Source organism: Podarcis cretensis (genome assembly GCF_951804945.1).
Source record: "Podarcis cretensis genome assembly, chromosome: 3".
NCBI classification, from domain to species: domain Eukaryota; kingdom Metazoa; phylum Chordata; class Lepidosauria; order Squamata; family Lacertidae; genus Podarcis; species Podarcis cretensis.
The window spans coordinates 95,250,002-95,476,538 of record NC_137172.1 but is presented as its reverse complement, the minus strand read 5'-3'; the positions used below and the strand labels follow the sequence as shown (position 1 = coordinate 95,476,538).

Below are 226,537 nucleotides of genomic sequence, written 5' to 3'. Positions count from 1 at the left end.
TTATTGACTCTTGGACCCACTATTGGTCTCGTCCACTCATTGTGGCTACCCTCACCTGGTTGATCTGGCCAGTTGAAGACGTTCCCAGGGTGTGGCTGCTGCCGCATGCTGACAGATTCTAGGAGTCAAAGATGAGAGCCCAGTGCCAGGTAGGGACCAAAGGTGGACAAACTACCCCAAAGAAGAACAATGTTCAACTACCGGTATATACACAAAAACTATACAGTGGTACCTCGGGTTACAAATGCTTCGGGTTACAAACTCCACTAACCCGGAAGTGGTACCTTGAGTTACAAGGTTTGTATTTCAAATGTTTATCTGGAATGGAATGATAGTCTACTGGCTGTCCTGTGTGACCTTGAGCAAATCAGGTGGTAACTGATTCCCTGCAGAGAACATGTAAATTAGGGACAATTGCATGGATCTTTTGATCAGAACCATTGTTTGCCCCAGGATGAGAACAGAAATTGTGTGCCGCTAACACGGTGGCAGCGGGAGGCCCCATGAATGAAAGCACGCTTCAGGTTAAGAATGGTTTCGGTTTAAGAATGGACCTCCGGAACGAATTAAGTTCATAACCTGAACAATGAGTTATGGGGCTGCAGTAGGAGGGAGATCACAAAACGTAAGAACAACCCTGCAAAATCAGACTTATACAGTTCAGCGTTGTGTTTCGCACCAGTGCAAGAAGCCTGCAAGTAGAACCTGAACACAATAACCTTCTATTGTTTCCCAGCAACAAGTTTTCAGGGGCATACTGTGTCAGATTCTGGAAGTAGTATGCAGTCTTAATGGCCAGTGGACATTAAGAGCCTTATCCTCCATGATCTTGATACCCCTTTTTAAAACCACCCAAGTTGGTGGACATCACTACATTCGGTGGCTGCAAATTCCATAGTTTAAACAATGTGCTGTGCAATGACATACTTCTCTTTTTTTAAAGTAATATTTTATTAAACCTTTTTCATAAGGCAATAATATAAAATAAACTAATCTAAGTAAAAACACAGAAAGGAAGAGAAAAGAAAGCGCTGCAAACTCAAACTCTTTCAAAGATTGCTCTTAACCCTTGTCTCACCCAGAAAATGATGGGCCCTCCTAGATCTCACCTGGGAGCTTTTCTTTCTTCTCCCAGTCTCTCACCCTGGGAGGCCTTCCCTGCCTCTCACTCAAGGTGAAATAAATACTTTAGTGTCTCCTGAAACACCCCCCCAATCAACAGAATGACTGCAGGTCCTAGGGTTATGAGAGAGCGCCTTATTTCTTCACAGCATTAATGACTTTACACACCTCTTTCACACACCCTCTTACTTGACTGTTTTGTAAAGTAAAAAGTCCCATATATTCCATAACCTTTCCTCACAGCACTGCTTTTTAGTCCCTGGTCATTTGGGTGGCATCTTTGCCAGCTCTAGAGTATCCCTTTTGAGGTGCAACCAGAGATACAGTATTCTACGCACCAAAGATTTTTATAAAGGGATTATTACAATGTCAGCATTTTTATTTTAAATCCCTTTCCTGGTTATCGCTGGCATGAAATTTGCTTTATACACAGCCACACACTGCGTTGTTGATGTTTTCATGGAGCTATCCACCACGACGCCAAGATTTATTTATTTACAGCATTTTTACCCAGTTCTTTAGCCAAAAAACTTGCATAGCTGTTTGCAAAAGGTCACTAATAGGACAGTTGCTGTCCTCAGCCTTTTCCTGAACAATTACTGCCAGCGCAGATCCCATCAGCATATCTATATGGGGTAGGATTTATTGCCCCCCTCTCATTTTACACTTAATAGCATTAGGCATGTTAATACCCATTGACTTGGTTTGGAGAAATACTTTAGGGGCGCCTCACAATCCCATTTTGTTTTTCATACCCCTGCATAATGTGGGCTTATCTGTAGCTTTGGCTTACCCATCTCTCCAGGCCATTTGTGAACAAGTTAAAAAGCATAGGCCTGGTACCTTCCCCCAGAATAGATACCTGCTGCTTACATGCCTCCATTGTGAGAGCTGTCTCTGTATTCCTCCCTTCAGCTTCCTGTTTTTTAACCAGTTGCCAATCCATAAGAATACTTCTTCTCTTATCACGACTGCTAAATTTACAAGGGAGCCTTGGGTGAGGAATTTTGTCAAAAGCTTTTCAAAAGGCCAAGTACACAATGTGCTGGATCACCTTATCCACTTGCTTGTCGATACTATATATATATATGTACAGTGGTACCTCAGGTTAAGTACTTAATTCGTTCCGGAGGTCCGTACTTAACTTGAAACTGTTCTTAACCTGAAACACCACTTTAGCTAATGGGGCCTCCTGCTGCTGCCGCGCCGCCGAAGCACGATTTCTGTTCTCATCCTGAAGCAAAGTTCTTAACCTGAAGCACTATTTCTGGGTTAGCGGAGTCTGTAACCTGAAGCGTATGTAACCTGAAGCATATGTAACCCGAGGTACCACTGTATATGGATTCTACTATGCTGTGTGTGTGTTTGGCTGAAAATGGCACTGTTAATTTTGCAGATGAATACAAAAATCCCATCTTAGCTCACATCACTCCAGCTTGATTTATACTTTTGAGATAATCAACTACTCATTGCTGCTGTAGAGACAGCAGAGGGAACAAAACAAAAAGCAAAACACATACCTTCAGCTGAGCTATAGGCAAGCAGTTTGTGTTGTCATTTGTTGATTTCCAAGCAACTACATTTCCAGAAAGTTTGATATATTTAGAATTCAGAGAACATTTGGACATCTCTGTGTTGCCTTCCAGCTGCATTCTTACAATCTGAGACACCATAGCTGAAATCTTAAACTGAAACTGTGCTGTAAAAATGTAGCCTACAAACAGGAGGTTGAATTTGGGGCACTTAAATCTTTCATTCACATCAAATGACCATTTTAAAGGCTTAAACTTTTTATTGTCTCCCTCACTGCCCCCAGCTATTATAAACAGAGGAAATGGTAGTTTTCAGTAGCATTTTCTTGAACATGCACTTGAATTGCAGTCCACACATCATCAGAGGACTGCTGCTAAAATTTATTCACTGTGGTTGTCCTTAGCTAAAACAAAATCTCTTTCCTTAGAGAGGATATTCACATATATTATACAGTGCAACGAAAACTTTAGCATAATTATTATACAACCTAAGAATTGCAGTACAAAATACAGAGGCCCAAAACACAGTATCTTGCTTGCATTATAGATTTGTATGAAATTAATTTTTAAAGTGTGGCTTAGATATAGAACTAAGCAGTTTCATTGAGTAAATGGGTACTATCGGGAGAAAGTTACATGCAACTTAATTTGGTCCTGGCCCAAGCACACAGCTCATTGCATCATAAACTTATTCTTGGAATGTACCAATTCAGACTACAGATACAGGACAAGGGAACTTCTCTACAGTGAGAAAGTAGCCTATTAGGGAGACGATTTCCAGCCTATCATTCTCCTTACTGATCATCTAGTTTTCTATGCACAACAAGTTTTTAAATGGTCAGGGCAGCCATTCATGAGATTCCCCCACCTGCTGTCTGAATTGGTATAGCCCAGACACAGTTTATGACAAACTATCTAAGCATGACATTGGTCATCGTGACTGACAAATCCCTCACATTTCAGCAGGACTTAGGCACATCCCATCTTTGTGCCCAGGGTATTTAGGAATTATTGTTCTGCAGATCTGAGTACTTGTGACAAAAAACTCACAGAAAACATGTGACAGAGATGCTCAATATGCGAATAAATTCCTAATATCTCAATTCTCATGATAAAGGACAATCCAGAAAAATACACACAAACACTGGTTTGGTTGCAGTTTGCTCTCTAAATAAAGATTCAAGATGCTTCCATTCACCTTTTTTTGGGACGGGGCGTTGCTGCTGCTGGCTAGTTCTTTTACCCCAAATGTTAGGTTAAAGTGGTTCTACCCAGTTATTTTAGATGACTGTGACTTCAAATATAAACAATGTCTGATCTGCATGAGTAATGGAGTCCCAGAGCTCTTTGGAACTAAAGCCATAGCAAATGCTTGTTGATATATACCTCCTTGTCATTCAAGTCAGCTGATGTTGTGGAAGGGCTGAATCAGTGTCTGGATTTGGTAATGGACCTGAAAGGGGTCAACGAACTGAGGCTTTATCCTAATAAATCAGAGGCCCAGTGTCATGTATGGAGCTGCAGGTGTCCTTGGAGCATGGAGTGTCTTTCACCTGTTTTGAGTGGTACATTAGCAGCATCCATTGTCCAGCCATGGTTATCCATGCTCTTTTGGACTACTGCAATGCATTATGCATGGGGTTGTCTTTCAGAATTGTTCAGAAGCTTCAGCTTGTGGGAAGTGTGGCAGGTAGACTTTGGGTTAGTGCTCCCCTTATATCACTTGTTTAGAGAGACTTTATGGGCTGACTATTTGTTTCTGGGCCCAGTTCAAAGTTCTGGCATTTACCTTTAAATCCCTAAATGGCTTGGCACTGTGGTGAAGGAAGAAGGGTATTCCTATTAAAAAAAAACACCACAACTTCCCCTCCAGTGGTTCTTCAAACCGTGTTGCTGCCACTATTTAAAATCACTTATACCCATTGCACCCTTACCCTGCAATTAACCCCAGAGTAACGTGGGATATAGGCGTGGTACAAAGCTCGTAAGATATAATTACTATAGTCAACAAATATACCAGTGCTTATTTATTACAAGATTAGGTAGGGCACAAGCTTATGTGGTTACTTTAATATAGCACTGTCTCTTTAAATGGGTCAACTTGCTACTGTCACTTTAAATACCAAAGCTTTATTTTACACCACTACTAAAACAAGACAGTTTTGAGGAACCTTATTAAAACTCCTTTCCCATTTGCACTTGCATTTCCTCCACCCCACTTTAGCCTCACCAGCACTATATAATTACTAGGATATTTTGTTGAAGCCTCTGTTTCAGCCACTGCCATCAACCTACTGAAGCGCAGATCTGTTTTTGCTGTCCCATCATGGAATCCACAGTACCTCTAGCTTTCCTACCAGAGCCTAGATTTGCAGACTGACTCGCTCACTACTTCTCCCCACTCAGCTCTGTAAACAAATTTGACCCCTCTGTAAATATGTTTTGCCCTCTTCAGCTAGCCTTTGGCCACCAGCAAGCCTTGGGCCACCAAGCTCCTCAGCCTTCCTTTCAAGTCTCTTCTCCCTTGATCCTCTTCCTCTTCTTATTCTAGGTGTCACCAAACACTAGCCAAGCCTGACTGATCAGGGCTGACTAGCACCCAGCCATATTCACTTCTTCTGGCTCCCCTAGTTTAGCGCCAGTTGATTGCTTAAAATTCTAAACCTGCAGCAGTCAACCAGAATGTGCGTATTCGTCTGTTCTTCTGCATACTTCAGCCTCTGCTTAGCTGTTAATTAAGGTCCCCCAGTGACAGTTAAACCAACGTTCACATCCCTAGGGCTACATATGGGAAGATGGTTGAGATCACCAATACCAGGGACACAGAATGAGCTTCACCCTTATGCAAAGCGCAGCTTTTTTACTGTCTCCGGTAGAAGTTGTACCCGTTTTGCCTTTTAAAATAGGAAGTAATAACCACTTGACTACACAGATTTATCAATGTGTCATCAAAATAATCCGTTCGCGCTGAAAACAAACATTTGGCTATCTCGACACCACAGAAGCACTGCCGGAATCATCATAATGCATAGAAAGGGAGAGTCTGATTTCTCTAAAAAGAACAAGACTGCCACCTGGAGTAAGAAAGCAGTTTGTTACATGACAACTGTGATTTTGTACAATGATTTATATAGCAGAGTCAGTCAATGAGCCACATTGGCTGCTAAGGCAAGTTTTGCACTCTTCAGAAAGACATGGCCACAACAGCCCCGAGTTTCTCACAGGGCGACATTCCAGGATTTGGGAGTAACTGCAGTAAAGGCCCTTGCAGCTGATGTCCCTTTCAACTTTGAGGTTCTACAGTTCTACAATTCTACCGCTGTGAAGTAACAGGGCCTGGGCAGCTGACTGAAACGGCTGTAAGAACTAAACTAGAAAGCTGTGTCTCTTAAAGTGTGTGAGTATCAGACCAGGAAGGGATTTAAAAGGTAAGTACTGGTACAGTGGTACCTCGGGTTACAGACGCTTCAGGTTACAGATGCTCCAGGTTACAGACTCCGCTAACCCAGAAATAGTACCTCGGGTTAAGAACTTTGCTTCAGGATGAGAACAGAAATCGCGTGGCGGCAGTGGGAGGCCCCATTAGCTAAAGTGGTACCTCAGGTTAAGAACAGTTTCAGGTAAAGAACGGACCTCCAGAACGAATCAAGTTCTTAACCTGAGGTACCACTGTACCTTGAATTCAACCCAATATAATATGCAATTATGAAAGTTGAAGTCTCCAGAGCAACAGCAGTAGATGAGAGACTAATATTTATGTCCAAACTTCCTCAGGAAATACAGTAAGAAATCCTCATTTTAAACACACAAGATATTACAGCACCATATTTTCCATACATTTCCTAGCTGGAAGCCCTCCTAGCTTCTGATGAAATTCCAACCAAAAACATGCATATATGTCTATGTTGTATGTCTCTAGTGAGCTTCTCCTTAGGCTGTTTTACTCGAGTTGCTCCACAAACATGATATAAAACACAATGTTGTGGGATCTAGAGAGTCTTATCACCTCAACGATCTGCAGAAGTTTGGCTTCTGTTCCTCCATCTTTTTTCATTTTGAAGGCTTATCAATTAAAATGTTTTATGTTGTACTATGAAGGTTTATTGTATACTTTAAATTGGCTGACTGAATTCAGCCAGGAAGCAAACTAGCAACTGATGTATTTGTTCAAAAACAGACTGCAATATATAACTGAGCACCCAACATCAGCCAGGAGGTGAGAGCAGCTCCACGTACAGCACACTCCAGTAGCAAATTGGGTACAAGGTACAGATAAGCATGACAAGGTGTGGCGTGTGCCCTCCTAGGTGTGTGACATCATACTGGGTTCATACGGAAAGGGTTAACTAATTGTGAAATGACTAACCAATGGGAACCCAAGGGGAGGAGTTAGAGTTAGAGTTGTTAAGAAGTCAGTCTGGAGTTAGAGAAGAGATGGAGAGGACAAGTCTGTGGGTTGGGCTAGTCTGATGTGAGAGAGTGAGAGAATCTGTTAAGAGGAGTCAGTTAAACAGTTGATATAATCAGTCAGAAGGTATTAGGAAGGTATAGGCCGGTAAAGAAACTAAAGTTAAGAAACTGACAGGAATATTATCTGAGAAACCGTAAACTTGTTAATGCTTATGAAATAAACTTGTTTATTTGGTTCAATTTTAACAACTGTCTGGACTCCGTGTTTTACCTGAGAGTAATGGGTTGGTGGCAGCGGGGAAGCGAGCACAGTGGGGGCACAGGGATCAATAGACCATTAAACATCTGGGGACCTTGTGTGATCACCACACAAGGTTTCTCTGTTCTGGAGCCTCCACAAGAACTGCTTTTTGGCAAGGTCCTCTGGCTGCTGCCACCACCTGCTTATGTAGGACTCATGAATGCTCCCCATATGCCATTCAGATGTTCCATTGCAGAACACCATGGGTACTCACTAGCAACATCTCAGGCTTGAATAGATTCGATTTCTGGTTGTTTAACTGGCATCACATATGGTGGATCAACAAAACACGCAACAGTTTCTCTTCTTCATCTACAATTTAACTTCAAGCCGTATGAACTGTAATAGGAACAGGGTGGAGGGATGGAACGGAGAAATTTAAGCTAACAAAACCTCTATTGCAAGCAGAACCAAGGCACTGTGCGATGTTATGATAGTGAAATCTGGGAATGACTAGAGGAGGTGCCAAGGTAATTTCTCTTAGATCTTCTTGTCCCTTTTTCTCAATTGAACTCATGGGTGTTAAGTCCAGGATTCTCCCAAATGGAAACATAGGCTGTGGAAGTCCTCTTCTACATACAACCAACCTATGAAAATGCAGCCCCAGGAAACTTGATTGTTCCAGTTTGTCTGCATAGGAGAGCTGAGTAAGGAGGGAGAATTCCAACCATTACTTCTTAAGCACACAAATCATGGCATAGTCCATAATCTGTACTTCTATTAACCTTATTTATGGAAGGATTTACTGGGCTACAACCCAGAGAATTTTTATTACTAGTTATGAAACTATAAGGTAGTGCAGTCCATGTGTTCTTTGGCCCTGCTCGTTGACTTCCCTTGGAACTAGAGTGATCAGGACCAATGCCACCAGTAGGGACAATGGAGCCACCTCAGAGTCTAACAGAGCTGAAGCTAGCTCAGCCTTGCCTCCCATTTTGGCACGTCTGTTGATGGCAGGCACTTCTACTCGCCCACACATTTGACGGACTGATGGGAGAGCGCCACGTCAGTGAATGGATATGCCTCCACGCAACCCAAACCCTCTTTTCCAGCCCAGGGCAAACTGGGATTAGACTGCTCAGTTACCCAATTTGTAGTACTCCTACATTTCTGAAATTTGAGACACAATGAAATATGTTAATTATGCACAAGTTAGAAAAACAAAACACTGTTGTACAGCAGTTATGTTTTGATACTGCATGCAACAGGAGAAACCGCAATCTCATGTACACTTAACTCCCTTGAACACAGTAAGACTTGCTTCTAAGTAGCTAGACTGGTGACTGGGAATGGCCACCGGGACCATAGAACACCGGTCCTAAAGGACCTTCACTGGCTCCCACTGCTGACCTTTAAAGCCCTAAATGGCTTCAGCCTGGACGCTCAGCCTGGACACTGAGGTCTACCTCCAAGGGTCTTCTGGTGGTTCCCTCACTGCGAAAAGTGAAGTTACAGAGAACCAGGCAGAGGGCCTTCTCGGCAGTGGCACCCTCCCTGTGGAATGCCCTCCCATCAGACATCAAGGAGATAAAGAATGACACAACTTTCAGAAGACATCAGAAAGCAGCCCTGTGTCGGGAGGTTTTTAATGCTTGATGTTTTTATTAGTTTTTAAGATATGCTGTAAGCCACCCAGAGTTGCTAGGGAAACCCAGCCAGAAAGGCGGGGTACAAATAATAAAATTAATTATTATTATTATTATTATTATTATTAGTAGTAGTAGTAGTAAACATGTATAAGACTTTGCTTCATTTATGAAAAGAGACATCCCTGTTATAATGTATGTTTTAGTTTAGGAGAAGGCAGATTTCAAGTGTATTGGATCCATGTTGTTTTTCCTAGAAACTCAAGATCCATGAGCTGCTGCCAAGTGCAGAATAGTGGTGGATGCTTTGAATTTGGGAATGAAGATGGTGCTTTCACGTAAAACCATTCCAGGTCTCTCCTTTCCCCCTCCCCATTTCCTTCATTTCTGCAGCCTAATTAGGCAGGGCTGGGGGAAGAGTCACCCAAAACTCACCTGATAGACCTCAACCTACCTTCTGACTGCTCCTGCAATTTATAGTTCACAAACTATAAATTCATACATGAAAGGTTTGAAACAACTGTAAATCAATGGAGCTTCAAAGTCAAACAAAAATGACAAATACTTTGTATGTGTAGTATTTATCAGTTAGTGTTTATTTGTATTTTACTGTACAGAGGCAGCCCAAATTTCCACTGATAACCATTTAAACATGATATACATATATACACATGAACCAAGCAATTTCAGCTTCTTGAGGACTTCAAGCCAGTTTCATACAGAGTTCAAGGCATATCACATGAACAACATCCATGAAATGAAAACAAAAATCACCTTGTTTTCTGTAGTCTTGTTCTTGTGTGAAACATTTCCTTTTCCAAATCTTTACAGTGGTTTAACAATTCCACTGGGCAACAGTGCGACTTCAGAACTAAAGTGCATTTCTTCACAAATGGTCCCTTAACTGAGCATGTTTTGTTCCAGGGTCAGTCAGTTCTGAAGAGCTAATTTTTTTAAAATTAAGGAGTTAATTACAACTTCATGTTCAATGCCACTTCCATGTATGAAGATGAAAGAGAGGCCCTTTAAAGACACGAAACGGTTTAGGGTAGCTATAATATGCGGCACACAAGACCTGTATAAAATGACAACCCTAATCCACGTTTTCAGATTTTTAATTTAAGGATATATTTTTTTAGCATGACAGCACAGTATAACTTCGTCATTTAGTTGTGAACACATTATTCCAGAGCAAAACCAGCATGAAAAGGGGAAGGCAAGATGCGACTTTACCCTCAACTTCTGAAAGGGTTAGGGGGAAAATATTAGCTCAAGGTAGAGAGTCCGCAAATCCAGTGCCTGCTCTTGTTCTCTTAACTGGAGTTGAGACAGAAATTTGTGGTGCTTGCACTGGCCCTCCATGAAACACATCCAGGGAAGTCCATGAAGTGGAAGTTCAGTAATCAAATGCCTCAGTTCTTTGTATCTCTGATATTGCTCACTGTAGAGGTGGACACAAAAGACAAGCCATTTGAAGAAAAGGAATATACTGGAATAGCAAACCACATTCAGGTAATCTGCTGAACATATTTAGGTATGGGGGTAAAATCCAAAAACAACTTGTGCTTTAAATCACATTGAAACCAGTCGGGTGTACTTGAGCAGTAAAAACTCAGAAATGTAACAGATATTAATGTAACCTAAGCGTTTCGCAAAGTTCAAGACAAAAACTTTAGATAAGGGGTGACTCTTTCTAACCCAGCTTCTGTCTGCCCACTGAGGTTTTTTCCTAGTCAATACTGAGCTTCTATTTTATTCCCAGATGTTGAACTGTCACCTACCCTAAACTCCTTAATCAGTTTATTAATTATATTGAAGTAATTAAAATAAAAAAGTAAGATTCCTTATCACACATCTGAGACTAGGTGTATCTGTAGATTAGCAGACAACATGCATTTATACCGATACAGGTTTTAACCATGTTTCCAAGGAGCAGGAAACTTGTAATTGCATGTCATTTTTATAAGCATCCATACCATTACCATATTTACCTCCATAATCATCCACTGCCTGTCTACTTTCACGCGAAATGTTATCCATATTTTTCAAAAGATCAGTATTTGGATCGTCCAACGGCACTTCACATAAATAAACATCAATGGGTCCCTTTGTGCTTTTGATGCGTACTTCTATGCAGTCCTGCAAGACAACAACATTGGCTGAGAGCAGGGTTGGACCCATGCTGTAGTAAACATTCCCATAAAAGGTAAAGGTAAAGAGACCCCTGACCACTAGGTCTAGTCGTGGCTGACTCTGGGGTTGCGGCGCTCATCTCGGTTTATTGGCCGAGGGAGCTGGCGTACAGCTTCTGGGTCATGTGGCCAGCATGACTAAGCCGCTTCTGGCGAACCAGAGCAGCGCATGGAAACGCCGTTTACCTTCCAGCCGGAGCGGTACCTATTTGTCTACTTGCACTTTGATGTGCTTTCAAACTGCTAGGTTGGCAGGAGCAGGGACCGAGCAACGGGAGCTCACCCCATCACAGGGATTCGAACCGCCGACCTTGATTAGCAAGTCCTAGACTCTGTGGTTTAACCCACAGCACCACCCGCGTCCCTCCCATAAAAGGTAGAGGTAGAGATATTGTAAAACTCAAGGCCTTGACATATTTTGGGGGAAAAAAATAATTAAGGTCCTGGGCAGTAAATTGTTTTTTTCACACAGAAAGTTTGGGAAGGATCCCCAATCCTATTTGATATAGATGCTGCTCATCTATAACCTTACTTTACTTCTGAGGCTGGCAGGTTGGCGGGTGGGTGGGCGGGGTGGGAGAGGAACATGATACCACTCAGGGAGGAGATCTGGTTCAAGTGCCTGCCCCCCACCTTAAGTTTGACCTTAAAACATGTGTAGCTAAGTCTGTTAAACTGCCATCCAACCCCACCCAGGTGATTTAAAACATGCCAGGATGCACTTACTTGTTTAGGAGCTGGTACCTCCATTTTGGTTTCTTCTGGAGCCTTGATTGCAATAACAATCTGTTCTTGAAAAGTCTGAATGCTACGGATATCTTGGTAGGTTACATAAGCTAGTGTACGTGATTGTCAAGGAATTTCAATAGCAGTAGAATGTATCTTTTCATATGAAGTACTAGAACTATTTTAATCGCAGTTGCTCAACACCAGCAAGTGAAAACTCTTACAAATGCTTCAGAAAAAGGATATCTTGCCTTTTCTTTGTCATCTGTTAAATCATACAATTGATGAGCACTGTCCTTGATTAATTCATCTAATGCTTCTTCCATTTCTGTTAAGTCATAAAGTTCATCCCTTAACTTTTGATGCTCTGGTGTCCTGATAGTAATATGCTTAATATCTGATCCACTAAAATAGAATATGAAGTTTTTTAGACTTTCACACACCGTCTAAAGAAAGAAGCAACATTGCATTACATACCAATATCTGGAAGAGCTTTTGATAAGAACATGGTCAACTCTTGGAAGTGAACATTTATCAATTGGCAGCTACATGTTTCATAATATGAGGCCAAGCCCTAGAGAATACTTACTAATAGCCTAGTTCTCTGCAGAGTTTGCCACACCTAAGCTCATGAACATCTGCAAAAGATCAGACTATGTATTTGTGCGTTATATGTTATATTTGTGTATTATCGTATTTTTCGCCCTAAAGGGCGCACCGGCCCATAGGGCTCACCTAGGTTTTTTTTTTTGGGGGGGGGAATAAAGATTTTTTTTTAAATTTCCCACCCAGTCGCGGGGCTGGGGGAGCCCGAGCTTCCCCCGACCCCAGCCACCAGAACAGGCTGCTATCCGCAAGCCTAGGGAACCCAGCGGGAACTCCCGCCAGTCTCCCCAGGCTTGCGGGTATCTGCCCAAAGTCCGGGGCGTGCTCTGCTGCGCTCCCCGGGTTTCGGGCTGCAGGCTGCTGTCCGCAAGCCTTGGGAGCCCGGCGGGAAGCCTTGGGAGCCCAGCGAAAGCCTGCATTCGCCCCATAGGATGCACACACATTTCCCCTTCATTTTTGGAGGGGAAAAAGTGTGTCCTATAGGGTGAAAAATACGCTATATACCGAATCTACCTTTGTTTAATAATGTGAGTTGCATAACGTAGTGCCATTAAGGCTACAATCAAATACCCATGTACAAACAAGTGCCATTTTACTCAATTAAGATTATTTATATCATTTCTGAATTGCTTCTCATAAAACATCCCAAAATGATTCAACTATAAAAACAGAAACAATGAAACATGTATAAAAACAAACAATTTGAAGTCCAGTATATAATCAGACTGGGATAAAAATCTTTACTTGGGCTTATTGGGAAAGGAAGTTCTTTGATAGGCACCAAAAAGATAATAGAGGGAGTTCAGAAGAGTAGGCATTGCTCTAGTACGTGTCCAATCCATAAAAAGTACAGAGTAATGCTGCTATTAATTAACAGAAGATATCAGTTCTTGTTTTAAAGCCATAAAGGAAAATCAACTTACACCCACTGGATAAGGTTCTTGGACCTTTTCTGAATAAGATGTATTCCATCCAGCACATTTGTGATATCATACACTCTTCGCTTCCGCACTCCTAGTGTCCGAGATACCTCATTTAAATCAAGAACACCTTCTGGTGAGACTTTGACAAGGTCCATGAATCTCCTGGTCAGATGAACCAATGATCCATCATAGCGGGGCTTTCTGCTGTTTATAGACTCTGTACAGGGTTAAAAAGTAGTTTGTTAGCCTATGACAAAAGAGTTCTCACGTGTATCAAGTGCTGATCAACATGGTGATGAATTAAACCATCCTGCCTGAGATCAGTCACTTCAACAATGAAGCAAGTTGGAATTAGGTTGCCTTCAGATTGCAAGATCTTTACAGGAGGGGCCTAATTGTTATAAAACAGAAAATTAAATGGATACTATATTTCATTTCATTCATTTATTTAAGAAAATTTCTATACCACTTGTCTGAAAAAAAACAACAACCCCTCAAAGCAGTTATAAACGGTCACAGTTATCAGCCAGTATACATTTGGCTTTTATGCACAGCCATAAATTTGCTCAGGCTCTTTTCGTTGTGCCAATTCATATGTAATGGGGAAGCATTCTTTCCTGTCACATGAATGAGCCTGCATGAACCCTGGGTTAATTTTCTCCCCATATCCTGCGTGGTTACAAAGATAACACGTCTACTGTTAAACGAACAACATTTCCCTGTGGTGCCAAACCTGAAGAACGGTGGATTGTTAAACAAAACCCAGTAATAACCTGGTTTGGATGCAATTATAATCAATGGATTGCTTTTGCCCGGCATGGCCCATGATTGGTGAACACTGGTGGTGGTGTTCCATTCTGTGTTCTTCAGAGTAGTGGGTTTTCCTTTTCCCATTCAGTGATGACAGAATATGGTTATCATTGAGTATGGTGGTTGCCTTTACGGCAGTCCCTTACCCCACAGTATAGCTCATTCAGTTAAAAATGAATAGGCAAGTTTTTACAACAATACCTAACTGTGCCATTTGTATAAACTTATCATTACTTTCACATGGACTAAACTTTAGAATAGAAAGTTGCAGGGCAGCAGCTTCCTACTCAAGATTCTCCGAATTTTAATCACAAACATACTTAGATGTAGATTGCAGTATATGAAATGAGTTTCTCTTGTAAGAAATTCCATCAGGTGTTAATGGGAAAAAAGAAAGAACTTACTTTTAACTTTCACAAAGGGTGCTTCTTTGCGATTAAAAGACACAAAGTGTACATCATCTTCATTTTCAACTTTAATGTGTGCCTATAAGAAATATATAGGTAATTAAATATTATTTCTTCTTAGGGAAACACATGACCAGTTCACATAATAAATGAACTTTCATCATAGGTATTTGGTGATAGCTATACAACCAAGTTATATGCTGCTGACAATACATTCAGTCTCCAAAGTGTACTGAAAGAAGCTTCAAGGTTTCTCAGTATCTTACTAGTAATGATGGTCAATATGTCCTTAAACACACTTACTTGTCCAACCATTACCCATCTTCTTTGTAATTCACAGCTGAAGGGGAATGTTGCTGTATTGTTTTTGTTTGTCACTATGTTATGCATTTATGAGTTTTTACATTGTAAGCTCTTTTCTGGGTTTTTTTTATTGGGTTGTTGTTTTTGTTTTGATTTTATGTATTTGATATTTTATATGAACCGCACTGAGACCTTCAGGTATAGGGCGGTATAGAAAGAAAAAAAGAAATAAAGATCGCCCTATTATCCTTGGATGAACAGCAGAACAGAAATTCAATAATTATTATTACTTTATTCATTAAATATAAAAAACACAATTTGCATAGGGCAATGACTTAGTGGGATATAAGAAATGGAGCAATGAGAAAATGCTTCATTCAGCGCCATCTCACGGAACACTATTTTTATATATTTTACATATTTATTAACTTTGTGTTACACCCTTCACCCAAGGACCACAGGGCGGTTCGAAATACAAAAACGCGTGGACACGAATGACTCGCGAAACAAGCAACCGAACCAAAAAACGTGCACGCCTCAACACAGAAGAATGTGCGAGACACCCAACACTCTCTTGAAAAATCACAAAAGGAAAAAGAAATGGAGGACCAAACCCTTTAAAGGTTCGGCTTAGTAACGATACGGCTGGGGTTCAGGATGCAGTCACAGACCAAGTAGTAAACGCAGCGGCAGCATGGTTTTAACTTGAGGGAAGACAGGGGAAGAAGACACGTGCGTGCGTGTGTTTGTGTGAATGTGACCGAGGGAGACACGTGCACCATTCTACTAATGGTCCTAAACCTATTCCTTTTTTCTTTCTTTCTCTCGAACTTGTTCTTTCACACAATCCCGTCCCCACCAAAACAGCGACCCCAGCCCCCTTCGCAGCGCAGGCCATCCCGCCCGCTCCCGGACCTGGAGTCCCAAAGTCAGCCCGCGCTCGCTGCCCCGAGCTGAGGTGAGGGGACGACGACGAGGATTACCCGCCGGGGCTCCTCAGGACCCCCATCTCTCGCCCTTCCCGCCTTCCCCCGCCGCAGCCCGAGAGAGAGCCCCGTTTCCCGAGCTGACAAACAGCCGACGGAGCCGGGCCTGGAGAAAGCGGCGCACGAAGCCGCCCCCTCCGCTCCCCCGCCTTCACTCACTTGCAGCAGGTCCATGGAGAGCTGCGGGAGCAGCACCGACGGCTGCTCGGGGCTGTGCCCCACAGCGGGAGCGGCCATCTTGGGCGCCCTCTCTCCCCAGAGGCGGAGTCTCCGGCGGGGCCTGAGGGGGCGGAGGGAGAAACCGCCGGGCGGCCTTGCGGTGAGGAAAGCGGAAGGGCCGGCCTTTCCCCGGCGCCTCTGCCGAACAGGCCCGCCCTCACAGCCGCCGCGCCTCCCGACCGCCTCACGGGGGCCGCTCCCTGGGAAAGGCGCCCCCCCCCAAACCCTCCCCTAAAAGAGCCACCCTTGTGGGGTTGCGCCGCCGCATTAAAGCCCACAATGGCCTTTTCCTTTCACCGGTGCCTCACGAACTGTTATCCTTATATCCACCCCCCACCCCCGGTCGTAAGAGGATACATTGAAAGGGATGGCAAGAATTGGCCCACTTAATAGGACAAGGTGAGTACCAGAGAAGAGGTTCGCCGCCAAAATGCAGGGAGCGGCGCTTTTTTGTCCGTCCCACCCCCCCCCCCCGCCCCGCTGTGGAGGTGCAGGACTCGAACCCATGGCTTCAAGTGACGAGAAAGGAGGTTTCACAATAAACGTTCAAGGGGAAGTTTCTGAGGTGGAATCTACACAACACACACAAAGTCCTTTTTAAAAAAGCATTTTTCAATTAAAAAAAATACTGCACATTGAATTTCCCATAAGGCTCACCATCGCCCTCTCACGCTTAAAATGGCTGTATAGCTGACAGTTAAGAGTTGTTCAACATCGGAACTGGGTGGTGGACTCTCCTGCCTTGGAAGTTTTAAAAAGCAGAGATTGGATGGTCATCTTTCAGGGTGTTTCCTGCATTACAAGGGGGTTGGCCTGATGACCCTTGGCGATCCCTTCCAACTCTACAGTTTCTACGATTCCATATACCGCTTGATTGTGAAAACAAACAAACCCTCCAAGCACTCCCCCCCCCACATATCATCATGTACCCCATGTACCTCATGGCATGTTTTAGAAATGCCGCTTATAACCACCAATGGCACATGAATGTTGATTTTCCAACTGTGGATTATTTTCCATGTCGTTCGCCCTCTTCACCCAAGTGCTACTTTTGACATTAAGGCAGTATAACAGCCTCTGTATGGTATTGGTGCCTGCAGAGGGGGAATGGGGCCACTTCCCCAACAGATTCTGTTTCTATAAATTAGGATTCTCTGATACCCACCTGCCCCCAGCTAGCCAGCAGCATGAGACCTTTGTCACTTCAGGCAAATAAAGTACAGTGGTGCCCCGCAAGACGAATGCCTCGCAAGACGAAAAACCCGCTAGACGAAAGGGTTTTCCGTTTTGGAGGTGCTTCGCAAAACGAATTTCCTATGGGCTTGCTTTGCAAGACGAAAATGTCTTGTGAGTTCCTGCTGGTTTCCCCCCCTTTCCCCCCCTTTTCTAAGCCACTAAGCCGCTTATCCGCTTATCCGCTAAGCTGATAAGCCGCTAAAAGCCGCTAAACCGCTAATAGCGCTAATCCGCTAAGCCGTCAATGGGCTTGCTTCGCAAGACGAAAAAAACGCTAGACGAAGAGACTCGCAGAACGGATTCTTTTCGTCTTGCGAGGCACCACTGTAGTTCTTCACACAGCACACAGTTGTTAAGGAATATGTACCCACAAGATGCAATGGCAGCTAGCTAGAGTGGCTTGAAAAGAGGATCAGGAAAATTCATGACAGATAGGACTTCCAATGACTACTAGTGTCAGAAGTAGTATTCCTCTGAATAACCGGTGCTGGAAATCAAAAGCGGGAAGCGAACCTTAGAGCAGGATGCTGAGATAGCTGTTCCTTTAGTCTGATTCAGTATGGCTCATCTTATTTTTTTTAAAAAAATAATATTTATTAAGTTTTAACAAAAAGAAAAGAGTTACAAACAGTAAACAGTAAACAAAAAAACACACAGAGAAAAATACAAAAATCAAAATTTCACGTAAAAATAAAAATAAAAAATAAAAATCCCTCTTTCTGATGTCTTACCACTCATTTACTTATTTTCATGACTTCCTCACACCTTCCTTTTTTGTATTCCATTTAAAAATTTGTTCAGCAAATTCATACCATCTTAATTTACCCTTCATTATTTCTCCTCACATATTCTAACTTCAAATTCTCATCTGATATTAATCCATTCTTGCATATTCTTATTTTACCTTATTGCTAGAACCACTTTGTTTCATTCCAACGTCATTAACATTCAAAAATTTTACAACGTTTCTGTAAATAAATTTTACATTTCTTCCAATCTTCTTCCACCAACTCTTCTCCCTGGTCTCGGATTCTGCCGGTCATTTCCGCCAATTCCATGTAGTCCATTACTTGCATCTGCCATTCTTCCAAGGTGGGTAGGTCTTGTGTCTTCCAATGCTTTGCAATGAGTATTCTTGCTGCTGCTGTAACGTACATAAAGAAAGTTCTATCCTTCTTTGGCACCAATTGGCCAACCATGCCCAGGAGAAAGGCCTCTGGTTTCTTCAGGAACAGTATGGCTCATCTTAAAAGACAGGAGAGTATTCCTAGCAATAGGCCTGGAACCAGCAAATAGCATGCTTTGGTTTTAATAAATTATTATTAAAGTTACTAAATTTTTATACCGATCTATATCCCTAGATTGCAGAGTGGTCGACAGCACAAAACTACAATATAAAAAATACAAAATACATAATGGAGCAGGTCATCCTGCATCGAAGGATGGGTCACGTCACTTTAGTTCAAATAATTTGCTTCCTTTTCCACCAGAGGGCGGCAATTTCACTCCTGAAAAATACTGTGCATTTTATTCTTTGGCTACCCCAGTCATGAACCCCATTCCTAGTACAATCTTTGTGTGTTTACTCAGATTCAATCAATCAAACCTTTATTGCATTAGCATACAGCCATAGCAGGATTAAAAAAAAAATGCTAGAGACAAACAACCAAACAAAATTCAAAGCGATATTACTGCGAATGTATATAAAGCATATAATGGCCCCAAAATAGGCTCGGGACATTAGGTTAAAAAGGTAATAAAAGGAATTAAGACAGGTCCAGGTCTAGGACACACTACCCCGTCAGAGTAGCCCTGAGTTTCAAGGCCTGCACTATAAAGATTGCCACCCCACGTGTAACTTGGGGATTTGCGTCCACAAGAAGCGATTTCAAACAGTCTTCCTTAGATGTGATGGTGGACAGGATCAAGAGGAGGAGCTTAGTTCTTATTAGCTCATAAATAGGGCAGTAGAAAAAGAAATGTATGAAGTCCTCTACTTCATTCATTGTGCATGGACATAGACGCTGAGTAATAGGGGTCTTAGAGTAAATCCCCTGCAGGAAGGCCGTGGGTATAGAATGGAAACGGGCCATGGTAAACGCTCTTCTCAAATTGGGCTCCGTCAGGTCTATCAAGTAGTTGGCAAGTGATCTTACCACTTTCACTTTAGGTAGCCACATGGAGAGGCAAGCTGTGGTGGACTGTGCCCGGTCCATGGCCTCGTCTCTAGTAAGAATCCAGGCCCGGATTTTATGTTGATCCCAAGCTGACAGCGTGTCCAGATCTGGGAGGGAGTAGCGTGCAGTAATAGTCTCCATGGCCTTGGACCATGTAAGTCTGAACTTAATGGGTCTTGCTCCAAGTAAGCCTATATAGAACTGCCGCTTTAGTACACTTCCAAACATAAATGTATCCCTATACTATGTATATTTATTCAGAAGTATATCCCATTTAGTTCAGTGGGACTGTGTGCACAGGAGGTTTTCAACTTTTTGGGGTCCACGGCCCCCTTGACCAACTACATTATTTCTGTGGCACCCTTGTGGGGCTCAGGAGCCCAGTTATATCACCCCTTGCCTGCAGAACTGGCAACCCCTCACCCCTTTTCGAACACACTCACTTGTGAAGTGTTCCCTCAGCCCCCTCTTTTCTCCCCTCTCCTTGGGAGTCCTCTGGGCAGCTGTAACTACTGTCCCTGGTCTGAGCTGCCCCCCCCGCCTCATAGAGAGGTGCCTCCTCACACTGCCCCACAGGGGCCTGGGAAGCACCCTTGGGCCAGCCCCAGAGGCACCATTCGCCTGGGGAGCTTGTAGCCAGAGCTGTTGCAACAAACAGCTGTGTAAGCCTTTGGGAGGCAGAGACACAAGAGAGCATCAGAGGAGGGAGGGAAGGAAAGAGGGGCAGAGGCCAGTGTTGCCCGCCACACCCCTGACTATCATTCAAGGCACTCCAGGGTGCCACGGCACACTGGTTGAAAACCACTGGCATAGGGCCTTGCTGGAACGTGTGCTTTCACATCCTATGTTTAGGAAAAACACATGTTATTTAGAAGGTATGTGTGGGTGTGTGAGAGGTGTTAACTCACGGCAGTTAACAAAGAGTTTAAGAAAAAGAAAGATAATTAAAATACCATACTCCCTGTAAGAATAATAATTTGCCATTAGTGAATTTATGAAAAACTCAATTTGCTAAAATAAAAATGCTAATATGTAATATCTATTATTTCTGTTTTAAGAATTTTTATTCATAGATGCATTCATAGATGCATTTCCAGAAAGAAGCATATGCCCCTCCACCCCTTTATTTTGAAGTGGGATCGTCCATTAGAAGCTTTGCCCCCTCCTCAATTTTGCTCAACCAAAACTTACAACCAGTGCTAATTTTTCTAGTAAAAGAGGTGCCAGAATGAACACCTCCCTTGTTTTCTTAGAATGGCAATGATTCACACTGACAAGGGTCCCTGTGAGTTCCCCCTGAAAAAGGCCTGCTTATGATGTTCCTTTTATCCCTTGACAGGATTACATATGAAAAGGGCTTATAGCATACTTACATGCATTCATTTTCAAGACTGGGTACATAGCTGGCAACTTGATCCTTCCCAGTTGCTTAATGGTTACTTTTCCTAAGCGCTTAACTATAACCACTCTCTATTACAGTGGTACCTCAGGTTACATACGCTTCAGGTTACATACGCTTCAGGTTACAGACTCTGCTAACCTAGAAATAGTGCTTCAGGTTAAGAACTTTGCTTCAGGTTGAGAACAGAAATTGTGCTCCGACGGCATGGCGGCAGCGGGAGGCCCCATTAGCTAAAGTGGTGCTTCAGGTTAAGAACAGTTTCAGGTTAAGTACAGACCTCCAGAACGAATTAAGTACTTAACCCGAGGTACCACTTTACTTGTTATACAGCTTTCTGTAATGCTTCATTGCATCTGAGCAACCATTTGTGATTTTTTAAATGTTTTACTCTAACCCAGTGTGTTTCTAGCATTGGATGGGAAAGTGGAATATAAACATCATAAATAAATAAGCCATACATTCTGCAGAAACACATGATTGCTAACATTTCTTCTGCCATGTTAAAACGACACACAATTTGCTTTTTGAATTATTGCAAACTGTTAGATATTTGTGGCAATTATCTATGAATTGGAAAGCACACAAAAGGCTTCAGGGCCGACTGCTTACCATCAATAATGCAAAATAAATATTGATTTAGGAATGGGTAAAGAATACAGTATTTCTTATTACACCATGTCAGATGATAAAGGAACTGAGCAAAATACTCACCCCATCCCCGAAATAGAAAACCATAGCAGTTTGAAAGCAGATGTTACATAGACTGAACTGTGATTCAGAAAGTTCCTGATGATTAAAATGTTGCACTTGCTACAGATTTGCTGAGAGACCATCAGCAAGCTGCTGGCACTCAGCCCTGCCTGCCTGTAAGATGGAGAAATAGTCCTGGCTGACCTTACACGGTTCTTGGAAGTAATTTCTGAGAGACTGTATGTAAAGCCCAGGGAGCCCAGGCGAATACTAGAGAATCCATGGCAATGTCTAAGTTTCAGGATTTGCTGATTAAAAGCCATACAAAAACACACACAAGTTCCTTTTTTAATCACTCTAGATCGGGGTAGGCAACCTAAGGCCCGGGGGCTGGATGCGGCCCAATCGCCTTCTCAATCTGGCCCGCGGACGGTCCGTGAATCAGTGTGTTTTTACATGAGTAGAATGTGTCCTTTTATTTAAAACGCATCTCTGGGTGATTTGTGGGGCATAGGAATTCATTTATTGATTTATTTTCAAAATACAGTCCGGCCCACCACATGGTCTGAGGGACGGTGGACCAGCCGACGGCTGAAAAAGGTTGCTGACGCCTGCTCTAGATGTACATTCATGTACACACACACACACTGATTGGAATGAGAGCTGCCTTAAGGACAGTTGCACTCCAGTGATAAAAAAGAAAAGCTCATTAACAGATGTATGCATCTGATTTCACTATCGTAATTTCCAAACTCTTGTCATGCTTGTGGAGAAATTCATATAATTCATCTCCCTGCACAATGTTTCTGAGGACAGTAACCACGTGCTGCAACCTGGTGGGGGGCTGGTGGAATCCTTTTAAACAGAGTTGTCAGGATGTAAAACAGCTCTTCATTTAGAAAAGCATCTGGCATGGAAGCTTGGTAGATAAAAAATAACTTCTCACAGGAGCGGTTTCTTTCTTTCTTTCTTTCTTTCTTTCTTTCTTTCTTTCTTTCTTAAGTGTATCTGTTATCCTTCCTTTTGATGCAATTTACAGCAAGATGTATTGATCCTCAGAATTCTCTTCCCCTTAAGATTCATCCAATCCTGAGTTTGTGTATCTTGAGTAGTTTGTTAAAGGTGTTGAGAATTATAACTCTGCAAGGGTTAAACGACGGTTCCCAGGATTCTTTGGCTTTGGAGGTGCTTTAAATATGTGATGTAGACATGACCACAGAGGCATGTCTGGCATCTGCATTAGACAGCTTTCAGCAAATGCAGAAGAAGATACACCTCTTTACCCTGATTTTTGACACCTGAGATGTATAATTTTTAGGCCCCACCTTATTTGTTTGAAACTCTTCAGAATAATGTGTTTTAGTGGTTGTAACTTGCCCTGGGACCTTAGGGCAGGAAATTGCTACTACTACTACTAATGCTACTGCTACTACTAGCTTTAAATATATTGCAAGGATAGCAAATGGGGTGCACTCTATATATTGCTGGACTGCAACTCCCATCCAGTAGCAGATGGAGTGGTGGCACTCATCTGACCTTCTGCCTGGTGCTTACTAGGAGATAGAGGAGGCACGGCAGCAGTCACTGCATAGCAAATGCCCTGGTGGAGCCATTCCAGAGCTCCCACTGGTAAACTTTCACTACCCCAACCTCACCACCACCTCACCCTTCCCTCTAAGTTAGCAGCAGTGATGCAACTGACTGGAGATCAGGTGAGACCACTACCCCACCCTAACCATCCACTGCTGCTCCCATCACCCCTCACTACTAGCCATGTTGGCTAGGGGTAGTGGGAGTGGTGTATTTTCCTCCTAGGGAACTAAGGGTTGACCCCCATCTTTGTCTAGTTTTGGACAGGCTGCAACAGCTGTTTTGTTTGGCTTTGTGAGATTGTGAATTCCACTCTATATATTGCTCTTGCTCCGCCGTAATTATGTTTCTCCTTTGTGTATGTGTGTGTTGTTTTTAATTATTGTATATTACTATACAGTGGTGCCTCGCAAGACGAAATTAATCCATTCCGCAAGTCTCTTCGTCTAGCGGTTTTTTCGTCTTGCGAAGCAAGCCCATTGACGGCTTAGCGGATTAGCGCTATTAGCGGCTTTTAGCAGCTTTTAGCGGCTTTTAGCGGCTTTTAGCGGCTTATCGGCTTATCGGATCAGCTGATAAGCGGCTTAGTGGCTTAGCGGCTTAGAAAAAGGGGGGGGGAGGGAAAAAACCCCGCAGGAACTCGCAAGACATTTTCGTCTTGCGAAGCAAGCCCATAGGGAAATTCGTTTTGCGAAGCACCTCCAAAACGGAAAACCCTTTCGTCTAGCGGGTTTTCCGTCTTGCGAGGCGTTCGTCTTGCGGGGCACCACTGTACATAACATGGCAGGCAAAGGAAAGTCATTAGTATTTTAAATAAACAGTAAATTATAATAACTGCGCCACCCATTAACACTGAAAGGGTCTTAGCAGGAAGTCCCTGGTCCAATCCCTTGCATCTCCATTTAGGAGTGAGAATGTCTCCAGTCTCAAACCCTGAAGGGCTGTTGGAAGTCAATTTGAACGATATTGACCCTGATGGTCTGACTCTGTATAAGGCAGCTTTCTATGCTCCTAAGGCCAAGAAATATATCTTCTTCAACTGTTGGGAGCACTGCTGTCATTTGGTATAGACAGCATTTATGCTAGGTTGACCAATCTGCAATGTAAGGTGGGTTCACATGTTCATATACAGTGGTACCTTGGGTTACATATGCTTCAGGTTACAGACTCCGCTAACCCAGAAATAGTCCCTCGGGTTAAGAACTTTGCTTCAGGATGAGAACAGAAATCGCGCGGTGGCAGCATGGCAGCACCGCGAGGCCCCATTAGCTAAAGTGGTGCTTCAGGTTAAGAATGGACCTGCGGAATGAATTAAGTACGTAACCAGAGGTATCAATGTACTCCATAAGGTGCAGATAGTTCCAGGTTACAACACAGTATTGAAGCAGGCTAAATTCAGTAACACAATACTGAAAGCGGTGTTGCACAGCAAATGTGTGGATGAACTTTTTATGAACTAAAATGTTCATTTGGATGAATGTGAACTGGACTACTTTATATTGTAAGATGACAAACTGGAACTGGAGCTAGATCCTTTTTGGACAGGGTATCTTGAACTAGAATTAGTTCAGTTTTAAAATGAACTTCCCAAGCACTGCACGGGGATTGTGAAATAAAAATCCAAGAAACTGAACTAGCTAACAGCAATACTGCAGCAGATAGAATAACATATTTAAAAATATAGCTTTAAAACAACACTGCAGTATGCAAGAGTCCAGCACATTAAAACCAACTACGATTTCAGCTGAAGGCAAATGTCAAGATCAGCAGCAGTCCAACTCATAACCTGGATTAAATTGCCTGGGTAAACAAGCAAGTGTTTTTACCTAGTGCCAGAAATTCAGCAATGTAGTTACTGGATGTGCTGAAGCCAGGAGGGCATTCCAGGGACAAGAAAGCCACTGCAGAACAGATCCATTCCTCTCATGTCAGCAGGTGGGGCCCCCATAAACAGAGCTTGAAGCCCATGCAGGTTTCTATTGAGTTAGGTGTTCTTTGAGGTATATTGGTCCCCAACTATATAGGATTTTTGTAGCTCAATGGCACCTGAAATGGTACTTGGAAAGACATGGGAAGCCAGTGGAACTATTTCAACGTCAGTGAGATATCATCCATATAACCCAAGTTTTCCAAAAGCCCACTTGATATTTCTAAGAAATCTTCCAGGGTAGTGCCTCTGTTATGTTACTAGGGCATTCATTTCTGTTCAGGAGGGGTTGCAGTTGGTGTACCAGCCTAAGCAAATGAGAAGTGGTTTATACTACCGATACTATTTGCATGGTTCAAACCTGATCCTTAAGGAAGTCTGGAGTGGGGGTGGGGAATGCAACCCCCTCCAGAACAGAACTCTTCTCAGCCCAATCCCCTGTTGGTTCACAAATAGGAACCCCATTTTGTCTGTCAGTTGATTCAGCCACACAAACTAGTTTGTGCCATGGTGCTATCAGGCAAGGAATATCCAGTGTGAGGAATTACCGCATTTTCGCTCTATAAGACGTACATTCCCCTCCTAAAAAGTAAGGGGAAATGTGTGTGCATCTTATGGAGCGAATGCAGGCTGCGCAGCTTTCGCTGAAGCCAGGAGAGCAATGCAGGCTGCTCTCCTGGCTTCAGGGAAAGCCGCCCGAAGCCTCCTGGAAGGGGCTCCGTTTCTCCTCCCGCTTTGCTGGAAAAGCGCTGAGCAGAGAGGGAGAGAATATTATTTTTTTTGTTCTCCTCCTCTAAAACTAGGTGCGTCTTACGGTTGGGTACGTCTTATAGAGCGAAAAATACAATAACTCTATATTGTCAAAAGTGCACTTGCAAGTTAGGGAAAGGCATGTCCATCAGTCCTGTGTCTCTCAGCTACTGCTAGGTGTGCATCCGATGAGACAGTTGCCTCGACAGAGAAGGTTTGTCCCCACCCTTAGCTTATGTATCTCCTCCACCTGAGCAGGCAAAGACTGCATCTGTGTGTAGCTTGCTTCAGCTCCTCCCCTTCAATCCTCTTTTGGTCCTGGGAGAGAGTGGAGCAGGAGAGGTAGGAGCAGGAGGAGGTGTGGAAGCCCTTGACTCTACGCCAGCCTGACTTATCTCTCCACCCTCCTGTACCTGTTCTTCATTCTCCAATCCTTCAGCTCCTCCTGCCTCTGACACTCATCTCCTACCTGTTACAGGCTCCCCCAGAGCACAGATCCCTTCAAGTCCGTCTCCATCCCAGTGCCCACTCATCAGAATCTAACCACCACTCCCCAGTGTCCAGCCAATTAAGTCGGAGCCATAGCCAGAAAACAAGTCGTGAACTTACTGTGGAATGGAATAGATTCACAGAACCAAGCTGTTCATCTGTTTCAAGCCAAGCTGACTTTATCCATATGGATTGCATAGGCAAATGGAGTGAGATCCAGCTGGTGTCCGCTGAATGAACGGAATGAGTTTCATCTCATTGCACATGTATCTGGTGGTGAATACCCATGGCTGTATTGGAACAGGAGCAGTCAGTTTGCACAAGGTGAGTGGTGGGTTAGAAAAGAATCCATCAATTGATAAAGGATTGCACACACTGGTATAAGATCTAAAAGTGGTTATGTGAATAAACAACCCAGGATAGGCATGCTTAGATTGTGGTGTGCGTTGCCCTTCCAGTGGTGGTGCAGAAGAGGTGTGGGCAGGCTTTTGGCTTGTGGGATCTACTTTGTTATTTTTTATTAAAACTACTTCGTTATTTTACTAGGTTTGCCAACCAGAGCCAGGTGCAAGATAGCAGTGTGGCTGGGGAGATAATACGCTAAGAATGAAGGAACAGGGTGCCTCCGAGCACATGCTGCACCCAGGAATTTCTGATCGGTATCAGAACCAGGTATCACAAGGGCTTCCGCACACAAAATCCACTTCTGTCCCCCTCCTCTTGCTCTATTTCCCAGTAGCCTAATTATTGAGAGTAAGAAACTGTGCCTGTCTACTGCGTCTCTCCCAGAAATCTCCCAGTAGCTCCAGATCTGCCTCTTGTCCTGTGCTATATAACATAGGGAGACAGAAAGTTAGCGAGCTAGGAGCTGCAACTTCAACAGGCAAGAGAGGAGAGGAAAGGAGACTTTGATGCAGGAGGTCAATGGTGAAAAGTGACTTGAAGCAGGAGGTCAACGAGAGCTGTCATTCAGGCTATGGATGGGAGGGAGCATGAGAGGAGGAGGAGGAGGAGGAGGAGGAGGAGGGTGGGACAGGGAGGAGAGGGAGGAGACACAGAGCAGCATCCCTATCCTTTTCTTTAGAGCACGCTGCTAGCAGTAAAAGGAGGTGAATGCTTCCCTAATTGTCATTCCTGCCTGCTTCCAAGCAACAAAGGGAGCCTCAGAGGTAAGATTTCTTTTTCTCCCCTCCCACCTTCTCCCCTTTCAGAATTCTTTTCCACTTTGCAAATCTTAAGGAAGGAAAGGAAAAGCAAGAGTCACTAAGTGGAAGGTAGGAACCACTCAGAATACCCAGGAAGGAGAGAAGGTTGAATTCCAGTCCCTTGAACAGAACTGGGGGTGGGTGGGGGGTGGGTGGGCAGGGGGAGGGAGATAGAGACATGAGCAGAAGCCATGTAAGAAGGGAGGGGAGCGTCCAGGTCAGAAACCAGCATCAAAAGAGGGTAGGGTTAGCATCTGAAGCACTGCTCCAGAGAGAGAGAGAAAAGACTATTGCTATCCAGTGATTTCGGACCCACAGAAGGAAAATGAGTATCTTAGCTGTATGGTAGAACCTTGACTTTTACAATGGGTTTTGTTTGCTCATGTTGTGTTGCCATATATTTAGTGTAAGCTCTTTGGGGCAGAGAGCCAGTGTTTCTGGATGCCTGTGCACATTTATTTTGTGTGTATGTGTAGATCTTATACTCTGCAACCTAGAAAGAATAAGGGGTGGGGGGAGAGATTGTAAAATGAACTAGACAAACCTTTCTTGTCTTACAAAGTGGTCCTTGCAGTTTTATTGATGAAATTGAAGTGCGTAATCTCGGGAACCTGGAACAGAAAGCTATGTTCCCTTTTGTAGTGTTTTTCTTTTTCTTTGAATGAACTGAGTTCTCCTCTCTCAGCCCAGATTCCAACCTGCCCCCATCCCCCTCCTGAAACAAAACTTTAAGGAAATGGTGGGGAAATCAAACCTTCCAAGGTAATTGAGCGCAGTAAAGTGGTAAATGGCTGCTGAGTTTTAGGGAGCAGATTGCTGGAGACCCTGCGCTGAGTAGCTCTGGGTGTAGATAAAGGGGCTGATTCTTTCCACTCCACCCCCCACTTTTGTGTTTTTTTGTTATAAAGGAGAAGGAAATCCACAGCAACTGCTGTTAATGCGTGTGTGTAATTAGTGTCAGATTGGATGTTGGTCTATTTCACTGTCACTCCTTTCCATTCATCTGTGAACATTCCTAGAATAGGGAAACCACTTAATTTGTGACAAGTCCACACTCACACACCCAGACTCTTAAATTTCTTGATTGCATTAATATTAACTGCAGTGTGTAACTGCACTACCCCTTTGGACTTTTGCGCCCCCCTCATTTTGCTGAAACCAATGGGAGTTTTGAATGCATGTGGGGCAAGAGCAAATCCTCTATCTTACAACTAAGGCAAGGCACTCTTACTCTTTGTTTACTCACAGTTGATAGAGGTGTGTGTGTGTGGGAGTTTCTCTAACACCCTCCCCTGGCTTGAGTGTACTAATCAATGCAAGAAATTCAAGGGCATTCTCAGAATCCTGATTTATTTTCCTGACTCCCATTCTAACTTGCTTTACTTAGAATCATGCATATTGTTTTAATAATAAAACAGAGTGAGAAACAGAGAATGGAATAATTTAAGATATCCTTCAACAGTTAACAATGCGGCTTTCTGTTACTTTTCTGCTTTCATACAGAGTGTTCCATGAACACAGACACAGAAAAAGCTCACATTGAGAGTAACCTGGTTTGTACAGTCGTTCAGTTGTAATACTGCCTTGCAGTCAGGTCAGCTATAAAGGGAGCTCCATTAATGAAGGCTGAATCCTCAGTCTTATTGCCATTGTCCTATTGTTTCAAGGTGCCTGCTTGTAATTATTTATTACACGTGATGGTATAAGCCTTATTTTATAAGGGAACTTGGGCTAAGAGATGCTGACAGATTGAAGCTGAGTATTATGACTAAACAGAGATTTAGATTTAGATATGTCCAGCCCAAAACTGATAGTAAACTACTTTGGCTCACATTGGAAGTGCATTTAGATTGGACATTTTATCATTATTGTTTAAATCCAAACACTCCAACTTAAGGCTGTATTCACATTTGAGTCTAGCATTCTTGCATCAGATGGGCACAATTCACTGTTGTTGGTTTCCTATAAGCTCTTATTTTTGTTTTATTATGTGATTCTGTATTTAGACATACAGGCTTGAAAATAAAGTATCTGCAGTCCACTTGATACTTTAAAATACTTTTCCTTATTTTATTTTTTACAATAAGGACCATTTCTACCCTATTAGTGTTTGTGATACTACATGTTCTTTGCTTTTGTGCAATTATGCACTAAGTGGCATTCAAACAGCAGTACCTTGTTCTAAAATGAAGACAGATGCACTTTAAGAAAAAATACCATCTAAAATTATAAAAGCAAACAAGAATAGAACCTGACTGAGCCACTTTCCTCTGAAGGGAAAATATATTCTCCTGATGGAAAGAAGAGCTAACAGAGAAACATTTCCCTAGTCATGGTTTCTATAATATAGGTGTAGCAGAAGGAAATGTCCTACTTTGTATCTAGGGATGGGGGTGACATTTCGCAATTAAAGGTGAGTCTACCTCATTTGCACTTTCTGAAGCAACACGTGTGAAACATAGCCATCCTTTGAAATTTGCAAATCTCTGAATTTTGCAATGCAGTTCTCTAGCTAAGTAAGGTACATGCCAGGATAAAATGTACATAAATTGGCATATACTAGTGAAAATTGCATACAAAGATGCGTTATATTGGAGGGAAATGCTTTGCAAAAATGTGTATATTAGTCAAACATCCAGATATTAGGAGAAATTCACAGCAAAATACTGATGAATTTTCATGAGGACCTTAAAAGAAGTTGCAGATTGATGTAGAAATGTGGAGAACTGAATCTAAGATTAGAAAATGAGAAACTGAGAAAAACAAAATGGACAGGTCCACCCATCTGAATCTGCACTGCACCCTAATCTAATATACATAAATAAAAAGGGGTGCATAGAGCAAGGTTGTATTCACATATCTTAAGACCTTTCTATGTTATGTAGGGGCTTAGGGCCGGCTCACTTGTGAGGCAAGGTGAGGCTACTGCCTCAGGCGGCAGGATGCACGGGGCAGCAGATCCTGATGTAGATCTTTATTTCTCTCTTGTTCCTGGTGTAGGTCTTCACTCACACCTACCTTCCTGATTGGAGAGCAGACGCCATTTTGTGGTTCACCTCAGGTGCCAAAATGTTATGGGCCGGCCCTGCAGGGGCTATACTGCAATTCTGTGCACACTTATCTGCAGGTGTGTCCTTTTAAGTCAGTGGAACTTAGTAGCAGATGACTACACCATAAAAGATATTAACCGGCACCTTGAATTAGGCTCACAGGCTAATAGCTAGAAAGTACAGAAGGCTCAGATGTGGAATGATATAGCCCATGTCACCCATTTTAAACTGATTTCTCAAGCCACTTGACTTATTGAGAGAACTTGGAAATTCTGATGGTTTTCATTATTCCTAAACTAAGAAACCACTTGCTGCCATGCTATTATCCAGTCAATGGCTTCAAGAGGCAAGTAAAATTAATGCCCAGTATTGTTACATTTCAAAAGTTGTGCTTCTAAAACAGACAAAATACCTTTGAATCTGGGAGCCCAATTCACCAGGACGTTTCTCTGTGGAATCCCCATAGTGTGAATGAAACCTACACAAGGTGTTATTCTTCAGTTCATTTCAGTGGGGCTTACATAAGAGAAACACTCAGTGGATCTTTCCCTTCATTTTTGATCAGCTGATCAGTTTTCTCCTTAGCATATGATTGGCTATTCCAGCTTTTCATTAAGGAACATTATTCTGAAAACATTTTTTTTGAATGGTAGTGTAGAATTAACCGTATGCCCTTTTCCACTAGTGTGTTCCCAATTTCTTCTTTGAGATTACAGGCCCCTTCAGACATCCTTTCTATTGGGCATTCATGATTATTTGTGCTCATGGTTTTATGATCTCCTTTTCAAAACGCTTTGTGCCTCCAGATTTTTGGAGTGGACTTATAGTGTTTTAAAATGTTCTAATTTTGATCACTCTGTTTCATTTTTGTTGGATTGGTGCTGGCTAAATCTTTAGTTGGGGTTGAAGGTTACGTTAATTTGGGCATAACTGTAAACTATTATTGTTGTTGTTATTGTTACTGGTTTTTATTGATTTATTGGTTTATTTGTTGCATGTATAAGATATCTTGTTTTTTAATGTTCGATGTTTGGTTGTGTTTTATATGTTGTAAGCCACCCAGAGTGGATGGGAAAACTCAGCCAGATGGGCGGGATATAAATGTAAAAAATATTATTATTATTTAGTACATGCCCTGTAACTTCCTCCTGAAATCCTATAACCTTTTATACCACAAATGTTCTGGGTTTGTTTTTTGGTCCTGCTTTTACTGTGCTGTGGTGCAGGAGTGCCCCTCTAGATGGCAATAATGAGGTAACTTTGTGGAAGCATTGCGGAACAACTAATAAAGCGAAATGACTTGTAATTTCACCAGTGCTCCTCCACCACTGGAATGAGCCTGCTATAGTCTGGTAGTTGATATTCAGTATCCACTATCAGCATGGTGTAAAAGAAAGCAAAACACTCAAACACAACACGATAAACAGTCAAAGTGCAATCGGAGCAAAATGAAAGCATATTAACAGTGTGTTGCTAAGACGTAAAGTAGGGGTCAGCAACCTTTTTCAGCCATGGGCTGGTCCACCGTCCCTCAGACCATGTGGTGAGCAGGACTATATTTTTTGGGGGAAATGAACGAAGTCCTATGCTCCACAAATAACCCAGAGATACATTTTAAATAAAATCACACATTCTACTCATGTAAAAACATGCTGATTCCCGGACCGTCCGTGGGCTGGATTGAGAAGGCGATTGGGCCGCATCCGGCCCACGGGCCTTAGGTTGCCTACCCCGACGTAAAGCCTACTGGTTTCAGTGGGGCTTCCTTCCAGGTCATTGTGTTTAGAATTTCATCCCCTTGTCCTTATCTTACACAAGGTTCCTTAAAAAAAAAAGTGTGGTGGTGTTACAACCCAACAAGTCAGGAGACTTGTGACACTTTAAAGACTAGCATATTTATTGTAGCAAGCCTTTTTTTAGCGAAAGGGCCTGATGCATTGGTTGAACTGGACTATGAGATCACAAAAGCTTATGCCACAGTAATTTTCTTTGTTCTGAAGGTGTCACAAGATTCTTTGCTTCTTTCATTCTGCAACAGTGGAACCCCTCTGATGACTTGTTTCTTCATATGCACAGTTGTCTTCAAGATGCTACAAGCCTTTATTTGTTGGGTTTGCTGCAGCGGATTAAAGTGGTTGCTCTTCAAGAATTTAGTGTGCCCAAAGTATAGAAATACTTCCAAACCAGCAGTGTTGGTGAGATGAGCAAAAACAGTGATTGGGGCTACAATGAAGGGGTTAAAAGACCTGTCTTCATAGCCTGGGAAGAAAACAGGCAGGAACCCAGGGCTCAGTAATATGTGCTTAATCCTTGGGGCTTAAGTGTACATAACTTTGCAATGGATTGAAGCCATTGTCTTCAAGAAACTCTAAATCTTTGTCAGCCCAAAGATGTGAAGTGATTTAGTCCAAAGGCTTCTAAACCACAGAGAAGCTCTAAAATATGCCCCCTTTCCTTTTGACCTGGAAGAGCATTCTTTCAAACACAAGACTGTGGTTGGCCAGTATTATTTGTACAGGCTGGCATTCAGTAAATAGTCAGCTTAAAGTAATGCCAGATCATTGGAGAAATACACAGGAATGAAGTAACCATCTGCACAGAGTGGCTGTCTATTCTCAATGCCAGAAAATGGCTGAATGGCGGCAATACCTTATGATCATTGCTGATTGCGTATTCTAACTTTATTTATGTGTACGCAAACTCAAAATTGCCCGCTTGCTAAGAAAGAAGGTGATTTAAGTTAAACTCATGGGAAGCAATGCAGCCAGTTTAAAACTGACTAGGGGGAAATCTAGTCTGCATGGTTCCAAGATCTGGGAATCTGGAGAAAAGTGCACAGATTGTAGCACTGCTTTGAACGAGAATGAAGTCCTGAATTTGCAGATGTAGTGTAATGGCTTGTCCACACAGCCCTACAAAGAGCTCCCCCAACTGCAGTTTTGTTTTGTTTGCACAATCCTCTATAAGCACTGGAGTGTTATAACCACTGCCTGCAGGGCAGGAGATCAGGATGGGATTGCTACTTCGCACTGTCATTTTCACTTCCACATTTCACAGGCATGTAAATAAACAACGGGAGAGGGAGTTTAGATGTTGAGAGACCAGAAGCTTCTTGGAACTGGATGTAGGGAGGCAGTTCCTTGTGGGGGAAATGCTTATATTTTAAAAACAGTTTTGTTAAGCCTAAATTTAGCTGGTATTAAAGACCTCAGGGATTAAGTCACATACAGTATATCCAAAAGTAGAAGACACGTGCTGGGAGTGTGGAGGTGCAAGAGCAGATATTTGAGAGGGTTTGTGTGAATATTAAAGCCTATTGGGAGATGGCAGGATATAGCTGGACAGTACCATTTAGTTGGATATAGTTTGACAGTAGGGATGTGGGTGGTGCTGTGGTCTAAATCACTGAATCTCTCAGGCTTGCCGATCAGTAGGTCAGCGGTTCAAATCCACGCAACGGTGGTGAGCTCATGTTGCTCTGTCCCAGCTCCTGTCAACCTAACAGTTCAAAAGCATACCAGCGCGAGTAGATAAATAGGTATCACTGCGGTAGGAAGGTAAAGGGCATTTCCATGTGTTCTGGCACTCGTCATGGTGTCCGGTTGCACCAGATTTAGTCATGCTGACCACATGACCTGGAAAGCTGTCTGTGGATAAACACTGGCTCCCTTGGCCTGAAAAGTGAGATGAGCACCGCACCCCATAGTCACCTTTGACTGGATCTTTACCTTACTTTTACCTTAGTTGTACAGTATAGTTGTTTTATTTGGCAATGCCTAGACCAGAGTGTTTGAAGAGAGAGAGGGGAATAATTATCTACCTGCTAATAGTGGCCAGAATGGTGGTTAACCAAAGATGGAAATAGAAGAGTCCTATATCATTGAGGGATTTGATGATAAAGGTATGAGATGCAGCTGTAGCATACATGCTAAAACTCAGAAATATTATTAGAATTAGAGAGGGAGAACAAAAGCTTTATTGAAAAGTATTCGGTCATCATTTTGTATTGGAACAACAAGGTATAGGATGAAATCAACAATATAAATTATTGGGAGTTCAGTATTATTGAAATGCAAACTGAAATAAGAACCCAACATCAAAATAGCATAATTTTTGTTTTGTTTTGTCTGTTTAACAAAGTTTCTGTGTTTCTGTTGATTTTGGGCTGTACAGTGGTGCCTCGCAAGACGAAATTAATTTGTTCCGCGAGTTTTTTCGTCTTGCGATTTTTTCGTCTTGCGAAGCACGGACTTTGGAAAAGCTTCAAAAATCACCAAAGTCTTCAGAAACCTCAAAAAAAGCTACCACACCGCGTGCTATGAGTTGCTCCTCAAAGTGAATGCACGGTTTTAAGAAAAAGGAAACAAACTTGCAAGACAAAGGAAACAAACTTGCAAGACGTTTTCATCTTGCGAAGCAAGCCCATAGGGAAATCCGTCTTGCGAAGCAACTCAAAAAACGAAAAACTCTTTCGTTTTGCGAGTTTTTCGTCTTTCGAGGCATTCGTCTTGCGAGGTACCACTGTATTCAACAAACTCATTGTACTAGTGGGAGGCAGCACAAAAATTTCCACTAGCGCCCTCCTCAGATCTGTGCCAGTGGGTCAGGATAACCCCCAGAACAGCACACAGGCAGAGAGAGGAGATCGTTCTGTTGGGCAAACATAAATGCTTGTGCTGATGGAACAATCTCCTAAGCACATTGTTGAATGCAACCCTTTGTATTTTAGGGGTCTCGGTGGTGGTAACAACAACAACAACAACAACAACAACAACAACAACAACAACAACAACAATATCTAAAGGACACAACTTGGGTGTTCCCCAGGGCTGCCAGAAAGGCATCCGGTGGAGCACCAAGTTGTGAGGAGGTGGTTAGAGAGGGTCTGATCCATGCGCTGCAGATTACAGATTCTGCAGCAGAGGTCCAATTTTTAATATTTTATAAAAAATCAGATACTTGGGTGAGAAAAAAGCCCAGGGTGAGAGGTATTGCTGAGCCCAGCAGACTTCAGGTGGCTTGGTGAGAAAGGAATGACTCAATAGTAGGTTATATGCTTTCATGCATAGTAATCCAAGAAGAGTTTGGATTTGATATCCCACTTTATCACTACCCAAAGGAGTCTCAAAGCGGCTAACAATCTCCTTTCCCTTCCTCTCCCACAACAAACACTCTGTGAGGTGAGTGGGGCTGAGAGACTTCAGAGAAGTGTGACTGGCCCAAGGTCACCCAACAGCTGCATGGGGAGGAGCGGAGACCCGAACCCAGTTCACCAGATTACAAGTCTACTGCTCTTAACCACTACACCACATTGGTCAACCCACTCTCTCCAGTTAAATAATTTCAAGTAGTAGAGCTTAGAGAGACTTCTGCTTGAACCACTGGAGAGCTGTTATAAATTCATGACCTTGACTTTCTTTCCGGAGTCTTTATGGAAAATGTTTCAGAATTGCTATATTACCCACAACTCCTTAATCCAGTTCTAGGAATGGAAATGGACCACCCTGTTGTAATTTAGCAAAACCATTCTGCTTCTTACAGTTACCTCATGTCCTTTGCTAAAATAAGCAGAACATCTCCCAGTATTTTCGAACTCCAAACTTGTTTTTGTTTGTTATTATGTCATTTATTTTTGTGTACTGTTTATATTGTAAGCCACCCGTAGACCTTCAGATGAAGGGCGGTATAGAAGTTTAATTAATAATAATAATAAATCTCAGATGTTACCACATGGGGGTGCATTTGATTAAATTATCATTGAACCAGGAGAAGAGATTCAATTGTGATGACTTTACCATGCTGAAATCTAAAGAGTGTGTGTGTGTAATTTATTTATTTATTAAAAATGCTACAATATAATACAAAAATCTCCACACAGTTTACATAAAAAACCCCCAAAATATAACAAATTAACAGCCAAACAATTGTGTATCACAAACAAAACTCACCAGTATACAGAACCAAAAGAAATGTAAAATTAAGAATCCAAGAAAACTTGGGCAAATATATGTATTTCTAAGAGGCTTTTAGAGGTCATTACTGTCTCTGCCTTACACATTACCCTAGGAAGGGAGGGCATTCCAGGAGGTGGGTGTTATCACTGAAAAAGGCCTCTTCCCTTTTGTAACTAAGCTACAAGTCACTGGTTGATAAACTACCAGCAGGGCTTCCTTGGAATTTATTGAAACTCATCTTAGTCTGCACGGGAGAAGGCAGTTTGCTACGAGTTGCTGGTATTTAACACTTTAAAAAAAATGAAGAACTTTGGAGATGCAAACTTTATGAACTGCAGAGTTAAAGCATAAAGCCATAAAATGGAATAAATGAGGAATTGAGTAACTCTTGTCCTTATTGTCCCCCAAAACCATATTAGACCAATGAACAGGATCTCTCATGTTTTTGTTTTTTGAAAAAAATATGCATACCAACTATGAGATCGGGATTCAGATCAGGACTATTTTATTGGCTAACCATTTCCATATGTGCTATTTTCCTTACTGAGCATCTCTCCCTAGACCGCAGCTGCTGTTTTCTTGAATCTCAGTCTCTCCCGATCCTGGTAACTTGGGTGGAAGGGATGGCAGACTCTTTTTTGTTTTTTTTTATAGCAGGGCCAGGGAATCTGCAGCCTTCTGGATGTTGCTGGACTCCAACTCCCATCATCCCCAGCCAGCATTGTCAGGAATGATGAGAGCTGTAGTCTAGCAACATCCCTGATTTCGACAAGGAGCTCAAAGCAGCTTGCATGAGCTGATACCTTTTTAACTATGCAACAACCATGTGAAATAGCTCAGGCTGCATTTTAGCGCCTAGTCCAAGGTCAGCAGAGGAGCCAAGGGGAGATTTGAACTCAAGTCTCTCTCCTCCAAGTTCAAACACATGCTCCAGCATACCACACTGCCTCTCAGAGTCAAGTTTAATTGGATCTTCCTCTCCTTTTGTCTCCCCAAGACATCCTTCAGGGAGAGTCTTGAAGAGCCATAGTCCAGTTCCTTGTCACCTAAGTCTCTTCTCAAGACTAGCTGTGGCCCCCACCCCAACCTCAGATTTATAAATAGGAGTGGTCAGTTGTCACAGATGGGAAACCGCAACAATGTTTTCGGGACAAATGACTGGAACTCCTTTCAGCCCCCACCTCATGGGTCAGCATGCCTTCCTCCCCAAGGCTATCGCTCTGGTAATTTATCCTCTGAGGATTACACAACAGCTGCAGATATTATTCTCATCTTTGAGACCCCCCTCCCCCTGCGGGTGAATTAAAGCAGATGTATGGAGCAATCGAGAAATGTATCCCAGGAAATTAGAATGCATAATGTGAGTATGGCGATGGTGGTCTCTCGCAGAGAAGAAAGACATAATGAATGCATGTGTCAGTGAGAAAAGAAATCATGCATAAATTAGAAACTCTTAAACCAAGCATCCATCAATGGTTTACTGTGTGTCCAAAACAGGTTCTCTCCCTTGTAGGAAGGAAGGTGCATTTTGAGTCTTGAGGAGTACATTAAAAGAGAATGGCATGATGGGAAAAGTAAAGAAATCATTTGCTGAATAGCTGAATTTGGAAAGAATTTTTGACACAGCTGACAACTCTTCCAATGAGATCTTTGTGAGGGAGAGCAAAGGTCAGGGTATGGGACCCTTTGGGATATCAAAAGGTGCTGAGAAGAATAGCTGGGAGTTGCAGCAGCCCAGAGAGTCCTCTTTTGTTTTCATTGGTCAGTCGCTGAGGATGATGCCTGTGGACATCAAAGCAACAGCGAAACACTGTTATCTAACTCCATCCTTTGCCCCCCCCACCATGTAATTGGCCAGGGTGGGGGTGGGGAAGAAGAAACAATGGTGGGGGAAGCTGTGAAAGTATTGTGTGCTGGAGAAAGAACAGATAAAGAACATTTGTATCAGCCAGCAAAACTAGCTCTGCATTTGTGAAAATAGAAGCTGGGGGAACAGCGTATAGCTTTTGTGGCATTCAGTGACCAGAGTTTTCAGAAAAAGCAAAGGTTCTCCATTTGTAAATGGTTTAGCAGAGGTCTGCATCACTCCAGCGAAGGTAGCATGCTGAGAAGGCACCACACAGCTATATCCCACCCCACACTTTGCATTTCAACTATGTATTTATTTTAAACTAGTCAGGAATTATGGGAATGATCTGAAGGTAGTTTGGCTCTCGCTCAAGAGCTAACAGCTATTGCAAGCTGCATTTCCTCATACTCTACTCCCTTCCCTGAGGCCAAAAATGCCTCTTTCAGGTCACAGATACAGATGGTGCTGCTCTGACCCAGTGATATTAAAGTTGGGTTTGGCCTGGGAATCCTCTGATAGATCTTTCAAGTTGTTGCCTCAAGCACAGTTACTTTTGGCAATGTGATTATCATGAGTTGCACTGTTTGCTGGCAGCATGGCACTGCAAAAATGCAATGTTATGCTAGTGTTGTCAGTAGTGTAAAAATGATGGGGGGGGGTTCACCATCTTCTGTCCAAGAGATGGCTCATCTCTCAGCTTTGTGAAGTATTGCCCCAGGTGTTGCCAAACTTTGGGGGGCCCGTGGGCACATTCAGGAACTTGAAAGAGAGCCATGAGCACCACCCCAGCTTCCCTCCCCTGGGACACCCTGACCTCATCCACACTCTGCAAGGCAGATAGAAAGATTCACAGCATGTGCACACATGCCAGTACACACACAAACACCCGCATGCTCTTCTTTTCTGTGGGAAGTGAGTAAAAGTCAGATCCAGCAAAATTAATTCATCCTATTGATTTTGCTATTGGGTCAAAGAGAGCCAGTGTGGTGTAGTGGTTGAGAGCGGTAGTCTTGTAATCTGGGGAACCGGGTTCCCGTCTCCGCTCCTCCACATGCAGCTGCTGGGTGACCTTGGGCCAGTCACACTTCCTTGAAGTCTCTCAGCCCCACTCACCTCACAGAGTGTTTGTTGTGGGGGAGGAAGGGAAAGGAGAATGTTAGCCGCTTTGAGACTCCTTAAAGGGAGTGAAAGGCGGGATATCAAATCCAAACTCTTCTTCTTCTTCGTCTCCCCAAACCACCATCTAATTCAAGCTTACATTGATAGACTGCACAGTGGATCTGGTACTTGCCAGCACCATGAAAGCATTAACCCAAGGTACAGATCCTCATAGATCCTCATGGTTTTTTTGTTTTTTTACATAGGATAACAACAAAAGCATCAACAAATTGCGGAACATGTCTGTGGACAGATGATTTTGTGGTGGATTTGATGGAGTCCCTTGTAAAAATAAGGAGGATCTATAAGGAACTGTGCCTCAATTCCATGTTCAGGTATGAAAAGTTGCTAACTTTGGTATTCTGATGATGATTTCATCTTTGTTGCCTTTCATTATATGTGATGGATTTCAAATATTGTACTTGGCACAAAAAACCGGCAGTGTAAAACTGCAGTTCATTCACCATGAATGAATAGTTAATCATTAAAGATAAACGTAAGGCACTTAATCTTTAACGCAGGCTCAAACTATAACAGGTTGGCACTGATTCATGGAGTGATTTTCTTTAGGCGCCTGCTCTGTAATCACCCCCTTCAGACTATTTTCTTGCTGTGTTTGGTACTAGAACTCTCTGGCCAGTTCTTCTGCTAATGGACAACATGAGGTGCTGAGCTGTGGTCTGTGAGGCAACAAGTTGTGCTGTACATGCTGTCTCTCCAGAATGCTGTTTCGTTCTTTCCTCTGTTTATGTAATTTTTGTCCTCTCTCTTTCATTCTCTCTCTCTCGCCCCCCGTTTAAAGCTCATTTCTTATACCCATGAGGCTGTTCTTCCCTAACATGTCTCTTGGTTGCTAAAAAGGCTTCCCTAGGAAGCAGCAGTGAATTTGGAGGACTTATAGTGGATTTTTTGCTTAATTAATGAAGAGAGGTTCTGGCCTTGGGGCCTCTGGTTATTTTCAGAACCCAAGAACGTAACTAAGGTTACATTTAACACCATGCATTTTAATCACTATGGCACCAGTTTCAAAAGTCACAGCTTCCCCCAGAACATTCTGGAAACCCTTATCCCCTCCTAGAACTACAATTCTCAGAGTGATTTAGCAATCCCTTATCACAGGGAACTTTGGGGATGGCAGCTGCATGAGGGGAATGGAGGGGGCGTGTCTCCTAACAACTCTCAGCACCCATAGTGGCATTCCTGTATCAGGAAATTTTTAATGTCGGATGTTTTACAATTTTTTATATATGCTGTAAGCCACCCAGAGTAGCTGGGGAAACCCAGCCAGATGGGTAGGGCATAAATAATAAAAGTATTAGTATTATTATTACAGTGGTACCTCAGGTTACATACGCTTCAGGTTACATACACTTCAGGTTACAGACTCCGCTAACCCAGAAATAGTGCTTCAGGTTAAGAACTTTGCTTCAGGATGAGAACAGAAATTGTGCTCCGGCGGTGTGGCGGCAGAAGGAGGCCCCATTAGCTAAAGTGGTGCTTCAGGTTAAGAAAAGTTTCAAGTTAAGAACAGACCTCCGGAACGAATTAAGTTCTTAACCCGAGGTACCACTGTGTTATCACTATTACTATTACTACTACTACTACAGCTCCCATAATTCTTTGGGGAGAAAGTCATGACTGTTTAAAGTAGCATCAGTGCTTTAAATGCATGGTGTGGATGTTTTCTCCTGCTCTCGAGGATAAGACTTGAACCATTGGCTTCAAGTTACGAGAAAGGAGATTCTGACTAAATATCAGGAAAAACTTTCTGACAGTAAGAGCTCTTTGACAGTGGAACAGTCTGCCTCAGGAGGTTGTGGACTCTACTTCCTTGCAGGTTTTTAAGCAGAGGTTGGATGGCCATCTGTCATGGTTGCTTTAGCTGAGATTCCTGCGTTGCAGGTGACCCTTGGGGTCTTTTCCAGCTGTACAGTTCTATGATCATATTTGGCCGAAGACAATAGGCACCTTTGGTAGGCAGAACAAAAAGAAAAAGCAACCTCCAGCATGTTGCTTAGGGCTCAGGGAACACAATGGCTGCTTACCGTCCTTCTTGGTGAGTGGCAGTCTGACCCTCCCGGATGTGCTGTGCCGTCTTTGCTTGTTCCCCATCCCCCTCGGCCCCCCTTGCCAAACCCATCCATTCAAATTGGCCAATCCATGGCGGCCGGGGGGAGGGGGAGGCATGACAAGCCGACCTGAGGGCAGCAGGCCCTCCCTCCATCTTTTTAGCCTAGCCGGCTCCTGAGCCCAGCATCCAGTCGGCTGGGAGCGTACAATTCAAGTAGTTAGTCCCAGTCCCTTGCCAGACTGCGCGTAATTCATTCAACGCGCTGTGCTGTTCACACATTTTCACCCATGGCTGCCACGCTATACAAAAGCTGGCTAACCTCTTAGTGGTACATGTGGCATGTTAAACCATCACAGTTACCTCAAACCTTTAAAGCAGGGCTGTCACCCAGCCGAAGTACTTGTGGTTCACTGGTGACTGGTGAGAGAATTATGCACTCCAACTCCCATCAGCCTCATCCAGCAAGGATGGTTGTCAGGGACAATTGGAATACACAGTCCAGCAACATCTGCAAGGCCCCGGGTTTCCCGCCACTGTCTCGATTCATTAACCATGTGGATCTAATTAAATTAGCCAGTGGTGTTTGTGAGTGAAAACAATAGCTCAGAAGAAAACATCATGCTTTCTTTTGCTTTCACAACACGAGCAAGCCATCCTTTCCTTTTAAAAAGATAAATGCTAAGGCTACAATCCAATATGCACTTACCTAGGAGTAAGATCCACTGAATGCAGTGGGACCTACTTTTGAGTAAGCACACATACAATTGTGCTGTAAAATTTCCATCTCTGTTTTGTTTAGAAGAGATGCTGCACATAAATTAAAATGGACATGTTGGCGCTTCGATTAATTAAAATTAGCATGTTGCTGCCTGCTGCTGCAGCTTCAAAACCTTAATATTCACGTTGAATGTAATTGCTAGGAGTGCCTGTTGGAGTGGGGGGTGGTTTTGTCCAGTAGAGAGATATAGGAGACTTGGATGCAGGAGAATTGGTATCAAATCTCAGTCTTGGGCTCCTTTCTGGCTTTGGGCAAATCGCAGATTCTCTTTCAGCCTTAGTTAATAAACTGCATATCCTATCACAGGGGTTCCCAAACAGTTGTCCATTGACCACCAGTAGTTTGTAAGCTAAATATTGTACCTATTATTAATTCTATTCTTGTTGCTTCTTTTATTTCTTATGTTGTGTTCTGCCATTTGGATTCTGTGGAATTATAATTGCTGCAACAGGCAGGAAAGTCATTAAGGGGGTCCATCAAGATCCTCTGTCAATTAGCTTCCGGACCAAATTCAAAGTGCTGGTTTTGACATATAAAGCCTTAAACAGCTCAGGACCACAATACCTGCCTGCGCCGGTGTAAACCATCCCATACTCTGCGTTCATCATAGAAGCATAGAGTTGCAAGGGACCCTGAGGATCATCGACCCCCTGCAATGCAGGAATATGCAGCTGTCCCATATGGGGATTGAACCTGCAGCCTTGGTGTTCTCAGCAACATGCTCTAATCATCTGAGGCCCTTCTTCGTGTGTCCCGTCCTTGTGAAGTCCAGAGGGTGCCAACACGTGCATGAGCCTTCTCTGTGGTGGCCCCCCATTTGTGCAATGCCCCAGGGAGGTTCTCCTGGTACTTTCATTATACATTTTTAGACACCAGGCAAAAACATTCCTCTTCAACCAGGCCTCTGGCTTATTAATATTCCACAGCATTTTAAATGTGTCTGTGGGAAGGGGGTGGGTCTTGTTTTGCTGTTTTGTTTTACTTATTTACTTTTTTTAAAAAAAATTAATTTATTGCTTTAAAATCAAAACTTACACAACAAAAGCTTGAAAAAAGAAAAAAAGAAAAGAAAAAGAAACCAAAGAAACACAATACATCTCTTACAAACAAAAAAACCCAATAGAACAATACATCACAAATTTACAAAAATGTTCCATCAACTTCCGACTTCCTTGATATGGGTTCTGTGTTTTCTTAATTACTTGCCTCTCTTTTTCAATAAACTTTATCCTTATTAAATCTTGTTTGACTTCATTATACCTTAATCAGTTCCGAGAGTTATTCGAAGCATTCTAAAGTTTTTATATGGGGACACTGTTCTTTTAAATATTTTCTATAGCTTTCCCATTCCCTTTTGAACTTTTGGGTTGAACGATCTGTGATCTTTTCCATCATATATGCTAGTTCCATGTATTCAAGCATTTTCCCTTGCCATTCCTCTTTTGGTGGAGTTTTATCTCCTTTCCATCCTGTGGCAATCAGCATCCTCGCTGCTGTTGTTGCATACAGAAAGATCCTTCTTTCCTCCCTTGGGATGTTTGATGCCATTATACCTAATAGGAAGGCTTCAGGTTTTTTTTTTTTATTATTAAACTTTATTTTGAACAGTTTTTTTAAAAATTCATTGTGTATAAGTTCCCAAAAGGTCTTAATTCTTTTGCACCCCACCCACCTGTATTTTAGTCTGTGAACTGCCCAGAGATCTGACAATGAAGGTTGGCATATAAATCTAATAAATAAAATAAATTATTTTCAAGTGGTCCTTGTGGAGGTGGGGGGGAGTTTGGGAACTTTGGTTCCAAGTACAGGGGCAGAATAACATGCAGTACGGTCTGCCATGATCATGAATAAAATAAGGGCTGTGGTCTTACTTTTAGAATTTTTGGCACATGCTGGTGAGAGAGTCCAGTCCTTCCTAAACTACCCTCTTAACCTCTCCCCTCAAGTTATTCTCTGCAGCCAATCTTACTTCTGAGGAGAAAAGGGACTCACTGAGAGCAGACTGCAAGTAGGGTAGCCACAGGCAGGGGAAGATTTAGTGAACCCCATTTGTGTGCCCTTTTGGCTCTAAAATTAGGTTATACCCAGTGCTATTTTTCTATAAAAAGAGATGTTTGGCTCTCACCATGAACACCTCCCTTGTTCTCTTATAATGGCAATGGTGCCCACCTAAGAGGTGCCAGAACATTCTGGTGAGTTCTGGCTGGAAAAAACCCACCCTGCTTTATATGTGATTTGGGCAGATCAGCTGCTGTCATGTCTAAATTTGCCCTTAGCCCAATCTCACACTTGGTGGGTGGCCTTAGGCTAGCCAGTAACCTGCAGCTTCCCGCTCAGCCTAACTACAATTTACCCTTGCGGCAAGAGTCAAGCTAATTTTCCAGGGTCATTATAAAGATTGCTATCTAGGTGAAACACAGCATTGATATAGAGCTTTTTTGTCCCACCCCAGGGTATTATTTAGGGATGAGGCATTTTGTGGGTTAAGCTTTTTTTTTTTGCCTTGGATGATTTTTGTGTGTGCATTCATCAGAAGTTTTAATAAATAGGTTGGCAACCTCAGGCATACCTCAAAACCCACAGCCAGTTTTCTAAGCCATTACAGGTCAAGAAGTCCTTTCCACAAACAGAACGGTATGTCCTTTACCATTTTTACAAAAATATATTTATCCTGTGGGGTTGTTGGTTGGTGTTTTCTCCCCTCCCCACCCCAGTTTAAATCTTATTTCTTTCTGTTCTTTTTTGCGGGGGAGGGGGATGATTCAGGGTGGAGAATGAATCACGAGGCCTCTCAACCACTGGGGCTTTATGTAGTATCCTGGGGCACTAGGCTCTACAGCTCTAGCTGTTTATGCCCTACCTCCCTAGAAGATGGTCTCTCCCCCTGTATCCTGTTGTGGCATGACCAAGAATGCCACACAAGTGCTCACTTTCTACCACAAAGCCACACACACACATCCCAAAACAGAGAGGGAGAGAATCTCAGCGACCTCTCATGACTACGGAAAGGTGTAGTTCTGGAGAAATGAACGTCTAGTCCCATCTTGTTCCACAGTTGGGGTCCAGGGCCACTAGCTACAACAGATACCAAACTTGCTTGTACGTTATGTACGTCAGAAAACTGGCATTTAAGCGGATGCACTATGTGTCACTCTTGGAAAGCAAAATGACTGAGCGTTAGGCTTGCTTGCTTGGTGGTTCTTCTTATAAGATAATTAAACAGGTTCACGAAGGATAAGTCTATCATTGGTTGTGTTCTTCCTACACAGTTGGGAATTGTCGGTGCTGTTGCACTCATGTCCCGCATGTGAACTTCCCAAGGCCAACTGGCTGAAGTTGTGAGGTAAAATTCAACTTCTTCACTGCCCACTGTGAGAACGGGATGCTAGACTGACCCAGCAGACTTTTACCTTCTTATGGTATTGTGTTGATTTGAAAGGATTTGAAATTATGACACTAAATTTTGCTTCACCGAAAGGCTGGACTTTTAGTGATTTTTTTTAAAGAAATGGGGGAAATGCATTGTAAAGTGTGGGGTAATTCTTGCTTCAGTGCAGTGTCATCTAACCTCCCCACTTACACTGACAAAGAAAAAGAAATGTGTGTGTTGCAGGGGGGGTGGGGAAGCAGGGAAAAACTAGGGAAGGAACATAAGTAACTAAGTTCCAGACTGGATCAGTCACCAATGGGGGTTTTCCTTGAAATGCAAACAGCAGCTTCACGGGTCTTGGAAGGAGAATACACTGGTACCTCGGGTTACATACGCTTCAGGTTACATACGCTTCAGGTTACAGACTCCATTAACCCAGAAATAGTACCTCGGGTTAAGAACTTTGCTTCAGGATGAGAACAGAAATCGTTCTCAGATGCTCAGGCTTCCCTGGGGGTAAACCACACACACACATTAATTACAGTAATGCAATTAACGTCATGTTTCCTTTGGCCCCGAGGGCAATTTGTTAGTCATTGTAAACAGGAAAGGGCATAGCTCCATGGTAGAGAAAATTGGCATTTATTTTTTTTGCACCCTTTTGCACAGGTGTTGGGTATGGAAAAAAGGAATGTGTCAGATAATTGGAATGTATGTCCACTGAAAAGATGTTAGACTATTGATTTGTGGGTAGTGTAAGCTGCTGGTGGTGTGAGCTTACATCCCACCTTTTTGCAAATTTATGGGCTTCTTCAGATGTATATTGGGGTCTGTTGTCAGATATTAATTCATCACAAATGCCATGCCTTGACAGTACTATCTTTGGGTGGGTTATTATAGCTCCGGATGAGGTGTTTTTCAATTTTGTTACTTCAAATTGACTTTAAGTTCGTTACGTTTTCCTTCCAGTTCAAATAAATCTTTAACCAGTTGCTGCCAGGCTCTGCTGGGTACCTCCCTAGTTATCATGTGTTCTTTTTTGTGTTTTTGATGTTTTGCACAAGTGTTACAGGTTCCGACCATCTCCTCTCTTTGTACATTAGGTCAGTAGAAGGTGTGCCTTGGCCTTCATTTTCACAATACCATCTCAAGGTCTTCTTCATGTTCCAGTATCTCTGGACACATTGCCTTTGAGGTCACAATCTTTTACCCTTTCAGAACCAGACCATTTTCTACTGTTAGCTCTATCTTATCATTCCAGAAATACAGTAGACCACCCCACACTTATGGTTTCTTTAAGGCAGACAATATCCTGCCTCTCTCTGCTTTGTGCCTAGTTTCTTCCAGTTTGTTTGTGATTGCAGTGAGGTCTTTCAATAGCATGTACACCTGCTCTTCTAAGTCTTTTTTCTCTTTGGCATTTCTGTGGGTGGCATTTCTCTTAAAGGGGCCACATGCCAGATATTTAATTGATAATGCATATGTTACAAATAGTATATTTCTGGAACATTTGTGCTCCTCTGACATGGTAACCCTCAGGACTGCAAACTCATACATTTAAAGCACCCTGCTCCCAAGAATCCTGGGAACTGTGCTTTACCCGCCATGGAGCTACAATTTCCCATACTCTTAGAAAACTACAGTTCCCAGGATTCTATGGGAGCAGGGAATATGCTTTAAATGTAAGGTGTTTATGCAGCATTTCAAGAGTTGAACCTGACAAAAAGTCAGCAGGGCACTGCATCATATGTTTCCTTCTTTGTTTCCTGAAAATTGTCCAAGGGAAATTGGAGTTCTTGTACAAGTGTTCCAAAGTTGTTTTTGTCGCTGTTTCTGATTGCATCCCACCCAGCCCCATAAAACAGTGCACTTGGCACATTCGAACAATAAACAAACATTCAATTGCACGGAAGACCTTTGGTTTGAAACAACAGACTGGAGACAAATAAAGTGGCTTGTTATATTTGATACTTGATAACATGCTGATAACATGCTGCAGCTTAACATTATGTGCCTGATCAAAATTTATTCTGACCTGACCCTAGACATTCATTTGGAACTAATTTCTGTTGGCTTCCCATAAATGTGCTAGCATGCAGCCTTAATATATTAATACAGCAGCTCACAAGGTCCACAACTTCATGACTACATAGTTATGATTCAGTGTTTGCTTAAATTGCAAATAAAAGTAGTTTTGAATATACTGCTTTTCCCACTGGAACTTTTGGGGTTAGGGTTGTGATTTAGCACAGAATTCTGTGCTCTATGTATGAACCAATCAGCCAAATTTTGTTGAATTATCCAAGCTATATAATTTATTCATCATCACTTATTTGAATGTGGGGAGGGGCAAGCATACATTCAAGGGACCTTGAAGCTGCCTATCTATTGTTAAGTACATGGGCAGCAAACTGAGCAGGAAGACATGGCTCCTGATCACAATCTTCCCCCATTAGAGTGCATTGTATTTCTATTTAAATTATGGAACTGTTTTGTCCACATATGTAGAAATCAGCAGATGCATTTTTATGCAAATCTACGTCACATTGGGTCTTCATATTTTCTGGAGAAGCATAAAGAACCATCTTAACCAAAAGCTGCTTTGAGGATATTTTTCTTTCTTTCTTCCTCTCCCACCCTAGCTATTAAATCTTTTTATCTTGTGATATCAGAGGCAAGACCTGGGACCTGAAGCAGGTCCTCTAATACTGATGCTGATTATTCTTCTCCTAACTGTGGGGCTAGGAAAGGTAGAAGCTTCAAAACCTGGACTGATCCCAAAACAGCATTAAGGCAGTTCGCCATCCCAGGAGAAAACCAAAAGCTAGAAAAATCCTGGCCGTCCTGAAGTTGCCAGAACCCACCTGTTAGCTCCATGTCCACCACCAGAAGTGATGCTGGACTCAGGTTCTAGGCAGCTTCCAGCGATTGCTAGCACATGCTCCTATGTTCTCCCAAGGAGAGGGTTTGGAACTGGGTAGAAAGGGTGAAATGAATCTGGAACCTTTCTCAGCAGAGCTAATCCAGGCTGTAATCATATTATGGCCTGTGCTAATTAATTGGGCAATTTTTCATTGCTCAGAAAGGCTTTGTGGTACACGTGACTTGGTGAAAGGTGATCATCCTAATGCTAATGATGATTTGAAATTACTTGTGTATTAGACAGCGTTATTGATGCTCTTTGGAAAGTTTCCAGTCCCAAATCAGTTGATGTGGCTTGTACAAGGAATGCATGGTATTATTATTATTATTATTATTATTATTATTATTATTATCCACTAGCCTCACTCCCAACTTCCTGTGGTCATTAGAACATCTGAGCAGAGCATGCAAATTGTATGGGTATAGGCTTTTCCTGCTATACTCTAGTTCACCAGATGCCAATCATATGTCTCAATATGAAAACAAGCTCTACTTTCTTGGCAAAGGCTGCATCATTTGTAAAATAATCTGTCTGTTTAATAATGCATTCTATTGAAAAGGAATGGGAGGATTTGCTTAGGCATGATTCATCACCGTCTGTTACAATAATTATAAGGGTTTTTTTTCTTGCTTCCCCGGTCAAAACGACCTTATTTTTATAGGTTTTTTTCAGTGCTTGTATGCTTTGCTTTAGGGTTTTGAAAATAAGTTTAGCAACAGAGACACACCTAATTCATTTGCAAGAGGCACTAATAGCCTGTCTTGTTTTCTTTCATATTTCTGTTTGCCATGGTGCCAGAACAGAAACTTTTGTACAACTAAGTTTGATAGGTGATGCAATTGCAAGTCCAACTCACATTTTGATTGCTCAGTGAAATTTCCCATCATTTATGAGTGGGGTGCAAAGTGGGGGCTGTGATTCATGGTAATAATTATTAGCATTTATGTCACTCTTACATGGAACGCGGATGGTGCTGTGGGTTAAACCACAGAGCCTAGGGCTTGCCGATCAGAAAGTCGGCGGTTCAAATCCTTGCGATGGGGTGAGCTCCTGTTGCTCGGTCCCTGCTCCTGCCAACCTAGCAGTTCGAAAGCATGTCAAAGTGCAAGTAGATAAATAGGTACTGCTCCAGTGGGAAGGTAAATGCCGTTTCCATGCGCTGCTCTGGCTCACGAGAAGCGGCTTAGTCATGCTGGTCACATGACCCGGAAGCTGTACGCCTTCTCCCTCGGCCAATAAAGCGAGATGAGCGCCGCAACCCCAGAGTCGTCCACAACTGGACCTAATGGTCAGGGGTCCCTTTACTTTTACCTGTGTCACTCTTAGAGCAGGAGGCAGGAACCTGTGGCCCTGCAGATGTTCCTGGATTCCAACTCCCACCAACTCCAGTGAAATCCTGTACATGTTCTATTAAGAAACAAACACCTGGGACTTACTCCCAGGTAAATGTGTACAGTATGGCAAACTTAAGTAACCCATTATTTCTCATTCCCGTCCCACTCCCCAGTCCTCTATCTTCAATAGTGGGATGATATAGGTCTACCTGCTTGGCTCCCAACTGCAACATTTTCAAAAGTATGTATTCCATGGTTTGGCTATTAAAAACTGGGTTCGCAGTAGCTAATTGGGAACTACTGGCTTACTTTACAGGGTTGTTGTAAAATTTGCCTAGTTAATGTATGCATTTTTAATCCCTAACCATTGGACAAGCTTATGACTAGCAATGAATGGATGCCAATTGCATATACAATATTAGGCAAACCTGACAGTCTCAAAGTTGAAATTTGTTTTTTATCTTTTGATTTTTGTGTTGTGAACTGCCCTGAGATCTACGGATGTAGGGATGTAGGGTGGTATACAAATTTAAATAACAATAACAGCAGCAGCAGCAACAACAACATCATATTTAATTTTCTACAAGTAGCCCAGTAAAAATGTCTAAATAACGCAACATTTCATTCCTGTTAAGGCTGCAAAGTACTGTAATTTGCATAAGAATATTTATGGAAAACCTACATAACTAGAAACAGCACGAAGAAACTTGCATATATATTTTTAGACAATAGACTACCCAAAGCCAAATTCCAATGTATGTTAGAGTAGTAAAATATCCCAAAGCAAATTCATGCATGTGATGTCAGAAGGACTCTAAAACTGTCTTTTTGGATTAGTTTTGTTTGAAAAACTCCATCAGACTTTTTTTTTACCTCAATACTTTCCACTGGTTGTGACAAAAAAGCACTTCAGTAGCAAAAATATTGGGATATTTTGTGTCTAAGCAGTTTTGCTTATATTATAGAAAGAAAACGATAAATAAAAAGTGACTGAAATTGGAGAACAGTGTTTATTATTGCACAGGTGGCAATGTCCCAGAAGGACTATGTTAACAGGTCAACTTGTGTGTAAATTCTGCAATGAAAGGTGCACCTGGAGTTGAATTTTGTCCCAAATTACCAGCCACATCCGTTACAGGGGGTTACCCTATTTTTTTAAACAATTCATTACTACTACTACTACCGTTATGAAAACTGCCTATAATTACCAATCAAAATTCCAAATCAGTAACTAAGATTATTTTATTTATTTAAGCAACACATTGATATTCAGCCTTCATAACTGCTTATCCCAGGTGGCTTACAAAAGCAACAAAGAATGCAAATAATAATTAAAACAATAAAATTGGTAGCAAAAATAAAATCCATTGGAACAGCAGAGCGACAAAGTCCCTTTGTAGTGTTTAAAATATACTTTTCCTTACAGTGCTTAATATCCAGTTCATTAAAATCCCCGTAATTATGAACAGAAGGTGTAGCCGCCTCTAGGAACATTCTCATGTGTGGGTTGGCCGCTTCACTCAGACTATGAGCTCAGCTTAGTTCAGGAAGAGAGCAGTTACAGAAAGCATTTGTGGTATGAAAAGTTATGACATTTCTATAGGAAGTAATGGTTTCCTTGGTAACCTCTAGGTTAGATTACTGCAAAATGTTATATGTGGGGCTGCCTCTGAAGACGCTTTGAAAACTTTAGCTGGTGCAGAATTCAGCAGCCTGCTTGTTCAATGGGACAAGATGTTTTGAGGATATAGCACCAAACCTGGCCCAGCTGCACTGGCTGCTAATTAATTTCCGGGCCCAATTCAAAGTCCTGGTTTTGATCTATAAAGCCATAAACGGCTCAAGAACCGCAATCCCTCAAGGAGCACCACTCCCCATATGAACTGACCTGGAGCCTGCTATCATCATGTGAGGCCCTTCTTTGTGTTTGCCCCTCCACAAGAGGCCGGGAGGGTGGCAACACGAGAATGAGCCTTTTCTGTGGTGGCTCCCTGTGTGTGGAATGCTCTCCCCAGGGAGGCTCGGCTGGCACCTTCATTGCATACCTTTGGGTGCCAGGTAAAAACACCCCTCTTCTCCCAGGCCTTTGTCAAATCAAAATGGCCTTTAAAACTGGGGTGTGTGTCTGTGTGTGTGTTTGTGTTTTACTATTTTGTTTGCTTTGCACGCTGTGCATTTTTGTGCTTTTTATACTGGAAACTGCTGAGAAAACAGAGAGATCTGATTTGGTGTAAGATAGCTTCCTAGGTTCTCTCACACCAGATACTCACTATATATCAGATCCACACGTCGGCTGGCTCGAGAGCCCTTTCCTTCCATGTTATAAGAAGAGAGCACTTTAAACAAACACTCGCATCAATGAAGTTTTAGTTTTTTGAAACCGTACAGTGCAAAGTCCAGCCCTCTGCCTTCCAAAAGGGAATAGCGGCTGTGTTGGGGAGGGGGGTGGGGGGGGGGAAGAGCTGTTGACGTTAATAGTACCTCAGACTGACAGACTGGTAAGTACTTGACTGGGAGCAACATGACCTAGCAAAACACTTCAGTGTTAATAAGACATTGGGGGGGTGGATGCTTCCATTTATCATCTAGCCCATCGGACCCACAAGATTCTGGAACAGCTTGCTGGGTTATGGTGTAGCCCTTATTTTGTTTCCGTCGTGGCCACAGAACATAACAGAGATAGCTTTGAATCCTTCCTCTGTTCTGCTGTCACAGAAGAATGTTCGTGTCATGATGACCTGACCAAGTGTTCAGTTGCACACACACTGTACTGTTTCCAAAGGGTTACTCAGTCAGGCTGACAGGCTCTCTCTTCTGAATCAAAGGGAGGCAAACTCCAGCAGAGCTGGAGTTGGCAGCTATCAGCCACCTTTGCAAGTGCTCTGGCAGTGCTCAGTTCACGATGATTCAAATCACGAGGCTGACTTAGGGACATAATTTTGGGAGCCTGAACACCTCAGCTGTGTAAGGTATAGTGTATGTTTTTTTTTTTGTTTTTTTTTGTTATGTTGGGAACATTTGCTTATTTCTTCCTCTTGTGTCACTGAGATTTTTTCCCCCAGGTGAGATTTATTGTGAAGAGCTACGTTATCTAGCCCTGGTGTGGGCTGACTCCCAATTTTCTGTGGCCTCTCTTTTTTCCTTTACTCGGATCCCTGTGGTCCAACAGTGTGTTCTAAAATCACAAAGTAAGAGAGTGCCTAATTGGTATTTCTCAGTGGTTGAACATGACTGCTTTATTTTAAGTGGTCCTGAATGGGCACTCTTGACTTGAGAATATAAGTGCTTGTCACTTAAACCAAGGACTATGTAGTTCTAAATTATTTTCAGGAATCCCAGCTACCAGCAAGCTTTAGGTAGCCTACTGAGGAAATGTCCTATAGTCTACCTGCGGATACCTCTGCCCATCCTTAACTTAATTACATGGGCTATTGAAGTTCATAATGCCATCATCTTTTTTCCCCAGAATTACGATTATACTCACACTTCTGCCTTGTTATAATGGCACAAGAGACATTGTTTCAAATATGCTTTCCTATAACATCTCTTTAACCGTTGCTCGCAGAAGTATTTCTTGCTTTCTAGCTCTGCTTCATGTCATAGGAAAGAAACGCAGGCTTTTCAAAGGACAGAATGCTTGAGGGGAATTTTCATTTCACAATACACATGTTCAGAAAGTAATGCCTTGATTGGATTTTATTTACTTTTTTTAAGCTCCCTTCTTTTGCACCAACAATTTTCTAGAGTTAGATTTGTATGAGACGAGATGAAAGCTGACATAGAGGAAATTGTTTCTAAGCTCCAACTTTGTCCTTGTACAATTTTGGTTTCAGGTTTCCAAGAGCAATTGGCTCTATAAAAGGAATGTTTTCCCAGTTTCAAAAACCTGGGTATTTTTTGCTGCTTTAAAAACTTTATTTTTAGAGAAGGTGTGACCATCTACTTCTTGGTCCTGATGCTTTGAGAAGATGGCCCTGGTAGTCCCTCCCATTTCTACAATTCTGTGATTCTATAATTCTATGATTCTATGTCTAAACTGCAGAAGCAAACTATTTTAGTTGCTGTTTCCCATCCCTGGGGGGTTGGGGACCTCTTAGCCTAGAAATCTCTACACTCTCTCAGTGAAACAGTTCCCAGGATTATTGGAGGTGTGTGTAGGGGTGGAGTTTGAAATGGCTAAATCAGTTTCAAATAGGAATCCTTACAGTATCAATGTACCTTGTGGATGCGGAAGGTGCTTGTCGGAGGAACTAATACCTCAAGGTCACCTTTGCTTTGCTTAGAAGTAGGATTACTTGGATTTCAGTACACCGGCTGCCACTAAAAGCATCTGCAGTCATAAGGTAAGTGCTAGAAATTATGGGAGTGATGTGTTTAAATCGAGCTAGTATCAGCATGGTCCTCATCTTGAATTTGTATGCAAGTTATTAATAGAAAACTAAGAACAGAAGGAAGGCAGAAAGGCAGACAATTCAGTGCTCCTTAAGGAAGATGTATTTGTTTTTAACAGCTGTAGATTATGCTCTGTTTCCCCCCCCCCCCCATAAAGACCTGCCTGCCACAATGCTAATTTTCAGAGTCTCCCTCTCCTGCTGCCTCCAGACCTTTATTAAAAGTCTAGTCTACACTGCTAGAGGAAAGGTCTAAAGTTATTATTATGTGCCTATTAGCTTATAAACTAAAACACATGTTTAATATTTCAGGTCCCCCCCCAAAAACTCATGCATTCCCAGCTGCTACCTTGTAGTTGACTGAGAATGCAACCCTGTATAGCTTTCTACTCAGAAGTAAGCCCTGCTGAGTTCAATGGAACTTCCCAGCTCACTTTCCCACTGCCTCTTGAGCCTGTGTTTTATCTCAGTGTGGATCACATCTCTGTGTGGCTTCGTGCTCTGAGGCAGGTCATCGTTATTCCCTCGTCCTTTTTTAAAGGCGTCTAGACCGAGGGCGACTTTCCAGAAGCCACTGTTAAAGCCTAGATGAAATTTGACCTTATGTTTTAAGCCTGCATAAGCAAACACTCTGCACTGAAGTTGCTATACCAACTGCCCAGTGAAGAAGCGTAACACCCAGGAACCTGGGATGCTGTTTCCAGAGGCAGAGGAACTGTGCCTTTGTGTGGGTTGGAAAAATAACAGGCTCCTTGGGTTGGTAACACTGGAGTTACAGATCCTCAGCATCACAATATCAAGATGTAGCGGGATCCAAAGTACGTTTAATTAGTAGTAAGTCGTACCGTATTGAGTCCAGGCTTACTAGTCCATTTTAGCATTATATAGTCTTAAGGTCATGAAGAGGCACCGTGACATTGAAAGTTTAAAATAAAGAGCTAGTGGGCACCATTCGCCCAAAGCTAAGCACACTTAAATCCAGTTGGGTTCAATGCACGGTTAAAACCCGTGGGATGTGAAAATGTCACCCTGTCTACGGAGTGAGACCCATGTTTTCCAGTGCCAATGGGGCATTTTTGCAAGTGGTATAATAAAACCCACACCTTGCAGTCAAGCTTGATAGTGTGCAACTGGAGGTTATAAATGGGGGGGGGGGGAGATATATTAACCTGAGCACACATTCTCCAGCTAATGCTCATTTTACATTCACCTCGCAGATGTGGGGAATGCCAAAACCAATTTAGGAAAACTGCCTCGGATCCAAGCTCTGGGAAATTGGAGTCCCAAAGCTAGTATACAGAGGAGATTACTGAGAAAGTGAGTCCTCCTCTTCTTCTCGGGACTATAACTGCAGTGATTCCCTCCTTATTTTTATTTGCTAATACCGCCTCCTTCGCTTTCCCCTCCTGCCTAACAAACTCCACTTATTTAAAGTTTGCCATTCTTTCAAACGCAACTTGATTGTGGTCTGTTAACTCAGAGTCACTAAGTTCTTCCAAAATATGCAGACGTAGCAAGGGGATGGAGGGGGCAGAAACAAGCTCCAGGATGGCAGCCAAACTCTGGGATCTGAGCTAGGCATTAAAACTCTGGGATCTGAGCTAGGCATTAAAAGACACTGCCTGGAGAACTGCAAGCTAGAGACACTTAACAGAGTTATTTTATTTCCAAAGTAACACCTGCAGCGTTTATGAGATCCTGTTAAGAAGCAGAAGAAATCTGCATTAGAATACAGTGTTTCCTGTAGGAGAGGAAGAAAAAGACACTTACAGGATGCAGCTTGGTTGCCTAATGTATTTATTGCCATATCATATATTAGGCGTTAGCCTGCAGTGTTGTTTCTGTTCCAGACTTGCAGCCAATTGATTAGGGAGCTGTTCTCCACGACTCAAGGGACAAAATAAAGAGTAAACACAATGGCTGGGTGTCTGGGAACTGACAGTCCTCACTTCAAGGCAAAAGATGGCTCACTCTGCATTAGTAACGCTTACACTTTGAAAATTCACAGTGTCTGATGCTGGGTGCTTTTGAAGCATTGCTGCTATTTTGGTGTGTGTTTGTGTGCATAGGAGGAGGTATTTTCTGTTATTTAGGCTTCCTGGTATAATTTGACAAAACATACTTTGTATTTCAAGGGACATTTATCAGAAATGCAAGGAGACGTGCCCCTAATTAAGGACATTACATATGACCAGAATGTTCCTTCAGTCTGAGATTCTAATCTGTGAACTCTGGTTTTTAGCATTAGGTATGTTACAACTGCACTGTAAGGCTGCAAATATGCCATACACTGAAAGGATGTGATTTCCACCAAAGAATCCAGGGAACTGTAGTTAATCCACCACAGACCTACAATTCACAGCGCCCTTAATAAACTACAGTTCCCAGGGTTATTCGGGGAAAGTCATTGCTTGAGGAGGTGGCCCAAAACGGCAATCCAATTTACCTTTAAAAATGTGGATGAGGGGGTGACCAAAATTGGTGATGAATGAACTTGAATTTGGCTTCCATGCCTGCTAGGAACAGCTTAGAGACTTCCGTTCAAAATCTGATTTGAACTTCAGTTCAAAACCCCTTTCTTCGCCTTGCAAAAATCTCGTTCTTCACTTACTCTGCCAGTTACTTTCATGCCTGCAAAATAATATTGTGTGATCTCTGGTGTATTATCCTAAACTGCTTTTTTGAAGGGTAGATTTATTCTTTGAGTTGCTGATGAGCTCCAGTGCGGTTTTCGTTTCCTATCCCCTTCACTAAGTCTTAGAATTGTAGAACTGGAAGGGAACCCAAGGGTCATCTAGCCCAACCTCATGCAGTGCACGAATCAAATTAAATTGCTCTTCAAGCTCTCTCTTACTTCCCTTTGTAGAATTCTTTTTTAAAAAATGCAGCAAATAGCATCATGATAGAGTTCTGTCATCAGACGTTAGGTTGCAAAGCTGACCACCCTCCCTTCTCCACTTCCTGTTAACATGGAGCCTCTTGAAGAGAGCCTGCCAGTATTTTTTCTGATCATTGTTTGGAATTTCACAGACATTTGAAACCTGTGCCACCCCCTTGTGTTTGTGAGCAACTGAAAGGCATCAGTCTGTGCAGCAGCAGATCTAGAAGAGTTCAATAGCACAAGAAAACGAGGCCCAGCACGTCAAGCTTCCTGTTGCCCATTTTATTACTCACTTAGCACATTCAGGGTCACCAGCTTGTAGCTGTCACCCAATACTGGTGACAAGAGATTTGCAAGGGCTTTCGAGACCTTAGCTTCCACAGTATAAATGCAAGCAACCATCTCGTATGGTTAGAAATAGGGATTTTTTTGTTTTTTATTTGCTCCGCTGTGCCAGTGCCCTGCTCATTTTTCCAAACAGCAAAATAATATGTCAGATAATCAGATGCTTGGGTGTACTATATTTTGTTTTTATTGTTAGGAACCCCCTAAGCCTGAAGAAAGTGCAACAGGAAATTAAAGCCAGCAGACACTAATCTGTCTCAGGGTGCTCTGCACAAACATATATGCATGCCAGCCAATTGCTCATCGCTCAATCATTCATCACCTGTCAACTCTGTGTATGAATGGGTGGGCCAGTTTCATTGGCAAGCCTTATGTTTTGAGCTGATGTGAGGCAGCATGACAAGTCTTGCCTATGGGGTTCAATATTGGAATGGCTCCTTCAGAGATGTGAGTCATCCCTTGATATATGGCTGTCATCAGACGATGCCTTGAGAGAGGTGGGATATATAGTCCACAAAGAAACTGGACACAATTAAATGATGCCTCTGCACATGGGAACTCCGCTGAAGTCTGACTTTAAGCCAGTGTTTCCCCAAACTTGAATCTCCAGCTGTTTCCAAACTGCAGCTCCCATCATCCCTGACCACTGGTCCTGCTAGCTAGGGATGATGTCGTCCAAAAGCAGCTGGAGACCCAAGTTTGGGAAACACAGCTTTAAGCAACGGGAGGTTAAATCTGGCATCTGGATTCACCCAGAATTAAATACCCGCTGAATTCAGTGGAACTGACTCCGACATCAGCCTGCATTTTTTCCTGAGATACTTCTACGAGAACTCTCACCCTCTGAGGTAAGGCAGGAGGTGATCAGAGAGAGGGCATTATTTGTGGTAGCCTCCTTTCTTTGGCATTGCTTTCCTAGGGAAGTTTACCTGGTCCGGTGCATGCGTTGATATCTTTTTGGCACCAGACAAAAGTCCTTTTACAAATCTGTTTCAGTTTAAATGTTTTGATTGCTGCTGTTATGCCCTTTTGAGCCTGTCAGAGTAATTACATTTACATCTTCCATTAGTATTTTTTTTAAAATGATGTTGTGCTTCTTATTTTTATGTAAGCTATAAGTTATGTAACTTCCTGTCATTTACCTGCAGGATCTGCTCAGTGAGTGCTGCCAACTGCCCATCATCTTTGCCCTGTCAAGAACAATGTCAAACTCATGGATAGATGCCTCTTTGGCATTCTGAGTGGTTTCCTTAGTTTGTGAGGACAAAACTTGATTTTCCTCTCTTTTCTTTCTCTTTCTTGTTTCATGTGGAATAGTAAATAAATAAAACAAGCCCTCCTCAAACTGCAAAGAAGATGGGGAATTCTTATGCTGGGCAGCTCAAGACCACGCGCTTTGAAGAAGTGCTGCATAATTCCATCGAGGCTTCTCTTCGGTCCAATAATTTAGTTCCTAGGCCGGTTTTTTCACAGCTGTATTTAGAAGCCGAACAGCACCTTTCCTCTCTAGAAGGTAAGAAATGTTGATTTGACATTTTTATTCAAGTAGAAATTGAGCCTGTTTTGTTTTTAATGATCAAGAGATCATCCTGAATATTCAGTCCACAACCAACACAAAGTTGGCAGAGCTGCCACTGGGTGCTGCCTGGTTGGTGTTGACCTGCAACAGAGCCTTGTTGGGGGTGGTTTCCCATTTATGGTATGTCCTCTTTGGTTAGGGGCATCTTTCTCCCTCGTTATTAACACTGGAATTTTAAATAAAAAACATTCCTGTTCACCTAGGCATTTGATGGCTGGAAAATAACTGTTTCTGGCAACCTTGAAATGATATTTGATGGTTTGTAATTTTTTTAATTATTATTTGTTGCGGTGATTGCTGTTTTATTGTTTGCTGTCCTTGGCTGCTTTGGGAGGATGGGTGGAACAGAAAGTTGATTAAATGATGAATAAATAAGCGTTCAAACATGATATTCCGATCCCCCAAGCAAAGTCACCGGAATCACTTCACCACCCACCAAGCCAACTTGTTTTACTGCTAAACTTCAGGAACCTCTGTGGATCTGACAGTATGCAGGCATCATTATTCTTCTGGTGCAACTATTTCCTCCTGTTAATTGCTGGTCTCTCTTTATTGGCTTGAAGGGCATTTCCTTTGTATCTTCTTTTCATGAGCACACTTCCTTTCAAAGCAGTCTAATTACGGCGTGGAAAGAATAATTATCAATGCAATATGGCAGGGTCTTTAGGCAATTGGATTGAAACATAATTGAAATATTACTCAAATAGTTTTGAACGATATAGCTACTCACCACCTATGGAAAAATCCTATTTAGGAACAAATCTGTGGCCATTGCACACATATTTCCCTCTCTCCTTCCTTTCTTCCAAGCTGAACAAGGACTTTTTCATTTGCATGAAAAAAAAACATTACCATTGTTTAAGTGTCCATCTGCTCCCACTGCTTGCTCCCCACATGGAAAACCTTAGATTTCATGAACCTTAGATTTCAACAAAGTCTGATGTCACAAAAGAGGGTTATGACATCAACTGGGAGAAGATGCTGCCAGAACATGGTCTTTGTTTTAAAACAAAAGAACTCTTTTCACACTTGTTAATGGATTTAACAAATCACTGGGTCCTAATCCTGGTGTTCTTTGTGTGTGTGTGTTTATATATATATATATAATTAGCAAGAACTAAGTGTGTTTATACAGATGATGATGATGATGATGATTATTATTATTTTATTATTTTAAAAAGCATGCACGCCGACAGGGCAGAAAAAATATTTAATTATTTCATTTAAAATGTGTATAAATTGCCCGTTAGCTTTAATACTGCCTAATTGCTATTGTGTGGCTGGAGAATGATAGCCTATTGAGGTGCAATATGGGAAAAGCCTTGCTTCCAAGGGGTAGGCTGTTTGCCATATCTTTTACAAAAATAACAAGAGGGTTGCAAAATGTGCCCTTCCATGAGAGGGGGGAAGGAAGTGTTCATACTTCACAAATAGTTTTTAAAATTATAAAACAAAATGTCCACAAAATGCCAGGGCACCGCTATCCGGAATAGTGTAGTGGACTTCCTAGTCCCACCTTATCATCTTCTCATTATTAAAGGGCAAGAAGACAGTTAACGCTTGTAGCTAGGAGTGCTCAACGTTGAGCAAAAATAATAATGAGAACAGCCCAGCCATAAAAGTAATTTAGAAAACCATTGATTTCATTGGAAAGGATTTAAGCACATGTTTAATTCTTATTGAAATCAGTTGGACTTAAAATACTGCCAATTCTTGAAATGAAAACTTCTGGTAGATGGGCAGAGTCTAGGGGCAATCACAGAAGAGTTTCAGGAACGGAGTTTGGGCGTATCCAACATTTTAAAAAAGCAGATAGCTGGGTGAGATAGCTCAGTTGGTTAGAGCATAGTGCCGATAACACCAAGGTTGCAGGTTGAGTCCCCATATGGAACAGCTCCATAGCCCAGGGGGTTGGACTAGATGATCCGCAAGGTCCCTTCCAACTCTACTGTTGGATTCTAGTGCTTTTGAGAGGTCCACGCTGTAGCCAGGTGATTTTTGGTGTGCCTGTATACGCAGCCTAACACAAAAATCAATATCTGGACCGATTTTATTCTCATTAGCTAACCATTTATTTCATTGGCCGAGAGGGGATGTGTTCTTGCCCTCTTGAAAACAGACACAATAAATTAAAAATTGCGTAGTTAACGGAGAGGCAGTATTTGTTTATATTCTCCCAACAATTTCCTCTGTAGTCTGCCTCTTTTATTCATATGATTGCAGGCTGAAAGTACAATAATAAAATAGACTAGTGCTTGTCATCGTTGTTTGCCATGAAGTCTGCTTCTGAGCCTTTTCAGGCAAAACCGTTGGAACAAAAGGGCACTCCTAGACTTCAGACCGCAGGCAATGTCTTTCTTTTGCATTACGCTGATTGTGATCTTTGCTTGGATGCTTTTGCTGGACAGCTGTGTTATTTTCATAGATTTTCCTGCCATTTTCCTTTCGGCATGTAGTCAAAATTTATGTGACTGCTTCGTACCAAGTTAACTAAATTCTCTGTGGCTTATATCGAACCTGTGCTTTATTCATGCTTAATGTATGCCTTATGTTTAATTCAAACACTTAACACATCAATAGCTGTAACCTAACTGAATATATTAAGCAAGGTTTTATTTGTCATCTGAATCTGGCCCAGTTTGCTCAGTGCCTCAAAGCATGTAGAGCTTAATGCAGCTCTGGACAAAAATAATCATGCTTTTATAATGACTGCCCTTTAAAGGGTTGTGTATGTATATTGAAGTTTTGAAGAGCTGATCTACAAATATTGGTTTACGCTGGTACTATGAATACACCAAAGGCATCTCAAAATCATAGTTTGCATACATCTTGAGTATTTGAGGGCCTTGATCCAGTGCTGTGCAATTGTCCTCATCCCTCATATCCCCCAATGTGAGTGTAAGCAGTGCAAGCATTCATTATAGTGAATGGGAACTTCACAATCGTTTAATGTTGCAGCACCTAGACTTTTGTAACTCCCTGCCTATTGATATCAAGCAGGCACCTTCACGGCACTCTTTTCAGTGCCTGCTAAAAACATTTACATTTAGACAAGCCTAACTAGCATGCTTAAAGGGACGCAGGCCTAGGACTTGCCGATCAGAAGGTCGGCGGTTCGAATCCCCGCGACGGGGTGAGCTCCCATTGCTCGATCCCTGCTCCTGCCAACCTAGCAGTTCGAAAGCACGTCAGAGTGCAAGTAGATAAATAGGTACCGCTCCGGCGGGAAGGTAAACGGCGTTTCCATGCGCTGCTCTGGTTCACCAGAAGCAGCTTAGTCATGCTGGACACATGACCCGGAAGCTGTACGCCAGCTCCCTCGGCCAATAAAGCAAGATGAGCGCCGCAACCCCAGAGTCGGTCACGACTGGACCTAATGGTCAGGGGTCCCTTTACCTTTACTTTAACTAGCATGCTTGGGAAGTTGAGATGTTTTTTAATCTGATTTAGCATTTCAACTTTTGCATGTTTTAAAGGACTGTTGTAAATTTTTCTTGAGTTTCTTGTTTTAGCTTTTCCCCCTAAACCTCTAGAAGGTTTTCTTCCTTTAAAAAAACAACAACAATCACATGGTGTGTCACTTTTATGAAATAAATAATAAAATAATATCCCCAGACAGTCCTCCTCTCTCAGTGCCATGGAATTATTGCACAAGCAACTTGCGTGGCAAATTGAGGACAGGGCTGGAAGCGGATATGAGAAACACACCAAAGATCTCCCATTCCTTTCGGCACCCCCTCATTCTGCCCGCGCATGTACCTATGATCTTGCACTGGTGTGGGGATGAGGGAAGCAGGGTTCTATTGGACTCTGTGTTCTTAGTCATGCTCCACTGGATCAGGTAAATCGTACAGGACAAGATATAATGGACTAGTTCACAAGAATCTTAGGTGGGAAGTTGGTGGATTCACTCCACAACTGCAGCTTGACTTGATTCCTTGCATCTGTGAGACGCACCATGGTTCAAAAATCGCAGGCCACTTTCATATCACATGAACATGCTGTGTCTCTTGATGGAGGCAGTTCACATGTCATTTATTGTGAACTGAGTAAGTTATTATTCTGGAAAGTGCTATGGGTGCTTTTCTTCTCTTACACCAAACTCACACCTGTCCCCTTTATTTACCTGCCTTTCTGTAAAGTCGGAAGCTGCCCTAAGATTTGTTTCAAGCTACTGTTTAGCTCATTAACTTAGCGCAGTCCTCACTGCCGTATTTGAAGCTTGGGACGCAGGTGGCGCTGTGGGTTAAAGCCTCAGCGCCTAGGACTTGCCGATCGAAAGGTCGGCGGTTCGAATCCCTGCGGCGGGGTGCGCTCCCGCTGCTCGGTCCCAGCACCTGCCAACCTAGCAGTTTGAAAGCACCTCCGGGTGCAAGTAGATAAATAGGGACCGCTTACCAGCGGGAAGGTAAACGGCGTTTCCGTGTGCGGCTCTGGCTTGCCAGAGCAGCGATGTCACGCTGGCCACGTGACCCGGAAGTGTCTCCGGACAGCGCTGGCCCCTGGCCTCTTAAGTGAGATGGGCGCACAACCCCAGAGTCTGTCAAGACTGGCCCGTACGGGCAGGGGTACCTTTACCTTTACCTTTACCTTTACCTTTACCTGCGGCTGAAATTGCGAAACAGCTCTCCCTAATAAAGGGGGAGAAAGGTTATTTCCTCTCATCTGAATGCACCATTTACCTGACCTCTGGTGACTGTGCTCACGATACCTTTTAGCAGGCAACAGAGTGGATAATGAGGAAGATGAGGAGGAAGAAGAGGAAGAGGAGGAAAGTTCAGAATCAAGCAGCCCCCCTATCCCTTATCAGATGAAGCCGCCTCCTGAAGGTGGTTGCACTACTGACGGTAAGAAATTCATACAGCTGGGTGGCACGTTTAGAGGTGCACGCAGATGAAGCGGCTTCTTCACACTGATGACTGAGAGAACATGCGCCGAGTTGCACCCAGCATTGCGTGTGCACATGACGACTGTTGCATCAGGAGAGGCGGCCAGGTTGTGCCAGGCTGCGCTGGTCGACCCGGGCCGACATCCCGCCAGGCCACACCGCATCCAGGTGACATTCCCTCAGGCCTTCTCTGCTCCCTCAGGATTGGGGATGCTGAGCCTTCTCCCAGTGGACATGGCGGAGGGCTGTAGAGGCTTCAGCCCCACAGAGTTGGCACGCCTGACTAAGAGTCGTTCCTTTCACACAGAATGAAACCCGAGAGTTCAATCCAGCAAGCCTTAGGCATGGCTACATTCAGTCGTGGACTTAAACTAATCAGGACTGCGTCATTTCTGCTGCTTTCACTGGGATCCATGCTTAATTCTGAGGCCTAGTTGAGGTTTAGGTTGCGCTATTTGGGACTGCAAGTGGAAGCTCCCATGATTGAATGTCTTGCTGTGCATTTATTTCTCCACATAGCAAAGTCAGAGAGAGTGGTTCTAGTCTAATCTTCTCCCCGGGATTATCAGTGTTTACACCCTGATTTTCACTTAACAGAGTAGCATTTATTATTTATTTATTAAGGAACATTCCGTTATGTGAGCCCCCACCTGAAGTCTGAAATGTTACTGCTCAGAATTCCTCAGTGAAAAATAGGCTGTCACAATGAACTTTTTGCAGATTGAATTTTCCATGAAAAATTACCTTTAAGATAATAAGATTTTGGGGGAAATCATAATAATTGTGGATTGCTTTTAATCTGTTTGGGTCGGCTTGTTTTATAACGTTTGGTATTATTACAACTTCTAAAGAAAGTATTAATCCGAACAGAGATTTTTACAGTTTGAGAATGGAGATGCTATTGTATAATTGTTAGCAAAACATGACTCAGAATGGCACATTCCAGAACATCTATGGATGATGTACAGAGAAATTTAGGGTATTTTGAATGGTAAGCTCAGATATTCGTTTTTAATGAGCATTTGCATACCAGAGTTGTTTTCTATAGAGTGAAAGAGTAGTCTTTATTTCCAATTAATTCAGTGTCCACCTTTTTGACTTGAAAATTACTTAGCTCCTTCTGGACTGGATGCCACATGTCCACTGCAAAAAGTAGAAGCTCTGAGTCGCATATAAAATTGCACATTTTAATTTATATGCACAGATGCAAATTTAGAAATAATTACTTTAAACAATTTAAATAGAAATACAACACAAGACTGAGCAGGTAACCTGTGCGCCTGATTGGTTTGCTGCCCAAGGGCTCCCTTTTGATGGGCAATTCCTGGTTCTCTCTACTTATGGTTCTTCATCTTTAAACTGGAATTAGACCTGACAGCTCTTCAGTTAAGAGGACTGTAAAATAGGATACTTTGCCACCTTAGACTGAGTCCTGAGACTGGCTAGCTTACTGAAGTCCCATGTTTATGTTGTCACTTGCACTTTGCTATTTATTGAGAGATCTAGTATCCATGTGTACTAATTTCTTTTCTTTCTTTCTTTTTTTAAAAAAAGGATGTGCTTCAGGGCATGTCTGTAGCAGCTCCTTTTTTGTGCAATCTGGCACCGAAAAGAGCACATGCCGTTGGTTTGGCCTCTGCCTCATTCCAATGTCTCGCCAATTATTGTCTCTCAGTTGTTGCTCCATTTCCTGGTTTCTCTGTGTGAAATTTAGGACCTCATTAACTGGGTACTAACTTTCCTGTGATGGTCCTTGCATATGTTTGGACAAATGCCGCTCAGTGTGTCCCTCATCCTTGCCATTGTCCTTCCCATGTGCTTTCACCACTGCAGCTTTTTACCCACTTTGGAATGCTGAATTTGCTTATATTAACCGGATTACCACTTCCTGCTTACTGTTTTGCAAAAGGTGATGCACAAATCTTCAGACAATATGATCCAGAATTTCCCTCGTAGTGACTGTCCACCTGTCTCTCTGGGTGACCAGAGTCAATAATAATAACAACAACAACAACAACAACAACAACAATAATAATAATAATACCACCCCACCCATCTGGCTGGGTTTCTATTCCCACATCACACACACTTCATTATTGGAGCCATTTTCCTTTAAAAATGCATATGCAAATATTCCCCTCTCATTTGTTAATTTATTCCACTGTGTTACATTGAAAGGAAAGAATGGGATTGTTTCTGAACTTGTACAGCTTAGGCAGTTTTGCTGTCTGTACTTCTGCATCAATCCCTCACCCCTTTACACATTTGAATCAAAATACAGTGGTGCCTCTGGATGCGAATGGGATCTGTTCCGGAGCCCTGTTTGCATCCTGATGCGAACATAAGATGCGACTGCGTGGCTGCGCGTGCCGTGTTTCGCTGCTTCCACACATGCGTGTGACGTCACTTTGAGCGTCTGCGCATGCGCGAGGAGCGAAACAAGGAAGTAACGTGCTCCGTTACTTCTGGGTCGCTGCGGAGTGCAACCTGAAAATATTCATCCTGAAGCTATTTCAACCCGAGGTATGACTGTAATGAGAGATATGTAGATGCAACCATGCATATTCAGTGGGGATTTATTAATTTTATCCTGGACCCATGGTTCTGAGAGGAATTAATTCCTTTAAAACACCTTGACTATTGTCTTTTCTTTTCTTTTCTTTTCTTTTCTTTTCAAAAGAGTATAATTTATTCCACCAGTTCATACATAACCTACGGTATATAATTTGATTAAAATAGTGTTGTTGTTTTTCCTCCTCCAGGTTTCTGCCAGGCTGGTAAAGATTTGAGATTAGCATCGGTTTCAAACGACCCAATTGAAGTGCCTTCAGGCTTCCTGCTGGTTGGCGCCAAGTCACCAAACTTACCGGATCAGCTTTTAGTGTGTGCCGTAGATAAGAGATTTCTGCCTGATGACCAAGGGCGCAATGCCTTGCTAGGTAGGTGGCGGCTGGGATCACAGCATTGCTGTAAGTCAAGGACCCTGTGGCCCTGTAAGATTTTGTGGGACTATGACTGCCATCGTCCTTGACTACCGCCATGTTGACTGGAACTGATGGGAGTTGGAGATAAACCATTTCTGGAGGGCCAAGGTTTCCAATTTCTGTTGTCAGGGAGAAGTGACAAGATTAGCCCCATCTCATTTTGATTCCTGGTATTCGTCCTTGTTTTTGAACGATTTAACCTTCTGTGCAGGTGGCTGAGCTTAAGGAAAGGTACGGAGTGAACCTCTATTTTGCAGATGCCGCGTTACCTTTAATCCAGCCCAAGGTTACACTCATTGTCAGATCAGTTTGCATTTACAGTTACTCAGGCGACACCTTGAATTACTAGGCCATTTATGGACATTTCCAATGCCAGCTGTCTTTGATCTCATCTTGTGTTGATATACAACCTGTTCCTCTTCTCTTTTTGAGATGTGGTTTGTGATAGCAACCCATTAGTGAAGCTCGCTGCACAGAAATAGAGGCTCCCTAGGGTTGTCATATTTCTAAAAGTGAAAAACTGGACACAAAATGTTTTTTTTCTGACATGGGTTTCCATATGCCTAGGTTTCCCTGAACATCTTAACCGATCCTCGGAAATTCTGTCCGGACGCTGTTTTTGACGGACAAATCCAGGATATGCCTGGGAAATTCCGGACATATAGCAACATTACTCCCTGCTGCTTTCTCAGTCTCATCACCTTCTTTAATATATATATATGCATGTAAAGGGGACCCCTGACAGTTAGGTCCAGTCGTGGCCGACTCTGGGGTTGCGGCGCTCATCTCGTTTTATTGGCTGAGGGAGCCGGCGTACAGCTTCCGGGTCATGTGGCCAGCATGACTAAGCCGCTTCTGGCAAACCAGAGCAGCACACGGAAATGCCTTTTACCTTCCCGCTAGAGAGGTACCTATTTATCTACTTGCACTTTGACGTGCTTTCGAACTGCTAGGTTGGCAGGAGCAGGAACCAAGCAACGGGAGCTCACCCCGTTGCGGGGATTCGAACCACCGACCTTTTGATTGGCAAGTCCTTGGCTCTGTGGTTTAACCCACAGCGCCACCCACGTCCCCATATATATAGAGCCAGTGTGGTGTAGTGGTTAAGAGCGGTAGTCTCGTAATCTGGGGAACTGGGTTCGCGTCTCCGCTCCTCCACATGCAGCTGCTGGGTGACCTTGGGCCAGTCACACTTCTTTGAAGTCTCTCAGCCCCACTCACCTCACAGAGTGTTTGTTGTGGGGGAGGAAGGGAAAGGAGAATGTTAGCCGCTTTGAGATTCCTTAAAGGGAGTGAAAGGCGGGATATCAAATCCAAACTCTTCTTCTTCTTCTTCTTCTAAATTTAAAGCACATCCCCACACAAGAGAAAGAGTTATGGGAACTGGTTTATTAAGGGTGCTGGAAATCGTAGCTCCATGAGGCATAAGCTACAGTTTCCAGCCTTCTTTGGGGGCAGAATATATGCCTTCAAATGTGTGGTGTGGTTGCAGCCTTGCTCTTGGACTTGAACTAGTTGTGAAGGGTGACTTTGGGTCAGCCTCTCACTCTCTTTTACCCAACGTTCTTTACTGATCTGTGAGGAGAAGAGACTGCGTTAATCTTACAAAGGCTGCTCTAAGCAGCTGGAAGGAAAAGTGAGATACACTTGGGATGGATGGAAAGATGATTGTCTACTATGTTAGAATTAGTGTGAGTGGGTTAGGATCTTGGTACAAAACAAACTCTGGGGAGGAAAAAAAGTGCGATGAGTGCTAAACGAGGCAATTAAATAACATTTTCCCAAGCTATTAGTTAGGCCTGGTGTTTAACTTTGAAGAAACTCTAATTACTTGGTGCTCTGTCACACATAGTTCTTGAAAGCTTTACATATGGTGTTCCGCACCATATTGAATTCTTATGTATTTGAGGGTAAATGCATTTGCTGTTAGGGTTGCTCCTAACAATATTGCCAGGCAACAAGGAGCTACAAAGCGATGCCAATAAAAATCAAAAGGATGCAATGTGAGCCCAGTATAAATAAATTTGGGATCTGAGTTTACAACCAGCTTTGTGAGAAGCGGTGGAGTATATAACTTCATCTGGCAATAATGTGTCTTGCCATGAGATCTTGCTGACTTTGATGGGTCACAGTACAATTGGCCTGCGACCGTAAAGGAATTAAAAGGGCTGTAAATTTGTGGTGCGTTGTCATTTTAAAGATACAAGCAGTAATGTTGAACCACTCAGCCCATTCATGGCCAGCGCTATTAACAGCCTAAGGTTCCTAAGGCTGTTAACACAGAGGAAGTAGTATATGTGTTAATTGCACGCTAAACCAGAAGAGGGGGGGAAAGTAGTAAGAAACATTTGGTAATAATAACGCTAAGGCTACAATCCTGTGCACACTCACTTGGGAGTAAGCTCCGTTGAACACAGTGGTGTGTCTTCTAAGTCAACACACAAAAGGATGAGGTTTAGCAGTTGTTTGCAATGCTTTTGTGTGCAGCTAACACGTTGGATTATTGCCCTTCAAGTTATTTCTGTGTTCATTTCTAAACATTTAAAATTATGTTTCAGCACCAACTGAAGCAGAAGTTCCCCTTGTGCTGGCAGAATTTCTGGTGGCAAGTTTGTTGTGCTTTGCTTTCTGCTTTTAAAATGCATGACTCTGTCTAGTAGCAAATCTTCAAAGTCAGTTCTGTATAAAACATCTGAAGCTGCATCTTTACATGTTTCCTTGATAATGCGTACCTTCTTCATCAAGGTGCATATATAATATTTGTGGCTAGGATATTTCAGTTGTCCTTAGGGGACCAAGCCATGATGTTATGATGACACAAGCATTTCCTTGTGGCAGTCTGACCGCACACAAGAGAACAATGCCATATCAGATGCATAGCAGCAGGGATGGAACAGTCAGTCTATTTCCATCTGTGACATTTTCACATGTGCTCATCCATAACTCTGTTCCAGCTTATTTCTGCATTAATTTTACCTAATGGTCAGGGGTCCCCATTACCTTTACCTAAGAGATATCATAATGAAAATTTGCATTTACATCTCGAATTCCTTTATCTCCCCCAGAGATATTTGATTTCTGGAAGAATTTTCATGTATTTGATCTAATAACCATATCAAAAAATTTAGGGAGAGCAAAAGCTGGCGGATGACTAAGTTTCAGCCCACATTTCTGGGGAGTTCAGATCTCAGCAACTTGTGACTGAATTTTCAAAGCTCAACAACTTCAAGGATTCCTAATTTCTCTTGCTTCCTCTTGTTGCTGCAGACCACAGTGACATGCACTACATAAGGATGGTCACATGGGATATAATAATGCCTGCCTTGAGGGATGTATGCTTGTGTGTGCGAACTGACCCACATCTCAAATTGCTTGCACAACACAACAAGAAATGTCTGTATTATTGAAATCGGTGATGCACAGCAAGGTGTACTTTGGTCTCTGTCACTCTCTGATTGTGTTGCTCTGGAATCTGGACAGTGGCAGGCCTTGGCATCTCAGATTTCAGTGGTGCCCTGTGTGATGCCATAATCCAGCAGTGAATTTTGCCTTCCATTGGATGTCATGGTTTTGGCACCTTCTGCAGCACCCCAGAAGCCCCGCGCCCAGTGCAACCGAACTGGTTGCACCCCTCTAGGTCCGCCTTTGATCTGGATGGTAGGAATTCATTTCACAGTCCATCCAGCCTGCTAAAGCAGTGTGGAATAAGTAAAGTGGATTAATAAACTGGGCCATGCTGCTTTAGAGTAGAGTAGAGTAGAGTAGAGTAGAGTAGAGTAGAGGAACAGAATCTGGTTGTTGGGTGGGATCCTTGTTTCTCTACTCTTATTGGGCCATTTTGACCGGTGGGCTTTGGTCTGCCCACCTCTCAATCGTCTGACATCACTACGATGGCAGATGACCTGTTTTCCCTTTGTAGCACCGCAAGCTGCACTAAAAAGAAGAATCCAATCCCAGCCAAGTGGGGTTGGGATTGCCTGTGCTGTGGAGTACCCCAGGCGAAACTCCATAGCATAGGCAATCCCAGCTGGCTTGCCTCACTACCAGTTAGCTGATTGGCAGTGATAGCGAGCCTCCCTTGTCAATGCATAGTCGAGAGTGCACTTCAAGGCTCCCTGTTGTGCAATGGTAGCTGCGTCTTTACCTGTCTGCCACCTGATGTTGCAGATGACATCAGGTGTTTGTAGCTTGGGGGATCTGGCCTCATGGGTCATATTGGGACCTATCCCAGGCCTGATTACGCCCACAGACCAGAATTTTCCCAACCCTGGCCTATAGATTAGGGCAGACTATAATATGCTTGCAGATGTGCACTTCATATTGAAAATAGGTTTTTTAGCTACTGCAAACAGATAGATTTATTAACTTATTGATTTTTCTTTAGGGAGGTTAAATCTTGATTAAATTGGGGTGGAGACAGTGACATTTTAATGCCGAGGATATTGTGCAGACTCTGCAAAGAAACTTGCATGCAAGAGCAGCACTAATCCCATAATAAACATCTACCTGGAAGCACCCAGAGTATTGATAACAATAAAAAATGCTGCTGAATTTTGGCATTTGAAGGAAGATGCTAGGAAGCAAACTGTTGCATACATCCTTTGTTCTCACAGCCACCTTTTTACATAATTTTACATAACTGAGACTAAGAGACAATGAATTCTGCCCAGTCCATGAATGATTTGGAATTGGAATGGAGATTTCAAAAATTCAAATTCTAAATGAAAAGCATTTTCTTGTGGAAGCCAAAACACCTGATATTTCCTAGCTGTCGTTTTTGAAAGGAGGAAATGACAAGTATCAGACCCGACTTGAATGTCCAGTCATTCCACCCCTGCACTTTGGTGATAGTCATAGATAATAGAACCATAGAACCGTAGAGCTTGAAGGGACCCAAAGGGTCATCTAGTTGTGACCCCCTGGAATTCAGTGAAGTGGGAGATAAATGTAATCAAATCAATAAATGGGTGAGGAAATAAGTTCTGCAGATATTCAGAGATGCTCTTAAAAAACCCCACAACCCTTTATACATCTCAGGGCAGAGCTCTTGCAGTGGAACAACTCAGCTCATTGACTCCTATATAGCCCCTAACAGGTACTGCTGGGCCAACTCAGGAGTTACCTGGATTCTCTTTAAGACACCCTCAAGCTGGAATAGGCTTGGTAAGCTTGGCTTCAGATCAACCCTGCCTGCAAATAAGCTCAATATTTTTAAATTGATGGAATGAAATTTTATTTATCTACTTTGGTATGGCTCTCTTGCTCTCTCTCTCTCTCTCTCTCTCTCTCTCTCTCTCTTTCCATCCATTTGTTTTCATAAAGCAGGGGACCCAGCTTCTTCCTTAATCTCGTTTGATAACCTTGAAGGAATCTGTTCACAAAAGGGAAATGCACCCCATCTAAAAGTGTCTTAAATGGTTTCCTGAGCATTTCTGAGCTGGCTCCGCCACTGTCTGTGGAGATGCCCACAGGGCATATAGAGGCTCGGAAGGAAACATATCTGTGCATTTAGTAATTTCCTGAGTAGCCTCTTTGACTTCCGTTTCATATTCATGTCAAGCTAGTGAAATGCCTGTGGGGCATAAATCAAGTCCGTTTATTGATTTTGGTTAGAAGGTTGCTTTGGTGGTTCCAGCTTGCTGCCTCCATGACTTACTTGCGTTGGTCATATTGGAGGTTTCTTCTTCTTCTTCTTCTTCTTTTTTTAAAAAACACCATTCTGTCTAGCCTTCTTATGCAAAATATTGGCACCCTCTCCCTGCGAGGTGCAAGTATTCTAGCTATTAAGTGGTCTTTGTTTATCAGTGTGAGAGAACTTCCTCTCAGAAGCTTTTCACGGTACTTTTAGGAAACACACGTCCTATGTATCTCAAAATCAGTGCCATACATTAAGACAGAAAATATTGCCGCTCTCTGCATGGGGCGTTGAGACCCCTTTCCTGTTTGTTTTGTTGCCTTTCACTTTAACAGCCTCCCTAGCTTTTTGCAACAATAACATTCATAAACATCTAAATCTTGCTAACCTATTAATACAGTTCTTTAGAATGAAAGAAAGGCGAGGGCCAACAAGGGATAATATTTTTCAGTAATGGCTGACCAAAATTAGAAATTAAAACAGGGATGGGTAACCTGTGGCCCTCCATATGTTGTTGGATTTCACCTTCCATCATGCCCAACTAGCATGACCAATGGTCAGGGATGGTGGGAGTTGTAGTCCGACAACATCCCGGAGGATCACGGGTTCGCCACTCAGTGTTAGAATAATGAAAAGTCTTGATGAAAACAGTGGTTTCTTAACCTAGTGGGTACATCCCTATCTTGCCAAGAGTAAATTCTGTGGAGTCGGTTGCAGCGTCCTGTGGCACTTTAAAGATCATAGGTGCCACCTGAAGATTACATTTTATGTATCTGATGAAGTGAGTGCCCATTCACAAAGGTTTATGCTGTAGTAAACTTCTTAGTCTTTAAGGTGCCATAAGACTGCTTGTTGTTGTTTCTCCAGGGACGGTGCTCTATAAACTGGGCACCCTCCTCCTGCCTTTGTTTCCCTTCCCTTCTCCTCCAGAAGGCCTCCTTATTTTTCCTTTTTTTTACTTCTACTCTCTTGAGGAAAGTCCTGACGTATAAACAGCGCAGCTCTTGTTTCTTATCATCTTCCTCCCTTTTGCCAGAGAGCTGCGTTTGCATGATTTATCTCCAAGCTCACTTGTAGGAAGGCTTGGTAAAATTCTCCGGGGGGAAATGAAGAACCAGGGTGGGAAAATATCAAGGATTCATTCTCTCTTCCTGCTAGAAGAGCATTAGGGCCTTTTTGCCTGCCATGCAGAACCAAGCACTTTCCTAGTATTCCAAGGGTGCCCCTATATGCTATCTAAGGAGAAACAGGAATGTGCCTCCCCCCTTCTGCCCCCTGCCACCTCACCACTTCTGCAGCTGCCAGAAGGACCCCCCTCTTGCTGAAACTTGGTGACGCATGGTGTTTCTCTTCATCTTCCCCATCTCTAGGGAATATGGGATAGTACTTGGTTCTGCCCGGCAAGCTGAAAACTTATAACACACTTTTGGCGGGAAAAGAGAATCCTCAATTTCCCTCACCCTGCTTCTTGATTGAGAGTGAGGGCGGCATTCTGCAAGGCTGTTCTGTTTGTCTTCCTTGCCCCAGAGGCTACAGATCAAATCCCCGTTAAAGGTACAGCAACTGGAATGACCATCCCATACCCTCCCAACCTTTCTCCCATGAAAATAGGGACATCCTATTCAATAATATCCTGCCAACCTAGCAGTTCGAAAGCACGTCAAAGTGCAAGTAGATAAATAGGTATCGCTCCGGCGGGAAGGTAAACAGCGTTTCCATGTGCTGCTCTGGTTCGCCAGAAGTGGCTTTGTCATGCTGGTCACATGACCTGGAAGCTGTCTGCAGACAAACACTGGCTCCCTCAGCCTATAGAGTGAGATGAGCGCACAACCCCAGTCGGTCACGACTGGACCTAATGGTCAGGGGTCCCTTTACTTTTACCTTTATTCAGTAATAATAATGAATAATAATAATACCCTGTCCATCTGACTAGGTTGCCGCAGCTATTCCGAGCAGCTTCCAATATATATAAATGCATAATAAAACATTAAACATTTTAAAACTTCCCTATACTGTACAAGGCTGCCTTCAGATGTCTTCTAAAAGTTGTAATTTACTTATCTCCTTGGCTCGGGGGTCCCATAACTCCATACCCACCCCCAGCACTTCTCTGATGAAAATAGGCACATCCTAAGGAAAAGTGGAGCATTCTAGGATCAAATCAGAAACCGGGAAGGCTTCTGTAAATCCAGGACAGTCCCTGCAAAATAGGGACACTTGGAGGGTCTGCCATGTTAAGATTCAATACCCAGAAAATGGCTAAAATCACACACATCTTTGTAATGTCCAGAAGCCGGGGCAACTATGAAATGTGGTCTTTCCATTTTGAATGTGTATGGCCATTAAGAATATAAGAGGAACCCTGCTAGATCAAACCAAAGGCCTATAGAGTACAGCGCCATTTCCCCCCACAGTGACTAAAAATAGATGCCTCTAAAAATCCCATAAGTAGGATATGAGGGCAACTGCCCTCTCCTGCTGTTATTTCCAGCAACTAGTACATGCTCTGTCTGATCCTGGAGCCAACATATAGCCATTGTGACTGGTAGGCATTGATAGTCTTATCCTCCACGAATTTGTCTCGTTGTTGTGTAGGTTGATGGCCATTACCACATCCTGGCATTATATCTTCAGACGTTTATAAAGCCTGAACAGGGAAATGGAACATTGGAAGCTGACATAGAGGGACCAGATGTAAAATAGAGGGCTCAGTTGTTCTCCCTCCCCGTAGTTCTCCCTGCCCCCCACCTGCCCTTGGCCTCCCTCCTCCAAATGTCACAGCACCCAAGAGGGATGCTAGTCTCTCAGATGAGGTCTGGTGGAGTCAGCCAAATGTAATTAACATAGACCACTGAACACTCATCAGATTGTAACAGCCTTCGGTCACTCTTGATGCTGGCTGGTTTTGAACTGATGACCTAGAGGTGAAAGGGCTTTATCTGTCAGACTACAAATATTGATCTCTAGGCATCTTGCAGGCTCAGCCTTGTGACATAGATAAATTGGAACGCATACTGGATAGCTCAGCTCTCCTGACCTTTGCCATATCTACAATGTATATGGAAAATCTGCTTTATTTAGCTTACTTACAGAATGAGCAGCCCTCTCCTATTATGTGCTAGGTCCAGATGTTTGTGTATAACTGAGGCATTACATACAATGAGCATCCCATTTATTGAGTTGCTGGTAAGGTTAGTGTTGTGTTTTGACCCCTGTGCATGCTGTAATATCATAGTATAGTAAGGCTGCCCCAAACTCACCCATGAAACTATTTCAAGGTGAAAGGGTGCGTTTCACAACCCCCTGCTTTCACATACTGTTCACTGCTTGTTACCCCTTGATATACAGATTCAGTGCAAGTTTATTTAAAAACCAGAGGTTTCTACGTCAGACAATCCTATTGTTGTTGTTGTTGTTGTTGTTGTTGTTGTTGTTGTTGTTGTTGTTGTTGTTGTTATTAAACGTATATACCACTCTTCATCCATAGATCTCAGGCTCACAACATAAAATTCACAACATTAAATTGCTATCATGATTGATAGTCATTGATAGTCAGCAACACAATGACATCGGATTATGCCAGATCCGAGTGAGGAGAGAAAGCATGACGCTTACTCCGAATAGGTTTCCTGACTATACTATGTAGTCAATCAGATTTGGCTATAGGGTGATGTCACAAAACCCAATCAAATTCTATGTTGTGTTTCCTGCTCTTACTTTGAATGCAGGCCTCCCCAAACAATTGCCAAACTAAGGAGGGTATGTGTGTTTCATTAGGGTGATGTTTTTCATGAAATGTGCTTCCCTACCTGACTTTGACTCAGTCCTGAATAAGATGCCTACAAAATAGAGGCAGTGTTTGTAATTTGAAATATGGCTGCAGATGTCTGAAAAGCCTAATCCTAGTGGAAGCATAGGACAAGTACCCTGAAAGGCTAGAAATCAACGTGAGAACAAATTTTCCCCAAGTTACTCACATGCTAAAAGGGTCCTGTGAATAGGTCTTTAATCGTTCTGGTCACTACTGTTAAAAACTAAAATGTGTAACCAAGTTTTGTAGCCATCCCATGACATCAATTTGTCATTCTTTCCCATTTCCACCACTCTATTGATTGGTCTGTCTGGCATTCTTAACAAAGAGAAATGGGATTTCCATCCCTCTCCAAGATGTCATTAAAACTACAAATTAAAGAGATTGGGGAGTTATTAAATGCAGGCATTTATTTAGAAACAGTTGACACCCTTGCAACATTTATGTGTCTTTTTGTATGTGTGTGTGCGCGCGCGAGGAAAAAATAAATAAATTCCCAACAGCCACGCCAAACAACTTGGAAGTGCATTATCTGTACTATGTCGCTTATCTCTCTCCCATCTTTGTGTATGTTTATTTCATCAGGTTTCTCTGGCAATTGTATCGGCTGCGGCAAGAAAGGCTTCTGCTACTTTACTGAGTTTTCCATTCACATCAATCTTAAGCTGACCACTCAGCCCAAGAAACAGAAACACTTAAAGTATTATCTGGTGAGGAATGCACAGGGAACTCTTACCAAAGGATCTGCAATCTGCTGGAAGGGGACAGGTGAGATAATGAACCTGTCCCGTTGGAGCTCTGGAATTCCTCCAGAGGTTTAGATATATGACTCCTTAGAAATAAATCTGAATCAATGAAAATTCTTTAAAAGCCCAATAAAAATACTTAAAAGAAATGTACACATTTACTCTGAACCAACTAGCCTGATAAACCTAACCAGCCCCTTGGTTTATGGGGCAGGGAGTGGAAGCCATTGTGCTTCCATATGCCTGCAGTAGAATGTGTCCATATGCACGGGTGAGTTTTTCAGTCTTCCTCCCTTTTATTTTTGAGAAGGAAGGATTGGGCAAATCAGACTGACAAGCCACTCACTTAGGCACTTAGGTAAATGCCTAAATCAGGTCACTGTGGTTGGATTTTGATGTTGGCAGTGCAGGTTCCAGTGTTTGTGCTGCTGCAAATCTCATGTCCAATTTGCACTTTTTGGGGTGAGCAAATCTGCTGTTTGTATATTTACTAGCTGCCTTGTGCCTGGCATTGCTCAGGAATTCCAAGAAACTGAAAATTCAGTCTAGTTTCGAAAGGTGCAGTCTGCCATCTTGATTCAAAATGGTGTTCAATTTTATCCAAGCATAAATGAAAAAGTCTGCTCCCTGACCTTAAGAACTATCATGCAGCATTTGGTTAGAATATTAACAGATGTCCAAAGGCAGAGTGAACAAACAGCTTCTCGAAATATGCTGTAGATTCGTGCTTACAGTGGCAAACATTGCAGGGAATGAGACAGAGATACATGTGTGGCAACCCATAGGGACATGTTGTACAAGCACATCAAGGGGCAGCTATTGCACTGTGGTACACACCTGCTGTCGATTTCCAGATGCGCATATTTATTTTATGCTTCGTAGAGTTTACAACTGCAAGCAGTGTCCAACAATTGTTCTACTCGGTGTTAGCTTATTAAAATTAATGGGCATGACAAAATTAGATCCATTTATTTTAGTGGGATGATTCTGAGTAAAACCTTGTTAGATACAACCCAGATGTTTATACGTAAGAAATATGAATTGACCTTTGTTGGCTCACTGAATTGTCATGGAGCTAAAATGTTGCTTTGAACTCTTTGGGCAAAAGTGAAATACTTAAAAACAACCAGATTGATGTAAATATCAATTATCAGATATGAACAAAAATTGTCATCCCCCCCCCCACTTTGAACTAATAATATATGTGAATCTGCCTTGTGCTAAAAGTTCAACTTTTGTAAAAGGTTTACAGATTTAAAGTGAGTAGTTCTCACTGAATAAGCAGCATCTTGTTTGTTTTTTGCTTTGATAGAGTTCAGAAGCCGGCAGCCCTCATCCAGCACTTTTTCCAACCTGTTGTTCCAACCTCCAGAGAATACGGGCTCCTCAGCACCTGTCATGAACGAGCCACTTATAGCCGCACATCCCATAGTTCAACCAGGGATGCAACAGATGGGTAACTGAATCTTCTCTAGCATGTCGCAGTCTCCCATTTTCTTTCCATGCATGCAAGAACCATTTGGATTGGTCTGTCCGAGCTTGGTGCCCTCCAGATATTTTAGAAGGCTGAAGGGAGTTGTAGCCCAGAACATCTGGGGGGCACCAGTTTGGGGAAGACTGGCTTGGATAGCTGCTGGTGGAGATACAACAAGATGTCTTTGTGGATTGCAATCAGCTGCCATTCTATGTGTGGGCATGAGGAGCATGGTGGAGTTCAGTTATATGTGGTACATATGCAGCCCTTGAGAAAGCCTCTTTCTGTGTGGGCAAGCCCTAAAATATACTCACTGTGAGATAATGTAGGATGGGCTGGTGGATTGTGACTGCCTTTTGGGCTATGTTAGAAAGCAACTGAAGTTCCTCTTGTCGCTGGAGCCATTTCTGTTGACGAGAGCATGAAGACCTTTTCTGGATAATATCCATTAGGTTTTTAAAAAACCGAATTAGCATTTCAAGACGGCATTCCTGTGCATGATTACTTGGGAGCAAATCACTTGAATCCAACAGGATTTACTTCTGAGTAGACAAATGCAAGATTGCAGGATGCTTGTCAGTGTTTAGTCCTCGGCATTCTTTTCCAGCACAGAACTGTTAAGGCAAGTAAGGGCTTGCTCTGTTGGATTATTGCAAGCCATGCATTTTTACTTGGATGAAGAAAGCCCCTCTAAAATTACTCTTTCTCATTGACCTAGCGCCTGACCACCTGCCAACAACAGCAAGCCTCCCAGTTTACAATGGCAAAGACTCTCCCCAGCAACACTCGATGAAAAGCAATGTCTCTTCCATGACGAGACCAACAGTATTAGGTACCTTTGCTTATGCATTTAATATATTCCCACCCCACGCTTTAGGGCAAGCCCTCACAAGGCAGTTTAACAATAAACACGTTAAAAACAAAATGGTTGAATAAATATAATAAAATGTGAGATTTAAAACACATACAGGGCCCAACAATAAGATCAATTAAAAAACTTGGTGGTGTAAAACGAATCTTTGGGAACTACTTAAAGGCAAGGTGGTGTTTGTTCTCAAGGGAGAAACACGGCAACACTGCAATGGCCCTGTCCCTGTTACTGATTTGTCCATAGAATTGCTTCGTACCTTAACAGCAGGTAAAACACCTGCATGGCCTATGCCTATGGCGCTATGGGTGGCCTTTTACACTGCACATATGAGCCTCAGCTGAGCTTGGTCTTGAGCCTCTTTGTAATATATGCAGGGATATAGTTTGTGGTTGGGCAGTGTTTACCTGGAGAACTGATTCCAGAAGGTGCTTCTTGAAGACTACTGCTCAGCCCCATGGCATTTGTGGTGTGGCACATTCCTAAGGGCCAAATTTGTTTCTGGGCAATCTTCAGGGGCCACATTCTTTGGGTGGAACCAGAGACCAGAGCAATGGATGTTCCTCACTGTTGGAAAGCTGGCCTTTGAGAGGCTTGCTTAGCCCCTACTCTGATGTCTTTTCAACGCCAGGCAAAGACCTTTCACTTGCAGCTATCATTTTATTGTTTGATGTATTTTGTACAATTCCCTCTTTTATTATTTATTTTGTTGTAAAAGTCTTACAAAGTGCACAAATATAGACATTCTTGCACTATCAGTTGATTGGAGGACTAAATGTATGCAAAACTTATTTTAAAAATAATGTACAGTTTCTTCTAGGCGTCAGGAAAAGCAACTATGCCACTTGGCCACCAGATATTCCTAATTTCTTTATTACATAGCTGGTTAATAAACTTCATTTACCTTCTTCATATTGTTCTCTATTCTTTAACATTGCTGTTACATTCAGTTTTTCCTAAGTATTTCTAGCTTATTTGGTTGGTGGGTGTTCATTGAACCTCTAACACAGGGTTTCCCAAACTCGGGTCTCCAGCTGTTTTTGGACTACAATTCCCATCATCCTTGATCACTGGTCCTGCTAGCTAGGGATTATGGGAGTTGTAGTCAAAAACCAACAACAAAAACCAGCTGGAGACCCAAGTTTGGGAAACCCCGCTCTAGCAACATGAACGTTTTGCTCTTTTATTGTGACATGCTCTGGAAATACTTCTACTGAAGGGCGGTGTATGAGTCCTTTAAAATAAAATGCAGTTATTTGATCTCATGATGTGCATTAATTCAGCAAGAAATATTACAGTGGGGATTTCAGCCACTGTCCCTACTGTTATAATGCCGCCTGAAATAATAGGTATATTTTGCAACCATTATTTGTACGGCAGCCCCATTGAAACAGATGAGACTTAATTTCTAAATAGATTTCTTTAAGGTCAGCTGAATCTTTCTGAAATGGATTGCCCTCCCTGCTCTGAGAATTATTTTAAATCAGTACATGTGCCAGTTCTGAATAAACTTAACAAGGACACAATTTAATGTTCTGGGCTGCCGGAATTAAATCTAGCACTTTCGGTGAAGAGCAACACTTCTCGTGCTGTAACTGTTCCACGAACATAGTACAAAGTGCCAGGAATCAAAGTCTCCTATTTATAGAACAAGTACAGGACAATAAACATTAGTGCAATCTTTACTAGACAGCTCTGGCAAGCTGCTTCATTTCTTCATCTGCTTAGCCAGGGGTTAACTTTGCTTTGCGGACAGAACCAAATCACTTGCTCATTTGGGTAATTGATTTCAGTCCTTTTTAAAAAGAAGGTAGCTATCAAATTTGCTTATATACTGACAGGGGATTTACAGTACTCGTGTTTGATTGACCCTGGGGTTTTTCCCTGTGGGTTTGCTAGAGAAAGATAAATGAATGCCTGAAAGTGTTTGTGCTGCCATCGTGTGGTAGAATTTTAATATAAATAAAAGAGCCCCCCCCCCCCCCAATGTTTAGCATAAGGTTCTAAACCTGCATTCGTTAAAGGCCAAACTAGTCATGGAAGATTTTTTGGTTTTGCTGGAATTTTAACAGCTGCATGTGACTTCTTTGAAGATTGGAGAACAGGTGTTTCACCACTTCTGCAATCTAAATACAGTGGTACCTCAGGTTACAGACCCTTCAGGTTACAAACTCCGCTAACCTAAAAATAGTACCTCGGGTTAAGAACTTTGCTTCAGGATGAGAACAGAAATCATGTGGCGGTGGCGTGGCAGCAGCAGGAAACCCTATTAGCTAAAGTGGTACCTCAGGTTAAGAACAGTTTCAGGTTAAGAACGGACCTCCAGAACGAATTAAGTTCTTAACCCGAGGCACCACTGTAGTCCCCTACCTTGAGGATAGTCCGGAGAGGACATAACAGTTACCTGCAATGCAATGGGAACAGGGAAACTCAATACCCAGTGATAGCACATTATACTTTATTGCAAAAAAGTAGCATCATGCTGTTGTGGCGGCTGAAGGAGGAGTTATTTCAGAAAGTATTCTGGTATATCATAATTATTATGATATATTTATTTACATTTCACCTTTTTCTCTGAGGGGACTCAAGGCATCTTACAGATAAAAACAAGAACTGCTAAAACATAGTAAGTCAGTCATTAAAATGCAATTAAACATTAAATATTTATACATATATATGCTTAATATATTCCAATAATTATACTAGAAACAGCACGGTGCCAGCCCTTTAATTAAAAGGAGCCTGTTCCCAAAGGCCTGTTGAAACAGGAAAGTCTTTGCCTGTCAGCGGAAGGACAACCAGGAGGGAGCTGCTCTAGGGAGGGAGTTCCAGAGTCTGGGCGCAGCCACCGAGAAGGCCCTCTTCCATGTCCCCATCAAACGTGTGTGTGAGGATGGTGAGACAGAGAAAGGGGCCTCCTTCAAAGATCTCAAAACCCAGGCAGATTTGTATGAGGGAATATGGTATTTCAGACAGCTTGGACCTAAGCCATGCTTTACTCAAATAGCCATCAAATAAGGTTGAATATTCACAATGTAAGCCATTCCCTTGCCCAAGAGGTAAGGCAGGTTATATGAGTGTGCAGCAGACACCTGATCTTAAAATAATTGTGTTGCTATCTGGTGCAGCATTTGGTGTACTGTGTTTCTTTTTCAAATGCTACTGTCCTCACTTTGAAGGCAGAAACGGACAGTATAAACAATGCAGGTCTGCCAGTGAAAATGGTAGATCCAGGTCTTGTTCTCCTTCATATTGTCTATGGTACTGTTTAATATCATTGTGCATTCTTTGTAACCAGTAGCAGGCAGTGTGGAGGCGGGGGGGGGGGAGGTGTTTACCTGCCCTCCTTGCAGGGGAGTTGCTGCTGTTTTCCTGGGAAGAAGAGGAGTGAGGTGGCAAGGAGGGTGGTGTGGTGAAAATGCAGTGGCAGGAGCAACAGATTGTCTTGGCTGATGAGTTTGCACCAAACTAACCACCCAGCCGCCGCCGCCTTCCTCTCCTCCTCCCTCCCAATAAACAGCAGGGACTCACCTGCTGGGAGGTCAGGTAAGCATCTCCATCCTCTATTGTTTGTATCTTCTAGTACTTCTCTAGGAGTTGTTGTGCATCTATGCTCTTCTCTGCTGTTATTTGCTAGTGATGCAATGTGCCATTTCTAACTTTTGAAAATCTGCTTCATGGTTTGTTGAATGAACTTGGTTGAGTACAATCGATATTGGCTGGGGTTTTATTTTTTGGATGTGTTTAGTTTTTGCATACTGCCTTGGGCCTGTGCAGAGCGATTTTAAAAATATATATAAAGAAACTATTTCTGTGTTCAGGCATGTGCTTTTCCCGAAAGATGTGTGTCCTTTTAAAATAGTAGTTTCTGGATTGTTTATGTTATCTAGGCACTTTAACAAACCCAGGGCCTCCTAAAAAACGCCACAAAGGATGGTCACCTGAGTCTCCATCATCCAATGAAGCCTGGAATTTGCAGCCCAATCCACCACTCACAACTAGAAGCAAAAATGGTAAGTGAGGATGATGATGATGATGGAGATGATGATTTAAATGCCTCTGGGCGCATGTCTGCTTGTAAATTAGCAGACCTAAGAACTCTGACAGCTGATATATTAAGTTGTTGGGTTGGGAAGGACAGCATTGACAGGAGCAATCGGTGCTTAAGTTTTATTTTTGGCTGTGACTGGGTTTGAAAGTGGAAGTGGATTGTTGCCCTTCCCCCTTCATCCAGCACATTTTAACAGGTATCTATGCTGCAGTCATTTATTTCTGGTTAAACTCTCTAAATTGATTCATAGATGGAGGAGGAGGAGGAGCAGGAGGAGGAGGAGCAGGAGGAGGAGGGCTGTCCTGCTTACCTCACACTGCCGTGGCAGGACCAGTGTCTTCTCCAATGGTGGCCTCCGGAGAGCCAGTTTCAGTTCCTGATAACTTGCTTAAAATATTTAAAGCAAAGCCCGTCATATTTAAAGGTAACATGTCACATAGTGCATACAACAAGCACTTCAAAACAAGTGTGGCCTACTTTTTCTTTTTTTAAAAAAACCCTAAACTATTAAGACATTCAGTTATCTTGCCTTGGGTACCTGGCATCTAAAAAGTTGTACTTTGTTTCACAGGGCATGGAAATTTTCCTTACCTTTGCGGGAACCTTAGTGATGTCGTAGTGAGTCCTCTTTTGTATACGTGTTACAAGAACGCGCAGTCTCTCTCTAGGGCTTATGAACAATATGGTGCCTCCACAATGCAGCCAATTTCAGAGGAGATGCAGCTCTTACTCACAGTCTATTACCTCGTTCAACTTGGTGAGTTTTCCTCCTTCAAACGAGAGCAAATATTTTCATATGAATAGGCAGATCTACAAACGGTAATTGAAAAAGACATTGAGGGGGGCACTCAAAGTAAAGTCCTTTCAGATGTGCAAGCTTGCCAAATGGAAAAATCCCCCTTTTCTCCCAAATGTGCTTTTCTGGGGGTTCTCCTGAACCCTCCCTGAGCCAATTCCCAGGAGAGGGGATCACCCTGTTGCACAAGTCCTTGCACAAGGCTTCTGTCAACAGTGAATCCTGCCCACTACTTCAAATTCAGTGTTGCACTAAGTTAAAGTCCCTTAGTGAATAAGCACTTGTGTGCCAAGACCCCGCGATCCCACAGTTCCCTAGAGGGATGAATAACCACACTCGGGACAACAGCATTTTTGGTTTTGGGCTTGAATATGCCCACAGCTTTATTGGTTACAGTAGAGATTGGTTTGCTGTAGGCATTGGGTAAGCAGTTCCTATTCCACTTCAGCCTGTCTGCTGGGAGTGTGTCTTAAGAGTAAACCACAACCAAGGGGGGAGCCCTATGACTTACATCAATTAGGGGTACCCCCTGCAGGGTCCCCGTTGGAGGAATGGTATGCCCTAGCCTGGGCATCAGACAGAGCCACTCCTCCTGGTTCCTTTTAACAGGATACCCTTTCCCAAGGAGGGGCAGGCAGAGGTTCCAACCTCCTCTCCACCAAAGATCTAGGTTCACCCAGTGCCTTACCACCACCCAAGCCAGAGTTGACTCACCTAATAGGCACTTCTTCAGGTATTTGTATCCCTTGACACATATAGGTAAGCACCAGCAACTTAAATATGTCTTGGAAGTGAATAGGCAGCCAGTGCAGATTTAAAAATGAGGGCAATATGAACAAGTCTGATTGTATCTGTCAAAATTCTGGTAGTAACTGCATTGAAATTAGAAATAGTAATAGTGGAACCTCTATTGAGAAAGATGTAAACTTTCTCAAAGCAATAATAATAATAATAATAATAATAATAATAATAATAATAATAATAATTTCTAAATGTATCTCCATATTTTACCAAGCATTATGATCTCCTGATATTATCCATTGCCGTGTGGACTGGAATTATCACTTACAATAAGATGCAAATTGAACACTGTGGAGTTCAATTTGAGTTACCTGGGGATTGCATATTTTGCCTACAAAGGACACAGAGAGCACAAGATCTGCGGGTGGTTTTCTCATGCTGCAGAATTTGTCTTGGCTGGTGCAAAAGCAACAGATCATTTCTGCCGTAGTTTAGGAAAGTCTGTAGCATGACATGCGTGAACCCAAAACCATTAGTCCTTTAATTAAGCTCCGAGCATGGCAAGGGGAGACCTAGTTTTGGTAGTAGATTTAAGTCCTAACATTTGCCTGCTTTTGATGCCATGTTGATGTTTCCATAGCTTCAGACCAGGTGCCTTTGATTGAGGACTTGGAACAGATCTTCATGCGTTCATGGCGGGAGTCTCATCTTTCTGAAATTCGTCAATACCAACAGGCCATCCCACAAGCTTTCCCTCAGGTTCCTGGCCCAATTGCCCCAGTGACATCAGCTCAGCTTCCCTGGCTGGCGGGACTGGCAGCCAGCTCATGTAATGACAGTGTCCACATCATTGAGTGCAACTATTCTTTAGCGGAGGGGCTCTCAGAAATGTTTAAGATGCTCGTTGAGGGAAAGCTAGTGAAGACCAACTATGTGGTGATCATATGCGCTTGTAGAAACAGAACTATTGACTCTTGCATTGCTGTAACAGGTGAGCTGCTAAAGCAATATGTGGACCTTTCTGGCATTCTTGTTATGGAGTGGCTTTTGCCCTAGCTGTTAGCAGGCTAATGTGCAAAAAGGCTTTAACTGTTGGCATGTACAAAGTAGAATTTCATATACCTGGTGATGTACGAGAGCACGTTTGCATACCTTCCAACATTTCTCTGATGAAAATAGGGGTGTCCTATTCAATCACCACCACTACCACCACCATCATATATTTTTTAATTTATACCCCACACATCTGGCTGAGTTGCCCCAGCCACTGTGGGTGGCTTACAGAATACATAAGACATAATGAAACATTGGACATTAAAAAAACACTTCCCTATATAGGGCTGCCTTCAGATGCCTACCAAAGGTTGTACAGCTTACTTATCTCTTTGTATGAGGTTACTTATCTCCTTGACTTGGGGGTCACTTAAATCCATATCCTTCAATTTTCAATGAAAATAGGGACATCCGAAGGAAAAGCGGGACATTCCAGGATCAAATCAGAAACTGGGCCAGCTTCTGTAAATCTGGGACTGTCTTTGGAAGACAGGCAGTTGGATCCAATGATTTTATATAGCATATTCTGTCTTTGCACTGCACATATATTTGGGTCTTCAGTCTTTTCTTTAGGTTTGCATCCGATAAAGGGCTCACCCAGGCTTCTTTTTAGGTCTAAAACTACACGCCTGGGCCCTTTTTTTTATTGCCCTGCTGCTTTCCCTAGGAAAACCCACTCTTTATCACTGAATCGGAACAAAGGTCAATTCGGGTTTTCAAAGGATTGCTGTTTGCTCCGATTCAGTGGTAAAGGAAGTCTGTATGAGCCCTTAATTTTACATTTATATCCCACTTTTCCTCTGTGGGTGGTGTATATGGTTCTCCCTCTGCTGGTTTTATTCTCACAGCAACCCTGTTAAGCAGTAATACAGTAAGTGGCCCAAGGTCACCCAGTGAGCTTCATGACTGAGTGGGAATTTGAACCCTGGTCTCCCAAGTCCTAGTCCAGCTCTCTAACCACTGCACCACATGGGCTGCCTTTACCCTTCATCCAACTTTAGCTTGGCTTGATGACCATACTGTCCTGTGGCCAGAAATGGAGCCACTGTAGTGTCAAACTGTAGTGTTTGACCAGGTAAACAGCACCGCTAAAGAGGAAGCATTATATAGAATTAACCAACAACGATACTACTTTCAAACAGGCTAAATGAATTCTTCTCCTAATTCTTTAGTTTCTACTCAAGATTCGGGTTTCTGAATTATTTTCAGAAGGGAATTGACTGTCAGGTGTCACTTATAAACACTTGAAATGGCCAAAGAAGGTGAAGCGAAGTAGGGTAGAGTGACCCTATAAAGCAGGGGTAGCCAATGTAGTGCCCTCCTGATATTTTTTGGACTACAGCACCCACAATCCCTGATCATTGGCTATCCTAGCAGGGGTTGATGGGAGTTGGAGTCCTGCAACATGTGGGAGTCACCATGTTTTCTACCTCTGGTAAAACTAAGGACATTTGTGGAGGGGAAACCTAATGGTGTACCTAAATTAAATTGTGATCCTAAAGATTGTGTTTGGCCGTTGCTTTCCTTAGTTTTCTTTGAGTCTCTGACAAAATCTGTGGGGCCATACTATATGACAATGCAGATGTTAGTGAGAAAAGTTCACCTCTCCCTTTTCTTCCAAGGAACTTGGCAGCTGATGTAATCTCCCATCCAGAACCCAACCAGATCCAGATTGGCCTAGCTTCAGGAAGATAACTGTATCATGTGCCTTTAGGTGTTTAGATCAGAGGTTTTCAACCTTTTTGAGGCCACAGCTCCCTTGACCAACTACATTCTATCTGTGGTACCCCTGTGGGGCTCAGGAGCCCAGTTATGTCACCCCTTGCCTACAGAGCTGGCAGTTTCTCACACTTTTTTGAACACTTTCCCTTGTGGAGTGTTCCCTCAGCCTCCTCTCCTGTCCCCTCTCCTCGGGAGTTCTCCGGGCAGCTGCTGCTGCCATCCCTCGTCTCTGAGCTGCCCCCGCAGCCACCCCAAAGGCACCATTCACCTGTGGAGCTTATAGCCAGGGCTGCTGCAATAAACAGCCATGCAAGCCTTTGGGAGGCAGAGACATGAGAGAACATCAGAGGAAGGGAGGGAAGGAAGGAAGGAAGGAAGGAAGGAAGGAGGGACAGAGGCCAATGTTGCCTGCAGCACCCCTGACCATCATTGAAGGCACCCTAGGGTGCCCCAGCATACTGACTGAAAACTCTGGTTTAGATGTATAAGTGTCTAAGTTGCATGTGAACCGCTTCCCCCCTTTTTTATGTCTCTTAGGGAAGTACCAAGCAAGAATACTATCTGAAAGCATGCTTAGTCCAGCGGAATACCAGAAAGAAGTTAGTTATGAACTCGTTACGGGGAAAGTAGAGGCTCTGGGGGCCTTCTTCAGTACTCTCTGCCCAGGTACGTCATGGGACATCTATAAAGAGGCATTTGTCTGAAAGACTTTCTGAGAACTTAGACCATATGTGTCTATGTATAGACAACGTTTTAAAATCAGGATTCAGTTATCAAAAATCCGACCAAGTGCCACGTTAGAATATTCACCCCGGGTTTCACATCCTGCACTTGCAGGATTTCATGCCAGAGCCCATCTTTAAATATTTCTCTTTTTATGTAAGGAACAGGGGCCTAGCCTTTTTGTTTGGATCCCATGCTGCTTTACACAGGTTACATGGCTTGGGAGATACTAAGATTTAAATGGTTTCCACAACACAAAAAATGGTGGTCGTTTCTTCCCCCTTTCATTCCACCAGATGGTGATGTCGATGTGTTGCTGGACAAATTTCATCAAGAAAACAGGTCCCACATTTCATCGTCACTCTCTGGTTTAGTGAACAAACCAGCAGCGGGGGATGCAGCTGGAACAGCTGTTTGCGCAAGTAAGTGGTTTGTGCATGTAACATATGAGGACGTTTGCCTTTTCAGAGTTGTGTCCCTCTCACTCCTTTCCTCCAAGGCATTTGGAGTGGAACGTTCGCTTCGCAAAGACCCTGTCTGTGTACACGCTCGCATTTGCTCCACGTTCAGGGTGCTCCCACCCTTTGTTTGGGAAACAGTGGGTGGAGAAATTGGGGCCATTTCACCAAACCTCTTGGTGGTGGGGAGCAGGTCGTCAAGAGTTTCTTGGAAGAAGGGCCTGCCATTAGTAGTGGCGAGAGCACAGTTTTCCCCCATAAAAGATTTATTCAACTAATGGTGATGGAAGTGGCAGTGGCAACAACAGCTATGTTTGTGCCCTGCCCACTATTTTCCATCTTCCACAATGTCACGAATCTGGTGTTATTCTAGAGCTTTGGACAGGGAAAACAGGGGCCGCTACACACACACAAAATGGTCGGGAATATTCAGAGAGAATTCTGCAAACAGGCCTTCTTTAGAAAAAGGCAAGAATGAAGCAACTCTGACAAAAGGGCAGACTGCAAAATGCATGGGGAATACAGTGGTACCTCGGTTTAAGTACTTAATTCGTTCCGGAGGTCCGTTCTTAACCTGAAACTGTTCTTAACCTGAAGCACCACTTTAGCTAATGATGCCTCCTGCTGCTGCCACACCGCCGGAGCCCGATTTCTGTTTTTATCCTGAAGCAAAGTTCTTAACCTGAAGCACTATTTCTGAGTTAGCGGAGTGTGTAACCTGAAGCGTATGTAACCTGAAGCGTATGTAACCCGAGGTACCACTGTAGAGGGCTCATGCTTTCCCCTATGTAACAGGGCCTTTTGTTTTTCTTGCACATACCTTACAGCTCTTTGAGAACCCCCTAGTTGCCTCCGTGCGGCCCCAGCTCCTTGTTCCAAGGCAAGATCCTCCATGCATATCTCCCCCTGTGGAATCACGTGATCAGGTCATGATGTTCTAGAGCAGAGAGCTGAAGGAAACTTAGGTGTGCTGCTCCATATCTCGCATGGCTCTCTATAACATTCATGCTATAAATAAAGTTAAGGTCTGACTCTCTTTCTCTTTCACCATTCTTTTTTCTCTCTCTCCCCCTCTAGGTTATAACCTTGAGCACCATCAGATCCGCCCCTTCCAGCTTGCAGTGGCTCAGAAATTGCTTTCCCATGTTTGCTCCATCGCAGACTCCAGCACTCAAAACCTTGACTTGGGTTCCTTTGAGAAAGTTGATTTTCTGATCTGCGTCCCTCCTTCGGAAGTGACTTATCAGCAGACGCTGTTCCACCTCTGGCATTCAGGTACTGGTTGCCAAAAAACGCGTACAAAAATCACAGTTGGCAGGGCATGCTTTTTGACTGTCCGATAGTCATTTGTTGTCTTCCTTTAGGTGTCTTGTTGGAACTTGGTTTGGAGAAGGAGCACCTTACCAAGCAGAGGGTGGAGCAATATGTGGTCAAACTCGATGCAGAAGCCCAGACTAAGTTTAAAGCCTTCTTACAAAACTCGATGCAAAATCCACACACGCTCTTTGTGCTGATCCATGACCATGCTCACTGGGACCTTGTAAGGTAAGAAAGAGTTCACTTCCCAGATTATGATGTTAGCAATGAGACACCGGTTGCAATAGACAATTATATTGCACTGTACAATCATTTCCAAAGACAAACCTGCTTCCTTTGACACTGGCTGTGTGACACCACAGCTGCACTACAAAGTTTTCCTTAATACAACTTCAGTTCTTTATATTACAGTCATTGTCAAAAATGCATCCTCAGTGTCTGAGTAGTAAAGTGTTTTTTTAATAATAATAATAATAATAATAATAATAATAATAATAATAATTTCATTAAAGGTGACCCAAAGATCACTCTTTTGATAGTTGTTGTTTTTAATTGATGCATATGTATCAGTTTTACCCTGTGTCAGGGATGGGGAACCTGTGGCCCTCCAGAGGTTGAATTCCGTCTCCCATCACCTCCAGCCAGCATGGCCGATGGTCAGAAAAGTTTGGGGTTGCCATATACAGGGATTTTTCCCCAGGGGAAACTTGCCAGAACTCAGTTCTGGCAACTCTCAGGTGGGTTCCATTGCCATTCTGAGAGAAAGAGGGAGGCACCTCCTTTTCTAGAAAAAGAGTACTGACTATATAGTAACATTGTGCGCTCTCATTTGCTTGTTTTTTTTTTGTTTTGTTTTTTACAGTGCAGTTCACAGCCTTTATCCTCAGTCCGATCCAGCCATGGGGCTTGTGGACAGGCTGCTCAACTGCAGAGAGGTGAAAGACGCTCCAAATATTGTGACGCTTCATGTGACTTCCTTCCCCTATGCCCTGCAGACGCAACACACCCGCATCAGCCCTTATAATGAAATCCACTGGCCGTCATTATACAACAATGTAAGAAGTTAACTCTTAGGATCTATGGGAGCTTTTTCTTTTTTCCCTTTAATGCCTGGTCTGGCTGTTAACGACCACAGCGTTACGTTCCAAAGCAAAGCTGTTATGCAGAATGATGGGGCTCACATCCGTGTTTGCTGATCTCCGGTCACTTCTCTTGGCTCTTCTGAATCCCTTTACCTTTTCCTTTACCCCCTGATTCTCTCCCCTCTGCTTTTATTCCTACCAAAACAGAACCTTACTGAAGGGGCGATTTTGGATCTGTTGATTGCAAAACAACACGTAATATTCTCTGTGCTCTAGTACATCTGCAGCGCCACCAAAATGCTGGAGTATAACAGAATTGGAGAGTTAGAAGGGACCATGGGGGTCATCTAGTCCAACACCCTGCAATGCAGTATTCCCCCCCCCCCATGTGGGACTCAAACCCACAACTCTGAGGTTAAGAGTTTCATTCTCTGCTGACTGAGCTATCCCAGAACAGATTCTTTAGTGCAGAGCTTGTGTCGCAGCACGTCAGTGTGTCGGCTGCAGTGTGTAGGTGTGTCACGTGAGCGAACCCGCGCTCCTCCCAGGCCTGGAAAGGGGGTTCAGTTTAATCACTGGTTTGCTAGTAAAACTGAATTACTGTGTTGCAAAATGATAACATGTCTAAAAAGTGTGTCGCTGACCTGAAAAGTTTGGAAAGCTTTGCTCTAGTAAGTGAGGATGCTGATCGCATTAGGAGCAAAAGGCAGAAAAACTTGGGTCAGGATTCAACTAAACAGTTTCTCTAGCGGGGAGCCAGCACAATGAGTCCTGCTTAGCGCACCTGGGGCTTCTCCGCCCTCTTCTCCATCCCTGCCCCCCCCAAATTGGCTGGTTGGGGGTCAGAACAACTTCCAGATGGGAGGAGAGGGGAGATCGTTCCGTCTGACAAACAGAAACACTTGCACCAATGGAACAATTGTAACCCCAATATCCACGCAGTGTCTGGCACACACTCTGTGCATTGTGCTGCCTGAACTGCTTGCACAGTTGATCTGTCCCTGAGTGGGTACTGGTGAAGATCATGGTGGAGGAGGTAAGTAGGACTGGCCACAGAGAAGGGACAAGGTCTTATTTGTAGCCCTGTGTATATTTGCGATAACTGGATTGCTGAACTGTTAAACCATCATCACAGACATCCCTGTTAATAGTCACTGTCATTTATTTCAAGGGTGTGGACTTGTACCATGAAAACAAGAAGTACTACGGATTGTCTGAGTTTATCGAGTCCACTCTTTCCGGACACAGCCTTCCCTTGCTTCGTTACGACAGCTCTTTTGAAGCAATGGTCATGGCTTTGGGGAAAAGGTACCGTGTTTGCCTTGCAGTGTGGTTAATTTTTTTTAAAAAAGCAATATAGTTTGGTAGGTAGACTGTAGGTTTGAATGGCTGATGGCATTCTTTGTTCCTTTAGATCTGCCCCTGGTATATATTGATATATACATGCATTGCCATCACAGTTCTGCTAAGTGGCTGGATTGTGTCAGGCAGATTATCACAAAGTAATTTAGGGCCTATCCACCCTTACCTTTCTTCCATGCTCTCCAGGCTGAGTGCTCTTGTTTTCTGGAGCATTCCCCCATATTTCTGCATACTGAGGGGGTCCCCCAAGTATATAGAAGCCACAGCCTTCATTTTGGCTGGATCCATTTCACTTCCCAACCAATAAGCATTCAGTCAATTAAGTTTGCCACCAGAGGGAATAACGGTGTCCTATGCTCAGCCTTGGGCTTGCCGATCAAAAGGTCGGTGGTTCGAATCCCTGCGACGGGGTGAGCTCCCAATGCTCGGTCCCAGCTCCTGCCAACCTAGCAGTTTGAAAGCACTCCAAAAGTGCAAGTAGATTAATAGATACTGCTCTGATGGGAAGGTAAACAACATTTCTGCGCGCTGCTCTGGTGCCAGTGTTCCATTGTGCCAGAAGCGGCTTAGTCATGCTGGCCACATGACCCAGAAAAGCTCTGCAGAGTGGACAAACGCCAGCTCCCTCAGCCTGTAAAGCGAGATGAGTGCTGCAATCCCAGAGTCGTTTGCGACTGGACTTAATTGTCAGGGGTCCCTCTACCTTTACCTTTATGCACACCACAATGCTGCTCAAGGGGGCCATCACTTTTTGCAAGCAAAGCATCTGCACAGGCTCTCACCGCTTTGTTTTGTTTCAGGTTTCCTAGGTTGCACAGCGCCGTGATAAGGACCTTCGTGCTCGTTCAGCACTACTCCGCAGCCATGATGGCGGTGTGTGGCTTGTCCCAGATGAAAAACTATACCACAGTGGAAACTCTAGAGATCGCACAGAACCTCATCAATTCTTCACGCCAGTGCCCCAATGGACACGGGCTGATGGTAGTCCTAAGGATTCCGTGCATACCTTTGGCGGCAGTCGCTTACGAGCGCCTCAACCATGTGAGGGAAAGGCTAGCCCTCGAAGACCATTTCGAAATCATCCTGGGCAATCCCAACTCTGGGATTACCATAGGGAAGCATTTCGTAGAGCAGCTGAAGGTAATACAGTGGTACCTCAGGTTAGATACGCTTCAGGTTACAGACTCTGCTAACCCAGAAATAGTGCTTCAGATTAAGAACTTTGCTTCAGGATGAGAACAGAAATCGTGCTCTGGCGGCATGGCAGCAGCAGGAGGCCCCATTAGCTAAAGTGGTTCTTCAGGTTAAGAACAGTTTCAGGCTAAGAACAGACCTCCGGAACGAATTAAGTACTTAACAGGAGGAACCACTGTAATCAGAACAGCTCTGCTCCAGCTGGAGTTCCAACTTCAGCTGTGCAGATTATGCCCGTGGTGGCTGGTGCCCATTGGGACTGGTGGAGTGGAAGGCAAGGAGACCAGCAGTAAGCGGAGCCAGAGCCAGTGCAGGCAGGGTCACATCCTGGACCAGTGGCAAGTCAGAAGGCAGGTGGGTGTGGGCTGGCTGAGGGCAGACTAAGGCTGGTGTGTCCATGTTCCATTTTCTCTAATGTACTAGCCACCACTGCTGCTGTCACAGGAGCCTGCAGGTCAGTAATAACACAGCTCAAAGTTGGAGTTAACTCTTCATTAGCAAAAATATGATCTCCACAGACTTGGTTGAGTGACAGGCCTAATGAGCAAAGCGGCTCATTCCCAGTGGTCATGAAAACCAGTTGCCGAGACTGAAAGTTCCTGCCTCCTCAAAGCCATCTAAGTCCCCTTCTGTCCAGAGCTTTCCTCAAGCAATCAGGGACTGTGCCTGTGTACAGCCAAGTTCTCCTCTGCTCTTTTCATGCCTCTTCTAGTTCTGGGAGACAAGGGAGGAGGGGAACTTGTCACAGCAAGAGGGGGAGACATGCATGACTCTTCACCAGCCTGACTCATCTTTGCCTCTTGGCCTCCCTCCTTCCACTCATCTGCTTTAGCTTCTGCCTCTGATTCTGGACTTCTCTCTGCCACAGGTTCTCCCAGCTCACTAAGCCCTGTTACCTCTTCAGCTTCTGACACTTCCTCCTCCCAGTTTCCCCCCTCCTTTCCCTCTGATCACTCATTGTTGATCACCCCCTGGATTCTGACCTTCTTCCCTTGGTGGTTCCTCAGCTGGTTCCTTCTACCATTCCTCTGCGTCCAACCACTCCATGACAGCTGCTGGTTAGCAGTGTCCATTGACAAAATGTGTTCCGCACCAGAGAAAATAAACGTCATTTGATGGGGCTTATTTCAGAGTAGACATGTGTAGGGTTGCTCAGTGCCTCTAATAGTAATAGTTGTAGTAGTAGTAGTAGTAGTAGTAGTAGTAGTAATAATAATAATTTATATCCCACCCTCCCCAGCCAAACCGGGCTCAGGGCAGCTGACATCAAAATATATAATACATTAAAACATAAAATCCAGCAATCGACTGAAATACAGCTTAAAATCAGATTAATATCAGAATAAATCAGATGGCAACCCACAATTTCTGATACAAATTCTGATATAAGCATCCAAGAAGGGATGCACTCCAATGGCTGGCTTGTTGCCTCCTGACTCTCCATTATCTCTCCTGTTTACTTGGAAGTAAATTCCATAGGAGGAATTCAACATCGCTCTCTTCTGATTGTTCCAGCAGTACAAGCCTTTTCACCACAAGCTCCTCCTGCTGCATGCTCTTCCATGGGAATCTTGTCATTACTGTTGACTGTATATTTTTAAAATTTATCTGTGGATTGGCATTTTAAACATGTAAGCCGCTTTGTGGAGGGCTTAGTCAAAAGATGGATTATAAGTACCGTCAATAAAGAGAAAAATAAATAAATGTTCCTCTCTTAACCGTACTCTTGAATGGGAATAGAGAGTGAATGAAGGGCCACTCAGCATGTTCTTGGCTCAGCTGAGGTTTGAACCAGGGACTTGATGGTTCACAGTTTGTAACCACGACTCCACATTATGACAGCTCGCATGTACAGCAGCTCTTTCTCTAGAGTGAACTATAAAACAGTGTGTTTCAAATGTTTTGGCAGATTTGGCAGAAGATTGAAGATGCCGAATGGAGGCCTCAGACTTATTTGGAACTGGAGGGACTGCCTTGCATATTGATTTTTAGTGGAATGGATCCCCAAGGAGAGTCACTCCCAAGGTAATCACACACACACACACACACACACACGTATGAATTGGAAAATAGTTATATGAAATACACACATGTCCCTCAGGAAAGGGCTTTCTTGTTCCACGGTTGTGCCTTGCAAAATTCCATCCTTGCCCACTGAATTGAAGCTTGGTTAAGATTTCCAGATAAGATCAGATTCAGTGGAAAAGACTGGATTTTTGCAAGAAACAACCATGGAACAAGGAAATCTCTTGGATCCAGGGGAATTAAGCAGTACACATAAACTAGGGTTCAGAATAAAGTGTGGATGTGCCCTAAGTTGCAACAGTCAAGGTGTTATTGAAATGCAACAGGATTTTGCCACGCTGCTTTATCTAAACATCCCAGATGGACAGGAAATGACAACAGATAAGTGCTTTCAGTTATTATTGTAGTAATGTTGTGGAATTCACCTGGTCTTTCAGTCTGCCTCTCTTCCTGTCTGTCCCACCAAGGTCCTTGAGGTACTGTGACCTACGTCTGATAAATTCCTCCTGCTTGGTGAGAACAGCCCTGGAGCAAGAACTGGGCTTGGCAGCCTATTTTGTAAGTTCTGAAGTCCCCGTGGAAAAAGCAGTAGGCACAAATGATGTCCTGGAGAGTGACCCAGAGAAGCTAAGCGGTACTGATAACGAAGATGAAGAAACAGTAACAGAAGGTAAAGGGACATCCATTAGGACCATTGACCTGAAAAGGGGGCGGGAGACATTTGTCCATCACCCCTGGCTGTTAGCCGTGCTGGCCAAGATGGATGGGAGTTGGGAGTCCAGCAACATCTGGAGGAGGATATAGGCTGTTCGCCCCTACTCTGCTTCTCTAGTCTTTTGCATTTTTAAGTTAGATGGATCATGTCCAGCAAATGTAAACACAACTTCCATTTCTTCACAATTGTGGAATAGGCTCTTCTTCGGAAAAGAGAAGCCCCATCAAAAGAGAAAGGTCTGGCTCACACGATTCTGCTGCTTCCTCTGTCTCTTCTAAAGCATCAAGTAAGACATCAGCACGACTCCTTTACAATATGTACATTGGGGACCAAAATCCTAATGATTTAACCCGTGTTGCTAATGCTGTGGATGCTTGGCTTTTGCCATCACTCCTACAAAAAGGGGGCCAGACAGACAGACATGATAAAGGCAACACTCACTTCTCCCTGAGAAATCTCCACTTCACTGCATTTGACATGGTTGTGTGAATTGCGCCTTAGCTTTTGTGTACTGAAGGAAGACTTGCTGTGATGCAATAAGGGAAATGCCACTCTCTGGGCTCAAGTGGAGTGGTGCACTACACAATCTACCTTTCCACTTGTATTTATCACTGATAAATAATTATCTCTGGGGTTCTATATTGGGTCAGGGGGATATCGCAGCCTTCAGTTGCCACTAATGATTGAACAGAGCACTCTTATTAAGTTATGGATTTTGTCCATAGGCACAGCTTTCTGCAGCGAAACATCTCCTCCTTTGGTAACTGCAGGGGAGGTGGGAAAGTCTCCCCATCCGGTACTCAGCAGCAGCACCGAAGAGAGCGTGAATAACTCCGAAAAGCAGAGACCGAAAGCAGACAGAGACTCAAAGCTGGAAGCCAAAGCTGCTCAGGCCTCCATCACTTCGTCGCCTCCACCTCCTTTCTCATCTCCCTCCGCCTCTTCAGCACCTGCCCACAGCTCTTTCGTTCTGCAGGCCTCTCAGTGCTCCATGACCAAAGCATCCCAGCAGCCCCCCATCGTTTACTTGCCCAAACTGGTTCATGACATGGTTACTTTTGCAGACAGCACAGGGCTTCCCAAGTCATCGTCCCTCTTGCCTTACCATTCGGTCATGTGGGCCAGTTCTTTCCGCCCGCTCATGAGTAAGATGATGACCTGCACCGAGCAGTCTCTATATTATCGCCAGTGGACCGTCCCCAAACCGATCCATATGGACTATAACAACAGGAATGAAGGCAGGATGGATACCTTTCATCCAAGGAGGCTGCTACTGAGTGGACCACCACAGGTAGGTAACAAGAAAAGGGACACCATTTATTATTATTATTATTTTTATTATTATATCATTGTGCATTTTGCCTCTCCGTTTCATGTAGGAGGAATGTCATCATATCTGGGCTTTGAATCAAGCTGCATTGGTCACCTGACTTTTCAGACACCTGAAATGATACTTTAGATTTCATAAGCTACTTCTATAAGTTTCTGATGTATATCTTTACAGATAGGAAAGACAGGTGCCTATCTGCAATTCCTCAGTATTTTATCTAGAATGCTGATTCGGTTGACGGAAGTAGACGTTTATGACGAAGAGGAGATCAATGCTGGTATGTCCTACATGTCAAACCTTGGATGAATAATTTGTAATTGTTAATGAGAAGTTGAGTGTTTTATTGCTGTGCTCTTAATCTCCATCCCCATGTTCATTTATTTCAGTCTTCAGTTAATGCAGCCATTACCAAAGGCTGGCAGTCAGGCAAAGACAATAAGAATTGCCCTTCCTTCCTTCTATATTGAATAGTTAATTATTTTTGAGTTTGCATTTTTGAATGATGAAAAAGGTATAACAGTGTGCATAGCATGAGTTTGTTTTCCTGTGATTGTAGATCTTAAAGAAGAATCAGAGCTGTACTATCACCAGTCAGGAGACACGTGGCCCGATCTGGAAACATTCAAGAAAATGCCTTTCGACTACATGATCCATGATCCAAAATATGAAGATGCAAGTCTCATCTGTTCAAGGGTCCAGAAAACAAGCAGCGAAGGTCAGGGATAGTTATTTATTCAGTTATTCTGACCAGACACCTGTTTGGTAATGATCTTTCATGCCATAAAATGGTCCAGTTAGAATGTATTGATCAGAATCTGGTTGTTGTTTTTTTGCATTCCATTGATGAGTAGTGTGGGGGATGGCAATCAGTTTGGATTATGGGCATTCAGTACAATTCTGAATTAAGTAATTATGGACTTCAGTGAGACTACAAATCTCTAGCTAGTTTTGCTTTCTAATCTGGCCTTGATTGCTGTAGTCCTAAAACTCATACGACAGGGATGGGGAAGCTGAGTCCCTCCGGCCATTTTTTGGATTTCAACTCCCACCAGCCCCAACCAGCATGACCCATGGCCAGCAAAGATTGGGAGCTGGAGTCTAATAATGTCTGATAGGGTTTAAAGGGGTACACCCTGCTCACAGCCACCTTTTCCCAGTGTTTGCCTTTTGATTCCTCAAGCCCCCAGCATATGGCAGAAATTGAAAAGAAGAAGAAGGGAGCAATGGGAAGTCTCTTTCTTAAACTGTCACAAAGTATGGTTTGTGAACTGTTGAGATTGATGAGCTGTAATTTGGGCACTGGTGTTACATCAATGTAAAGCGCTCTATTAGAGTCATGGATTCTCCCAAAGGTTTCACGGGAAATGTAGTTTGTTAAGGGTCACCATACAACTTTCATCATCACCCTATGTTTCCCAGGAGTCTTTGTGGGGGGAGCCATGTCTGTTACATTGGTGTAAGAGCACTTTAAATGTGTGGGGCAGGATGTGACCATAATCTTGCTAAAACTACAACAGTGCTGTGACTTATTGTGTGTGTTTGTGTGTGTGTGTGTGTGTTTGCGCACGCACGCACGCACGTGCGCGCACACACACACACACACATATATCATGCACATATTTATTCTATTTGTATGCATCCCTTCATCTGAAGTTGACAGGGAAGTTACAGCATAAAGCCGTAAGAAGCACACTCTGAGGAGGACATAGCAATGCCACTAGAGGGTGCTAGTGAAGAATAGAATTGGAAGGGAACTGAGAGTCATCTAGTTCAATTCCCTACAGCAGGCATGGGCAAACTCAGCCCTCCAGATGTTTTGGGACTACGATTCCCATCATCCCTGACCACTGGTCCTGTTAGCTAGGGATCATGGGAGTTGTAGTCCCAAAACATCTGGAGGGCCGAGTTAGCCTACAGGATAATTTGTGATTTCCAAATAATATTAATATTTATAACATATATTTATAATATTTATAATAATCTTATCACACATGTAGCACCGTAGAGCATTCAGAGCACGTTACATTTACTGCCTCGTTTGTTAACTTTAAAGCTGAACTGAAATGGAAACAAATATGTCAGTTACAGTGACATATGGCAGTGCTTTATGTCAAACAGCATGAGAAATGTTTTTCAAAGATGTTGGTGGCTACAGAAATTATTTACATATAGACAGACGGATAGATTGAGAACAATGTTTACAGTAAACACGTCAACACTCCCATGAGAATAGCAACTTTTTTTCAGATTCCTTTTTGATTGCAACCAGTATAATTTTGCATTCAGAAGATACTCAAGGATGGGGCAATTCCTTTGCGCTGGCCAGTGCTCACTTAACTGACACCATTAAAATATATTTGTACAGATAGTACAGCAAGCAGAAAACAAGAGGACTTGTATATGCGTCGTCAGACAACACGGATGAGATTATCCAAATACGCTGCTTACAACACTTACCATCACTGTGAGCAGTGTCATCAGTATATGGGCTTTAACCCCAGGTACCAGGTAAGACTGACAGAGCCCTTTTAGTTTTGTTTTTGTACATTGTTCTCTGTCAGCTGCTCTCCCATTCATCGTGGTTTGTCTTCTGATTTTTCCAAGGGTCAGGCCAACTATTTGGATGATCTCAAATATTGGCTGCCCTGTTTTAGGGCTAGATTTAATTTCTGCTGTACTTGACGGATGCTTTTACGCTACTCTCTATAACGAATAGCTCTGCCATTGTGGGAATGGAGCAATAGAAACATTAACTCTTTTTGGAATATAACTCTGTAAGATGACAAAAATACCTTATTTTACTCCCATCCTCTTAAGATATGCAGGAAGGACAATTGAATGGCATTTGGCTGACTGCTTATTGGCTAACCTGAACAAAATATTAACGGAAAGAGCTGCTAGATTTTTCTTGTCTGCTGCAAAGACCCCTAAAGAGATTTTGTTAATTTAGTTGTATCTTCGTTGGTTCCTGTCCTTAGTTTATATAAGTACTATATCTTTTAACCTGATATATGTTAGAAACTTTGACCAAACTGCAGGAGGCAGTGGAAGACGGGAGTGCCTGGTGTGCTCTGGTCCATGGGATCACGAAGAGTCAGACACAACTAAACAACTAAACAACAACAACAACAAGAACAACAACATGTTAGAAACATAGATTGTCTTCATCACCATGGCAAACTAACCAAAGTCCAACCTTTGACCCTCAAGCTAGAGCATCTGTATATATAATCTAGTAATTTTTTAAAGGGTGCAGTAGAACTGTGGCAGAATTAGTAAAACCCAGAAGTATCTAGTACACAAATGCCAGACGCTATTCCTTCAGAGTCTGCATTCCAAATACATCATCATAAATGGCCACTGATCTCTACATAAATGGCACTCCCTGACCCTGTTAAGATTTAATTTGCTACTACATGTGCCATAGCTGGAGAGGTGAATTATGCTTCTGTCATTCTCCCTCCTCAGCTTTATGAATCCACCCTGCACGCTTTTGCCTTTTCCTATTCCATGCTTGGAGAGGAAATTCAGCTTCACTTCATCATCCCTAAGTCCAAGGAGCACCATTTCGTCTTTAGTCATCCGGGAAGACAGCTGGAGAGTATGAGATTGCCTCTTGTCACTGATAAGGTAGGTAAATATCAATGTGAGCCATTTTGCATTTGTACGGGGCCATGATATAAATTGCCTTCCCTGGGTTGGCTCTGCTTCTGGATAATGGTAAAAGTACCCTGCTTTTCTTTCTGTATAATATCTCTGCTGCACAGGAAGACAGCATGCAAACTGTCCAGTACTGAAATAGGCCTTAAGCAGAGCTGCATAGCTCTTTGGAGCATGTCTTAAATTCACCAGAGAGACAAAGCTCCCCATATATTTTTAGATGTGCATCATTAAAATATGCAAAGTTGTAAAATGTTACTGCCAGGAGAACTGCTTGCCAATGGTCTCAAGAAGAGAAATTCTTTTTTTATACTGACTTTAGCTGGATAGCTCGGTTGGTTAGAGCATGGTGCTGACAACGCCAAGGTTGCAGGTTTGATCTCCTTATGGGACAGCTGCATATTCCTGCCTTGCAGGGGGCTGGACTAGAATGACCCTCCAGGGTCCCTTCTATGAGATATCTATCTTGAAGGCAATGGTGTAGTAGAGGAGAGAAGGAGTGATGGGCAGGGGTGACGACTTCCTCTTCCTTGGGTACAGTTTGCCAGTCCTCTGCCTGCCAAATAAATAGGCTTTTTATCGGAGAGACACCCATCCATAAGCTTAAGCATATGGAATATTACATTAACATGCATGGCTAAGCATTGTACCGCCACTTCTTTTTGGGGGAAATTATGAAGACCGTTTATTATGACCACCTGCAATGTCACAGAAAACAGGAAACTTTTGAGTCTACCATAATATTTCATCAGGCTGAAAATTAAGCAAAGCGGGAGGACAGGAGACGGGGGGGGGGGGGGGCAAGTTTGGTGTTGAAGCCATAGTGTCATAGATTGGTCAAAGTTCAGTTTTGTCGTATAATTCTAAAAGGGTTTAAGGGCTTCGTTATGAAGAGCACTTCAGAATGTATTACTTCGCTCTGCTCGGTGTCATGACATAGTTAACTGTACAGTCCCTATCCCTTGAAGGAGGATAGAGGATGGTGGAGCCATCACCACACTCAGTTCTCCCAAGGAATGCTTTAAGGCAAACCACCCCTGCTTCCTTCACACACCTCTCTGGCCTTTGGGTTGGCAGCTGGGGAACCAAATCCTCTTCAGAGTGTCCTGAGACCTCGGTTCATTCATCTCAACCTGGGGTTGTATCAAATTGTGCCTCTTTGATCCAGCAGACGCTTCCATGACACAAAAGTGGGGTGTTCAGTACAAAATTCCTGAAATGCTCATCCAACAAAGAATGCGATAAGTGAAGTGATCCAGGCATTCATTTCATTTCATTTCATTTGGTTTCTCATGAGCCTATTGAAATTTTTAGCTAGCAGGTAAGCTGTTCAGCTTTGTGTAAATTGGTGGAAACCTGTTGATTACAATGAAACAATGCCAATATATTTAGTTGTTGACCCTCCTCTCTCCCTAGCTTTTTTGTTGCTGCTGCTTATATTAACCACCATAATAACACAGATTCCTAACTTTATAGAGCCAAGATTATATAAAGAGCCCTACTTTTACTCCCACAACTGGACGTCACGAACATGGACTTTTTAACCTTTACCATGCAATGGATGGGGCCAACCATTTGCACATCCTAGTCGTCAAAGAGTACGAAATGGCAATATATAAAAAATACTGGCCCAATCACATCATGCTTGTTCTGCCAAGTATTTTCAACAGTGCTGGAGTGGGTATGTATATGGTGAAATTCTCGGCTGTGTGAATGTAATGAGGTCTAAATGGAATGAATTTTTTGCATAATTAAATAAAGCCTTGGTTGGTTATAGGAGTGGCTTGCCTGGTGGGATGGAACCAAAACAATAGCCTCCTGGAACCTTTTTGGAGGGGAATGTAAAAATGAATTAAGAGCCTGGCTGCTGGATCAGACCAGTGGCTCACCTAGTTCAGTATTCTGTTCTCACAGTGGCTAACCAGCTGCCTATGTGAAATTTTCAAACAGGGTATCAAAGCGGATTGTGAAATATCAAAACAAGCATGGATAAAACAATAATCCACCATTGAAACACAATCACCAGGCTAAAACAGCATCAAAGTGCAGGAATGCAAAGAGTCAAAAGTAAGACGCAATAGATTAAAATCAGCAACAACAGAATCAAAAGCTTATTTAAATAAAAATGTATTCAGATGCCAGCAAAGCACAAAACAGAGAGGAAGATAATCTTACCTTGCCCTTCAATATGTCAAAACGACATACGCATATTCAAATTTAATCAAGTAATGAATCAACTAAAAGGCAGGTGCTGAATCACTAAGCAATGGCATCATTTATATGGCTACTTAGAAGTAAGCCCATTGCATTTAGTAGGACTTACTTCCAGGTTTCAGTCTAAAAATACTTGAATTTGCTGTCAGCCTTAGAGTAAACCAAAGTCAAGTGTCTGGGTGAGAGATAATGATACAGCAAAAGATTTCTAGATAAAATGTTGATTTCAGTTCTCACGTTACAGTGTGTGGTTTGCTTCTCTCTTTTCTGGCGATTGGTTTTTAGGCGCTGCTCACTTCCTAATAAAGGAACTGTCCTACCACAATCTGGAGCTTGAGCGAAATCGGCAGGAGGAGCTAGGCATTAAGCCCCAAGACATCTGGCCTTTCATCATCATCTCTGACGACTCCTGTGTCATGTGGAATGCGGTAGAAATGGATTGCTCAGGTGACAGAAAAAGGTAAAGGGCGGTTTCTTTGGGATGGCATATTGACTGGGCTTCCTCGAGCGATCTGATTTTGAACTGTTTCTCTGGCCCCTTGCAGCGAATACACATGGACTGAAAGGAACATTTCCTTGAAGCAAATTCTTCAGCACATTGAATCAACTCCGGATGTCACCCACTATGCCTTGATTGGGATGAGGAAGTGGTCAAGTAAAACCAAGAGCAGAGAGATCAAGGAGCCGTTCTCTTGCTGCCACGTTCACGATTTTATCATGCTGAACGTGGACCTAACGCAGAACGTTCAGTATAACCAGAACAGGTGAGGCAAGGCTGATGAAGTAGATTTTTTGTCTCTGATAGCATAAGCCACACTATATTTGATAGTCCCTAAGGAGCTATAGGGATGCGGGTGGCGTTGTGGGTTAAACCACAGAGCCTAGGACTTGCCGATCATAATGTCGGCGGTTCGAATCCCCGCGACGGGGTGAGCTCCCGTTGCTTGGTCCCTGCTCCTGCCAACCTAGCAGTTCGAAAGCACCTCAAAGTGCAAGTAGATAAATAGGTACCGCTCCGGTGAGAAGGTAAACGGCGTTTCTGTGCCCTGCTCTGGTTCGCCAGAAGCAGCTTAGTCATGCTGACCACATGACCCGGAAGCTGTACGCCGGCTCCCTCGGCCAATAAAGCGAGATGAGCGCCACAACCCCAGAGTCGGTCACGACTGGACCTAATGGTCAGGGGTCCCTTTACCTTTATCTTAAGGAGCTATAACCTCCCTCTGTTGTTTTAGAGTTTCACTGACTTCCAATGCTTTTCTCGGCCCAGTTTGTAGATCAAAAGTGGTGGTTTTGACCCCCAAGCCCTAAATGGCTTGGGACCCCAGTACTTAATGGAACATGTTTTTTTCTAAGAAGTACCCACACATATCCCAGATCATCTACAGAGGCCCTTTTGTGTGTGCTCCCTCATTGTGAAGTAGAGAGAAGGTATTTGCAATGGTACCCCACATTTGTGGAATGTTTTCCCTAGGGATACTTGTCTAGCACCTACCGTTAATGTCTTTTCAACACCAGGTACATACTCACCAGTCCTTCAGGGGCTTCTACATCTTCTCAATAGCTTGCTTTTAGTCTGTATTCAGTTGACAGTGAACAGTTTTAACTGGTGTGGGGGGGTGTCTTTTAGTTTTTATATGATTGTGTTGGTGTCAATATTCATTTATTTCTGTTGCTTGGCTTGATTAATATCGTAAGTTTATATTTTGACATATTGCTAATTCTTCTTTTGATGTGCCATCAATTCTTCCTTTGTACATCGCCTACAGGCTTGTTGCACGAGGCAACGGAGAAACATAACTAATAAAAGGAAATAAACAGGGCCAAACTAGATGTGATGATTAATGTGTCTTTGCATTTAACTTGCATGTTAAAACAAATGCAAATGGCAGTTCTTAAGGGAGGTGACAATTATCAGGATCTTGGCAGGTGGCGAGGAGGAAGTTTTTACTTTTCCTCTCCTGCTGTGGTCCTGATGAAAATAGCTTTTTTGAATCCCTCACTGGCATCATGTGCAAAAGTTTTCTGGCTTATTTAATTTAGAAAAATATATATAAACATCTTATCTATGTGGGGCTTGGTCCTTAATCTCACAGCGGCACTGCCTGCCAGAGCACTGATACCCCTTTTCTGTCAAATGTCACGCTTGAACCAGTTTCCTTGATGTCTTGGTTTACACTCTTCCTTTTAAAACCGTATCCACCATTGCGATTTCCGTGCAATTTGAAACACTTCAGCTAATGAAGGCCTATTGCTTCTTGCATTCTGTGTCCCCTCTGCCTGACAGGTTTGTGTGTGACGATGTGGACTTCAACCTGCGTGCCCACAGCGCTGGCCTCCTGATCTGTCGCTTCAACCGATTCAGCGTCATGAAGAAGCAAATTGCCGTTGGCGGGCAAAGGTCCTTTCATATTAAGTCAAAGGTCAGAATTCGGAAATTTCTGCGAAATCTCCCACTTTTTGTTTCGTTCTTATAATATAGTGGGGCGGTGGGGGGAAAGAAAGGAAAGACGTTGGTGCAACGGGCAAAGTCACTCATTTGTGCATGTCAGCTTGTTTTCAGTTTTCATTGGGAATATGTGAAACAGATAGATCCTGTTCAGCCTTTCCAAACCTCCCATGATGAGGGAGGATGCAAACTCTTATCTGCTCTGTTTCATCCTCCTCACCTGCCATGCTGCCCTCTATGTTTTAGAGCAGCCTTTCTCAACCTGTGGGTCCCCAGATGTTGTTGAACTACAACTCCCATCACCCCTAGCTAGCAAGGCCAAAGCTCAGGGATGATGGGAGTTGTAGTCCCACAACATGTGGGGACCCACAGGTTGAGAACCGCTGTTTTAGAGGATGATAGTCTGCTGTGGGGAGAGCCTTTGTATTTATTTAGAATCCAGATTATGCAGGTCACAGCAAAGAAGAAGAACGATAAGCATTATTTTATCGTTGTTTTTCTTTGTTGCATGCTCTGTAGCAATTGATAAGAAGCTTATTATTTGAGAAGTTGTTGTTTTTGTAAGTGTATAAAGTGGTACCTCAGGTTAAGTACTTAATTCATTCTGGAGGTCCGTTCTTAACCTGAAACTGTTCTTAACCTGAAGCACCACTTTAGCTAATGGGGCCTCCTGCTGCTGCCGCGCCGCTGGAGCACGATTTCTGTTCTCATCCTGAAGCAAAGTTCTTAACCTGAAGCACTATTTCTGGGTTAGCGGAGTCTGTAACCTGAAGCGTATGTAACCTGAGGTACCACTGTACCATTCCAGGAAGAGGCTGATGCCCCCCCCCCAAAAGCCTGAGTGATTCTTAGAGGGGAGGCCGGTAGCTTCATGCTAGCACACCAGCACTGCTTGCAGAAGCTGCCAGGTTCAGTCCCCAGCACCTCCAGGTAGGCCCAGTCTGAAATCCCATAGAGGTCCAGCCCGTGAGTGTGGACAATACTGAGCTGGACAGATGCATGGTCTGACTCAGAACAAGTCTGCTTCCTGTGTCTCCCTGTGAATGGTTCTTAAGTGGTAGTGACACAAGTAAGGGCCTGTGCTGCTGAAGTCAAAACTCTCATCGGTAGGACATTCTCCTGCTGACACATGCTTAATTAGAAGGGCACATGCATCCAAATGATGTGAAGCCAGATCGTACAAGGTTCTAAGTCACGTGGGGAAAGCTGTGCCTGAGTGGAGGCTCCCCACTGCATAGCTTCACCCCACCCCACACCCTTAATACATGGAGAGCATTGTGGCCAGGTGGCAGGGAAATGGTGGAGGGCATGGATGATTTAGCAGGAGGTTGGACTAGGTGACCCATGGGGTCCCTTCCAGCTCTGCAGTTCTATGATTCTATAGGCCAGCTAGTCATGTCTTCTTCACTCTCCCCTCTTTGCTATACTAATCGAGAGAGGTCTTGAGCCAGTGTAGTGTAGTGGTTAAGAGCGGTAGACTCGTAATCTGGGGAACCGGGTTCGATTCCCCGCTTCTCCACATGCAGCTGCTGGGTGACCTTCGGCTAGTCACACTTCCTTGAAGTCTCTCAGCCCTACTCACCTCACAGAGTATTTGTTGTGGGGGAGGAAGGGAAAGGAGAATGTTAGCTGCTTTGAGACTCCTTTGGGTAGTAATAAAGCGGGATATCAAATCCAAACTACGACTTCTTCTTCTTCTTCTTCTTCTTCTTCTTCTTCTTCTTCTTCTTCTTGAAGACCTGAACAGGACCATATATTTGGTTGTTTTTTATTAGAAGAATTTCATTTATAAAAAAGATATAGAGTGAGAAAAGAAAGAAAGAATGAGAATGAAGGGGGGGGAATACAGTTACGTTATCATACATTAATATACAGATGTGTATATTGCCATTATCCTTATACACATATGATTGTCAGTAACCTAATACATTCTGTGTAAATTCACTCCAAATATTGTATTTATCCAAAGGAAGTCTGTGGTCTATAAGCTGTCCACCTATATGTGGCCAGCGTTGTCACTGGTATTAATTGTATTAACCTTTAGGGAGCTTTCCCTTGCATTTTTAATCTAAATGTCACACTCCCCCTGTATGGCACGTCCCTTTTAGGTATCGGATAACCCCGTTTCGATTGCCCCGGCTCAGTACATATGCGCTCCCGACAGCAAACACACCTTCTTGGCTGCTCCTGCTCAGCTGCTGCTCGAAAAATACCTCCAGTATCACAGCCATCGCTTCTTTCCTCTCTCGCTGAAGAACTACAGTCATCCAGTGCTATCCGTGGATTGCTACCTTAATTTGGGACCCCAGGTAATGCATTTTGTTTGTTTGTTGAGCATGATAGACAGCTTCCTTTGTCTCCCCGTGCATGATTATTAAGTGGTCCAAGTGAAAGCATGTGCTTCAGCAATTAAAACTCTTGTCTGTAGGACGTTCTCCTGCCAATGCATATTTAAGTGGAAAAGCACATGTGTCAAAGTGGATCAGGTTCCAGTGCAGGTGCAAGGAGCTGTTCCTTCATGCTCCTCTGAGGAACCTCATGCGCATGCTATGAGCTGCAGCTTCAGTGCCATGTGGCATTGGGAAAGGCCATCACTTACAGTTGTGATGGGGCAAAACAGATTTTATTTTATTCTGCCGTACTCCCTTCCTCTTCCCCCCACCAGCAGACATTCAGAACCCTCTCAACGAAAAAGAAAAACCCAGAAGAAACCAAAGTTGGGAACAACCCAATACCCCTTCGGCTCCAAGGTTTACTTAGAATGCCATGGAGAGATGGACTGGGAAGTCCTAGGAAAAGGGATAATATATGGATATTGGATGATGATGATGATGATGATGATGATGATTACTACTTATACCCCACCCATCTGGCTGGGTTTCCCCAGTGTATATGTCATAAAAATGCATAAATGATTTTTTGAAAAATAAAACAATTTTTATTTTATTCACCACAATAACCCCCAAATGGCATACATTTGCTACGAAAGAGTTACACGGCGTTTCAAAATGTTCATATTATGAATGGTTGCAGATGTTTCTTTGGGCGCAGTAGTTTGATCATGCTAAAATTAGCTGTGCTTTAGACTGAGGGGACTATAATACCTGCCTTTGTTCCCCTTGCAATCAGATTGCAGTTTGCTATGTCAGCTCCCGACCTCATTCTCTGAATGTGACTTGCTCTGATATGATATTCAGTGGACTACTGCTGTACCTCTGTGATTCCTTTGTGGTAGCAAGCTTCTTGAAGAAATTCCACTTTCTGAAAGGTAAGAACCAAGTATTGCTGACACACCAAGCTATGACTTGTTTCTGACATCTTTGCTGTGAGAAAGAGGGCGGAGGGGACATTCTGATCCATGCCTAACTAACATTTGTAGATATATTGATGCCAGTTTTGTTTTGTTTTAGTTATTTAAAATATTTTGATGTCATAAAATGAACAGGTCGGAATTTTGTGCCACCATCACTCCCATTCACAACCTTGCTGCAGTTGGGAAGACTTGTATGTGTGATCCATAAAAAAGCTGTCTTCTACCAGGTCAAACTATCTAGCCCAAGGTTCCCCAATCTTTGGGTCTCCAGCTGGTTTTGGACTACAACTCGCATCATCCGTGACCACTGCTCCTGCTAGCTAGGAATGATGGGAGCTGTAATCCAAAAACAGCTGGAGACCCAAGTTTAGGAAACCATAATCCAGCCCAATTCCTGTTCTGGCAGATGCTCTCCGAGGTCTGAAGCCAAAGTCTTTCCCATCACCTACCTCCCCACCTTTTGAAGTGGAAATACCAGTGACTGAACATAAACAAACATTTTTCTGGCATTCAAAATCCAGCAAACATTAAGAATTCAGATTTGCATCCTCGGTGCCAAACATAATGCTTATGAGAAAGAGGAGCTCCTGGGAAAAGGGGCTGTTCTGTGCTGGGATAGATATTGCCTGGGGAGAAGGAAAATGTTTAGCAGGAGCCAGGGCATGGCACAAGGCCAAGTATTCACTCCAGTTGTCAGCAAGAGCTCTGAGTGTTCCAAAGATAATTTCATAATGCCTTACTCAACAAAGGGAGGAAGATTTAATAGGAGTAGTTACTTTGCAAATGGGGGAAAGTGTGATTCCAATCCTATGGCAGATGTGGGCAGAAGGAGGGGCACATTAGCCAGTTTCCAGTGGAAGTTGTGAGCAAAAAACTGGGCGGTCTATCCCCTTTAAGACTGCTTTCCCCCTTTGAATGGCACTTGTTGTTTTAAATTGTTATTTAATTGAGAGGTTAGATTTTAGGCCTATGTTGCTATCTATACTGACCTTATTGTTGCATAGAAGCATAGAATCGTAGAGTTGGAAAAGACCCTGAGGATTATCTAGTCCAGCCCCCTGCAATGCAGGAATAGGCAGCTGTCCCATAAGGGGATTGAACCTGCAACCTTGGTGTTATCAGCACCACGCTCTCACCAACTTAGCTATCCTGGTTGCAACTCAATTTTATTTGCAGTTATGCACTCTATGATTGTAAGTCACTTGGGACCTCTCCAAATGCCCTTTTCATCACTCACTCATGATTATTTGTGCCCATGATGCTATCAGGGAGGCCAAAAACAAGATCCTGTTTTCATTACTATTTGTAACTGGACAAGTTTTGGGGCGGTTATACCGCTTCATTTCCAGTCAGTGCATAATCCTGTATGCAGTGCATATCCATGCTGTTCACTGTGTTCTGGGTTTTTCTTTTGCCTCACTTTGGTTGCAATAATGTGGTAGCACTGGGGAAGCATCACAGGACTAATAAAGCAGAATAAACCCACTGTTGATGCGCTATTAATTGTTGCAGAATATACCTTCAATAAAACACCATTCCGGGAGGTCTTTGCAGACAGGTTTTTGTTGTTTTTTTTGGAGCAGGAAATATAGAAAGTGATGCACACATGACAAAGACAACAACAACCAACAACCTATAATAATGATAATTTCCACAGGTGCCACTTTATGTGTCATATGCCAAGACAGGAACTCGCTGCGCCAAACAGTCGTCCGACTGGAACTCGAAGACGAATGGCAATTCCGACTAAGAGATGAGTTCCAAACAGCCAACGCCAAAGAAGACAAGCCCCTCTTCTTTCTGACAGGACGGCACATTTGATGGGAAATGATCACGTGGCATAAGAAGCTGGCTTTTCTCTGACCAAATAAAATGAGTTGCATGAAAGAAAAGAGGGAGGGGAGGAAGGAGAACTGAGCTGTTTACAAGATGTTTGCAAAAGAAGCTGCTTCGTAGGAACAAAAGTTAGGCAATTTTGAAATATTTGTATTAAAGTTATATTTTATTTGACCAATTTATGTTTATAATTCCAAACTTTTGTTAGTACCCTTTTTGTAATTTAATGAACTTGCGAAAGTAACTCCCGTTATATTGAGGATGGAGCTACTGCGTAATATTTCTGTTGTTTCCCCCTTTTTTGTTTTTGCTGTATATATTATACAAACTGTTTCGGAACCAGACACTTGTGGCACAGCTTCAAAATTATGAGATGTAGATGTAGATTCTCTCCTCTGTGTTTTTGTAAACCTAGGGTGCCAGCGTAGTAAAAAGAAAAGAGGAAGTTTCATTCTTAGAAAATTGCTGCTGATTAGCAAATATAGCATTGCTGATCTGCTCTATGTAGAGTGCTAAAGGCAAAATTAACTGGGATGTTCTCCAGTGCAAACCCTATGGAAATGAATAGAATGTGCTCAAGAGCATTCATTTTGTGACAGGTATACATAGGAGAACATCCCAGTGGAGAGTGCCTTATATACTTATTATAATGAAAGCTTGCTTTCCATCCTAACCTCAGGACTGCTGGCTGCTTTGCATAATTTTTAAGAGAAAGACTTTTTGTAATATGTAGAAATGTATTATAGTGACCTTTTCTGATTTATTGAGAATATTGAAAGCGGATGGTTGGAGTTGTTTTCAAAAGTCTGAATGTTTTAGTAGGTAGGAAGGCGTCTGAATGAAATGGTGATTAGTTAAAGGAAGTGTTAATATCAAATTGTTTTTTAAAAACAGATGGTTTGTTGCACTGCCCATCCTAAGACACCTCAGGTTTGCTGTGCAAATAAAAACAACACCTAGGGTGCATTTAATAGTTCTCTGATATTTAACAGCGCCCCACATTAAGTGGTTTCTTGTTTGGGGTTTGAGGTTTCTTTTGTGGGAATACATAGAAATCAGTCCATCAGCAAAACTTTTCAAAAATAATAGTGAGGTAATACCTTAATTTTGAGTATGACCAACTAAAGCATCACAAAATATTTTTCAAACTTTCAAGTATCTCAGAGCTTTTTTCAGCTGGATGTTAAACAAAACAAGTGGGTTGTCCCCTTTTCGCCTTCCCCAAAATTGGGAGGAGGGATTTTGTGGGGGGGAGGGCCTAAGGGTTAAATACCATCTCCCCACTCACTTGACTCCTGGTCATGATTCCCTCCCCAACTTTAGAAAAGAAATGGATAAGAAGAAATGCTATTGGAAACAGAACGATGAAAGTTGATTCTGCAAGAGGAAAGAAGGGCCACAGAGAAGGAAATGGCTGGAGCTATCTATACCAGCCCCAAACCTATTGCACCTGCTGTCTTTTCACTATACTAAAAAAAGGGAGGGAGTTTCTGAGCTTGTGGGGAGGGGAAGGAAACAGGGGAAAGGTGTTTTGATCATGATACCATGCCCCATAAAAAGAAAAGCAGCCTTGATTTGATTAGATAGTGCTGGATGCGAAATGGGTTGCAGATTGAACCAAGAGGTACTGAGACAAAGAGGCAATGGCTGTCCCATCCCTGAAACTGTTGAAGTTTGCAGTGGTTCAGATCTGCCTCTTTCACTAAGTGGAACACATAGAGGCAGTAGGGGCCCATGCAGTGGGGCAGAGCTGCAGAACCACCTTCTTGACACTGGTACCGCCACTGCTTACCTGGTTGGGGACTGGCGTTGGACGGTGGCAAGGCTGGGGGCATGTGAGTGCAGCAGTAGGGGCATTCCTGAACATGCCCACCTCCTCACCTTAGATAAGCAGCAGCAATGCCAGTATTGGAAGGGCAGTTCCACTCTACCACATGTGCCGTAATTGTGCAGATCCTTTGTAAGGCAAAGAGCACAAGTAAGAGGGGAATTAGCAGGGAACTAATTTTGGGCTAATTTCGAATCCCTGCGACGGGGTGAGCTCCTGTTGCTCGGTCCCCGCTCCTGCCAACCTAGCAGTTCGAAAGCACGTCAAAGTGCAAGTAGATAAATAGGTACCGCTCCAACAGGAAGGTAAATGGCATTTCCGTGCGCTGCTCTGGTTTGCCAGAAGCGACTTAGTCATGCTGGCCACATGACCCAGAAGCTGTACGCCGGCTCCCTCGGCCAATAAAGCGAGATGATTGCCGCAACCCCAGAGTTGGCCACGACTGGACCTAATGGTCAGGGGTCCCTTTACCTTTACCTTTTTAATTTTGGGCTGGCCTTAAAGCACACAAATGACAATTGTGAAATTGTAAGTAGGATCCTCTGTAGGTCGAAAGACATGCACCTGCTGCTTAACCTCTGTATTGAAACTCCTGCACTGTTTATGGCGCTCCAACTTTGTCCAACATTGTCCAAATATCCGTTCCACTTGTAGAGGGTTTTCCACCATTGCAGTGACTTGGATCCTCAACTTTTGCATCCTCCTTTGGTTCCTGAGAGGAGGGAGAGGGCTGAGGCAACATGCCTTGATTTTACATAAACCTGTAGATATTTTTAAAATGCTCTTTCAGTTATCAAAGTTTGACTGTGTGTCTCTTCCCTACCCTGGCAGCCACTGTTGTTATAGAATATAGCCAAAGTTTGGGTTTTTCCTACATGGTCAAATCTTTTCTGTAGGAACTCCCCCCCCCCAAAAAAGGAGTAATGTAACTCCCCTTCTCAGATCCCATGTTTCAGATCTGCTCTTACTGAGCCAGAGGGAAGACAATGGCATGGTTCCTCATCTAGGATATTGGTGTAACAATAAAGAAAAGAAATCCCTGTTCCTTCCTAATGTATTTATTAAGGGTGCTGGGGGTGGTTAGGACCATCTAGACAAGTACCATTGATCCTATTGTCACATATGAAAGAGCCTTCACAGTCATTGCATGGTTCTGACACCTATTTCATGTTGTAAATTCTCAGAGCTGGTGCAGCAGGCTTGGTCCAACAAAATTGGAGTTTCTTACTTGGCAGCATCTAGCCCAAGGGGAAAAATGAAGGGTCTACCCCAAAGCTCACTATAAGTCAATGAACATTGACAGCTTTAGGTTTTGCCTGCTCAGATTAAATGTTATGGGTGGTGACTCTTCCACCTTATAAAAATGGTCATGTGGAAGTCTGATGGCTTGCTTTCATTTGAGGCTTAGACTTGGAACAATGAGCCTGCCACTGTGCCACAGATGGAAGTAGGAATACCCTGGGATAACAGGACATACCTCACAATGCACCAACTCATGGGAGGGAGGACCAAAATTATGTCCATGTGGTAGCTACTCTATCCAGCAAGCTGTTTTCGATCCCATCCTGATCAGCTTATGTAATGTGATTTGTCTTTTGTCTGGTTTGGTTACTCAGTTAATAAACATTTTTAGTTTTGGCTTTTGAAGTTGAATGCTTCTTTAACCTTGACTTGCAAATAGTGATGGGAAGCCTTTCAAAAGAAACCAGAAAAATTGGGGGAAAACCCCAGATTTTCCCCCAAAGGGTTTGGGGGAAAAAGGAAAAAAAACCTGCTCGCCCCCCCCCATTTTTCTGTTCTTTTTCCAGGCCTTCCCATCTCTACTCCCAAATCTTGATTACTTTTGAATACGAAGGCAATAATGTTAAGTCTCTGTGCACACTAAAATTGGTACTTCTGAATATTTCTCCCACTCACCCCTAACCAATTTGATTGCACCACTAGTGGAGTAATTGCCAAATTAGGATAATATGGTGTGGTTTTTTTAAGCAAAATCAAGCTGAACTTGTTTGGGCATTGTGGTCAAATACTGAACTCCACAAAGTGTATACAGTCACCATTATTTATTCAGCACTGACTCTGGGAATCAGCTTGTAACAGCTCACTATAAATAGTAACAGTAGTTATATAACCTGGTGGAAAGATTTCACATCCTTTACACATGGAACAACAGATGTATCAATAAAGATTAGTGCACCACTCTGCATTTGGTTTCCATGGGTTATAATTATGGAGCTGACTTGATTGACTTAAGAGATGCATCAGGACAGAACGGACTGGGACATTTAACCAGAATTGGTGCAAAACAGAGTCACAATGTGGGCATTTCAGCTGTGAGAGCTTTGACCCAGCGAGAAATCATTGCAGTTTTTAAGGATGCAAAGCATACTTCCAAAGGCAGATCTCAAATCAATTGTGACATTATTCACTCTGTTAGTGAAGTATTCTGCACATGCTAGGCTCTTGAAAAGACTGAGAGGTTGGAACGAGCTCCTGCTGCCTTCTCCCAAACCAAGAGAGGCCAATGTCTGCATACATGCTGCCCTTGAGCTCCAAGGGAACTCTAGTAGCAGATTGTATCTCACAGGGTCAGCCTTTGGCTTCCTGAAATTAGTAGCTAAGCTGAAGGACCCATTGCTTGTTTCTTATCAGCCTAGATTCTTGTGTGTGTGTGTGTGTGTGTGTGTGTGTGTGTGTTTCATGATAGATTTCACCGCTTTTATTTTTCTACATTATCTGCTTTCTTCATTTGGAAATAGGCACGGTCTGTATTGCTCCTATGTTTTGTAACTTTGATTATGGGGTTGCTGTTTTTCTTGCTCATTTTTATTTTTGATTTTGTAATAATGAAGAATAATAATTTTAAAAATATGAGGGAAGCTTCCACCTTACAACTTAGAGCACTGGAGACTTGAATATGGAGGGTGTGCATCCTCTCAGTTCAGTTAACATGTCTGGGAATTGAGCAGCAAAATGGCGTCTGGGCTGATTTTCGCTGAATCGGCAAAATGTCTGGGGGAAACCCAGACAAGTAGGCCTATATATATTTGCGGAGGTGAGGGGAGAGATGTTCCCCAACAAAAGCTCAACAACTTGGTCTGGATTTTCCCTTTTGGGAATATGGCAACCCTAGCTAATAGCACACATTAATATTATGAGTGGCACTGCCCCCCCCCCATAGTTTACAGGATTGTGCCTGGAGAATTGACATTTATAAACTTTGCCACAGGCATTTAGACAACTATTAATGGTGTTTAGTTATCTCTACAATTGCTGTAGTTGTGGTGGTGCTTTTTATACAGGCCTGTGGAAGGAATTAGAGCAAATGGGATTTTGAGGGATTTATGCACCTGTGAACAGGCCCCTCAGAGACCGAAGGCCCTTTGCCTCTGGTTCATCTACCACACTGGTGCCGGGTGTGTGCACCATCATTTTCTCTCTTTTTTTTTGAGGGGGACTACTAATTTTTTTCTGTGTTGTTCCTGGTAAGAAGGGAGACACGCGGGCAGATCAGCTTCAGAACATGATGGGATGTTGCTTCATGTTTTTGGGCACCATTGTGTGTGTTGGGAAGGGTGTTGTGAGGGGAAAGTTGTTCCGAAACAGGTTCAACAGAAAACTGAGTCCCTGTGAATCCTTTTGCTAATCCTGCTTACATCATTTCAGCAAAAATGGAAGGGGAAAGCTCAACAGAAAGGGATAAAAGTAGGGTTAGGGCTGCTTCACAGTGTACACCAATGAAACCAGGAGGCCTGAGAAGTGCTTAACTTACAAGATCATGCTGATTATGCCCAAAAATATCCAGATGTGCTTAGGAAAAATATCTCTCACAGGAACTTGGCTGCCTGGACAGAAATGTGATTCTTCTAGCACATGAAAATGATCTGGATACAACTGCCCTACCACCTGAGAATTATGGAGACCCAAATTATCCATTTCTTCCCAGTAGCAAATAATAATAATAATAATTTCTTCACTATCCCTAATGTTCCTGTGAAAAGGAATTATGAAAATCATGGGCCCCAAATCAGCCTGCTGAGAAGCAAAAAAAGGGGAATGAGATGGCTGCCAAAATACTGTATTATGAAAATCATGGGCTCTGTTCAGAGCTCTGTTAGCCTGCTTGATCATCTGGCCCTGGCTAAAATGGTCTTGATCTCTGTTAGACTAATAATAATAATAATAATAATAAGGGTCAATCTTTCTACAGACCACCTGAATGGACCTCATGGCCCATTGGTATGAGAATCTAGGCTAACTGAAAGCATTTCTGTTTGTGAAAGGTGGTCAGCCAATTTTTTTATTTTATTTTTTGCTGACCCTACTCAGTGCAGCCCCTGAAAAGCTTCTTCTGAGTATGGAGCCTCCAGGACAGTTTGGGACACAGTGCTGAAGCATGCAGTGCGGGCAGCGGGATCTGGGTTTTTGTGTGTGGGAACCCAGATGCATTGCCTGATGCTAGCAGAAGTGTTTTCTGCCACTGCACAGAAGCCACCAACTGGGTGATGTAAGCTTGCACCCCTTCCTCACCCCTAGTTGAAGTGTCGCTATCTGAACGGTCTAACCGAGGTGCCTCTTACTGGAAGCTCTTCCCCCTGCATGTAGAAAGAGGAAGAAGATAAACACCTCCGTTTTTCAGGGAGGCTTATGACTTAACAAGGCTACTTGAGGCGTCAGTTGCGAAGTGAGTGTGCACCGGCTTACGGAGCTCATGTTTCTTGTCCTGGCTGAGGTTCCAAGAACTTGAGCAGGCTAAATTCGCAAGCAAACATGATCACAGGGAAATTACTTTCTCTGGATCTTTGTTGTCAACAACGCATTACTTAAAGGCAGCATTTTTTAATTCCAACAGAAGCTTTAACAGCCACTGGGAAGAATATTTCTCTGGTAATGGAAGAAAGAGACCATCTCAAGATGCCATCTGAAGACACTGAGTCACCTTGGTCTTGGGTAAGGTCTTTAATCTAGAGTTTCAGGAATAGCGTGCTAAATTTCGATTCCCCTCAGCCAGGTTTTTTTTTTTAAAAAAAAAAATCTGATTGCTTACTTGGTTGTCTTCTTTTTTTTCCTGAGTAAAGATGGGATAATATAGTTGGGTGTAGTTGTTTTGTTTTTTAAGGTTTCCTCTTGGTTTTGTTTGTGATGCCATTCTTTGGGGCAAGCCCAGCTGTTGAAATGGCCCTTCCCCACACTTTATGTGGGGTAGATTGTAGTAGGATATCGCTGTAAGAGACATGCTGCATTGATTAGGCTTTATACCGAATCACAAATTTAAAGGTCAGCAAGGCCTTTCCTCGTGATATTTGTACTCTTAATTTGGGAAGTTAACATTGCAGCTCTCTTTGCTCATAGAAGATGTGTAGCATCTTCACACAGAAGGCGAACTCTTCGGAGAGCGGTTGGTTGCACATTAAAAGTTTTTTAACGTTTGATGTTTTACTGTGGTTTTATAATTTGTTGGAAGCCACCCAGAGTGGCTGGGGCAACCCAACCGGATGGGCGGCATATAAATGATGATGATGATAATGATGATGAAGAAAGGACTGCTCCTAGGTAATCATAAGTGTTGACGTTCTCCATCTCAGAGAAGTGTGATCCTCTCTTTCTATGTACCATTTATAAAACAGTCAAAGGAATGGATACAGTCCTGCAGCCAGCCTTCTTTCCTAGGTGGGAGAGCCACATTTCATTTCGGAGAGGGAGGCGCATAGCACCAAACCAGACTCCCTGCCACTCACAGGTGGAGGGGATATAAAGGTCAGGCCAGGGGAAGGGGAGGGGAAGGCAGCAATGTCCCTGCTCATTCCTCCTCTGTGCAGACAGTGTGTTAGCTTACATAATGGGCTACATAAGGGTCAAGCTAACAGAAAAATTAGTGTTTAGGATTTGGGAATGAATTAAGTTCAATCTGCTGAATTGTCTCACCTTTGAGATCCCCAGAAATACCAGACTCAGAAGTTTGACTTTGCCCAGAGCTATAGTCCTCTTTCACCTGTGGTTGGACTCCCTGTGTTCTGATTTTTTAGGAACTTAACTACTTTGGTAATGAGCTCCTGAGCTCAGCTTTGATACTGAATTACGTATTGCAGTTTTACACTGCAAACAAAACAAAACACCACCTGTCCAAACTTGTCCAAGTTTAGGGAAAGGAAGGAGATTTTAAAATGACAATTTTTTATATTGTTTGGATTTATAGTGCACCTGGGGGAGAAGAACTGCTTGATATGTGATAGTATTTACCGGTAAACAAATAATCTTTTCCCTGTTAGAGATACATAAATAGAACGATCTACACATCAGAAATTTGAATAGCAGGTTGCGTATGACCACTCTTTGACTGTTCTGTCATATTTAGCAACACACCAACAATTGGAGTGGATTTTCACCCATATGACAAAGTGACATGCCCAGCTTTTAAAGCACAGCTGTGACGTCCAATTGTACAGATGCTTATTCTGCAACTGAAATGAATAGCAGTGGAGTCAGAAGCTTGCGCGTTCGGCTTACTCATCTCACTTCTATGGGGCTTTTCTTTGGAATGACCGATGCACAATAACATAGCTCAGTTTAAGCACCTGTGCCTCTCACTTGGTTTCTTCATTTCCATTCTGGCTCAGGAGAACAGCAAAGGCATTTGGGTTGGTCATATAATATCAAGGTTCAGTTAAAGGGCACCGTGGACTTGGGCTGATTCATGTTCTAGGTTTAACATGTCTTTAGACCCTAAAACATGCACTCTCTCCCTCTCCCTCCCCCTCTCCCTCCCTCTCTCTCTCTCCTCCACCCTAACAGAATTCACATACAGAGACCCACTCCTCAGTCCCTCTGTATCAGTCTTTGCCAACCCTGCACCCTCCAGCTGTTGTTGGATTATCCCCCCTCCCCGACTGTTGGTTGTGCTGGCTGGGGCAAATGGGAATTGTAGTCTGAACAACATCTGGAGGGCACCAGCTTGCGGAAGGCTGCTCTGCATAACACAGAAATACCGAATCCCGATTAGAGATGACCCATTTTAGTGAATGTAGTGGCAGTGGGGTGAAGGGGGTGTGTGAGATAAAATCCAACTGACATTTCCACTATTTCTAAAAATATAACAACAACAACAACAACAACAACAACAACAACAACAACAACAACAAGAGAATACAAGCTTTTAAACCAAGGCCCCGTCTAGACTTTGCATTTAAGCACTATTGTACCACATAAACAGGGACCCGGGTGGTGCTGTGGGTTAAGCCACAGAGCCTAGGATTTGCAAATCAGAAGGTCGGCGGTTTGAATCCCCGCAATGGGGTGAGCTCCTGTTGCTCAGTCCCCGCTCCTGCCAACCTAGCAGTTCGAAAGCATGTCAAAGTGCAAGTAGATAAATAGGTGGGAAGGTAAACGGCGTTTCTGTGCACTGCTCTGGTTCGCCAGAAGCAGCTTAGTCATGCTGGCCACATGACCCGGAAGCTATACACTGGGTCCCTCGGCCAATAAAGCGAGATGAGTGCCGCAACCCCAGAGTCGGTCACGACTGGACCTAATGGTCAGGGGTCCCTTTACCTTTACCACTTTAAACATTTATGGCTTCCCCCCAAAGTATCCTGGGGGCCACAGTTTGTTAAGGGTGCTGAGCATTGTTAGGCGACCTCTGTTCCCCCACAGAGCTACAGTTCCCAGCATGGTTTCATGAGGGGAACAAGGGTCTCCTAACAATGTTCAGCACCCTTAACAGTTGCCAGGATTCTTTGTGGGAAGCTATGGCTGTTATGGAAGTCACATGATACTGCTTTAGATGTAACAGAGCAGATGGGAACCAAGTCAGACCACTGGTCTATCTAGCTCAGCATTGCCCATACTGACTGGAGGGTTTGGGGCTGAGGTCATTCCCAGCTCTACCTTGAGATGCATGGAAATGAACCTGGGACTTTCTGAGTGCAGAGCAGATGCTCTATGATAGAGCTTTGGTGCTTCCACCAAACAAGCACTTGCTGCCCTTTCATTGTAACCCATGACCAGTGACGAACGTTGGGGACTGAAATTTCAGTGGCATCCTGCGCGACACCAAAATTTGGCGCCCCGCTGCCTCTCCCACTCCATTCTAAATAATAGTTGTGGCGTCCTCTGAGGTGCCCCTAAGGCTTTGCCCCCAGTGTGGCTGAACCATTGGTGCTCCCCTAACTCTGCCTCTGCCATGGAACAGACTTCCCTACATTGGAGTTACAGGAGGGTTGACATGCGTCCGGAATTTCCCTGACATAACAGGGATTAGGCTGTCGGAAACAGAGGCTAGGCAGAAATCGCTGAATGTCCGGGAAAATCTGGATGTATGGCAACCCATGTCGGAAGTGTAGATTTTGGCAAAATTCCTTCAAAGTAGCTCAAAAACTTCATATTTTTTTTGAGATTTTGCAAAAAATGAAAACAAAAAACCACCCAACTATTTTTTTGTCTGGATTTTCACTTTTTGAAATATGGCAACCCCAAACTATGGCAAAGAGTTCTTCTTTCCAAAAGATAGACTTTGCATCTCTTGGGAACAGGACAGCTGAGAGCGGAAAGGTTATTTATAATAGATCCGTTGTGCTGATCCAACCCACACAGTAGGAAGTATGGGCTTCTGTTCACTGTTTGTTGTAAATGACTGCCCCCACACTTAGGAGTAGTGATCACTGTGACACCTGTTGGCCTCAGCCTTATTTCAGTGTGAATTTTTGCATGGCTGACACATTCTCAAATCATTGTCATTGTAAGATTTGATTTTCCATGGCTTAGATCTCTAGACCATGCTTCCTCCAACAAAAGTTCGGGTGGGGATGCTGGACAGGTGATTTTTATGGATTCCTTTCCCCCCTTCTGAAAATCTGCTCTGGAGAATAGAGGAAACCTCCAGAGCAGGGCAGGGGCTGCAGTGTTAGGGAGATCCAGTGAAAATCACCTCTTCCCCTTTTTGACAGTGGTATCGCTCCACTGGATCAAAAGCCTTCTGTGGTCAGAAGGAGCTCTTCTGCTCACAGCTAAATTTGGATCTAATCCCACATTTTTGAAAAATGATTACATAAAAGAAAACAACAACAACATTTGCAGTTTACGGATAAGGGTAAAAAGTGCTTCTATAAGACACGACTGGGGAAGTTGGCACTGAAGAGTACAGTAAACCAACCCAGCATGTTCTGTCTTCTGGAAGAGATATGTTCTTCTTCTGTTAACATGATGACATGCTTTGGAAATTCAACTTGCTCCTCCAGGAACTAAGCAATTGCTCGAGAGTCCTCAGCATAGGTCCCATCAGTTGACTCCATAACAGGTGATGCGGTATTGAGTTCCTGTTGCTTCGACTGTGACGAACGTAACCATTCTGATGGATCAGTAAATCCTCTACTAGGAATTTGTGGGAGCAGGCTCTTATTTACAAACAGCATTGTAAATCGGGGGGGGGGGGACATAGTTAAAGGCAGAACAGTCATGGTATATAAGTGGAAGAGAAAACCCATTTCTCTGAACTGAAAATACCACATTCACACACACACACACACACACACACACACACACACGTTCTAGATCTGGTATAAGGCAGATTGAGAATCCACTGGTAGATCTCTGAATGATTTGCATTTGATCAATGAGAATTCTCCAAATTGTTCAACAACTGCAATTACAAGAAGGCTCCCGCACACCTTAAATTAGTTTGGTGAGATGAAGGAAACTTGGGGAGAAAACCCAGCATGGATTTGTGCATGTGATGAGACTTGGAACTCAGTTCTGGTACTGCAAACAAATTCCTGGGCTGAACATGTAACTTGGAGGCACCAAGTTCCTTAACTGTAATAGTATGTTGTATTCCCTCACTGCTCCATCCTCCATTTTGCATCTGGCTCTGGTTGACAGTCCTTAGGGTTCAAGTGAAAAGCAAAACTAAGTAGGCCCTGTGGGTGCCTGAAATCCATCCATGCCATCCTAGACTGAGCAAAATTTTACACAAAGGGAAGCTGAGATGAAGGTATTTTGGACATGTGGATTTACAACAGTGTTAAAGAGCACATTCTTGGATATCTTAAAGTTAATTGGGAGGGGGGGAGAGAGGGGAAGTGATTGATCTAATAGCATTTATGTGATTGAGCTATAATAATAGCCATAATGCTAACTGTGCCAACGTTGTCAGCTTACTGAATTAGTTTTGACAATAACCATTCAGTGAATAGACCTGACTATCAGATTTCTTCAGGAATAATTATAAGTGGCCTGAAAACAGACTGCTCTCCTCTGCACATGGCTCTCCTTAAAGCATGCTGGATAGAATTCCCTCCACTCCCAGATCTGCTTTTCTACCTACGGCAACTGTAGGAAAAAAATGTGAGAAGTTGAATATGATCCTAAGAATATAAATACCAAATGGAAGAAGAGGAAAAGTGGGAGGGCGTACAGCTGTCCTTCCTGATTTATTTTCCCCCATCATGATTTATCACTACCTACAGAGAACTTGTATTTTTAGAGACTGACATTAGGTGAGCTAAAGGCTTTGAGATTGCTAGAGGTTAGGTTTAGGAAGCCACTTCCCACATAACTTGCTTGTTGATGCATTGTCTTCTGTGTTGCATTTTTCTTACCAAGTACTTGTCGGCATGGTCAAAAAGCTGCAGGCTTCTTGTCCTAGGGACACGGTTCTCGCTCAGGGTGAACAATCTCTTTTTGCATGCCAGCGTTAGGGGAGAAGAGGCTGGTAGTATTTTGGGCTGTTTTCAGAGGAGGTGACATAGCTCACTTTGCCATAGTCTCCAATTTGCCTTAAGTGAATCTGTAGTTGCATTTCATTCTGTATTTGGCTGTGCAGAATCCGCTGTTTTCGTGGACATACTAGTTTTACACAGGGTGTTACGTAGCATAAATCTTCCTTATGAACTCAGCCTCTTGTCTGTGTCTGCCTTGATTTGTTTGTCAGAATGTTAGCAGATATGCTACAATGGAGAACTGTTGTCAACATCTAGAAACTGCAGGCAACGGCTGGGACTGCAAAGCCTAAGCAGGGCCTGGTGCTGACACTGCCCATGGGTTTATCTGGCAGGAGCAGTGGGGTCTGGGATGTCACCTATTGTTTTAAATTTCACACAGTGCCCTAGAGCACAGGTCATAGCAGTATGTAGTGGTATTGTGAAGCATTTATAAATCAACTTCCCTGATTCACCCTTTCCAAAACAATAAGAGAACTGAATCCTTCGAAATTTGCACTTCTCCAGATTTTTTGCAATGCAGTTCCCCAGTCAGGGAATTTTTACAAAAATGCATATACTTGGTTCGATTGTGCATATAAATGCATAGATCGCTGAAAAAGACATGGAAAAACACTTTATATTCGGGAAACCTGGTTTGCAAAATGGTGTATATTAGGGAAAATTGCATGCAAAAATGTGTGTATTAGGAGAAATTTGCACTGAAGTCCTGATGGATTTTCTTGAGGACTTTTTTTTTGGGAAGGGGCGCGCATGAAAGGAATCACAAACTGATGTGGACATGTAGAGAAATGAACCTAACACTTGGAAAATACAAAACTGAGAGAAACCAAAATGCATGAATTTCCTCACCCCTATTTGGCACAAACATAACATCAAAGTGAGCACAGACAAATCTCCCTAGGGAGAGCACTCCATAGCTGAGGTGCCATAGCTGCAAAGGCCATCGCCTTAGCCACCCTCCCTTTTTCTTCTTTTTTCCCAAATGCTGGGGACACCTGGAGAAGAACCTTGGGTGTTAATCTCAGCATACTGGGAGATTAATGTTGGAGGAGACAGCCCAAGATATACCTGCAGAGGTCCCACACTAACAAGCACTCAGACTCTAAAGCCTTTGAAAGTCTTGCAGACAAACATGGCGAAAGCATTTGTGGTGGGACTGTGAGGTAAGCAGTCGAGTGAACAAGGTGTGTTTGTGTATGCTCCTTAGAATCTCAGTCACAAACTACAATGCATCCTGAAGTAGGCTGAGAAGATCATGACATTCTCCCATGAATGGTCCATGCTGCCTTTGCCACACTTGACCGGGCTATGTGGTATCACAACAACTGCAGATGATTATAACACACACACAGGAGTCTGAATGTTTACAGCTGTCAAAACTATCAAGTAATGTTTTATGATCTAGTAATGTTTATGCATGTTGAATTGGATGTAGGGTTGGAAAGACCCCGAGGGTTGTCTAGTCCAACCGCCTGCGATGCAGGAATCTCAACAAGATTATACGTGACAGATGGCCAGCCAACCTCTGCTTTCAAAACTCCAAGGAAATGAGAGTGCACCATCTCCTGAGGGAGCCCGTTCCACTGTCAATCAGCTCTTCCTAATGTTTAGTTGGAATCTCCTTTCTTGTAATTTGAATCCATTCATTGCCTCTTTCTTTTGTTGTGCCAAAAGTGCCTAACATGAACAGAAATGGTATAGGTCCAAAGGCCGATAAAGACACAAGCTCTGGTCCACAGAACAAAACAAACACTACAAGCGAAAATAAGTGAGTGAAAGGACACTGGATGAGAGAAAGGAGGGTTAACTAGTTTTGAAAGCTCTCATCCTTTCCCTCATAAGGCTTCCAGGGATTCTCAGCTTGTGCTGTGGCTGAAGTCCAGCTTTGGTGTTACAAAGCCTGAAGATATGCTTTTTATGCCATGTATGCAGCAGTCCACATTTCATGCGAGCCATGTGGTGTCCTGTTTGTTTGCAAATGTAATTGCCCTGGAGTTCATTTTGGGTTTGAAGCTGTGGTTGGAAGCTTCAGTGAGACAATGGGCATTGGAATAATCTGGGATAAGGCTTTGAAGGGGACATCTCAGCCACCTTAAGGTGGAGCTTTAGTTTGGTCTGTTCTGCCTAGAAGGCACCCAACTATCTTAGAAGAGAACAGCCTGATCTCTTCAGACTCTGAGATGGCACCATGAGGCATTCTCCAGTGATCTCTGTTTCTCAGAAAAATGCCGGTAAGCTGGCTTGTTGTAACCTGATTTAGATTCAAATCGTAAATTATTTCTCTCTCAGAATATTGCTGTGCTGAGTGTGGCTGGAATGCTAAGCCATTTATTGAGATTGCAGATACTTGGCCCAAGGCTTCAGCAAATTGTTGTGCTCTCTATAGAGATGCAGGAAAATAAGGATGGTTGGGTTGGATCAACACTTGCTATTTTTCTAAAAAAACAAAGAGGTGCCAGAACTCACCATGAACACCTCTCCCTTGTTCTCTTAGAATGGCAATGACGCCCACCTGAGAGGTTCTGGAACTGAGTTCCGGCTGGTGGGGGTGTGGAAGCCCTGCTTGCACCTATCCTTTAGGAAAGGGTGGAAAACTGCCACCACACTGATGCATCAAAGCAAACTTGTGCAGCTTCAGTGAGAAGGAGTGTATCAGAATACTTACAGTGAAGAGTGTCATTTGGACACCCAAGCCAGCCCTCCAACCTGTATGGTGAGAAGCACCATCAAAGCTTGCAAGATTATTATTATTTTTTAAAAAAATAGATGGTACTTTTCACCATGCACATTGGAGGGATGTTAATGCTGGGAATGCGCCACTGAAAAGCAACCTCACAGCTGCATGAATACTGGGGCCCTCTGCATATACGCAAAGCCACAGACTGAGAGTCATGTTGTCCTAAGTTCCATTGATCCCCATAGTATGCATTTCAAAGTACAGTGGTACCTCAGGTTACATATGCTTCAGGTTACAGACTCCGCTAACCCAGAAATAGTGCTTCAGGTTAAGAACTTTGCTTCAGGATGAGAACAGAAATCGTGCTCCAGCAGCGCGGCGGCAGCAGGAGGCCCCATTAGCTAAAGTGGTGCTTCAGGTTAAGAACAGTTTCAGGTTAAGAACGGACGTCTGGAATGAATTAAGTACTTAGGTACCACTGTAGGTGCAAATAAGGCCAGAACCTGAACCAGGGGCCATCCATAACGGCATACATTTCATAAATCACCAGGTATATCGCTGTGATCAGTTCCCTGAAATTCCACCAAGTATCAAAGGAAGCGTGAGGAGGGCTTGAATGGCTGTGGCATTGCCCCGTGGAAGAGGCAAAAAAGCTGTTTATTAATAGATGTTTGGCAGACATGCTGTACCAATATTTCATGAGGCTGCAGAAGCGATGCCGGATCAAGTTTCTCGTTCAATTCCAATGATGCATGCTCAATGGGTAATAGGTCAGAAGGGGTGGGGGGGGGTGAACTATTTATCTTAGATATTTCACATCACTCAACAATTCCAAGCAAAATAATAGTCTTGCAGCCCTATTCTATGCATCTTTACTCAGAAGTAATTCTCACTACGTTCAGTGTGCCTTAATTCCAAGAAAATGGGAAGATCAACGAGAAATCAGTAACAGGTGGAAATGATTGAGCTCATCAGGAAAAATCTAAGGTGGAGACACATAGGTAAGAGTAATAGGTTTAATCCCCCTTGATTGTGCACCCCTGGGTAAAGGTGCACAAAACTGTAACATTAAAGTGTAATCCTATGCATGTCTATTCAGAAGTAAGTCCCATGGAGTCCAGTGGAACTCATTTCCAAGTAAAGGTGCACATGATCATTCTCTTAATGTTTTGTGTAGAATATACAAAATGGTGGCACCAAAGTCAAAGCCCTAAGAAGTATGCATGGGTCTACATGTTGTCTCCAGTGCTGTCCCTGCAGGAGTTAATGGTCATGTGCATTAACACCACTAATTTCATTCTGTAGTTTGTTCTTATGGTTCCTTTAAAGCAGTGGTGGCCAAACTTGGCCCTCCAGCTGTTTGGGGACTACAACACCCATCATCCCTAGCTAACAGGACCAGTGGTCAGGGATGATGGGAATTGTAGTCCCCAAACAGCTTTGCTCTCAGGGACCATCCAGAAGGGAATGCACCCATAACGCATCACATGTGCCCCTTGCCCAGCAGTGGAGGAAGCCTCTCGGGCACCTGGGGTGAACCACCCATAGGGGCAGGGCGAACTACCCATAGGGGCGGGGCAGGGCATGTGGCACCCATAGTGACAGGGTGTGCGGCGCCCATAGGGACAGGATGGAACGCACGGCGTCCATCAGGAATGAGACGGGGTGCATGGCACCCATAGGGAGGGACAGGACAGGGTGTGTGGCACCCATAGGGATGGGACAGGATGCACCGCACCCATAGGGACAGGGCACACCATGGGGCCTCAGCCGCCCTACAGCGGGGGGGGGGGGGAGGCAACGGGCCAACAGCATGGAGCCTGCAGGCGCCAGAGACGCGTGGCTTAGGCACGCTGCAGGCCCCTCAGTGAGTGCCACCCGCCCTTGCCAAAATTGGGCTTGTGCCTGGTCCCAAGTGTTTACCACTGGGAAGTCTAATTTTATCTTCCAGGCTCAGATAATATGTTGCTAACGGAAGGCTGGTGCACTGAAATTCACTTAAGAGGGGCCTGCATCATGCATGCTCCACCCAGCTGAAAGCAACCCAGTTCCAGCTGTCTGTGGAAATCCACCATTGACAAACTTGCTTGTTTTCGTTGCCTGAGTTGGACTTCAAAAAACAAAGAGGTTGCCAAGATCACATCTGGCCCAATACAGGCATCAAGCCAGTGTGGGTCATAACTTGTGTAGGCCTGACTTAAGAGGACTTCTGTTCAGGGTTACCTCAGGGGTTCCGAACCTCTTTGGGCCTGTGGGCACATTTGAAAATGGAATAAACTGTTGTTGGCACCACACACACCCTGCAATTTCTTTTATTGGCAAAAAGCCTAATTTCAGCAGGGCACTACCCTGGTTGCTAGGGAAGGTCTCTGCGGATTCATGTGGGTCCACAGGCATGGTGTTAGGAATCCCTGGCTCAAAATATATGGTGAAAATGTATTTTGCTGCTCTCTTCATACTTGGTACAGGGTTGTGAGTGTACTGTGTCCCCTCACTAAAGGTGTTTCTGTCAGGAACAGCTTTAGTGAGGGAATATGGTATACTCACAAACCCAAATATGCAAAGATATGCTAAATATGCACCTCACTAAAGATGTTCTTGACTGCAGCCTTTGCTTTGTAGGTGTCTAGATCATGGGAAGGTGGCTCTAGTTGGGAATTGTGTATGTGTATGTATGTGTGTGTACGTAGACAATATTTCCCTTTTTGTCCCAAGATTCTGGAGTAGTGCATGGGCACACCCTCTGTTCATAAGTGGCTCTTACATTCTGACACCTCAGACAACCACCAGCGCTCCCTATTAGGCTGGGCTGGCCCTGTTTCTTCTGATAAATGTTGAGGCATCAGTGGGTCATTTTGTCTCCCTGAAGAGATTTTGTCTATTTCTAGCTACTGAGCAAAAACAATTGTAAATGCTTGATAACACCCGAGTGCTTTTTTTAAAAAAGGATTTGACCTTAGGAAAGAAAGAAAGATTAGTTCACTCTCCTTGTAACCAGACCTACCCGATGCCAGTATGTCACCTGACTGCTTCTCTGACTCATTGCAAGGGGACTAACTGTACATTTAAGGCATTATCACTCAGGCTTAAGTGGACTTCTCAGTGTAATTGCTTTACGACTCTCGGGTGTCATGTTACATGCATGGATGACTCCCCAACCATTCGTGCCTTAGAGAGCTCTGCAGTTGGCTAGCAAAACTGCTGATTAAGATTTCCCAATCTCAAAGCGGCTCTCTTAAGGGCAGATTCCCCCTTGGCCTTGTTGAAAACAATGCAAATACGTATATTTCACATTCGGCAACCAACACACCCCTTTGGTTCCAGATAGTACATGGGTAGACGAGTCTAAAAAGCCTGGTACAAAAATGATCATGAACATCTAGAGCATTGGTAGGCTAACTAAGGCCCGGGGGCTGGATCTGGCCCAACTGCCTTCTAAATCCGGTCCGCGGATGGTCCAGGAATCAGCGTGTTTTTACATGAGTAGAATGTGTCCTTTTATTTTAAATGCATCTCTGGGTTATTTGTGGGGCATAGGAATTTGTCCATTTCCCCCCCCTTCAAAATATAGTCCGGCCCCCCATAAGGTCTGACGGACAGTGGACCGGCCCCCTGCTGAAAAAGTTGGCTGACCCTGATGTAGAGACTATGGCAGGCTCATCTACCAGAAGTAATGTATTTTGCATTAACTCAAGAAATGTGTATTCACTTCTGTCCAAACTAAGCCTTCTGATGTAGATCTTGCAGTTATCTTTAATCTGAAGGATAAGTTGAGTGCAGCCAGGAAGCTCACTCCTGACGAGATATCCCGTTCGCTAAAACCTTCGCTACTTTTGTTGACACTTGCTACTTTTGTTGTTAGTTGTAACGTGATGGCAGATGACCATCCCCTCCCTCTGGATCTCATTGAGTAAGAATAGGTGTGGGTTGATGGCAATTTAGAATGAGTTGAGGTTGACGATATGTGTTGACTTGGCAATTTAGAAGGAGGTTGAGACTGACAATATGTGTTGACTCATTCCCAGGCTAAACATACCCAGCTCCTTTCTGCTATGATAATGGACCATGCTTGCTGGGGCAGATGAGAGTTGGAATTCAACATTTGGAGGGTCACAGGTTCCCCACTCCTGGCTTAGGATTTCAGCTATAGTCTTAGGAGGGGTGGTGGTCCAGTATTTGTTGTCAGTCTTTCTCACTTCAGAAGGCCAATGCTCCCATTTGTAAACCCCACATTCTGTCACTAGGTGCTGCTCTTTCAGTATTTTGTCTGGAACCTAACAGTGTTTGGTAATGCTCTGTTCAAGTTCTGACTGAAATTCTCAATCTCTCTCTCTCTCTCACACACACACACCTCCACACACAAAAAGTCCATGTGCCTCGAGATACACGTTTCAAAACCAAACTATAAAAACAGTATCAAACCCAGACAATTAAAAGCAGGAAGAGAACCATTCATGTCATGTAAATTTGAAGGTGCTTGAGTGGGGCCCCTGTTAATGACAACATTATATCAGGACTACATCTTCCGATAAGAAATGTGAACATATTAGCTATGGAACAATTATAGATAACTGAGTGGTTTGCCGGGGAAATTCTGGGCCATCTTTATGGAAAAGAGGAGACTGAGAGGAAATACGATAGCCATCTTCAAATATCTAAAGGGCTGACACAGGGCATCACCAGATTTAGGGTGGTGTGGGTTGTTCCCTTCCATAGGGCACCGAGTCTAGGGGGTGTAAAATTGAGAAGACCCATAATTTAGAAGACTCATTTGGGGGGCACGATATTACAAAAGATGACTGAAGTCCGCCTTGTACATGGTAGATGAAGCAAGCTTGTTTTCGCCTTCTCTGAAGCCCAAACCAGTGGCTTCTGATTACAAGAAAGGAGATTTCAACTTAACGTGAGGAAGAACTTTCTGATGGTAAGGTTTGACAGTGGAATGGGCTGCCTCGTAAGGTGGTGGACTCTCCTTCCTTGGAGATTTTAAAGCAGAGGTTGGACAGCCCTCTGCCATGGATGCTTTAATTGCGATTCCTGCATCGCAGGGGGCTGGACTTGATGACCCTCAAGGTCCCTTCAAACTCAATAATTCTATTTTCCTGTTCTATGTGCTGACCAGGAGAAAAAGGCCTGCCAAGTTCAGTGGAACCCACTAAGTTCAATGGAACTGAGTTCAACGTGGTGCAGCCTGAAAGTTCCTTTATCTTGCCTTCTGATGTTTGCTTTCCTTAACACAGTTTGCCTCTCTGCTTGGATTGTTATGTATTAACTTTCTCCTGGCCTGAAGTGGTTTTGAAAACCTATTTACACCAGGGAGGCAAGGCAGCCAGTCAGCATATCTGTGTAAGGGGACATGGAAGAATGAAGTATGTAACTGCAGTTGGCAGAGGCCACTCAGTGGGTTGTGTTATTTTGTTTTAAACAAGCCAGCAAAGTTGTGGTGTGCTTTGATTGGCCCGGAGGAGCCACCTCCCACTTCTTAGAAGCCGTTCGGAACAGACTGTAGATACGTGGAAAGAAATGCAGGATGTACTTGGTCGTAAACTTGGAATTCTCTTTCTGCTTGAGGAATCAATAGCTAAAGGACAAAGTGCCTAATATTCCTTTCACATCTTAAAACCTGGCAAACACAGACACAAACACTTGTGTGATACAACTACAAAGCCCTTTTCTTTGACTGCAGCACTGCTTCTTTTAATTCCATGAGTTGTTTTGTGTCAACTTCCGTAGTAGGATTGCACCCGCTGTAGTTTCAAACACTATTAAATAAACCCTTTTCTTTTCTTTTCATCACCACTGCAGCTCATTTTCATGGTGTCTCTTTTAATCCAGGCCTTGGGGGAATGTGCAAAGCTTGTTTACTTTCTGCATACGAATTTATCAGTTGGTTGCTATTTTAACCGTTTACAGTCTATTCTGTCTTATTGCTTCTTGACGCGTTGCAACTCACACCGCGCTGGGCCTTTGGTGAAGTGTGGATAATAACTATGCTAAATGAATGCAATAAATGAATGTCCCCCCCCCCCGGGATGTTGATTAACAGCTGCAAGCTAATTGCACAGAGGTTTGAGGGGGAAGTAAGGTTAAGGGTGATTTCAGGTGATGCTGATAGCGTGCCCAGCCGCAGAGTCCTGCCCCGCTCCTGGCGTGTCTAACTGCTGAGTGGTAAAAATGAATGGACACAACAACTGTCTGGGATTTAAACAGCCACAGCTTTCAGATGTAGGAAGCTTTGGCATAGGCACTGGTTGGGTATTCCTCTCAGGCACCCTGCAGGAGGACTGAGGCATGACAGGGTCTATTTGGTGGTGGATCCATCGCAAAACGCAGGTTTACGTGGTTGGCCCCCAAATGCTGAGGGAAGCTCTATGCACTTGGCTCTTTGGACAGAGACTTCCCTCCAGACTCCTCTGACAGGGTACCCTGTTAACACTGCTGCAGGGATGAAAAACTATAGGATTCTGCCTAAGGCCTAAGTCACCAAAGTTGTGACTAGTGCTATGGGGAAGACAAAACCTGCAGAGTGGGGGAAATCCCTTCCCAGCTCCGAATACGGCAACCATCAGAAGACCACAGCAAAGCCCGGCTAGCTGAAAAGAAACGGTTAGGGCAGTAATCAATGAAAGGAGGGGAAGGGTGGGTGATGCTCTCGGCCGACTGGATGCTGTGCAGAGTGGTTGGCCGGGCTAAATAAATGGCCATGCCCCCACCAGGGCTGCCACGGATTGGCTCGTTTGGTCAGTTCAATGCAATCCTCATCTATGGATTCCTTCTATGGAATTGAGAGTTGTTGTGTGAAAAGCACCAATGAATCAACATGTTTTCCAGGAACAGCTGCAGAGCAAATGCAAAACCGCTTGAACCCGTTCTTTTTAGGCATGGGACAAAGGGAAGTGTGGACGAGCCCTTAGATGCAAAAAGGGCAGCAAGGGCGATCAACTGCAGATATTTACCAATACACCGTTGACTCTTTCTTCCTACTCCTCTTCCTGTTCTTCCAGTTTCAGAAAGCTGCCTTATATCACTAGCCCATCATGCTCACCATTGTGTATTCGGTGTTATCTGGAAGCAGCTCTCCAGGGTTTCCTTGCCCTGAAGTCATATTTCTGTCACAATGAATCTACTGCAAATCAAGGATCAATATGAGGCATCTAAGAAAGGGCTGGCAAAAGGGCTGAGTCATTCAACAATTTTTCCACCTGGGCTTTATTGCACTGGCAGTTCTGTAGCGCTGCTGCAGGCCACAGACACCATCTTTCCAATGACTCATAAATCCAAGGTCTTCATTACTTGAGATGCATCAAAAATTGTGACATTTGGCTCCTTGGGCAGCTTCTCAGCTGAGTAACTATATTTGTCCCTTCCTTCACGTTCTCCCGACTGCTTCCTTAAACATAAAGGATTTTGCAATATGCTAGGCAATACTGTAGGTTACATTTCCTATGTGTAATATAGGTGCGTGCAAGTCTGTCTCTGTCAGAGACTCTGATGAAAGTAAAGCCAGACTTAGGTCATCGAGTTCGAGGCTTGATGACGCTCTTGTGGGAACAAGATTGTCTGAGTTCCTTGAAAGGACTATGAGAGAAGTGATGGGCTTGAGTGGTCCAAAAGGGAGCATAAGAGGCTTGGATGACTTTTGTGCATAATTTGGCAGATATATGGCAATTCAATGCACTGCGGTCTAGCTAGGGGAAGAAATCCAAAGTTGTTGTGTTTAAGCCCCATGGTACCTGAATAGGAGATTTCACTGGAAACCTGCCTTTCCAAATGATCATCTTAGCATGTTACATAGATTGAGAGAGAGACTGTGTGTGTATGAGAGAGCGAGAGAGATTTGGTTTTAATTTATTTAAATGTGTGAATTGAATGTTATGGATTTAGTATTTGGTGTTGAAATGATAATAAATATCTTAATATGAAATAAACAGAACACGAAGTGATCGTTAGTATTTTATCCAGAGGACCCCAATGTCTTCCCTCGCGATAAAGCTTCAGTTTTGTGGAAATCACATTTCTCAGCACTTAACTTCCAAATTACAGTGGTAGCTCAGGTTACATACGCTTCAGGTTACATACGCTTCAGGTTACAGACTCCGCTAACCCAGAAATAGTGCTTCAGGTTAATAACTTTGCTTCAGGATGAGAACAGAAATCATGCTCTGGCGGCGCAGCAGCTAAAGTGGTGCTTCAGGTTAAGAACAGTTTCAGGTTAAGTACAGACCTCCGGAACGAATTAAGTACTTAACCTGAGGTACCACTGTATTGTTGCTAATAGAGAAAATGATTAGAAGAATATGACTGAAAAAAAGAGAGAGACTGGTTTAGACACAGAAGAAGGTGAGATGGGCCTTAGTGGAAAAGCACTTTCCATCTTTGGTTCTGGCTCTTTATTCTGAGATTTAACTCATTTCCTCAAATACCCAGAAAAGGCGGCTAAAACTTCAAAACAATTTCAGAGGATAGCACTCCAACACAAAAGTAACTCTGTACAGGAACTATAGGCTGAACTAATATTGCATCTATGATGATGAAATGCTGGGTGCAAGAGAGAAAAAATATGTCAAAGGCATCATGGGCCAGTCAAGAGAGTCATCCACAGATTATAAGAAAACGACATTTAATCTCTTTTGGTGGGAGTGGTAGGGTCAAAGTTTGGTGGCAAGTTATGCAAGCTGCTGAAGGTGGTGACCAGACTCAAAAAACTGGTTTAGGCTGGTAAGGGGAACTCCAAATTCACACAATGTGATCTCAGGTTCAAAATACTAAAACTATAATTTGCAGCTTTACCCCTTCAGGGTAAGTGTGGTGAACCTTCTCTGTGCTCCTCCCAATAGTTCCTCATGCCCCAGTAAGTGTGGAGCATATCTGGAGGGGCCAATAGTTCCCCACACCTGGGAACTGAGCCTAGGTTCCCTTTGTGTCTGGTGCTTCAGTCCTCCCTCAGCTGCAGTAGATCCGATGGCTGTAACCAACTCATCATCCACAGGGGACTCTAGCACTGCTCTTGTGGTCCTTTACTGGAGACCTTTGAAAGTCACTGTCAAGTAACTTAAGGCTACGTTGTGCTCAGACAGTTTGCCTAGAGGATGGCCATCTCCATCTGTCCAGAGCTCAAACAATGGGTGGGGCAGTGCTCTTACCTCTGTGATGTTTACAAATGTTTTAACAGGGGCTGAGAGGCATTGAATGAAAATACTGTTAGGGCTTTGCAAACGGCTGAAGACTTGTTCAGGTTTTCAGCCTCAGATCCATCTTCCTCTCCCACCCTGCTTTTCTTCCTTGCCAGCTTATTCCCATGATACATTCTTTGCCTGACACAATCGCAAAGAAATGTTTACAAGAAAACTGGGAAGATCTAGACCAGTGGTGTCCAAACTTTTTTCAAAGAGGGCCAGATTTGATGAAGTGAAGGGCCGTGAGGGCCAACCAAAGGGCCAACCTAAGTTGTTGAGCTTTTTTTTAGGACTGAAGTTGTTGAGGTTTATTTAGGATTTTACCCCAGGAAATATACTGCCACAGGGGGCAGATTAAACTGTCCGGTGGGCCGGATTAGGCCCCCAAGGCAGACTTTGGACATGCCTGATCTAGACAAACATCTCTCCCAGCCATAAGCTTCCGCAAGGCTTTTGTGCTCTGCTCATGGCCATATTTACTATCAAGTGCACATGGGCAGAAACAAACGGCTCACTGTGCTTGTTCCCAGAACAGTACAAGCTGAGTATTGACATTTGAGTGATGAATGCTTTTTGTTTCGCGTTCTCCTTGGTGCGTGTTGCCCGGAGATCCTGTGCCTGTGTTTTCACATCTCAAACCCATTCTTCGCAGCTTGTAAACATGAGCATTGACCTGAGGTGAGCTCAGCTGTCAGGCTTGTCTGGCCACAATGTATGTGCCAAAGTCAGATGATACATGTTCCTCTTAGTGTGGAATCTTAAAAAGGGATAGGAACAGGTTTAGCCTGAGTAAAAGCATGTGAAACAGGAAGATGGGTCCTGCAGTCCATCTATATAAAAGCACAGGTGAGGGGTGGGGAACCTCAGGCCCACAAGCTGAATGTGGGCCTCTAGGCCACACCCCTCACCCAGGCCACACCCCTCTCTGGTCCTGTTTTGCGTTCCAAGGGTTTTTGCCTGGCTGGAATGTGTCCTTGAACACTGATCATGCTTCTTGCTTGCATGAATGGAAGATAAAGAGTAGCATGGGAGAAATGTGTAGGATGTAGAAAAAACTATACTACTATACAAAAGTGGAATTTACGACTCCTTTTGCTACTGGTCCTGACCACCACTGGCTTGTGATTTGGGGTGGATGCTGCCAGGTTCCCATTCCAAAACACAACAAGGACTCTTACTTGAAAGCAAGGAAGAGATTTCCATTCAGGCTGACAGTGGTGAAAACTCCACAGTGAGCCCAATTCCAGAAGATTCCAAAAACATGACCTAAGCAAGAGGTTCATAACGTAACAGAAGGTACAAAGCTGTCCCAACATTTCACACTGCCCTCCTGCCAAGCTGTTAAAGATGAGACAGGGTGAGCTGACCCAAGAGTTTGCTGCGTGCACACACGCACGCTCCATTTGGGCTGATGTGTCTGATACCACTTATGAAGGCAGTGCCTTGTTCTTCATGACATCTTCTGCTGCCATCTTCTCTTGTTCTGCCCTTCCCTCTGGCTGGTCGCAGTCTGCTCCTCTCCCTGGTGAGGCAGGTCATTTGAGGATGTTGTCACTGCTTCCCCACCCTTCCCATGTGTGTGTTCTCTGTATGCTGTTTGAACATCTGGATAAGACTAGACTCAGTGATTCTAGAAACCCTGAACCCATGTTTGTTTATTTTAACCACATCGAGAAACAAAACAGTCTGGCATTCTGAGGTTTTCACTGTTTAGTGAACTTATAGATATTACTACTTTATAATTAAATGAGTCTTCATCATCTTTTAATTTCAATAACAGCACCCTAAAGGATCCATAACTTCTCTTTAACGGAGCTATATATTGTATTAGAGAAGCAATTTTCTGTTTAATTTATTGCTCATCCTAAAAGGTTTATGGATATCAACTCTGTACTTCAGTACATCATTCAACCCTGTTTTTTTCTGCATATTGCTAACAAAATTCACAACAATACTGTATAAGTAAATTATTGTCAGCCTGATAATCAGATCAGTTACCTCACTCACTCTGGGACATTTTTGAAACTCTAGGAATGTCATACTTTTATTCTTCTCAGAATGGGATCATTAATATAATTAATATCATTCTGCACCTAAACTGATTCAGCTGGAGTTTCATTAATTGTTTTCTGATAAACTAATAAAATGTTAGATAACTACTATGCCAATATTTATTCACTTAGTGGCCTACGCAAGGAGAGGATATTCAATGAAACATCTTCAGAGGAATATTTAACTTTATAGCTGGCAAGGTTTGACAGTAGAATTTGGCAAAGGAATGTTTTTAATAAACTGGGAGAGATCAGTTTCCTCATAATGCAGCCGCTGTAACAAAACAAATGGATTTCTCAATGGCTATATGACATCATGTGGTCCCTACCTCATGCTCAAATAAAACGGCTGCATCAGAAATCAATAATTCAAAGAATTATTAAGCCATCAAGTCTCTGTGCTTTGGCCCTCTGCGTCTCACTCTCTCCCCTTTCCTGGGCTGAAATCTAAACCTTCTTTGTGCTGGGCTGGCATGTGTGTGTGTGTGAATTGGGCAGAGATGTCCCTCTACTCAGGTCTGCTACTAGTGCTATCCATGTGTTATTCTTGGAGAAGGCATTTGTGTTGAAGCAAGAGTGGGGTGCGTCTGTGTCAGCCCACCCCCATGTTGCATCCCTGGACCAAACCCAGCCATAAATGCCTGTGTGTTGTGATTATCGTCATGGATGTCAGGGGGGTGGGGGCTAGCCCTGGGATGTGATGTCAGGAGTGGGGCCAGCAGTGCAGCCCTACTCCCGTTGCTGCGTCATCCCACGAGTGCCAATACACACAATCAACATGTGACTACTGTCCAGGAGACAAGCTGCTGTTCAGTTTACAAAGCATCCGCCTATGGATCTGTCGTGTAGCAACAAGATGCCGAGCTCTGCCCTTGTACCCAGGTCTCTCTTGGAGACACAAGACTCCCTTTGCAGTTTCTGATTCTCATTCTCTTTCAGTTCTTTCCTAGTCAAACTTTTGATTGCTTGGGTTACTTTGTGCTGCCCATTGCTGCAGACAGGTGTTCCGTGTTGCATACCCTCCAACATTTCTCTGGTGAAAATAGGGGCATTCTGTTCCATCATCATTTTATTATTTATACCCCACCCATCTGACTGGGTTGCCCCGGACACTCTGGGAGGGTTGCAGCATATATAAAAACATAATAAAACTATACAGGGCTGCCTTAGGATGACTTCTAACGGTTGTATAGTTACTTATCTCCTTGGCTCGAGAGTCGTATAACTCCATACCCTCCAACATTTCTCCAATGAAAATAGGGATGTCCTAAGGAAAAACGGGACATTCCGGGATCAAATAAAAAACCAGAACAGCTTCTGTAAGTCCGGGACTGTCCCTGGTAAAACAGGGACACTTGGAGGGTCTGATGTTGCCTTTGAATCTATTTTCTTAGATCCTGTAATTATATCTACTGAACACGGATGTGTTTGCACAGGTGTTTGTGAGACATAAAACAACTCTCTTTTTTTAATAAATGAGAATTGGTACTTGGTCACAACCTGAAATCCTGTGTTCTCTTCAATATTCTGGATTCAAATGCGACTGTGTGGGTCTGTATCTGAGTGTTATGCTATCTGGATGTTATTTATAACTCTGCATTGCAGAGGAGTGTCAAGTGGCGTTCAACAGTGCCCTTGGCAAGGTGCCCAGCTTGTCACGGGCTGGTTATATCACTACATGAAGAAAGTTGTTTTTGAGACTGAGCATACAGTGTTGTTTTCAAAGAATTGCCATCGTCAGCCTGCTTCCAAAGGCTGCGCGATTGCGTCACGTATTGTAACATGCTGCTCGGCTGCCAGACCCAAACAGACTCCTAGGCCCAGTGCCTGAGCTTTAGAAGTACATTTGAATGGCTGTGCACAGGCCCAGCACATTGATGGAAGAGCAATGTGGTTCACTTTACCTTTCAATGCAAACCGACCTTATTCACAGTTCCTGAAAAAATACGCCAACAGGAATGGAGCTTACCTCTGAATATTCAGCAGTCATTTCCATGCATATTGCAAACTAATTCCCTCCCTCCCTGGAATCAAATAACATGGAAATAAGCACTAAACTTGTGCTATATCCCAGTATATTTCTTGGAGTCCATTTTACGTTGTGTGAAAGCTCAAATATAATGAACAGAAATGAACCATTATGGAAATGTTGAGGGAAAACGAACGAACTGCCATGAGAATACTGCTTTCCTGATGTATATTTTGCTCTAGGGGACTTAGTGTGGTCAGAATTGAGTTTTCACTTCCAGAGTTAACACTAAATACATTACTTTTGGTATATGAGCCACCATAGTCGCTAGAGGGCCGTGAAAATTTGTGTCCCAGGCTTTTTAGACTCGTCTACCCATGTACTAAAGGTAAAGGGACGACTGACTGTTAGGTCCAGTCATGACCGACTCTGGGGTTGCACGCTCATCTCGCTTTATTGGCCGAGGGAGCCGGCATACAGGTCATGTGGCCAGCATGACTAAACCGCTTCTGGCGAACCAGAGCAGTGCACGGAAATGCCGTTTACCTTTCCGCCAGAGTGGTACCTATTTATCTACTTGCACTTTGAGGTGCTTTCGAACTGCTAGGTTGGCAGGAGCAGGGACCGAGCAATGGGAGCTCACCCCGTCACGGGGATTCGAACCGTCAACCTTCTGATCGGCAAATCCTAGGCTCTGTGGTTTAACCCACAGTGCCACCCGTGTCCCTATCTCAAACATGTACTATCTGAAACCAAAGGGGCACGTTGGTTGCCAGATGTGACCCCCCCTCCAACTCTCCTACCCCACTACCAGTGTTAAGAAAGTTATTCAGGAAGAAGACTGGATTAGGCCAATTGCCATCTTGTCAAGCATCCTGTCCTTACAGTAGCCAACCAGATGCATGTGGGAAGCCCACAAGATAAAATTAGTGTATGTGCAAGAGACATTATAGAGGTTTTCTATAAATATTTTGAATAAAGCATAAATCACATGCAGAAATAAGGCCATAGTGATTTCAGTGCTGGTGTGCATACAAATGCAACACATTTACTCTTCTGCCTAGCCTGGTCAATCTCACATCATAGAGTCATACAGTTGGAAGGGAATCTGAGGGTCATCTAGTCCAACCCCCTTGCAATGCAGGAATGCGCAGTTATAACATACAGGGATCGAACCTGCAACCTTGGCATTATCATACTCTGACAACTTTACGTTTTACTTTTGTTTCAACTAAATAATGGGCATTATCCCACCCCAAAATTAAGCACTTTTAAGCCCAGCTGAACTAATCAGGAGAGATTTCTGCACAAGCATTTAACCTCTCCTCTTGAAATCAATGGGACTGGAAAGCTCTCAGTTTGCCTGGATTTTACTCAGACCATCTATTGACCCATTGGCAATTCAGCCTCCGCAAGTTGTTAGCAAAGCAACCTAATGATAACTTGAAATTATTTCATTAGAGTCAGTATTGGTACTTCCGCCCGGTGGTTCCACTGCTACCTCAGGGCAGTATGATGACTTTGTATAAACACATGATGAAAGCAGAGGGCTGTTAATTGGAAGGCGCTTGGGCCTAATTATTTTCTTTACAATATTGAGCAAGATATTTAATATCATAGTTTCCTCAGTCTCCTTATCTGCAATACAAGGTCAATGGCCACCTCTGACCAAGTGTTGTGACCAAAAAATGGGGGGTTGAAGAGGGTCAGTTGAGGAGAGTGAAAAAAAGTCTCTATTTTCCTCCCAACTCCCATCAGCCATAGCAAGCATAGCCAATGGCCAGGATGATGGGAGGTGGAGTTCCCCAACATCTGTAAGGCTGCAGGTTCTCCATCCTTGCCCCGGAACACCTAATAGGTTGGTTCTAGATTAAATCAAAGTATTTGCTCCAGGTATGAATGCATCTGGATGCAGCAACCCACGTTCTCCGCAGTTAATGTCAGAACCTGTCTAATTACCCTACTTATCTCCCTTAGCTACGTGGCCTCCACAAAGCCCTGCTTTTTGTTACCCACAATCTAATTTCAGTGAGATTGTGCCAGTATTTGTTTACTGATGCACTCTGAAATTATATTGCAATTGAAGGCTGTGCCTGAAAAGTATTTAGCACGTTGCCGAGTGCTCTTGAAATAAAACAGGATTAGACATCTTTGTTCATTAGCTGAGAACCAAATGTGAGACAGACAAGCCCTGGTTGTGAACTTCTGAGAGGCAATTGGCTGCTGCTGTTTGAAACAGACAGACCTTTATAGTCCTATTCACCTGGGAAGTTACAGTGGTACCTCTGGTTAAGAACTCAATTCGTTCTGGAGGTTCATTCTTAACCTGAAACTGTTCTTAACCTGAGGTACCACTTTAGCTAATGGGGCCTCCTGCTGCCGCTGTGCGATTTCTGTTCTCATCATGAGGTAAAGTTCTTAACTTGAGGTACTACTTCCGGGTTAGAGGAGTCTGTAACCTGAAGCGTTTGTAACCCGAAGCGTTTGTAACTCGAGGTACCACCGTATTATGTTCTCAACAGTCATCTATGGAGAATGGAGAGGCCCTTTGCAGACACTGACTTGGATCCTAAGTGGACTTAACATTTATGCAAGGAAAGTTCCCTTGTCTCCAACTCCCCTGAAGCAACTTCAATAAAGCCTAACTCGAGATCAAAGGACCAGCCCGAACAATATGGTATAGGGTGTGAGGTAGAGGAGATGCCCCTCTGATGTGTGTGAATGACACCTGCACCCCACAGGGCGTGCCAATGTGACGCACATGTGCACTTGCCGACGTGACATGTGCATGCCCTGGGCACCCACTGTCGTGGGGCAAGGTTGCATGCCTGTTTCTGCCCATTCCCTGCAACAACTGCCACTCTTTGTGCCATATTCTGTACCGTTCTGGAGGGCTCCTCAATCTTCAGGTGCAGCTGGGAGGGGGGCAGCTTGGGGGAGGGGTCCACAGTGCGGAACTGCCTTCTGCTAACCCAAGACCACCCCTGCACACAAGGAACCCAGTGTTTTCAAACATATATGGCTAACAGGGCTTTCTTAGCGAACACCTGAGAAACCACTTTGCAGCAGAGGTAAAGATTTACAACAAATGTGTAGAGAAAATACTTGTGTGTAAGAAGAGCCAGAAAACTCCACAAGGAGTTTGCAGATAGGCGTACTAACAGATTACACTTAGCTGAATGACTCTTTTTTTGTTTGTTTGTTTCAGATTCCTCTGATGAAAGATCCTGGATGGATCCGAAATGTCTGGACTTGCAACCTGAATGTAAGTTTTTTTTTATCTTCTATTTGCATTGATTTCATTGGCTGATCTAAGATTTGTAGGCGTTGCGTTCTGTGGTTAAGCATGTGAGTTGTACCATGCTCAGCAGATCAAGAATAAGCAGACTCCACATAAAACATTATGGGGTTTTCCCCTCAGCGGCAATCAACTCACGTTCACAAACAAGGGAGATTAGAATCTGCAAAACAGGCATGAGAAAGCCGCGAGCTAAACTTCTTGCAACCCTCCATACTTAAGTTGTTTTCAAAATGACTCATCTGTGCCACCTCATATGGTTCTTTGTATGGGCTGATTAGGTTATAGCCAACCACAGTGATTGTGTCACATGCCAGGAGGGAAGCCTATCAGAGGAGAAACAGTAGAAACAGATGTTCTCAGGTTATAATGCTCATGCTAAACACAGCTGGAAAAAAGCCACATACACTGGGAGGGGAAAAGCTGCTACTACATATCAGCAAATATGGACCTGCTTCGAAGGTTGATTATAAGTCAGTTTCAGTTTCTTTCAGTTTCCTGTTTCTCTTTTTCTTTTAAATAAGTTTTATTAGGGTTTATAGAGTAAAATACGAAGCTTAATATCAAATATCTTTTCCCCTTTTTATTTGAACCAAGACTTTGATCTAAATACAGTGGACCCTCTAGTTACATACTGCTCTGGATACGTAACTTTCGGGTTGTGAACGTGGCAAACCCGGAAGTGTATACTTCTGCGTTTCGCCGTGCGCGCATGTGCAGAAGTGCTCTGCATATGTGCATAGAAGCAGCGCCTCTGCCTATGGACTTTTAGGGTTGCGGACGGACCCTGGAATGAATTTAATTCGTATCCGGAGGGTCCACTGTATAATAAAAACATAAAGTTTAGCTTATTTTTATTATTTTATTGTTTATCTTTTTAAATAATGTTTTATGGTATTTTGTGTAAAGGCATGGACCTCACAAATTTAATAAACTGTATTTAAATAAAAACATAAAGAAATAAAGATGGGAGAAAGGAGTAGAAAAAGAGAGAAATAAAGAACCACCCTTTTGGCTCCCCCCCCCCCACTCCACTGTTTTTGTCCCTCTACTTTCCCCAGGAAAACTTGCTCTTTAACACTGGCTCAGAACAAATGGCAATTTGGGTTTTCTGTGGATAACCATTGGCTCTGATTCAGCAGTAAAGAACAGGTTTTCGGAGGGAAATCACCAGAGCAAAAAGAAAGTGATTGGACACAACATTTTAAAGCACAGACCTGTGCCTGGAAATGTGGCACAAAAGGAAACCTGGGTGAGACCTGTGTTAGGGCTTATCCACAATTACCTTTCCTGCACTCTTTCCGAGCACAGTCCACAATTTAAAGCTCTATGTCTGATCCCCTTCGTGTGTTTTGTTCCAGAGCTCTCCCCATGAAAACCTGCTCTTTAAAGCTCAGTCAGAGCAAATGTCAATCTGTGGGGGGAAACCCAAATTGACCTTGGCTCCGATTTAGCTATAAAGAGCGGGTTTTCACAATAAAAGCTTGGGGCGAAAAAGCAACACTCTGACACAGAGCGTTAAAGCATGGATCTCTGCCTGGACAGAACAGAGCAAAATATAAGTGTGGATAAGCCCTTAGTCTGTTGCAACAAAGGGTTCTGTGGGACTTTCAAAACCCACACATTTATTATGGTGTAAGCTTTTGTGGACTGCAGTCTACTTCATCAGATGCAAGAAAATATTATATTTGGCACACACAGCCGCTCTCTGTCCAAGTCCATGAGGAAAAGGGTGGTATTCTTAGCTTGTGGGATAGCGCAAGTTTTGGCTTGGAATCCTAGGCACCCTTTATTTGGGAGTCAGCCATGCTAGAGACCGTGGAAAACCTCTGAGTAAACAGGCACTGTATATTTCTTTTGTGGTTGTTCTATGGTACTTTATAGCTTTGGTGCTCTTAAGCAGGATTAGCAGCATCAGGAAATATTTTCTTATCCTTGCCATGGGAAAATATTCTCTGGGAAAACAAAGGCTTTGCTTTAAAATGTACGAAGAAGTCTTTGCCTGGCATGCACTCAAGGTCTCCTAGTTTCTTCACCCCCTCTTTGATGTTGTCAGAAAGTATTTTATTTAAAACAAAAAGTGCAGGCTTGGGAGTGCAGTGCAAATAATAGACTGATGGCACTTGTCTGAAGTGGAAGGAAGCCACCCTAACCCCTTAATCCCTCAGTGTTAGAGCTTTCAACAGTACTTCTGTTTTATGCACGGTTCTGAAACACGGGTCAGCATTTCAGCTCCCACATACATGTTGAGTATTGTTACTTTCCCCACTTTTGGGTGGGTGTAACTAGGGTCAGGTCACTGGAAGTGGGATATCTAATCAACAGAGGCACCAGCTTCTCCAGAGGATCAGGGATTTTTAAAAACCATCATCATCACTTAAATAGAGATAGCGCCTGCATGATATGTAATGAGACAGAGCTCCAAAGCATAGCTACTGCCACACTAAAATTCCCAATTTGCGCTCTGTGCAGAACAGACCTGCTGATGAGATGGTATCTGCAGGAGTTTCTCTCTTGCAGATCCCAGTGAGCAGTTGGTGAGGCAATATTTTTGGTATCCTGGTCCCATTTTGTTTTAGATATCCTGGTCCTCTTAGCCAACCCTCCTAGTTTTTTTAACGGGTGACCCTGGAATATGAAGTTCCAATGGCTCCTCACTTTGGTCATGGCATGTGTCATAAGCACACAGATATCCCTTAGTCTTATTCCAGCAAACATTACTTATTCTCCCATCTCCACTCCGTGCAGGTGGGATTTCTTGTAATCCTCATTATCGCAGCTGCCAAAGATGGCAGCCAATCAGGGCAGAGTTCCAACAGGAAAAGGAAGTGCTGAGCTGTTGCATAGCAACGCTGGCGCTAGTGTTGACGTGCTTTCTTACTGCTGGATGTCAGTGGTTCTTTTTTTCAGTTTTCTAGTCCGGGCTACAGAAAGGCACAAGCGTTCTCAACCTTATGAAGTCGTGGTGGCAAGCTGTAGTGGAGTTGCGAGGCAGGGAATGATATTCTTGGTGTATACGTGCGAGTTATCTGAAGGGTGTCAACTGCAACTACTGCCTGTACCAGAGATGTGGGGCCTATGGTACCCCAGATGTGGTTTGACTACTACTCGCATCATACCGAATCACTGTCTATGCTGGCTGAAGCTGATGGGAGTTCAGCATCTTCTGGAGTGCCACACTATATTTCTCACTATAAAGATCCACCTTCCAAAGACCAAAAGCCCATGGTTGATAACTACAGTATATCTGCCTCCAGCAATTAATGATTCCGACCGTAATGAAAGGTGGTCTGAACTTTCGTCTTGGCTTCATGATCTTCAAACAACTAACCCAGGACTTCCTCAAATCCTCTTAGGCGACTTTAACGCAAGAATAGGTCCCAACGACGATGCTATATTATCTTCCACAGCACTCCTGGACAATTCCCTGCAGCCCCCCTGGGGAAACAGATGCTCTCTTGATCCCATAACAAATGCGTCGGGGAGGCTGATGGCCCAATTGGCCATCGAAAACGATCTTTGCATCGCAAATGGCAATGTTACTCCCTTGTCCTCGCAGCAGTTAACGTGCATCTCTTCCCGGGGAACCAGTGTTGTCGATTACATTCTATTGACGCCGGAGCTATTCTCAATCTCTACAAAAATGGAAGTGGCTGAATATTTTGGTGGTGACCACCTTCCATTGACTTTAATGTTAAACCTAATAGAGCCATTCTCAGTCCCCTCAAACTATAGTTCCACAGCACAAAGCTACCCTGTATATAAAACAAAGAAATGGACAAGCCTCAGCTCCTTTCTTGCCCTGGACATACAAAAATCACTTGATATACCTACAGTTCTTTCTGACTCAATTCCGCCCGCTGACCAATACCGGAAATTAATTGATGCTTTTTCAACAACTTACATAACCATCACCTCGCCTACCCACCAACACTTCTTCTCTGAATCACCTTGGTTTGACAAGGAATGCAAAGTCCTAAGGCGGCGAATTAGGAAAATGGTCAGAACCATCAAATTTTCCAACGACCCTCAAACCTGTGCAGAGCTTCTAGTTACTAAAAGGACATACAGAAACATGATTCATTGCAAGAAACAGCAACACATCCTTGAGGCTTGGTCCACTCTTCGCTCGGCTGTAGAGAGGCATGACTCCCGCTCCTTTTGGCGCTTAGTTAGGCCTTCGGCACCACCCAATTCAGCTATCCTGATTTCCGCTGACGAATGGATCGCCTATTATTCAGCCAGTTTCGCTTCTCCAAATTATCTTACAGATCACCTTCAATCCCCGTTGGACCTCTGTTCCTGTTCTCTCAGTTCCACCTCCTCAGTAAATTTCACCTCAACCCGCATCTTCAACATCATAATGTCCATGCGAAGGAATAAGGCCCCCGGCCCAGACATGGTCCCGTTGGACCTTTTCCTGACTGATCCTCTTTGGTGGAGTGAACAGCTGACTCCTGTATTCACCGCTATCTCCTCCGCATTAGACATCCCCGACTCCTGGAGAGAAGCTACAATAGTTCCGATTTTCAAAGGCGGCCAGCCAAACATCCCCAGGAATTATCGCCCCATCAGCTTACTATCTATTCCGGGGGAAATATTTGCCGCTGTCTTACTGGAAGAACTTCTTTCATGGGTCCATGAGAGAAACAGTCTACCGCCAGAACAGATTGGCTTCCGGAAGTCAGCATCAACCATGGACCACTGTCTAACTCTTTATCACCTTGCCAGTAAATACACTGCACCAAGGCAAGGCCACCTGTTTGCCGCTTTCATGGACCTGGAGGCCGCCTTTGATTCCATTCCTAGGCAGAGATTATGGTCCAAACTTGCCCATCTGGGAATTGATCCGCACCTCCTCTCCCTAATTATTTCCCTCTATTCAAACACCACAGCTCGCGTTCGAATTGGTCCCAACGGCTCCCTTACCACTCCATTCCCAATGGCCAGGGGTGTCCGACAAGGTTGTCTCTTGGCCCCTTTACTGTTTAATCTTTATCTTCATGATGCCCTTTCCCCTTTGAAGCTAGCAACTAAGTATCCTCCTCACTTAGCAGGCCACCCCGTTGCTTCCCTTTTCTATGCGGATGATGCCGTCATCTTATCCAGAACAGCTGCGGACCTAGCAAATGCAGTTAATGCATTTATCGCCTATTGTAAGGTGGAAGCTCTTAATATTAATTATAAAAAATCTAAAGTTCTCCACTTCACTCGTTCCCGCAAACTCAAGCTGGAGCCGCTTAAGATCACAGGTGGCTACTTAGAAAAGGTAAAAGCCTTTAAATATCTAGGCTTAATATTTACTTATAATCTCTCCTGGACCACCCATCTACAATCTGCCTCTCTTGCTGCAACCACGACCTCTAATGCCATTGTCTGATTTTATCACCAGAAGGGCGGCAAATACCTTCCAGCAGCAATTCAAATATTTAATGCCAAAGTTGTCCCTAAATTATTATATGGCTGCGAAGTATGGACTACAGCAATATCAGGTAACTTGGATCGCCCACTTCACATGTTTCTGAGATCTCTTTCCGGCGTCCCGAGATGTGTCTCAGGTGCAGCCCTACGACTTGAGTTCGCCCAGCCCTCAATTGTAAAACGAGCATGGAGTCGAGCCATTTCCTATAGCTCCCACCTACTAGCATCGGATGCTCGAATTAGAGGTGGTTTCTCCAATTTGATCCTAAGAGATATTCATAATTCTCCTTGGAAAACTACAATTAATCTCAAATTCCGCTCTCTTCTCAATTTGAACCGTAAAACTGTTTTTAACTTAGAGTGTATTAGCCCGGCGGCCCTACCTCTAATCAAAAAGAAGCTACAGCAACTTGACTTCTCTAACACAGCTTCCCATGCAAGAGGGCCGTGTTCAGGCTTAGCCCTAGCTATTCCACCCCCTGAAGGGATCCCTCTATACTGCTTCACAATTCCTTCGGAGGCTAAGCGAAGGGCCTTTACCTGTGCCCGTCTCAACTGCTTTCCTACAGCAGTTCTGTCGGGTCATTACTCCAGAGTTCCCATCGCAAATAGAACATGCTCCTGCAACGACACGGCTCTGGAGACTATGGAACATGTAATGCTCTTCTGTCCCAACTGGACAGATGAAAGATCTCGGTTTCTAACTCCTCTCGTGAACAAGTTTCATCTCCCAATCCAGCCCTGGATAGTGTCCCTTCTTCTGCAGGATTCTGACTGTTGGATTACCGAGATGACAGCTAATTTCCTGCTTAGTGTGATGAAGAGGAAAGCGGCACCAACTCCTTCTTTAACACCACAGATGTAGTCGATATGCCGCACAATCGAACGTGTTTTTGTATTCTCTGTCACTCGATGTTTTAAATCCCCCGTAACTTTTGTTATCCTCATTTTCTCAAAGTATTCCCCCAGGACGACATCCACTTTTATCTCCCCACCCCCATTTTATGTTGTTATTTCTATGTATATTATGCTATGGCCGTATGGCTAATGCAATAAAATCGATTGAAAATCGATTGATACTACTCGCATCATACCGAATCACTGTCTATGCTGGCTGAAGCTGATGGGAGTTCAGCATCTTCTGGAGTGCCACAGGTTCTCCAGTTCTGGCTCACCACCCTCTTTTATCAGACAAGGGCTGCAAACCTATATCCACTTACCTGGGAGTGAGCCTCACTTACTTCTGAGTGGACATGCTGCAGTATAAATTACCATATTCCAACAGGTCTAAAGAGTGTGCCAATGCAAGAGTGTTGCTTGACGGTTTGGAATCTTACCCCTGCCTTTGGGCTAAAGGGAAAGGCAGAAAAGCACTGTGGCCTGGAACCAGTTTTGCAGTTTGAATTTGGGAGAGGTGGAGAGACTAAAGAGTTTTAGGTGGAGCCAGCTAAAACCAGGATGCAGAAGCTGCCTGAGGTGTGCTGGGCTGTGACAAACAGGTTTTCTGTCTCCAGCTTCTATATTTGTTGGTAAAAAGAATGATAAATGTCACTATTAAGTCTTCAGTGAGGTCTTGTTCAAAAGGAAACTAACATAATACATTGAAGTCGGTATAGAAATAATGTATATAAATGTCTGTTAGGAAAAATAAACTGGGAGTGCTTTGTATAAAAGGAAAGTAACGTAATACAAAAGAGAACGTAATTCAGAATCTTACTCTGCTCCCACAGCTAATGCTAATTTAGAAGGAAGTACTTGTAATCCACGAGGGACGCAGGTGGCGCTGTGGGTTAAAGCCTCAGCGCCTAGGACTTGCCGATCGAAAGGTCGGCGGTTCGAATCCCTGCGGCGGGGTGCGCTCCCGCTGCTCAGTCCCAGCGCCTGCCAACCTAGCAGTTCGAAAGCACCTCCGGGTGCAAGTAGATAAATAGGGACCGCTTACCAGCGGGAAGGTAAACGGCGTTTCCGTGTGCGGCTCTGGCTTGCCAGAGCAGCGATGTCACGCTGGCCACGTGACCCGGAAGTGTCTCCGGACAGCGCTGGCCCCTGGCCTCTTGAGATGGGCGCACAACCCCAGAGTCTGTCAAGACTGGCCCGTACGGGCAGGGGTACCTTTACCTTTACCTTTACTTGTAATCCACAGGTGGCGCTGTGGGTTAAACCACAGAGCCTAGGGCCTGCCGATCAGAAGGTCGGTGGTTCGAATCCCCACGACAGAGTGAGCTCCCGTTGCTCGGTCCCTGCTCCTGCCCACCTAGCAGTTCGAAAGCACGTCAAAGTGGGAAGGTAAACGGTGTTTCTGTGTGCTGCTCTGGTTCGCCAGAAGTGGCTTAGACATGCTGGCCACACGATCCGGAAGCTGTACGCCGGCTCCCTTGGCCAATAAAGCGAGATGAGCGCCGCAACCCCAGAGTCGACCACGACGGGACCTAATGTTCAGGGGTCCCTTTACCTTTACTTGTAATCCTTAACTAGACCAGGAGTTAAAATCCCATTGATTCTCTCATTTTCCTTCTATATCTTCCCTTCCTCTCCTCACTCTCATTGAAAGTACTTCTGAAAACATCATTGTCTTCCTGTGGATGATGCCACAATGAAAGCTTTTAACAACAGGGGTTTTCCTAAGACAGGGGCAGCTGGGAAGGGTGGAGGCCAGGCTTGAAGGATTTAAGGGGAGAGGGGGCGTGGTGGAAGGATGGAGAAAGTATAAGAGCCTGAAAAAGAAAAGATGGCCACCACACAAATTGGGAAGCCTACACTAGGCTAATTCAAATGGAGAGCCCCAAAGAAATTAAGACACCCCCAGTTCTCCACCCGCAAGAATCCAGGTACAGACAAGCCCATCCAGCATGTCAAGTCTCCCAGTCATTATCAATTACAAGCAGATCTGATGAACTAGACCAAGGTGAGAATGCTGTTTGAAATGGTATAAAATGAGATACGTATATGTCTTTTGTTGCTTTTAAGACAGTCAGGTTTGCCAGTTTCTTTTGGGCTGGGTGGGGGAACTAGCCCTCGTTCTTGGTAATCTGAAACAAAAGTGAAGTGTAAAAACTTGGACGATAGACACATTCTGAAAGGGCACAGAACTAAATATAGTTCTGCTCTGGTGTTGCTTGCATTTGAGAATTTCTGCTAGAAAAATGCCCCCCCCCAATGAAGGATTTCTCCCTGAAAATGTGTTAGGTGTGGAATAAAGCCCATTTCTAGTACCTGGAGTTCTTCCCCTCTTTTTCTGCATGTATTTAGATATGTCCAGAGCAGAACAACCTTTCTTAGATATGTGTTATATATGTGAAGGTTGGAAAAAAACCTATAAATGCAATCTGTTCTTTTGCATACCATAGATAACTGGAATTGCTAACAGGTTCCTAAAAGCAAATGCTTGAGAACCTCAAGGTCTCCTTGTGACACTAATATTTGTTTCTGATTATCTTCCTTCTTCCCACTTGTTTACCGCTTCTGTCCGTCTGTCCAGATTTCTGGCAGTATGTCTCTGTGCCTCTCACCTGTTTCCTGTACCGAGGTTGTCTTTGAGCAACCAGACTAACCAGTTCAAGAAATCATATTGTAACCTCCATGGCTGACCTAGCACAACAGCAGAAATGCAGAAAGTGTGGTTGAGGGCAAATGCAGAATTTATTTGACCTGTCTGCTTATGCTTATCTATGCATCTGGGCCAGCGCTGCTGGGTTATGTTAGCTGAGAAGTAAATCTCACTTGGTTGGAGCGAAATTCTAACGTATGGCAGTCAATTTTTCAGAAGCCCTACTGCACGTATGTGGAAAACTTAGCACATTTTAGGTGGGTTGGGCATGGAGCTAATTGTAAGCTCCCAGCTCCACCTGCTTCCGTATGTTCAGAATGATGCCTAAATTTGTGCTTACCATGTGTGCATTCCGATGCATGGCAAAATTTACACACCATTTAGACGTTATGGTGAGTATGTCAGTGTTGGTGAATTTTGTGTACAGGGCCTCTTAGAGGCAGCTCTTAAGTTATGGAGCTGATTAGTGAATGAAAGGGAAAGTATGGGAAAAGTACATGTACAGGAAGCAGAAGTTCAAAGTTGCACTCCCCAACATCTCCAGTTAAAAGATATCTCAGCAGAACTGAGAAACAGCCTTGGAGACTTGGCCACCAGTCAAAACAGACATCAGTGGGCTAGACAGAGGAAATCGTGTGACTTTGTAAAAGCAGTGTTATATGAAAATACTAGGTCATTGTGGAAATGGCATGGTTTTTAGAACACAGAACGCCAGCAGTTATTGATCAGAAATTCAGCTAGAGAAAACTTGTCTGTCAAAAAGAGGCTTTTGGCTTGTGAGGTTAAACCTATTGCCAGAAATGTCTGATGAATACAAACCTTTGCCTTCCCTCTGTAAATGAATATCCTTGTGTATGAATGATTGCTAGGAAAATGATAAAGAGTCAGCAAAAAGAATCTTGAAGCCTTACTCTGTGGGGATACAGACACAATTCCTGGGATTCTAGCTGTCCCAGAAAGCATCATTCCATACAGTCTGAGCATTTTATTTGATAACAGAGGAATTTTGCTCCATCAGTATCTTTATATTTGGGGAGGGGGGAGCAGGACAGTGGGGGCAGTGACCCTTCCTGAATTTCAGATCATAAAAACCATAATGTAAGAATATAACAAATGCCTTGCTGGATCAGACCAAGGTTCCATCTTCATTCAGCATCTCATCAATCTAATTTTCCCACTTTATTGTTCCAAAGCTATTGTTATTACGGGGCTTAAGGTTTCTAGCTAGATATACTCCTAACCTTTTTGGCTCACCACAGTTGTTATGAACAAATCCAGGCTGCCCTGCGTTGATAATATTGCCATAGTAGTCAGCTAAAGTAAGATATGAAGTGAAAATTATTGCAACAAATGCTCTTACAGCACACTAATTTTCAATTTACTGGGCCATAAAACCTTCCTGTGTGCATTCTTCTTCCCATCCATCCATCCATCTGAAATGGCAGCTCTACATCCACCCCCTAAAAAAGAAGTCCTAAAAAAAGATTACTTGCTGAATTATTGAATCACATTTTGTTCCCTTACAAATCTTACCAGAACCGAATTCAGCAATTCACCTGCTTTATGGAAGCTAATTTAAAAATAATGCCACGATGTCACTTTGTATAAGGTGCGTCTCCCCTAGTTTTTAAAGAAACAGGCCAGCAATTTTGTTCCTGTCAAAGTTAATAGCAAAACTCCCATTCATTTGAGTGGTGCAGGATTGCAACCAATTATCATGAATATCACAGGCATTACCTACCCTGGAAGATGCGGGTATAAAAGCAGGCTGGTTCTTGGTACATAATCTGGTTTCTACTGGTTCATTAAAGCTTTTCCTGTTGTGAAGTGTTGCAAGACCTTTTACCTGAATGTGCCTGAGCGCATTGCAAAGGACATCTCTATAAAATAGGCAAACTAAAACAAAACAAAAAAGAATTAGGAGTACAGGAAGCTGTGTATTTAGCTCAGTTTTGTCTACTACTCTGGCCGGCAGCAGTTATCCAGGGTCTCAGGCAGAGAATCTTGCCTGTCTGGTCTATTTTTGACCGCTGATGCCAGACCTTGATACTAGGTAGACTCTACTGCTTGCCAAACATAATGATGTACCATTGAGCTATGTGGCCCTTTCCTGAACCATAAATGTGATTTATTAAAGTTGATTATTTACCTAGGGACAAAATTTATGGAAGCTTGCTTGCCTCCTTCTTGACAAAAGTTGTCTTCCACTTCTGCCCTCAGAAGTAGGCACGGAAAAGTTGCATTGCTGATTACTGCACGGGTATTGTTGTTTTAAAAAACACCGTGCTGTCCCGTCCTTGTTTTGTTATTTTTATTTTTTCGATGCGTGCATGCAGCTCCTCCCTGCCTTTTGTTCCTCTGCTTTAAACAAGCGCCCCTGCCCACACACATTCCTGTGAGCTTGGTTCAGAGGACATCCCTCCTCTCCTTTCGTTCCAAGATTGGCTGCGGTAGCTAGGAACGCGCGTCGTCTCTCACACCGCCCGGGCCTTGTTTTTGCTTCCCTTTTACACCAGGTAAGGGAGAAGCGATTGCTCAAACGCGAAGCCAGCACGTGAAAGGGAGACACTCACAGCAACGGAAGCGGCAGGCAAATGCGTTAAAGGGTCGGCTGTCAAACTTCCTGAACTCTCATTTATTATAATGAATTTGCCATTGATCGCGACTCCTCGTCTCTCCGCCTTTTCTTTTCACCCAGACACGTGAAAGCACGATCGTAGGTATACCTACGATCCTGTTGGAAGAGGCGTCGGTTGCAGAAACGCAAACAGGATCGTATACCCACGACCGTGCTTTCACGTGTCAAGGTGAACAACGGACTTCTGAGCACTTTGAAGAGATGTCAGTTGCAGAAACGCAAAGTGCTCAGAAGTCTCTCCCCCCCCCCCGCACTGGTTTTTTTTTTTGGGGGGGGGGAGGTTAAGGGATATGAACGTGAGAAAGCCACCATCTTCCTTATAAGCCAAACCCCATTCAAAACCCATCCTTTTGAAATAAATATCCCTGTTTTGGGTATGTACCCTGCGAACTATTCCGTTTCCAGATCATGTAGCGAAGGGGAGAGGCGCCCCCCCCCCCCAATAACTATAAACCCATAAAAATACATGGCAATCTGAGGTTCTGCTCCCCTAACAAAATACCTCCCCCCCAAAAAAAAAAATCCTGGCTACGCCCATGCTTCAGATTGGTAAAATTCCCCTTTCGAATTTAATACCAGCCTGGGGACAATGGTGTTTACGCGACACGTGCCTCGGAAACTCATGCAAACAACATTCCGAGGCCCCGCCCCCTTGCGTTCTGCCAGCAGCGCGCGGACCCGCCCCCCCCATCCGCGTTCGGCTGAGGACACGCCGCTCCCCGATTGGCCGCGGGGATCGCCTCAGATCCCCTCCTCCCCGCGCTGAGTCACAGCACAGCAGCCAAGCAAAAAGGCGCTCAAGGTTCTGCGGGAAGGGCCCTGCTAAGGGGAGATCCCGACGGCCAACTGCAGTCAGACACGTCCAGCAACCATTCGTCATATTTCGCCTTGATAGGCTGAAGGAGCGCGGTAGTGAGCAGTCCAACGATAAGCTCGCCACGGCTAGCCCAAGCTCAAATCCATAACACCCCTTTTTTTACTTGGTCTTTTTTGTTAGGGCTGTGTCTCCTTAGAAGAGTTGTTTGGGACTATAACTCCCATCATCCCTAGCTAGCAGGACCTGTGGTCAGGGATGATGGGAATTGTAGTTCTAAAAAAACAGCTGGAAACCCAAGTTTTGGAAACTGCTAGAACTTCGATCTGAGCATGTGCAGAGTACTCTTCTTCACTTCGAGTAGCAGTTGGAAGACTGTACACACCTGGAGTATGGGTTGTGTGAGACTGTGCAAAGGAGGGTAGGGTTTTGACTGATGTGCATAGGAGAGGATTTTGGCAGGTGTAGCTTATCAGGAAGGTTTTAGACATGAAACGACTCCAGAAATTTGCAGTTCTCTGTGGCTTCTGGGATGTGCAGGTGATTCCAGGAAAGCGACTCCATTTTGAAATTAAAATATTTTACTGTACTGTAAATGCTCTTGTGGGGAAAAATATGTTATCTTTAGGTAGAAGAAAAACAACCCAGTAAATAGGATTAATGTATAGCTTTACTCCCAGTGGGGTGATATTCTGAAATCAGGAATATATATATATATATATAGGCAATGCTTTGATATTCTAGATTACGGAGCATCTTGTTTAAACAAGTCAAAAAATGCTGTCACCTTGGTCATAAAACCATTTTCACAAGTGATGCAGTTTTATTGCTTATAACCTGGTAGTCATCACAATATAAAACACGGGAGATTGACATATAACAAACGAGAAGAGAAATACAATTAAGTAAGTATAAACCAAAGTGAAGGAGCAGCACTATTCAAACTGGATTGCATCCCTTGTGATATGCAATCTATGCGCAAATGGTGCTTACTTTTAATTGCATCTATGCCGTCCTTGCATCTGTAATTTGAATATATGAATGGCAATAACTAATAATGTACATTTGATTTCAAAATATCTCATCTCATCAACCACAGTCATTAATCACACATTCTATATCAAGGCTACTTAATATAGAGCCCACCAGTGTTTTGGACGACAACTCCCGTCATCTCCAGCCAGAAAGAGCAATGGTTATGCGTGATGGGAGTTGTAGTCAACAACATCTGGAGGGCACTATGGAGGCTACCTCTATTCTGGACTAAAACATATTGTTATTTAGGGCTGGCACCAGACTAGAGAAGGCTCTGGGGAAATTACTGGGTAGTGAGTCATGCAATATTATTTGGCTGTGATGGCAGTGTGGGCGGCTGAGTTTATATACTATTATTATTATTATTATTATTATTATTATTATTATTTAATGTGTATACTGCCCTTCATCCGAGAATCACAGGGTGCTTTACAATATAAAACCACAAAAATACATGCTATACTAAACAAAACAATAACAGTAACCCACCCTCCAAACTTTAAAAGGCTGTAGATTAGCCAAAGGCCTGGGAAAAGATTTAAATTTTGCACAATGTCCCTGAGTGACACAAGTTTGGGGGCATTGTGGGAAATTACGAACGACTAGATTTAGCCAGTCTAATGCTGTTCAGAGTCCAATATAAGAGAAAAAAAGAGGTGGTTGGGAAGGTAAATTTAGCACTTCAGTTGATACCCCGATAGCTACCTAAAGATGCAAGATGCTGTTATTTGTGTCACTTGTAAATGCTACATTGGTTTATTGTTGCATTAAGCAACAGTCTGCTTAATCATGAGGTGACTGAAGTGAACTGAAAACACGACAAGTATATATTAAATATGTTCAGGTGTGTTGACATATTATTCTCAACGATCAACCAAATAAAGGAGATCTAAAACAAAACAAAACAAAACAAAACAAAACAAAACAAAACAAAACAAAACAAAACAAAACAAAACACCCCCCCCCCTTGTGATAGCTAGAGTGCTTTACTTAAAGAGATACGTACTTGCACATCAAACTTTTAAGCTACTCTGGGTTCTTGACACCCACATTTCCAGCAGTGTCCATCATGAGGACTATTTGCACGTAGGCCCAGGCTCTTAAACAAATTAGAGCATGGTTTCAGTGTTTTCATATGCCAAGAACCTGATCAATCCAGTCATCCGCCATATATTCTCTGATGATCATTCCAAACATGTTATTACTGGCCGCAACAGATTAGTTTCTGGCACGACTTCCGGTCGGCGCCAGCGCTTAATGGCGGTCCGAGCCTCGAGCTCCGAGGCAGGACTGCTCCGTTAGTTCGGGTCTCACCCGCTACGGCAAGCGGGGGACCCCTAAAATCACAGGCGCGGAGCCTGTGAACAAAGGAGATTCGGTGGGCACCCTTTGCGCCCCCCGGTACTGTGAGGGAGCCTTTTTAAAGGCTTCTGAGCGGCATCGGGGTAAGCGCGGTGCTGAGAGTCGTCACCCAGCTAGCGGAGTGAAGCCGCGTCGCCATGAGCGGAGAGCGCCGATTCCTTCCTGCAATTGGAATTTGACCACAACACCCGTGAGTAAGATTGGAAAAGTAACGGGACTTTTAAAAAATAAAATTGGCTGAAAACGGGAAAGGCAAAAATTAAGGAAGTCTGCCTCCCCGGAACTGCAGAAGGAATAAAGCAACGAAAATCAAGCTGCACTTAAAGGGAACCTTTCTAATTTTTTTAAGCTGTCAAACTGACATCGGACTTAAAACCTCCCCCCAGACTGGCAGGAGAAGGGGGGAAGGGATTGGAACGTTGTTAATCTGCTGGAAAATTAATGGAAAATTAAGACCTTCCATTGCCAAATCCCCTGGGGTCGGGCTGCCCAAACAAGACACCTGGGACGTGGACTGTCAAACTTTGAGAAGTGGGGACTTGTTTGCAAAAAAGTTATCGGACCTTAGATGTACTTTGCTGCATTTTGGCCACATAGAAAAATAGAGACTTTACAATTTGGACATTGGAAACTTTTGGCTACTGTTATACTCCCTTGCTTCTTTGTTGTTTTTCCATCTTTGCCATTTGGATACAATTGAATGCTCCCTCTAGAGGGCTCTATCTGAAACTGTTGCACTTGAAAAAGTAACAGTGGGATTTTCCACTTGGGAATCAACTCTGTGAAAACGACCTTGAGGATATGAGTGCCCCTACAGAAGAGATAGTAACAAGGCAGAAAGCAAAACAATCTCACAAGAAAAGGGCCTCTATATCAGGAACTGCAGCTGTGCAGGAAAAAACACCAGCTTCTATGGATCCTATGACTCAGGCTCTACTTAAAATAAATCAATCCCTGGAAGCATTGACAAAACTTTCGACAGAGAATTCTAAAAAATTAACAGAGTTGACAACAAGGTTGGATGTGAATACGGCTAGTGTCGCATCGAACACAGATTCTATAAATAGATTAATTCAGGAAAATTCAGAAACACGAAAGATTGCAGAAAGTGCAAAAATAACAGCTGAAGAGACAAGGGAAAAATTTGGGCCTATTATTAAAAAAGTGAATGAGCATGATGCAGCCCTCTCCTTACTGGAACTTCAACGTAAAGAGAAGAATTTAAAATTTAGATTGGTGCCTGAAGTGGAAGGGGACAACCTTGTGAAATTTCTCACAGAGAACATCATAACTTTTTGGCGGGAGGAATGGGAGGAAGATGAGGAACTTGAGATAATTTCAGCCTTTCGACTGGGTAGAAGGCAGGATAAAAAACCAAGGGATTGCCTAATTACATTGAGATCAAAAGAAGAAAGAGATAGAATACTGAATTTGCATTACCAAAAGGCACTGGTGATCCAAAATTGTCAGATACAGATTTTTAAGGACATTCCTAAATACATTTTAGAGGTGAGAACATATTACAAGAGTTTAGTAGACCTGCTGAAGAAAAACACCATACCATTCAGATGGGAATTTCCACAAGGATTGTCCTTTAACTTTAATGGAAGGAAGATTAAAATAAAAACAATTCAGGACAAAGAACTATTTCTAGAGAAGTATCTGGAGGATTTGCAGAAAGGAACCGTGGAGGAGAGGGAACCACCCGATATAGCAAATTTGTCATTTGGACTTTCATTACCACCATCGGAGGAAGAGCAGAAGCTTGGAGCAGTTGGAGGAACAGCTACTTAAATACAAAATGTCTCTGCAACTCCTTAGTTGGAACTGTAATGGTTTGAACCTTCCTCGGAAAAGAAGACAGGTTTTTCACATTTTGAAGAAAGAACAATTAGACATAATATGTTTGCAAGAAACCCATATTGCCAGGATACATAGGAAATTATTAATAAATAAGAGACTCGGTCAAGAATTCATCTCATCAGACAAAGTAAAGAAAAGAGGTGTGGTGATCTATGCAAAGGAAAAGTTGGCTCCAAAATTGATATTTAAAGATGAACAAGGAAGATACCTGGCAATTGAAATACAAATTCAAGGAGAAAAGATATTAATTGTGGGAGTTTATGCCCCAAATGAAGGGAAGGCTGAATTCTTTAGGAAGTTGCATGAGACATTAGTTGACTTTTTAGATTATAAAATCCTAATGATGGGAGATATGAACGGAGTTGTCTCAACAAACATGGATAAAGCACAGAGACAAGTGATCTCGAAAGAAGGGAGACTACCAAGGATCTTTTTTGAAATGACTGAAACAATGGACTTGATTGACATTTGGAGAACAAAGAATCCTTTAGAGAGAGAGGGAACTTTCTTCTCAGAAGCAAAAATGACATGGACAAGAATAGACCAAATTTGGATTTCTAGCAGTCTGGCGTCAAGAACAAAAAAAGTAGAAATCTGCCCAAAAACGTGCTCCGACCACAACGCGGTCAAGATGGAGATGAAACTAACAACTACTGGTTCCTTTAGATGGAGAATGAATGACACCCTATTTAAGGACGAAGAGATCCACAAGAAGGCCCTTAAAACATTAAAAGATTATTTTGAGATCAACAGGAAAACAGATGTGGAAAAAAGAATAATTTGGGACGCAAGCAAAGCCGTGATGCGAGGTTTCCTAATTCAACAAAACTCTATTAAGAGGAAGCAACAAAATGAAAAGAAGGAAAAAATTTTAGAAAAAATAAAAGAAGGAGAGAAGAAGTTGAGGTCCAAACCAAAGTCTCATGAGATTTTGAGAGAAATAAAATTTCATCAGATGCAATATATGGAACTCATGAACCAACAAATAGAATGGAAGATAAAGCAAATGAGACAAAAAACTTTTGAATCAGCGGATAAATGTGGGAAACTTCTGTCATGGCAATTGAAAAAAAGGCAGAAAATGAATACGGTAACAAGTTTAGAAATGGATGGAAAGATTATCCACAAACCCAACGAGATCAACAATTGTTTTCAAAGCTTTTTTAAGAAATTGTATGCACAAGGGCCAACCAACGAGCAAGAAATAGAAGAATTCATCAGAAAATACGGTTTACCAAAAATCTCAGAACAAAGTAAAAGGATCTTAAACGAGGAAATAACAGAACAAGAAATAGAGGGTGCCATTCAAAATATGAAACTGGGAAAATCACCAGGACCAGATGGCCTGACGGCCAAATATTACAAAATGCTGAAAGAATGGCTGATACAACCATTGAAGGAAGTTTGCAATGAAATTTTGAAGGGGAAAAAGGCACCTGAATCGTGGAAAGAGGCTTTCATCTCACTTATACCGAAAACAGAGACTGAGAAGAACCAAGTTAAAAACTACCGCCCTATATCTTTACTTAATGTGGATTACAAAATTTTTGCAGACATTTTGGCAAAAAGATTGAAAAGAGTGTTGGCAGAAGAGATTCATAAGGACCAAACAGGCTTTCTCCCAGGTAGACATATGTCAGACAATGTGAGGAACATTATAGACATTTTGGAGCTGCTGGACGTTGACATTAATAGGAAAGCAGTTTTGATTTTTGTGGATGCGGAGAAAGCCTTTGACAACATTTGTTGGACATTTATGAAAAAGAATCTCCAAGGGATGGGGGTAGGTCAAGGTTTTGAAAACGGTATAGGTGCAATATATTCTCAACAAAAAGCCAAATTAATTGTAAATAACGTGGTAACAGAAGAAATACCTATAGAAAAAGGTACACGACAAGGTTGCCCAATATCCCCTTTACTTTTTATATCAGTCCTGGAGGTTTTGTTAAATATGATCAGAAAGGACCAGTTGGTTAAAGGAGTTCAGGTCGGAGTTAGACATTATAAATTAAGAGCATTTGCAGATGATTTAGTATTGACCTTGCAACAGCCAGACACTAGTACTAAAAGAGTTTTAGAACTAATTGAAATATTTGGTCGAGTAGCAGGTTTTAAATTGAACAGACAAAAAACGAAAGTGTTGGAAAAAAATTTAACAATGGAAGAAAGAGAGAGTTTTCAGAATGAAACAGGCTTGGAAATAACAAAAAGGGTAAAATACCTAGGGGTAAACTTAACATCTAAGAATGTGAATTTATTTAAGGATAATTATGAAAAATGTTGGTCAGAAGTTAAAAAGGATCTGGAAATATGGTCAAGGCTGAAACTTTCCTTGTTAGGCCGAATCGCTACTATTAAGATGAATGTATTGCCTAGAATGCTGTTTTTATTCCAGACGCTGCAGATTGTGGACAAGATGGATTGTTTCAAGAAGTGGCAGAAAGATATATCAAAATTTGTCTGGCAGGGCAAAAAGCCCAGAATTAAATTTAAGATTTTAACTGATGCAAAGGATAGAGGGGGGTTTGCCCTGCCGGACTTAAGACTCTACTATGAATCAGCAGCTTTCTGCTGGTTGAAACACTGGCTACTTCTTGAGAATACTGACATTTTGGATCTGGAAGGGTATGACAATAGTTTTGGTTGGCATGCATATTTATGGTACGACAAGGTAAAGGTGTATAAAAGTTTTAAAAACCATATTGTAAGGAAAGCATTGTATAACGTTTGGATTAGATACAAAGATTTGTTGGAAAGCAAAACCCCTAGGTGGGTGTCACCAATGGAAGCTAGGGAAGTAAAAAAGCTTAATATGGATTCTAAATGGCCAAAATATCATGAGATTATAGAATACGATGGTGAAAGGGTGAAACTTCAGAGTTATGAGAAACTAAAACCTAAGGTTCGAGACTGGTTGCATTACCATCAGATAAATGAGACGTTTAAACAGGACAGGAAAATAGGATTTCAGAAAGAGAAGTCAAAATTAGAAACAGAATTGTTGGAACCCAATACTAAGAATTTATCAAGAATGTATAACTTGCTGTTAAAATGGAATACACAGGATGAAACGGTGAAATCAGCTATGATTAAATGGGCACAAGACATAGGTCATGATATTATGTTTGCTGACTGGGAACAGTTATGGACCACCGGTATTAAATTTACTGCATGTAATGCTTTAAAAGAAAATATTATGAAAATGATCTACCGGTGGTACATGACCCCAGTCAAGCTTGCAAAAATTTATCATTTGCCTAATAATAAGTGTTGGAAATGTAATGAGACTGAAGGCACTTTCTACCACCTTTGGTGGACCTGCCCAAAGGTTAAAGCTTTCTGGGAAATGATCTATAATGAAATTAAGAAGGTCCTTAAGTGGACTTTTCCTAAGAAACCAGAGGCTTTCCTCTTGGGTATGGTGGGCCAAGTGGTGTTAAGGAAGGATAGGACATTCTTTATGTATGCCACTACAGCAGCAAGAATTCTACTGGCAAAGTATTGGAAGACGCAAGAACTACCTACTCTGGAAGAATGGCAAACAAAGGTGATTGACTTTATGGGACTGGCTGAGATGACGGGCAGAATCCGGGACCAGGGGAAAGAGACAGTGGAAGAGGACTGGAAGAATTTCAAGATATATCTTAAAAATAATTGTAAAATTGAGGAATGTTAAGATGTCAGGGGGTAAGAAGTAAAGAATTGCAGCAGTAAACAAAAAAAAAACTTAAGAAATATTTATGAAAAAGAACTAAGACAATGGACTTAAGGGTTGCTAAAGAATTTTAAACAAGGATGCAGGGATAGGGAGGTATGGGGAAGTCAAAGAAAAAAGGCTATGAACCGATGATTATGAAGTAATACTGTGTTACATTGTTCTTCATTTTATGTGTGGAAAATTAATAAAAATCATTATAAAAAAAAAAAACAGATTAGTTTCTGGCACGAAGGACTTTTAAATTCCTTCATCTTATGTACATCCTCTCACACCAGCCATCTGATGTTATTCCCATTTTACAGGTCAAGGAAATGTGACCAAGAAATTGCTGTTTGCCAGACAGGTTTGTAGGGATGCCCTCCATACTCCTAGGCCTATCAAAAACTGATACCCTCCCTCGCTCACTTCTGATGCTTTAGAAACAGTTTCCTGGTTATTATGGAGTTTCAAGTCATCAGATACCCAAGTCATAATAATAGATTCCAGCCCAAGCCACCAATGTAAAATATGTGTGGTGAACATGTGGTTCTCTATGATTCTGCTGGACTCAGACTCCAACTCCCATCAGCATGGCTAATGGTGAAGGATGATGAGAGTTGTAGTCACAGGCTACCCATCCATGATGAAAGGGCCTCACTAAATAAGATAGTGGAAATTAGTGACTGAATCCCTTGTTGCCTTAAATTTTCCACAAATAGCTACAAATAGCTATTTGTGTAAATTTTCACACACACACACACACACACACACACACACACACAGAGAGAGAGAGAGTGTAAAACAATAAAATTCCTAGGTCATTAGCTCCCTATCTGAAAACCTGTGGAGCAGATATTCCCCATTCAGCTGTCCCCCCTCCCCCATACAATCCTTAAAATAAAAGTTGTTATCAGAAGCGGTATGCAAATAATTTTATGCCTCTAAATTTCACGCTCGGATATTAATTTTAGAACTTTAGGAAAGTGATTTGTGGGTGCCATCACAAAATGGCTGGCACTTTGGTGGGGGGCAACATAGCTAGTAAAAAAATGGCTGCCGTTGCCAAAACACTCACAGTATTTACGACCACAACAAGAGGTCAAAACAGTAATGTCTGCCTTAGTAAAAGGCAGTAAAAAAGCCACTTTGTCTGAACCCACAGTGTTCTGTTCTAACCCACTTCACAGAAGGCAAGCCAATCAATTTCTCAAAATCACATCTCAATAAAACTTTGTACTGCATACATCCTTTTTCTGCCCTGGCCCATCTTTCCAAGGCCCTGAATTCTCACCCCCCAACCCCTGAATCCTCCATTTTTTTGAATGGTGGCATTCAATTAGAATGGCCTTCTTTTCTTTTCTATACTGGTGGCATCTAATTAGGACTGTAGACTAGAGAGACAACATGGAAGAGTTCTAATTGGACCGTCTGCTGGTAATTTCCCATAAGAATTGCTCTTCACCTTCTCTCCACTCTGCTGACCAAATGTGCTTTTTTAAAAAGTGCTCAAGCATTTTAAAGAGTTGAAGATGACATGCCCCTTAACACTTGTGCACGCTGAACTATATTTTGTGAATCTCTGACACATGGCAAACTGCAAGTGTCAAATCATTCACAAGAGCGCTTCTGGCAATTTAAGCCGGAAGATTTAACTGTGAGAAAGGCAACTTGAGACATAGTGATCCTTATGTGGATGAGACCCATCTCTCTCTCTCTTGGCTCTATTTCAATTTGTACGAATTGAAAAAAATAAAACAAAACCCGCAAACGACCGCTCTTACAGGATCCAAAACCGCCGTGACAGACGCAAGACACTCACAATTTTGTTTAATGACTAAAACCCTGCTTGTTCGTTTCAGTTTGCAACCCAGAACCTCTGATTTTAACTCTTGCAAAGCTCTCTGCGTCCATTTCATTAGGGTAACCACCCACCCGCATTTTGGTGCAATTTCGCAAGCGACGGACGGTTTTGCCACTGTTTTCAATGCTTGCCTGTCAAAAATCCCCATGAATTTACCATGCTAGTTTGGGCCTGTCTGTTGTGGTCTATGGCTTGCAGCAAACTCCTATCTACACCTGCAAGATATAGCTGGAGTGGGGTCAGAAGTGGGGCAAATATAGGAAGATGCTTCTGGTAGATCTAGCCTTGGGTAACCATAACCACAGCTGTTGCGATGGATGTCAGGATTTCTCCTTGATCCCCCTTCCTGCCTCCCTTCTTGAGGTCCCTCCTACAGGGCGGTTACCAGGCTGCCTATGTGGGATGAATTGACATTGCTGCAGCAGCCTGTTTGCATACAAAGCAAGGCTCTGGCCGGTGCCTGACTTGCCACTGCCTAGCTAGCCTCATCCGAAGCCCTTCATTGCTGCGGAGGAGAAGAGCAGTGGCAAGGCAGCTGTCTCTCTGCCTCCCTTGGGGAAAGTTGCTGATGTTTCTCACGGTTGACAGACGGTGCAAGGACAGGTATAAAGCTGACGAAGGATTTGGGGGGCAGGCGGGGGGAAGTTAAGAAGATGGGTTAAGTATTGGGGGAAATAGTACTATTGTGGCAATTCTGTAGGCCGCTGGATTTTTACCTGCACAATGTTTTGCTTAAGATAGTTGCAATTTTTCAGCTTGGGGACAAGCGACCCTTTGTCTCATACTGTCTTGTTTTTTGCCTAAACGGAGTCCTTCTGGAAAAGTACACGTTTGTCCGCCAGGACCAAATCTCTCTGCCACATATGTTTTGGATATTAATCTGCATTTTAGCAAGAGCTCGCATCCTAAAATAGCCGCAGTGGGTGAAGTGGCCTTTCCCCTGATTCTTTGGGTTGATGACTTACAATGACTTATCGAGGGGTATGTGGCGGCAAAGGCTCTGATGCAAGGTGGTGGGGGGTGGGAAGAAAGATGCGAGTACCCTTTTGAGCATGCCTATGGTGGCAAGTGGCAAAAAAAATTGCAGGCCTGGCATAGATTTTAGGCCTCTCTGGAGCCTTGTTGGCGAGAAGAAAAGGGTTAAATGTGAATTCAGACACTCTGTCTCTTGTCTTCCTGTTTGCTAAACTGCTGTCTTGTGTAAAAAGACAGGCTCTTTTGGCCTCGGGAATGGAGAGTTCTGTGACCATTTTGAAGTTTAAAATCAGGTTTTGTAGCAGTTGTTGTTGATCTGTGAAACCCGGCTAAAAGAATGTGTTGTACTGCCACTTTCTTTTCTTTTCTTTTGGGTCTCCTCTTTATCTTTGCTAGTGCATATTCTGTTTTATTGCACAATTGTCTGATACAGATGTGCTTAGACAGTGTTGCTAAACCCAATGTTATTTGTGGGTTTTGAACCTCCGAGCTATATATTCACTCCCATTTACTTTTAAACAGTGCTTTTTGTCCTGGGGTACGCATACCCAGAAACATTTTGTGACTCTAAGTTTGGCCTCATTGAGGGGCAATATTTCAATATGAGCAGGAAAATGAGAGTACCCCTAAACATTTTTTTTAGAAAAAAAGCACTGCTTTTAAATACCTTTTCTTTGGCTTCAAACATCTGTAGAGAGACTTCATGTTTCACACACATACACATACATGCACACACTTGTTTATCAGTATTACAGAAAGGGATGTAATCAAAGCCTCTTTAGTCCTTAGGTGAGGGATTGTTGCCAACAGTTCTAGTATAAAGTCAACTAAAATATTTCGGCATGATCCCCCTAAAGTTGTCCCATTGACTTCATTTGGAACACACTTAATTTAACTGTTGAAATCAGTGGGACTTTTTTTTTTAAGTGCTTACCTTTGATTGGAAATCCCATTTTTTTTCTTTTGGGAAAATTCATGTAGAACTTGGAGATAATTTAATTTGAAAAACATTACCATTTCCTAAATAAATCATTTGCTTCTCACTGAGGAAAAGAGGGATAAGATACCCTTTTCAGATTCTATGTTTGAATTCAACTGTTTATATTGAAATAAATTAAACCAAATTAATTGGATAGTACATATATAATAAATTATCATAATTAGACTGGCCCCCTTTTTCATAATGAAAATCGAAATAGGGATGCTTTTTCTGTATTTTAGAGACAAGTTCCACTGGAACCAATGAGGCAAGTTAATGGCAACTGTCATATCCTGTTGAGAGTCTGTGGTTAGACTGGGGGAGATAAGGTTCAAAGTTTACTGGATTGTTAGTTACAGTACTGTCCTGTCCTGCAAACTGACACAGCTGAGAGAGTTGTTGACATCAGAAGAATGGTATTGGTCAATCTGGAATGCCATGAACTCTGTTTTTTGACTCTCGTGCTTTGATTTTTACTGTAAATAGAATTTCTCATTGGCGATCCAGCAAGGCAGAATTCGGAAAGAATCACTACTACAAAAGCCCTTTAAAGAAAAGAATTGGGGAACTGTCCTTGATGGACTGTGCTCCTGTTTTCCATTCCAAATGTATTTATTTAACCATTTTTTTGTGGGTTTGGAGTGGCCTTCTTTGTGCACTCAAATATGACTAAACAACGCACAAAGAGCTCTTTTGGAAGCACTTGGGACCGTTAGGGGATTTTGAAAATGTTAGTAATTTCAACCATGCCCATACATGCTTTAAAGGTTGTTTTATCACACTGGTAAACAAAGGCAAATATTTGAACAACAGCATTCTTGTTTGATACATGTTTTGGCTTTATAAATGGAACTGTGCAGAAGTCATCTGGGATCTTTACAAAGTTCTTTCAGGTGCATAACTGGTCTTCTTTTATCAGCAGTGTTGAGGCTTGTGGCACATCATCATACACAGGGCAAAGGCATGCTTAGAAATAAGATAGAAATTAATTTCAGGCGTGAATAATTTGTGATTGCGGGTGCTGAGCTTTCCTCCTGGGGAACATCCTTTGCTGGAAAAGCATCTTTTTCCTTTGGCATTGACTTTTGTCTCTCTCTTTTGAAGCCATCAGAATGAAACACTCCCTCCCACAGTTAAGAAAGTGTATGCCATTTGCGAGGATGAATTGGGCAGGAAAATGGGACCAGGCTATGAGGGGTGGGGTCCTGCGTACTGGTGGGTCCTATGAATTATGCAAGTTCTCTACTTGTTTAGGTATGCTCTTTCTATTCTGTTTTGTTCTATGGAAAGAGCGACTGAAAGCAAAGTGCTTTTTATCTGTCACATTATCTATGATCGTATTTCTAAATTCCAGACACACCCCTTATTTAACCGCTGGAAAATAAACAGACTAATACTGTCTCAGTGAAAAAAAATATCTTTCTTTCTTTTAAGAATTGCTATTGTTCCCCCATGGAGCTGTCAGCTCTCTGAAAACTGAAACTGTTCATTCAAAGTGAGGAGACAGTGGCAATTTCAAGATTTCTTGCCCTTTCTTGTAAATTGAGGAACATCCAGTTTGCTTTAGGAAACAAAAGCAGCTTTAGGAAAACGATTCCCAGATCTTCTGCTTTTCTGCCTGTCCTCAGTATTTCTGCATGTCGGAATAGTAAAAGCACTTCCATGCTATGCTTCAATTAGCTGCTTCCTCTTTGACACAAATTGTGTTTATTCTGACATCTGAGTCTGGCTTGTCAGTTTACTAGCCAAGCCAGGGCTGCAAACCATGGTTTCCTGGTTCATATGTAATGGCAAACTATGGTTTGTACCAAATAGGAATAATTTAAATCAGAATGTGTGAGAAGATGGCTGTGGCTTATCGATAAACCATGGTTCAGCTCTCCACCTGAACTGAACCCATGTAATAAAATCAGGTTTCCTTCCATGTAATGGTGTGGAAAGATGCTTTACACAGCACTGTCATGTTGTGCGTGTATTTAGGGGGAGGCATGTATCTCAGTCACAGAGCACATGCTTCGGATGCAGAAAGTCCCAGGTTTTATTCCTGCCATCTCCAGTTAAAAGGATCAGGTTAGTAAACAGTGGGAAAGACCGCTGCCTGAGGCTCTGGAGAGCCAGTTCCAGTCAGAAAACATGGACAAATAGCCTGACCAGACGTAATGCAGTTCCCCATGTACCACGTAACCAGCCAACATAGTATAGAAGATCACTGGATGACGTCTTTGAAGGATTGCCTTCTCATGACATGAGCTTGCCCGCCCACTGCACTATTCCTCAAAAGCCTTGATCTGTTTTCCACTGCCATCAGAGGTTCAACTGGATGATAATGCATGACAGAATCTTTTTGGTTGTGGCACCCAGATTACAGAACTCCTTTACCCAGGAAGCCTGGTTGGCCCCCTCCTTTTTGGCTTTTCGGCGTCTGGTAAATATTTTTCTGTTTTGCAAAGTTCCTGTTTTGGATTCTCTAAAGCTTTTCTGGTCCCTTTTGTGGAACTGTATTTTAGGTGGCTCTGGATATTTTTTTTAGTTCATTGTTCATCTTGTAGCTTTAATTATTATGTTTTAGGCTGATGATTTAAGCTGTTTTGGGGAGGCTAAAAGGCAGACCCCAAATGATCTGGTAAATAGTAAATAAAACAATGTCAGTTCATTTCTGTAGGTCGGTCTTGTTATCTGTTACCTGATTATTTTTATCCTAAAGCTTGAGTGAAGAGGGCAGAACAAACCATTGAGAAGATCTCAAAAACCATATTGTGTCACTTTTATAAATTACAAAAAGAGGAAGAGAACAGTAAGATTCTTTCAAAGGGGCTGCTGTAAAATGTATCAAGCTACGTGCATTATCTTGTTCATCACTTTTGATAACAATGCTCACAAATTTACATTGTTGTATTTCAGGTCTAAACCTTTTCTAAATATACTTTGTGAACACTGTGAGTTTGAACGAAGCAGCTATTATGGTGGATACTGTCAAGGCATGCAGCATTTAATCATCATTTTGAAAATACTCACCCAGGGAATGTTCAGAATGAAACATTTCCTTCCCTTCTGCATGGCTTTCTGAATTGTGGATAGATTTATGCTTAATCAGCTTTATTGGCAAAGAAAAGCATATAGGATAAACACAATTCAGAAGACTTGTAGAGGAGTTTGTGTTTAATAATGCAAGCAACATTGATTTTGTGGAAAGAAAACCCAAGAAGGAGAGAGTGGTGGTCATGGACTAGCACAGAGTTAAGGATACTGTATTATTATCTTGCTCTTTCATTCTGACTGTGTTTTGCTATGTATGTTGGGGCAGCTGTAACCATTGATGTGACTGCCCTTACATTTAGGAGAATTCTGTGTGCCTCAGCCACACAGTGAAAGGGAGACTGTTAAGGGAGCCAAGGTTGTAGGCATGCCGTCAAAAGTGCCAAGCAAAAGTGGGTTGCCAGGTCCTTTGAGAGGAGGTCTGCACAACTTGTGATCCACATATTAATGACTGGAGAACTCTTTCCTTCCTGATTAGTTTTTGTCCCATGTTGTATCTGTTTTTTAAACATCTTATTTTGACCTACAGCCCTTCTCCCTCATGTCTGCTCTTGCTTGCTGTTCTTATTAACAAAATAATAATATTCCTCTCCCCACAAAAGCTCTGTTGTGATCTGCCAAGCAATATACAGCAGGCCACCACAAGTTTTTATAAGCTCCATACTTTACCAAACAGTGGCTGCGGAATTAGGGTTTTCCAGTTGCTCACTGGTTGCAATATGTGGTTTGTGGGTCACATTTGATTCTATAAACATGCTCAAATAAACTTATTCTACAGAATTTCATCAGTTTCCATTTTCATGCTGAAGGTGCACAGACTTATTGTTGGCCTTCTGTAACGCATTAGAACTTTCACATTTTATCTGCTAAAGTGTGAAGCTGTTTTTATAACAAAATCAGGCCAGTGGTCTTTCTTGCTCATTGTTACTATTTTAATTGCCACTGGCTATCCATAGCTTTTTTTTTGTTTTGCTAGTCCTGTTCCCCGAGAGCCATATTTTCACATGCTGGGGATGGAGCCCAGGGCTTCAATCTGCATAGAAAGAAAGCATGTGATGTTCTATTGTGCCATGACCCCTTTTCAGTGCAAGAGATAAGGACAGGCTAATCTACCGTATTTTTCCATGTATAAGACGATGCTTTTTGCTAAAAAAAAAAAATAATTAGGCAAAATTTGGTTGTCTTCTTATACACGGATAGTGAATGCAGAGGGGGGACGTGCAATTAATGGCAGCAGCAAGCAGGAGATTGGCAGCGGCAATTGGGCAGGTGATTGGTGGCTGCGACAACGCCTGTTGGCGATTGGCTGTGGCTGCGGCAATTGGGCAGGCGATTGGCGGCTGCGTCAAGTGGGCAGGCAGGCTGTTGGTGGCGAGTGGGCAGACAATTGGTGGCTGCGGCAAGGTGTGTGATTGGCAGTGGCTGTGGCAAGCGATCGGCAGTGGCGGGCAGGCGGGTGAGTGATTGGCGGAAGTGACCTCCCCCCCCCAAAGCTAAACAACTTAATTTCTTAATTTTGGGTGAAAAAAAATTGGGGGCATCCTGTACATGTGAAAATACGGTATGTCACTTCCAGACCGTTGCTATTTTGTGGGTGAGAATTCAGCAACATACCAGCAAATTCAGGTTGCGCAACTGAAGCAGAGTTGGCATCCTTTCACAACAAACCTGCTTCCCCTCCACCCCATTTCTGTAGTAAGGAAAGTGACCAGAAAATGAGGTGGAAACCAATTGCTTGGTGCAACAATACTGTACAACTTCCCTGCAAACAAACCAGAGAATGAATGCTCAATAAACAACCAAGGAGGTATAATCTCCCCAGGCACTTTGTTCAAAAACATCAGGATATATGTTCACAGGTGTGTGGAAGGGATCCTAGGAATGTATTACTGGTCACTGGCTCATTGGAATACAGGGAGAAGATGCTACTGTTAAGGACTGATTCTCACCCCCTCTCCCCAAGTATTGAAAATATGAAATATGAAAAAAAAAATGTGAATGAGAAACAGGGACCAACTTGTTTTTGCAAACATTCATTTGGGAGCCTGAACTGCTTGTGGCTTCTTGTTGAGTGCTGTTTTCATGGCAAACGACCACGTGTGAGGAAAGCCCTCAAGTTGCGAGAAGCTTTTCCATGCACAGGTGATGGCCGAAACATCCCTCCCTGATTTTACAGAGCAAATTCCGTAGCTTACGCATTGTGTGAAGAAGTACTTTCTTTCAATTGGAAATTTAAAGGGAAACCCTAGATAGAAATGTAGGTTGCAGGCTGACAGAATGCAAGTAGCACTATATTTTACTGAGTTGGTTTGGTTTATTATTAGCACTCCTGCTCTTGAGATACCAGCAGGCAGGCTTTCTAGGATCAATCAGAACAAAATGTGTTATGCAGACCATATACAGTCTCCTTAGGAATTGGGGAACGTTCCTGGGGACGTGAATATTTCACTGGGAGCTAATGCATACTTCAGCAAGTTGCAAATGCAGTTTTAGCACTCACATTCCCTGTTCCCAGCACCCCTGACACTTGATTGGCATTTACCATGGATTGAGCCTTTAGTGTGGCAGCTTTTGTGTGCTCTGTGGAACTCCTTGCCGGTAGAGGTTTGGCAGGAACTGCTCCTCCCTTCTTTGAGGCAACTTTTGAAAACTTAGGTTGTTTCAACAGGCCTTTGCTTTATGAACATTCTCTCTTTAACCAATCAGCATTTCACTGGTGTTTTATTGATGTTTCTCATGAAGTTTTCATGGATACTTTTGTTGATTTTATTCATATTTGTTGTATGCCACTCTGGTATATGAAACAAAGATACAGAATTAAGCTTTGGCTGGGATTCTCGTGGATCTATTATAACCATTAGGAGAAAACTAATTTTGTAAATGACTCTTGTCAGTCTTTTTTTAAGCAAAACATTTCTGCTATCCCAACCTGCTGTGTCGTGTGTATTGGCAGAGCTGTGTTTTTGTGTGTTTGTGTGGTGGGGGTAGGGTTCCCAGCCAGATTTTGATAATTATCATGACTGCTGTTTCCTTTGTTTTTTCATGTGCTCTCTTCTATTCTGTTTTATGATGACGTTTGTTGGTTTCAATTTATATTGTGTTCTATCCTACCCTGGTATCGCACTGTGATGAAGCGTGGGTTAGAAATATTTTTAGTTAATAACAAAATCATCTCAACCTAACAGGTGGGCCACTACAGTGACCCTCACTCTGCAGATGGGGAGGCGAAAGGCTGAGGGGTCCTTTCTTCCAAAAAGGAGCCCTGTACACTGGACGGTATTCATATTTGTTTCCCTCACAACATCACTGTGAGGTAGATTATTTTAGGACGTAAAGACCGCTCAGAGATCTTGCAGCGAACTTTGTAACTGAGCAGAAATTTGGATCCAAGTCTCTCAAGACTTGCGCTCTTATCTCATGGATTTACTTAGAGCTACCTAAATGTTTCAACCAGAGACCTAAGTGAGTTAATGGTTGTGGTGAGATGTGAATCTGGGACTAACTGGCTCACGTTCCTCTGCTTGAAGCTTCTTGGTATGCTGGGGCATTGCTGGGCAGCTCTTGAGGAATGTGGATGTTGTCTTTTTAACTTTCCATTGCTCATTACGTTGCCAAATATCTTAACATGCTGAAATGTCAAGGCCGTTCAGTAGACTTGGATTGATCTTAAGAGCAGTGCTATCATCTGTGAGCCCGTCTTAAGATGAAATCCTGTACACACTTCCCTAGGAGTAAGTTACGTTGTAGACTACAACCCAAGGGCCACATTATTTTCTGGTCAACTTTCTAGGGGCCACCTGACCAGGAACAGGTAAGGCTACCGGCGAAAGCGAACAGGGCAAGTACCGAATCTTACCTTTTTGTAGGCTAGTTCCACCCAACACTCTCTAGCCTGCAAACAAGAAGCATGACTGGAGTTTCAGGACACATTCGAGACATGCAAAAACACTTAAGGAGGGTGTGGAGCCTAGGGTGGCTCAGGAAAACAGGAGGAAATCTGATTGCCACAGAAGTCAGCCCTTTCAACCAGCGCAGAGACAAGAGAGGAGGAGTGCAAAAGAAGTGTCATCTGTGGCAATTGGGTTTTCTTCCTCTGTCCATTGGGGAAGATTTGGGGGTGAGAGATGAAACCGTAAGCCTTTATCTCTGACGCCATTCTCCAAGAGATCTTGTGAGAAATCCAGTGGCTCACCAGAAAACTTTGGGCAGGGAAACTCTACACTCCTGTGGGAAGCCAGTAAGCTAACCAGTACTCCTCATGGGTGGGTGGGTGTGTAGAATTTGGCCCAAGAGCCTTCCAGAGTCACCTTAGGTTGTTTTATAGAATATTTTTGGTCTCTTATTTTCTGCAGTTGTCAAATGGTCTTAATGTGTCCATCCAGATTCTGATGCTTCCCTCTGTCGTGTTTTCCTCTCCAGGCACAAACCATGAATTACGTTGGGCAGTTAGCAGGCCAAGTCTTTGTGACTGTGAAGGAGCTCTATAAAGGATTAAATCCCGCCACGCTGTCTGGGTGCATAGATGTCATCGTTGTCCGCCAGCCTGATGGGAACCTCCACTGTTCACCTTTCCACGTGCGCTTCGGAAAGATGGGAGTTCTGCGTTCGAAGGAAAAAGTGGTAGGGGGACAGAAGATGTCTTGACATGCTTTTTGTTTTGTCAGTAGCTCCCTCTTCACACAGTATATTGTGCTGGGGGCAGGGATGTTTTCATCCTATGCACTTTCAGGACCACACTTGATGATACATTGCATGCACAATGATGTGTGTTAGTGGTTACTAGAACCACTTCAGCTCAGGCCCCATGACAGCTCCCAGTGGGCCTTGCTGGCTCAGCAGTGGAAGACGTTGTCTCAGCAAAGGCCCAGAGTCATAAGAAGGCCAGTCAAGGTCTTCTTCAACCAGGAGGGTTGGCTGAAGCCCTTCAAGGGCACATATAACATACTCCTGCAGGATTGTGGATCAGGAGAAGCTGTAGGAGAGTCGCCACCAGAGTCGAGGCATGATGGAAGAGCCATGCCCTTAGGCTGGGGTAATGTAGAAGGTGGTGCTCAGTATGGTGACTTGTGAGTCATCTGAGTTTGAGTCCTTCTCATGGAGACACTAAGATGTAGGTGCAGAGACAGTGCAGTGCATATATCTGTAGCTGTGGGGTCCCTGTTCCAGACCGGGATAGCAGCTTCCTTTCTGGGCAAATGGTTGCTTTGACCGGGGTGGGGGACATTTCCATCAGGAAGTGTTAGATCCTCCTCCCCAATCTTCCTCACACCGCAGTCCCAGTCTCAAATTTCCGCCCCCAGCTGCCATGGTAAAAAGGAAAGCACAGGCAAATGTCATTGTGCAAGTTAATGTATCGTCTGCTTTGGCCCTCTGGGCAGATCTGTGATGCATGTGCTGGAGCACTGACTCCCCACAAAAGAACCATGGGAACTAGAATTTTGTGTCCTCAGCACTTTCACCAAACAACAAAACCCAGAGAGGTGGTAATTATTGTGTGTCAGATGGGTTGTTTGCTCACAGATTTGGGGTTTTTTTTGGATAAGGCCTTTTATCACTGGGAAGGCCACTGTTTGTTTACAATACTGATCCTATCAATGGACAACATATCACCTTAAGCACTTTTATGGATTTAATAGGGATTCGGTGGGCTTAAGCTTATCTCTTTCGCTGTTGAAAATGTCACTTAAAATTGCTTATTTGGAGCTCAGTGGCACCTGGGACCAGGAAGCTGGTTGATGCTTAACTTTTGTTAGATCAGGCACACGACACTGTGAATATGCATATGAAGATCATCTGAGAAGTTCCCTGCTTCAAATTGTACCCTAGCTATGAACTTGCTAGATAGATGTCCTTTGACAAACCTCTATATTCTTCCTCTGAGCACCTGCCGCCCCAAGCCATGAAATATGGGGATAATAGCACTGATGTCCCTTACAGGGCTGCTGTAAACGATTGCGAGATAATGTGAAGTACTTTCATCACCTTACATAAATGTTAACTAGGATGATGTGAATTAGCCCTTTTCACAGATATCAGAGAATGTTCATTCACACGCTAACTCTTCCGGTGCTTTGCAGTGAAATTGTACGTTTGTTCAAAAGTCTTTTGCCCTCCCCAGGTTGACATAGAAATCAATGGAGAATCTGTGGATTTGCATATGAAATTAGGGGACAACGGAGAAGCATTTTTTGTAGAGGAAACCGGTGATGACCAGGTAAGACGAAGCTCCACTTCCCAAACATCTTTCATTTCTGATAAATTATGGTTACAGCGCAACATCTGTAGTGGATCGTCAAACCCGAAGACTGCTATGCCTTTAAGAGATCCATTATAGGGAGAAGGCTGCTAGATCTGATTTCATTTACAGTTCTCCATTTCTTGCACCATTCAAGACTTGATTTACACACAGTGACAGATGGAGGAAGAGGGTGGATGGCAAAACCTAAAGGCCAGTTCACATGACCCCATTATTTCTGTAATGATTTTGTTTGTTGCTGTTTGCATGTAGCTGTCATTAAATGGAAAGTTTTCTCATCTGATTGTTTCTTCCTCACTTGCTGGCAGTATTTATTGGCAGAAGAAAACTTGCATATTGCAAGACTGCTGGCTGTATAATTGATTGTTACCTGATTGTGTGAACTGGCTATTTTTGGTAGCAAGGCATTCATTGGCTTGGCTGATTTGCTTAAAGCCAAGGTGACTGGATTTCCATTACTTTCCTGATCTGTGCCTCTGAGCATGCTTTCCCCAAAAGGATCTAAAAAAAATAATAATAAAAAAATCAAGCAGGGCTTCCATGTTCCTGCTGCAGAACTAGTCAGTGCAAGAGTATATAGCTTAGTCCCTCTGCACAGAGGAAGGAGCCAGTTCCAGGAAGGGGAGCCCATTATGGCATGTGAGACGAGCAGGTCTCTTGACAGTTCCATAGCATGTATCTTGCATTGATTCCATGATTTAAGCTGCTATCTTATATATACTTATTTAGTCCAAAGGGAAGCACTTCCATAAAAGCATGGTGAGAAAGGATTCAGCTACATTAGAAAAACAAAAAACCAGCGATTTGAATGTGTTATAAAAATGCAACACCAGATGGCACCAGAGAGCACAAAACTTTTCAATAGTGTTTTTACATAGGGTTTCCCCCCCTTTTGTTACGATTTAATTTCTGACTTATTTATAGCGTTTCCCACCCCCTGCATGTAGATCCACCCAAATAGCCTAAATGGAGCCTTATGCTTTGCAAAATTTGAAAGAGCTGCAAGGTGGAGTATTTACAAAAGCTTAACTTATGTGAAGCTTGAGGTACATTTTGGGGCATATGTGTCTGTGTGATGAAGGATAGATTAATCTTCACAAATGTCAAAGGAAATGAAATAAGGAATATCAAGGGAAATAAGACGCTGTTTTGTCTCCTCCCTCTTTTTTCTAGGAAGCAATTCCGTACCACTTGGCTACATCTCCCATTCTTACGGAGGGAACAGCTCTCATGGAGTTACAGCTGAAGAGAAACTCTGTGGACAGGATAAGAAACATGGACACTGGAAGCAGTTCACAGCTACCAACCTCTGTTTCTTCATCCGCTGTTGAGCCCACTTCTTCTGGTTGTTCTGTGAAGAAAAGGAGGAAACGTAGAAGGAGATCTGCCCACAAAATAGATACTTCAAAAAGAGATGAAAATGATGATACCACTGAAGATGAAAACATGTTCCCTATAGAAATCAGTTCCGACGAAGAAAATGAGCTTTTAGACAATACAAGGTATTGATCCTGCTTAAACTCGGAGAAGCGATTTATTCAGAGGCATTAATGTTCTTTAAGCAAATACCTATGAAAAGACGTCGTGTGGATTTCTTACAGCATGAGAATGATTGGATACATATGGATTTTATTCTGGACAAAGTTTTCTCATATTGCACAAAGTTCCTATAGTCATACTTGCTCCAAAGAGTCAGTGGATTCAAAAGAAAACTTAATTCGCTTTAGGAAGTAGAACAAGTTTTCATCATGAGTTCCTAGGCCAGGTGGTTAAGGAAATTTAAGGAACCGCTAATTTCTGACCTCTAGAGTTGTGTTTTTTGTTTCGTTTTCCAACTTGCGCTTCTTATGAGAAGCATCTGGATTTCCAGTCATTTTGAGATGAAGTTTGAGCCTAACAGTTCTTAGAGAAGGGAAGTAGTTTTCTCCTTACCAGTGTTGCAATGCTATTCTAGCTCTGAACGAGAGGTTGTTGGTTTTTTAAAAAAACACACACACACACACACAAACAAAACAAAACAAAACAAAACAAAACAAAACAAAACAAAACAAAACAAAACAAAACAAAACAAAACAAAACAAAACCTCTTTTCCTCTCTTTGTTTGTTTATACTCAGAACATCTGCCTCTGATCTTTGTAGAGATGAAGTGCTTGAGATAAATACATCTTCAATCAGTGTGCTCCCTCACCACCATTCGGATGGAGAATGGTCCCCTTCACCAAGGTACGGTATGTGTTAACTGGAGTACCTCAGGTAGTCTTCTGTGCTAAGTGCCTTCATCCAGCAAGTTCAGACACTGTGTAGCAGTGCAGCTCCTCCCACACTTGTAACATTCATCAAATGATTGTATATTTCTGGGCTCGGCATATGCACACCCATAATTAGGATAATCAAGCATTCCAAGTTTCATCCAGACGTTGAGCTGGCCTGTGCCCATAACACTAAGCCAAACCATGGCTTAGCATGATTGTGAGGGTTCCTGGAGAGAACACTGTCCTCCTTTCCTGGTTCTCCTGCTGCCGTAACTTCATTCATCCATGGTTTGGCTTGGTATGTCGTCTTGAACTGCCTTCAGCCAGAGTTCAGCTTGGTGCTATGTGCAAGCCAACTCATTGAGTGCTCAGCTACCTGTTACACGTGAGTGTGTGTAAACCACTTCTTCATTTCAAAGCACAGGAAGATGAGTAGATTTGGAGTAGAGTTTCAGGGTATGTGATGTTTAGTGTGAGGCTGAACCTTCGGAAAACTTGTTGATCTTAATTATCCATTATTAGTTGCGACTGAACATTCTGCGGCACTTGGAGGAAAACCCCTTCGGTAGGCTGTAGCAGTCTTGATAGGATCATGTTGATGGGAAGAGAATTATTTTAACTCCTACATGCTGGTTTTACAATTGAATGAGGCAGCTACATGAATGCAAGTGGAACATCTCCGTTGCTGGTAGTGGAAGAGTAAAGAACCTCACATGATTACAGAGGTCTGCCTTCCATAAGCACCGGGTACATGTGAGACTTCTGATTTGTGATTGCATTATATGTGGAAGGGTCCTTAGTCATAATATAGGATCCTTTTACTGTGATCGTTAGGTTGTGTTTCTTGCAGACCGCTCTGATTTGGGGGCAAAATCATACAGATGTAGGGTTGGGTTTTTTAAAAAAAAAACAACATGAAAAGGTATTATACTTTCTTTGTCAATTTCAAAACAATGTTCTTATAACTAAAAACACGTTTTAGTGATCTCATGCTTAATCCAGTTGCTAGAGAAAGGTTAAACGGCAGTGGAGCATGTCTGTGCAACACATATATTTTAGATAACATTTCTGCCTGTTTCCTCTGATGAGATCAGTTTGTACTCTTCACCCTCAAATTCGCACTTGTTGCACCAGAAGAGGCCAGGGTGGATCACTGTTTTGCATATGTTATTATAATGGTGGCTGTCATATTTGCAAATGATTGCAACCTTTCGTGTGCTGTAGTCTGGTGTCTCTCTGAACGGTGCACTGACTTACTGTACATTTGCTTATAGCGATTCCGGATCTTGTCGCTTAGAAACTCAGTTCTCTTTAAGCCGAGTTCCTTGTTTTCAAGCGGGTGGGGATGTCACTGTGTGTCCCAGCAGCATGTGTTGATTGCAGCGTATTGTGGAATAACGATGCCTGTTTTTTCCCTTCCTTTTACTACACCTCACACTGTCCAGTAAGCCCAGAACTTGCCCAGGGAAGTCCTCTCATCTTACTGTTCCAGCAGATGGAGGATTATCTAGTTCTTGCCCTCAACAGTCTTCTCACTATCCTGCTACAGACAGGTAGAACAGCAACTCTCCGCAAAGTTCTCCTTTGGTTTGTGGGAATGCTGATTAACCCTTTTAACCCTTTTTAACAGTTTTGCAGCCTTCCTCAGACTTACCAAACTACTCCTTACTACTAACACAGTTGCTTGGCAGGAAGCTGGGGTTAGCAATTAGGGTTTTTATTTCATGTTATGTTGCCACTGTATTAATGACGCAGAAACTGTAGACCTCTGGCCAAAAATTGGGCTGGTTATCATCTGCAGTTCAGTCCTTTGTTATTTCTCTAGCTCCTGTACATTTCTCCTCCTCTTCCACTTCCTTTCCCCTTATTTTTATTGAGCTGCCTGCATTTCCTCAGGGTTCTTCACTGCCAAACCCTTAGGCTACTGTCTTATCCAACACTAGGTCCCCTTTGGTCAACCCAGCTCGAATACAGGTAGTTTTCTCATGGTATAGCACAGGTGTACATTTCCAATGATCTTTTGTAGGCACAGGGGCTCTGGTGCACCTTTGGAGCTCCCTTGACCACAAGAGCTTCCTCATTGCTTCAGTGAGAGGGGAAAGCTCCAAACATGCAGGTGATATGAGCACATAACCATCCATTGCCGACTAAGCGCATGTTGTCCTCTCGATCAGGGCAAGAAAGTTGCAAAAACCAGAATCTGAGGTAGACGTTTTTAGGGACACCTAATTTCAAATCTCTCTTAAACAGCAGGGAGTTTAGGCATTTTAAAATAGCCCGATGGTTTGCTTGTTTGTTTAAAAAATCCACGTTCGTACTTCCTGTCCAAAGTTAATATGTTGAAATATATATTTGTTCCCACAGACAAACTGCGGTGAATAAATATATCGTTTGCTGAAAAAAGAGAGAACAGGCTCTTGAGTTATAGAACAACTGTGCTTTCTTTTCAAAGCAAGTTATGTTTAAAAGTGGTTCGTGTTTGTGCTGGGGAAGACTGAAGCAAAATTCCCAAAGGATGCACTGCGATACAAAACGTTGTCATAGTTTAAAACAAACAGACAAGGGGAGAATTATGTTGGTGGAAGACACAGTGATGATGGCAACCCGCTGGTCGTTTTTCCTTTCACAGTGCTAGCGGAGGAAGCGCCTACATATATATATTTACCATGCTTTCATGTACTGAGGGAAAATCAGCAGCATTTAGCATCTTCTAGTACTTTCTAAGTAAAGGAGAAGAACAGGACATATGACTGGGTGCAGGACCCATGTTTCTATATATGCTAGGAATTAGCAACTAGGACAGGAGTGAGGGAATGTGCGGCCCTCAAGATATTGAAGGATTAGACCTCTCATCATCCTTGGTGTCTGGGACTGATGGGAGCTGAATTTCAACAACATCCGGGGGCACACAGCTTCCCCAGCCCCCTCCCCTGAACTAGAGGCTCTTGAGTAATACCAGCCCTGTTTCCTCGGTACCGGTAATCTTTTGAAGCAAGAGATGTATGCAGAGGGTGTGGTTGCAACAGGCAACAGGACTTGCTGGCAACCAGCTGTCGTGGGTTTTCTGGAAGGTTTTGAATTAGGGGAAATTGCACAGGGTGATTTGCATTGACAAATGTTCTGATCCCCTAGTGAGTTGATCTAATTTTGCATGTTTATTTGACTCGCGTTCAGTAAACAAAGCTTGCCATGCCCTCCCACCAGATGTCAAAGAGAAAAATAACTACCAAACTTTTAGAAGACATCCAAAGGCAGCCCTGTTTAGGGAAGCCTTTAATGTTTTATAGGTTATTGTATTTTAGTGTTTTGTTGGAAGCCACCCAGAGTGGCTGGTATAAATAATAAATTATTATTATTATTATTATTATTCACGGCACAGCGTTTTCAGCTGGCATCCATGTTTGTCGTTCCTGATGAACTTCTGTAATAAGATTTTTATGTATATGGACAAATGTAGCAGCAGAAAATGCTTCTCTACACTTACTTGCTGGCAGTCTACTTTGGTGGGGGGGCAGTGGGGGGGGGAGCAAGGCTTGCCCCTCCATCTTTCATTCCCTCTTGAAGGTTGTCCTCCCATATTGCTGGCAGCTGACCTATATGCTTTTTGAACTGAGGGAAATCTGGAGGCAACTCTGAATGACGTTCCATTAATTCTTGGGCTTCCCCTTTGACTTGGTAGGTCCTGTAGCGTTTATAGGTTCATAATGTCCTATCTGGACAGTCTGTTTTGCTTGCTTTTCCTTTTTCACTGTCTCTTCTTTAGAAGATAACACTGTATTTCCTGTTTATGTGATGTTGCAAAATTGCCAGGCGTAGCCCAAGATCCTTTAAATTTGCCAGAAAGTCTGCAGAAAATACAGCCACCCTTTTAGAGAAGGTGACATTTAAGCAGTGCCTGTTGGCAAGGCATACATTCTGGATATAAAATTTCCCTATCTATCTCTACCATCTATCATCTACCGATCTATCTGTCTATCATCCACCATCGTCTAAAGATGTATTTATTTAACAATATGTACATACATGTTGCTTGCTTGTAATTGCAATCTCTACAAGCAAAACAGAGACATTAAAATTGTCAGTGATTTTTTTTAAAAAAAATAATAAAATCTATAATAAGCTAAAAAGAGATTAAAACACACACTGGCTGCTACATTCCTGGATAGCCTTGCCTGAACTTAGCAGGAACCAAGAAGAGCACAGTGAAAGTTCCTGTGTGAAGTTGAGTGGGTGTATTTGGGGTAAATCGATCCCTCAAATAAACAGGTTCCAGGCTATTAGGAGCTTTATATTAATAGTGATACTTTGAACTTGGCGCAGTAGTAAATGCATAACCAGTGCAGGGTTTCACTCCTGTCAGCATCCATGAAGCAGCATTCAGCACTATCTGTAGTTTCCATATCAAGAGCAAGGGAAGCTCCGCATAGAGTGCATTGCAGTAACCTAGTCTTGAAGTCACCAAGGCCTGAACTACTGTGCATTTCACACACATTTACTTGGGAATAACAGAGTCATTGTGAATTGAATCCTGAAGCTGGAACGGGTGTGATGAGCCTGGAGGTGCATTGTCAAGGTGTGTCAAGGAGCTAAGTTTGAGGAACAGTTCCAGCCTTTAAGGCTTATTTTGGGTCTGCTCAGCTGGATGCCAAAATACATTAGAGAAGAGCAGACTGCTAACATCCAGTTTGCTGGCTCATAAACCCTCCACACCCTGATGCTTCCAGATTTCTGCAGTTCCAATGAAAATGTAATCTAAGATCACACAGAACTAGTGGAAGTCCTGGTGCTGTCCTTCTCCACACAGTCTAAATGTGTTTGCTTTTTTTCCGCCCGGGGAACCTGCTTTCTGTCAAACTCAAATTGTAAACTCTTTGAGGCAACGGGTCTGCGTTATTTGTTGCAGGACAACTTTTAAGAAAGGTATGATGTTCTTCTAGGGGATTGCTAATACAGTACAGGACAAATTTATGATCTAATGCGTTTTGACCTGGCATAATGCATTTTCTTTTTCACGCTGTCCATAATGTAGAAGTGTATTAGTACTGAGACTAAACGCTCAGTTAAACTCTTAGGGCTATTATTAAAAAAATAGTTCCTGTTCTAGTAACGCAGAGATGCCATTTCCCTTTCAACACGATAACAGTTTAATCTGGGCTTTGGCTTTAGAAAGGGATTGGCGACGTAGTCCAGACCCACTTGCAGTAGGCTTTCCAGATGCCCACGGGGACCTCTCCCCCCCCCACTATTTCCCGAAATTAGGCTGGAAGGAGCATGCTGCTGCAATGAACAGAATAGGTTTTGGCATTTGTATCTCTGTATGTGGTGCCCACCGGTTGCTCCAGATTGCAAATGTGTCCACAAGACCAAAAAGGGTTGCAGTTTCCTAGCTTAAAAAGGCAGTTTTGTAGAACTTCTCCTTAATAGTCCCAGAACCGAATTATTCATGTCTTCTTGATGACTTATGACGCACGTCATATGTTTAGTGTGTTGGTGGTGTGAACTCAAGTTTAGTTTGCTCAATATTAGGTGGGTGCAGAATTGGACAACATCAGAATGATTTTGGGTACCAGGGGGACCAAGAACTTGGGATTCTTTCAGCCTCATGTATCATTTTTATATATGTAGTTGGTTGGACAAACTAGTTTGTTGTATCCTAAAGTTCTTCACTAGCTGAGCTATTGTACCCCCCCCCCCAATTAAGTAAGAAAACAGATCATTTCTCTTGTTTTGTGTAAGCACATCCATAGATTCAAGTTTCAAATATTTACATCCTGATCCTCTGGGATCAGCACATTATTTTTCTGGATCAGGACATGTTTGCACAAAAATGTTTGTGCAGGGAGGTGGGCCATGGGTCAAAGGCTGCCTGTGTAACAGCCTACACAGATTTGACACTGCATACCTGGTGTGTGTGTGTGTGTGTGTGTGTGTGTATGTGTGCTTGAGGGAGAACTGAATCAATGCACCAGTTCCTTCCCCCTTCCTTCCTTCCCATCAGTTTGTCAGTGCTGCCACTATGCATTAAAACGTTACTTGCATAAATGGATTTTTATTGCATCCTTTGTTTTCCAAGGCAACCGTTTTGTCCACAATCAGATTAGTGGTTCATGTGACCTGTCCATTTAGGACTGATTCAGGCATTTCCATGTTGCAGGGCTATTCTGTGTCTCCCTATGGAAGAGAATGCACTGAGTGAATTCATGCTATAGGGGTCTAACTCATCCTGTCCCAGGATATCCTTGTGATAAGGAACCTTGGGTACCCTTTTACTTTGGACACCTGGGGTCTAGAATTCTAGGAATCACCTTGTTTTTGGCATTATAAGTTGCTCTAAACTCTTTTTAATATTGTGTTTTAATGTTGTGTATCCCACCCTGAGGACCTTAGGGTCAAGGGTGGGTTGTCAACCATTGTCATCATCATCATCATCATCATCATCACCACCACCACCACCACCACCACCACCACCACCATCTCCTGTTGCCTATTTTTCATGGTATCGGAACCCTTGTGTATGGCCAGCCACATTTGCACATTACCTGTTCACAAAACGTGGCTTTCCTGGGGTTTCAGAATACTAACATAGATTAGCATTTATTGACTTTTCTCTGCAAAAGAAAGCTATGGGAGTCTATTTGTGTGCTGGCAAACTACTGATTTATGTTACTAAGCTTTAAACCCTAAATAAACTTTCTTGGAAGTATACATCCCATTGGAAGCTAGTGGGATTCAACCCCTACCCCCTGCAATAAATGTGCTTAGGGTTGCTTGAATATTTATATTGCATTCATAGACCCACTAAGTACTTTGCAAGCAGCTTTTATATTGCTAGGGTTTTGAGTCTCACAAATTACTTTGCATGTAACTTTAAAACCTCGTGCTTTCGGCTGCCTATTGAACTGGGCTCATACTGCATTTTAAGTCTGAAATGCATTCAGCATGTTTCAGTTCAGATTGCCACTAACAATATAGCTATAAATCATCTCAAATTGCCCTGAGGTTGTACTTACGCTTATTGTTGTTTAATGCATGTCTTCTCCCATTTCCTCCCCACTTCTTTCTGCAGTCCTTCAGGTTCACGGCCTCCAACGCCTAAAAGTGATTCTGAGTTAGTCAATAAATCTTTGGAAAGGGGTGTCCAGAAGAATAATCCACAAATGCATTGGGACTGGGGCGAACTACCTCAAGCCACAAAGGTATGAGGGGAAACCTCCTCCGGAATATTTTCAAATGCCTATGATAAAATAGCTTCAATCTTTCTTCTGTTTTTAGAGCTGACTGTCTTAAGGTAACGGAGAACTAACAAATATATTTTAAAGGAGGGTGAAGTCATAACACCAAAACAAAACTTATTGCTATGTGCACAATCATTGCGATAGGATGATTTCCTGTTCTCCTCTGGTGTGGCTTCAAAAAGTTTTAAACTAACTGTAGTTTGTCATTGCATTCAATTTATATTTTATTCATTTGCAAAAATAAAAAAAATGTACCGCTGTTCATTAAAAAAAACCCCAGACGTCAGAGCGGTTTACAGCAATAATATATAAAACCACACATTAAAAAACATATCGAAATTTAAAATTGGAGATCATCTAACTTTTACAGAAGGATAATCTCTTAATGGCCAGCAGGTGCTTGTTGGAATAGGTTAGTTTTAACATTTAAACAGGTGTTTAAATGTTAAAACAGAAGGTGCCTGCTGAACAGCTCATTCCATGGGCTTGGTTTCTTGTGAGAAGAGTCTCGCCAACTTGAGGGACAACCAGTCAACCAACCAAGGTGTTCTATGGTATATGTGTGTGGGGGGAATTCCCAGGTGGTCTTCCATCCAGGCACTGCCCAGCTCATGCCGTCGTAGCTTCAGCAAGATGGCTGCATCATGTGCCTCCGACTGTGTGGAATAGCTCAGTCCGTAGAGCATGAGATCCTTCATCTCAGGGTTCATGGGTTCGAACCTCACACAGGGCAAAAAAAAGACTCCTGCATTGCAGAGGGTTGGCCTAGATCAGTGTTTCCCAACCTTTGGTCTCTAGTTGTTTTGAGACTACCATTCCCATCACCCCTGATCACTGGTCTTGCTAGCTAGGGATGATGGGAGTTTTAGTCCAAAAAGAGCTGTAGACCAAAGTTTGGGAAACACTGGCCTAGATGACCCTCGCGATCCTTTCTAACTCTACAGTTCTGTGACTTTGTAACTGTGCCCTGGGAAAGTGGTTTCCATAGACACAACTATCAGACTGTTACCCTGATTGGAAAGTAAAGACTGGCTGCTTTTTTTTTGAGCACGTGCTTGGCTGCAAACCCAGGGTTGCTGCTGCTGTTTATCATTACATGGCAGTGTTAGGACAATTACTTAGGTTTTGGTGTGAAAGCAGTGCTTGCTTTTCACAGCATCTTGTTTCTTCTTAATCAGGGAAGCGTTGCTAAACAGGTGTGTATTCTCTTTCCAGTCTGCTATTCCACTCAGGCTAAAAGAATCCGGCTCTGCGGTGAATGTGAATCCTTCTGAAAGCACTCACTTTCGAGTCATTCAAAACGACGTTCTGGAGGATCTTCAGAGTAGTACTCCCTTACCTGCCGTTGAACAGGCGGATGCTGTGCTGACTCTGGAAGAACCTGAGCTTCAAGAAGGAATACCTGAGATAAATGAGCCAAATGTAGAAATGTTAGGGGCAGCTGCACCTCCACTCCCTGCAAATGAAGACGTCAAGCAGGCTATGGCTTGTTTGGCACAGCCAACAAGCAGCAAGACCGATTCTCCCTCCAGGAAAAAAGGTAAAAGCTGCTTGTACGATTGCTTCTGGTTTTGAACCCAGGCACTGGAAAAGTTTAAGCAGTTTCTTAAGAGAAAAACTAATTGTGCCTGGTTTTTGGTTTTTTTAAAATGAGATAATGGGGATGAAAGGAAGAAAGAAGTTTGTCTTGTATAAGCAGCAGTGGAACTTAATTTGCAAAGAGGTTTTTGACTGAGAGACCGGGGAAGAAAGGGAAATGTCTTCCTTAGATGGATCCAAATTTGCAAGCCTAGAGGGGATAGGGAGCAAGGGGAGGGGTGGGGGGTGGAAGGGAGAAAAACTTCAGCTTTCTGAATTCCTCCCAGCGCCCCAAAACACACTGGCTGAATTGGCTGTTGCAGCGAAAGATGCACAAATTGTCCCGAGACACTGTCATATTCCCTTGAGCTTCTTTGGAGATTTTGTCAAAGGTTTTGTCACTCTGCCTCAAACAGATTCCAGAGTAGTTGTTAACTATGTGCAGTCAGTCAGAAGCAAGCCTTGTTAAATTTACCAGGGCTTGTTCCCCAACAAGCAGAGTTGGAAGCCAATTTGAAGGTGGTCTTGGGGTCATCACCTCCTCTCTACCTTGCTTCCCAAAACTGACCTTTTAATTTCACTTCGGGCGAAATTCAGCGGAGGTTCCAAAAATGGAAGAAGGGCAAGCTTTGGTTCAGGAATGTTCCAGTAAGTTTCCATCACTTAAGTATCAGGTGCTAGAGGAGGAGTCCGTTGGTGGAAAGTCAGGCTCTGTACCTCAAAAGGGGGAAGTGAAGAGACTCGGCAGAAGAAATCTCTGCGGAAGAAATGCTTGGAGATCCCTTGTTTACCTTGTTGTGGGAACTCGAAGCATTTCACCTTCCAGACAGCTTTCTCAGGCTCTTACGTAGTCATGTGCTTGTGTAGCTGTGTCTTGCGTAAGTTCATTTGTTTACAGCTGACTGTGAAAGCGAAAGATCTCTCATTCTCACAGGCATGCAACAGGATACAGACAAGTTTCCTCCTTTTAAGCATTTGGTTTTTTTGGTTTTTTTGCTTTGCTCGCAAGCGGGATAGCTAGAATCCCAGCCCCCTTGAAATCAGTGGGAGGTTTCCTATTCTCTCTAGGTTTCTCCTCTATCTTCAAGCAGAAATACTTATGATTGCTTGCTCTCTAATGTTCTGGGTGTGTCCCCCCCCCCAATACTGGAAGCTATTTAGCTTTTATGTCATTGGGGCACACTTCCCCACTGCATAGCTGCATCCCCCCTCCCCCCCGGCTTCAAGAACCTAATAAAGAGCCCTTCTGGATCAGACCAAAGGCCCATATAGTCTGGCATCCTGTTCTCCAGTGGCCAAACTTAGGTGCTTATGGGATGGCCTCACATGGGACCAGAGAACAACAGCCCTTACGTTAATTCTAAGAACATTCTGAACCAGTTTGCATGTCAATCCAAGCCAAACTGTGACTGTGCAAATGACCAAATGGGTGCAGATGCAAAGCAAAGGCTGGGGTTTAGTGCTCTTTGTTTGAAATTACAAATTTTGCACCTCCCTTTGTTGTCTTCCTCTGCAGCATTGCCCTCTCATTCTATATTATGTTATATCAGGAAGGGATAACTCACATGCACCTTCCTAAACCAAGACAAAGCCGTATGGCCAAGGCAGCTTTGAAGGAGATGAGGGCCGTTAGTTGCTACCATGAGAATTAGATATTTTGCCAGTGGACCGACTGTACATCCTCAAACAAACAAACAAACAAACACACACCAGGCAAGCAGAATCTGTGGCTTCCTCTGGAGGAGAGAAATGAGTGTTCAAATTGAGTGCTTTCTATTAATACCGTGGTTTTTTCTGCCTTTCACAGATAAGCGCAGCCGACATCTTGGTGCTGACGGTGTTTATTTAGATGACATCACAGATATGGAGCCAGAGGTTGCTGCACTCTATTTTCCTAAAAAGTACGCATGGTATTAATTAGCACTTGTAATGCATCTGTCTGATTGAACAGACAACAATGGTGTGCATGGATCAAGAAGCAGTTCCCTAATGGTTGCAACAATGTCAGTGGAGCTTATATCCTCCAGTAATGGTGGATATATTCACTTTCCACATAGTATTCTTCAGAGGTTGTTTAGGAAATCAGATTCTGCCGGATAATTTGTACCCACCGGAAGTATTGGACTGTGACTTCCATTGTCCCTGGTCATTGGCCATTCTTGCTGAAGCAGATGGAAATTGTAGTACTAAATGTATGGAGGGCACTAGGCTGAGAAAGAGCATACTAAACTCTGCCTTGGGCTCACATACTCTCCCCTCCTTCTCTGATGTGGAGGAATTCAGAAGCTTTTGCTTTCATTATAGATTGAGCACAGCCTATTATGATGGCCCAAGCTAGACAAAATGTGGTTAACTATAGCTTGTTGAAGCAAGCCACCTTCAAAGCATAGTTTATGAAGCTGGTTTGCTTTAAACGAACCATACCTAAGATTCCCCACAGTTTAGGGTCCAGATGACACAATAAGGACAGACCTGAACATTCCTTCTCACCTTCATGAGGAAGAAGTGAGAACTTTGGGGACGGTCAAAGGGTGGTGGCGGCAAAAGGTGGAGTGAGGATTCTGCCATGCATTTTTTTTTAAAAAAATGAGGCCCTGGTGCTCCTTAAAATAATGGAATGTGATGATGCACCTTTATTCCCATGAACATTGTACAGGCAAAAAGATAAACCGTGCAATTTAAGCAACTTTTGTGTTTGCTTTGTTTTGAATTTTGGTAGTCCTGAGGGGTGGAAAGAATTTACGCGTGCCCCTGAGTCCCTACCCTGACCACTGCAAATCCTTCTAAAGCCCTCAGCCTTTTGAGATTTCACCAAGCAATTATCCACACACCTTTAAGCCTAACCGGTTCCTTCCGCCGCCAACACACTTAAAATGAAAGCTGAGGTTTTCAGGATATCTGCATGCAAAATTCCATGCTTGAGCAGAGCTTTCACAGAGTTTGGTACGCTTGATACCAACGTTGCTTAAAATCCTAAACCCTCTTATCTGGGAGAGAAAGCTCCATTTATCTCAATGGGACTTACTTCTGAGTAGATACATATATATCTATATCCACCTGCCCCACGTTTCTGTTTTCAGCTGTTAATACCTTTTAAAAACAGTGAACAGAAGTAACTGAAATATAAATAGAAGTAGTAATCATGGAGGCAACTGTATATGCATAAAGAAACACACTTATCACACCTTCAAATTAACCTCTCCAGCCAACAAGGCTAGAAATGTAGTTTGGTTTTTCCCCCCTAAAAGAGTTCTGATAGCTGATGGTCCACACTAAGAGTCTCAGGGGTGCAGCAGTCAGCTCATGTCTGAGTGCTGATAAGTGGGAACGAGCCTGGAAGCAATGTAAAAAACCCCCACAATTCTGTCAGTCAAGTACATTTTTATGACGTTCCTGTGCTTGGAAGCTTTAACCAAGTTTGGGGAGCCTGTTGGGCTCCAGCTCCCATTATCCCTGACCATTAGGCCGTGCTGTCTGTGGTTTAGGGAAGCTGCAGATGTCTTCAGGCCACAGGGGTCCCATCCTGGCTATGAGAGATAACTCAGTGCACAGGCCGATGCAATGCTAGCACCAAGGGAGTACGATTCAAGTTTGGGCATGTAAGATGAGGAGATATGTGAGCTTGTATGGGTGTCGGAGACAGCTAAGCCAGTCTTCTCTTCTCAGTGACGAACATGCCGCCCAGTCGAAGGTTGCGAGTGAAAATGCACCCCGCTCAGCAAACCAGTCACCTCAGACAGTCGGAAGCTCAGGTATCGATAGCGGCATCGAGAGCACCTCAGATGGAATAAGGGACCTGCCGTCCATTGCTATCTCACTTTGCGGGGGACTTAGTGAGAACAAAGAAATATCTAAAGGTATGTAGAGAGCTTCTGTACTTCTATTTATTATACTACCTCTTCTGGAAAACTAAACAGTGACCTCTTGTGGGTGTTGTACAGCAAGGCATGATGGAACTTTTGGCTGCGAACCCACTGAACTTTGAATCAACACAGATTCCCCCCCCCCCTTCAAAGAATTCTGGGCATTGTTGTTTGACCCTCACGCTAGTAGTTGTTTATCTCTCCGACATCTAATGGGAGGGCGTTCCACAGGGTGGGCGCCACTACCGAGAAGGCCCTCTGCCTGGTTCCCTGTAGCTTTGCTTCTCGCAGTGAGGGAACCGCCAGAAGTCCCTCGGCGCTGCATGTTGCTGGTTGGGTGGACCTGTCTTAAGGGGTGCAGTTATCCTTCTTTGGTCCCCTTATTGCCTGCTATTCAAGCAGTACTGACGGGGCCAGCTTTGCCATATATCCCATCACTACCTGCGTCTCATGAATTCTTTCCTCGCCCTCCCTCCTCTCCTGACAGAAAAGTTCTTAGAACAAGAAGTAAGTTATCAGCAGTTTGTGGACAATCCTGCTATTATCGACGACCCTAACCTTGTGGTGAAGATTGGAAGCAAGTAAGTATAACTCAGCAGAGTTATAGAAATAATGATAATTAAAACAACAACAACAGATGAGAGTATTTGAAGCTATTTCCATAGCTCATAGAATCATAGAGTTTTGGAAGGGACCTCAAGGATCATCTGATTCAGCCCCCTGTATTGCAGCTGTCTCATAGGGGGATTGAACCTGCAGCCTTGGCGTTATCAGTGTCATGCTCTAACCACCCGAGCTGTAGCCATACAGGAGCTTCTCCAGAGAAGTGAATCAGTACATTATCCATCTTGCTCTCAGTCTTACAGATCAGTCCTAGTGCAGATGTAACTCAATGCCACTGCACTAACCTGATGGCATGATGATGATGATGATGTTTGTACCCTACTTATCTGACTAGGTTTCCCCAGCCACTCTGGGTGGCTTCTAACATATATAATAACACAATAAAACATTCAACATTATATAAAAAAACACTTCCCTATAAAGGGCTGCCTTCAGACGTATTCTAAAAGCTGTATAGTTGCTTAGCTCCTTGGCATATGAGAAGTTGTGCCTTGAGGCGTGTTGTTATGTACTGAGTTGAATAGGATCTAAAAGGCAGCAGTCTGATTGGTCCTAGAACAATAGGATTCAGCATGCAGCAGTCTGATTGGTCCTAGAACAATAGGGTCCAGAATGCAGCAGTCTGATTGGTCTACAGGAGCCACCCAATCCAGCTCCAGGTGGAAGGGAACCCGCAACCTGATTGGCCTACAGGTGAATCCCGGAATTAGCCAATCACGTGGGGCCCATTGTGTAAATAATGTATATAAAGCAGACATTCTGGGGGAACTTCCATTCCTCCTCACTACTATGAGCTGAATAGAGAGCATGAAATCTACTCTTGACTCTGAGTATATTTCACATGTGTTGATATTGGGCAGATAGTTTCAATAATGGTGCATCAAATTGTTTTTGACCTAGGTACTACAACTGGACTACAGCAGCTCCTCTTCTGCTGGCGATGCAAGCATTCCAGAAACCTTTGCCAAAGGTGAGATTGACCCTGGAAGCCTTTTGGGGAAAAGAAATAAAGGCCACCATGCCCAAGAATATAGCAAAAAATCAGAGGGAGGAGCCCATAGGCACTTGGACAGTGCTGGCTACCATCCATGAATCATGCTTTTACGTGTCTGTGCTTCCCAAGCCTCAACACACTTTGGGGCAATATGGCCTTGCTTCTTTCTTTTTCTCCTAGTCTTCCTATTCCTGGGACTGGGATGGGAGAAGCGTTTCTGTCGTAAGCTGTGTATGTTCTGGTTGAGACACTTTAAGAACGCTTGCAAGAGAGTTGTAATTTCAGTTATGTGTGCCAACTCCCCCCAGCTCATGTGGTCTAAAATGGTCCTCAGCTTCATGCATATCAGTGGTTATATTGCCTTGGTCACTGCTGGGGCTACGAACCAACATTTTCTAGACTTAGGCTGAGGATGCGCTTGTGACTTCATGAATCTGACTTGTATTCAAACAGCAAACCTTTAGGAACGAACGGTTCATCTCAACAGTTGAACTTCTTTTTGCAGGCAGACCAGCTTGATTAATGCTCATTTGTTGTATTGATTTCAGTGGCTCTTGAGAACTGTGTGCTAAGGCTGAACTTTAAGAGTTGGGCTGTAAGCCTTCCTTTGATCCCAATGTCCTCTGCTGGAGGACAGAAAGATTAGAGTATAGCATCTCTCGTGTAAAATAGCTATTAAAGAGTAACTCCAACTTGAAAGTGCAATGCTGGATACATTTATATTTGGCTACGGACCTCTCTGCTTGTTGACAGCCGAACCAGCGCTGTTGGCAGTCTGATATTAACCTGCAGCTAGGTCAAAACAACTCTTGATCTGGTTTTTTTTTTTTTGTTTTTTTTGTGTGTGTGATAAATGAAAGATAATAAAAAAGAATATTAAAAAAAAAACAACTCTTGATCTGTTTAGCATTTGATGAACTGATGGGACTCAGTGACACACATCTCTCTTGCCTCTCGAGACAGAGACACACTTTTTAGAGATATCCGCAGATAGATCAATGAAATTCAAATCTATCAATTCTAGCAAAGGGTTCAGGGTGCCACAGTGCTGTAGCCAAAACAGGTCTTAAAGAAATCAGAAACCATTGGCTGGAAGTATATGTGGTGACCTGCTGTCACCAGTGCTGATTTAGGATTATTTGGAACCATGTCTGAATCATATTTTGGAGCATTCTTTTTGCCACATTCTCTCCTGCTCACATAGGTCCAGTTCACACATGCATGTAAATAACCCAACTTTGCGGCATTTTTGTTGTTGTAAGCTTTGACATTAGAATATGAAAATACTCTCTTGGAAGGCATTAGCATTTGAAGCAATGTAAGGGGACGGCGTTTCCGTGCACTGCTCTGGTTCGCCAGAAGCGGCTTACTCATGCTGGCCACATGACCTGGAAGCTGTACGCCGGCTCCCTCAGCCAATAAAGCAAGATGAGCGCTGCAACCCCAGAGTCGTCCGTGACTGGACCTAATGGTCAGGGGTCCCTTAACCTTTAAGGGGACCGCTTGCTTTATCTGTAATGGCCCAGTTGTGCATGCATATCATTGTTTATGGTTGCAGTCACCAAGTAGCAAATGCTCCTGTGCGGATCAGCACAGATATTCTTTTTTTCAGAATTTATCCAAGTGAATTTGAATAGGTTGTGCTTGCTTTAATTGCTGTCAATCCTTACATAAGGCCACGTGGAGAGAATATGCACTGAACTTGCATATTAGTTTGTAGGATAAAACAAATTCTGCACTTAGGAATTTTTTTTGCTGTCCAACATGTTAAGGAAATAAACTTCCGCACCCTCATCAAGAAGCAACTAGTGGCTATTTTGGTGCTGAATGTTTCATTATATTATACCTCTTAGCCAGTACTCTCCTGAATAGCTTTCAAGAGACACCAAACCAACCATCTTGCTTAGTTTCATAATTATTTAATGGGGACAGCTAACCATCTTGCCTAACCGTGTTTCTTAGCAGCAGAAACCCTTTATGATTTTTACTAAACAGCTGTGAAGTAGAGACTTCTTTCTCCCCAGTCTCCTAAACATTATACTAATGGCTTATTATGCTTTTGTTTCGTTTTGTTTCGTTCCCATTTTCTCTTCTTCTTTTTTTAAATTTTGTAAGTGTTCTTGTTTAAGTTACTTCCGTACAGTTCTGGTGGATACCATTAGGTTTTGCTTTGACAAGATTTGTGGTCCACAGATAGTATGTTTCCTTTTACTCTCTTTGCTTGAGTTTTAAATTGCGTGTGGTTTGTTGTTTTTTTCTAAAAAAAATATTTTCGTTTGCATGAGTTAGATTACTTTTTGTTCTGTTCCATTATTTATGTTACCATCCATTTATCACAGGCCACTGTGGATTCTATAATGAGGGATAAGATGCCAAAAAAAGGTGGAAGATGGTGGTTTTCATGGCGAGGGAGGACTAGCTCTATCAAAGAGGTAAGTTCGGAAACTAGATGGACCGAATTTCCCCCCAGGTTAGAAAACCATATATATGGGGCTGTGTGTAATGCCTGATAACCAAAAGTTTGTATTTTTGACTTTGTTTCCTAAGCAACCCAAATTTAGCAGAAAGAAGAGTTGAATTCTGTAACCTGCAAACTTCATGAAGAATTTGTGGGGCGTTTTCGATAAAATTCTCACATTTTTTGCCATTTTGCTTAATTTATTTTGCTCCTGCTCATATGAGGAGGGGTTAAGTAACGATGCAGTGCACTGAGACCTTGAACATTGAAACCTTCAGACCTGGCTGAGGGCCTTTCGTCTGATGTTGCCTGCAGACGTTTAATTATATTCTTGCAACAATAAGGGCTAGAAACTTGTTTTGAAAACAAAAGTGGAGGTTTTCAGGATGCTGAATTCTGCACCCGATATTGCACTTGGTGTTTTTTCCCCCTGCATCAGCACAGCATGCGCACAGCCCTGCATATATATGTGCTCAAGTAGTGATCTCAAGCCACTATCTAAGAACCTAAGAATTGCCATGCTGTTTGGGGGAAAAGGCCCATGGAGCTGAACATTATGTCTCCGAGAGTGTTCAGCCTGATGCCGTCAGGAAGCTTTCAGGAAAGCCATTGTGGTGATGGGCACCCGCTCTTCATACCTACCCTATATGACAGATTGAACACGATTGCTACTTGAACATTTGGCTGCCTTATCTGACGACCATGGGTGGACCTATCTTCCATCTAGCTTCTAAGAGCCGTGGTCTGCCAGTAGCTATTAACCATAATAACTGGTGCTTCCTCTAGGAGCAGGAGCAGCCAGTTGCTGGAAGGCACTGCCGCCCTCCCAACGGTGGTGTTGTTGCCACTTACCAGGGCAGTAAACACACAAGAAGTAACCGGCTGTACGTTTGAAAAAATAATATATACACTTCGTTGTATTGAATTGTAGATTTCAACAGAAGTAGCTCATGAAGTTCAACGAAAAAAATAGAAGACCCAGTGGATCAGTTCATTCTCTAATCAGTTTATGAATAAGGTCCATATATGTGAAAGTGTCTATTCCACCTGTCTGTTCATAGAGTCCAACAATCCACACGAAATGTTGTTACAGTTCCACAGAATCCTTTCACGGAGTCTAAGACAGCAGCTACTACTATGCTATAAGATCCACTGTCCTGTGATCATATATGAGTTTGTACTACTGATGAAGCCCAGGACCGCGAAACAAGGCTAATATTCTGGAAATCCTTGTGTTAGACTCTGTGAAAGGATTCTGTGGAACTGTAACAACCTTTCGTGTGGATTATTGGACTCTATGAACAGACAGGTGAGTAGGCCTTGCTGTTGGCTGTTGGTTCATCCTTGGTGTTCCTCCTATCTGCTTGGAAGTCAGGGAGGTGGTGAGCTGCAGTTTCCCCTCTTCCATGCACCAGGGTAGTTCTACTGTGACTGCGTGTGTAATTTTCAGAGCCGGCTCTGTTCTTCACCTTCTTAATGTTTCGCCTACAGGAAACGAAGCCCATGCCAGGTTTGAGTGGAAAAGAAGAGTCGAGCATTCAAGACAGGTATCAAATCATTTCTGTCCTGCTTTTCAGCTTATGTAGTGCTTTAGAAGTTTTGCTTCATTTGCCTTCTCAATAATAGCAGCAACTTACTACATTTATATGGCCTATATGCATTTGCTCAGATAGTCCTGTGAGGTAGGTTAGGCCCCATGAATTTCAAAGCTGAGTTGGGATGTGGGTCTAGTTCTCCCATGTTTGTGTGTGTGAGGAATGACCAGTAAGAGCTGATGTGCAGATTCAGAATAATAATAATAATAATAATAATAATAATAATAATAATAATAATAAAAAAAACATGATACCTTTCTTCTGTTTTAACTGTACCACTTCAGATTGCAGGTGTGAATGTGAGGGGAAATTGCACCAGAAAAGGGGTCAGGGCTAGAATTTTTGACCCCAGTGTGCCTGCCTGTTTGCTTGCCTTCCTTCCTTCCTTCCTTCCTTCCTTCCTTCCTTCCTTCCTTCCTTCCTTCCTTCGAATTTTTCTTCATGGGAGAGACATTGACTTCCAACATATCACACTGTTATTCTGAATGTGTAGGTACAACTATGTGTGTGCTTATTTGTGTGCATGATTGGCAGGACGTGTATTTAAAGAACCCTCCTCAAAGTCAATATTATGAATATGATGGTGAGCCAGTGGGATAGGGTGACTGGAGAGACCTGGTTTTAAATCCCTGCTCAACACTGGGGGGGCTCAGGCCCCCCCTCTCTCTCTGCCTAATCTACCCCACAAGGTTGTTGTGAAGATAAAACAGAGAAAAGGAGAATAATAACTCTGAATGTTTCCCTGGACTCTTCGGAGGGAGGGTGGTATACAATTGTAATAAACAAAATAAAAAGTAATAAATGTTATATATATATATATATATATATATATATATATATATATATATATATAATAAATAAAATGTGCCTGTGTATGATGTTTCAGAATCAAAGATGAGTCTTCTTCAAGTGATGAAGACCCTAGAGCTTCAAGTCAACCCTTTGCATCATCAGCAAACCCTGGTCATCTTCCATTATTGTCTGGAGTGGGTTACAAAAAGACCCTTCGACTCAGTTCAGAACAGCTTGTAAGTTACGTTCACATCAACTTTTCACTCCACCCATAGACACTGGGTGAAGGACAATGATTCTATTTTTGAGTGTTGTTAAAGAAAGTTTGCCTTAATGAAGTGGTTGATATAACAGAACAAGGGGCACCAAAAAAGACCAGAAGGGTGTAACCCAACCAGTACATTGACTGACATTTAAAATCAATAAGAAGATTGGTTTTTTAATTTAAAAAAAAAACCACAAAATTTTCATACTGCTTAATTGTGAAAACCTCTAAGTGGTTTACATAGCAGCTTGCTGTTGTTGAGCCTGGTATTTTATTTTCTTGTTTTACCTGCTTTGCACATTCCAGGCCATTGGCTATACAGCAGAATTCCTTATTACCCTGACTGTAATTCTGCTTCCTTGTTCAGTAATGCAAGAGAAGGGACTTAAATGTGTGTGACTAAAGCGATTTACTGCCAGACCTTTAAAGAACTGTGCTTTAATAATATTCCGAGCCATCTGGTTTGTCGACACGCATAGCTTGAAATCCGGGTTTTGGTTTTGTTTGTGCTTTTTTCGACAGAAAAGCCTGAATCTTAAGAATGGCCCCAACGATGTGATTTTCAGTGTTACAACACAGTACCAAGGGACATGCCGCTGTGAAGGCACCATCTACTTGTGGAACTGGGATGACAAGGTCATTATTTCTGACATTGATGGCACAATTACGAGGTGAGCGCTTTGCAAGGCACACAGTATGCCAAGTTCCCCTTCAGGGAAAACAGTTTTGCCTGCTTCATCAGAAAGTTCGAAATAGCAGCGTGGAAAATAATGGGAGACACTTGCAATGCTCTCTTTGTGCTGGGGCCATTTTTAAAAAACTGTTGAATTCAAGTTGCCCAAAAGGAGAGTTCAGCTAAACAGGAGGAAGAACTTTCTGGCAATAAGAGCTTCTCGACAATGGAACTAACTCCCCTGGAGAGCAGCATACTCTCTTTCGTTGGAGGTTTTTAAGCAGAGGTTAGATGGCCATCTATCATGGATGCTTTAGCTGAGATTCCGCATTGCTTAGGGTTGGACTAAGCAATGACTCTCAGGGTCCCTTCCAATTCCAGGACTCTTGCCCAGTCTTGGTGGCCCAGTCCAAGCTGATGTGCCAAGCCAAACTGATGACTGGACGAATCTCCCGTCTGCTTCCATCACATGACGCAGCAGCATCACTCAAAAGTCATAATGCCAATCCAATAGAGAGGCATAAAGCTTTATGCTTTCTTGTGTTTCTGGTTGGCGTTTGTGAACCATGGGAGATATGGAGACTTGTATAGACTGCACATTGCAGTGAGCCCTAGGTAGCAGTTTCCTTTGTTGCTTATTGCTTCTCCATTCTCTGATTTTGCTTTGCTTGTTTTTAACTGTTTAATATTCATTCTAAAATGTCCTGCTTTTGTTTTCTTATTGAGTTAATCTTATGTCCATCTCATCTGATTTTAAGACACACAGATTTCTGTAGGCAAGAATCAGTAATAATGCTGGCGATGCAAGCTGATCCATAGGAGAGCCATTTCAGTATAGTGGTTAGTGTGTTGGATTAGTTGGACCTGGGAGACGAGGGTGCAAATCCCCACTCATCCATGAAGCTCACTGGGTGACCTTGGGCTAGCAACTGTTTCTGAGCCTAATCTGTCTCACAAGATTGTTGTGACAATAAAATGGGGAGGGGGAGATGTATGTATCCTACGTAGAGCTCCTTGGAGTAAACGTGGAACAGAAATGGAATGATGATGATGAAGATAATAATAATAATAATAATAATAATAATAATAATAATAATAATAATAATTAATAATTATTAATAAAGTGTTTGTATTGATTCCAATGCTACTCTAAAATCAAAGAGGGATAAAATGGTTTTCTCTTTTAAGAGTTCTTAGAAAGAGACCACAGAAGAATTTACACTGAAAGGCAAGACTGAAACAGTGTTAATAAGTAACAAATAACAATTTTAAATAACTATATAAAATTGCATAGCATTTTTCTGTATTACAGTGGGCTAGTCTTGTATTTCTTCTAGTCTATTCAATCAATCTTCTCTTTTTCCAGGTCAGATACTTTAGGTCATATTTTGCCCACTCTTGGCAAAGATTGGACACATCAAGGGATTGCCAAATTGTATCATAAAGTGAGCCAGTGAGTATTATTGGGTTGTACAGGCATACCTTGAGTTGCGTTCGCTTCACGTTGCAGTTTTTCTGGTTACGAACACAGCAAACCCGAAAGTGTTTACTTCCGGGTTTGCTGCTTTGCGCAGGAGCAATCTGCGCGCTTCACGCATGCGCAGGAGCACTCTGTCGTGTCACACACGCGTGCAGAAGCAGCGCTCTACTTAGACTTTTTGGGGTGCAAATGGCACCCCGTCCGTAAGTAGAGGTACCACTGTACTTGTTTTTATTTTTATTATGTATTTTGTGTTTTTTTTGTGATTTTACACGTGAGACCTGCACGTATACGGTGGTGTGCAAATTTAATAAATAATAATAACAACAACAATAATAATAAATATTAGCTAACCTTTCACTGAATTTGGCCTTTTCTGAGAAGGTTTGCATCTACTGCGTTATGCCAGCACAGAGGCTGCTCACACAGAAAAACAAAATGGCTCTAATTAGGCTAAGAGTACTCCTGATCGTTTCTTAAGATGTCGTGTAGGACCTTTGTCTTCAAAGTGGTTAATTCCAAAGAGTGTTTGGCATAATCTAGATCAGGGGTTGTCAACCTGGTCCCTACCGCCCACTAGTGGGCGTTTCAGGATTCTAGGTGGGCGGTAGGGGGTTCTACGGCATAAGCTGAATCCTCCTTCCATCGAGCACTGGTGGGCAGTAAGGAAATTTTACCATCAAGAAAGATGCATTAGTGGGCGGTAGGTATAAAAAGGTTGACTACCCTTCTCTAGAAGGAGGGCCTGTCTGGGCCTGGTAGGTAATTATTCGGATCAAGCATGGCTCTTTAACACTGATGAGCTCGGTAACAACAACATACCTTTCTGTCCCTCCTGACAGAAAGTTTGGTGCTTGAGGCTGCAGTCCTGTAAGACATACCTATGAGAAACTTCAGTTGAATACAGCAAATCTCGGTCCTTAACAGATATGCATAGGATTTAACTACAAGGCAGAAAACCCAAAAGGTGGTTTGCCTACATTGGCTAAAATATAATACAGTGGCACCTCGGGTTACAGACGCTTCAGTTTACAGACTCCGCTAACCCAGAAATAGTACCTCGGGTTAAGAACTTTGCTTCAGGATGAGAACAGAAATTGAGCATGGCGGCAGCAGGAGGCCACATTAGCTAAAGTGGTACCTCAGGTTAAGAACAGTTTCAGGTTAAGAGCGGACCTCCAGAACCAATTAAGTTCTTAACCCGAGGTACCACTGTAATAAGTTGGTGAGATTCCACTCTGCTTTCCCTCTTCAAGCTTTTGTTTTAGGTCTCACACACTCTTTTATCATTCACTGAGAAGTTCTGAGGAGTCTTTTATTCCTCCAGGAGAAAGTCCAGGACTCTCCTCAGCGTAGTGGAACCCAACCCACACTTTTTAAAAATCTAGAATTTATATAAACAGCGTCATCAAAAAGCTGCCCAAAGCAGAGTATGAATAGAAAACACCGCTAAAAACCATAAATGAAATGAAAATAGCCGTGCATAAAGCCATCATAATTAAAACTGAAGGTAACATCTATAAAACTTTAAAGAACAAATATAGGTAACTGAATCATGTGTCTGGAAAGGCTTGCTGTAACAAAGGTTTTCAGTAGGTGTCTAAAATGAAACAGTGTGAGTGTATATGTGAGGGGGTGTGTGTTCATCTGCCCCTTACAGAATCCCTCCCATTTTCTGTTCTTGTATTCACGGAGCTGATTTCACTCTGCTTATCAGATCAGTCAATTCCCCACTTGACTTTCAGTCAGTTCCCTCTTCGGTGTTGGTTCGTAGGTCTAGTCTGCTGCAACATCCTGTCATCCTTTGACTTTCAGAGTCGTTTGCTCCCTCAGACACATGCATTGAGCCTTGCTTTGGTTTCCCATGCCCTATCCTTCCCCTGTATCTGCACCTCCTCACAAAGCTAAATCATTGGCAATTTGCTGCCAATGAAAGGTGCCCTAAAACCTGCTGCTTGAGGCAGTTGTTCACCCGGCCCAATGACAGAGCCATCTCTGTCCCCTTGTTCCATGCAGAGTTTTTATGGAAATCAGTTGTACTAAACACCCTCATATTGGAACATGGGACTGCAGCCTTCGTGGCTCTGAATGCTTATATCTTATGGCTGGACTGGTGTAATGGAAAGAAATGCTATATTCCATAATACAATTTATCCAATACATGGGAGATATTAAAAGGCAATATCAGCTCACATGTTTAAAGCTGATTCTGGATAGTGTGTTTCTGATGACGATGGCAACTGTTTTCTCTTTTTGAAACAGAAATGGGTATAAGTTCCTATACTGTTCTGCACGTGCGATAGGAATGGCAGATATGACCCGGGGATACTTGCACTGGGTTAACGAACGAGGAACGGTGCTGCCTCAAGGTCCTGTATTACTGAGTCCCAGCAGCTTGTTCTCAGCTTTCCACAGGTAAGAGAACACGGAATCTCGCCATTCTATAAATTTCACTGGTTGAGGGTTGCCTGGCTTGCTAGTAGTTGGGGTTGCTTATTTGTCCGAAATATTTTCTGAGCTTCAGCTGTAAGGATCCCACATCTTTATTACAAGATGAGACTTGAGTGGGCCAAACCATATCTGCTAGTTATTTATAAGGGTGTGCTCAAAATGGATTTTGTGGTTGCGTCAATGATGCTATTTCCTTAGAATGCAGAGACTTGCATAAAATGCACAAAAACGGTTTACACATGTCACATAAGGTTATTTTCGGTCCTCGATCACAGTCCAACAGAGTACAATTAAATCCCTTAATGTTAGTGAGTAAATTAGGCACATGCTTAACTCTCTTTAAGTTAAATCAATCAGACTAAAGAAGTGAACATTGGCCATATTATTTGTGCGTTGTCTTTAACCACGTCACTTAGGTTTGGAAGCTTCCATTTTTTAAAACAAGGAACCATGAGTATCTTTACAATTCTTTTGGGGGGAATCTGAAGTTCAGTCAGTTAAAATGTTGTGTTTAGCCTGAGAAAAATGACCGTGTTGCATTGATAAAGCACTTCTAAAACACTTCTATTTTTGTGTGTGATGGTTTATTTCAGGGAAGTAATAGAGAAGAAGCCAGAGAAATTTAAAGTTCAGTGCCTAACAGACATCAAAAACTTGTTTCATCCCAACACAGAACCGTTTTACGCTGCTTTTGGCAATAGGCCTGCTGTAAGTACCTTTGTGATATTATTTTATGAGGACTCGTCCATGGTGGAGCTTCTGCAGATAATGTTTGGGGTTCATGCTGTAGTTTCAAGCTACTTGCAATAACACGTTACTTCTATGTGGTTTTGTGAAACATTTCTTCAATCCATATCAATTGGTCAAGTGGAGAGGAACGTGGAAATCTGCACAAACGTCTTACGGGATTGGCAGAAATGTCTTGCGGTTTGTGGGTCTTGACTTTCCTGGTTATCCTCAGTCATCAGATTGATCACGTGAACCCTTTCTTCCAGAATACTCCCACCAATCTGCATCACATTCATACACATGGAGATTTAGCAAGCACATGACTTGACCCTTCTTTGTTTTACCCTGTGAAGTAAAACACATATTATAAGCATTTTAGAAAGGTAAACTGTTTTCGATTTATACTGAAGGGGAACCTACCTTTTGTGTTTGTTGTTTTCCCACCCCCAGGATGTGTATTCATACAAGCAAGTGGGAGTTTCACTAAACAGAATATTCACTGTTAATCCTAAAGGAGAGCTAATTCAAGAGCATGCAAAGACCAACATCTCATCGTGAGTATCAGTTCACTTGCTCCTAATGTGGGGTGGAGTTCTCTTTCTCTAAGTCCTTTGATGCTGGGTGTTACAGTAGAAATTAACTGGACCGCCTTGAAATCACAGAATGGCAGAGTTTAGAGGGACCATGAGCATCATCTAGTTCAGATTGTGATATTATCAAGATTTATTTCAGTTATGTGCTAGGTAATGACTCTGAGATTCAGTAGTTAAAAATGAGAAATTCCCAGTTTTCTTTATTTGAACAAAAAAGCTTGTTTTTCAGCACATTTGCAGCTGTGCCGTTGCATTTAAGCTCCAAGGCAATCCTATGTTAGCTCAGCAGTGCTTCAGCAAATCGTAATGTCACACATCAGATTCAGAAACGGGATATATGACTCTGTGGGTCTGTTGTAATTTCCTTAATTATTCTGTCTTAAAATGTGGATAAAATAGTTGTATTAATGCAGCCCGTGATATCACCACATCCAATTTATTAGGCAGTGGTAATAATAAACTTTTTTCTTTTTGTGCAGGTACGTGAGGCTCTGCGAAGTGGTAGATCACGTATTTCCCCTGTTGAAAAGAAGCCATTCTTCAGACTTCCCCTGTTCTGACACCTACAGTCAGTTCACATATTGGAGAGATCCGCTGCCACCTTTTGAAAACCAGGAGATGCATCCTCATGTGCCATAATAATCGGCTTATGAACCTTCTTGGCAGCAGTTCGAACGCTCTTTGGTGATGCACCTGGATTTTGCCATTTGCAGTTCACCCGGAGTTTGGGATGTAGTGAACATTTTGTTTAAATGTGCAGTTCAGAAATTTCTTTTTTTCTTTTTGTCCTGTAAAGTAACATTTCTGAATGTCACGCTCCCAGATCTCCTGCAGCAGCAGGCTCAAGATACATGCCATATAGTCTTATTACAGAAGGGCATTTCTGAGTGCCTTGATGATGATGATGGGATTTCTAGAAAGCAATGGGTCTTCATTTTTCCCATGCCTGCTTTTTTGTGGGATGTGGTTCCAGTCTGAGGCATCACTTGGGGTCTTCTGGCCCCAAGTTTTCAGGTAGAGAAGGAAGACAGAATTCGAAACCTCTGAGCGGAAATGCCTGCTTTTACTAGAACCGCCACCCTTTGATCCACAAAGTATGATACGATTTATTGAACTAAAGTCAATTGGTCTACACACTCTACAGCTAGTCTATATAGCACACAGCTATCATCACTATTGCTGTACTAGCTTGAACTGGCTGAGTGTGTGGCTCCCAGTTCTATAATGCCAAACTGGATTTTAAACTTGAGGGTTGTTGCTTTTTGTTTTTAAAAAAGCTCTTGTGTGTTTGCATAAGAAACACTGTGGTGCAGCTCCCTTAAAATGAACAAAAGAAGGGGGTTAAGCAGCATTGAGTGCTGCCTGACATGTGTGCATGTTGGCTAATCTGGATCAAGGCTATAATTTACAGTAAGAAAAGGATTGGGACTGGAGCTGCTGTTCTTATTTCACATCAAATTGTGCCTGAATTAAGGAGTGATTGGACATGCTGGCTATTTTGCATTACAATACCCTTCAGGCCATTTCATACGATACAATTGCTCAGATACCTTATGCACCCTTGAGCCAGCTGGGCATGACATACGTACCTGTAAATCGAGACTAGACCCATTGAAATCAATGGTCTTAGAGGTTAGTCATGACTTTGTTGTTTGCCAATCAGTGTGTTTCCCAGCAAAATATATGGAGGTCTTTCCAGGTTGCTGCTTCTGTGTGTGTTCGCCACGAAAACGGGTTCCATTGAAATGCATATGTACCATTCTCGGCAGGTACACGGTATATTGGTTTCCGTCCATAACTGCGAAAAAAGCATTTTCAGAAGTGGCCTTTATTTGCTTGATAAACTTCAAGGGAGCTGTGTTGCTGGGCCAACACTTTTTTTTTTCATTTGCACTATCTGTAGCTGTGATTGATGTGCACTCCTTTGTTGAATGGGGAAGGAGACGGATTTCTCTTGCTATGGTTCTCTCCCCACAACTTTAATATAATTTGAGTGCCATATAATATTACCAGCTGTCACTGGGAGTTTTCTTTTTATGTTTCAATCTTAGGTTTTTTCTTCTCTGCATGATTGCAATAGGTCCCGGTCCCTTTTTTTTTTGGGTAGCTGATGGCATTTGACTGCCTTGAGATTTAATGGCATGCATTACAAGTGAATGTTCCATGTAATTTTTATTTTATTTTTCAGAGAAGCTGCTTTTTATAAGTTGCCAGCCTTCGTTAAAAACACAGGCTTCCACTTGCCGTATGCCAAATAATACTAAAGCAAAACAACAAAAAAGAATCTTTTTTTTTTTAAAAAAAAGTTGCATTGTTTTAAATGATATTTATTTAATCAGGTCATTGGCCATATTCAGCAGGCTCTTCTTGTATCCTTAGGGGGTGTTATCTGATGATAGGCCAGGTGTGATGGTGCCAGATCTGTGGGTTGCTCTCAGATCTCTTTAAATTCAGGATTTGCGGGGTGATTTAACATGAAGTTGCAGGCAAAAGAGCATTGCTGAATTCTTCCCCCGATTGTGCTTCCCCTCTGAAGCTGGTTTCCCCCCGCCATTTTTCTCCTGTTCTTGGAGAGCAGAAGTACTGTAACATGTTGCTGCCCCCAGGAGAAAAGCAACTGGGAAGGAGCCATTTTGGAAGGCACCTTCAGATACACCCCACCCACAGTTTCTTTTTAATTCAGCAGGTTCTCAGTTCATTCGGACAGGTTGTACGGCCATAATATGTACAAAGAGCCTGAAATTGTCGTCTCTGTATTCTGCCTTTAAAAAAAAATGTATTTCATGATTACAGTTTTAATAGGTCAACAGTAAAGAAAATGGTTTCAGTTGAGTCATAATGATTAAGTCACATTATTTTCTTCCTTTAGCATGTGCCCTTTTTTACATGTACTGCGTTGTAGGGAGGTATGGTACCAGTAGTACCACTGGTGAGTTAGGGGCTTCCCCTGCATGTGAAGACAGGCTCTGGCACACTGAGCGGACAAGACCAATTGTGGGTCCAGTGGTCAAAACTGTGGTTTCTGCCTCTACTTCAGAGGGAAGTGAGGGGCAGATGGGTCTCATTAACCTGGGAAGGTAGCTCATCTAGGAGAAGGAAAAAACTGATCCTAAACCTCTGTTGCCCTTGTGGGATAACTTTGGGAGAGTAAAAGTCTAAAGAGTACACCCTACACAGATCTGGAGTGTAGTCCCTAAGATTGCTCTGCTTTCCTTTGGACCACATCAGTGAGGTAGAAAGGGGGGGGGGTCCTGGCAGCCCAGGACCTCCTTACTCACTGCCCAAGCTTGGAAGTCACTTTGGTGCTGCTAATGTAACAATTTGACTTCACCCCTGGAGAGGCACACCATGGTCTCTCTCTCGAGGCAGTCAAATGCCAACTTTCAATGGAACTTAAGTTCACCAGGATGGGTAACCTGTTCTGCTAGATTCAGTGACTTAGGCTGCAATTCTGTACCCTCTACCCTGGGAATAGGTCCCCCTGAAGCCAGTGGGGCTTACTTCTGAGTAGATGTGTATACGGTTGTGCTGTTTGTTCCAGCTAACTTTAGCTGGAATTGGATCCAAATGCTGCAATCCAGCACACAGTTAAATATATATAAATACGTTCGCAACCAGCAGCATCCGCAACCTGCAGTGGCGCGTCTGTGCATGTGCGGGTTGCAATTCGGTGTTTCTGCGCATGCGCAAAGCGCGATTGCCAAAACCCGGAAGTAACCCGTTCTGGTACTTCCGGGTTTCGGTGGTCCGTAACCTGAAAAAATGCGACCTAAAGTGTCTGTAACCTGAGATATGACTGTATATATAAATAAATATGCCTCACTCTGTACTGGATTGCGGCCCTAGTCTCTCTTCTTCCTATCAGCGGTACTTTTGCCATTGACAGTGAAAATGAAATTGGCACCAGAGAGAAATTAGCACTGTGAAACTGCTCTTTCACAGTTCCCACTAGAAACTCAGTGGAGTGACTTCACTTTGGCTTCCTTGGTCCTGGGTCTTGCCAAACAATTATCCTTCTAGGTTTACGGCACAACCTTATGCATATTTACTTGGATGTAAGTCCCACTGTGTTTATTGAAGCTTACTTCCAGGTGTGTATATCAGATTGCAGGCTGCAGTGCAGTTCTATACATCTCTTATCAGAAGTAAGCTCCAGTACCCACCCCCAGAGTGAGTGTATTGGGTTGTAGCCTTCATTCTGTAAGACATGTAGCCCACATCTAGTTTTAGAATAGCCCCATGATTAAGGTGTATGCAGTTGTATGTATGCATGTATATATACAGATGGTGACCATTTTGCATGGAGGTTCTGTTCCTAGCCCCCGTCTGTGTCGGCGAAGCACCCATAAGTCCGCCCTGCCCCTGTTCCACCCCTGTTCTGCCTTCTTCTGGGTCCAAAAGGACCCATGCACTGGTGGTCCTGTGTCAATTGGACACATGCAAAATGGTCTCCACCTGTATTTACAGAGTCTGGTCTCTGCTTACAAGACTGGAAATAAAGTAGATGCGGAGTCTTTCTTTGCTGGGGCAGGATGCTAAGTGCTTCCAAAGGAGTGTGCTTGCCTTTATTAAGTTTACTGGTCCTCCATGAGTCAAAGGGGCACAACACTCTGAGCTAAAACAGCCACAAAATCCCACTGACCGGCTGTTTGACTGGGAAGGAGAATTGGGGCTGGCTAGGACACCTTTCCAAACAGGTGACCAGCAAAACTGTAGCATTAGAAAATAAAATTCTCTTGTCACTGGATTCCAAGCTGAAGAGGGGTTGTGCATACACAGGCCTTGTTTGCACATGGGATCCCCTCCCTTTAATGGTGAGGTACATGCATACAAGCCTGCTACTTTGTGCATCTTGCTCAAGCGTTTTCTCAGTCATTCATGAAAATGCACCGATTCCCACAGAAGTGAATTTGGAGAATAATTGGGTGCATGTGCACGGCGACAAAAACTTGGCGGTGCTGCATAGAAAAGTCCAGGCATTGATCTGAGAAATAGTGGCAATTTAGACTGTCAGATTTACCAAATAAGCAACATGGTATACAATTTTTAGCTTCCAAATCTCTGGTGATGTTTCATAAGCAAAAAACTTCAGCTTGGGAACCAAAAAAGCCATAGAATCCACCTACAAGGATAAGAGATATCAGCTTTAGAGAGACATTTCTCCTGTTGCAGACGGACCCATTACATGCTGAACTGTAAAAATGGACTTGCCAATATTTGTTTTCCCAGTGGTTTAAAACATACTGGGTGTGTAACCCAACCAGAGTTGAGCAATTCTGTACCACATTGCCTTTAACGGGCAAGTTTCTTGACTATCACAGATGAGTTAAGCTCAGCAGCACTTAACGTGGACAGTGTGTGTGTGTGTGTGTGTGTGTGTGTGTGTGTGTGTATCCTAGCTATTTAAGGAGGAGATTTTGAGTTTTGTAGTCACTTAACCCTTGACCTTATTTATAGACACTCTCACATGCCACAAAATGTTCATTTTTGAAGACCCCAGTTGCCTTCCAGCTGACCTGGAACTGCTTGGGTCTGCCATGGTTGTAAGTGATGATAAATTATCTCCTCTAACAGCATTGGGGTTGTTACCTAATTGAAGCTGTGGATTTTCTTCAGGTTCATGTGAAACTATTTGCAGAGAATAAAGCTGTTACTAAGCCCTGTTACACTTTTGGCTTCAAGTTACTTTTTAAAGCAGATTTGAAGATCACTCTGCATATACCCTGTTGAATGCAATTGCATAGGGTATCTACAAGGACATTTCCCTCAACTATTTTTGATGGTCATTGGGAATAATAGATGTAAGATTTTTTTAAAAAAATATTTGTTCTAATTTAAAGATGAAAAACAGCAACAGGTACACAGTTTCTAAATAGGTTCACTTTGACTGAGCTGTTCTTATGCACACATTTCAAACTGCGTTGTTGAATTCCCAAAGAACAAAATAAACCTGGAATAGCTGAATTACTTCATATTCTTTCTGTGAAAGAAAAAGAAAACTGTTCACTTTGCTTTCAGTGTACTGGTGGTTTTCTGTTACAGAAAAACGTACCTTTTCTAATGCACTCTAAATGCAAAAATGCAAATCCAGTATATGCTCTGTTTGTATGTTTCCCCATCTTCTAAACTAGAATATGCCAGAAGTGTATCCTTGTTTATTTTCATACATTTAAATGGCCATTTAGCTCCACAAGTGCTACATGAAATGAAGAATATCAGTGTGTTGAAAATTACAACAATGCTTGATGTAATTTGAGGGTCAGAGGAAAGATTTTTTTATTTTATTTTTTAAAAATATATATTTTAGGACTGTTAATGTTTCTGGAAACTATTTCCTCTGTATATGTATGCATCAGTGCAATAAATTAAAGAAAATAAGGTAACATCTCATTTTGGTGATGAGCTTAATGCAAAGTATATATATATTGTAATAAATGCAATCCAATTAAAATGTTTTGAAAATCCAGCTGCTGGGTGCAAATTGCTTTTTTAAAAATGCATACCAGACAGGATTCAGTCCAAGTTAATCACTTCACAGTCTTGAGTTCAGCAGGAAAAATTTTAGGCAGATACTTAAACCCCTTGAAATTGTCAGGAAGTAAACTCTGTGGTCCTAAGCATCTTTCCTCAGGCCCGGGGTGTGTGTCAAATGCAACCTTCTTCCTGACCTTTGAGACTCCCCTACACTGGCCACATCTCACCAGCCATGCTTTGCACCCTCCTTGAATATTTGAGTGTGACTGGAATATGTCATTGAGCTCAGATAATGATATCTTTGCTCCGCAGTTTTCCTCCCACAACCCTGCTTTTTAAAGCTGAAGTGCCCCATTCGGGTTTTCCATGGATTGTTGTTTGTTCCGATTCAGCTTTAAAGAGCAGGTTTTTGCAGGGAAACCTCTGGAGCCAAAGAAAAAAGAAGAGAGAGAGAGAGAGAGAGTGGTCAGGCACAAATCTTTAAAGTTGTGGCCCAGGCCTGGAAAGTGTGGAGGAAAGGTAAGGTGGATAAGCTCTGAGTGTGTGTAGAAATTAGTCTGCTGCACAGAGGTAAATGTCACATTTGGTTCTTCGCCCATTTTTGCCTCTGGCGCAACCAACTGCTCCCTGGTGGCCCCAGCGAGAAGCCCACAACCTGAAAAATGTTCTTCACTCTTTTGCTTAGGAGTAAATCCCATCGAACTAAGTAAGGCTTACTCCTTAATAGCTGCATTTGGGATTACATTCTAAGAGTGTTTGTATGGTGTGCTGTGCTTGGATGACAATTTTTGACCCCTGTTCTGCTGTTTTCAATGTGTGTGTCTGTCTGTGTCCATGTGTGTTTATTCCTGTTCTCTGTCGGGAGTAAGAAATGACTCAAATATGGTGCTGGCCTTTGCTGTAACATTGGCTCAATTTTCCAGCATAGGAAACCCGACGCGACCTGCATTTCTTTGGCTCCTGCCTTCCTTCCATTTCCTCCACAATAGGGAAGCTGCTTCTTTCAGCTTTTCCATTCACTGAAACATTTCAGACGTTTAATGAGATGCTCCAGGCCTCTTCCCCCTCTCCACCCCGGGGGAAGCACAGACACCAAACACACCTTTATCTTAGGCTGCTTTTAGTAGAAATGATCGACGAGTTAGCAGAGCCAACATGCAAACACCCCCTGCCCTCCCCAATCCCTCTAAATTCATTGGAAGCTCTTATCGTACATAACTGAGGGAAACGGAAGAGTTGGGTTGCTATCTAGAGTGGCTCACTTCGAGAGCTGTTTTGACTTCCCTAAAGCCTGATTTCCAAGGGTTTTTAAAAGCCTCTTGTGATGTCAGGTGTTCTCTGTGCTGACAGGCGTCTGTTTATTGATTCAGGAAATCCATCTTGCCTGGCTTTTAACAAGGTCTGCAAGCAAGTCGGCCCCTTCCGGATTCTAATTCATTGCTTTTTCTGAATGGGAGACTGCTGCGGAGGTGTCCGGTTTCACGAGCTGAGAACATACTCTGTGATGCCTCTTTCTGCCTTTTCATTTCTTTTTGTTTTCTGCAACCTTCACAAGGCGGTTATATTCTCTGGCGGATAATAATAATAATAATAATAATAATAATAATAATAATACAAGCAGACTAGAACAGCTGTTCAAGTTTCTTTAGCAAACCACACAAACAGCCTTTCCCAAGAAAGTTAAAAAAGAAACCTACACTTTTTACATTAAAAATTGTTTTCATGAAACTGTCTTGAGCCAAAATATTTTATTGCTGTTTATGTCAGTTGAGTTTAGACTGCATCACAGGGAGAGGTTCTGCATATTTTGCTAACAGGCCTCCTCGATCAGACCCTTTGAGACAGCATTAATTGGAAAATGCAAGAATGCAATTCTGTGCACATGTTATATATGCTAGGAAGTGCCCCTCGTTGAACGGAGTGTCTTTCTGAGGAAACATGCAAAGGATCGGCCTGCATTCCAATGAAATGCTCTTCAATCAGTGTTGCTGCCTCAGAAGAACTGCCAACTGGTCTTCAAATAGCAAGTGGGCCAATGACATCCTGTTCTCACAGGGGCCAAGCATGCAAATAAAGAGTTGCCGTTTTCTTTCAATGGCCCAGCTCTGTAGTCATGCAGATCAACATTTGATGATCAACATTTTGAAGTCCCATTGACTGCAGTGGGAGAGAGGTAAACCCCTGTTTAAATCTCTTGTTGCAACCAGCAGGAGATAAAAAAATGTTTTGAGGTTGACTAGTTCATCTCAGGGTAGGCTAGGTAGCAAAGGGTAATTTCAGGAGATGTGGCTGTGAATAGTGTAACGAGCTAAACCAGCTGACATTCCTCTTTGCTACAAACTATAGTCATACCTCAGCGCCTGAATGCCTTGGGAGTAGAATGTTTCAGCTCCCAAATGATCGAAAACTGGAAGTGAGTGTTCCAGTTTTCAAATGTTCTTTTGGAAGCTGAACATCCTCCGCGGCTTCTGATTGGCTGCAGGAGCTTCCTGCAGCCAACCAGAAGCCGTGCTTTGGTTTCCGAATGTTTTGGAAGTCGAATTGACTTCCGGAACGGATTCTGTTCGACTTCGGAGGTATTGAAGGTGCAGGAGCCCTGTCCTCTTTGGCACCCGAGGGGGCGTGTTTCCTTAAGAACTAAGCATCCCAGAATTCCTTTGTTCTGGCATTTCCTATATGCACGTGCAGGAGAATCCAGCAGGACGTGCCAACCAGCTGACAGCAAGAGACTGAGACACACCACACATACAGAGGAACAGCATAATAACCAGGGACAGTTAGGGACAGTGGCAGTCAATGCTGCCAATAGGATTTAAATCAGCCTTTCTCAACCTGTGGGTCCCCAGATGTTGTTGAACTACAACTCCCATCACCCCTAGCTAGCAAGGCCAGAGCTCAGGGATGATGGGAGACCCACAGGTTGAGAACCGCTGATTTAAATGGAAGTAAATGAGTTTGGCATCTGGTCTCCAGAGTGCAGAGAAGAACTGGTTTTCGATCTCAGAGACAGGGCACGGCATGTAAAAAGCATGTGTGCCTTACGTCCCCAACCGAACCGTATCTACTAAGAAGTAAGTCCCATTGAATTCAACGGGGTTTACTGCTGGATCAGAAGGTCGGCGGTTCGAATCCCCACGACGGGGTGAGCTCCTGTTGCTCGGTCCCTGCTCCTGCCAACCTAGCAGTTTGAAAGCACATCAAAGTGCAAGTAGATAAATAGGTACTACTCCAGCGGGAAGGTAAATGGTGTTTCCGTGCGCTGCTCTGGTTTGCCAGAAGTGGCTTAGTCATGCTGGCCACATGACCTAGAAGCTGTACGCTGGCTCCCTCGCCCAATAAAGCGAGATGAGCACCGCAACCCCAGAGTCGGCTACGACTGGACCTAATGGTCAGGGGTCCCTTTACCTTTACCTTTGCTAAAGTGGGGCGAGGATTGCTGCTTTAGGGCTCAGCCACACTTCTGCTTGTCCCATCTGAGCGGTTTACTGTTTACCCTGCTGCTTCCCCCTGGAAAACCCACTCTTTACTGCTGAATCGGAGCAAATGTCAATCCATGGAAAGGTTTGCCCACTTCAGCCCCTGCTTAAGTCCCTGCTTAAGTCCCTTTAGGCCACTTAAGTCCCCTTAGAAAACTTTGGACCACTTCAGCCAACCGAACCCAATTAGCCCATTTAAGTCCCCCTTCGCCAACTTAAGTTGCCTTCACCAACTTAGCCAACTTAAATCCCCTTAGCCAACGTAGCCCACTTAAGTCCCCACTTAGCCCACTTAAGTCTCCACTAAACCAGCACCACACTATGGCTTCACTTTTTTTGGGGGGGGGGGAACCCAGAATTTTGGAGTCACCTGATAATGAAGCTGTGATAGTGGCAGGGAAAACAGGGGTCTGGACGAGCCCTTAGTGTACAGTTAATACGTAAAAGGTGAAAAAGGAAAAGATTTATACGTATGCCATGCTGCAGTTAGACAGCCGGAAATAGAGGCATTTAAACAAAGGAAACGAAAAGGAGGCAAAGGATAATCCAGTTGATCCTCAGTTATTTTCTAACACAGATCAGAGGGTGTGTGTGTGTGTGTGTGTGTGTGTGTGTGTGAGAGAGAGAGAGAGAGAGAGAGAGAAGAGTCTGTGTTGGGCTCAGAGAAATGGTCCTTAGGCACTGTTAATAACCTGAGTGCCATTCGTTTGCCAGGAAATAAGAGCAACAGAGCCAAATAAGTCAGATTCAAAGGAACAGCTTGCCTTTGACTAATATGTGTTTGAGTTTCAGCTTGACTTCGCCCTAAGCCAAGATTTTGAATTGCTGAATTAAGTGCAAACGTGACGGGAGATTTGAATCAAAACAACTTTGTACTTGCTTGGCCAAGGCGTTATTTGCGAAAAGATGCTCTTGCCAGCTGTTCCTGCGACCTGGCTCTGAAGATTTCAAGAATCCCAAACATGCCATTCCGAAACAGTTAGTACTCTTTTTGTATGTATGTGTGTGTGTAAATAAATTTTATTGGTTTTACAATTTCAACTTCAAATAGTTAGTACTCTTAATTCTGCCTCATGGCAGAGATAGGCAAATCATAGAACCGTGGAGCTGGAAGGGATCCTGTGGATCACCTAGCCCAACCCCCAGCAATGCAGCTGCCCCATATGGGGCTCGAACCTGCAACCTTGGTGTTATCAGCACTGCACACTAGCCAAGTGAGCTATGCAGTGGTATAAAATCTGACAATTCAGTTTCTCATTTTTGTCAGTCTTCAGTTCTCCACATTTCAACATCAGTATGTAAAAGGTAAAGGTAAAGGGACCCCTGACCATTAGGTCCAGTCGTGGCCGACTCTGGGGTTGCGGCGCTCATCTCGCTTTATTGGCCAAGGGAGCCGGCGTACAGCTTCCGGGTCATGTGGCCAGCATGACTAAGCCGCTTCTGGCGAACCAGAGCAGTGCACGGAAACGCCGTTTATCTTCCTGCCGGAGCGGTACTTATTTATCTACTTGCACTTTGACATGTTTTCGAACTGCTAGGTTGGCAGGCAAGCGTTTTAGTGCGAACTTCTTCTAATGTGCAAGTTTTTGCGAAGCAGTTTGGAGAAGCGTGGCTTGCAAACGATGCCAGTGTGTCCGCTCCCCTATAAGGTAGGTTTGCCTTTCAATGTGAGATCAGGTGAGATCGAAGCCCTTTAAGGCCTTTTACAAAACTGCAGTATGCATATCTATCCAGAAATAAGTCCCGTCGAGCTACTGTGGAAGCGGCTGTAGGTCAGCAGCTATAGGATTTTCAGCCATCCCTATTTGGGGCTGCCGTGTTGGCTTCTGAGGCTGAAGGGGAAAGCGAAAGAGGGAAGGTCATTTTGCACAGTGACAACATCTGCATCCCAAGCCAGAGACGGTTACTGCGCTAGACAAAAGAGCGAGACCATCAGTCATGTGAGCCTGGAGTTAAAGCCATCTGGCTTGTCTGAAACAACACCAGGTGTTAGCAGCAAAGGCAGATTTCCTGTGTTACAATATTGGCTCAGAGGGATAAGCAGGCGGCCTGCCTCTACTGCAGCAATGCAGGGAGCTGTAGATTATTGGTGTGTAAAAATAAAAAAAAAAAGGTGAGGAGCCAGGCTTTAGCTATGAGGAGGGTTTAGGATAGTTTCCCTTTCAACCACAGGGCTTTCAGAGACACAAGGAAAGGGGAAACTAATGCCAGTTGAGTGTGACTTACTCCCAGGTAAGGGTGGAGTCCAATTAATCCATTTGCACTCACTGAGGGGCTTTTGAGGTACAGTAGACCTGTGTCTATACATACTATACATACTCTGTCCTCCATTTGCACAAGCAGGAAACATTAGTTGAGGTCGGTAGCGTATCGTGGGTTGCTAGCGCCCGGGGCAATGCGTGGAGGTGGGAGGGAGGGAAACCATATGCATGCACATTCAATTGCCCAACAGCATCCACATCACCTAGGAGATCTCAGCCACATAGATAAGAAAAGGAGAGTGGGTCTGTTGTCCAGAGAGGTCACCTCCTGGTTCACATGGAGAAGCCATTTTCAACGGAGCTCAGCTACGGAAGCATACCGAGGCACATTGAGGCAGCAACGGGTGTTGAAATTTTGCACCCCTCACAATTTTGCGCCAGGGGCTACTGTCACTGTGTCCCCCCCTCCCATGCTATGCCACTGGCAGAGGTTAAGGATACATTCCCACTAGGCAAAAACACTTGTGCAGGGTGCAGAGCAGGGGTCAGGGGAGGGTATGTGTGGTTGGGGAGGGGGGCGTGGTCTAGGGAGAAACCTCAGAACCCAGCTTTAGGTTTCCTATCCCTGCATTTGGAGGAGAGGGGAATTTTGTTGGTTCCTTCAGCGTTTCACCACCACCAACACTTTCCACTCTCTTCTGGAGGGTCCCCCCACAACTCCATGGAGCAGATTTTGAGGGTGTGATGAGGGCTGCAGGGTAGAGTGAGAATTGGCCAAATTTCATTCCTTCCTCTTCTGTTAGAGGACCTCTCACGCCATTCTACGAGAGCAAGGGCACCAATTTGGATCCCACATGAAGCGTGCGTAGGATTGTCGCCTCACAGTGCCTGCCTACACGTGTTTCCTCAAACGTAAGAGCTGAGAGGGGCCTGCTCCCTGGTTAGGTGGTATGTAAATGCAAGAAACACATAAGCCAATAGGAGTTACATGGCTCGGGGAAACGATGTGGTTATTATGCCTACAATGAAAAGGAAACGGAACGCAATGTCACCACATGGCAACCACTTCAAATTAACTGCCATTCCATAATGGCAATGGTTGGATGTAGTGGGCTACAGAAACACGCCATTAGCATCTGTGTCAACTGAGATAATGGCTTAAAAAAGAGAGAAAAAGCTAAGCCTGGTGACCTTGGCTGTTTTTGAACCACTTTTGCTTCAAAGTCTGTTATTAACTCCTTATACAGTGGTACCTCAGGTTAAGAACTTAATTCGTTCTGGAGGTCTGTTCTTAACCTGAAACTGTTCTTAACCTGAGATATCACTTTAGCTAATGGGGCCTCCCCCTGCCGCAGCGCGATTTCTGTTCTCATCCTGAAGCAAAGTTCTTAACCCGAGGTAATATTTCTGGGATAGCGGAGTCTGTAACCTGAAGCGTATGTAGCCTGAAGCGTATGTAGCCTGAAGCGTATGTAACCCGAGGTACCACTGTAATGAGAGTCATTGTTTTCTGCATTTCCTGCAGTTTGTACATTTGACCACAAGGTGCCACTGTGTAACTCATGCTGAAACCAGCGGTATTTGTCTTCTCTATTCCATCCACCCCTTCTGAGGGACCAAATCTGAGGGACTGGGCTGTTTTACCATGCCCAGTGCCACCAGAGTAGCCTATTTTTGAAATGTCTTTGCTGATTGGATGATAATTCACTAATCATAAGGCCCCCGGTGTACCACGCTAATGCCATCGTCTTAGTCTACCCTAGTGATGGCTTCACATGATTGCTCTCCCCGCTACCGTAGATAAGGTGGCATTTTACAGTCCACGAAAGCTCCATACCAGAGTCCAGTCAGGAGTAGGGAAAATGGGGTGCTCCAAAGTTGTCCAGGGCAAACAATTATATCTAGGAAGTGTAAGATGTTTAGTAGGGCCAATTCTGGGGTGAAGTCTAATACTTGCTTAGCAACAATGCCCATTTACACTACAAAGAACTCATAACCCACCTACTTTCAGCAGCCAGAAACACCATAACCAGACACTGGAGAGACCTGTCAGGAGTAAGCATGGACCAATGGTACCAAATAGTATGGGAAACAGCCCTACTAGAAAAATTAACTAATAAACTGAAACTGACACAGGGACAAACAGAAGAAGACACCTTCACCCCGGTATGGCTCCCCTTTATCACGTACACAGCCCCACAAGACAATGACAATAATCCACCAACAGCATACAAATCAATATGGCTAACCTGATCCAAAACACCCACCCACCTCACTCACACACGAAAACAAAGATCACCACAGCCAATCACAAACAAACAATCACATCCTAGGCCAACCCCAACCTCTCTCACCACCAAAGGAACACAAGTGAACAACACAAGCACGCTGACACCAAACTACATACATTAAACATAATAGAAACATCGCTACCCGACCCCACCCCCATCCATCTCCCCTCCCTCCACCCCGCCTTTCTTTTTTTTTTTCTTCTCCCCCTAATGCCTCAACAAATGAAATGGATTTGTAAAAATGTTACATGGGGGGAAAAAAATACAAGGCATTACACTTACACTGTAAAACAAGAAAACCCTTAATAAAATATTTTTTTAAAAAAAAATATCTAGGAAGTGTACCCCAAATGCGAATTTATTGTCCCTTAAAAACATTGGCATAAAGATAGATAGTGTTCATATTTTGTCAAGTCTTCTTGAATTTCCTAACCACTCCATTGTTTATATGTATTCCATTCCATTACTTACATCATTTGGGGGAAACCTGGTGTCCCACCAGCATCTGAAGTCTGATTGGTGGGAATGCATGACACACCCACCTCTGTTGCCATGGTTATGGTCAGACCCTTAGAGATGCATTTTGCTATCTACCTCCTATCCTTCCTCTCCAAGTTGGAGACTTTTTGCTCCTGCAGGATTTTGACTGGCTGGTTGTTTGGTATTAAATTTATTTTTGCTGTTTCCAGGTTCCTGCTATTGCAAGTCCCCCCCCCCAATAATTGTTGATGTAAGCTGGCTTGGGCACTGCTTTTAAGCCGGGAAATCAATACACCAGTGTTTTAAATAAAGAAATCAGACAAAACTTGTGTATAGCTAGAGATAAATTTGCCAATGTCTGTTTATCTTTATTTTTAGTTCAGTTCACTCCTTTTTGTGATTTTTTTTTAAAAGTCTGCACAGCAATTTGTACACAGTTCTGTGTATATTCATTCTAATATACAGGTTTGTATTGGCAATTTGTTTGCGATATAATGATTTCCCGCCTATGTTCCTTTCACTTTTTGGTGCATACTTTCCATGAATACACACATTTTTTCTACTTTCTTCTTTTTTTTTTTTTTTGGCTGGGGAACTGCCTCACAACATTCGCCCCAGTCTGCAGATACCAGGCTGGTCCACTTTATGCATGACAGCTTCCACATTGTAGGAAGGCCCATGTTCAGACTTGTGTATGACACCATGTCTGAAAACCATGCAAGAGTCTAATCTGCCATTGTTAGACATGGTTGGAGACAGCACCCATAATACTCTTGTCCCCTCTTCCAGAGACATATTTCTTTTGTTTGTTTGCTTGCTCTGGAGGGTAGGACTCGAACCAATGGCTTCAAGTTACAGTAAAGGAGATTCCGACTAAACATTTGGAAAAAGTTTCAGACAGCAAGAGCAGCTTGACGGTGGAACGACCTCCCTCAGGAACTTGTGGATTCTCCTTCCGTGGAGGTTCCTTCCTTCCTTCCTTCCTTCCTTCCTTCCTTCCTTCCTTCCTTCCTTCCTTCTAATTTTTATTGATTTTCTTTTCTCAAAACAAGTATCCACTATCATTACTGAACATTCATTTTCCAATTTCCCCCCTTCCCTGTTGACTTCCCTCAACTACCGTTTCTGGTTTATTACAGATGATACATTCTGCTGTTTATTTATAATATTATGGCATCACATTGCTGTACTCCTTGTTCTCTGTAAATAAAATTGTAAATGTTTATTTAAATCCTGCCAGCGAGACCATTTCTTTCTGTTGTTTCTGCAAGTATATCGTAAAGCGTTCCCATTCTTTTTCAAAGTCACTATTGTCCTTTGCACACAGTTTGCCCATTAACTTTGCTAACTTTGGAGGTTTCTAAGCAGATGTTGGACGGCCATCTGCCATGGATGCTTTGGCTGAGATTCCTGCATTGCAGGGGTTGGACTAGATGACCCTCGGGGTCTCTTCCAACTCTACGATTTTGTGGTTCTATGATTCTAAGGGAGAGCCTGGGGCCTTGGCAGTTATTCCCTGAGCAAGCACACCTGGTAACAGCCTTGTCCACCGCCGTGAGTTGGATTGCATTTCTATTTAAATCACAGCCATTATTCCTCACGTAGGTGCAAAGCAGCAAATGCAAATTTAATGCAAATCCCTCTTCCTTTTCCTTTTCCTTCTCAAGAGAGGATGCATTTTCTTCCTTTTCCTTTTTTTCTTTTCAGGGAATCCGTGAGTGGCTACCCTCGCCCTGAGCCGTTCTTTGCAGCTTCCAGAAGATGGTGCCCTGCTGTCAGGAAACAGACATGAAACACACACACACAAACACACACCCCACCAGCAGTCATTCCAGTCCATTGGCAGAATGTCATGCTGAACGCTTTGTGTCTGTCAGCACATTCCTGGAAGGTCACAGCAAATGAAGAAGACTCCTGTGTGTAGGAGCTGGAGAGAGAGGAATATATATATGTATACACACACACACACACACACACACACACACACAGTTGCGTCACATGGCGGCCTTTTGGCTTCAGCCACTCGATTCCTGCAGTTATAAACCTTTCCCAATTGTTATTCGGCTGCTTCCTCCGCAGGCCAAGGCAGGATATTCATGACTGACTGGCCCCTGGAAGCTGGAAAGACTCCAGTTACTTTCCATAGCACGGTTTCTGCTCACTTCCCTCCCGTCACAACCCGCCCCTCCCTTCCAGGACTGAAATATCCTGTGGTTCTGGTTAGTGCTCCCTCCGGATACGCAGCCACCAGAAGCATATGCCCCCCCCCCCGTCCTCCATATGATACAGCCGAGGCTCGTTCAGCATAGCTAATTCCGATGGGGGCTTTATTTAGACGGAGACATTGAGCAGCCTTGCTGTGGACTCCGGTCGTTTGACTCGACTGCGTGTCTGGATCCCGAACGGAAAGGGGAGGCTTCCTCCGGCAGTTCCTGCCACTTATGTTGCCACCGGGCTTTGCATATGTTTTGCAAAATATTTAAATCTAATGAGCTGCAGCTTTGGCTGGCTGAGTTGCCGGGCTGTTTCGCCTGGCTTGCTCTCTGCCTTTTGCAGTCGCAACCCAGAACGGTGGGTTAGGAGCCGGTTCTCATTTTTCTAATCTTAAATTCAGCACTACAGGTTTCTGCAGCAATTTTGTGTGTGTGTGTGTGTGTGTGTGTGTGTGTGTGTTCTTCAGGGTGCATTTCTCCTAATAAGCAGGATTTGTCTGCAGTTCGGGCTCCGGTACACATTTTGGCAAGCGATTTTCTCCTCATATATTGCATGTTTGTGTGTTGTTTTCATCAGTATGCTCATTTTTATATGCGCTTCCCTCTAACATATGCCTATTTGTGGAGATCAGTTAGTTGGAGAACCGCATTGCAAAATTCAGATAAATGCAAATTTCAAAGGTGTGTGTTTGGATTTGATATCCTGCTTTATCACTACCCTAAGGAGTCTCAAAGTGGCTAACAATCTCCTTCCCCTTCCTCCCCCACAACAAACACTCTGTGAGGTGAGTGAGGCTCACCTCAAAGAAGTGTGACTGGCCCAAGGTCACCCAGCAGCTGCATGTGGAGGAGTGGAGACCCGAACCCCGTTCACCAGATTACGAGACTACCGCTCTTAACCACTACACCACTACAGCACACTGGCTCATATCATAGAGTTGGAAGGGACCCTGAGAATCATCTATTCCAACCCCTTGCAATGAAGGTATATGCAGCTGTCCCATGCAGGGACCAAGGCTGCAACGACTGTGTTACAGGTCTCATATTGTTACAGAAAGTGTGAATTTGATAAACTCAGCTTTAAATGTGAACTGAATTGCATTTCTCCCTCACCCCTAGCGGGTTGTCCCACTTCTTTTCAGGATGACATAATTGAATCTGACCTAAACACTCCACGTCTCCCCCGCCAGTTCAAAACCTCCCTCTTCCTTCATCCATAACGCAGGCTCATTCCTGTGGGTCAGTCTACACTTTGACCATTGTTTCCCCAACCTTTCTTGATCCACACCTAAACCACAAGATGGACCTGATTGTCATTTCTTAAATACGATACATAGCATCTGCTGTAGATGTGAGTGCTTCTCCCACCCAGGGATGTAGTGCAGGGCATCACCATGACCGTACGTATGGCCATACCTCCAAGAAGAGTCCACAGTCACACCCTCAAGAAGAGTATGAAAATGCAAACAGTTGTGTCGGTCCATTATATTTCTACAGAGAGAGTGGGTTGGGGAAGTTGGAGACGCACACACACAAACAGCTGTAGTATATAACACAATAACCAATGGGTTTGGGTCACCTCTCTGTCTCCATTGAACTTGGTGGTGCTTCCCAACCAGACCAGATACAATGAAGGCTGGAGGGTAAGTCCTCTGTTGTAATTCTACAAGGGAGAATTTTGTCAAGTGTTTCTGGTCATGAAGGAGAGACGGGGAGTTGCACTTACTGCAGTTCCCTCTTCTTCATTTCCTTCCTTCCTTCCTTCCTTCCTTCCTTCCTTCCTTCCTTCCTTCCTTTCTTTCTTTCTTTCTTTCTTTCTTTCTTTCTTTCTTTCTTTATGTTTAGCATCCTAACCAATCCAGGCACTTACCAGACCTAGACCTGTTTAGCTTTAGCAAGGTGGTGGCCTCCTTACCGCACACAACCATGGAGGAGTTTGTTGCTCTGTTGGAACTCCTATCTCTGATCCACCCTGTTTTCTCTCCTCCTCTTCTCTACAAAACAATCAGTTTCTGTTGCGGGGGGACAGTGTCACTGGTGCAACCATCTTAGGACTTGTGGTTCCCATCCTACCTTGAAGTCCAACAGCATCTGGAGATATTGGGAATGTCTGTGCTGAGAGAGTTTGAGATGAAGCTCATCCACCTTCCAAAAGCCACCGACGGGTTTTATGGGTTGTGAGTTTCATGCTGTTATGATGGTCTAGCACTGCATGAGCCACCTCTCCCCCAGTTGATTGCCAGTACAATTGGTCCAAAGTAGGTCAAAGATGGGGAGCAATTTATATACATTTGGCCAACGTCGGACCTGTTGTTCTTTTCTGCTGTCTGCTTGCTTATGAGAACAATATGCTGAACTAAATCAGCCCTTGGGGTTGCTCCATGCAAGGCTGATCATTGAAAACACTCCGAATTACTTGATTGTTGCAATACGAAGAGAGGAAGCGCTGCGTGTAGCCGATGAGGTAGCATCAGATAATGTGTGACTGCTGTTTAAATGGAACTTGTGCAGAGTGGAAGATGGTAGGGGTGAGATTTGCTTTCCCCTGGGTGACTTCTTCCAGTGCATCATCATCATCAACAGCACCAACAACATGGTAAGCTGTTTGTGGTAGCTGACCTGTTCACCACCCACTTTTTTCAGATTCTCACTACTCCTTCAATACCAAGGAGGGGTTGCACTGACATGCTTAAAATCCAGTTTGAACACACTGAGGAAGGGGGGACTGCAGACAGAGCGCCACCCCCTGGGCTTGCCTTGCAAATGTCCGTCCACCTCGATGGCTGCATATCATAGAATCGTAGAGTTAGAAAGGACCACAAGGGTAATCTAACCCAACCCTCGCCAATCCAGGAATCTTTTGCCCAATGTGGGACTTGAACCCTCCACCCTCAGATTAATAGTCTCATGCTCTACCAACTAAGCTATAGCATGAACGGGATCTACATGGTAAGCGCCAGGACATTCCTAAAGCAAACCTCTTTGGAAGAAAAAGAGAAGTGTACGTGCTCTTTCTTTGCCCCTCGTGAAAATAAATAAATCAGGGTGTTTCTTTGTTTCTGCAGCTCGGTCTGTTCTTGGCATGCGGGCCGTTTACTCATATTATTGCAGTGAAGTACAGTAAGCTGTCCACACTGTGCCTCAACGTCAGCTTTCCTGGGTCCATTCAAGGCACTGGAAAATAATGAAAAGCATATTGTGTAACTCAGGAATGTGTCTCTTTCATCAGCCATCTTTCAGAATTACCACTTTGTTTGCGTTCCTGACAACTTGTAAATTACTTAATGCCGCTGGCAGATTGAGCAGATTCCCTTTGCTCATTCAGACCACATTTCCTACTGCTGTAGAAACGAATACTATAGAACCAAAAAAGAAATGAGGGGGCGGGCGGGCGGGGGGGGGGGGGGTCAAAGAAAAGAAAAGTCAGCATGGTCAGACATCCTCAAACCAATTGTTAGCATCTCTGGAAGGGCTTCAATTTCGCTAACTCGGAGCCGGCACCTAAAATACACAGTTGACAGGCTGCAAGACTTTGCCTCGCCAAATATAACTTGTCCAAGGCCTAAGTAAAAACACATGACATATATCCTGTTTACACTTCCACAATTATAATAATTTCAAACTCTGCCGAAGAATTATGAAACAGCCTTTCCATTTTAAGACTTCAAACCCTTATCCACACAGCTGCTTGTCAGCCTTTGTCATTTACTGAGACACTTCTTCGATATGGTCAGGAGGTTGACCAATGGCACATTGGAAGGCCAGGAACCAGAAACCTACATCGAATGGGTTTTGTGCCGATGAGATAACTCAGGGGTAGAGTGTGTAATTTCAACGTCTCTGACATCTCCAGACAATGGGTCTGAAGTAGGAGGGTCAGGAAAGACATCTGCCCCCCCCGAGAGCTGATGCCAATCTCTGTCAATCAGCTGTGCCATTGGTCTCAGTAAAGGAAAGACACAGGGGGTGGGATCGGATTTTCATGCCGGTTGCAGAAAGGAGAGTTCGGAGCTCCTTGAAATGTTTGCCAAATGACCCCATGGCACTCTCAGTTTTACAACATATTGCTCTACTGTATTTGCTGGCCATCTCAACAGTTGCTTCTTTCATTTTTATAAGGGTTCTTCTTCTTGCAAGCTATTAGGCCCATCCACTTGGGTATCATATATAGCCAGCTTGATGACTGTGGTGTCACCTACTCAACGACATCATGAATGGGAAAGCATTTTCTCCCTGTGGCTCAGGCCTACTGAGCTATTATTGCCCAAAATGGCAGGGGGAATGAAACACCATTTTGGCTCGTCCTTTTTTGAGAAGCAGAACCACAGAACTTGGAGCTGATCATTGCTGCTAACGTGTGGCTTAAATTGTCGTCCCAAAGTTATATAGACTCAGCAAGCAGACCACAATGTCTGCTCAGATACTGTACACAGGATGCCTTCAGAATCCAGAAGGAATGGGTGGAGTATAAATGATAAAATTATTACTGCAACCAGTGATTGGTTTGCATAGGCTCTTGCATGCAGCACTCAAACGTCAGCATTCACACAACTATTTCCTCTGTATTTCTCCCCATGAAAGCCCATCAATAAGCCTCTGTGGGTATTAGACAGACATCAGGCCCTCCAAGTGTCCCTATTTCCCAGGGACAGTCCTGTATATACAGAAGCCATGCTAGGTTTCTGACTTTATTCCGGAATGTCCCACTTTTCCTTAGGATGTCCCTATTTTCAATGGGTAAATGTTGGAAGGTATGGAGTTCTGCGACTCCTGAGCCAAGGAGATAAGTAACTAAACAACCTTTAGAAGACATTTGAAGGCACCCCGGAATAGGGAAGTTTTTAAATGTTTAATGTTTTATTATTATTTTATATATGTTGGAAGCCGCTGAAAGTGGCTGGGGCAACA

At 43.2% G+C, this 226,537-nt stretch overlaps 3 protein-coding genes and 1 long non-coding RNA gene across 11 annotated transcripts; 3 read left to right on the top strand and 1 right to left on the bottom strand.

Annotated features, from left to right (window-relative positions):
- Positions 1–9,526: 9,526 nt before the first annotated feature.
- E2F6 (E2F transcription factor 6) lies at positions 9,527–16,190 on the bottom strand. Its single transcript, XM_079970577.1, has 7 exons — positions 16,064–16,190; positions 14,613–14,694; positions 13,399–13,615; positions 12,116–12,274; positions 11,870–11,984; positions 10,943–11,090; positions 9,527–10,392 (listed from the first exon to the last, which is right to left on the bottom strand). Exons 1-7 carry the CDS (start codon positions 16,139–16,141, stop codon positions 10,364–10,366), a joined length of 828 nt encoding a protein of 275 aa, XP_079826703.1. The 5' UTR covers positions 16,142–16,190; the 3' UTR covers positions 9,527–10,363.
- On the top strand, positions 11,079–11,562 carry LOC307212976. The gene is made up of 2 exons (XR_013837319.1): positions 11,079–11,157; positions 11,526–11,562. It is a non-coding gene; the product is annotated as an uncharacterized lncRNA (long non-coding RNA).
- A 165-nt stretch (positions 16,191–16,355) lies between the features above and the next one.
- On the top strand, positions 16,356–115,191 carry GREB1 (growth regulating estrogen receptor binding 1). 3 transcript variants are annotated; one of them, XM_079970307.1, is made up of 38 exons: positions 16,356–16,522; positions 26,585–26,708; positions 26,931–27,056; positions 27,469–27,553; positions 38,107–38,354; positions 39,807–39,935; positions 59,011–59,206; positions 63,991–64,119; positions 66,923–67,099; positions 77,176–77,358; positions 78,649–78,792; positions 79,529–79,642; positions 83,569–83,691; positions 83,980–84,153; positions 84,301–84,486; positions 85,907–86,257; positions 88,579–88,707; positions 89,061–89,186; positions 90,300–90,497; positions 90,587–90,767; positions 91,402–91,594; positions 92,793–92,929; positions 93,784–94,123; positions 96,087–96,202; positions 96,670–96,872; positions 97,114–97,203; positions 97,643–98,208; positions 98,422–98,524; positions 98,804–98,962; positions 100,613–100,755; positions 101,716–101,877; positions 103,384–103,588; positions 104,407–104,581; positions 104,667–104,885; positions 106,406–106,541; positions 108,676–108,876; positions 109,697–109,835; positions 111,538–115,191. In XM_079970307.1, the coding sequence occupies exons 7-38, from the start codon at positions 59,050–59,052 to the stop codon at positions 111,699–111,701; spliced, it is 5,823 nt and encodes a 1,940-aa protein (XP_079826433.1). In that variant the 5' UTR covers positions 16,356–16,522; positions 26,585–26,708; positions 26,931–27,056; positions 27,469–27,553; positions 38,107–38,354; positions 39,807–39,935; positions 59,011–59,049; the 3' UTR covers positions 111,702–115,191. The 3 variants fall into 3 exon arrangements, with proteins under 3 accessions (XP_079826433.1, XP_079826434.1, XP_079826435.1); XM_079970308.1 differs by lacking the exons at positions 16,356–16,522; positions 26,585–26,708; positions 26,931–27,056; ... (1 more) ...; positions 38,107–38,354; positions 39,807–39,935 and adding an exon at positions 52,863–53,045; XM_079970309.1 differs by lacking the exons at positions 16,356–16,522; positions 26,585–26,708; positions 26,931–27,056; ... (1 more) ...; positions 38,107–38,354; positions 39,807–39,935 and adding an exon at positions 54,293–54,419.
- Positions 115,192–118,314: 3,123 nt separating this feature from the next.
- On the top strand, positions 118,315–210,960 carry LPIN1 (lipin 1). Of its 6 annotated transcripts, XM_079970419.1 has the most exons (24): positions 118,344–118,494; positions 142,652–142,768; positions 143,147–143,200; positions 143,338–143,394; positions 175,075–175,275; positions 176,774–176,869; positions 178,085–178,413; positions 179,028–179,135; positions 180,610–180,717; positions 186,231–186,360; positions 187,615–187,939; positions 189,785–189,878; positions 191,644–191,834; positions 192,328–192,421; positions 193,365–193,434; positions 195,798–195,890; positions 197,408–197,463; positions 198,398–198,539; positions 199,091–199,239; positions 200,608–200,694; positions 202,984–203,136; positions 203,766–203,880; positions 204,352–204,455; positions 204,974–207,326. In XM_079970419.1, the coding sequence occupies exons 4-24, from the start codon at positions 143,347–143,349 to the stop codon at positions 205,131–205,133; spliced, it is 2,853 nt and encodes a 950-aa protein (XP_079826545.1). In that variant the 5' UTR covers positions 118,344–118,494; positions 142,652–142,768; positions 143,147–143,200; positions 143,338–143,346; the 3' UTR covers positions 205,134–207,326. The 6 variants fall into 6 exon arrangements, with proteins under 6 accessions (XP_079826543.1, XP_079826546.1, XP_079826545.1 ...); XM_079970417.1 differs by lacking the exons at positions 142,652–142,768; positions 143,147–143,200 and having other exon boundaries at positions 118,315–118,494; positions 204,974–210,960; XM_079970418.1 differs by lacking the exons at positions 118,344–118,494; positions 142,652–142,768; positions 143,147–143,200 and adding an exon at positions 126,350–126,487.
- The last annotated feature ends 15,577 nt before the right edge of the window (positions 210,961–226,537 follow it).

What these genes read in the sequence shown, in the direction of transcription:
- E2F6 (XM_079970577.1), bottom strand. Translation starts at nt 16,141, where the DNA reads ATGGCCGCTCCCGCTGTGGGGCACAGCCCCGAGCAGCCGTCGGTGCTG. An exon ending in ACCCTTTGTGAAAGTTAAAA is followed by an intron (nt 13,616 to 14,612) that starts GTAAGTTCTTTC and finishes AACCCTGTACAG; the next exon opens with AGTCTATAAACAGCAGAAAG. An exon ending in AGGTACCAGCTCCTAAACAA is followed by an intron (nt 11,091 to 11,869) that starts GTAAGTGCATCC and finishes GTTGTCTTGCAG; the next exon opens with GACTGCATAGAAGTACGCAT.
- GREB1 (XM_079970307.1), top strand. Translation starts at nt 59,050, where the DNA reads ATGGGGAATTCTTATGCTGGGCAGCTCAAGACCACGCGCTTTGAAGAA. An exon ending in AAAGCCCGTCATATTTAAAG is followed by an intron (nt 84,154 to 84,300) that starts GTAACATGTCAC and finishes TTTGTTTCACAG; the next exon opens with GGCATGGAAATTTTCCTTAC. An exon ending in TGAAGAAACAGTAACAGAAG is followed by an intron (nt 96,873 to 97,113) that starts GTAAAGGGACAT and finishes ATTGTGGAATAG; the next exon opens with GCTCTTCTTCGGAAAAGAGA.
- LPIN1 (XM_079970417.1), top strand. Translation starts at nt 118,435, where the DNA reads ATGGAAGAAAGAGACCATCTCAAGATGCCATCTGAAGACACTGAGTCA. An exon ending in GAGCTTTTAGACAATACAAG is followed by an intron (nt 178,414 to 179,027) that starts GTATTGATCCTG and finishes GTTTATACTCAG; the next exon opens with AACATCTGCCTCTGATCTTT. An exon ending in TTGTATCATAAAGTGAGCCA is followed by an intron (nt 200,695 to 202,983) that starts GTGAGTATTATT and finishes TTTTTGAAACAG; the next exon opens with AAATGGGTATAAGTTCCTAT.